This window comes from Macaca mulatta, chromosome 1, assembly GCF_049350105.2.
Source record: "Macaca mulatta isolate MMU2019108-1 chromosome 1, T2T-MMU8v2.0, whole genome shotgun sequence".
Lineage (NCBI taxonomy): Eukaryota > Metazoa > Chordata > Mammalia > Primates > Cercopithecidae > Macaca > Macaca mulatta.
Genome location: NC_133406.1, coordinates 44,201,846 through 44,490,203, shown reverse-complemented (window position 1 = coordinate 44,490,203; position 288,358 = coordinate 44,201,846). Strand labels below are relative to the sequence as shown.

Below are 288,358 nucleotides of genomic sequence, written 5' to 3'. Positions count from 1 at the left end.
TGTTGCATATACATCCTTTTGCACAAGTCATTGGATCTCTTGCAAAAAAAATATCATTGCTTCTGCCTTGTGCATCACTTCTTATGAATTGGAAATGAGAGTTCAGAGTAAGTGAAAGTGCTTTGAAAATTTCAAAGTCCTAGAAAAATGTTTGGAATTAAGACTAATTGCCACCACATGTGATGTCAGTAAAATGATTGTGATTTTGTTTCTTTTCATAACTGCACCAGTTGTAAGAGTCCTGGAGAAGTAGGAGTTAAACCATTGCCTTTCAAAGATACACTGAGCTTGCAATCCAACCTGACATGTTCTATCTGGGAATGGACATCTTCAATTTGCTTCCAGAATCAGTGCAAGGCAAGCTGCAGAGAGAAACATAAGCTCCCAGTTGGTGTCTTGAACTATTGGGAAATTCAATCTTCACCAGAGAGAAGCTGGAGGAGCAATCAGGCCCATCAGGATTTCTGATCGTTTAGGATGCAGCCTTTCCACTGAGAATACTTGAGAAAATTACATGTTTTCTGTGAACTTCCCCTTTCCATTTTTATCCTTTTTCTTATCCTCAGTGAGTACTAGAACTCTGTCAGGTTCAACTTTTACAGTTCGGGAGATTTGTGACTTGCACAAACACATACTACAAATTAAATTTCTTCACTCTATTTTCTTTTACAAATCAAGAAAAAGTAAATTTTTGTCTATTTTAAATATTAAAACAATCAAAATTTATCTGAAGATTTTATACAACTCTCATTTGATTTCATTATGAAATATGTAAAACTGCAGTAACTCCTTAGAAAGAATGATACAAAGAAGTACCGGAGACATTGCAACAATGTTTTCTCTAATCTAGCTTCCCATACAGAATAATCTGGACTGAAAACATTATCTAAAAAAATATTTCAGTGGTAAAGCAAGTTGGGGAAATATATGGTTTAATCATCCTGCTTATCAGTGAGGAATATACACATATGAGATACTGGGGCAGGTCCTTTGACAAAGGACTTGGACTAATTTGAACATGGAATCATTTTTTTTGTAATATAACATACTCATTAATATCACACTTGGGAAAATGCTAAGTTAGCATTTCACATACACCTGGATTTGTGATATTTCATGTAACTCTGTGAATAATATTCCTGAAGTTTCTACTTAAAGAGGAAACTTGGAAGTCGAATTCTAAGTCCCATCACAAATTTCACTATTTATGTTGCAGAAATAACTAATTCATCATTTTCTTCTAACTGTCCTGGAGTTTATTTTCCCGGGCATAAAGATACACACACACAAAAGACACAGCAAGAGTAGATACAAAGGGGAAACATTGATAGCTCTGATTCGGGACTTAGAGGTATTTGGGCTTTGGTGAGTTATAATCTCAACAATGAAGTGAAGAGACGGAAAGTAGCTTCCTGCCTCTAAACACTCACCTGTGTTGGAGACAGGAAATACAGATTTTCTCTGAGTTTTGTATGACCTCGAGCAAGGAGTTTTATCTTTCTTTATCCTAGATTCCCATGTGCAAAACACAGTTGATTTTATCTGCCCTAGCAATCTAGGTCTGCAGTGGGGATAATATCCAAGAGAAAGAATGCATTTAAATGTGCTTTAAAAAATGCAAAACACTGTCAAATGTGAAGGATGATTAAGGTATAAATTTCAAAGGCAGAGTAGCTGGACACCATGTAGAGAGGGTCAGAGACCAGGAATGACTGGCGATTTTCCCAGTCAGTATGTAATTGCTGCTCAGTTTGCAGCATGGTCTTGTTCTTAACCCTTTGGAAGGGTGGCAGAGATGATTGGTTTGGAGGCTGCCAAAGTGGCCAGCAACTGAGACGTGCACTGTTTAACTTCTTTTTGGGCTTAAAATAATCAGCGAAATGTTCCTGACCTTCCAGGTTTGCCAAGAAGTTCTACAGAAGGAATGAAACCAAATCACAAAGAAGCTCAAAGAATGAGTTTCCCAGGTAATCTAAAAGCTTTTATTAGTGAACCTTATCATTCATGTGTGTGCACTTGAAAAAACACACTGGTATTTACAATAAATGCATGTTCTATTTATGCATATCTGTAGCTTGGATATCAGCTTTCTGGGTATCTTAAATCTTCTAGTGTGCTGGGTGATAGAGCAGGAGCACCGTCATCTTGGACAAACACCACCGATTTAAGTACCAACTCCCTTTCTAACTTCATGTATTTCAAGGAGATCACTTCTCTCCTAACAACAAGAAGCCAGAAAAAGCAGACAGTAAAATACAGAAAAGACAGCTTGGGCACAGAAAGAGTGGGGAAAGTCTCTTGGGTAATCACCAAACTTCAAACTCATATAATGGGCCCAGTAAAATAGTGGGCCCTAATAAGCACAATCCTTTCCCTTTAGGTGCACTAAAATAGGTAAGCTAAAAGCAGACTTGGGCAGGTGGGGAGGGGACTGCGGGTATGCCTGCAGCTGCAGGAAGATGTATGGGAACAGACACAAAACCTCTCCCTCCCAGATAAGCAAGACAAAGAGACACAGACTAAAAGTTGGCTGATGTGTTCTGGGAATGGGGTGAGAGCTCATAAAAACTCTGCTATATACAGACAGCACACCTGGTCCTAACTGAACTGTTGGGCCCTAGGAGGATAAGGCATCCCCTCCTCATGAGCCCCTAAACCCTTAAATACCCTTAGTCTATAAGAGAGAAGGCTCCTGACCTAACTTGGCCAGAAGCCCCTCTCATGTTTATTCTCCAAAATAAACCTGTCTTTGACTGTTGAGCTATTTTTCATGTTTCATTCTTCTTTCTTCAACTCTTACACTGGGGATAAGCTTTTAATAATGTTTAAATTTAAATGACTCATAAAATTACCTTAAATAGACTGAGAAATAGGAAGCTTACATTGTTGCCCATCATTTCTTACTCAGATCCCTTCTTCGTCTGAATTATCGCTCTGTTTTTTGTCTGACTCCATTGCTGCCCTATGCTCTTCTCACCCCGGAATGCCACCTTCACACAGTATGAGCCCCAACTGAGAGCTCATAACAATAAATTCAAATGTTACATTTAGACATTCTAGGTTCAGAAATTTTCCTGAAAATATCTACCTGCTTAGAAAATTCCCATTAGCGCTTTCTCCTCTCTGGGCTACTATGAAACCTTCCTCTTCCATTTTTTTCTTGTTTTGAGACAGAATCTTGCCCTGTCGCCCAGGCTGGAGTGCAATGGCACGATCTTGGTTCAAGCAACCTCTACCTCCCAGGTTCAAGTGATTCTCTTGCCTTAGCCTCCCAAGTAGCTGGGACTACAGGTGCCTGCCACCATACCCAGCTAATTTTTTTGTATTTTTAGGAGAGATGGGGTTTCACCGTGTTAGCCAGGATGGTCTCGATCTCCTGACTTCATGATCCACCCACCTCGGCCTCCCAAAGTGCTGGGATTACAGGCGTGAGCCATGAAAGCTTCCTCTTTTCTTATTGTTATACTCTCTGCCTCAAGGTTCCCTGAAAAATGAACTAATTTGTATTTTAACATTGATGAGGATTACAATCTATTATAATTTTGAATAAATAAAAGATTACAGGCAGTAGAAAAAGATGCAGTTTCAGTATTAACTTGATTTTTCTCTCTAAGAGGAGAATAAGAATGGGATGGGAGCCTACAGGGACACATAATTGCCTCTGCTTGTCTTCTGAGACTTGTGGGTGAACTAGGAGTATGAAGCTACTAAAAGCTAAAATCCAGAAAGAAATAACCTTTTGTTAGGAGAAAAATCTTTACTTTGATGCAGCAAATTTAGTTCTAAATGATCTTGATGAAATAAAGGACTGAATCTCTTTGTGTAAAGAGGTACGAAAAGTGTTCTACTTTGTAAAGCTGAATGGTATGTATATGCATTCATTTTATTATTCAAATATGTATATGCATATACCTATTATATTTTGTTTTAATAAGAAATGTATTTAGAAGTAAGCCAAGTCAGTTTTCCCAAACATAAATAAATATCAGAGCAAAAACATATTTTAATAAATCCAACATAGTTCTATTTTTAAATTGTAAACATTTAAACTGTAAACATATTGTTGAACAATAGAAAGAAAAATGGCTGCAAAAGGTAATATGGTCAGTGGGACTCTTTTCATGTTCATACATACATTCATGCATGCTTCATGAATGAAGCAGCTCAGGGAATGCTTCATGTGCTAGTGCACTCTGGCTTGCGTTAAGGAGTGAAAAAGGACTTGGGTTCTAGTGCAGACTCAAGTTAAGAGATGGTAACCTTGAGAAGGCATTTATCTAAAATTTTTGAAGCAAGATTATAGTATTTTTTGATTGGTGGGAATATCTGACTTCCTGTTTTATAGGAAAAGAAATGAAGATGAATTGATTAAGGAACTTGACCAGTAACATTGATGTTCTGATTGCAAGGCCTAGGGTAGAACCCAGGTTCCAGCTTTCAGTGGTCTATTCACTAAATAGTTGTGACTAGAAGCACCTGTCCTGACTCCTAATAGGGGTAAAATGTTAGTGAAATTAAAAGCGCCTAAAGGATGACCATTTTCTAGCCTAAAGTAAAGAGAGTTTTTATTTCCTACCTAAGATCAGGTTGTAGTGTAGATCTACTTGTTTCTTTTTCATTTTTTCCTTTTCTATTTTCAGAATCAAATCATTATTAACACCTGTTGGTTTCAGTGCTGCGTTAGTCACGTTTTTCTGGTGAACAGTGACATCTAGTGGACACCTAAAAAAAACCTCTGCATTTGCTTATAGAGTCATCAAAAGTTCAGGACCACAGGAGCCTTCAAGAAGCATCCCACAGGGAGCACAGGTTAAACTTTAGAGAGACTTGTTTCCTACCATGGTATGGGAAGTCAGGAAAACAGAAACAAGCCACCAAATAAGCTTCAGTAATGATCAGGAGAGCTTCCAAATGGCTAGAAGCCACCTAAGTAATTTTGTTATATATTTGAAGCTATTTCCTTCTTAGCTCACTATTTTCAAAGATGGTATGTTTACTTTATGGAATAAATGAAAATTATATGTTCTACTTTTTCTTTACTTTTACTATGATTGAAACATACATGCAGAGAAGGGACAACACACACACACTCACAAACACATACACACATGCAGCCAACATTTCATATCGGTAGGTTCCACATCTGTGGAATCAACCACTCTCAAATTGAAAATATTTGAAAAGAATGTTGCTTCTCTACTTAACGCATATGCACTTTTTCTTGTCACTATTCCCTAAACAATACAGTGTAACAATTATTTATATAGTATTTACATTGTTTTAAGTATTATAAGCAAACTAGAGATGATTTAAAGTACACTAGAGGGTGTGCATAGGTTACATGCAGTTACTCTGGCATTTTGTATCAGGGACATGAGCAACCATAGATTTTGATATTCCCAGGAGGCCTTGGAACCAATATATAATATGTAAACATATACAACACATATATAAATATGTATATATTATATATAACATATAATATTTTAAAACCTTCTATTGGTTCTGCTTCTCTGGAGATTGCTAATGCATAAATCCCCAAAGATTAGACACAACTCAAGATAAAGTATATTAAAGTACATATATATGTTAGGGGAAGGAGATGAACTGATAATAAAATTCAGTTACTCCTGGTGGAATGGAAGCACTGAGTAGAAAGACTTATGCAAAAATTACTTCTTTGTACCTTTCAGTTTGTATGATTAGGTGCATACCTGCTACACTGGTGAGGAAGGAGAATAACAGGGGAAATGTGTTTTTATGTTGAGATGAGTGAATCCAGGGCAGAACAGTCAAATCCATACTAATTTTGCTCTTCATAGCCATGGCTTGTCAAATTCATCGCAACATTGTTTTCAGAAACTGTCTTTAAGTGTCATTTATCATTAAAGAAAGTATACAATGCAAAACTGATATATAAATTTCTAATACTTGAACCAAAACCTGTACGCTTAAATGTATGTCAGAGTGACTACAATATATATTTTTTCAATTTTTAAAAATTTTATTGTGCTAAGAACACTTAATAGGAAATCTACCCTTTTAATAACTTTTTAAGTGTGCAACGAAGTATTGTTGGCCATAGGCACAGTGCTGAACAGCAGATCTCTACAACTTACCTATCTTGTTTAACTGAAAGTCTATGCTCATTAATTAGCACTTGATTTATCTCCCCCCAGCCTCTGGCAATGACTAATCCACTTTTCGATGCCATGATTTTGACAATTTTAGACATCTCATGTAAGTGGAATCATGCAGCATCTGTTATTCTGGGTGGCTTACTTCATATAGCATAGTGTTCTTAAGGGCCATCCATGTTTTCTCATTACAAAATTTTCTTCTTTCTTAAAGACTGAATAATATCCCTTTGTATTTATATACCACATTTTCTTTATCCACTTAACTTTCCATAGACATGTAGGCTGTTTCTACTTATTGACTATTGTGAATAGTGCTGCAATGAACATGGAAGTGCTAATATCACTGCAAGACCCTGATTTCCATTCTTGTAAATAAATACCCCAAATTGAGATTACCAGATCATATTTTGAATTTTTTGAGGAACCTCCATCCTGTTTTTCACAGCAGCTGCACCATCTTGCATTCCCACCTATAGCATACGAGGTTTCCAAATTCTCCACATCCTCACTTGTTGTCTTTTTTATGTTTATAATTGGTATCCTAACAGATGTGAGATGATATCTCTTTGTGGCTTCGATTTGAATTTCCTCATCTTATTAGTGCTGTTGAACATCCTTTCATATACCTGTTTGCTACCCGTATGTCCTCTTTGGAGAAATGTCTATTTAAACCTTTAGTATATTATTTAAATCTAGTTATTAGGTGGTTTTTTGCTTTGTTTTGTAATTTTGCTGTTGAGTTGTAAGAGTTTTCTTACATATTTTGGGAATTAACCGCTTCTCCGTTATATGATTTGCAAATACTTTCTCCCATTCTGTAGGTTGCCTTTTCACTCTGTTAGTTGTTTCCTTTGCTGCACAAAATATTTCTAGTTTGACATAGGCTTACTTTCCTCCCAAAAGACATACCTTTAGAGTGTCTTGTTACAGATATAACCAAATATAGAAAACAGTAATATGTTCATATATAGGAGGTCTGATTTTTTATCGAGAGAAGTAAACTAGTTATAAGGAATAGATTTTTAGCTCGAGGTGACAATCCTCATTTGAGAAGTTGGTTCTTTTTTTTTTTCCAGTGACTGTCAACTCATATAAGTACAAATAATATTTTAACAGAAATTTGTCATTCTTCTTCTGTGCTTTATTTTTAAATTGTGTGTTATAAAATCTTCTTGCCATCTTTTAATTTGACTTGTTGTTATTACTTGTTTTTCTGATTAATTAATTTTTGATGCAACTCAGGACATTTTTTGGCAAACTAAAATGTTTTAAATTTATATTAAAATATCCTTTCACTGATAATTCAAAGACATTCTCCCTATAGCTGTGCTGAATTTATATACGGGTCTTGCATTTCAGAGAAGAGTTTTTATTAGCTTTTAAAACAAAAAATACCTACACCAGCAAGTATAGCCCATGAGAGATACATTGTCATTTTGATATAAGGCACCTGTTCACTGCCTCTATCTGGAAATAAACCAAATGAATACATCTGGCCTGTGGAATGTTTCAGCAGTGAGTTACCTCAAAAAAAGCAAGTCAATAACAATACTCAAGCTATTGTAACAAAAGTCACAAAATGCACTAAGGGTGGTTTAAAAGGGTCTCAGGGATCTCTCTGCCAGGTATGACATAATACATCTTAACACTTCAGAGAAACTGATTAAATCCTTTTGAAATAATTTGCTAGAGAAAACATTGGTCATTTTTCTTTTTAATCTACTGAGAAAAATGACAAGATGTTACATCATCTCTTGGGTTGAATAATAGTAAAGTTTTGAAAAACCATTTTCATATGCTTTATACTTTATGCCCATCCATCCTGATATCCAGAAGTGTGTCCCTCGAATAATAGCAAGAGTATGACCTCAACTAAAAAGAAACCAAAACTCTCTATATTTATAAAAATGCTAATTTAGTTTAGACATCTATGTGACATAAGTACTTGTTAACTATTCAGTGCAGAGGATCCTGGATTTCTTGAAAGTTTTAATAGTTGTATTGTTTTGGGTTTTCTAAAAGCTATGTGAGAGTTACTTTAGTTATCTTTGTGTTTATTATTTCTTGAGGCCTAGAGGATATCAAATCTATTGTTGGATCTGACACAGAAACAAGCAAATCCCCATCCTAGCCTGTGGCAGGGCAAAACAGTTATCAAAAATCTCTCCCCACTCAGAGTTTCTTGGAAGTTACATCCTAGTGCTAGAGTCTGATGTGTGGACACCCTCCTCCCAAGAATGCAAATTGTCTTCACTTGATGCCCAAAGCAAATGCAATGACCAAATCTCCCAGTCTCAAATATAACCCATGTTCTCCTGTACTTTAACAGAAAAGGTGCATTTGAGAAGATACCATACCGACATAGTGAATATCTAATAAGTGTCTGCACCCTAGTCATGTCTACTATGTCCTGTATTATTTTTCTCTCACTGGTTATGTGCAGCCATATGAACACTCTGGATCTGTTTTATTGTTGTTATTTTCCATCATCCTTGAATAAAGGCAAAGAGGAACTTGCCAAGGCCAAATTTCCATGACCCTTGGCTGAATTTTTAATAGCAACTATTTTAGCTACACAAATATTCAGCAAAAGCCTTTAAAAATCACTACTATTCAAGACTTACTGAAATTATTAGCCAAGGATTACCTTCATCAAGAGAACAGATAACAAAGTGAAGAAAGACAAGCTTTCACTTCAAAGGAATTCATTAGGTAGCTGAAATCTTCACAGGCAAGCACAAAAAGATAGTCTTCACTGTCATCTTTAAGAGGGGGATGGGGAGACTGTAACCATCCCAGTCTTTTTGTTCAATGACATAGCTGAGCCATTGAAGAAGAAAGAATTGGTTTAAAAGAATTAGCATTTAGAAAGTTTTATACCTGTCTTCAAGTCTCATTTCCATTATTCTTGCTGTTACCATAACATATCCTCTGTCCCTAGAGCTTCGTGCTAAGGCAAGCCTGGAGGACTAATGGATTGGGAAGTACTCTCATCTTTAACATCAGGCAGGGGAGGACTCAGAAGTGTGAAGAGGCAAAGGGCAAAATTCTGGCCAGTTGCTTCCCTATATCTAGACCTCAGAAATTGATCCTACATTGATAAGGAGAGTACTGAGTTGAGCATATGACTAGATTACTGAGAGGAGATGAGGGAGGAGAGCATCTCTCCCACTGATAATTGAGTTCAACTTGTGTGATACTTGTTCAGGCATTGGTTTGAAATAAATGCAATACCAGCAGATCAAATTAGCAAAGCTGAACTTCAGGAACACCAAGATGCTTACACTGAATGAACTTGCTGCAGTTTTCTAGTTGTGCTTGTAAACTTGGAAGTAATTTTGACATGCTTTTATCGAAGAAAATAGCTGTTGTGTTTTTAGGCACAAAACTGTGACTTTGGGACACACACTGAAATCAGAAATTAGACAAATTAGTTTCATGGTGAACACTTCAAAAAGTGAGAAGGATGCAAAGAAATGGAAATAGAGATCTGTCCTTCAGAATATTAAAATTATTGAGGAAACAAGCAAGATATTTCAAAACAGGTAAATCGAATAATTTCACAACACTGCTGTGAGGTTAGGGTAAGGATACAGCTTGGGCAATGGGTGTGTTTAAAAATGCAATGATACAGGAAGTAATGAACCATTCCTAACATTGTGGAAGACATTGTAATGGTTAATAGTAGGTATCAACTTGATTGGATTAAAGAATGCCTAGGTGCCTATTAAAGCATTGTTTCTGGGTGTGTCTGTGAGGGCATTACCAGAGGAGATTGACATTTGAGTCAGTGAACTGGGAGAGGAAGACCCATCCTCAAAGTGGGTGGGCACCATCCAATCAGCTGCCTCACTGCTAGACCAAAGCAGGCAGAAGAAGGTAGGATACCTTTGCTTGCTGATACTTCTTTCCTTGCTGGGGTGTTTGTTTCTGCTCCTCCTGCTCCTGGACGTCAGACTCCAGGTTCTGTAGTCTTGGACTCTGAGACCTGCAGCACTGACTCTCCAGGGGCTTTTGGGCCTTCAGCCACAGACTGCAGGCTGCACTCTGGGCTTCCCTGGTTTTCAGGCATTCTGACTTGCAATGAGCGATCACCAGCTCCTCTTTTTCCCCAGCTTGCAGATGGCCTGTCATTCACGGGACTTCTCCTTGTAAACCTGTGAGCCAATTCTCCCTAATAAACTCCTATATGTCTCTCTCCTTCTCTCTCCTATCGGTTCTGTCCCTCTGAAGAACTCTAATACAGACATTTGCAGGAAATATTCAAATTGGAAATAATCCTTTTTCCACCAAAAGGCGCAAATATCCATAAATTTTTTACCTGACGGACCTATCTATGCCATATAAGACAAAACAATGCAAAAGAATGAGCATTGTTTAATATTTTTCTTGTCAACCAAGATACATGTGTATCAGGTTACTCGGTGGAAATTTAGGTCCCAGATTTTACTTTATTCCTCACTTCATTTATTTATTTTTCTAATCGTCAATTGATTGATTTATGTTAAACCTCAGTGCCATTGATTGATTTATGTTAAACCTCAGTGCCATCATTTACAATTTGCTCCCTGCTTTGGGCCTTTAGAATTGAATTTTTTGTTTCAGTGTAGGGGAAGAATCTCTTTGATATAGAAAGGACGTTTAGAGTAGCTCTTTGTAATTAAGCTTTTGTCCTTTGTGGTGGTTTGGGGAGGGAAAATTTTGTCTTGATAGTGACCCCTGCTACCTTAGAGGATTCCTGAGGCAGATGGAGACTTGCACTAACCTGCCCCCATAAGCTGGTTATGGCTTTGAAACCAGACTTGGGCTTAGTGCAGAGGAACCAGGCCCAGCACACAGGGCTACTCAGGGTCAGTGTTTGCAGGCGATGGTTTTGCTGGCACAGCTGAGTTCTCCTGCCATGAGGAAGCCACGGGAACACTGATTCTTGGACCAGCGCAGGCAAACTGTGTGGGATCCTGGCAATTTGCAGTAGGAAGCCCTGTACTATTAAATACTATTTTAATTCATTAGAGTTAAAAAATTACCATAATTTTAACAATAAAGGAAATAGAGTCTTGTTCTGTACTCCAAGCTGAGAAAAGGGAACACACTGGTGGTATGTTAGTCTATATCAGAGTTAATTGCAAAACAATTTGGAACATGAAATAATAGCAGTAATTATTATATATGTAATGTTTGGCTAAAGGATGCCTGCCTTCTAAATACTTCGCACATGTGTATATACACACACACACACACACACACACACACACACACAAATTTATACACAAATATATATATACATATATGTATACTCCTATACACACACACACACACACACACACATATATTTGTTTAGTCCTCATGGCAATATTATCAACATGAAAAACAAAATGCAATGGTACAGAAGGGGATGTAAGATCTGTGGTTTTTGGCCATTTGTCTTTCTCATGGGACCCTAGTACCTGTCCCATGTGCTGTGGATGTAAAGGTCAAAAGGGAGACCAGGAAATAAAGGATAGATGCAAGAGCAGAAACTCATTGCCTTGAAATAGATTAAGCATATTTCCTCCTGTGACTGGCTCAGTAGCATCACCTTTAATTAGGAAGAACAAGATTCTGCTCAGGTGAAAGAAGTTGGCCCTATTATTTATGCTTTCTTTTCTCCCTCAGCTATATAATTTAAGTTTGCAGATTTATTCAAAGTTTAGCCTTTGTCATAACCGGGGTTTTGTTTAACTAAGGAGGATAAATAATCAGATGTTGACAGAAATGAGCAATGCTCCCTTCAAAAATCTAATCTTTCTGGCCTTTGTTAAAGAAACATCAGGGGAAATTGATGACCATAAAGATTTATATTTATTAATCTAAGGGGATTTTTATTTCTAGCTCTGGAATGATAATAGTTATTTGAGTTATGGCTGAATAATGGAGACTATTGAATCAGAGAGTCCCCTTATGGTTAACACACATTAATCATTTTTATAATTAAAAATACATTTCTCAACTCAGTCTATTTTTCATATTTAAAGAATATTCATCAGACTAAAACTTTTCAGACACCCAATATGGAAAAGTTACTTTTAGAGAATGATTGAGAAAAGGAAAAGTCCAATCAACCAAATACCATCACATAACTCATATATGGATAGAAATATATATGTTTTATATACAAGATCTTTAGTCTAACAATATTTAACATAATGATCAACTTATCTGTACACTTACAATGATTTTATTTCTATTTACGTAAACTATATGTGCTCATTGTAAAATGCAAATGCAAAATATGTTAAAGTAAAAATAGCCCTGCACCTCACCTCCAAAAGATAACTAAGTTTAATATCTTAGTGACTATCTTTCAGATATTTACCCAGGCATATACTCAGAAACGGATCTTGCTCACACAGACGCCCACAAAGTTTACATACTATTATGATATTGTGGAAACAATCAAAGATTTCCCAAATGAGAACAGAGGCGATTTATTCAGTTTGCTATAGCAAGGGACTCAGCCACTGTCACTTGCATTTGGCAGAGACTCAAAGGGAAGGAGAGGAGTGGGAAAGCTTTGTAGTAGAAAAAAAAGTTTTAGGTATGCTCTGATTGAAGCTTTTTGGCATGGGGAAGCTGGAAGAGGGCTAACTAGAAGCCGGGCATATTATGTGACTAGTTAGTGAAACATATTTGACTTTCTCTGGGTGGTTCAAAGCTAGAAGCACAAAGATGTGTATAGAGTTGGGAGAGTCAGAGAGAGAGAGAGAGACAGAAGAAAAGACAGTCATTAACAAAACCTTCATTGTTGCAAATTATTTGCTGCAGAGATTGTAGTCTGTCTTCCCAGGCGGGGAGCTCAAAAGTAGTGGGTCAGAATTCTGTTGTCATATATGGGCTGGCCATTGTCCATTTATATATTAAGGCTCTCATGATCCATAACTTGGATATAACTTGGATTTCTTCCTTGGATAATAGTTTCAATTAATATTCACTATAACATTATTTTTAGTGACTAAATATTTCATTTTATAGATGTGCTGTACTCTCAAACTGTGTTATAGATATGCTGTGATACTTACCCCCTTTCTAATGTCATTTGGGGCATTTCAAATTGTCTGAATTTCAGCAATGATAAAATGAACTTCTTAGAGACAATTATTTTTACACGCATCCACTTATATTTTAAAAGTACATTTCTAGAGTAGAATTGCTGGCTTAATACATTTACACATATTGAAAGTAACTACAGAATGCTAAATTGTTCTTCAGTTGAAACACTTAACTTCCTAAGTGAATGGAAGCATCATATTACCAATATAGTCATTTTTAAAAATTGCTAATCCTACAAATAGCAAACTTTTATTTACTTATGATGATGAATGTCTTCTTGTGTACTTATTTACCATTTGTGTTTTTTCTTTTCTCATTTGCCAGCTCATGTCTTTTGCTCATACTTTTCCTGGTATAATCCGTTTTCCTTTTGATTTCTGAGTCCTTTATTTTTGATGCTGCAAAATTCTCCAACTTATCATTTAATTTTTAAATACGGTTGTGCTTTATTTCCGCTGTGTGAAGTGCTTTCTTTTAATGGTGTTTGCAAAGTGACTGAGATGTTATTGCTATGTAAGAGTTGTGGCCAGTTGGCGCTGTTTGTCTTCAGAAATCATGAGAACCATCAGATCCAAAAAGCTGACCTATGCATTTTTGGTGAGATTAGAAAACAAACTCTTACTTAAAAAGAAAATAAAAGACAGAAAAGAAAACTGTCCAAATTATTCCATAAAAGCTAACAAAATATTTTCTTATTTTGTTTTAATAATAAGTATTCTAATATTCTGGCAATGCTCTATTACCTACCCACGTAGGTTATATCCTCTTCTCTACACTCAACTTCTGGAATTTTTTCAGTTTAACTGATAATCTTTAGCTTGTAAGTACATAAACCAGGTGGACACAAACTCCTCAGGCTTTTTTTTTCCACTCTTGCCGACAGGAACTTGGTTAGCTATTTGACTACTCCAAGGATAGGCAGTTGAACAGACCTTCCGTTAATGATCTCTGAGTGACCAGAACCAGCATTTCCTCTTCCCATGGAGAGGTTTCCAGCAGAACTTCTGAATACTCTTTATTTTGTTATTTTTCCACAGTAGATCCACTCCAAAATGTCTTCAATCTAGTGACTACTTTTTTCAAATGTCTCAGCAGTTCTTCATATTGGCCATACATTGGAATTATCTATGAAATCTGTAACAATTTTTCTGATTTCCTCATTCCATTACCAGAAATTCTGATTTAATTGGTCTAACTTGGGATCCCAGCATGAGTATTTTTTAAAAAGCTCTCCAGGTGATTTGAATGTGCCTCCAGAGTTAAGAATCATAGCTAATTCATTTTCCCTTACCTCTTATCAATAGGCTCTCTCTCTCTCTCTATATATATATATAAAAAAATGTATCTTCTGTAATAGACATGTCAATTATAAAATTATTTCGGTATGAGTTAGCTTGCTAAGTCTACTTTTAAAAATAGTTTATCTTTTAAGTAATTTTAAATATAAAATGAGAATAACATAATGAATAACTAAGCAGTCTTTCTTCAATATTCAAATCAAATCATTGTACCTGATTAACAAAACACTCACAGTCTCATAGATTCAGAAATATGCATAGCTATTATATTTAAAAGGGATCCTAGAGATCATCTAATTATACTTCGTAATTTATATAAATGAATATATTTTATATAATATTTTCATTTTTATAAAATGAATATATATAAATAAAATAGGAAAACTAGATCCAGAAAAAATAAGTTATTATAACAATGCTATTCAGCCATTAAGTGTTGGATTTAGTCCTAAAATATCAATATGTACTTATATTAGTTTGAAATGCAGCATAAAAAATTACTCTGAAACTTAGCAACTAAACCATACAATAGGAATGTATAATCTCACACAGTTTATTCGGGTCATGAATTCAAGGATAGCATAGCTGGCTATTTCTGGCTCACTGCATTTCATGGGGTTGCAATCAAAATGCTGATGAGGGTTGCCAGCAACTGAAGGCTTGCCTGAGACTGGAGGATCTGATTCTAAGATGGCCCCTCATGTAACTACCGTTGGGAGGTGTCAATTTCTTACCACAAGGACGTTTCATAGGGCTGCTTGAATATCCTCGTGATTTGGCAGCTTACTTACTTCTATTATCTATTTTACGAAATAGCTTTGGAAGCCACTCTCCATATTATTTACAATATCTTATCAGTAAAGACACAAGACACCTCTTATTACACAAGACATCTCTCTCCATGTAGGAGGGAAGTACACAAGTATATGAATATCAAAAAGTAAGAATCCATCAAGAATGATCTTAAAACTACCTACCAAGTACCTATCTTGGTACTTCATCCCTCCATCATGGCTCATAAGTAAATCATAAATCATAGGTCTTTGGCAGTCTTTTAAAACTCAGTTCTAAGTTTTTACCACAAATAACATGACAGTTCATATCATCTAGTAACGAGTTGAGAAAATAGAGCTTTAAACAATGTTTTAATAATTTGTGATGCTTAAATAAAATCTGCATTGATCAGCCAGGCGCAGTGGCTCCTGCCTGTAATCCTAGCACCAGGGAGGCCGAGGTGGGCAGATCACGAGGTCAGGAGTTCGAGACCAGCCTGACCAACATGGTGAAACCCCATCTTTACTTAAAAAATACAAAAATTAGCTGGGTGTGGTGGTGGACACCTGTAATTCCAGCTACTCGGGAGTCTGAGGCAGAGAATTGCTTAAACCCAGAGGCGGAGATTGCAGTGAGCTGAGATCATGTCACTGTACTCCAACCTGGCAGCCTGGGCAACAGAGCAAAACTCTGTCTTAAAACAAAACAAAACAAAAAAAAACAATAAAAATCTGCATTGATCTTTTTGGACATTTTGACAATAAACTTTAAAAGGCAGACTTTTTCTTCAGCAATCTGAGAAATTTTATCTTTCCATTTTTAAAGCATTTAGAAAATGTTTATCTCCTCTGATGAGCTATGTAATGTTTTCTATGCAAAATAAGTACTTTTTTCTTAATGACCATGATATATGATCAGCAGCTTACCTACATCCTAGTGATCAATTAGTTTTCATATTTGAGATTGTCATGAACTTCAAAAATGGAGCAAGGTATGTATTACCAATTTTTTTCTTTAATGTTAAAAATAATGTAAATAGTTTTAAATGGCTAGAAAAACAATATTGCAGTGGTAAAATCAAATCAGTCCTTAAATAATGTGTAATTTTAAGAAAGGTAAAATTTATAATTATGGATAGAATGATTTATTTCTCCTATCATTAAAAATACTTAATATTCTTGAAAAAGAAATTCAGGAGTTACACTATATAAATTGTTATGTAAATGTCTTATTGCTTATATAATTATTAATACTCTATTGAAACAGGACATTAACAGCACTCTTGCAATTTTAAGGTGTATTAAACTACTCAAGTAAGTATGAGCTAATAGTAATAAACAGTTATGATGTTACTAAAAGTAAGTCAGAAATAAGGAATATCCACTGCTTGAGCCAAAATCTACCCTCTGATGAGTTTAATATAAGTTTTTAGGCAAATTCTAGGTGATGATATTTTCACATGATGTTAAAATGAAATATAGCTTTAAATGACTTTACTGGGAAAATCCTAAAAGACTCCAGGGTAGGTAAGAGGTTATAAGAAAGAGAGGCGCAGTTGTGTATCTGTGATATGTGTTTCAATGTATTTGGGTTTCTATGTCTGTGTCAACGTTGGTATGTCTCTCTTTATGGAACACTTAATTGCTTACTTCATTTCAAAAGTGTCTAAAGTACTAAAGTAGGTGAGTCCTTCTGAATTCATTGGTATGGTTGTGTGCATGTGTGCATGGAAGAGTATCTGTCCATCTGTATGTGGATGGGCAAATGGACAAATACTCCTTTAATGGATATGCCTCTATTCTTCTTTGTCTACATTTTTCTATTTGTGTCTTTCTGAGTTAAACAAATTTTTATTCAACAATTTATACTTAATCTCATTGTAAAAAGTGTTTAAAGTAGCTGTATACCCTGTATGCACAATTGGTATTTTCTATGGATCTCTACCTCTGCACTCTGCCTTTTTTTTTCCCTGCCACATTCTGGGATACCAATCACCCTGCATTTAACCATCAGTTCTTTTCTTTTTTAATTCTCTTCAGTTCTTTTCTTTTTTAATTCTCTTCAGTAAACATTTTGCCTCATTTTTCATCATAGAAGAACTTCTATATAGTCTTATCTTCACTTCTGCCATCTGTTTCCCAAAACTAGACTATCCTTTTATTGACTGCAGGTTACTTTAGCACCCCCACTGAGTCTCAAATATATTACAACTAAGCTTTGCAGAAGTATGCTTCTTAAACTTCACATCACAGCCTCTGTCCCCAAGCTATTTGAAGATCTATTGCTGAAGTTGCATAATAAGTCTATTCCTAAAGCAAACCTGTCAAAGGTGGTGGTGGTTTATGAGTCATGCCCTTGCACACTGCTATTTAATGAGTACAGGAAAAAATGGGCAGTCCTCACAAGTGCTGGCCAGCTTTCTTTTGCTTTACTTCCAAAGCTGAAACCTGCAGTTAGTGCTAACTGAAATGGTAATTCAATACAGGAACTGAGGATTATCTCTAAGCTCTATTCAATTCTGAGATCCAAGTATCCTATAAATATTGAAATGTGAACCAAATTTTCTGATTTTACATATATATACACACACACACACACATATATATATATTTATTTAAAGAATTTAGAGAAGATGGTCAGATTGCTAAAAAAAAACAAAAACAAAAAAAACTCTTCTGTGCTCTATAGAAAGATTTCTGAAAATAAGAGGTAAAGAAAGAATAGCTAATATTTTTAAAGACATCCTGGGCTTCAGTCACCTACTTATACTGAATTATTTTTGTCTATGGGTAGTATTACATGGCAGATTAAAGATGGCAGTAGATATTTTCACATTTGTTTTATGGAGAAGGTGGTTCTAAATATCTTCTCCTTTAATCTGACTTGGTTTTAGTGATTAGCTTATTCAGCACAATGCAGTGGAAGTGAAAAAAATGAGATCTCTAAGGCTAAAATATAAACTCTTTGCATTTTTTCCTAGTTTTTCTGGAACACTGTCACTAGAGCCCTGATTAACCATGTAAGGAGGTAGATTGCCCTCAGACCTGAAGACGCCATGTGAAGGAGCTCTAGAAAACCGTTCCAGCTTAGCCCTTTTCTCCAGCCTCCCTACCAAGGTACCAGACATGCAAATTAAACCATACTGTGCCTTCCAATCTAGCCCATCTGCCAGTTAAATACTCCATGAATTGTTGCACTTAGTACAATATATGTAACTATGATACTAATCCCACTAGATACACCTAATGTAACATAACTTTTTCAACACTAAGTTCTATGAAAGACTTTCTTGCTTCCACTGGGATATTTGAGAGCTACATTTAACCTACCAATCTCTCTACTGCTGTATCTTTTTATGATAGTCATTGTTGCTTTGGCCCTGTGTATTAATTGGGTTCCTTTTAGTCATCAAAAAAATCTGTATTTCAGAAGCAATTTCTAAAAAAAGTTACTGAGTTTCTTAGAGAGTAGACAATAAATTTGTTTACTGATTGAACCTTTAACCCAAAGATCTCTTTCAGTAAATCCTCATTTCCCTGTGTCTTGTATTTCAGAGGCAGAACAACAGAATAAAAGGATTGTTGTGTTAATTGAGAACAGAAGGATTCTGTTATGTTTTACTACCAGAGTTCACTCTGTTATGGAAACATTAGACGATTTCAGGAAAGGAATTTCCTAGATGTTAATTTACAGACACAGTGCTTAATTTTTTAAAATAACTAGCAACAGGAGTAAAATAGCTGGAGCCTACAGCCATGTCAGAGCACATTCGCCAGGATGAATCTCCTTACATCTAATATACACTACAGGAAAATACATACATTTCTCCAAGAATGTATATATTTTGTTATGGAAAAAATCCCTTCTCCCTCAGGGGATCAGATTCCCAGTCCAAAGGAATAGACTCCTTCAGGGGTACCATTCGTATTTCTTATTCCATGGAGTTGTGCTCCAGATGGGACAATCACATAAATATTTAACGGTGCCCTTTGAATTGTGCAAACAAGTACTTTCTCTGCCAGATTCTTTCTCATATGTTCCACTCCATCCTACCCTCTTCTATCTACTCCTTCTCATAACCTTTTTTTTAAGTTATGCTTTAAGTTATAGGGTCCATGTACACAATGTGCGGGTTTGTTACACATGTGTACACGTGCCGTGTTGGTTTGCTGCACCCATTACCTCGTCATTTACATTAAGTATTTCTCCTAATGCTATCCCTCCCCCATCCCCCTTCTCATAACCTTTTGATATAAGCTAGTAGCTCTCAACCTGTGTTCAGATAATTTACTTCCACTCTCTACTTGCAGTTGCCTGCCATTTTAGAGTAGATTGGGTAGATTTTCTTATCAGGAGCACTGATAGGAAAAACTGGGTAACTATTTTGAGAATTGTAATTTTCAGTGTAAAACATTCCAGCTAGCTTTTACCTAGTGCAAGGTAAGGTGAGGAATTCTGGAGTTGCTTGCTTGGAGAAGAACTTGAGTTGAGCAAATCATTACTTCCTTTTATCCTCTCTGAAGCTTTTTCCCAACAGGAAATATTTACTCAAAAGATTAAACATGTGAAGACATGTTATTTAGAGCAACAGATATAATAAAACCAACACAATATAACTACTTTTATTGGCTGTTTTTCCATCTCAGATTTGGGGTAAGCAAGAAAGATAGGTAATCAGGGAGCCTATTTAATTATTCAAATAATGAATTATGAAATCTGTCTAGCCACTGCTGAAGTTCAGGTCACAATGAACCTAAATCCCAGTTGTATGATGCCAAAATGAAATGCTAGAAGCAACTAGATCTCTTTCAAAACTGGGGACATCCACTAACAGCAACTAGTTGACTGTTGGAGGTCTCAAAGTTATAGGACTCTGAACTATACTTGTAAGAATATGAGAAAATAAATAGAAGAGAAGAAAGATCACACACACACACAAATACACACACACACATGCGTACACACACAGAGCTAGTTCTAAGGTGGATATTATCTCATCTTCCTTTTATAACTTCCCTTTTGTGATGCTACATTACAACCAATATCAGAATTATTAGTTTCTAGGCCGGGCGCGGTGGCTCACGCCTGTAATCCCAGCACTTTGGGAGGCCCAGGCGGGCGGATCACAAGGTCAGGAGATCGAGACCACGGTGAAACCCCGTCTCTACTAAAAATACAAAAAATGAGCCGGGCGCGGTGGCGGGCGCCAGTAGTCCCAGCTATTCGGGAGGCTGAGGCAGGAGAATGGCGTGAACCCAGGAGGCGGAGCTTGCAGTGAGCCAGGATCGCACGCACCACTGCACTCCAGCTTGGGCGACAGAACGAGACTCCGTCTCAAAAAAAAAAAAAAAAAAAAAAAAAAAAAAAAAAAAAAAAAAAAAAAAAAAGAATTATTAGTTTCTAGGTTTCTCTAGGTTTGGAGAGTGGGGGGTTTACATTTTCCTGTGGGGAAATATTTTAATGCCTTCAAGAGAATTAAGGAGAGGCAGAATTAGTTTGGGAAAGAAAGATAAAGAAAACAAATCAGCTAATTTTTCTTTGTAGATTGACTGAAGGTCTTCAGGACTCTACGTTTGAATGTGACATATGTCAGAGATTAATATTGACTTAGTTCTGGCTAAAATTATTTTTATTTTTCCCTTTGTTGCTAGACAGAGGACCTGTTATGGACTGAATTTTGTTCCCTATAAAATGCATATATTGAAGCGATAACCCTTATTACTAAAGAACGGGACTGTATTTGAAAGTAGGGCTTTTAAAGAATAATTAAGTTATAATGAGATTATTAGGGTGAACCCTAATTCAATTTGATTGGTGTCCTGATAAGAAGAAATTAGAACACAAGAGAGCCATCTTCAATGCACACATGCACAAGGGAAAGGCTATGTGAGGAAATAGCAAGAAGACTTGGCTTGCCATCTGCAAGCCAGGAAGAGAGGTCTCAGAAGAAACCAACCTTGCTAACACCTCAGTCTTGAACTTCTATCCTCCAGAACTCTGAGAAAGTAAATATCCATTGTTTAACCCATCCTGTCTGTGGTATTTTGTTATGACAGCCCCAACACAGGGATTAGGAAAGTTAGTAATCTTTCTAAAGTTTAGGTCTAGTATGAAAATAAAAATATAATAAATAATACAATAGAAGTTTTACATTTTGAGTCCTAGTCAATCATTTCCAGGAAAGGGACCAGTTTTCTGATTGAGAGGACACTCTTCTTCCTCTGGAAACTATGATAATTTATCCATTCAACATTGTTCTTTCCTTCAAATTCAAGTGTTCTCTTTCCTTCCCTGGAAGGATCATTTAAGTATACATTCTCTCCCTTTATTGTAATTTACTTAAGACAGTTTATACCGCAAGCCCAACCTCACAGCAGAAGCTTTCTCCAAGGGTGCATACTCTTGAGCAATTCTTATTCAACTTCCTACCCTAGATCCTGATAAAAATCTTAGGACAGCTTTTCAAATTCGACTGGCAGTTTTCAGGTAACAAGATTAATTTTGTAAAAAAGATGCTGAAGGTTAAACTTGATTTCTGGAATACTTAATAGTCATATCCCTGGAAATATAATTGAACCTTGGCCTTGTAGAGAATCTCTCTACTACAGCAAATTTTTAAGGTTTCATGAGGTTTAGATGAACCCTGAAAGACTTGTATTTTAACAATTCATATTTTAACAATTCCATATCCCTTAGCTATTATTATTTATTAAGTTTGTAAAAATCAATGTTCATAATGTGCACTCCTCCATTACTGTTTTCCCTCGGACAATTTGTGCATATTTTTCTTTGATGAATCTTTAAATCAAAAAAGAAAATACCACTTTACAACTGCTTTAACTTGCCAGTTTATTCTTAGAAACCTCAAATGCATGGGCTGCTGTTATCAATTTCCTCCAGTTAACCTGATCTGCTTCTGCCAATCTCTACTAAAAATGAGCATGTAATCGTGAAACTTGTATCTGTTGAGCGGATAAAAATGCTGAAATGCCTGTCTCTGGGATTATGAACTGTTCTGGTTTTCCATCTTTAGCAGAACAAATGGTAGTTTGAATAATCTTAAACTCATCTCAGAGGTTTTAAATTGGGTTAATATTAATTTATCCATTTGTCAATAAAATACATGATGAATTTAAGTTTATACAAGCTTTGATATAAAAACTCAATGTAAAAGTAAGATATGGTGGATATAGTACTTATTTTCCTCATAATAACACATCAAATGCAATATTAGCTTGAAGTTTATTCCTATCTCTTGAAAATTTTACTCTTGTAATTGAATATCTTCTAATCTAAACAATACTTCTGGATATTAAATTCAGGATTAAGAGTCAGGAAGAGTAGAAGGGAAAAGGGGGAACTGTACTTCCATTGCTACCAACAAAGAGTGAATCAGGTAGGAAACTTGCAAACAGTGAAAACTGTTCATCTCTAACCGATAATTGATACAGTTTGCTTTAATATTTATTTCTCTCAATAGTGGAATCCCATGCTTAACATTAAGCTTAGTTTAATCAATGTATTCAGTAAACTAAAGAGAGATTTGAAAAGTCCAGTTGGTAATCTGAGTCCTTATAATGAATGATTGTGTAGAATGGGTCACCTATGGAATGTCATCTGGCCTGAAAGGTACCTTGAAGGCTTTAGTTGCTGCTGACCAGGCAGTGTCTGCAGTTTCCTTTTAGAGAATTATTACTTTAGGCATCTGCTCAGTATGAAGGAGGCCCTTGTTAAAATCACATGTTAACCACTATTGGTCATTATCGCTTCACTATCTGTTAGTTATGGAATTTTGTAGGTGGACACAGAAAGGTAAGAGAAAAGCTAAAGTTGTCACAAAGCCTCAAAAGCATGGGGGGATGTGATGTGTAGTAATTATGTGGACAGCTTGAGAGAGCAGGCTGCCTGCTGTAATGGTCTCAGAGCAGAAAGAGACACAGCAGAAGAAGAAATAAGAAGACACAAGTCAGTATTTGCCAAGAGTAGGCACCTATCATAAAGTTGATAGTGAAATAATTACTCTGCTCTTTATGACATCACCTACAAATCTGCCTTTACTGTATTACTCAATCCATTATTGTCCCATTTCCTGAATTCAGTGGTGAACTTGGCAAGTGTGAGGTTTCCACAGCTTTCTTCACAAGAATATCCCATTTTGTAGGAGCTTTTAATGTCATGTAGTTATTCCTAATAAAATGGCCAGACTGTAAGCATTACTTCACTTCTCATTATTGCATTCTTTTCTGCTTTATTAAATGCCTTCTCTCCTGCCTCAATATTTATAGCTTCAAATAATAGTATTTTGTTATGCTCTCCCAACTAGCCTAAAGTAACTGCTCAGCTCTGATCTAACAACATTTTTCAATAGTTGAATATCAATTGTAAATTGTCTTCTTTGTCCATTAATTTTGAATGGGTTTAGAAAACTATGAACTCAAGTATGACATAAAAATGAAGGAAAGAGCCTGACATACCTAATTGGCCACACATCTGTCTTTCAGTTTTAGTCTCTCTCAACTTCTGGTAAAACAGAGATTCTAGTTTTTTCAAACAATGAATTAAGACTTTGTTTCCAGCACTCAACTCATTAAAGACTTGCGGGTATTGATTTAACAGTAAAGTGGCCCCTCTTTGAAATGTTATATATTTTGTCTTCCCAAGGATCACACAGAACTCTACTTGCCAACAGGGCAGCTGCAGTGTCAAAGTGACACCATCCCACTCACCTTGGTCACAGCTGGGGTTCTCATAGAAACTGTCAAAGTAACAAGTCATCAAGATAGTTGTAGAAGCTTCCTGCTGCTACCATGTGTCCTTCTGCTCTAGTTTTTCAGCACAATGAAAATGTCAGCAATTCACATCACACCTGAGATAATAAACTTTAAATCATTCTTCTCTTATTTTTTATCAATATGACAAAGAGCTGATACTATAATATAAAAATGCTAGATTAAGTCTATCTGAAAGATAAAATGACTACCCCTTAGAATCTAATGGCTGTTACAATTATATGTGATTCATTAAGTCTTTCAAAGGAACGTTGCCCTTACAGATTTGTACTGGAACTGAACCAGCGGGGAAAGCAGTGAACAGTGGCAACCAGTGGCTATGGTCATGCCACTGCACATTGCAAGAAAATGGCTGTGCCACTCAAATGTTAGTTTTAGCTTTCATCTCCTATTTTATTAAAGGACCTTAAGTCTGCATCAACTGAGCTAATAGCCTCCAAGTTCATGACCACTGCCTGGAAACAGCAGCATAACTATAGTAGTCTCCCATTATCCATGGGAAATATGTTTCAAGACCTCCAGTGGATGCCTGAGTGAGTGAATAGTACTGAACTCTACATATACTATGTTTTTTCTATACATATAAACCTATGATAAAGTTTAATTTATAAATTAGGCACAGCAAGAGATTAACAATAACTAATACTAAAATAGAACAATTATAGCAATTTGCCAGCATCACTACCGTTATGTTGTAGAACCTTTATGAAGTAAAATAACAGTTACTTGAACACATGCACTGCCATACCACAACAGTAGATCTGATAACTGAGACAGCTGTAGGGCTACTAAGTGACTAATGGGCAAGTAACCTACACAGCATGGATATGATAGAAAAAGGGATGATTCATGTCCCAGGTGGGAGGGAGGGAGAGAGTTTGGGATTTCATTACACTACTCAGATTGGCATGTAATTTACAATTTATGAATTGTTCATTTCTGAAATTTTCCTTTTTTTTTTTTTTTTGGATCACAGATGACAGCAGGTAACTGAAACTATGAAATGGGAACTGCAAATAAAGGGGGACTCCTGTAATACCATTTAATTAAGTTGACTAAAATGGACGTTAGAAATTATTGCATCTAATCCTTTCAATTTATGAAATTAAGAAATTAGATCTAAGGAATAATTTCCTGATATTGAATTATTAATTAATCACAGAGGTCATGATAAAAGGACTACAGTTTATTTCCCCTTATAACCCAAACTTGATATTGTTTCTAAACCAAGTCATATTCCTTCACACAAAAATAGCTTTCTAGTATAGCACCATAAAACTGTATAGCTTCTGTTTGTTGGGAGCTTTCTTCTTCTTTTTGTTTTGTTTTACAGTAGAGCCAAAAAAATACAGAAACATATTTTCAAAATACCTCTGTGGGGTCAACAATAATAAGGTGAAGATGAGTTATTATAAAAAAACACTCATGTCTCTCAAATAAATGTCTCAGGTTTAGGAGTTTGGCAGATTTTGTGAGTGTGGATGAAGAGATTAGATGGGTAGCACTTTGGCTTCTTCCAATTGCCAGAAATTTTCATACATCTAAGCAATACAACACATATAAAGAAAGTTGCAGGTATCATAATTTGGAAAATTGCTAAATGTATATCATCATTTGCAAAACTGTTGCAGTAGATCTTGTGATAACTAATGACATTTGCTTTTCCTACAGCTTATTATATATAAAAGAAGGAGCAATTAAAATCCCTCTCTGCTATGAAAATTAGGTTCAAGTGGATTGTGTATGATATTAGCTTTTTAATACTTACATGGAAAATTGAGCTCTCAACCCAGAACCAGGGAGAAAAGGAGTTATTTTTTTTATCATTGTTTTTTGTATATAATTACTCTTTAATTTTAACCATTTCCAACTTAAAGAATAAGCAAAAGGCCAATTCAATAAATCATTCAAAGGTCAAAAATATCCACTCTCCCAATATTTCGTGTATTCTGTAATTTATTTCAAACTTTAGAGATTGTTAAAACTTCTCCTTAGAATATGTACATATCACCATTGAAAACCAAAACCAATACGTTTTTCTTCAAGGGTTTACAATAGCAAAAAATAAAAAAAAAATCACATTTTAAAGTTTAAGAGAAACAATATGAACTGGATCTATCTGAAATCCAAACAACAAAAAATTAACATTTTAAAAGCAGAAAAGTCCTTGTCACACTACAATTAACTAGGAAAATTCCTTCTTTTAGATGCTGCCCAGTTGAAGAAGAATGAGGTTTTAAAAGAGCATGCATCAGGCATAAAACAATATAGTGAACACTGACTGTTTTGTGTTATTGCCAACTGAATGGTTTTTTTAAATGTGTGTTTAAAGTCACCTTAACCTGTTACATAATTTCCTTGGTCTTCTTTTTACTTCTAAGCAACCAGTGGAAATCCCTGTTTTTCTGAGATTCCCATAATCTGATGTTATAGGCAGAATTTTCTTGGCAATGGCAGGCACTTCCTATATCCTCCATGGGACTTCTGGTGGGGTCATGAAAAGTTAAACTTTGGATTCCTGCAGTGATCTATAGCTCTAAGTGTTTCATCTCATGATTTCCAAAAGCTTAAAATACTCTCTTTAACCAGTATGTGTTTGACCATTTTTAATTTTAAACTTCATACTAGCAGTATGTATGATTTACACATAACCATTACAGTATTGGAGTATTCTGGATTTGACTATCTCTACCAATGAGTTTTATACTTTGCATGTATTTATGATACTAATCATTATCCTTTTTTTCTACCTGAAGAATTCCCTTAAGCATTTCTTTTAAGGCAGGTCTAGTGATAATAAATTACCTCAGCTTTTACTTGTCTCTGAAAGATTTTATTTCTCCTTCATTTCTGAAGGATAGCTTTGCTGAATATAGTATTCCTGATTGACATTTTTTTTCTCTCAGCACTTTGTTATTTGTTTTGAGACAGAGTTTCACTCTTGTTGCCCAGGCTGAAGTGCACCAGTGTGATCTCACCTCACTGCAACCTCTGCCTCCTGGGTTCAAGTGATTCTCCTGCTTCAGCCTCTTGAGTAGCTCGGACTACAGGCACGTGCCACCACACCTGGCTACACTTTGAATATGTTATCGGATATTCTCCTGGTCTGCAAGAGTTCTGCTGAAAAGTCCACTGCGAATCTAATGGGAATTCCCTTATATGTTAATTGAAGACTTTCCCTTACTGTTTTTAAGTTTTCTCTTTGTCTTTGACTTTTGACAGTTTGATTATAACGTGCCTTTGAGAGGAACTCTGGTTGAATCTATTTGGAAATCTTTGAGTTTCATGGATCTGGATTCATTTCTCTCCCAAAACTTGGGAAATTTTCAGCAATTATTTTGTTACATAAACTTTTTGTCCCTTTCTCTGTCTCCTCTTCTTCATGAAAGCATATAATATGGATATATTTGTTTCCTTAGTGGTGTCCCATAAGTCTCATAGGCTATCTTTACTCGTTTCCATTCTGTCTTTTATTTTTGTCCTCTGAGTAGTTTCAAAAGACCTGTCTTCAAGTTCACAGATTCTTTATTCTTTTTCATTTAGCCTACTATTGAAGTTCTCAATTGTATTTTTTTATTTCATTGATTGAATTTTTCATTTCATTGGTTGAATTTTTCACCTTCAAACTTTTTGTTTGGTTCTTTTTGATCCCATCTATGTCTTTGTTAAATGTCTCATTCAGGTCATGAATTTTTTTATTCCATGAACTATCTATTATTTTTATTCTCTTGCATTTTGCTGAGTTTATTTAAAATCATTATTTTGAATTCCTTTTCAGGCAATTCATAAATTTTCACTTCTTTGAGACAAGTTACTAGAGAATTATTATCTTTCTTTGGTGATGTCATGTTTCCTTGCTTTTATACATTTCTTGTGTGCATGTGTTGATGTCTTCCATCTTGCATTTTGGTCACTTCTTTCAAACTTTACAGAGTGACCTTCATAGGACACGACTTTCACCTGCAGATGGGACTGAGGTGCCAGTTGTTTGAGGTGTGGTGGTTATGGTTTTGTGTAGGTGCAGAGGTGTAGTCTCCATGCACTTTCCTCATTTTAATCAACGTTAGTAATGAATGCAGTGCCTCAGTGGTCTAGGCAGCAGAGGTTTGTGGCAGTGACATTGACTGCATTGTTGATTAGAGAAAGGGCTTTTCTTGACTCTAACAGTGGGGAGTCTTAGCTGAAGAGATCTATTTTGGTGTTGGGTCTGATGTGGCTCTGAGGCAGCCAGAGAAACACTAAGATCCAGGACGTAGGTGCTTGAAACAGCTGTGGATCTGGGTTCCTGGGCTCAAGATCTTACAAAATTACTGTAGCACTTGGGAGTTGAGGTACAGGTTCAAGGTATGAGTGGATGAAGTTCTCCTGATAAGCTGACATCTGTTGCTCCAAGACAAACCCCAGAATCTCGGACCCAGGAGACTAGGATATAATTGTGGCTGTTACCCCCGGGAGCAGGGCACAGCACTGGCATAGCTCTAGGGAGAAAATGTGGTGCTCCAGCTTTGCCTTGCTCCATGGTGAGCAAGGCAAAGCTGCAATTCAGGACTCAGAAATGACAGAGCATGAGATACCATATAGTGGTCATTGTGGACCCTGAGATAACAGGGTCCAGCAGTAGCCCAGGCACCGTAAGGCCAGTGCAGCAGCAGCAAGGACCCAGGAATGGCAAGATGCCACTGTGGGGGATTCTGAAGGGTAGAGAGCAACACAGTGATGACTTTAATCTTGAGAGAGGCAGAGTGCATCGGCAGCTTGGACTATGAGAGACAGTCCAGTTTTAGGTAGGTGGGGTACTGTGGCTGTTTGGCCAGGAGGATGGGGTGAAATAGCTCAGCCAAGGCTCTGATTTCCTGGATGTGGGATGCTGCATATGTTTGGCCCTAGAAGGTGAAGTTATAGAGGTTAGCAGTCTTTGGATCCCTAAGGGTGGACCACTATGTTAGCTGTGATGCTGGGTGGTGCAACTACCTCAGTGTGCCAGAATATCATAACTCCTGGGGGCTGCAGTGCTGCTTCACTTGAGGCACCAGGGCCAGGGGCAAATGCTTTGGTGTCCCAGATGCCTGAGATCCCCAGGGGCAGAGCACTATCTCAACTGTGGCAGCACGTGTGTGGTTACTCCAGTGTGCAGGCCTGAGGTCCCCGGGAAGGTGGGGCTCAGTGTTTTATTTGGGGCCTGAGGCACCACTGCTCTGGTAGTTCAAGGCTCCAGGTCTCTGAGGGGGTGAATCACTACTTCAGTTGAGCCCTCAGGGGAGGATGCACCAGTGCCTATGGTAGCTTGACCCTGAAAGGTAAGGTGTAGAAGCAACTCTGCTTGAGGATGGTACACTACCAGATGGGTGTGAGTGCAGTGGCAGCCAAGCCTCGGAGAATGAGGGATGCAATGACTCATCCCATAGCAGGACACACTCTAGCAGTAGCTCTTGTTTTGAGATAGTACAGAGCATTAATAGCATGGGCCATGGTGGAGAGGACACAGCATCAGTTCCTTGTCTGAAGGTATCTTCATATATGGAGCATGGGAGCTCCCTCCTCTGGGCTTCAAGCCTTGGAGAACTGTGGGAATCTCCAGAAGCTAGGACTGCAGGTGCACAATGGCGATGGAGGACGCTGGAGTCCTCTTGCTTAAATTTTCCCCACAGGGAAAAGTTCCTCCTGATTATAATCTGATTCCAAGTGGCTAGATGGGATGGTGGAGGTGAGACATTTCCTTCCTTCCCTTCTCTATGTGGCCATCCTGAGTTTCTATGCTATATGTGATTTCTGGTGCTTCTTTGCTGTGTTCTGGTGCTACCTTTTAGTAATTTTGATTGAAATGTAGTTGTTTATTCACTGTTTTGGCTTTTTGTGGGGGGAGGAGTGTTAGGAGCTTTAGTTAGTCATTTTGCTGGTGTCACCTTTAAATAGTCCCTTCTTGAAACTCTTTTCAATTAACTCAGTTATTTTGCTATCTGTCCTGCCATGCTGACCTACACCAAATGTGAACTTTATCTCTCCTGTACTTTTCAGGCAAGTTACCTTTGTTGACTTTTTAAGCAGTTTGAATATATGTTGACTACATCAGTTAACTCACAAGGCAAATTTTCTTTTGCACAGCTTAGTTCACTTGTAAACATAGGACCTACAGTGCATATGTACATTTTTCTGGAAGGAGGGGCCATAGCTTCCATTAGAGCTTCAAAAGGATTCACAATCGAAATATAGTTAGAACTGACTTTCCCTAGTATTGTATTTATCTTCCTAGAGTCTTACTTTTGACATTCCAGTAGCTGATATCTGGTGGAAAAAATATTGTAATGAAAGTATCATGACTCTTTTCCAGGAGATACTGATTTTATTTTAGAGACATCAAAGAGGCTTTGACTTTTATATGTTTTTGAGCATAATGGTTATAAAAACATAAATGTTTAACTAGTACTTATTTTATAAGAATAAATATTGTCATTAAGTAAAATTTAATTTAAGCAAAATTTCAGTAAATTTTATTATATCGATATTCACATGTATTTCCAAATAGCATGATGCATATTTTCAGGTATTTTATTTTCTGTTAATAAAATATGTATCATTTTCCAAAAGTTTATACGCCTGTAGCTTTAGAAAGATGAAGAAATTTTAATTAGAATACAATGCTTTTATGTTTAAATGACAAGTTTGTAAGTTACCACTTCATCATTTTCAATTATTTTTAAACATACAAAAAAGATTTCAGTAATTATATTTGCATGTTTATAAATCATTGGCAGATTGTAACAAGCCAAAAGAAAACTACTGAAGTTATTGTCCAGAATAATTAAAGGAGCATCTTACTATTAAAAAAAAAGCATGAAACAAAATTCAAAACTAATGCACTAAGCCTCACAAATCTACTGTCTTTAATAATTGAACAGGAAAACTGATATTCAAGATCTTCCAAAGTGACTTTAGTAAAAGCTACAGAAAAGACATATTTCCTTTTGCAAAACTGATTTTATTTACTTCCTGTCATGCTGTACCTAATATCTGCCATAATTGTTGAAGGCAGGCAATTTACACTGAGTGATGGAGCAACTTAAATATTAGAATATAGGCTGATTCTCTCCACTTAAAGTTACAAAGCTAAGATCAAAATAGAGAAGTGAATGTTTCTAGATATGTGAGAACTAATCATTAGCTATATACAATGTCTTCATTATATTTTTTCAATTACAGGTAAAAATATTTTACAATTTTAGCTGATACATCCATTATCTACTTCAGTCTGCATTAATGCACCAGTCATGTTGCTGTGGCTTTCTTGTCTTTTTTAACATAGAAATAATATTTAATTTTTATTTATTTATTCATTTATTTTTGTTGAAGTTGACACTATATTTATTTGTTATTTTTATTTATCTTTCATTTTTATTTCAGGTTCAAGGGCACATGAGCAAGTTGATTATATAGGTAAATTGTGTGTCATAGGGGTTTGGTGTTCAAATTATCTCATCAACCAATAATGAGCATGGTACGCAATAGACAGTTTTTCAATCCTCAGCCTCCTCCCATCCTTCACCCTCAAGTAGGCCCTAGTGTCTGTTGCTCCCTTCTTTGTGTCCATGTGTACTCAATGTATAGCTCCCACTTATAAGTGAGAACATACAGTATTTGGTTTTCTGTTCCTGCGTTAGTCATTTAGGATAATGACCTCCTGCTCCATCCATGTTGCTTCAAAGGACATGAACTCACTTTTTTCTATGACTGCATGGTATTCCATGGTGTGTATGTACCACATTTTCTTTATCCAGTCTACTGTGGATGGGCATTTAGGTTTATTTCATGTTTTGCTATTGTGAATAGTGCTGCAATGAGCATACACGTGTGTGTCTTTGTGGTAGAATGATTTATATTCATTTAGGTATATACCCAGTAATGTGATTGCTTGGTCTAATGGTAGTTCTGTTTTGTTGTTGTTGTTGTTGTTGTTGTTGTTCTGTTTTGTTTTGTTTTTTTCTTTTTCTTTTTTTATTATATTTTAAGTTCTGGGGTACATGTGCAGAACGTGCAGTAGTGTTACATAGGTATACACATGCCATGGTGGTTTGCTGCATCTATCAACCCATCACCTACATTAGATATTTCTCCTAATGCTATCCCTCCCCTAGACCCCCACCCCCCGACAGGACTTGTGTTCCCTCCCTGCGTCCATGTGTTCTCATTGCTCAACTCCCACTTATGAATGAGAACATGAGGTGTTTGGATTTCTGTCCTTGTGTTAGTTTGCTGAGAATGATGGTTTCCAGCTTCATCCACGTCCCTGCAAAGGACATGAACTCATCGTTTTTTATGCCTGCATAGTATTCCATGGTGTATATGTGCCACATTTTCTTTACCCAGTCTATCATTGATGGACATTTGGTTTAGTTCCGAGTCTTTGCCATTGTTAATAGTGCCACAATAAACATATGTGTGAATGTCTTTATAGTAGAATGATATATAACCCTTTGGGTATATACCCTGTAATGGGATTGCTGGGTCAAATGGTATTTCTAGCTCTAGATCCTTGAGGGATCACCACACTGTCTTCCACAATGGTTGAACTAATTTATACTCCCACCAACAGTGTAAAAGCATTCCTATTTCTCCACATCCTCTCCAGTATCTGTTGTTTCCTGACTTTTTAATGATTGCTGTTCTAACTGGCGTGAGATGGTATCTCATTGTGGTTTTGATTTGCATTTATCTAACCAGTGATGATGAGCATATTTTCATGTTCGTTGAATGCATAAATGTCTTCTTTTGAGAACTGTCTGTTCATATTCTTTGCCCACTTTTTGATGTTTTTTTTTTTTTCTTGTAAATTTGTTTAAGTTCTTTGTAGATTCTGGATATTAGCCCTTTGTCAGATGGATAGATTGCAAAACTTCTCTCCCATTCTGTAGGTTGCCTGTTCACTGTGATGATAGTTTCTTTTGCTATGCAAAAGCTCTTTAGTTTAATTAGATCCCGTTTGTCAATTTTAGCTTTTGTTGTCTTTGCTTTTGGTGTTTTAGACATGAAGTCCTCGTCTATGCCTAAGTCCTGAATGGTATTGCCTAGGATTTCTTCTAGGATTTTTATGATTTTAGGTCTTACGTTTAAGTCTTTAATCCATCTTGAGTTGATTTTTGTGTAATGTGTAAGGAAGAGGTCCAGGGTAGTTCTGTCTTGAGGAATCACCAAGCTGCTTTCCACAATGGTTGATCTAATTTATATTACCATTAGCAGTGTATAAGCTTTCCCCTTTTGATTAGTGATGTTGAGCATTTTTTCAACATCACTTGCTGGCCACTTGTATGTCTTCTTTTGAAAAGTGTCTATTCATGGCCTTTGCCCATTTTTTAATGAGGATGTTTTTTGTTTGTAAATTTAAGTTCCTTATAGATTCTGGATACTAGACTATTGTCAGATGCACAGTTTGCAAATACTTTCTCCCATTCTGTAGGTTGTCTGTTTACTCTGCTGATAGTTTATTTTGTGGTGCAGAAGCTCTTTAGTTTACTTAGGTCTCATTTATCAATTTTTGGTTTTGTTGCAATTGCTTTTGGTATCTTTGTCATAAAATCTTTGCCAGGGCCTATGTCCAGGATGGTATTTCCAATGTTATCTCCCAGAGTTTTTATAGTTTTAGGTTATACATTTAAGTCTTTAATCCTTCCTGATTTAATTTTTTATATGGTGAAAGGAAGAAGTTTAGACTGAATCATCTTCATATGCCTAGCCAGTTAACCCAGCACCATTTATTGAATAGGGAGTCCTTTTCCTATCGCTTGTTTTTGTCAGTTTCATCAAAGATCAGATGTATGGCTTTATTTCTAGGCTTTTTATTTTGTTCTATTGAGCTGTATGACATTGTATGACTGGTTTTTGTTTGTTTGTTTGTTTTTACCAGTAACGTGCTGTTTTGGTTACTGTAGCTGTGTGGTATACTTTGAAGTAGGGTAATGTGATGCCTCCAGTTTTGTTCTTTTGGCTTAGGATTGTCTTGGGTATTTTGGCTCTTTTTTGATTCCATGTGAATTTTAAGACTTTTTTTCTAATACTTTGAAAAATTACATTGGTAGTTTGATAGGAATAATGTTGAATATGTAAATTGCTTTGGGCAGTTTGGCCATTTTAATAATATTGATTCTTCCTATTCATGAGCATGAAGAATTTTTCATTTGTTTTTGTTATCTCTGATTTCTTTGAGCAGTTTAATAAGGCTTGTTGTAGAGACCTTTCACCACCCTGGTGAGCTATATTCCTAGGTATCTTATTGCTTGTGGCTAAAATAAATGGAATTGCATTCTTGATTTGGTTCTCAGCTTGGACATTGTTAGCATATAGACATGGTAATGATTTTTATACTTTTATTTTGTATCCTGAAATGGCTGAAGTTCTTCATCAAATCTAGGAGCTTTTGGGCAGAGACTATGGGGTTTTCTAGGTATAGAATCACATTGTTGGGAAACAGATATAGTTTGACTTCCTATCTTCATATTTGGATGCCTTTTATTTCTTTCTCCTAATTGCTCTGGCTAGGACTTCAAGTACTCTGTTGAACAGGAGTGGTGAGAGTGGGCATCCTTGTCTTATTCTAGTTATCGAGGATAATGCTTCCAGATTTTATTCATTATGATATTGTCTGTGAGTTTGTCATAGATGGCTCTTATTATTTTGAGGTATGTTCCTTCTGTGCCTAATTTTTTGTGGGTTTTGAACATGAAGGGGTGTTGAATTTTATTGAAACCCTTTTCTGAATTTATTAAGATAGCCATGTGGTTTTTGTCTTTAGATCTGTGTATTGGTGAATCACATTTACTTATTTGCCCATGTTGAACCTAGTTTGCATCCCAGGGATAAAGCCTACTTGATTGTTGTGGATAAGCTTTTTGAGGTTCTGCTGGATTTGGTTTGCAAGTATTTTGTTGAGGGATTTTGCATTGATGTTCATTAAAGATACTGGCCCAGTTTTAGTATTTCTGTGTCTCTGCCGGATTTTGGTATTGGGATGATGCTGGCCTCATAGAATGAGGTGGGGGGGATCCCTTCACCTTAATTTTTTGGAATAGTTTCAGTTGGACTAGTATCAGCTCTTCTTTATAATCTGGTAGAATTTGGCCTTGAATTCATCTGGTCCTTGGGTTTTTCTCAACTGGTCCTAGGCTTTTTGTTAGTGATTCAGTTTTGGAAACCATTATTGTTTTATGCAGGGATTCAGTTTCTTCGTGGTTTAGTCTTGGAAGGTTGTATTTCCAGGAATTTGTCCATTTGTTCTAGATTTTCTAGTTTATGTGCCTGGAGATGTTTGTAGTAATTTCTGAGAGCTTTTTGTTTTTAGATGGGGGTCAGTGGTAATGTCCTATTTGTCATTTCTGATTGTGTTTATTTGGAACTTTTCTCTTTTTTTCTTTATAAGTCTATCTAGTGGTCTAACAATCTTATTTGTTCTTTCCAATAACAAATTCCTCAATTAATTGATCTTTTATCTGGGTTTTCATATCTCTGTTTCCTTCAGTTAAGAACTGATTTTGGTTATTTCTTGTCTTCTACTAGATTTGGAGTTGGCTTGCTCTTGTTTTTCTAGTTCCTACAGGTGTTAAGTTAGGTTGTTAATTTGAGATCTTTCTGACTTTTTGATGTGGCCATTTTGCACTATAGACTTTCCTCTTAGCACTGATTTAACTGTGTCTCATAAATCCTGGTATATTGTATCTTTGCTCTCATTCATTTCAAATAATGTCTTCATTTCTTCCTTAATTTCATTGTTTACCCAAAAGTCATTCAGGAGCAGGTTATTTAATTTCCATGAAATGGTATGGTTTTGAGTTATTTTCTTAGTATTAATTTTTATTTTTATTGTGCTGTGATCTGAGAGTGTGGTTGGTATTATTTCAGTGCTTCTGAATTTGTTGAGAATTGTTTTATGGCCCATTGTGTGGTTGATTTTAGAGTATGTGCCATGTGTAGATGAGATGAATCTGTTGTTTTGAGGCGGAGAGTTCTGAAGATATCCATTGGGTCCATTTGGTCAAGTGTCAAGTTAAGGTCCTGATAATCTTTGTTAGTTTTCTCTCCCTTATAGTCTTTCTAATACTGTCATTGGGGTATTAAAGTCCCCCACTATTATTGTGTGGTTATCTAAATCCCTTTGTAGGTCTCTAAGAACTTGCTTTATGAATCTGAGTGCTCCTGTGTTGGGTATGTATATATTTTGGATAGTTCAGTCTTGTTGAATTTAATCCTTTACCATTATGTAATGAGCTTCTTTGTCTTTTTAATTGTTGCTGGTTTAAAGTCTATTTTTTCTGAAATTAGAATGACAACCCTTGCTTTTTTCTGTTCTCCATTTATTTGGTAGATTTTTCTTCATCCCTTTATTTTGAACCTATGGGTGTCATTGATGTGAGATGGGTCTCTTGAAGACAGCATACTGTTGAGTCTTGCTTCTTTATACAACTTGCCTTTTAAATGGGGCATTGGGCCCATTTATGTTCAAGGTTAATATTAATGTGTTTGAATTTGATCCTGTCATCATGTTTTAGATGTTTATTATGCAGACTTGATTGTGCGTTTGCTTTATAATGTCAATGGTCCATGTACTTAAGTGTGTTTTTGTAGTAACTGGTAGTGGTCTTTCCTTTCCATATTTAGCATTTCTTATAGGACTCCCAGATCTCATAAGGCAGATCTGGTGATGGAGCCACCTGGGCCTCACCAAGCAGAGGAGATGGAGCAGTGGAGGCAGTGGCTTTCTTGTGCCTTCCAAGATTCTATCAAGACCCAATTCCAGTACTGCTTATTCCCTGAATTGTTCCTACAGATCCCCAGTCTAGTTATTCCATCTGACCCTCCTTTAAATCCATAGCCTTTGCTGTCTATACCATTCATGTGTTAACCTTGTCAAATATTTATCCTGTGATAAAATCATCACTCGTGGTGATGGTGAATACATAACGAGGTAAAGATGTTAAAATAGAAAGTCTATTAGCCTAGATACTTCATTATAGAATCAGTCCCTCATTTAATAACCATATGACTTGGGCAAGTCACTGGATTTTTTTGAATCTCAATTTGCTAATTCATCAGGGAAGAGGATCACACTGAACTTCTTACCTTAGGATATTTGGAGTTGAAATGAGGCAATGAAAAAAAGGTTTAAGATTATAAAGTGCTATGTTATTTTAAGGCATTTTAATCTAATGTAGGAGTCATAATAGCATATATTAAACATATGTTATATACTAAATTTTTTATATTAATTGTCTTATGTAATCATTAGAAAACCCTATGAAGTAAAGATCATTATTATCTCTATTTTATAGACAAATATTCTGAAGTATTTAGAAGTTAAACAATATACTCATGATGAAACCATTAGGAAATGAGAGAACCAGGCTATGAACATATGCAGCTTGGCTCCCGAAGCCATTATATTTGGCTGAATTCTGCTACATTACTTTCCATAAAGCTAAATTAAAAAGGTTTCTTGAGGAGGCAATGTCACTGGCACACCACAAGAAAATCATCCCCTTTATACTCATCTTTAAAAACTATGTTTTCGGTAGTGGCCTGATGAAACCCAAACAGCACTTTCAGATTATTTCCCTGGAGAGGAAACATTCCATGTAATTCTTATCTTTTCTGACTACTCCTCCCTAATAATAATTGTTATTATGATAATTGATGATTGCTCCCAGTATATAAATGCCTTATCATTATCTTTTGATGTTATCAGTGAACTTTCCTTGCAAACCTTGTAAACTGGGATCTTGTACTTTGCCATCATGGCATCATCTGCATAACAGATTTGTTTCCTTTACACTCAGGCCTAAAGCCAATTATGTTACATTCCATAGAATCTCCTTTGTTTTATTTTCCCCACACCTATCTCCCTAGGAATTAATTTAATTAGACTGTCATGTTAAGGTAAATCAACAAGCGAACAACATGTGTAGCTGTCATTCTAAATGGGAGTATGAATTCTTCTTAAGAGAATTATGAAAAACACAAATTTTAAGAATTTATTCCATGCATACATATAAATATCAAATATAAATATAAGAAAAATGAGAGAAGATAGATTCAAAATGGCCTTACCCTTTACTAATTGTGTGTTGTCTCTTTATTCTATGAAGATTTTTAGGATTTCTTAATATTATTGGTATTTGAGATTTTCATAAATACTAAACATTTTCAGGGTGGACTTCTGAGCAACGTATCATGTGATAGGGTGTCTAATAGATTAAGAACTCTTTAATAAGAGTTAACATTGGACTGAGAGATGACGAAGTGGTAGATATATGCATAAAGTATGCTATGAAGTAGTCATCATTGTTATCACCATTGTACATTGAGAAGAATGGGGCTTGGAGAAGATAAACATATCCATTAGTAGAGCTGGAATTTCAGCCCAGGCTTAAGTCCATCAACAGGATCTTTAATTCTAACCACCATGCTTCCCAAAGAAAGACTACATTACCCAACTAGATAAATCATCAAGCCATATTTTTTTGTCATCTAGCTCAGCAACTCCTTTCCTGTATGAATGTCATTCCAAATCAGGAACATATCCATATTTGTTGAAGATTTACCATGGATCTAGTAGTACCCCTTTACAACACAGGAAAAAGATAACAAATTGTTGTAGCTCATTCAAAATATACAAAGTTGCAAATTGTATTTAGAATAATTAGGAATCATAGAACCAAAGACTATGCTGCCTTATCCTATTTCTCATTCTCAAGATCTCACTTTAAATAGAATTACCTCTTTTCAAGGAAACATAATCTCTATGAAGATTAAATTTTATCCTTAATTCTGTCTATGCAGTGAATCACATTTATTGATTTGCAGATGTAGAACCAGCCTTACATACCTGGAATAAAGCTGACTCGATCATGGTGTACTATCTTTTGGTTGTGCCTCTGGATTCAGTTTGCAAATATTCTATTAAGGATTTTTGCTTTTTTGTTTTATTTATTTATTTATTTTATTTTTTATTTTAGGTTTGGGAGTACATGTGAAAGTTTGTTACATATGCAAGCATGTGCCATGGGGGTTTGTTCTGCATATTGTTACATCACCCAGGTATTAAGCTCAGTACCCAACAGTTATCTTTTCTGCTCTTCTCCTTATTCCCACCAAGTAGACCCCAGTGTCTGTCATTTCCTTCTTTTGTTCATATGTTCTTATCATTTATTTCCCACTTATAAGTGAGAACATGCAGTATTTGGTTTTCTGTTCCTATGTTAGCATCAATGTTCATTAGGGACATTAATCTGTAGTTTTCTTTTTTGGTTGTGACCTTGTCTGGTTCTGGTATCAGGGTGATACTAACTTTGTAGAATGAGTTAGGGAGAATGTTATCATCCTTGATTTTTTGGAACAGTTTCACGAGGATTGGTAAGTTCTTTGCACATTTAGTATAATTTGGCTGTGAATCCATCTGGTCCTCGGTTTTGTTGTTTTTTGGAGAGAGTGTTTATTACTGATACAGTCTCACTGCCCATTATTGGCCAATTCCGGACTTCTATTTCTTCCTGGTCCAATTTTAGGAGGTTGCATATTTTCAGGAATTTCTCAGCATCAGTCATGCTCTGCTGCAATTGCCTATTAAAGGCAATATTATCATTTTCCTTCTAAACTAGGAATAGTAAGCACTGTTTGTGAGAAGTCATATCTACTTTGTGCTGTTCCTCTGCCAATATTGAGTTGCTTATCTCTATTGATATATGCAGTTTCTCTCTGAGCTGGATCTAGACCTGTAAAATGTAATTAACTGTACATAACTTATCTTTTAAGAAGAGAATCAAAGATCAAATTTATCTACAAAGTTAGGTAGAAAAATAAGTATAAACCAGGTATGGTGGCACACACCTGTAGTCCTAGCTACTCGAGAGGCTATGATGAGAGGATCACCTGGGCCTAGGAGTTGGATGCTGCAGTGATCTATGATCATGCCATGCACTCCAGCCTGGGTGACAGGGTGAGACCTTGTCTCTAAAAAAGTATTATTACTCTTATTAATATATAATAATTTAGAAATATAAAGTTCCATCTTAAAACCAGATGTTCAGAGCTCTAGCAGCTTTCTTATTGATGATCTGCCATTCCCACCCTGTCTTTGCAAGAAATGAACCAAACTTCATTTAGGAAACATCAGGTCTCACTTACTTTTAATGTAATCGTTTTTGAGCATTTTTCCTATTTCCTGTAATTTTCTATTTGCTTTTACTAAAAGTGAAATGATTTTCTTACAACTTAAAATGTAAGCTTTACAACACAGGGAAGAAAAATAAAAGAAAATATAAACTGTATGAAAGCAGGGATATTTTTTGCTTTTTATTTGCTGATGTATTTGTAACAATTAGAGAAATATCTGCCACGTGGTAGCACAAAAACATTGCTGAAGAAACTGAACAAGTGTAATGCAATTTAGTGTTAATTTCCAAAGGAATTAAAGTATATGTATATATTGTACCACATTCTAGATATAGTGCTGGGTTATGTATGTACACTATTTCATCAAAGTAGCACAAAAACGTTAAGAGGAAACTACCTTTGAGAAAAAATATGCATTATCCTATGTTATATAACTTTTAGAATCACTTTTTGTTAGCTGAAATCATAAATAATTATGATAGTTTCCACTTGTGAGAATTCCAAACTAAATAATTTTGCTGATCTCTATAATAAACATAAAAAGAAGGCACCAATCTCGTTTTAGAGATGAAGACACCAAGACACAGAGAATAAGAACTTAGGGCCAATGAATATTGTATCTCCATCATTCATTCCCTGGCATCACTCTCACATTCTCCAATCCCTCAGTCCCTTGGTCACTTCTTCCATCTGCCATCCCTATATCTTCATTTATCTCTCTTCAAGTGCACATGGGGCCTGCAAACTTATAGAAATATTTAATGTTTTTAAATGAAGAAATGGCTTTTATCTAATATGTGAGAACAGAAAGACAACTAAGATTGTGATCTCTGGTATTCTAGTGGAATAAAAAGATTATTAACGAGTGTTCAGGGCTTCTCCAAATATTAGGAAGTTTACCAAATGCCTTTATTTAATATGCAATATAACTCCTGTGAAAACATCTTAACCAGCTTTTCTCTGTATTTATTTCACTAGAGAGCCTCTTTTAAGAGTTGCTACCATTTAGGTAAGTATATTAATTTCAGTCCACTGGTGGATGATACTATCTACTACAGGTAGATACCAATGTCTAGGGCACACATTTGTAGTGATTTTCTAATACAAAACATTTCTTTCTCATAAAATATGTCACTGCATGATGAAACTGGAGGGAGCCATGCCACTTCTCTGATACTTTGTTACCATAGATCTAAACCTCATTGTGTATCTTTAAAATGCCTCTTTTAGATAAGATTCTTTAAAAATAAGACAATGAAAGATAAGCTCTTGAATTTAACTCCATAGGAAATAATTGTCTGATTTGGACCAGACTATAATATCTGTAAAATATATGTCTTTGTAAACACTTGTCTCATTAATAAATTTCCTACTTAAAATTTGAATTACATATATAAAAGTAAGATGTTCTTTCTGAAAAATAATTTCCTAATGAGCAGCAAAGTCATACAATCTATTTAGCAGAGTTATTATAGTTATTACTAATAAAATTGGCCTCCATTTAAATGTGGAGAACCTGCATTGGTTCCAATACCAATTATACATTATCCTTAAATTACATATTGAAACTTGGTAGATTTATGCCAAGATGTAATCAGAAGGAATCATGAGGTGAGCAATTTTCAGAGCTCAATTTAATTCAACATATTTTTAACTGCATCTTCCAAGATTATAATTACATTTAACAATTGGTTTGATTGAAGGAGAAAAAAATCATACTGCTTCATTGACCACCATTTTCCATACTTGTTTGAATGGCATTGCATGTGATATAATTTGTAATAAGGCCAATTATGAGAGGAACAGGAACACTAGTATTTTTTAAATTCTGGTGAAATGTTTTAAAATTTTAATATAAAAAGTTAAAGGGCCCTGTTTCTAGAACTCAGCATCACAGAATAGATATATTTTTCCCTATTTATCACAGCAACTGGTGCATTAGTTGACCAGATAGAGAATGGGATGTTGAGTAGAACAAAGGGTTGAATTTTGGAATCTGTTTCTTACAATCTCAGTTAAATCAGGCAAGGTGTTTAGCTAATATTGCTTTTTTACATCTAAAACAAGAATTATAAGCTTGCTTTACATAATTTTAGGGAATTAGTAAACTATATATATTTATATACACCATATATATTTATATGTGCCACATATATGTTTACATAGACCATATATATTTACTTATGCTATATATACATTGGTATACATATACCTTATATGTATACCATATAGATATCATATATGTATTTGTGTATATGTTTGTATGTTTGTATGTGTGTGTATCTCCTATGTTAGGAGACAGTTCTCCATGAGTGTGTCACACTTTTACACATCTTGTGACAGCTCTTATTCCAGACTATCTTTCCAAGTACATTTGTAGAGCAAAGAGCCTTGAAAAATAGTGGTAATATTTCCCTCTGAGACAGAGGGCATATTTCTTTCCTTATCAGCATAGTAAAGATATAGCCTTCCTTTGAGGCAAAGGTTAGGTGGGTTTGCTGTTAGCTCCCTTATAATATTGTGGATCTCCTAAGCTTGATGTTACTCAATGTGACACAAACTGACTGTGTGTATGTCATCTACCTGGGCGTGTTCAACATTACCCCCTCCATGGAATTGGAGGGCAAGGAATATCATGTGAACATGATGTTTATGTTGCTTGCTGTGCCCCGATTAATAAATTCCTTTGTCTCTGACCCCAGAGTCATGTATTCTGCTGGCACCTATGAAACTGGGGTAAGCTAACTTGTTAGATTGTAGCAAGGGTAACATTTCAGTGCCATCACAGTTCTTGACACTGAGGCACTTATCAGAGGAAGATATTATTTCTTCCCATTTTGAATCATGTGATTTAATAAAAACTTCATTTAAAGAAAAAGACGTGAATAGCCTTAAGTTATGTGAAAATTTTATATTATCACCAAGGAAGCATTCTTGAAATTACAACTGAAATGTATATGTCTACTAAGCATTGCCGAACCTCTCTTATTTCCTCCTTATGTTTTTCCTTTCCTTTATTTAAATCAATAGTGTTAGGAGAAGAAATTAGGGAGAAAACCAAAATGATCGGCTTAACTACAGAACCAGAATTTTGGGGGATTTAATATTTCTGTAAACAGAGAAAACTGGGAGCTGAAACCCAGTCACGGCTCATCCCACTGGCTAAGCTCGCAAAATACGCAAATCTGCTTTTAGCCATTTTGGTGGGGTAAAATATAGTGTTTTGATAGTCCCTTTTAAAAAGAAAATCTGGGTAATAATTGCCACTTGGAAACAATATATAAATAGCAGGTTAAATATTTTAATTAGGTCCTTCTTTCAGTAATCTATGAAACTGAATAAGACCCTTTATTTCATGATCACATTATATTAGCCAATACCACCACTACAATTGTAAAATAAATGTAAATGAAAAATATTCCACAAATCTTTTTTTCTTCCTTTTTTCTGCTTAAAAACAACAAATGGCAGAATTCTCCTCTTTGTTTCCTTGGGAGATCAAAGTACCTCTATCTGTTTCATAGCTCAAAGTAGAGATCAAATCAAAACATAGCAATTCTTTCATTAAAGTGTAAACTATGCCTCTCTTTTTCCATTGAATGCCTTTGGCATGAAATAAAACGGGGTTTGGCTATGTTGAGGCAAGACATTGGAACAGCAGCAAGTACACCCTGTCACTGCCTACCTGAAATATAAAGCTGCCTCTTTAACATCTAAATTCATACCTACTGTAAGAATTCCAGGCAATGAGATAGCCTGGTTGGCAAAAAAAAAAAAAAAAAAAAAAAGTCAATTACTGATGTTATTGATGTTTGTTCATATTTTCCTTGCAGTAACTTTTTAAAAAACAAATGCTTGATACTAGTGAATAAAAACAGCCATTATGAATTGATGATTCAGGGAGATATTGAGTATCTACTACATTGTCAGCACTGGCTGGCTGCTTATTTAAAATCCCCCTGATTGATTGACTGATGATGCTTGTTTCTATCCACTAGTATCAGTAACTGATTTTTATTTCCTTAATCTTTTCTGATAAGGAAATAAGTTAAAATTTGCTGAAATTCAATGCAGATATGAAATAAGATAGAGTGTTGATATTTAACATTTTATATTTCCAAATTGTCATGAAAACTGTTGTGAATAATATATCACTAGGGACTTCATCTTTTAGATGTGTGAAATAGTTAATTGATGTAGAAAGTACTTCAATAGGCTTCATGTTATTTATCCTATTTTCTTTGTGTGTTAACTGTGCTATAATAGGATCAGGGTTCAACTACATTTGAATATCCATCAAAAATTCAGTTCATAAATTAAATTCAATAGCTTAAATAAGAGCCATTAAATGTGACATTGTTGACATTTAAATTTGACAGATGGTACCAGGATCTTTTGTTTTCAATGATTAGGGCAAACTACTGCACTGATCATTTTAAAGTACATTTTAACATTCAGGAATCATCATATTTACATATTAAAAACTAGGAAACCAAGCCTGGTGCTGTGCCTACAGTCTCAACTACTGTGGAGGCTGAGGCAGGAGTATCACTTGAGCTCAGGAGTTTGAGCTCCACTGTGGGCAAGAGATCAAGACTTTATCTCTGAAAACAAAACAGAACCAAACAAAAAAAAAAAAAACACCTAGTGAACCAGAGAGCTTATAAAATTTACCAATGATATTAAGAAAATAGGGCATTTGTAAGAATCTGTCATGTCTTAGAAACACCTAGACTAGTACCTTAACAACCTATTGCAAGCCTTGAAAAAAAAGTAATTAAAGAAGAAGAGGATGAGAATGGCACGTGAATAAGTTGTACTAAGGTGGGGACTTCCTGGCATCAGGTACTATATATTCTAATGGTTGGTTCTTAGTTCTTACCGTTAGGGTTGATAGTGAGTATCTGCTGATAAATGCACTAAACACATTTTTAAAAATACATTTTCTCCCATAAATTACAGCAGTAAATAAGTTGATAACTTTGATTTGGCCTTCAAATCATAGCCTTAGAAATTCTTAATGGAAAGAACTTTGTCATTAATGTGAAAGTGTTAAACATATTGCAAAGAGTCATGTGATTAAAAGTGGTGAACTCATGGCATATATAATGTTTTGTCAGTCTTTCCTAAAAAATATTGGAATGTTTTTAGTATAAAGTATCTGGAACCTTTATTATTATTATTATTTATTATTGCCTGATTTTAAAGATTCAAAAACAGTTTTACAAGTTTGCCCATGTGCTCAACTGCTATCTGTGTATGCTGTGATTGGTTTATTTGTAAAATGCATTTCAAGGTAAGTTCTCATTTAAAGGGACGTATATCATAATTCAAATGTGTTAAGCTACTGAGATTCTCTTTCTGGTTTGAAAGGATGATAAATACAGTACAGGTCCCATCCCCTTTAAAAAAAAAAAAAAAAAAAAAAGGCCCAAAGAATAATTATTAAAAAACCCAAAACAAATTATTCATTTTGTCTTTATAAATTTTTGGAAACAATGATATGAGCTCTATATGCCAACTTGTACTTTTTATGAAGAACTGCCACCAAGTGGAAATTTAACGCAAATTTAGCTTACTGCTTAAAACTTTGATGAACAAGATATTTGAAATAGTCATTTATAACCTATGTCACCAGTTGTTACTCTAAATGGCAACCTAGTAACCAAGTATCAAGTTGAAGACAAACCCAGAAGGAGAAACCTTTAAAAACTTGAAATTTGAAAATAATTCTGCAATCATAAATATTTACATATTTTACATTTGGCAACAAGTTTACTGTTAATAATTCTATTGTACGCAAAATGTCTAACTAAGTAAAATCTATGTTTTGTGTCAGCTTCCTTATTTGTATAATGGAATATACATCAATAGCATCTACCTCACAGGGCTGTTGTGAGAAATAAATGAGTCAGTGTAAGTAGAGCTCTTAGAACTGCAGTTAGCTGGAATTGCTCAGTCCTTACTAGTCCTATTACCAGGTCAATGGTTTTTAATGAGTGAGACAAGTCCCTTTTAGGGCCTTATCAGAATTGCTTGGGAAACTCTCAAATTGAAGCCATTTCCCACGCCTGTAAAATCTCCCACAAACTCTAATGGGTTATGCTCCCATCCCCCATTCTTCCTTCTCATGCTCATAGGCTGAATCCTTTTCCCACAAACCTCTTTACTGATGAAAATGGGTTAAACACCTCATATGTACCATTGCAAACTAATTGTTCAGAAACCTCTTCTAGAAGCTAAAAAGCAAACTGTTCTAACTTGTAGGAGAATTAAAATAAAAGGAGAGACACTTCGTGCATGCTGCAAAGGGGATGTATTAGTTTCCTTTTGGTTCTGTAACACATTACCACAAACTTAGTGGCTTTTTAAATGACACGAATTTAGTGTTACAGATGTGGAGGTCAAAAATCTGAAATAGGTATTACAAGGTTAAAGTCAACGTGTCAACATGTTCCCAGACCAAACGGAGGGTCAGGCTGCTATTTTCTGCAGTCCAATAATGAGATGCAGATGAACTGGGGAAGAAGAGAGTTTTTATTTCTGCAACAAGTTACAGGGAGAAGGCCTGGTAATTATTACCAGAACAACTCAAAATTACAAAGTTTTCCAGAGCTTATATAGCTTCGAAGCTACATGTCTATGTGTAAGTATGTATTTATGTAAAGACATAAGTGATTAGCTTCTTTTAATCTATAACTAAGGTCTAATCCTGAAGACCTTCCTCTGTGGCCTCAGTAAACTTACTTAATCTAAATGGGTCCAGGTGCTGGGGTGATTACCCTTATCTTGTCTGCTTCTAAATTACAGAGGTTTGGGGAGTTCCTTTAGACCCCCAACAAACTTGTTTGTGGAGGCCTGGGGAGTTTCTTCAGATTCCCAATAAAACTTGTGTAATTTTAAATGGGTCCTGTTAGGAATTCCATTGTTATCTTGTCATGCTTTAAGGCCCAGGAAAGGCCTAGGCAAAACTCTTGGTGGGCTTTTGTTACATTTCGGCCTTTACAGGGCACTGGCTTTTTCAGCTTTTAATATTAAACGTAACTACTCAGTGAGTACTGAAACAGTTGGTATGGAGGCCTGCAGTAGTGAGACCTGGCCTGCAACAATCCTCACTGCCAATTTGCGCATAATTTCTATCATGCTTGTATATTTATTTACCATGATAATTGTAGGGAGTTGTCTTTCTGGCAACTTCCTGCTGAGAGAGGGTCATTGCTGTGGGGCACCAAACACAGCGCTGCAGTGGAAGAGGTCAGTTTGTTCCTGGTAGCACTCTCTGTTTCAGGGACTTAGAGGAAGTGCCTGCTGAAACATAATAGTATGCAACAGCAACATATACATAGGTTGCTGCTATTTTCTTCTGAAGTTTAAGTTGTCAGTTCACAGGGCTTTAAGAAAGCACAGCTTAGGTTTCAGTTATTTCTAATTAGGAAAAATGGGGGAAAAGGAAAAATTGAAAACATTGTTTTGGAGAATTGTAGCAAGAAAAATTAGAATTTAATCCAAACTGTAGAAAATAATAAAAATTGAAAAACAGCAGGTAAGCCTAGAATTTAACAACAGGTATACTATAGTTTTTGAAATATTTTTCTCTCTTCAATTTCCCATTTTTATTAAAAGACAAATAATGATAGGACTGGTTTACTTTATTATACTTGGCCTAATTATTTGTATACAGTGCAGCAAGAATAATTATTTTTCACATAGTCCTTTTAAATTGGCTTTGATTGAACTTTGTTCTGTAGAAGGAATCTGAGATAAGAGTTGTGAAGCCCAGTCATGGATTTGTACCAGCAAATACAGGAGTTGGGTGAATTCCTCTCCTCTAGAGGTTTCAAGATAATTTGAGGTGCCTGGCTTGTCAGAAAGTGACATTCTTTATTTACCACAGATCAGAAACCCTGTACAGGGACTGTGTACACAAAGTATGAGTCCAGTTTTCCAAGGGTTTCATTGGCTTCATAAGTCAAGTTTGATTCCCTAAGGGAGAACATAGCATTCCAATGAAAGCCTTGGTAAAATAACCAAGTTTTTTCAATTGTGCTCTGTTACAAAATAAAACAGATTCTTATTGCACAGATGCAAAAACCTATATTGCCATAAATTAAGAATACACACAATAGTTTCCAAGTTTTGGAAGAATCAGGTAGAGAGAAACAAATGTGTTTCAAATTGTATTTATAGGAGTATACTTAATTGTTAAAAGCTGTTAAGAGCTCAAAAGAAAAGTTTCCTTGACTCTGAAAAGCAAAACAAAGGATTAGTAACATTTTAAGCAAAAAGTCAAAAAGATCACTTCAGTCTCATGTTAGTTCAGTTCATGAAGTTGATTCCTGTCCTACTGGATATTAACAAACATTTTAGCTCTTCGAGAGTCCTGAACGTTTTTGCTTTATTCTGATGTCACAATCTCTAAATTTAACTTGCATGTAAGAGCATCTGTTAGAGCTTTACAGCTGATTATAAAGCCTCCTTCTAAAGAGGACCAACACAAGACAACAATTTTGTATGGATGACAAAAAGTTTTAGGGTAGCCATAAAGACACTATTGACAAGGAAATCTGTAATCTCTGTGGCACACAATAATTTGACATAACAATTATAATTATTATTGATAACATACACTAAGATATATAGAATTATAGGAGTTTCCCATAATTTTGGAACAGATACCAATGACATATTTATACAAACACAGCCCAAAGAAAGCCAAACCTCATTTAATATTTGTAAATGCTTCCTGTATGGTTTTGGTACCAAATAAACCAAATTTCACCTTTACATTAGTGTACTATTAATGTTAAACCCAATTTTTAATAAAGTCTCATAGACATATTTACCAAATTTTAATATTTGACCATAAGATTTTTATAGACCTTTTATAATCTTTTATAATTTTCGTTAAAGAGTATGTTAGTGCTCCTAAGAGAAACCTGTTGTGTTTTATTTTAATGCTCAATTTATACAAAAACTGGATAATAGCCTTTAACTTTAGCCAATATGTTTACACACAGAATTTCCTTTACAATCAAACTTCCACAGATTGCTTAAATCTTCATTTTTTAAATCCAATTTAAAACAATCCTTTAAACTTTTAATACAGGCACAAATCCACATTCTCATGCCTCCTTATAATGTTTTTACCAAAAGTATATTTTATTTCCTTACACACCTTGCATGTAAACTGTTCCTTCAATAGTCTTAAATACACATTACACTGTTAACTCTTAGCAACCTTTACCTTTGGTGAAAACTTTAGTAAGTTTGGGATTTTAATTATGTACTACGTGTGGAGCCTAGTGAGAGGTGAAGCCAGCTGTACCTCCTGGGTCGAGTGGGGACTTGGAGAACTTTTCTGTCTAGCTAAAGGATTGTAAATGCACCAATCAGCATTCTGTAAAAAAGCACTAATCAGTGCTCTGTGTCTAGTTAAAGGTTTGCAAATGCACCAATCAGCACTCTGTGTCTAGCTAAAGGATTGTAAACGCACCAATCAACACTCTGTAAAAACGCACCAATCAGTACTGTGTGTCTAGCTAAAGGATTGTAAATGCACCAGTCAGCACTCTGTGTCTAGCTAAAGGATTGTAAACACACCAATCAGCACTCTGTAAAATGGACCAATCAGCACTCTATAAAATGGACCAATCAGCTCTCTCTAAGAAGGACCAATCAGCAGGATGTGGGTGGGGCCAAATAAGGGAATGAAAGCTGGCCATCCGACCCAGCAGGGGCAACCTGATCGGGTCCCCTTCCACACTGTAGAAGCTTTGTTCTTTCACTCTCCACAATAAATCTTGCTGCTGCTCACTCTTTGGGTCCACACTACCTTTATGAGCTGTAACCCTCATTGTGAAGGTCTGAGGCTTCACTCCTGAAGTCAGCGAGACCATGAACCCAGTGGGAGTAAAAAAAAAAAAAAAGACGTGCCATCTTTAAGTGCTGTAACACTCACTGTGAAGGTCTGTGGCTTCACTCCCTGAAGTCAGTGAGACCACAAACCCACCGGGAGGAACAAACAACTCCAGACGCACCACCTTTAAGAGCTGTAACACTCACTGTGAAGGTTTGTGGCTTCAATCCTGAAGTCAAGCGAGACCACGAACCCACCGGAAGGAAGAAACTCCAGACATATCTGAACATCCAAAGGAACAACTCTGGATACACCATCTTTAAGAACTGTAACATTCACTCCGAGCATCTGTGATTTCATTCTTGAAGTCAGCGAGACCAATAACCCACCAGAAGGAACCAATTCTGGACACACTAGGACCTAGATAGAAGTGCAGATAAGGTTTGACTTATTCCAGCATCTAACTCCATGTGTCCCAGGCCTTACCTAGCTGTAAAGCAGGCAAGTTGTACAGGTAAGAGTCATAGCGGCATTTTATAAAGCATTTAGAAGGCCTAATCACCTTTAAATTGTACAACATTTCTTTCATAAATTCCCTTTCATAAATTCTTTCATGACTTACACAGACAAGCTATGACATGTGTTGACTTTCTGACTTGTCCTAAATGACAGAGCAGGAGCACCATCATCTTGGACAAACACCACCACTTTAAGTTCCAGCTCCTTTGCTAACCTCATGCATTTCAAGGAAATCACTTATCTTCTAAAACCAAACAGCCAGAAAAAGCAGATAGTAAAACACAGATAAGACAGGTCAGGCACAGAGGGAGGTGTGGGGGAAGTCTCTTGTATAACTGTCAAACTTCACACTATACATTGGGCCCCAGTAAAACAGTGGGCCTTAATAAGAACATCCCTTTCCCTTCAGGTGTACTAAGAAAGGGAACCTAAAAGCAGACTCAGTGGGGATATGCCTGCAGCTGCACAAAGGTATATGGGAACAGACACACAGCTCTCCTTCCCAGATAAGCACAACAAAGAGACACAGAAGCAGTCCAAGCCTCTGATAAACTCACCTGCCCTGAATCCTTAAAAATTCTTAGTCTGTAAGAGAAAGGGCCTCTGACCTAACTTGGCCAAAAACCCCTCTCAGGTTTATTCTCTAAAATATACCTGTCTTTAATTGTCGAACCACTTTTTGTGTTTCTTTCCTCTTTTTACAAATTCTTACATGAAATAGTCTTCTTTTTAAACAAGCAGTTATTTTACTTTAGGACAAGAATTTACCATACAAGATTTTTTCTTATATAAAATCTTTTATCTTTAATACCTTTTTGCATAGCTAGGGGCATGGCTAATTTTATATATCCCCAGGCCTTATCTGGAATTTAACACTCCAAAACAAATTGAACAAATTTTAAGTTAAAGAAGCAGTTTATGACCTGAAGCATTTAGCAAACCTAATGTCTGACCTGCATAATTTAGACCAAATGTTTACATTTTTGAAGATATTTTTATTTTACCAATAATTTTAAAATTCTATTTTTATAACTTTCTTTATATCTCTCTTATCTGCTGGTTTCTCTTACCTTTTTATATATATAAACTTTAAATAAGCTTTGAATTAGACAAAAATTAGTTCCCTTTTAAAAGGACACAATTTTTAGGAAGAATGTTTTCCTACCCCGTATTTTTATTGAAAAACACCCCAATATTGAGATATTTGTTGTTTAATTTAATATAACTTTAGATTCTAAATTATGACATTTGTTTACAAATATTTATCCCATTACATTTATCTAATTATTTATTTTAATCATTTACCTAGATTATTTACAAAAACTGCGATAGTCATTATTTAAAGTTGTGAAACCACCATTGCAAAATTGTAACTGAGACAGTGAAAATGATCTGACCTAACTGACTCCATCTTGGGTCTAACCACCAAGCTATTCTTGTTCATTAACTTAGTTTATAGTTTAGCTTTGAAACAAAGATGATAACAGCCCTTTCCCAGAACAAACTTTCTTCATGTCTGTGGACTAGACTGTATAAGGCCACAGGATTAGAAGTTAGGGTATTTTACTAAATAATTGAAGATGTAGCTATCCTCATTAAACCAATATTAATATTTTATTAAAAATTACACAAGCAAAGATCAGTGTATTTGGGGCTGAGTTATAGTTTTGTAGCCTTTATGCCAAATTGACACCTTATAGTATTTGGCAGAAGTAAATATGAAATTGCTTGATCAATAAATGCAAACAAAAATGTATGCTGGCAACTCCTAAGCCATTTCTAACATTATTTTATCAATAATTGCTAAAGCTACCTTACTTATTGAAGATCTTACTTTAGTCACATAAACTTGAAAAAGGATTCCTTTTTTTATGTTAAAATATTTAAGCACTTTTATTTTTCTTTGAGACAATTAAGTAGAACTCTTTTATGTGAAACATGGTGTACACAAGACATAAATACATTGACATATTAGGCATGCCAATAGATACATATTTTATAGATTCATAAGACCCCCTTTTTCCTATCTTGATAACCTGGTTTATTACTCTGGCAGTCGTCAGCTAAATAGCCCTAAATCTGCATATTAAAGGAAACAACTCTTAGGTGAAAAATCAAATGGCAAGATTTACATCTCAAGGTACACAGAGAAAAAGTCTGGTGGTGCTAGAAGGAGATTAAATATAGATGCCAGATCAAACATAAAATTATAGAAATTTAACATAGGACTGTATAAGGAGATTAACTTTATTTAGATATCGACTACCCATCTTTGAACTGGATCTTTGAGCTCTGGGCAGAACCCACACTGAATCCTGGGTTTTTCAAAAAGGGAGAATTATTATGAGGCTAGACTATGTGATGTTTTTACAGTGCACTTAAATTTTTTTCCAATCAGAGACATTTCCAAGTGTCTAAATTACATTTTTTTTTTCTTAAAAATCCCAGTGTAACCTCTGTCGCAATCGCTGTTAATGAAGAAAACAGAATTGAGTCAACTGAGAAAAAAAAAAAAAAACTTTTGCTCAAAAAGACAAGGTCCTAGGAGAGAAATAAACAAAAACAAAAACATGAAGGCCTTCTAAATACAAACATGCACATATGCACACCCACATATACACATCTTGGATGTTAACTTTTAATTAAGCTGACTTTCAACCACTGAACTCCTAAATTTTTTTTTATTTTCCTTCCCAGAGGCCTTTCAGCAGGAATGGACCCAATACCTCCCATTTTCAAGTTTACATGGTATCAAAAGGAATAAGACAGATACACAAACAAGTGGAGACAAATTTTGGACAACACAAGGGGGATTGCACGCCGGCAAAACAGACTCAAAACCAACTCAAAACCTGATCTCAACCAAAATGAAAGTCGGTGTATGAGCTCTTCCTATTGCTTCCCTTGGTGCTACCGGACAAATAGCTCAACGAGTCCAGCCTCCTGGCATACGATCCAGTTAACCCACCTTTTGAGCATGTCTGCTCCTTATCTCTGTTCTTCCCCAGTAGCGAAAGGAACGTGCAGTTTTGCGGATGGGACAGCCCTCGGGAGGATCCCCAGGAAAATCTCACCAGCAGCTGCTGGGTTCCTCCTGAAGACTGTCTCGTCGTAAGCCGCTGGCCACGGAATGCAAGACCATCCCAGTCTCTCCTGGCTGGCTCACCAAATTTTGTTCCCAGACCAAACTGAGGGTGGGGCTACTATTTCTCGTGGCTCAATAACAAGATGCAGATGAACTGGGGAGAAAGAGAGTTTTTGTTTCTCCAACTGGTTACAGGGAGAAGGCGTGAAAATTCTCTCCAGACCAACTCAAAATTACAAGTTTTCCAGAGCTTATAAACCGTCTAAGCTGTATGTCTACATGTAAGTGTGCATTTATCGAAAGACAAGTGACTAACTTCTTCTACTCTATAACTAAAGTCTGAATCCTGAAGACCTTCCTCTGGAGCCTCGGTAAATTAACTTCATCTAAATGGGTACAGGGGCTAGGGCGATTACCCTTATCTTGTCTCCTTCTAAATTATGGAGGTCTGAGGAGTTCCTTTAGACCCCCAATAAACTTGTTTGTGGAGGCCTGGGGAGTTTCTTCAGACCCCCAATGAAACTTATTTAATCCTAAATGGATCCTATTAGGAATACCTTTGTTATTTTGCCGTGCTTTAAGGCCCAGGAAAGGCCTAGGCAAAACTCTTCAGTGGGCTTTTGTTACATTCCAGCCTTTGTATAAGGGCACTGGCTTTTTCTGCTTTTAATGTTTAACTTAACTACTCAGTCAGTACTGAGACAGCTGTCATGGAGGCCTGCAGTAGTGAGACCTGGCCTGCAACAAACAGAGAAACAGGAAAGATATACATTACTTCTAGGAGGAGAATCATTTATTTCTCTATTCCAACTTCTAGAGGTAGCCAGCATTCCTTGGCTCATGGCCCTTTCCTCCATCTTTGAAGCCACCCATTATATCACTCTGATATCTGTTTTGTCCTCACATCTGCTCTAATCCCCCTGCCTTCTTCTTTCAATTGTGAGAATCTTTGTGATTACATTGGGCCCACCCACATAATCCACTCTAATAGCTCCATCTCAAGAGCCTTAATTTAATCACATCTACAAAGTCTTTTCACACATCAAGTTAATATATTCACAAGATTAGAACATGGATTTTTTGGGGGGTCTATTTTTCCACCTGCCATTGAGGGTAAACTATTTGAATAAGCAACAAGAAGAGTAATGTGTAATCTGGACTCCTGGGAATTAGAAATCAACATGAATTTCATGAAGTGCCTAATGGAAATCATCAGTAGTTTGAAACAGTCAAATCACATGCAAAAGTAGCTACATGGAAATTAGTAGGCAACTTGAAGCTCAGAATCTCATAATCAAGAACTTATTTAAAAACTTTCTATAAGCCAGTGTGGTAAAGTAGAAGCACTTCTATCATTCTCTAGCTGTGTGAGTTTGGGTAATTAGAGCCTCTTTGACCTTTGCTTTTTCTCATCAAACAGATAAAAAAGATGGCCTAAAAATATTATACATGAAAGTAATATATGCAGAATGCCTATCTTACTGCCTGACACATTCACTATTATAACTGTTTAGTAACAATTAATTTAAATTATCTAAAGTTGATTTTTCGATGCTTTGGTAGAACACTTTATGTGTCGGAGAACTATGTGGGTTAATGTTAAAATCATCATTCTTACTGGGTTCCTATGTGTTGTTCATACTGGTTTTTGCTTCTGTAATTGTAAGGCAATGCTGCTTGGTATGGTGAGCCCAGAGTAATTTCTAATAGTAAGGGTAAAACTATTAATAGCTAATAAGCAGTGAGTGCTTAAAATTATGATACACACTGTTCTAAATGTTTTACAGGTTTCATCTCTTTAATCCTCGCCATGACCCTATTAGCACATGGTTTGTAATCTGTCATCATCTTGGCAGGGCTCTTCTCATGCTAAGATATGACTCACTGGCATGTTACGCAAAACTGATTTGCTAATCAAAGGAAAAAATTAGAGTGAAATGGAATGTAATATCACTTTAGAAAATGTTTGAAATTACTTTGTCAAAAACGTGTAGCTGAAAGATTGTGAGTTATGTAAACCCACTTGCCTGAGTAATCCACTTTCCAGTACAATCTATTTTTATAAATTGTTTAAAATTTTTGCAAGCAGAGCCCCCAAAGGCAGGAGAACAATCTAATTTCAACCTTCAAATCAAACAGATGTGTTTAGAGTAGGTCTTTGTAATATTTCTCTCTTGTCCTGCCCTTTTCTTTTAGTCAGTGGCTGCTTCTGTTTAGTGGGTAAAACCTCTTGTGGCTGCCAGGTTCGTCATTCTGCCTAAGTGCTGCTTATAGTGAGTGAATTGAGTAAAACAGGGACCGGAATTGGATACTTTGGTATCTGACAAGTAGATGAGAGATAGGGAAAAAAAAAAAAAAAAAAAAAAACTCTCCAGCATAAATACCACCTACAGAGATGAACCCAAAGTGTGTCTAACACATCTTACATCATTGACTGGAAATCCACACACTTACTGCATGTCAATGAGCAAATCAAAGATAGATAAACAAATTAAAATATATACTTTTTTATCTATGAGTACTTAAAGTGACCTAAAAGAATATTAACATGCATTTTCTAAAAGCGAATATTTGTGATCATTTTTAGTACAGAAGCCATAACCATAAATAACCCAGCAAAGGACACACAAAATAGCCACAGGATTATAAACTTTCTTTTTCATTCATCTGATAAAAAGAGCTTTGAAGCATGGGGGTGCTTCAAGAACTATTTTTTAGTAGGAGCCAAAATAAACCTGCATAAATTCTAAACAAAACAATTTTCAAAAAGAACTTTGAGTACTTCCTATGGTTTAAAAGCAAAGATCAAGAAGAACAAGTAGAAACATCTCCTCCTCCCCTAATATTATCTACTTTGTGTTATTGCTAAAGAAAATTAGTTGGAAGAGCTGTCCATATGTACAGGGAAAGTAATTAGTAGACTAGGGTGTAATTTGAGTGTGATTAACTGATTAAATGGAATAAAATTATTTGGTCCTAAGAATAGGACTGAGTATTGGAAACTGTGGCAACAAGGTTAATTCCTTCTGGAAGCAACTGCATATTTACTGGATTCAAATTAACATTTTATATACAGGTATTTATTCATTTTAACTACCTATTACCACTTGGAAGAGAGCATTCTCCAAGAAATTTGAAAACAGAAAGAAGTATAATTTGATGGGGAAAAGAGCAGGGACACTCTAAGGGAATAGACAGTGTGGGAAACGTATTCCCTGCCTTGGGAGACCCTGAACATTGGCTCCCAGGAAGGAAGGATCTCAGTTGAAATGTTTTAGTCATTTGCTCACCTTAATTATTTAGCACAGCATTTAAAACATAAATATGGACTCAGTAAACATTTATGGAAAAAATGATGGTGATGAGGACAATGATTAACATTTGAATTATCCACTAGTGTCAGAAATTATTTCGAAGTTCTTGACACTTAATTTTGTTTTTTTTGTTGTTGTTGTTTTGTTTATTTTTACTATTTCAAACTACCCTGCAAGGTAAGAACTGAAGTATAGAGAAGATAGATACAGAGAATTTGCCCAAGATTATGCAGAAAGAAAGTACAAATGCCAGAATTCAAAAGGAGGCAGTTGGGCTTCAGAGCCCTAGTTAGAACAAAGGCAGGCAAAAGGACGGAAAGTTAGGGAAGCAAGGGGGCGAGGAGGTCGGGAGAAGAAACATAAAAAGGGAAAAGAAAGAGAGAGTGGAAGCCTTGCGAACTGCTTGTCTGTGGTCTCTCCTAAAGCCTAGCATCAACACTATGATTTCTCACTCACAAACTGTTGGTTGGGCAGATGACATTCAGAAGGTAAAGGAGGCAAATAAATAGAAAATACCCAGGCAGATGCCTCACAAGCCAGAGTTGAGAAATTCAGTAACTCACTGGTACTTGTCTTTGAGCTGGTCTGGCTCAGCGTCTCCCCTCTTGCCTGGAAGGTAGGAACAGAGATAAGGAAACCTGAGGCATTCACATAGTTCCTCAGGGAAAGGGGTCTTCCCATTTGCCTGACAATCCAACATTCTCTTTACCCAAAAGCACTCACCTAGCTGGCGAGCTGATTGTCTGGTTTTCTTACGAGCAACATTTTGTATATCTCATGATACAATGGAAGGTAGTTTAACCATTCAAATTTGACTCTATTTTTCTCTTCTAACTCTTTTCAAAGGCTTCTTGATATATATTACAGCCTAAGATCATGCTGGGGGATGATTTCAAATTCATTGTGCCACCCTTGGCTCATTCATAATTTTACATATTTAATATAATTGAATACCTTTTCCTGCAGTGTCAAACACTGGGAAACCATTTAAATAAACAGAGTAAAGGTTTGCTTCTGCAGTGTGATTTCAAAGTTGGAAACTCAAGAAGTCTCACCAGATGGGGAGATACCTCCCATCCACTTGCTTAAATCTGAAATCTCTTTAACAGAAACAAAGCCTTTTTTTTTATCTGTGAGAGATACAGTATAAAACATAAGTCCTCCTGAAAGAGGCAAACATGGACTTACAATGATACTAAGTTGTAAATAACTAATACTAGTTTCTTTGGGGATTCACATACTTTGAGGGTGATAGAACAGAGCAAAAGAGTCCCTAGGGGTTGGGCTGGGCGCGGTGGCTCACGCCTGTAATCCCAGCACTTTGGGAGGCCCAGGCGGGTGGATCACCTGAGGTCAGGAGCTTGAGACCCGCCTGGCCAACCTGGTGAAACCCCATCTCTACTAAAAATACAGACATTAGCTGAACCTGGGGGCGGGCGCCTGTCATCCCAGCTACTTGGGAGGCTGAAGCAGGAGAATCACTTGAACCGGGGAGGCAGAGGTTGCCGTGAGCCGAGATTGCGCCATTGTACTCCAGCCTGGGCGACAGAGCGAGACTCCGTCTCAAAAAAAGGAAGAAAAAAAAAAGCCCTTGGGGGTTGCAGGAAGAGGATGGACAGTGAGCAACAGGATAGAGAGGAAAAGAGCAGGACAAGAGGAAATGGCTGTACATCTGTGTCGCCCACCTCCCGATTTTTCTTAAGCTAAGTTTGCACCAAGATAAATAATACTATTTTTCATTCATTGGATGGAAAAATAAAGTATCACATACAGTTAAGAACTTCAATTGTGATCTAGAATATCCAGATTTCAAACTTTGTTCTGCCCTCCACCGGGGGTGTGAGCTAGAGCAGTTTCCTCTCCTATGCTACCACTCCTCCATCTATAAAATAAGATAATAATAGCAGCGTTTTATAGGCTTGCCAAGAGGATTAAAATAAATAAATATATAAAGCACCTAGAAAGCTGCCTGCCATATAGTAATTGCACCATACATGTTAACTATTATTGTTGTTATCAGTATCTTCATATTGTAAGCATGACTGATAAATAAGAGAAAGGGCTTCTCATAGGTTACATTTCTGTAGGTATTTCTTTAGGTCTCACTAAATCAGATAGCACCAGTACTAACAGGAACAAAATAGAAAACTGTTAGAATTGTTTTTCTTTTAAATATTTGTTCCACTGGCTGCCAAGGTTATGTCAACTACACTTAGAGGCTGTTTACTGATCAAAAAAATGTTAATCTAATCACAGATTGTTCTGAAGCTAGAAAGTAATAATTACTCCACATCACTAGGCATTTTTAAAGTTAATAGGATTTACAAATATTGACAAACAAGTCATTAAAGAATAAAGCTTTTGTCTTTCTTAGATAAGGTTATTTATAATGTCCTTGTATAATTTGGCTAATGTAAATTATGATTCTGCAATTCAATTTTGTCCTCCCTGCATCATTCATTCTGACATTATTGAATGTTAAAAAAAATATGAAAATGAATTACTTAGAAATGAATTCAGAATCATTGAATTTTCTAGCTGAAAGGGACCTTGGAAATTCTATAGCACTCAATCCAAAGAATTTGAGTATCTTCCTAAGGTGCCACATCTTCAGGTAGAGAAAAAAGTCATACTTCTTATGTCTGACACTGTCTTTTAATGCAACCAACCATACATGTCTGAAAAATTTCTTATAATGTATATTCCTGAGAACCCAAGAGTTCAATAATGTTCTTCTAGATTTTCCTCTAGGGTAAACAAGTAGTCACAGCAGAACCCATGGAGCTGTGTAGTATTGCTACTCAGATGTTACCTCTTTTCAAGAAGTCCTTTCTTGACCTCACCAGCTAAAATAGCCACTGACACCACCATTGCAATTCCACATAATTATTTACTCCATAACCTGCTTCATTTTTTTCAAAGCCCATGTACAATATAAAATTATTTTTATTATTATTATTATTGTAGTAGTAGTAGTAGTAGTAGTAGTAGTAGTAGTAGTAGTATTGAACCTCATCAGTTGGCTAGTTTACTTCCCATCTTCCTCAAAAGAATGCAAACCTCAAAAGTAGAGGCTTCATTTTTCTTGCTCCCATTTTATTCCCACTGCCTAGGATGATACCTGGCAGATAGTAGGTACTCACAAACACTAACCCCACCTTGACACACATCCTAAGTGTGTAAATTCAACTTACACTTCAGTGTGCAGCCCTGAACGTTAATATGTGGAGTCTAGGAAAGAGTCTTTCTCTGGGCCCACAAGTTAAAAGAATGACATAGGAACTATGTAGTAACAGGGAACTTTTCTTTTTTAGTGGCCAGATCTTCATCAACTGTAGACAGCTCTTGAAAAAAGATTTCAAAAGAATAAAAAGGTACTGATGACATGTTGCATATTTCTCATACAAGTAAACCTGAAACTAGACTCATTCTCAGTTGTACAAGCTCTTTTTTTAAATTTGCTTACCTTATCTAAATCTTGGTTTTATCATTTGCAACAGAAAGAGTCTCAACAGTGGAGATTGTCATCAGAACAATTTTAGGGCCTCAGGTCTGGTTTGCGTTCTTACTATGATATTTTGGCAGATGTGGTTTTGAGATTTCTCTTTATTGTCTTTAGGTTCTTTAATTAAAGGAGGACACAAATCAAAAGGAGTACTTATTAATCACTAGGAGGATTTATTTATTACAGAGGCAATGTCTGGAAAAATCAATTTATCGCAAATGTTTCCTGCAGATTTGCAGATTTCAGGCAATTAACAAAAGCTGCTATAATTCATACAAAGAGAACATTCATTGTGTTGCCAATAACTCATTTTGATAAATTAGACCTTGATTATGTTGCATTTTATGAGAAGTGTGGGTTTAAAGCTGCAGAGTAGCACAGGCACTATTTGTAGTAATGACCCAATTGACAAAGAAGCTGACCATGTTGGCTGACTGCATGTTGCATGTAGAGTCTTTCATTGCCACTGTGGGGTGTGTGCGCGCGCATGTGTGTGTGCTGGTTATCTGTTTGGGTGTTGGGTTTTGCTACTTAAAGATTATTAAGTGATGATTAAGTGAATCCTGGAAAACAGAAGCAACACGTATTGCAGGAATTGAGAAAGTTGAAAAAAAATCAAACAAACAAAAACAGACTCCATTAGGATTGCTCATTTACTCTCTTCACAAACTTGGATGATACCATGGCAACAGATGAGACTAGCAGCCTCTTTGTTTCTGTCCAAAGCATGTCACTAGGCCAATTTAAAACACTTTCTGAAACTCTTCTCTCATGTAATCAACTCAAAAAGAATTATCACTGATTGTGTGCCAGGTTCTATTCTAGGAATGAACTCCTCAGTCAGCCTCAGAAAGTGAGAAAGCAATGTAATAGAGAAAGTGATGTTTCTGTGACTCCAGAGAAGGATATGTGTTTTATAGATTACTGGAGGCATGTTTTTAAGTCAGTGGGATGGGGATGAGAAAGGCATTGCTGATGGAGTTACCAGCAAATACAAAGGCAAAGAATTATGAGAGAGAATAATGTAGAGTGGTGAATTGGAATATAAATTGCAAGAGGGATATGAGTTTAATGAGAGAGGGGAGGGAATTCATGATAAATGAAATAGGTAGAAACTAGATAGCAGTAGGCTACATATGTCTCTTTAGAGTTTTGACTATTTTCCTGCAGTGAATGAAGAGCCATTAAGAGCTTTTGAGCAGGTAAATGACAATGCAATTTGCATTTTTGAAAGGAGACTCTGATAACAATACAGGGGCCAAATTGGAGGTTGATGAAACTTGCTTCAGTCTTCAGAGAGACCTGTAAGAACAGTCTTCTGGACTCCTGTACTCCATTCAACCTAGAATTTATTCTACTGTGGCTTCTGTTGGGAACTTGTTCATTTTTCTAGTTTTCTTCCCCTATGTTTAATATAATTATGTGGTTGTTCCATTAACCTCATCTCATCATGATTTTTTGGAGCTGTTGAACATCATCACTTTTTCCTGTTATGCTTTAGTGTTTAGTATAGCATTGCAAGTACATGTAACACAAATGCTAATAACTAAACCAGGAACTAACTGAATGAGAACTTAGCTGATGAAAGTCAGAAACCAGGACTAGGATGAGTTTGCAATTTCCTCTGAAAGTATCAAGCATAATGATGTCACTGAATAGAGACACAGTGGTTAGAGCACACTTAAGAGCTAAGGGTCATGCTTAACTCTGCAGAGGGAAGCTTGAAATTTCACTAAAGAAATAATATTTCAACTAGATCTAGAAGAATAAACCAGAAGAGAAAAATTACACAAAGGAATTGTGAAAGGGCACAATGCAATGAATGATCAGAGCATGATGAGAGGCATAGCTGAAGTTTAGGGTGAGTGAGGAAGGGATGAAAGGAAATCAGACTAAAAGTAGACTAGGCAATGGATGTGAAGGGCCTTGTAAGCCATGGTATGTTTAAACATACTATATGTTAACCGTGGTATGTTCATAGTTTTTTCCATATGTTTACCATCATGTTTGTATTCACTCAGCATAGAGTAAGAGGAAATTAGCTCACACTAAAACACTAGGGGAAAGGGATTATTAAAAACTGTTTGTTTGCAGCAGGCGATATATTCAAGAGGTTTAGACAATAATTTACATAATGAGTTTTAGCACAGCAATAGTTGAATCTTCCCTAAAATATTTCCCTCTCCAACTAGTTATCCAATTTAAAATATCACCATAGGTTTATTATCATATGTTAGCAAAATTCCTCATCTAAAATAGAAACAGAGCCACGGCTTATATACTCTAAGTAGTAAAGTACCATGAAACCATCTAAACGTGCCCCTACTACTCACCTAGTAAATGAATACCCAGAATTCATCTTCTGTGAATATGTGAATAACCACAGTGATAAAAATTTATTTGTATCACGGATTTTATTTCATACTTGAACAATCTCGTTGGTAGAAACTTCTTCCTTATTTGGACTCACACAATATCTTACTGCTCTTCCACTAGATACCTAGTCATGGTTTTCTATTTCTGCCAATTCCAGTCAATTGGTATGACTTACCTGGAGCACTCAGCTGAGCAGGAATCTAAAACTACATCCAGATTCATCAATGAAAAAGAAATCATTCAGTTGCTGTATCTGCCAGGAATTCTGGAATGGAAAGTGGCAACTTGCGTGATATGTTTTTCATTCCAAGCTGAGACTATTTGAAGACAACTATAATAGCTCTACCATCTGTGCTGTGAAATTGTTCCCATATAAACGCCTAATACAAAGCATAATCTTAATACAAGTCTTTTGAGTGGATTTAAGACATTGTTGCTAGCCCTCTAGGAGTCATTTTTTCTTGGACATTCTAGACAATACCTACCTTAAAATTTTAATGTTCTACATCTTCTTTCCCTCTTTACTATTGGTATGTTGAATTCTAGTACAGAGTTCTCCATTTGTTCCTGTTAAATTTCATCTGGTTAGATTTAGCTTGTTGCAACGTATTTTTAAATTACTTTCCAAAATACTTTGAGGTTTTAAGAGTTCTTGAACATAATGTATGTCAGTGGATGGATGCCAAACAAATCCTAAAGTAATATTAAAATGCATTGAAGAATATAGAATCCACAACGAGAAGGTAATAAGCTCACTCCAGGAGAGAAATCACCTGTCTCCTAAATCCTATTTGAATTTTTACATATGTTTTAATACTCAGCCTAAAAGCCAATTCTCCATGAAAACTTCCCATAATTACCCCATTTTTAATGACTCAGTTTGTAAACTCTTTGAAACAAGAATCAAGCTTCATGTATTTTGGTATCTGTCTAAGGTCAGGTTCTATAGAAAGAGACTGAGATAAAAGTTCTCACGTAATACGTTGAAGGAGTGTGGGATGATGAACCTGATGAGGAGAGAAGAAAGATAACACAAGGAGAACACCTCGACAAAGAAATGGGTTTAGTTGAACTAATCTCAGCCTGATCCCAGGGAAAACTCTTGAGCATGAAAAACATCACAGAATTATCCTTACTTGTAATAAATACACATTACAGGCATCAGAGCTCTTTGTAGCCCCTCATCAGTGAGTCATTGGTTGCAGGTTTCCTCAGGAGGAAGTCAAAACCAACCAAGCATATCTCATCAGCTGAGAACAATTCTCAGAATAAGGATGCAGCTGTAGACTTTTAGCAGCCAATACTCACAGCAGCTTGGAGATGAGTGAGCAGGAAGAGGGAATCTGGACAGAGCAAGAGCAGTACCTGCTACAGTTTCTTCAGAATCAAGCGTGGCATCTTACACATATAAGACACAATAGATGCTTACTGATCTGTAGTGTTTAGAGAATTCAACCAAAAATGCAACTTTCCTATTCACCACATTTTTATTACTGGCTATTGCTTGTTTTGCTCTTATGCTTATACAGCAAAAGGCGGCATTAAATAATTGGAATTTTAACTTGGTATTATGGTATAGGAGAAATATAAAAACCATTAGGAAGTTACAAAACTCTAACCCTGAAACTGTTTGGTGAAGGCAGTTCTATGGAGTTTTTAGCTGATGATTTATTTTCTTTACTTGTTTTTATTGAATGTATAAATAGTAGGATTTGCATTGATCAGCTGTAGAAAAGAGTTAAAGAATATGGATATGAAATGGGAGCTGCTGACATAAACTCCTTTGCTTTGTTCAGAGAATCCTCCAACTGAAATTCTGTTGCAAATTTTAAGTAATTTTTAACAATATGAAACACTGTGGGGCTTACAGAAAAGTTGCAAATGTGATAGAAGAGATATTTTTCTTCTCTGAGCCATTTAGGAGTAAGTTACTAACATGAAGTTCAATCACCCTGGTAGTTTAATGTGTGCTTACTACAGATAAGGATAATCTGCTATGTATCTACCACATAAGCATCAAATCAGGATATTAACATTGATACATTACTATGACCAACTCTTCAGAGCCCGTTCATATTTCACCAGTTGTTATGCTGGCATCTTTTATCTGGCAATAAAACAATTGGTGAAACATAAATGGAAGAATTCAGTTCAGAATCACATGTTGCTTTCAGTTGTCATGTTTCTTTAGTCTTCTTCAGTCTAGAACATCCTGTCTTTCCTTGACTTGCCTAGTCTTTACAATTTTGAAGATGACAGGTGGCTACACTTGACATTTCTTGCAATTTGAGTTTGCCTGACACTTCTTCGTGATTAGATTCAGGTGCTGCATCTATGTCAGGATTATCACAGAAGCGATGCTACATTCTCATTGCATTCTACCAGGTGGAGCAGTTTCGGTTTGCCTCACTTTTGAGAACACCAATTTTGATTACTTAGTCTGCAAGGTTTCTCTACTAGAAAGTTACTTTTGTCCGTTTGTAATTAAGTATTTTATAAGAGGAAGTAATTTGAGATTATGTAAATATCTGGTTCCTTATTAATCTATTTATTTACATCAAATGGGGTCATTGTTTCCTATATTATTCAATGAATTAATCTGTTGCTAACATTATTCATCTGAATGTTTAATTTTTCTCAAAAAGAGCCAGTAGGTGTCCCTTCAGGCTAGCTTATGTGTCTTTCTAATATGCCCTTATCATTCTTTGAGCACTTCTGTTCTGTGGCAAAGTAAAATGGTCTAGCATCATTTTATACTTGTTCTGTCCCAGACCTAGAATCAGCCACTTCTTTGAGGATCCTAGGTTTCTGTTATTATATAATGGGATTTGAAAGCCAATTTCTATGTACCAGGTGTGCTCATTGCCATTGGGAGTATCACTGCTCCCATATCCTCTCAATGACAGACCTACAGTGGGTGTACACACATCCACTTTCATGTCTATTTATTCTATATATCTCTACTTATACTAAAACCCATGAATTCATACTAATACCTCCTACTTCAAGCTAACACCACAGAAACCTTCTGTTTTTCTTCATTTTCATATTTGTAACTCCATTCCAGTGAGAAAACTGGCACCCATTTATTATATTTCATATATTTAATTACTTGATCAGTTCCCCCATGTGTAAGCAAGCTGCACTGTCCGTGCCACCCCTTCCTCTGTATGGATGCCCTCCCGACTCAGGTTTTGGTGTCTGACTTTGTTTCCCCATTGATTCCCGTGGCTTTGGGATTTAATTGTTTAAGGAGATAAAGAGAAGGGGAAAGGAAAAAGAAAGAGGAACTACTGTTGAAACTTTTATAAAGTGTTTTCCATGTTAGAACAAATATATTTATGAAAACTTTAAAATTGTATACTTCAGAAGAAATGAAATTAGATATATAAATACACACACCAAGCTTTTATTTTGTTGCTTTCATTGCTTATCAAAAAAAAAAAAAAAAAAAAAAAAAACCCTGAAAGTTTACAGCTTGTACATGGATGAGGTAAAGTAGCAGCCCTGTCATGGGCGTGAACAATGAACAAACTAGAATGCTTGTGCTTGCGTGAAAAAGGCAAAGAGCCAAGCCGAAATTACTAGGACATGTTGACAATTTTGGGGAAGACTAAGGGGACATCTTACTTGTCAGTCATTCTTTGGAACAAAGAAATAATGAAAAAGTAAATATACAGATTTAACTGGCCATCCAGTGTTTTTTAATAAAATCAGAATTCTAGTAAATTCATAAAAGAACAAATGGCAAAGCTGAATTAGATGAAAAGCCTCTGTTATTGTAGTTAAGAAACTAAAAGCATGTGAACAAAGGGAAAGCAAGTGTCCTAGTTGGTCTCAGCTTTATAATGACTGTCACTCAAGTGTTCATCTAATTTGTTTCTAGAGGGCACCATAGATGGTGACATACAGGCCATAGGGTCAAGGGCATAGGGACCTGGTTCATAATTTAGTCATCTTGGACGTATTTCTTAAACTTCTCTGGTCTTGTTTCTTTACAAGGTATTTGGAAGGATAAATCAAATACAAACAATATTGCCAAGGTTTGAACAAATAAGAGAAAATTAATTGTACACCTCCCACTCTGCCTTAGGCACATTTATCCTTTCTCTGTTTCCAGAATATGCTTGGTGCTCTACCTCAGGGAACTTTGATTTGTTATTTCCTCTGCTGGCAACACTCTTCCATTGGATAGCCACAGGTCTTGCTCCCTCAGCTCTTCACCTCTTTGCTATGATGTCACCTTCATATTATGGCCTTCCCCATCGGGGGAACCCACCCCTGATAGTTATCATGGGTTCTCTTCTATTTCTCTAAGCATCAGCTGGTCTGAGAAATAAAGGGAAAGAGTACAAGAGCGAGAAATTTTAAAGCTGGGTGTCTAGGGGAGACATCACATGTCGGCAGGTTCTGTGATGCCCCTGAGCTGTAAAACCAGCAAGTTTTTATTAGCGATTTTCAAAACAGAGAGGGAGCATACGAATAGGGTGTGGGTCACAGAGATCACATACTTCACAAGGTAATAAAAGCAAAGCAAATGGAGGCAGGGCGAGATCACAGGACCACAGGATGGGGCTAAATTAAAATTACTCATGAAGTTTCGGACATGCATTGTCATTGATAACGTTGTATCAGGAGATAAGGTTTGAGAGCAGACAACCAGTCTGACCAAAATTTATTAGGCAGGAATCTCCTCCTCCTAATAAGCCTGGGAGCTCTACAGGAGACCAGGGCTTATTTCATCCCTTCGCTTTCGACCATAAAAGGCAGCCACCCCCAAAGCAGCCATTTTGGAGGCCTACCCCCAGGGGCCATTCTCTTTCTCAGGGATGTTCCTTGCTGAGTAAAAGAATTCAGTGATATTTCTCCTATTTGCTTTTGAAAGAAGAGAAATATGGCTCTGTTTCACCCGGTTCACCGGCAGTCAGAGTTTAAGGTTATCTCCCTTGTTCCCTGAACATTGCTGTTATCCTGTTCTTTTTCCAAGGTACCTAGATTTCATATTGTTCAAACACACATGCTCTACAAACAATTTGTGTAGTTAACACAATCATCACAGGGTCCCATGGCGACATACATCCTCCTCAGCTTACGAAGATGGCGGGATAAAGAGATTAAAGTAAAGATAGGCATAGGAAATCACAAGGGTATTGATTGGGGAAGTGGTAAGTGTCCATGAAATCTTCACAATTTATGTTCAGCGATTGCTGTAAAGACAGGCGTAAGGAATTGTAAAAGTATTAATTTGGGGAACTAAATTCTGCCATGGCTTCAGTCAGTCCCTCTGTTCAAGGTCCCTGACTTCCTGCAACACTTCCCCAGGACCCCATGTAAAATTACACACCTCTAACACTTCCCATCTCCTCTTTTTCCTGCTTTAATTTTCTTCTTAGCACTCATCACTCTCTTAACATTCTACATACGTCTTTGTCATGCTTATCATCTTTGGTCATCTCCACCAGAATGCAAGGTCCTTAGGCAGGCACTTTGGTCAGTTTTTTCCACTGTTGTGCCCCCAGATCCTGAGATCCTGCAACATGCCTGACAGCGTGCAGTAGGCGCTCATTTGCCATAGGCATAAATCAGTGAACAATAGAATGAATGTTCAAGGCTTCCCTTTATTGTTTTTTGTTTTTCCTCATAGGCAGAAATGGGAAAGGTGAGAGGATAAAAAGAAAAATGAATAAAGAGCTTAAAGAAAGATAATTCAAGGAAAGAAGAATGGCAGAGAGTTAAGAAGAGGAAGACCTTAGCTTTGGAACATTCTGAACCAGAACAGTTCAGCTGCAACTGCAGCCACAGTTGTGTCATACAGTGTTCCCAAGACAGGTCTTGCAGATGCAAAAGGCAGGCCACTTATTAAGCTTGATTCAGCCCTTACCACTTTTTTGGATTATTCTCTGAGGTCAACTACACTGGTTGTTGGATAAGCAGTCCAGGATAATATTAGCCAAGTGAAGTGTTACATTAGAAGTGGTATATTTCTTCTACTTAATGAATAAACACATACCACTTTCTGAAAATAATTATATATTCATCTTTTCAGAAAAACATCCATGATTTAAAATTAAAAGTTTCGGCCAGGCACAGTGGCTCATGCCTGTAATCCCAGCACTTTCGGAGGCTGAGGCAGGCAGATCACGGGGTCAGGAGTTCGAGACCAGCCTGGCCAACATGGTGAAACCCCGTCTCTACTAAAAATATAAAAATTGGCTGGGTGTGGTGGCGGACACCTGTAGTCCCAGCTACTTGGGAAGCTGAAGCAGGAGAATCATTTGAACCCAGGAGGAGGGGTTGCAGTGAGTCAAGATCACGCCACTGCACTCCAGCCTGGATGACAGAGTGAGACTCCATCTCACAGAAAAATTAATTAAATTAAATTAAATTAAAAGTTTCACACTTGAGTTTAGGATGAACACCTTTTGCATTTGAAAGGAGTGAATATGAGAATCTTTCATAGCAATAGTCCAATATCTCATTTAAAAAATAACAACTCAGTTATCTCATGCTTATTTGTATATTTATGTATTTATTTCAGGTATGTATATATATGCATATATAAATAAAAATAGTGTTGTCTCATGGGATGAATAAATCTAGTCAGTGAATAACATTCATACATAATGGGAAGTCTTATTGAGATTGAACTGTTAAATAGTTTAAAAGAAAAAACCATTTTTAAAAAGAACACACAGGCCGGGCGCGGTGGCTCAAGCCTGTAATCCCAGCACTTTGGGAGGCCGAGACGGGCGGATCACGAGGTCAGGAGATCGAGACCATCCTAGCTAACACGGTGAAACCCCGTCTCTACTAAAAAATACAAAAAACTAGCTGGGCCTGGTGGCGGGTGCCTGTAGTCCCAGCTACACGGGAGGCTGAGGCAGGAGAATGGCGTGAACCCGGGAGGCGGAGCTTGCAGTGAGCTGAGATCTGGCCACTGCACTCCAGCCCGGGCGACAGAGCAAGACTCCGTCTCAAAAAAAAAAAAAAAAAAAGAACACACATAAGAAAGTTGGTGAGAAATGTTTAAAAATACTGTATATATCCCTACATTTGTGTCAGGAAGTTCATACTGACTGAAAATGTAGCTAAGTATATCCTTACATAATCAACATCATTTGTCAACCTAACTGACTTATAATAGTATTATTCTCATGCAGCTCAGTCACTGCAACTTTGAGTATCAGCCAGTCTCTCATGATCAGTACGACTATCTGTACTGTACTTTTAAATCCAGTTGTCATGGAATTGCAAACTGCCTCAGCATCAGAAACTGCTGCCTTTTCCAGTACATGAACTATGCTTTGGGTTTACTTAGAAACTCCTTGTTGAAAAATTTTCTTGCCTCAACATTACTAAGGGAAACAGAGCAACGAGATGGATTCTGTCTTCTATATTCGATGCTTTCAACCATGGCTTCTTTTATCACCTGTAAATAGAGATGGAAGTTGTATAATTAGTGCTGCTATGAACTCATTTATACATTTTTTATTAAAACAAAAATCTAATGAATCTTTTTATTAGGGTATTTTTGGCATATATGAATAGAAATCTATGAGTCATGCATACACATTTAAATTCAACATCCCACCACTGCTGTCTTGTTAAGCTTATATTCAGCTACTGTTCCTTCCCTTACCAGGGAAAGAAGGATCCTGGAAATGTTCTAGATTTTGTGCTGATAAATTTGGGAATAAAATGGTAGCATGGTAAAGTTATGTTGGTTCTACTCTTTGCCAAAAGGGTTGGATAACAGGGAAGAAACAAGTAATTACTAAATCTACAATTTATGTTCTTTATAATTAGTGGGCAAGTAGAAATGAAAGACCACCAGGAAAGTAAAAGCTTTTCCTAGTGGAGGAAGAAGGCATTGCTGGATAATTGCCTGCCTTCCCCAACTGAACCAACGGTTATAAAACATGAGCCTGCTCTATCTAGGAAATGCCATGCTCTGTGATTTCATTGGTGAAAATGAATTACTACTTTTTATTCAGCATACATATATCCAATATATATTCTTTACATATACCCATGTTAATGGTAACCAGAATAAAACACAGGAAGCTACAACGTCTCAGAATTGCTATTTCAATTGTGATACACTGGTTTTGGTATGAAGTTAAAACCTAGTTAGAATCTGGGGAAAGAAGAGAACATTCAGAATTTGGTAGATGCAGTTATTGAAGAGCAATGGAAATGGGCTTTGGAAGAAGGCCTGAATAGTAAATCTTGTCTCTGCTCCTGCTTCAGAACCTTGTTAAAATTAGGAAGACTCCATTCCCCAGGACAGTCCTCATTTCATCTCGATGACCAATGAGGTAGATGTTTCTGGACACCAGGGAACAGAGGCAAGTCACAGAGTTATTCCACAGTTCCCTTTATTCTCTACCTTAGGGATTGTTAAGCAACATTAAGGTACAGTCCATGGGCTTTTCAGCCCCCTGCCACAGGTAGGAATGCTTGGCAAGTCCGAGCAGTTTAGGACGCTATGGCCTCCTCCCACTCACAACTGCTGTGGCCCACTTGGCCTTGGCTCAGAGGGATTCTCCCATTACCACGTGCAAGCTCACTGGGCAAGCACGGCTCATTGCCTGAGGAGATCGTGTTTGCATCACTTCAACATGTGAGATCTAAATGGTGCAAACATGCAGTTATTTTTCTGTGACTTTATGCCACAGACACCCAACAAGCAAGGCTCTCTATTCTCTAATAGTAACTTTAAACAAGCAGTCAGACTTTGGAAAAAGGGAGCTATCACAGGAATGTGATTCTTGTATATGCCTTACTTTAAAATGTAATATATGTAATTATCTTCTGGAGAAATGGGCTCAAATATGAATGAGTCTGTTAAGGAAAACTGATATTTGCTGATCCTACTTTTCTTATGAATAGGGAAACATGATTCTGTGATGACAAAAGATGCTTCAGACCTGTGAAGGAGACTTGGACCAAAGGCCACGAGGCACAAATACCTCTTGGCTGTCTGAGATGGAGGGGAATTAGTCTAAATACTTGAGCCTGTTTTTTGCTTCTTTAAAATGGAAATAATGTACCAATTTGGGGTTTTGTGGGATCATTTCTATAAATGGAGAATTTCTATAAAATTGGAGATCATTTCTATAAAGTGTTTTGCACAATACCTGGTACATAAACATTTTACAACAGCTATTATGCTTGTTATTTCTAAACTGACAATATGTGATGAAAATTGGGAACTCTAAATTAGAAGTGAAGCTATAAAGTTCATAAGAAATGAACACACCAGGTATATAACCACGAATGAGCTTATTATATTGTGTAAGTCAGCAAATTGTTTCTGCTATTCAAAGTGTCCTACTACATCTTCTTTTAAAAATCCCCCTGCCTTTCTAGAGATCTATATCAGCAAATTTATCAATCGGTTTCTCCTCACAGCAATCCATGAAACATCAACCCTCACTGCATAAAAGTGTCCAAATAAAATAAAAACCAACCATTTGCTTTCTAAACTCCTAAAAAGCTCTAAAATAAAAAAGACCATAGAAAAAATTAAACCGACAATGACTGCTGCTATCAATTCCTTCATAATAAATTCTTGAGCATCAAAAAATCAGCAATATCAACATCAGGGACTAGTGGATTTATCGTAATTGGACCTCAGCTCGTGTTCCGAGTGAGCAAGCCATTCTGATAAAGGAAAACGAACACTTCCAACTCTGAAAATCCCAAATTAGAATGTGCAAGTTGAACCACTAGGTGGCATATTCACACCATGAAACCATTAACTAGGTGTTTCAGATTACTGCGGAAAACACCGTTCTTGGAAGTTCCAGTTCTGTGATAGAAAAAAACCAAGCCCAGCACTAGATCAGTTACTAAATTCAAACCTTTTGGCATCCTACATGATACAACTACACATATCCAAAAAGGCATTGTATTAAATTTAAACCTTTGTTTTTATTATTATACAAGAAGCCATTTTAAATGGTGTTTGTATCTCTTTCATTCTTCCCTGAAATTCATTGAGATTCCAAATCCTTCTCTTCAGTGTTATCCCAGCAAAAACCCTCATATCTCAACCTTCTCCATCCCCACCACCTATCCCATGTCATCTCTCATTTGTGCCATTCCATAGCCTCCTATTGTTTAACCAGATCTCTTAAATCTTTGTTAATGAAAGCAGAGAATAAGAAAAACAAGCACGTAAAATGTGATCTTCCCTTCCACATAAGAAACAAATTTGTAGAGGTGAGATTATAAGCAATCTACAAACAAATGTTGAGTCATCACAATAGAAAATAAAAAATAAACCCAAGAGAGAAAGTTACAGTGTATTTTGTTAGAGAAGTAAAACTTACAAATATAGGAGAACACGAGAATATATTTAGGTGTACATTACTGTGAACTTGCTGGATAATGCCTGCCTTTTCAATAAGAACTGAAATGTCAGGAAGGCAGAAAGTTCATCAGGCTTGTCATTTTTTTTTTTTTTAATACCAGCACTTAGAACATGGAAGGTACATAATAAATATTTGCAAAATTAATAAATACACAGCAGGCGCTCACTAGAGGTTGACTGACACAGGCCAGCACTCAGTTCAGAGGGACAATGAGACCAGTTGAGTTAAAGGAGAGGCAGGGATTTTAAGTGGAGCAGAAGACCAGGCATTCTCTGTAGAAGAATAATCACATGAAAAGGCTGAGGATGGGAGGCTGTGGCATGCGTCAGAGACATCTGGGAATTGGCTGGCCCTGCTAGAATGAAGGCTGTGTTTGGGGAACACTAAGAAATAAGGCTGCCTGAGAGACAGGTGGTTCAAAAGGAAGGAATGAAAGAGAAAAGACACGCAGCCTCATCTCAACTCCCCCACATCATCGTGATTTCCAGCAACCTGCCTAAGTAATCCATGACTCAGTTTTCTAACTTACAAATTAAAACTCCACCTCACAGGCTAGTCTTGAGTGTTAAATATTTGACGGAAAATATTTGGCTTATATGAAGCACTCAAAACTTTTAATTGTTCTTTCCATGCTGTACCCCTAGTTCCTGAAACAGTTTCTGGCACGCTAAATAATAAATATGTGTTGAATTAATAAATAAATGAGACAGAAAGAGATTATAGGCAGCATTAAAGGTAGATGAGTTATGGACTAATATATTAGGCAATAATACATAATAGTAAGCTTATAAATTGTATTTAAAAGATAAGAACCTTGACTTGTACCTATACACCCTTATCAAGATGAAGAAATATCAATAAATTAAGAAATAAGTACCAATATTTCTGGATATGGATGTATCCTCATTTTAATTAACATTTAATGTTTAGCACTTTGTAAAATTATTTAAGAAAGAAAAAAGCTCATTATTTTGCATCATTGGCATATGCTGAATAAACTGACACATAAATGGTTCTAAGACTATGCCTATCAAATGAATAATTTGAGTAAGTGAGACTGGGAAACCATATATTTTCCTGTGACAGCAAATTAACAGGTCCTAGAAAAGAAATCTCAGAGGACATATTCCCTCCAGATCAAAGTGGTGGTTTAACAGTAGATAGAGTATGTAGCCATACTACGTGGGTAGGCATGTACTATATACAAATTCCCCACGGTTGGAAACTGCCTCCCTCCAACCAACAGCACCTTGTATCCTGACACGTGCTACCCACAGTAAGTCAATGACATATTAAACACCCATCATGAAAATTGTACTGTATATTTACTTTAGGTGTCAGGCATTGTGATCAGTATGTCTAGAGAATACAAAGTAAATAAAGCAAGTCACTGGTTTTAATTAAAAGCCAAAAACTATGAACAATAATAATTATATTAGCTGCTGCAGTTTACTATTTCATGCCAAGCCCTTAAGTTATATTATTTTACTTAACCCCCACCCCGACCCTACATGATATATACCATCATTTCCCTTTACAAAATAGGAAAGCAAAATTTAGAAAGGTTAACCAATACGCCCAATGTCACCCAGCCAAGAGGCAGCAGAGCAAGGATTTGAATACCCAATTTGGTCAGACTCCAATGTCTCTGCATCCCGTCCCCGCCCCGCCACCATCACATGTCTACCAGTGTAAGTCACTATACATTAAGTTTTTGAAGGAAAAAAAAATGAAATACTACTGTAATTGTACAAGTATCGAGACAATGTTCAGTGAAAAGGAATTTGGGAGGATTGAGTAAGAGCAGAAACCTGATGCTATGAGAAACCCAGGCTGCTGTCATGACGTGAGCAGAAACAGAGCAGAAGTCCTCTAAAGATAAACTAAAATTTAGCTTTGGCGAAGCAGGCCAGCTAGGATCTCTTGATAAAATGAAGCAATAGGAGGGTGCAGCTGGCTGACACAGCATGGCCTCTTCGGAGGAAAAATTGAGGTCAGAGTGAATTGAAGAGGAAATGTTGCCCTAAGCCACAGTGGTCACAGTTGCAAAGTTGAAAACTTGTCTATGAAATTGGCAAAGAAGTGACTTTGCATTGTAAGAGTTTATATTCGCAATGTCCATCCACTCTTTACAAAGAACTCTGATGGTCTATGGCAGTAAACATATGCTCTGTTGCTGAAGTGTGAATCGGTCTCCTACTCTATTCAAATGGTGTGGGAATGAGAGGGTTAGCTAAGTCAGCAGAGTTTTGTTGCTCTTTAAGTACCATCATTTACAAAGTTGTGATTCTGATAAAAATGTGTTTTCTTAAAATGGAGAAGAAGGGAGTCACACTAAGGCAGAGATAAAATGTCAGTGAAAACTGAAAATTTTATCTGTTTATGAAACGCGCGCGCACACACACACACACACACACAAAGAGGAATTACTTGAACATGAGTCTCAATGTTCATATAATTCTGGAAAAAGCCTACCTTCATTTGTTCATTCAGAAAATATTTACTTACTGCCTAAGCTGGCATTACCTGTACAAACTTGTCTATGTTGTTAATCTGGGGCATTTGCAAAGGTCTTTGGGTGTAATCCCCATGGACCTTCAAGGGTACAAGATAAGGACATGTATAGATAAGGTTCCCATTTATTAAGCAGCTTCTGTAATCATGCATCACCCAATTAAGCATTCACTACTACAATTATTATAGATCCTACCACACCTGTTTCAGAGAAGAGGAAGGGGAGGCTCAAAAAGTGTAAGCAGCTTATTCAAAGTCACATTTATGACATTTAAAGATGATATAATGCCCATGACATTGTCTACACATGCTGTGCCAGAAACAGTAGTAGAAGCAATTACAAACTACTTAATTCTCAGAACTGAAGGACTTGGAGATATAGAAAAGATTGCCCTTTATGGCTAATGCTTTTAGCGTCAAGTGTAAAAAATATTTCCCTGGGTCAAAGCCATAAAGATACTCCCCTATGTTGTATTCTAGAAACTTGGTTTACTTTTCTACTCAGATCTACAGGCTATCTGGAATTGGCTTCGTTGATAATGTGAAAGAGGTCAATTTAGTTTTTTCCTTTGTGAATAATCATCTGATCACTTTTTTTCTTATAGATAGTCACAATTTATTTAAGGATGATTTTATTTAGTGCTACTGTCTGTCCTTGGACAATGTCATGTTTTCTTAATTATGTTACCTTTCTGTCTTTCTATTTGGTAAAGCAAGTCTTCTAACTTTGCTTTCCTTCTTCAAGATGAGTTAGCCTACTTTGGTCCTTTTCACTTTCATATTTTTTTAATGAATTTATCAATCTTCTTACAAAAATCTGACAGTATTGTTACTAAAAATGCAGGGGAAATGGGGACTTACTGGTTAGTGGGTGCAAAGTTTTAGATTGGGAGGATGTAAAACGTTCTGGAGACAGATGGTGGGGATGGTTGCACAATAATGCAATGCACTTAATGCCACTAAACTGTACACTTAAAAATGGTTAAAATGGTAAATTTTATGTTTTGTATATTTTGTCACAATAAAATGTGAAAACGGATGTTTAAAACTGCTAAATTAACGGCTTGTGAAGAATCAACATTTGATGAGGTGTGTAAGTCAGGACAGTTGTTCTGGGATTCAGTCTATTTTTGTTCAGGTGCTGACTTTTACATCTATGTATCAAACGAACTACTTTGAAGAATGTTTGTAAAATATATAAATAAAACTATATCATTCCTTATTGCAAATTGTTTAGCAGACTTTATATAAATTAGAACAGCAAGACAAATGTACTTGGTTAAGATACACATATGTATATGTATATCTATTCCAAAGTCCAACACGACATTTGTATATTCCTACAATCTGTTTTTTCCATTTGAGAAAGACTTATCAAATTTAATAAATTTCATCCCAAGGAATGTCTAGTTTTGAGTTTATTGGGTCAAACTGGAAAAATAGGGTGACTGTGATATTAACTCTTACCTTTCTTTTATTAGCATGAGGTTTTATAAAATGCAACTAACTCTATTTTGAGAATTTCTGTTCATTCCCTACAAATCATAGATTAATCATTTTTCTCTTAACCTTTCAATTTTTGCCATCACCATAGAGATAATGTATCACGTGGATTTCAGATGTCCACTGCTTGAAGTATTTTTTCTAAAAAGGAAACAAACCTATGGAGAAAATGACATATGCTATACATTTTGATAAGCATTTTTAGATGAATCATCATCTATTTGTAAATGAAGGCTGAAAAGAATTTTATAGTTGTAAGAATCAAAGCTTATTGGGGGAAATTTTACACATTTACAAAAATTAAAGATATTGATTGACAAATATACTATGGTGCAACTGTATTGACTGCACACAATTGATCATTACTAGTCTCAGGCCAAACGAAACAAGGAAGCAAACTAGATGTGTGGAGTTCTATTAGCTCACAAAATCTAATTAGAGCCCATATAAACAGAACACTCATTCACATATTCTGAGTTCCTTTATGCCACTTACACAGCCACCAAAAAGACTGGCAAATCAGGCATGATGCCTTTCCTTCTCCATTTAATTTCTTTTTTTCTGTTTTTCTAATGTACAAAATCCAATCAGGCCAATGAACTTAAGCTTTCACAACTGATAATCATTTGTCAGACACTATGATTTGGAACCACAAGTCAATGATTTCAGTTACAGAATAGTGTTCCTAAATGGTAAGTTAAAAATGAAAGAATTTCACCTAGACACAGAATCTTAGCAGAAGATACACTAATGATAGGAAGGATTGATACCGATGACAATGACTTTTTTCTAAAGCAAAGAGTACTTGACATCTCAAAGGCTAAAAATAGGAAAGGCTGGCAGGGCGCGGTGGCTCACGCCTGTAATCCCAGCACTTTGGGAGGCCAAGGAGGGCAGATCACGAGGTCAGGAGATGGAGACTAACGCGGTGAAACCCTGTCTCTATTAAAAATACAAAAAAAAAAAAAAAAATTAGCCGGGCGTGGTGGCAGGTGCCTGTAGTCCCAGCTACTCGGGAGGCTGAGGCAGGAGAATGGTGTGAACCTGGGAGGCAGAGCTTGCAGTGAGCTGAGATCGCGCCACTGCACTCCAGCCTGGGCGACAGAGCGAGACTCCGTCTCAAAAAATAAAAAAAGGAAAGGCTGTTACCTTTTGTGATACTGCCCAAATTCACAAAAAGAAAACATGTAAAATCATAAGTGTATTTATTAAAATTCATGTTATATTTTTGCAGATTAACTACACTTCTGGCTCCATTCATTTTCATGCTCATATTTCCTTTTCATCACTTTTCTTCCTTAATTATAATTTATCATATAATAAATATATTAGATACTTTGGGAAAGAAACTGAGTATTCACCATTCAATAAAATAATAGCATAAAATGAGTTTCCTTATTTTTCCTTATTTGTCAGTTTTGTAGGGTTCTTCTGAAGATTAGCAAAATAATTCACGAAAAGTAAAGTGGCATATTTTGGGTGGTGTCATTCATAACACTTATTTTTTTATTTTTAATTAAAAAGAGGTATTAGTGTATTTATATGGTATGGAAGTCATTTGACATAGTCGATGGCCACAGGAGATACTTACATCAATGTTGTTCAGAGTATTGAAGTGCATAAGATCATGTAGTCTTTTGAATGCTTGATTTGGATATTGAAAATTGAAGGTTGAAAATGGTGATTCCGGGTCATCAAAAATATCAAAGTCAGCGATTTCTTTCTCTTCCTCAGTTTCCCTTGGAACACCTAAATACCAGAAGAGTCACAAAGGGTGCTATTTTGAAAACTACAAAATATCTTTAAAATCCAAGGAATAAAACATACACACATAAAGACAGCAGTGAGAGCCCCCACAGAGCCAGGTACTCCGTAGCATCTCTGACTTTATCATTTCTCTGTGTTCTGACTAGATGACATCCAACTGCCAGTATCTGACATCTCTGTGCTTGAGGGCTTTCTATCCTGCCCTGCAACTGTAGAAGCCTGCTTGGCCCACTTGCAGCAGGCTGGAAATTCTGATAAATAACACTGTTCCCCAGGCGGTGGTCAACCAAAGACTCTAGAGAGTTAGTATCTAAATACTCCATTCCCCTGCCTTTTGGTGTGTGTGGGAAGCACGACTGTGGGACACAGGTCTATTCCATTTCGTAGTCTTTCCCAGGGGATCAAGTTCCCATTGTGGTAGCTGGCTTGCTAACGCAACTTTGTTGTCGGCCTTCCTTCCCTTTACCACTTCCCCATTTCCTTACTAATAAACTAGAGTGTTCCTTAGCTCATCCAAATAAACTATTTGCACTTGAGTCTTTTTCTCAGAATTACTTTCTGGGAGAACCCAAACTAAAACATGATGTGGCTGTCTTTATGCCATGGAAATCCCCTACACATGCCAACTGCTCAGTGAGCCTCTCCTTGAGAGTTCACAGTGATAGAAAATTCACTGGGTTTCAAGTGCTCTACTGACTGATAGCTAAAAATGTCAGTTTTCCACCTTCTCCTATGCTGAACTATATGCTTCACAATAATCTTCACTTCTATTGGTCCTTTCTTTGTCTTCCTGAGAAATCTAGAAAAACACCATTTTTCTCAGCATATTCCCATTACTCATCCTCCCTATTTTTTGTGTCTTTCCATTCATAAAATGGAAAACATATTTTCTGGTCCCAAAATACGGTTTTTGGAGCCGTAAGCATTTTGCATGTAAATCTTTAGATCTCCTTTGGTTAATCAACATTTTCCAGGATACACAAGAGTCGAGAGACTCCTCTGGTTGTGGTTAAAAAAAAAACAAAACAAAACAGCAAAGACTACGTGTCAAACTTGATTCTTGTTTTCTATGAAATACAACATGGCAAACTGAAATTGCTAGCCATTGTGTACTGCTAGATTACGTTAATCTTGTGGTCAACTAAAATTCCCAGAAATTTGCACGATTTTTCTGAAATAAAAGCTTTCTTACAAGGGTGATAGTCAAAATGTTTGATTAAAAATCAATCAGAACAAACACAATTCGAAGTATTGAAGTAAAGTCCCAAAGATTTTTGCTAAACCAGTTGCTGACTTTTCAGTTTCTGGACTGTGAGCAAGTCAGGGGATCTAGGGGTAAGAGGAGAAGTACTTGAGGTCTCAGAATAGCATCTATTTATCAAGGTAAGGGAGACATTCAGTAGTGTAATAGCTGGTACAGCAGCGCCAGAGTGAAACAGCTTAATGTCAGTTTCACTCCCCTACTTAATTTCTATTTTATGGAATACAGCTTACTCCCTACATACCTGGAGCCTTGTACTTTCTGAAGTTGATGTTGGCCAGAACAAAGTGGATGATGGTTGGGCAATCTTGCTCCATATCAGGATTCTTGGGTTTAAAGACGTAGCACTCCTTCAGCCCTTCCCGATCAAACACATAAGGATCGATCTTTGGAAAGGGGAGCTTGTTCATTTTAGCCCACTTTTCTGCAAGTAGAAGTTCCTATGGGAAAGAGGGAAAGATGCATTTGGAAGTTTTCAGTTTTCATTGATTCAGTTGGTCTGACCATTATTCAGTGTTCACTAGGTGTCTACTGTGTGCCAGCAATGTACTCCTTGCTAGGATGAATCACGACCCTGTTCTCAAGAAGCTCATTACATCTCAAAGAAATTGGAAACAAACTCACTATTGTTATGTTAATTCTTGGCACAAGGCTAGCTCCACAGCAGGCATTTGAAAAATTATTGATAAACTGAACTGAGCACAATTATGTTGAAGAAGCTGCTAGAGAAAAAAAAAAAAATTATGGGTTCAGAGAATTTATAGCCATGTGAATGTTTTTTCAACCCTTAGGAGTAAAAAAGGAATCTGATGATGCAAAAGGAAGAATCTCTGTTACTGGATTTTCACCTGTATCATCTCCACCAAAGTGTTAAAAAGTACCAATCAAAACTTCGTTCATTTTATGTATATAAAAATATTTGAGTTACTCTGACTCAGCTTTTTGTCTTCTTTTTGTGAAAATAAGTTGAACCTTTGGCCTCAGAGCATTGCTATTACATGTAATGGCCAACAGAGGACTGTACAGATGTACCAAGAGCTTCTTTAATGGCCGTGGCAAATTGTATGATGGTTTCCACGTATTAGCTCCCTTCCTGGTAAGCTGATTATACATTCCCACCAGCATGAGAAGACAAATAGAACAGAGCCTCCACAGGTGATTGACAATTGCTGGCGTGTAAGTGGCCAAGAAATACATGTTCGTGGTCAGCCACTGAGATTTGAGGTTGGTTTGTCTCTGTACCAAAGCAGGCTAACTCACTGGGGTAAGCACCCCTAAAATTAAGTTTAAACTGAAGAACATAAATCAATATGGAGAGATGTAGTGAAGAGACCTCATTTCCATTTATGTGCATCTTCAGGGAGAGTGGAATAAATAAGAAGCAGAATATCATAGTGGGAAAAGCACAGATTCTGGGATCAGATGCCTGAGTCCAAATACAAGCTCCATGGCCTTGGGCGTGTTTCTAAACTCAGTGTCTCCATCTCAGATATAAAATGTGGATGATATAAATAATACCTATCTCATAGGATTGCTATTAGAATTAAATAAATTAATACTTTACAGTGCTTAAAACAGTGCTTACCACATATTAAGTGTTATGCAAATGTTTAATAAATAATTGCCAGTAAAGAGAAGAAAAGAGATGGAAGGAAAAAAATGAGGAAACCAAAAGAGGAAAAAGAAAGGGAAGAGAGATAGGAACATTAGAGAGGAAAATTCCTAGAGGGGGAAGTTTCGGGGATACTGTCACTAGAATCTTAAGTTCTTTTTAACTACTCTTGTCATCACATTGATCCATTCCACAACAGTCAATAGTGGCCAGCTAGGTTCCATGTTAGAAGTGGGGACATAACAGTGAGTAAAACATTCACAGTTTTTGTTGTTATGGGATTTATAGCCTGTTGGGCAAAAGATAGCAATCAAATAACACTTTGTGTTTAAAACTGTGATAAATGCCAGGAAAAAATACAAGGTGAGACTTTGCAGTACGCCTGGACAATTTCCTCAGAGTATTTGTTAATTCATCCAACAATTATCAGTGAGCTATGTTCTAAGCATAAGAGATAGGCTGTCCTTGAAGATTTGAGTTTATAAATCAACAGGAAAGATAAATAGATATTATAGTAAAGTATGATAAAGGCAGGAAGGGGCTGCACGATTGTGGGCCTGGGTTGTGCAGTGTGAAAGGCCCAGCTCCAAGACAGACACCCTAAAACTTGCTAGCTGGATGACCTGAGACAAACTAATTAGACACCACAGATCAACAAGAAACAAATTATTTTTGGTGGCTGCAGTGTACAGTGATGCTCCCCTACAGGCAACACAGAGATAATAAGGAACAAAAAAACATAGACTAGATTATTCACTATCCCTGACATAGCAGACTCCCATCCCATCTCATCTCTATTTCATCTGTTCCTTATTTCTCAGCAACTCATTTTTCTACCTCTGTAAAATAAAGCTAATACTATCATCTTTCTCATAGGATTGCTGAGGATTAAATGATAAAATGTATAAAGACCTAAGTAGTTTACATTAGAAGAAAACAAGTACTTTAACATATGGCCTTACATTCAGAGAAAAATACACTTTTCATTGAACTTGCACTGCTCTTTTGGCTTCTGGAATGTCATGAATTTTATGTTGATCAACTCTCTCAATACCACTTATGAATACAAATCTAGGAGAACAAAGGATTTAATGTATATGAAAGCATTTGCTTCATAAGCTATTATGCTAAATACAATTACATTTCGCTGAAAATCCCATATGTATGCAAATAATTTCTTGTTTGGAACTTGAGAAAGCTTTTATCAGCAATCTCTTTTTTTTCCCCTCTATTCAGCTGAATTAATCAGCTTGTTATTTCTTGTCCAGCACTGTTCACAATTATTCATTCATGATTATTCAACATCAAAATAAACCAAAAGTTCACATTGTGGAGCAATTGCGTGAGGGCAAAGAAAAGAAAGAGCTTTCTAGTGTTTACAAACATGACTCAAGGGTATGACCAATGATGTGTGGATGGTGGGGTAAATGAAAAGGGAAATACATGACGTAAGAGTGAGGCTATTTTTAGATAGTTCACTTCATGCTAGAATCAGGAAGAGATGGAAACTTTCCCTTTCCTTATGTGATCCTGATGTGGAAAAGATTAAAAACGATGATTGCAAATACAGTGATGATAGCATGGATAAACCATTTCCTCTCTGATGTCTCGTTTTTCTCTGTAAAGGCTGAGAAACAATGACACAGACTATGAGTAAAGTACATTAGGTTTTAGAAAGTACTTTAAAAGATTTCAGTGAACAAAAAAAGTGCTGCTCCACAAATCACAGCAATATGCCAGAATTGTGTTCTGTGATAACTATCCATTTTGGTTATTGTTTGACACTTCAGACACTTCACACTTCCATAGAATAACAAGATAAACTTACATAGTACTAACTAAAATGACTTTCTGTGGGATAAAAATTTGACAGTATCTTTTGAAGAGATACTTTGTAAGATGTCTGTGCTCATTTTGGTGTTTTGTTTTGTTTTGTTTTGTTTGACAGCCTCACTTTGCTGCCTAGGCTGGAGTGCTGTGGCCTGATCTTGGCTCATCGCAACCTTGCAGGTTCAATCATTTCTCCTGTCTCAGCCTCCTGAGTAGCTGCAACTACAGGTGTGTGCCACCACACCTGGCTAAATTTTGTATTTTTAGTAGAGACAGGATTTCACCATTTTGGCCAGGCTGGATGAGCTCATTTTTGAGTACTAAAACACGATTAAGAAGACTTGAAGGAGAGGAAAAACAAATAAATAACATAGAAATGAATATCATAAATAAATGTTATTTCTAAATAACAGAAACATCTTCAAAACATCGTATGATAGCATATATATGCCACTTCATTCATTTACATGTAAAAAATATATAAATACATACTTTAAATATATGAAACAACACATTTATTTATAAAAATACAAACACACACACATATGTACATAAAATAATAAATTGACTTGTCATTGGAGGAAGCCAGATTTCTTTTGTCTGTATGCAAGCCAAGAATATATGCTTTCTATTCTACAATGTTTCTCATTATATAAAACCTATTTTTAAGATTAGGGAGAAGATTAGGGAGAAGGATGGCATATAAGCATGTAAGTAAACCTCCAGAATCTTAAAAAATTATTGAAGCAAATAACATAAAATACAACTGATAGAAACTACAAGTTAGAATTAATTATTTTACAGTTATAGTCTCTGTTACTTTTAGTAAAAGACATGCTAGTATTAGGCTCCAAGAGCTTTATAATGCAATAGGTACGAAAATAACTTTCTATATCTAATGTTGTATAGAGTTTACATAGCACTTTGTAATTCTGGGTAGTTATTCGCAGGGATGTTACCATAAACTCACAAAATATGTAAAGGGAAATTAATGTCAACTTAACGTAATATCATCACAAAACATCTGATTCTCAATTTGAGTGACCAATATGAGTGTAGTGGGTTGAATGGTGGCTCCGTATAAAATACCCATTTCCTAATCCCTTGGCCCTGTGAATACCACCTCATTTGGGGAAAGACTCTTTGCAAATGTAATTTAATTAAGGATTTTGAGATTAGATTGTCTTGGATTATGTAAGTGGGCCCTAAATTCAATGACAATTATTCTTATGTGAGATACAAGCGAAGACATACACACAGAAGAAAAGGCCATACAAAAATGGGGGCAGAGATTGGAGAGATGCAACCACAAGGCAAGCAATGCCTGGAACCACCAAAAGTTGGAAAAGGCAAGGAAGGAGTCTACTGTGGAGGCTTTAGAGAGATGGCAGCCTTAATTTCAACTTACGCCCTCTAGAACTGTGAGAATATATTTCTGTTGTTGTAAGTCACCATGTGTGGGGTAATTTGTAACAGAAACTTCAGTACAAGAGATAAAACTGGAAGTACTACATTAAATGCTGTGCACTTTCCTTCACCAGCCATTGTGGATGGGTGCCTGCAAAGCTAATGCTTGGACTGATTTGGCCGTGACGTGGGCCAACCTAAGCATTATAAGTGAACACTATGTGGAGATTCATGCCCTCGTTTCAACAAATAAATCAGATGACTGTGGAAAAATACAGATACTTTTTCCTTTATTAGTGGGTTTAAATGGAATTCTGACCCTAAATGAAATATAGGCAGATCAGTTTAATTTAGATATATTACTTCCTTCATTTGTGAAGACTGCCTCATTTCAAATTTTCCTTTCTTCTTTCTTCCTTCTCTCCTCCCTCATCACCTCTTTCTCTCTTTTTTCCCTTCCTTCTTTCCTTGAATAATTTTTAAGAGAATAAACCCATTGTTCTGACTTCTTGTCATTAAGCATTTAAATGAACACTGAAAAACTGAACCAGATTTATGTTCAATGTATAGCAACACAATATAATCTAATTTATGGCATAATAACTAAAATCTATTACTCTCCCTAAAAGTTAGTAAGATAAAGGGGAATATAATTTCTAGTAGTAAACTCTGAATTCTTCTATATTCCTCGCTTTCTTGCTCCCCAATAAAGCCCAAAGTCCCTTCATTTTCCCCTAAATTCACAGCCTGTTAATTTTGCATGCTTGAGGATGAAGACTTTGGCTTATTTTCATGACGAACAATCAATCCCATTGATTGTCTTTGGATGAGCTCTAATGGTATACTAAATTTACATATTATACATCTAAGATGTATGGTTAACAAAAAGAAACTTGACAAAATGAAACACAAAGCTGCTTTTGTTAGATAAATAGTATTAATATTTAGAATCATGAACTCTTTATATTGGACTACTACTAGGGTGTGTGCTAACTAATCTAAAGAAATTAGCGTCATTTACATTGACATCATTAACTCTCAAGGCCAATTACAACACAGATACAACATAAATTTTGGTTGCTTTTATCAAAAGACATGATCTCCATCTTTCTATATCTTCTTAACAAAATATGACATTTAACTATACGAAGGGCCAGAATTATCTGCAAATGTGAAATAAAGTCAATATTTCTAATTTTTTGCCCAGCATTTATGGTCTAATATTTTGCGAAAGGCAGTGTCCATATTTCAGTCTCAAAAATAGGAAATCATTTGCTATTTAATTACCTTAATAAAATCATATTGCATATATTCAATTATTACATTAGGGATTCTCCCCCGCTATCAAAAGAACTTCATGTAGACTCCTTGTAAATTTTCAAATCTTGCTATGTTATATATAAAACAAATATTCTACTTTAGCATTAATAGTATAACATTTTAATCAATTTAACAATTCGACTTTGGCAATCTTTTAGACTCATTTAGGAATACATACTTTAATAACAACATTTATAGGTTTAAAGCACTTTTAACATTCCAAGTCAGCCTGAAAAAAATTATTTTGTTTACTCTGAACTTGCTGAAGTACTTACCTAGTGACAAGAAAAACTATATTATGTGTAATATATTGCAATTTACTTTACGTTAAATCTCTGAAAATATAATTCATTATTTCCAGAATGGTAGGTTTCATGTTACGATAAATAAATAATAAAAGGAAGTATATAAATTTGGAGAAAGGCATGGGGAAAAAAGAATTGAAAAAATGATTTTAAAACACATCTAAGAAAATGTGCAGGTAGAAATGCCTATATGTACTACAGAAGCAGTAATTGGAGACATGCTCTCTAATTTAGTAAGCATATAATAAAGCTACAGTTATTAAAATGCAGTATGGTACTGACATAAGAATTGCCAGATTGTCAGATGGATGAATGAAACACAACAGATTAAAAAAAAATCTCCTGTGCCCTATAGTAATCATATAGTATATGATATAATAAGCATAACAAAATAATGCCAAAAAAAGTCTATGGGGGATTGTGTTATTACAAATGCAATGTATTCAAAAAGATTAATTTTAGGACATCTAAGTCCTAAAATTATGAAACTACTAGAATAAAACATTCGGTAAAGCACTCCAGGACACTGAGTTACATATATTTAGAAGAATAATACAAAAATTAAAATATCAAATATCAATCTCTATTTAACTGATATTGGTAAGAATGAATTTCAAGAATATACTACCCAAAGCAATCTATAGATCCAATGCAATCCCTATCAAAACACCAGTGACATTCTTTACAGAAATAGAAAAATTCCTAAAATTTATATGGAACCACAAAAGACTCTGAATACCCTTAGAGTAATCCTGAGCAAAAAGAACAAAGCTAGAGGCATCACATTACCTGACTTCAAATTATACTACAAAGCTACAGTAATCAAAACAGCACGATACTGGCACAAAAACGGACATATAGACCAATGAAACAGACTAGAGAACCCAGAAATAAATCCACCCATTTGCAGTTCAATTCATTTGCAATGAAGTTGCCCAGGACATACACTGAGGAATGGATAGTCTCTTCGATAAATGGCCTTTTCTGGGAAAACTGAATATCCACAAGCAGAAAAATGAAACTAGATTGCTATTTCTTGACATATAAAAATCAAATCAAAATCAATTAAAGACTAACATCTAAGTCCTAAAATTATGAAACTACTAGAATAAAACATTGGTAAAGCACTCCAGGACACTGATCTGGGCAAAGATTTCTTGAATAAGACCTCAGATGCACCGGCAACCAAAGCAAAAATGAACAAATAGGATCACATCAAACTAAAAAGCTTCTGCACAGCAAAGGAAATAATCAACAAAGAAAAGAGATGAACCACAGAATGGGAGAAAATATTTGCAGACTATCCATCTGACAAGGGATTAATAAACAGAATATATAAGAAGATCAAACAACTCAACAGGAAAAACAATCGGATTTAAAAATGGGCAAAAGATCTGAATAGCTATTTCTCAAAAAAAGACATACAAATGCCCAACAGGAATATGAAAAAATATTTAACATCACTAATCCTCAAAGAAATACAAATTAAAACTGCAATAAGATTCAATCTTACCCCAGTTAAAATGACTTTTATCCAAAAGATAGGAAATAGCAAATGTTGATGAGGATGTGGAGAAAGGGGAACCCTCCTACATGGTTATGAAATGTAAATTAGTACAGCCACCACAGAAAACAATATGGAGGTTCCAACAAAAACTAGACAGAACTACCATATTATCCAGTAATCTCACTACTGGGTATATATCCAAAAGAAAGGAAATAAGTATACTGAAGAGATATCTGTACTCCCATGCTGATTGCAGCACTATTCACAATAGCCAAGATATGGAATCAATCAACAAATGAATGAATAAAGAAAATGTGATACCTACATACTATAGAATACTATTCAGACATAAAAAATAATGAAATTCTGTCACTTGTAATAACATGGATAGAACTAGAGCACATTATGTTAAGTTAAATAATCCAGGCACAGAAAGACAAATATTACATGTTCTTACTCACATGTGGAACTAAAAGCAATTGAATTAATGGAAATAGAAAGTATAATGATGGTTGCCATCTGCTTGGGAAGGATAGTGGAAAGGGGAAATAGAGGGAATGGAAAATGGGTACAAAAATACAGTAAGGTAAAAGGAACAAGATCTAGTGTTCAGTAGCACAATTGGGTAACTATTGTTTACAATAATTTATTTTATATTTCAAAATAACTAAAAGAACGGAATTGGAATGTTACTAACACAAAGAGGTGATAAATGCTTAAGGGGATGGATATCCCAATTACCCTAATTGATCATTCCCCATATGACTCTATCAAATTTGATATGTACCCCATAAATATGTACACATATTCTGCATCCATAAATAATTAAAAATTAAAACTTTAAAAACTAATATGAAAAAGAGAAAAGATAGTGAAAAAAATTTAAAAATTATAAGAAAGAATAAAAACAATGGAAGAAGTTCCTACATAAATATTTGAAACAATAAAATCATCAGCAACAAAAGTCCCAATACAAATGTCATATGAGGTTATATTTGCAAAAATAAGACAAACTTTAATATTCTTAAGACATAAAAAGAATGTTTATTAATAGGAACATCACAAATAATCCAATTAAAAGTAGTTTAGAAACATCAATATATAATAAGCATGACAAACCATTCAGTCTCACAAAGGAAGAAAACTGAAGCATAAATGTGAGGTTTTTTCCCCATCATATTGTACAAATTTTTTTTTACTTTGTCCTTAATATTTTTTCCTGCCAGCAAAGGCATGTAAAATAGATTCACATATGTAATTAGATATAATGTAAATTGGTGAAGCTTCTCTAGAAATCAACCTGAAAATATTTACTAAAAGTCATAAAATGATACACATCTAGAAACCAACCTAAATAAATAATTAAAATGTGATTAAAGATTCATGTGCAAGGATAATGATTATAGAAAAAGGTGGCAAGATAGCAATAATCTAAAAGTTGAAAATAGAGCATTGTTAAATAAATTCTCACATATCTGTATACAGAGATAGTATATGTTTTTATCGCATTTTATAAACATCTTATCTATCTCTTTTATATTTATCTTATTATATGTTTTATGATTATGTTTTTTAAAATATTTAATGACATAAAAAATGCTCATAATACAGTTTTAAGTAGAAAGAAACAGAATGCAAAACTATATGACCCTGGTAGTCAGACACACACACACACCCCCCGCAAAAAGAGACTAGAAGAAAATACCAAAATATTAACAGCTGTTGTCTGGAAGTACTGCATTTATAAACCAAATGTTCATACATTTTACAAGTACATAATCACAAATAATGAGTCAACATTTAAAAACTACTGCAAAGTATAATGATTCTTTTTAAAGACACAAAGTGATATTCCAAAACCTCCTTCAACTCATTAAGGTGGTGGAGCTCTGATTCATACATAAAATGATGGCTTTGACATTTTATACCTCCATTGGTGAAATGAATAATACAGCGTCTTCCACCACTAGAACCAGCTTCTAAGCTATCATCTTAGAGTCATCCATTGAAACCCACCTCCCCATTGTTTCTTGTAGGTCATCAGATTCATAGTCACCCACTCTGGTGCAATAATACTTCATTATCCTGTGCTTGGATTACAATACATTTCTCTTAATGTTAATTCCTTGCCTTCCATTCTCCAACTCATCCTACTTTCCATTTTCAGATTAATCATCCTAAAATTCCAATTTCATGAAGTCATTTGTCTGCTAAAATCCTCCACTGATTCTCTATTTTCTATTGTCCTATCTTAAACTCTCTCCTTAAGCCTTTCTAAGGCAGCTGAATATCTGTCGCTTCTAATCAGATCACTCCAGCCCCTTAGATGTGCTCATTGCCATCTCTGTGCTGTTTTCACCCTATTTCATTTGTTACCCTGTTCATTAACTCTAGTATGCACCAATCTATTCTTATATTTATCCCCTATAATACACATACTTATGTAAACTTGTATGAATGACTATTTAATAGTAAGTTTCTCAATTTCCCTCCAAGTGGCTCTTGTGAACAAAAGTCTTTGCCCCAAAAAATCCCAAAATGTTATGGGAGATCAGGAACCATATTTTCCCACTAACTGCTGCACACAGCACACCACACAGAAAATAGTTCATGAACAGCGTGCACAAAGGAGGCAGCTGGTAAAGGGTAAGAAATTCTCATTCTGTAGCTTTGGAGCTACATTTCTTAACTAACACTTCCTCAGCCAGGTCGTGGACTGTGCTCGTTCCACAGATTATTTGATTTGTTGATAAGATTTTATCTCATTGATACTTGCTTCTTTGTCTGAATACCTTTACTAGCTCAAAAATGAAGTATGAAAGCACTTTGAACACATAAGGTTTTCTATATATTTAAGAGTTATTATTATAACCATTATTGCTCTTGAGAGCAGTTTAATCATCATATGATAGAGAAAAAAACAGATATGCTGTCAGAGGACCTGGGCTATTACTGATTGCACCTGGTTGGGAGATCATGAACTGTTCCATTTAATCACTATGAATTGCCACTTCTTAATCTATAAAATCAAAATAATAACTCCATCTTTCATACATCATTTTATTTATTCACCTACAAAAAAATCCTATATACTCATATTTTGGCCAGCACCTCCATGACAGTTAGGACCAAATGATTAAAACAAAATAAACACAGACAGAGAACAGAGTTCTAGTCGCAAAGAGTTCACAGACAGTGAAAGCAATATATATGTAAGCAAAAACATACAATAAAAATTATACTATGATAATTGCTGTATTTGAAGAATTGACTGAGTCCTATGCACTTTAGCCATATGGGTGGAAGTCAAGAAAGATAACACTTGAGCTGTGTCTAAAGAATGTTTGGAGTATTCCAGGCAGGGGGAACAAAGCGTATTTATTTGAGGGTGAGGCCAAAGTACGGTCCAGCAATCTTTCCATATTGCCACATTCACAAGCTTTTCTCATTTCTTCACAGAGGCGGACTTTTATTCACCCCACATGCCTGACTCCACTACCTCCATATTTTTATCCTCACAAGTTAACCTTGACTCCTAATACCTACAAAACTTCGAAGTCATCACATGAGTACTTCCTTCACTTCCTTTTTCCAAACCTAATGATAAATCTTTATCTGCTGCCATTTTCCCCTAGCGTGGACATTTCAATACTGTTCCCCACTTGTGTCCTTGATTCCTTTCCCACTTCCCACCCTTACATCCTTCCCAGAGATGTGACTTCATCCTATATCTCATCTCTCTTCTCTTCAGTAATACCTTCATTAACAACTCCTAGCCATCAGTATGTAAACATGCTTGTCTCTTCTATTAACAACCCACCCCCGACCACCCACACACACAATTTTCCTCTTCCCCACATCCTCTTACAGCCTCTTACAGATACAGTCCATCTCTTTCCCTGAACAATCTACAGAATTCTTTTTTTTTTTTTTTTTTTTTTTTTTTTAACTCCCACTCATCTCTCAAACCACTCTGGTCTGATTTCTGCCTTCACAGCCCTATTGAAACTGGCCTTGTCCAGTTCACCAAAAAACCTCCTTGTTGTTACATATCTTCAATTTTCATAATACTACACACTTCCTTTGTTCTCCTCCTTTCCCCTTGATAGCATTCTTTAAAGTACTATTTATGTCCACTTATCTTCTCAGGGTATATCCTCTCCATGCATTGTTTTAATGATCATTTACTTGCTAACTCCCAAATCTCAGCCTCATTTCCTTCCTAAACTTCAGACCCACTGTATTATTCTTGTCTTGCTCAGGACTCTGACCTTTATTGAGCTCATTAGAATCATTTAAAAGTTTCTTTAAGCAGGAGACTGATTGAATCATGTTTGCATTTTAGAACTATTACTCATAAAGATGTAGAAAATACATTAAAGGAATAAGAAACTGGAGTCAAAGGGACTAAGAGATCTATAAGGCAAGCAAGAGAATGTGGTAGAGAATGGAATGCTACATTAGGCATTCTTACCTTGAACGGAGGACTAGAGTCACTTGGCCTTGCAGAAAAGTCAAAGGAGATGATGAGATCAACCCCTCTCTGAGGTCTCAGTATCAAGGGATATGGCAGGTTAAAGGTGAGCCCACTGTCCACTACATGAATCTTTTTACTTTTCACATCCAGAGGTTCATATATTCGCTCAAATTCATCAGGATCTTAAAAACATAAAAGAAAAACAAGAATGAATTAAATGATGATTCATCAGTATTTATCATCTAAAAATGTTGGTTTCGGCCAGGCGCGGTGTCTCGAGCCTGTAATCCCAGCACTTTGGGAGGCCGAGACGGGCAGATCACGAGGTCGGGAGATCGAGACCATCCTGGCTAACACGGTGAAACCCCGTCTCTACTAAAAAAAATACAAAAAACTAGCCGGGCGAGGTGGCGGGCGCCTGTAGTCCCAGCTACTCGGGAGGCTGAGGCAGGAGAATGGCGTGAACCCAGGAGGCGGAGCTTGCAGTGAGCTGAGATCCGGCCACTGCACTCCAGCCTGGGTGACAGAGTGAGACTCCGTCTCAAAAATAAATAAATAAAAAAATAAAAAAATAAAATAAAAATGTTGGTTTCAAATTTGAAAGAATTTCATATGATTAGGCCCTCAGGCTTTGGAGACAAATAGAGCTGGGCATGCTAAATACAACTTTAGCAATTGTAATTATTACCCTTAAGTCTTAGTTTCCTCATCTGTAACATCAGGATTATCAAATAAGGCTGCTGCGAGGATTTATGGGGACAATGCATGGAAAGCACTTAGTTCAGGTCCTGGTATTAACTCTAAGCTATGACCACTTTAATAGTATTATCTTACATTACGTAGGTCTTTACAGGTTTCTCAACATTTCCTCATGCATAGTCTTGTTTAATTCTTATAACAGACAGGTGAGGCAGAGGACATCTGTAAATGGAGGGTGAAGCGAATGAAGAGTCACCTCGAAGGTGGCATAGCTGGGAGGTGGCAGACTCTGTATCGTTCCCAGGCTGCCTCTCTTGGGGGTGAGTGTGCATTCCATCACAAGGTGAGAGTCCAAGGAAATCATCCAGCCAACACACCCAGCAAATATATGTTGTCTACTACCATTCAGATATGATTCCAGATGCTGAACAAGATAGATACATGCTCTGCTCTGATAGAGCTCATATTGTGAGTACACCGCCAATAAGTAAATAAATGTATTAAGAGGGCAGTTCATAAAGTGATAAATGCAATTAAGAAAATGAGCAAGGACACTATAATAAGGAATAACTTCAGGTAGATGGTCAATGGAGATGCCTCTGAGAAGAAAACCTTACACTGAAATAAGAATAATGATGTGGAACAGACCATCTAAAGATTGGGAGGGTGGGATCCAGAAGTTACCAGGGAGAGCGAGGAGCTAGAGCAAGGGTCCCAAGGCAGAATCAGGCTGGGTGTGTTTGAGGACAGCAAGGAGCCTGCAGTCTGAGGACAGTATGGGAGGAGAACAGATGAGATGGCAAGGATTCTGAAGAAAAAGAGGACCTACAGATCATTAATTTTATGAAAAAATAATACTGATAACACACTACACTTCACATTTATGTGTGGTGCTCCTAATTCACTTGCCAGGAAAATAAAACATGACCAGAATTGAACTGGTTTGAATTGAACTGGATAAAATGCCATGCAGCTGTTGTGCTCTGTTCCCTTGTCCACACTCTTGTTTCCTCCTGCTGTTAGGAAGAAGGCTGGCAAAGCCCAAGAGGGAGGCCTATGATGTAGAATAAAGTGAAGATGGTCACACCAGATATGAATAAGGATCTCTGACTTAATACCTATGTACATACATACATGCTCAGCACACAGTAGGAAACTAGTGTATGTTAGTTTCCCTCCATATGTTTCTAAATAAGAATAATACTGTAATTCTCCTATAGTCAGTTTTACTTATTACATTTTAAGACCATGAAATGAAAAAGGAAAGCAAATCTTTAAATTCTTCCTGTCCAATTAAATCCATAATCCTCATTATAAACAAAGGTTGAAGTAAAAACACCAATGAGACAGTCATAATATTTTATTCAATGTAAAGTGAAAAAATAAGACTTTGGTATAGTTATTAATACTTTAAAGAAACATTAATATCCTTCTAACATTCTACAGTTAACAAAGTCATCTGTTTCCTCACATCTGTTAAAAATTCCCATTTCTAAAATACTGAATAACAAATAAATGTTACAAACGCTTACTAGTGATGCTTATAAATAAAGAAGAATAAATTTTATGTCTGAGGCAATTCATACTGCCCAGAATAGGCAAGCAAAGAGGAAAGGTGTGAATAACTGTCTTGAATAAAACTAAATATGCTAAAAATAAAGCTATTTTTAAAGATGAGGATTAGGTAATATGGCTAAATAATAAAGGCTGGCTGTGTCCAAGGCTAACTTATAGGGCAATAAGGAGAGAGAAGAGAAATAGTTCTTTAAATAATTATCTGTAGATCAATTCTGTTTTCTTAATAAGTATATATAAACAGTAGTGAGAATGCACTTTGCCATCAGCCAAGATACTAGACTATCTATTACAGAACCTGGAATGTAAAGATGTAAGAAATATATAAAGAGACTGTTGAGCCCAATTTTAATATTTATTCCTCTGAAGTTTTTAGATTAACAATTATATATGTGAACATCTTAAAGGTAAAAATAGTGAGTCTTTGGCTTAAATTCATTTTTAAATATTTTACTAAAAAGTTATAATTCATTAGTTGGTTACTGATATTTCTGTTAATGGTGACTTCATTTATTCTGAGTCTATTATGTATCAGAAATTTCATATGTAAGATTTATTATTCTTATACAACTTTTACAAAGGAGACAGCCATTTTAAAGATAAGAAAACAATCTTACAAAGGAGGTAGCCATTTTAAAGATAAGGAAACTGAGGCTCACAGAGGTAAAATAAAATTGTCTATTTTCAAACAGATTCAAAAGATTCCAAGCCAGGTTCACAAGGTCTAAGCCCTAAGCACGGTGTCCCACTATTACTTTAGAAAGTGGCATGACTAACTAAGAGGATACTACCAAAAACTGGTAGTATCCTTTTATTCTTTCTTAAATCCAAGAGTGAGGGCATTTGAGAGAAACATCATGTGGACCAATTCCCAGCTTCAGTTTGTAGCTAAACACCATTGTTCCCACCTTCCAGATAAACTGATGGTGAGTAGTGTTCCTTTTATTGTTTGTTTTATTTTATTTTTAAAACAATTTTTATTTTGTAGATAATAATTGTGTATATTTATGGGGTACAATGTGATGTTTCGTTACATGCATACATTGTGGATCAAATCAAGCTAACTAACATATTCATGACATCAAATATTTATCGCTTCTTTTTGGTAAGAACATCTAAATCCTGTCTTTTAACTATTTTGAAATATACATTATTATTAACTGCAGGCGCCATGCTGTGCAATAGATACCCAGAACTTATTCCTCCTCTCTCACTGACACTTTGTACCCTTTGAGCAAGGTTGCCTCTTTCTCCATCTACTGCCTCCTCCCCAAATCCCCCCCAGCTTCTAGTAATCCTCATCCTATTTTCTACTTCTGAGTTCAACTCTTTCAGATTACGCATAACAGTGAGATTATGTAGTGTCTGTCTCATTTCACTTAGTATAATATCCACTAAGTTCATCCATGTCGCAAAAAACAACAACAAAAAAAACAAGCCAAACCAGAAAGTAGTGTTTCCTAACTGTGTTGCAAAAAGCATAGTTATGCAAGATATAAACTGATGTCTCATATACAAAATAAGAGTGCCATGATTAAATAAGGTCATGTCTTGAGAAAGACAAAATTCAACAACTTAAAGTACTAGCCAATTACATTGCGCATTCCCTATTCTCCTTCCTATGGCTCCCACTGACAGCACTTTGTATGAAAATGCTAACCAATCCTCCAAATAACTCCATAACATGGGTACCATTGTTATTTTTATTTTGTAAGTAAATTGAGGCTTATGCTAAGTGACTGCCTAAGATGGCCTGCTAGTAAAGGATCCAACTGAGATTCAAATACAAGCCAGTCTCCTTTTAAAGTACTATCCTTAAGCAGCTTTAAGTAGGACTTAAACTCATTATGGTATCTCATTGTATCTGAAGAGGGAGATCAAGTTGTAAATTTTCCCAAATTTATTTGAACTGGAACCCAATTTATTGTATAACATCTACTAAAATGTCATAGAGCATTGGATAAATGCCGCTACAGAAGAATATTCTCCCATAATTTAAAACATACAAGGTTTCTAAACTTGTGAATTAATGGGGTTATCCAATGGTTGTGAAAACATAACTCTGTTTTAGAATTATGTAACATTTCCTTAAAGCAGATCAGCTTTGGATATTTGTAGTGGCCATTTTATAAATACATCACACAGATTCAGTGTACAAATATTTGGATGTCTGTGTTTTGAACTCTAGCCTAAATTAACTCATGTCTTTATTTCTTATTTCCAGATGGTGTGTGTCACAGTAAGTAGGATAAACACAAAAGTAAACAGGAAAGGAGTCATATAACTAATAACAAGTTCTCCAAAATTTGTTTCTACAGGTACACAACTATTTTGCAGTAAACACATGAGGGAAATGTTATCATACTATAATTTCTTCTGTTTTCAAAATACAGTCGGCAAGGTGAAGTAGTAGGCAGAAAAATAGTGCACCTTTACTGATTTTAGGTTGAGAGATTGCTTTAATTCCAAAACATCCAAGTTTTAATTTATATAAACAAAATCATCATAGGGTAAACAAATGTAACATTTTTCCAACGAATATCTAGATTAGATAGAAATCTTTTTTTTTTTTTTTTTTTTTGCATGGGGGTTGCAAAATTTAAAAAGAAATGTGCTTAATTAATGTTTTAAATAAATTGTGGATAAAAATTCAGTTGGCATTCTTTAAAACAGGAATTTTAAGGAAGACCTTATGAAACAAAATGATCACAATTTATGATAAATATTTTAACTTTTCATTCCAAACATACGATTATTCTAAAAATTGGAAACAACCAGAGGGAAGTAAGCCAGATCTATCTTTGTAAGGACTTTTTCTGAAAAAGCACTACTTAATTCAGTAAATTCAGTCTAAAATGAAATTATTTTTAGCAATATTGGCCTGTAAATCATAAAGTTGAATGAATCTGTGAACTGACTGAACTGACTAAAGTTTTTACTGAAATTAATGCCCCATATACATTTTTTCAATTGAATACATAAAAATGAATAAAATGTAATTTAAATGAAATACACCCTATGAAATAAAATTTAAAGTTCTTTCCAAACATCATTAATTTAAAATAATTTTAGCTTCAAACATTTTCAGGTATCTCAAAAAAATTGGTTTATATAATGCCATATTTGGGGATGATTGATAGTTTATATTTCCTTATGTTGTTTCATGAAAACTGTCTATAACTCTTCTTTCAAAGGGCATGAAATGAACAAAGGAGTAGACAAGGTGGTGTACAACTATTATTCTCCAAATGCAAACACCCACAATAAACTCATATTCTTTTTTGCTTGTTTGTTTTTTGTTTTTGAGATGGAGTCTGGCTCTGTCGCCCAGGCTGGAGTGAAGAACCAAGCACATTGTAAGTACTCAGTAAGCCTAAGTGAATGAAAGAATGAACAAAAGACAGAAGGAAGATGAAAATGCAAAATAATTTAAAAGGAAGAGGCATACGTCCTAAAGTTGCCAAATTTAGCTAACAAAATACAGGATGCCTGGTTTAATTTGAATTTCAGATAATCAACAAATAATTATTTAGTGTATGTCCTAAATGCTGCAAGAATTATATATAAATTATTCATATACATATTTAAAATTAAAATCTAACTGGGTATTCTGTATTTTATCTGGTAATCCCAACACCACCAAATCTACATAAAATATTGCAAAACTACCAGGAAGTTGTTAAAATGTGGAGTGTAGACCACGTGCTGTGAAAACTACATAAGGAGCTGGTGCAATCCAAATAGTAACGTAAAACAAATAGAATAAAGTATACACAAAGAAAACTTCCATTTTTACATAAGCAAGTGGATGACTAAGAAAACCAAGGGCTAAGGGGAATGGTGTGTGTCCAAGGGAAAGGCTTGGAAGCAATGTTAAAAAGTCTGTGTCCCAATCTCAGCTCTGTTGAGAAATTTTGAGCAAAAATGACAGAATTATCTTCTTTGTTCTTCCCTTTCTATAGAGTAAAATAACTGAAGATTCTCTATATATCGACATGCTCTATGAATTTGTAGTTTTTTTAAGCTCATCATCATTCATCCATAAAGCACGTTTCTAGAAGAGACACATTTAATTGGTATTGCGATGACAATAAACATAGTTATGTGACTAAACAAGAAAAATAATGTCACTGAATGTATAGTTAAGTGTATTTTTATTTGGGATGAATTTAAAAATAGATACTGACTTTATAACAATTAGAATTTCATTATAGTTAATATAATAGTTAATATACTATATAACATAGTGAATCCTGTTGGGATTACTGGCATATAATCAGACATACCTCATATCCTAGAGTTTGATGCCATAAACATAACACAAAATATAATGAGTTTGCATTAATCTTGTTTAAACAACAGAGGTCATTTTTGCTTCTGCAATTCCTTTTAAGGGGTCAAGCAACAAATAGAAACAACAATACCAAAACAACAACAAAATCCAAAGCTATATCCTAAATTTCACAAGTATGTTCTAGGTATGATGCTGAAACAAAAGGCAGTAGAAAGTGTTTTTGGAAATATCCCATTTAAGTTTTTACTGCATCTAATCAAAATGTCCTTGGCCATAAATGATTGAGGAATGACATTTGGACATTAAGGAAAAGATGATGGTGTGGCGAAATAGAAAAATTTAAGATGACAGAATTATCACCAAAAAATTATTGTGTATTGATTGGTCACCAAAGCAAATTTAACTTTAAATCTATAACAGGCATGGAACTGAAGACCAAAGAGGATTATTCTTGAGGATCTGGCTAAGTGACAAACCTGAAAGTGACAAGGTTCTTGCTGGGCAGCTTTAAGAAATTTACCTAACCTTTCTGAGAACTGGAGAGACAGTTCCAATAGCCTAGTGAACACTACAGGCTGGCTTACTCAAACCCTGTGTTGCACTAGGGAGTCACGCTAAGGAATGTGTTTGCCGGATTCCCTTGCAGCTCCAGTTCTACTGAGACCTGGCCTCTGCCACAGATGAACACTCACATAAGATCTGAAAAAGAAAATGAGAGAGAAGCTACATTTCCGCTATTTCTCCTGCCAAGCACAGTTGCCAAGACATTTGTGGGGATGATTCTGAAGCGGTTTTTGAATCATTCCCGAAAGCTCAGCCTAAAGCTTGCTCCCAGAAGGTTTGGAACAATTTTATAAGCACCCAATTCCCTTCTTTAAATCCCTCTCAGAAAATAGGAAATAGTTTCCAAATTTCTGCAACTGAACTGTGAGCAGTACAGAGAAGATCTAAAGTCTCCCTCAATATTTATTTTTTATTTTTTATTTTCTATTTTTTGAGACAGAGCTTTACTTTGTGGCCCAGGCTGGAGTGCAGTGGCGCAATCTTGGCTCACTACAATGTCTGCCTCCCAGGTTCAAGCAGTTCTCGTGTTTCAGCCTCCTGAGTAGCTGGGATCACAGGGGTGCACCACCATGAACAGCTGCCTTTTATTTTATTTTATTTTATTTTTGTATTTTTTTAGTAGAGACAGGGTTTCACCATGTTGCCCAGGCTGGTCTCGAACTCTTGAGCTCGGGTAATCTGCCCGTTTCCGCCTCCCAAAGTGCTAGGATTACAGAAGTGAGCCACTGCTCCCCAGCCGTCCTCCTCAATATTTTAATGAAAATTTTCTATACTGACATGTCTAGGCCATTTCCTATCCAATATAAATTTTTCTTAAAAAAAAAAATCCAGGCCAGCTACAGTGACTCACACCTATAGTCCCAGCACATTGGGAGGCCAAAGTAGGAGGATCACTTGAGCCCAGGAGTTTGAGACCAGCTTGAGCAACACGGCAAAAACCTGTCTCTACAAAAACTACAAAAGTTAGCTGGGTATGGTGGTGTGCACCTGTAGTCCCAGCTACTCAGGAAGCTGAGGCAGGAGGATTGCTTCAGGTCGGAATTTAAGGATGCAGTGAGCCATGATTGTGCCACTGTACTACAGCCTGGGCGACTAGGTGAGACCCTGTCTCAAAAATACAAACAAACAACAAAAAATAACCCTAGTCATTTGAAGCCCTTCACACATTAAATGCAGGTTGTAATAACTGAGAATACATGAGTAAATGTTAACAATAATTAAAATGCTTCTCTCCAGAGAAGGAATAAAGATCTCCGGCCTTAGCTCCTACTGATGATATTTTGTGCACTTACCTGCTACAGCTGCATCCAGTTCATCATCATCAAAGGAGTCCTGTGTGGCAAAGTCACTCAAAGGAGACAGTGGATAAGATGTATTGAGATTCAAGCCCAGCATGAAGTTGTGTACCTTCCCAGCACGTCCTTCTCTGGTATTGAATAAAGCTGAATCACTCACGAAGGCCATTATCATACGATGAATCCAACTTGCTTGATTATCACTTTGATAGTCCCTTCCAGCATCTTCATTTTCAGTGCCTGGAGAAAAAGAAAAGTTCACTATACAGACTCCAAAATGCATGTTTAAAAAGGGATCTTTGGGCCAGGCAAGGTGGCTCATGCCTGTAATCCCAGCACTTTGGGAGTCCAAGGCAGGCGAATCATGAGGTCGAGAGATAGAGACCATCCTGGCCAACAAGGTGAAATCCCATCTCTACTAAAAATACAAAAATTAGCTGGGCATGGTGGCAAGCACCTGTAGTCCCAGCTACTCAGGAGGCTGAGGCAGGAGAATCGCTGGAACCCGGAGGAGTCCAGGTGAGCCAATCACTTGAGGAGGAGGTTGCAGTGAGCCGATATCGCACCACTGCACTCCAGCCTGGCAACAGAGCAAGACTCTGTCTGACCAAAAAAATAAAAAATAAAAAAAAGGGATCTTCTCTGGATAATTAAATGTTAAAATTAACAATGAAGCTCTATGTTTGGTTTAACATGTTTATTTGCCTAGATTAATATTGCAGTTAATCATTTTTGTTCTTAAGTTGTTCTTAGTTCACCTTTTACCTATAGTGCATGTAAAGGGTGTATTCTTGCCAGTGCCACTTGGTCTATGCTCAGATTTCCGGGTAAATTTCGTTCATTTTCCCCCTTTCCTTCTTTCCTGAATTGTTTTCTTCCTTTTCTCTGGCTTCAAGTGCATGCACTTGCATGCACACATATAACTTACACACAGAAAATCCACAGTGGTTAGTTCTATCCTCTACATTTCTTAAGTTACCTTAAGAAATTTTATCCTGTTTAACAAACATTCAGGATTTCTGTAAAATGAGGAGTAAGAGCTAAAGGATTCAACATATATTTGCTACTAAATAAACACCCTTATGACCTATTGATCTTATGACCTGGCATTTCATCCTTGTTTATAAAGTTTGGGGATTTAAAAGCCTTTAATTTAAACAAATGCCTAAACATTTTAAAATTCAGCAATCACCCCAAAGAAGCAGTTTTAAATGGCTTTTTCCTTAAAACCTATGCATACATCATTTCTCCTGGGAAACTATGTTGTATGGTCATTTATAGCATTGGCTCCAGAATCAGACTCCTTGAATGCCAACCCTCTCTCCAGTATTTGCTAGTTACTTTCCCCTTCTCTTCCTTCATTTCCTCATTGATAAACCTCCTAAAGTTGTGAGAATTAACTGTGTTTATGCATCTATGTAATGTTCTTAGAAAAGTGCCTGGCTCATATTAAATTCTTAATAAACACTAGCTAGTAGCAGAAACAGTTGTAGCAGCAGCAGCAGAAGCATCATCATCATCAGTCTTATTTATTCATAATCAAAATCAAAGAACAATTTATGGTAGTGTATAACTTCACCTGCCTAAACCTCATTTTTTCTGATTTCTGGGAACCCTGTATGTAAATATTCACGCATTTATAAAACTGTGTGTGTATGTGTGTGTGGCTCTGTGTGTGTGTGTGTGTTGAGATAAAGAGAAAAAAAAGAGATTCTATAGTCAGCTTCATAATATCCAATAAATATAAACTAAACATACATAAAACCATCATAAATAAATATTTTTTATTATACTTTAAGTTCTAGGGTACATGTGCACAACATGCAGGTTTGATACATAGGTAATACATGTGTCATGTTGGTTTGCTGCACCCATCAACTCATCATTTCCATTAGGTATTTCTCCTAATGCTATTCCTCCACCAGTGCCTCACCCCCCACAACAGACCCCAGTGTGTGCTGTTCCCCGCCCTGCGTCCAAGTGTTCTATTGTTCAATTCCCACCTATGAATGAGAACATACGGTGTTTGGTTTTCTGTCTTTGTGATAGTTTGCTGAGAATGATCGTTTCCAGCTTCATGTATGTCCCTGCAAAGGACACGAACTCATCCTTTTTTATGGCTGCATAGTATTCCATGGTATATAAGTGCCACATTTTCTTAATCCAGTCTATCACTGATGGACATTTGGGTTGGTTCCAAGTCTTTGCTATTGTGAATAGTGCCACAATAAACATACGTGTGCATGTGTCTTTATAGTAGCATGATTTATAATCCTTATCTTCACAGTTATTTGTTTAACTGAGCTGAGTATATGAAGAGATCTTTCATTCAGTAACCAATCCAGATGACTATATAGTCACCAAAAACAAATACACTATTTTCTACTCCTACACTTTTCTAATGCCAAACAGGGCAAAAAATGTCTTTTACTAGAACAATCCAGGCTTTAAAGTGAATGACTTCTATCTCCAGTTACACAGGATATAAATGAGATACACAATTATTTCCAAAGATTTTGGGGCTATGGCTTCTTACTTTTCTTCTTATTATCCAATAAGCCCCCACTTCCATACCAGGATACCTTTGATAATGGCATCACTTGTAGGACAAAACCAACAGTCAACATATAAATGATACTTATTGCTTACTGGTCATAACAGTAATAGTACATTTCCATTTGCATCACCCTTTACAACTTAAAGCCCTTTTGTCTGCATTTGCTAATTTAATGACTGCAACGATTCTGTGAGAGAAGGTAATGGCTCCAGGATAGGTTTGAAGAAACTAAAGATGAAAATACCTAAAACTTTGCTCAAAATCATTTGACTACACACGAGAGTCTCAGGACAATAAAAGGATAAGCCACAGATTGAAATAAATTATTTTCAACGGACATATTTGATTAAAAACATGTAATACAAAACATACAAAGAACACTTAAAACTCAATAATAAGAAAACAACCCCAATCCAAAAATGGGCCAGAGGCCTGAACTGATACCTCATCAAAAAATATATACAGATGGCAAATATGCATATGAGAAGATGCTTCAAGTTAAATATCATTTGAGAAATGCAAAGTAAAACAATAAAAAGATACTACTGCATACCTGTTAGAATGACCAATATCCAAAGCATAGATAATACCAAATGTTTAAAAGATGTGGAGCAACAAGAACTCTCATTCATGGCTGGTAGGGAATGCAAAATGGTACAGCCACTTTGGAAGACCGTTTGACAGTTTCTTACAAAACTAAATATACTATTACCATATGATCCACAATTGTGCTCCATCGTATTCACCCAAATAAATTGAAAAATCTATGTCTACACCAAACTGTGAACATAGATTTTTCTAGCAGTTTTATCCATAATGTCCAAAACTTGAAAGCAAAGTTCAAGTTTTCTAAGTTCACCTTCTTCAGTAGGTGAATGAATAACTAAATGGTGGCACAACCAGACAGTGGAATATTATTCAGTGCTTAAAAAAAAATAATAAGCTATGAAGCCAAGAAAAAACATAGAGGGACTTTAAATGTACACTACTAAGTGAAAGATCTGAAAAGTCTACATCATTGTTTGATTCTGACTATAAGACATTCTGGAAAAGGCAAAGCAATAGAGAGAGAGTAAAATGATTAGTGCTTGTTAGGGGTAGGGGGAGTGGGGGACAGGCAGGAGACAGGATTTTTAGAGCAGTGAAACTAGTGTGTGTGTGACATGTATAATGATGAATATATGTCATTACATATTTGTCAAAACCCATAGAATATATACCAACAGTTGAGTCCTAATGTAAACTATGGATTTTGACTAATAATAATGTCAACTTAAGTTCATCAGTTGTCACAAATGTACCACTCTGGTGTGGAATGTTTATAGTGGGGGAGGTGATGGGGAGATGGAAGGTAGACAGGGGACATATGACATATGGTAATTCTATACTTTGGGCTCAGTTTTGCTTTGAGCCTAAAACTGCTCTAAAAACTCTATGTAAAAGAGAAAATATAAATACTAAGAGCCGAAAAGAAAACCTTAACCACATACTAAATAGCATGCTGAAAGCAAGGCTGTTCCTAAAACCAAAGCAGCCATATTCAACAGTCCTTGAATTTCTCAGTCTTAAGACTCAGCTAGTACTGTAGGGGTTATCAAATGTACTGACCATCTATAGAAATACTTAATAATGGAGAAACTGTTATTCTATCTCCTCAGTAGCCCCTAAATCAATACACAAATAATTCTAGCGATGCTAGGCATATGATATCTATCCCCTTTACAATGGCTAGCTTCCTTCATTAAAAGGAAATTCAAAACAAACAGAACTTCAACAACTAAAATATATATATCAATTTTAAATTTTAAAAATGAAGGAGCCAGGATGAAGACTTGCTTGCTTCCAGGCCAGGGTTCTTTTGGGGTTCCTGAGTAATGATCAGGGCTGCTGGCCATTATTTGATTAGGCAGATCATGGGCTGCATAACGCAGCAGGACAGGGGGGCAAATCAGGGCTGAACCCAGCTTGCACTCATCTAGCCAAGCCTTGTGCCCAGGTGAAAGCGTTGGCTGCCCAGGGAAGGAATCATCTTTTTTAATGTTTGCAAGACACCACACACTAGCCAAGCCATGGCCTTGTGCAGCTACATTCTCCAGAGAAGGCAGCTTTTCTCTAATTCACACAAACACAGCTTCTGAGGAAGTAACAGCTCAGCTATGAAAAAAGAATTTTAATTTTAGTAATAATTAAGCAAGGATAAAACAGGCTCTTCCATGCCTAGTGGAATTAATTAAGTTTTGGACCAGAAAGCATCTAATATCTTCTAAAATCTAGATGATCATATTGAAACTGTAATAGGACAGATACATCCAGTTCTTATAAAGTCTTCTGTTTGTTTTCTTTTCTTTTTGTTTTTGTTTGTTTGTTGGCTCTTTTTAAACTATTTTTATAAATAGCTATCTCAAAACACTGTGTCAAAATAATCTATTTTACCACAAAACATTCAAAACAAATATGACCTTCATACTTGTTGCCAGTCTGATCCTCACGTTATCTCTGCCCCAAGTCCATCATCGACTATCATGATCCACACCAAACTGAAAACTACCTTGCCAAAATGTAAAAGGGCTCATTTATACTACCGAATAATATACGCAACAAGTTCTTGATACTTTTAGCCCGCTTCATCACCAATCCCTTCTCAAGAAAGGGGGTGTAGCCAGTGGAATAAGGGTCAGAAATGGAGTGAGAATACAATTTTTCATGTTACTTAATAACAGAATTCTAGAAGACAAAATTTTAATTTTTAAAGCTATCTAAAAAGGTTCCCAAATCACAGTAACCATGCTGAGAAGCCCAGTGCTCTATCTACCATCTCAGATCTGTTCATTTGTTCAACTTATAGTGTTCTTAAGGTATTAAAACAAAACGAATTAGGGATATATATGTGCCGCCTACTTTGTTAGACATGCAACATGCAATCCTCTCTCTCAATAGAAAACTACAATTTTATCACTTCCGTGTCTGAAGTGGAGATTACCATCAGCATCTTGAGTGAGAAAATCAGACAAAGTGTTCATATCCTTTCCTCATGGATCTCGGCCAGAGAAGTTCCTGGCTCACTCACCTTTGGGTTCGTGTGATTCATCATCACTGTCCGAACTATCATTACTCACAATATGCTTTGTTGTAATATTTTCTGTGAAAAGAAAACAAAAAAATTGAAGCACTTCAGGTGTCAAAATTAACAATTAAATGTATTATAAAGAAGTAATCTGAGCAAAACCACAGAGTGAGATCTACTAGCTCTACTAGTATAAATTTAAATCCATTTAATAATTCTAGATTTATTAGATTTAATTATGTTTTCAGATTTCTCACTGGAAATAAAACTTCCTGGCACATGAAAAATTAGTTTATATTTATTAATTCATGATTTAAAGAGGATAATTTTTATGTTTATCATAATTCTGAAAAAAATAACAACTTGATTATAGGAAGCTCCTTGTTATACCAAAAAATATGCCTTTTTCTTTATTAGATATTTGTAAGTGGTGTTTATGAAGATAAAGGATAAAACCAAAATCTACAGGTGAGTTACAAAACAGCTTTCTTAAAATGAATGAAAGATACTAACATAAATTATCTTTTGACTTTCAATAATATTTAAAATTATCAGTTGAAATTCATCTTTTGGTGTCAAGAATTTTGTCCTTCCTGCAGAACATCTTAAGAGAACAGTTATAAAAACTAAAATAACAGCTAGAAATCCTTAAGGCAAAGACGGCAGTAAAATCTAGCACAATAACTAGTTATCTTTCTTCTTTTTTTTTTTAAACAGTTACCCAGGCTGGCCTGCAGTGGCATGATCTTTGCTCACTTCAACCTCTGCCTCTGGGCTCAAGCAACCCTTTCACCTTAGCCTCCTGATATCTGGGACTATAGGCATAGGCCGTCATACTTGGCTAACTAAAAAAAAAAAAAAAAAAAAAAAATTGTAGAAATGAAGTTTCACTCTATTGCCTAGACTGGTCTCAAACTCCTGGACTCAAGTGATCCTCCTGCCTTGAACTCCCAAAGAGCTGGGATTACAGGTGTGAGCCACCGTGCCCAGCCTAGTTTTTTTTTTTTTTTTTTCCAAGTAAAATGTGCATGAATGAGCAATAGTAGGTAATGGAAGGGTTAATAAATGCTTAAGGCAATGGATTGACATTTATTTTTTAAGTTTTTACTGGCATAATTATACATAAGAAATTTGATAAAATGTTCACAAGCTAATATTATTAGTTTCATTTCACGACTATCATCAATAGTAATTTTGTTACATGGGGGTGTGGGAGATGTTAAGAAATTATCTATCCCAGGTGCCATATACATTAGGTGTGTTTCTAGTCCTACATGTATTTTCTTTTCCTTCCTCAAGCATTTTCTTTCTTTCTATTGCTCTTCTTTTCCTTCCTTCCTTTCTTTATCTTTCTTTTCTTTCTTTCCCTCTCTTCTTTCCTTCTTTTTCTTCTTTCTTTCTTCTTTCTTTCTTTCCTTTCTTTCTTTCTGCCACATATGATAGTTTAAGAAAATAGTTCAGCAAAATACTGTCTTATTTGTAAGGAAGACTTCATGATATGAATAGCTAACTATTCTGAATTTACATATTTTCCATCCTAGCATAATGTACAACTCCATCTCTCAAAAGTGTAAATTTTTCACATTTATTCAAAACTCCTTAGAGAGTAAATAATTTCTTTCAGAGTTACCTGATTGTAGCCCAATTTACCTTAAAGTCTTTCTTCAGAAGGAAGAAAACAAAAAAGCAAAAATCATCTCTGAACACTCCTTTAGGAGGTAGACTTCAGTCAGCCAAAGGATACAGTAGTCACTAGGAGTCCTCAGAGTCCTCTCGGTCACCTCTCTGGTTTCATTTCTGGAAATCCTTACTTAATCTGAGGTAACATGCTTCCTGCCGACTGGCGGATCACACATACACGATATTCCTCCTCGGTCTGACACACAGTCCGAGTCAATAAGCTGCCAGACTGCTGGCCTCTAAGGAAACTTCTCAACAAAGAACCTTCTCAAAACTACCTAGTATAAACCTCCTCCTTTTCCTTGGCTTTTAGCCACTGTCTCACCCACATTCGGATATGTTATTTCAGTCCTATTCTCTTCCTGCCTTAAGAAGAAAGAAACAACAAACCCTAGGTTATCTGGATTATTCAACAGAGGGGCACAGGAAGCAGGCCTCAATATGTGATCTTCTCTTTCTTCTTTTTTTTTTTATTTTTTAAATCTTCACATAATTTAGAGAGAGAATTTGTTATTTCCACGAAGAGTTGGGAACAGGACATTCATCTGGGATGTAATGTTCATTAAAAGAAATCAAGTAAGATCATTTTATCATTATACACGTTGCCTTGCAGTTACTGTAAAGAGAATGTGCCCCATGGTAAATGTCACAGCAGGCTCATGAGTGCCACCTACCTTGTCTACTCATTAACTGGGTGATGATCAGAGGACAGAAAGTAAACAAGCACAAGGTGCCTTATTTCTGTGTTTGTTTTTATTTTTATTTTAAAATCTTTGGCTCCAATGAAATTATAAGATAACTTTTCCATTATTCATTAAGAACTAATCAAAAATACAAATGACACTGTTGAAAATATTATGAACTACAGGAGTTTACCACACTAAATACAAATACTAAATAAATTATCAAATAACTAAAAATCAATTCTTGTAGGAGCAGTGGTAATACTGCTTATAAGCCAACTTACTGTTCCAATTAATGTTACAATTTTATTCTCTTTTGCATGTAAACTTAATGGAATCAACTGATGTTGCCTGGGATAACCAAGGACAGTTTGTTTAAAATTTCTGCAGTAAACTTTTTGTATGCAAGCATTCTTCAAGTAAATTAATTATTTACAAAGTCATCAGTGTTATTCTGTCACCTTCTCTGTTCTCAGATAGATCTGTGCTACTTCCCAGACAGAGAAGAGATAGTAGGTAGTTGTGCTGATAGCCTATCGGGCACTTCTCCCAGGTCCCTGCTGTTATGGCTCCAAATTCAGATTTAGCATGCCACCATTTATTTATGCTATCAGTCCAAACAGTCAAAACAAAAATTAATGTTGATTAAAATACAGGTGGCAAGGCTTTTGGAAGAAATTGAATGTACATTTTTTGTTTGCTTAAATTAAATTTATTAATTTAAGAAAACATGTTTCGATGGTATTCTTATAATGAATGAAAATCACTGGTCCCCAATTGAGATTGTCTACTTTCTCAGGTTTTGTAAATATTCATAATTTATTATAGGCTAATGGGTTAGATTTATTGAAAATCATTAGTTTAAGTGTACTGGGGTGATTTGATTTTTTTTCCTTCTTTTGGGTATAGATTAGTATAAGATGCTAACAGAATTCTGGTGAGTTAATGTTTAAAGGTTAAATAAACTGTGACAAGCATAAACTTCAGTGTTACATTGCGTTTAGCTGTTGGTGAATCTAATCTTTAAAAAGCTACTCTTATTTGGTAAAAAGGGGATTTTCTAATAAAAATAGTATGTTTAGCAGTATAATGCAAAAAATGAATAGAGATGTGTTCTATTAAAAATGACTCAGGAATCAATGATTTTTATGAGTTTTATAACCTTAGTGTGAAAATAATACTTAAGAAGTACCTTACATAATATTTTTTAGGAAATATTTAGATTGATTCACCAAATTATTAATAAATTTAGAATGACTGAAATATTTACAAAGATTTAATATTTTCTCCAAAAATGTTAATAAAATTTATCAATGTAGCAAGATTTGTATCAATGTAAGCATATCTTTAGGATACCTAATTCTTCCTCCATTGTGCAGCCTCTACTTTGTGAACCAGAAACGCCCAAAACTCTGTTGAACAATATGGAAAAGGCACTGCCCCAGACACCTAAAATAAAGCAGAAACGGAAAATAACTTAAAATGTACCAGGTTTCAAAATAGTCAAACAAATCAGTGATATATTTTTATTTTGATCACTTACCCATTAAGAAATGCAAGGGGTTTTCTTCATACTTCTTAACAACTGTTCCCATAAAAAATTTGCTTCCAAATAAGTCAGGAGCCATAAAAGTACCATATTTAGCCATGCCAATTTCATATGGACTAAATTCAACCCAATCTGAAAGCATTTTAAAAACAAGGCAATCCATTAACAGGAAAATGCTACAGCATGGTATGCACAGTTAATGATCACTCTAATAATGTCATGCTTATTCTCATGCACTTATTTAAAATATCAAAATGAAAACATTAGCCAAATGTCCATTATGTATATGACATTGTGTGGAAGTTGGGGGAAAAACGCTTAGAGGTGAATAAGACAAGACGATACAAAAAGATCCCTTCTAATTTGCAGAAATTAGATACATTTTACTATTTAAAAACTCAGATGTCTTTTTGAAGTCAGTTTTCATTCTACAGAACAGAAAACTGAAAACTGCTAACTAGATATAAATTTCATGGCGCAGACAGAAGAAATTAAACTCTTTTTAACAATCCAAACCGTCTATTAAAATGAAATAAAATGTTTTCTAACATTTACCTTTTCTTCACCTTCACTTTAATTTTACTTACTAACCGTCTATTCTAACTCCACAAGATTGCAATACCAAGTTTTTAGGTTGAATGTCTTAGAAAAACATGGTAATAGTGCCAGAGACGTATACTGTCTAAGAGCGGGGGCTCTGGAGCCGGACTGTCTGGGATCAAATCCCATTCTGCTGCTTATGAACTGTGCTTACTGACTTGGTATTATTCTCTCTCTGTCTTAGGTCCCTAATCTATAAAATGTGAATAAAATCAGTAGATAGTGTGTAGGATTGTTTTGAAGATCCACTGAGTTAAGAAATGTAAGGAGCTTAGAAGAGGACATAGCACACTTTTAATTGCTCAATAAATAGTAGCCACTTTATGTTTCATGTATTCCCACGGGTATAACTATGTCTAATAATCATCTGCATCTTAATGTCTTCAGCAAGAACTCCTGGTTTCTGATTCCCATTTTCTACACTTGCAACTCCTTCATTCTTCTTCTTGTTGGTAAATGGTACTATTATTCATGCCACTACTCACTTTAGGATTACCCTTGATGGTAATCTTTCCCTTATAGCTTACATGAGAAAAATAAAGTGCTGCAGGCACTATCACCAGGTATGTTTAGAACCTGGTCACTTATCCATTTGTCCACCATGACCATACTGATACAAATTGCTGTATTCTCTCCCTCTCCTGGTCCTCCACAATAGTCTCCTAAAATGCTTCTACTCTGTTCACCTATTATCTTTTTGATATCCCATAGCCAGAATAAACCTTTAAAAATATAAATCACAGCACACCAGTGTCATCTGAAAGCTTCCCATTACACTGAAAATAAAAACAGGGCTTACAAGGTTCCATCCTGGCCTAGATCGCACTGCCTGTGAGATGTGACCACATCTCCTAACAATGTTCTATCACAGTTTGTCTTGCGTATCCCACTTCACTTCAGCCGCACAGCACAGGTCTTCTTACTGTTCCTCAAAGAAGTCAAGCTCATTCCCACTTCAGCATCTTACACTTGCTATTCCCTTCTGCAGTTCTAATGCTTGCTCCTACTTAATCTTTATTTTAGGGTCTTTGCTGATGGTCCATTACAAAATCCCAACATCATCCACCCCTGCCCAACTCATAGTTCTCTGTCCCACTTCATTTTTTTCTAGCTTTTCTCTTTCTGAAATTGTAATATGTCTGTAATATCTTATCCAACAAAACAAAATCCAAACAATTCCAAAATTCGTAAGCTTTTTTGTTACTCATTTGGTGGTAAAATCTGATCTGAATTCATTTAGTGAGAAATCAGTCTTGAATGTCAGTGGGGACTCTTATAATTCATTTATCCCACTTGATGTGGATATTTACATATCCTACTGGAGAAATATCACTGTTTGATTGTAAGAACCCACTGGGGTATTAGGTAATACACAATATGAGTACCTTTATATCTCTAAAATCCAAACATTTTGAATTCTAAAACACATGTCACCAAAGGTTTGGAAAAGGAATTGTGGATCTATATTTATTGTTTGTTCAATGGTAGGTCACAACATCCTCCTTTCGTGAAGGAAGAGATGAAATCACAACTTTAATAACATTGTAATTCATTATATGTTAAAGGCAAATGGTACCTACACTACATCAGAAAGTGGTGTGATTTACAATGATTTACATGGAATTCGTGAGACATGACTAGCAATAAATCAGAGGTTGTTAGGAAAATTCCTGTATTCATACAAGTAATTTCCTATCTCTCAATTTCACAGCCCTATCATGGGAACTGAAGCATAACAACTTCCTGGTTCCTACTTTTCTAGCGATCTCTTCTTGATTAGTGCTGTGGCCTGGGCACACAGTAACTACAGGCATTCTCAAAAGCTAAGAGGAGCCCTGCACCCCTCACTGAAGAACTCACAGTGTTAGTTTTCAACTAATTCTCTCCTGCTGGTGACTCTACGTTTTGACTCCAACCTCTCTCTTGCACCTCCATGTACTTCCAACTTCCTTTGGGGCCCTTACACTCAGATATTCTGTCATCTCCTCCCTCCTCCCACTACCCTTACCTAGATAAGAACTCATCACCCTTCTTCCCAGGCCAGCTTACCTATTTCAGTAAACCATGCTATCACTCTATCAAATCCATCATTGCTTCACACCGATGACTTTTAGGCCTCTCATATCCATCTATTCTTTTCTTATCAGTATGTCCCTAGTTCCAGGGCCTTATCACAAAAGCACAATGATATCTCTGCTTCCAGTTCCATTCCTTTCCATTCTGTTTTCATTGGTCACCAAAGTACCTTTTTCAAAAACACTAAATAAATAATTTTATTGCCCTGCACAAAAGCGTTAACTATTTCCCATTATCATAAAAATCAAATAAAAATATTTCTGTCTGGAATTAAAATCATTCCATAACTGGGGACTAATGGTGCCTCCAAATACAACACCTTTTCTTCACCAATGTGTGCATAAGTCCTAGACTAGTTTTTTTTTTTTTTTCTTAAGTGATTCCCAAAACATAACTCTGACTTCCCTTCTGAACATTTTCTCATATTGTTTCCACACAAAGATGTCTTTTTACCTGTACTTGATAGATCCTTCTACATTCAACTTAAATCCAAGTTTCATCACTTTCATAAAGCCTTTCTTATGACTATACTAAATCTCTAAGATATCTCACCTTTATGTCAGGTCTACACACATATGTCAGGTCTAGGTATATTATAGGAATTTTTCCATGCTTTATTTTTGTCTCTTTCAATAGGATTATAACTTTCTTGAGGAAAAGTACTATATTTGTACTCCTATAGTGCCGGGCAAAACATTTAGCATGATGTTTCATAACATGCTAAGTTCATAACCATAAGTTGTAATCCATAAATGCAGTTTATTCACCAATGGAAATTTTTAAATGAATGTTTTAAGTCCTTTCTGCAATGTGATGTAGTAGAGGATTCAAGAATTTCTAACAGTTTAAACACCAATGTTTATTTGTTGAAAATTTCCAAGAAATTTCTAAATGAAAGGTGTTTAAAATTATTCCAAGATGGAAGGAAAATATTACCCAGTATTGTTGAAGTAAAATTGTTAATAAAACTTCTATAAGCTAATTTGATTATTTGACTCTTAAAACTATAATTCAGAGACTACCTCAACTTTTTCTTCTACATAGCCACTTTCAATCTAAGCATATATTAGAAGAATAAATTACAGACATGTCTCTATTCTTTTTTCCTCAATAACTCAAGTAAAGCTACTTGAACCCTCAAGACATGAACTTTAAGATGTCTTATCTGGGTACAAGATTCACATAATTAATGTTTAATGATTTTGTCTAAATCTGTTGGAAGACACAGCTCAAACCTCCTTATCACAGAAGCTTAACAATGAAGGTTAATGGTGCACCACTCATCTCAGTAGCAGTGTTGCAGTTAGGCAGATGTCAAACTCAGACACATCCAGATCCAAAGACTAACTGGATGTAAAACAGCTTTTTTTTCAGTCTAAAAGAACTCAAAATATCCACTCACCCAAATATTATTTATTCTTTAATTATTTTAGTTAGGTTTTCTTTGAAAATAGCTATTGACTAAAACTTCAGAATAAAATATAACCACTGTGAAAAGTTCAGAACAATCGTGACAATAAAAATAAAACTATTATATTTATATGTCTCTTTACAGTTTTCAGTCTCATCTACTGCATATTTCATATTATTGCCTTAATAGCTCTGGAAGATACATCTTAGGGTTAATATGTTTTTTAAATAAGCAGGAAAATAAGAATCAGAGATTACATGGCTAGCCTGAGGTATTCAGCTTGGAAGTATTGTAAGACAAGCCTTCTAAATTAGAATGTAGTGCTCTTTTGACCATATCATAATTCTTCCTGGGTGAAGGATGATTTATTTGGCCATGCAAAAATCTGACTAGCGTGCAAGTGTTATATACCAACCAATTCCAAAAATTTCAAAACTCCCCAAGATAATAGCTATGGGGAGAAAGCTATTTCATTATGGTGCTTACTTTTCTTACATAATAAAGCCTTAACTCTCTACTATGAACTCCATTATAGCCCAAGATGAGTGGTTCCCTGTTGCTGTTGATCATACCAGATTTATCCTTGACCCCTACTACACGCCCCCCTCCACAATCCAATAATTAAATGTGCCTTTCATATTCAAATCCTTTTTTTTTATTATTATACTTTAAGTTCTAGGGTACATGTGCACAATGTGCACGTTTTTTACATATGTATACTATTCATCTTTAAGATCTAGACCTCTGACTTTTCTTACACAGCTTTCATAGAACATTCAAAATTGTTAAAATGTACTGGGAACTTGTTATTAGGGCCTACCATTGTTTTGTGTACTTTGTCTCATTTTTTGGCAAAACATTGTGAGAAGTCTCATCTTCATTCAACAGATGAGAAAACTGGGTCTAACAGAGGTTATATAACTTGGTCAAAATGACAGTGTATAGTAACAGCTCTATACTCTCTTGTGCCTTAACTTCTTTAATACTTACTGCAAATTTTCCAAACATTTGCAAGGGTAGGGACAATATATTGTGGTGAAGAAAAAGGAGCTCTTCCTTAGCGCCTGGCAGACTATAATCCATATAGTCGGTACTCACTATGTACACATCAGAAGTTAGTATGGTGAAATAAAAAGAATAAAGGATTTTTGAAACCAGTTCTCAGAACTGCTCATTACTTTCTAAGCAGCAATGTGCAAATTATTTAATCTTTATGAGGTTTTGTTTTTCCTTCTGTTAAAGAGAGCTAAAAATACCTACTCCCTGGTTGTAGGAAATATGGAATAAAACAGCAAATGCGATAAGTGCCTTCTGAACCATAAGCACGACAAACATTTTAGCCAATATTTTAATAAACATTTGAATGAATGGATCCCATGTGTGCTAATTTTTGTAAACTATTCAAAATTTTTGTCTGAGAGGCAGTTGAGAGAAAATTGAAAATTACAAAAGGATTCTGGATATATATCTGCTAATTACACACCATGCATGATGATTTTTTAAGCTCATGGTGTGTCCGAAGTCACTCAGATAGCTTTCCTAAAAGTAGGATGAAGCCCACCAGCCACAGTCAGAAATGCCATTGTGCTGCAGACTAACACTGACACAGCCCTCCCAAAAGTATGCTATTGTGCCCCACCCCCCCATTGTTTTTTTTTTTTTTTTTTTTGAGACGGAGTCTCGCTCTGTGGCCCAGGCTGGAGTGCAGCGGCACCATCTTGGCTCACTGTAAGCTCTGCCTCCCGAGTTCATGCCATTCTCCTGCCTCAGCCTCCTGAATAGTGTTGTGCACTTTTACAGTATCCAAGACGCAAAGCTTGAGAGGAAACAAGTGTTCACTCCTGAGATTTTAACAAAATGGGGCAGTTGTTCATTAACCACGACAAATACACACAAGAACGTTTTAGGTGCTGAATTATAAAAATTACAACAGCACTTTGAATGGCAAACATACAGTTGGCTCTATATACCCATGAGTTCAGCAAATTCTATCAACTGCAGATCAAAAATATTTCAAAAAAAAATTCCAGAAAATGTAACGTTGTTGACATGTACTACGTTTGATCTGTACTAAACACGTGCAGACTTTTGTTCCTTGTAATTATTCCCTAAACAATATAACAACTATTTACCTAGCATTTACACTGTATTAGGTATTGTAAATAACCTAGAGATGATTTAAAGTATGCAGAAGAATGTGTGTAGGTTACTTGCAAATACTGTGCCATTTTGCATATGGGGGTCCTGGAACCAATCCCCCATGAGTACCAAGGGACAACTGTGGATCATATTACCCAATTAATGAAAAGATAACCAACAAGTAAGATAATTTGCACTACCTAAAAGCAACAGGCATATTATTTTGTCAAAAGTTACTGAGGAATGGGTAATTAAAATTGAGTTATTGATTGTATCCATGATTTTTATTTTATTACAGTAAATGAAAATACATTAGTTACTAGTTTCATGGAATATTCTCTACAACCAGAAAATCATCTCACTTAATATTTTCTTATATTTTCACAGTCTTGTGTTACAGAAAATACATTAAAATAAACAACTGAAATTGCTTATGACCTTCCTCTAAAGAAAACCACGGGAAACTGCAATTCAGAGGTTCCAGGAAGTGCTCTGAGAAAGGAAACAGCATACCTGCAAACATTAGCTCTGAAACGTCAGGTTTGACATGAAGACAGGTGAAAAGAGGTAAAGGGCATTGTGCAGTATTGACTTTTTCCTTCAAACTACTCAGGGTAGTATTCATTCTCTGTTCACAGAAGAAAGAAAAAGATGACTTTAAATTTATAAATGGATAAAGGAAGAATGCTATTCAAAATAGTGCTTCCAATCAAAATCTTATAATTTTATAATAAAAATAACTCTTATTACTTCTAGAAATTACTAGGTCCTGAATGAACAACAAAAAATAAGCTCTATGGAAGTAACTATCTTCATTTAAAAAATCATCATAACTCTAGAGACTACATCTACATCTGAACTGGAGAATGAATTAGCAACTGTGGAGCCTGGAAGACACTTAGCCCCTGGACCCCCTGTCACAGGCTCTCCTCTGCTTCATCTTCAAGGAAATATCAATTTACTCATGTATGAAGCGAGTCTGTTCTATGATCCCTTCCTTTCTTGACTCTGTTCAGGCAAACTTCATTCTTCCTCATCTAAAAATGTTACCATTCTTGGAGGGAACGGGCAGTTAAGGGTTAAAATGTGAATTTTCCTTTTTTTTTTTTTTTTTTTTTTTCCCAGAGAAAAGTAATACAAAAGCATTTCCTCACACATTCAAAACCTTTACATGATTGGAATGAATTAGTAAGCACTAGTTGAAAGGTAGAAGAATTATAATCTCTGGTGGGGAGAATGGGCTTAGTACACATAGTTGGACGAATAAGTAGAGTCCAGTGACTTCTATAAAATGTATTACGTTTTCTTTTATTTAAAATATAATATTATAATATGTCCTGTCTACTTGTTATAAAAGTAATGTAGACTAAACTGTAACTTACATTATGAATTAGTGTTTCTCCTATTAACATCCCAAAGATATCAGTAAAGGTGACAGGTTGTCCAGAGCTTTTCTTCTTCCATAAAGACTCAACATATCTTTTAACTTTCTGTGGTGTGAGAAGTAAAAGGGGGTTGTGGCTAACATTTTTCATTAGTTCTTCATTAATCTCCTCTGGCCCTTTCTCTGGAAAATCAGGGTGAGAATACAAGGTTGACATGTACCTATACAGAAAACAAAACACAATCAGTAAAGACAAAGGGCATGACACAGCAGTCTCCAAAGAAAGTAGGCACACTCTGTAAATAAAGCATGGTGGATATATTTGGTTCACTTCATTATCTGATTGCAGATATTAAAACATTTAAGAAAAGAATGTGTTAATCAGAAAGGAGTTGGTCTACCATGAAGGCAAAGTAAAAAAGGGGTGTCAGAGGAAACACTGAACTTTCATCCACAGTCTAAGAGAGAGGGTGCCCTACTAGGCCTACTGTCCATTATCTAGTGTGTCAGGAATGGGTTATCTCTATCAGACTGTTAGAGACTGATGACAGAGCACATCTGAGTCATGTAAATGAACTGACTTGTCTGGCTACAAGACTAGTCAAGGAATCTGATCATCTAAATTTCTATGATGATTATCTACAGGTAGAAAATGTGTTGTCCCAACTATTGTAAATTCTTAATTCCCTTAACAAATTTTTTTTTCCTTAATTATCCATTGGCCAACTAGACAAAAATCTCAAACCCTGTCAGCTGTAGGTCTCTAAATTTCTGAACATATGAATCTGAAGGCAAAATCCTAAAGAGAAATAAGGTCTTTAAAGTAAATGCTTTCTTATGAAGCCTCTTGGCTGCCAGCCATTTGGCCACTTCTGGTAAAACTGGAAATCACCATGAACATTGATATTTGATATCTAGATAATAAATACTCAGTTGTGGTGCTCCTGCCTGTGAACCAACACCTCTAGTATGGTGGATCTCATGCTGACTATTAATTACTCATTTTCTTATCTGTTTCCCTCAATAAATTGTGTCCTCCTCCTTCATGAAATAAATTTTGTTTATTCATCTTTTTTAGCCTCAGTGACTAGTTAATGTCTGGCATATTACAAGCACAGCTTAGGAAACTCACATAACAAAATAAAAATAGAATATGTAAACACTCCATCACTTCATCCAACCAAGGAGAAAATAGCACATGTTTTAATCTCTTATTTCCTTGGGATTCAAATCAAAATGTCTATTATAATGGTTATCATACCTTCGAGGGGAGAAAACTAATTCTTGTTAGGCCCCAACTATATTCTGGACACTGTGTTGGTTAATTGTTCATAAGCTGTTGTCTTGAAGACTCACAATGGCTTTCAAATATTCTATTTTAATTATCAGGAAAGAGAGCATTGGGAAATTTAAATAACATGCTCATACTCCCCAGTTTATAACAGCAGAACTGGAATTCACAATTTGTCCTCTCCCTGATAGGCTTTTTTTTTTAGTCTATTATACAAGACTTCAGTTTTTAGAGACCAAACTATTCCCATTTCACAATAAATTATAATTCCTTATTAGGTTTGAGTTCCTTGGAAACAAACTGAGAATAATTATCAGTTAATAAATGGAGAGTAACAGACCCACAATGGAATACATGTGCAGAAAAAAAAAAAACTTAAAAAAATTTTTATACAACAAATTGAATTTGAAACAGTTTCCTCAACATGTGGTAATGATAAATCAAATGGACTTGCTCAACTCAACTTAGTATAATCACCAAATATCTATAAAAATGCAGCTTTGAATACTTGAAAGACACACAGTTCATTTATTCCTATAGTTATTCCAAAGTCTACCATGTGATTTATCCAAATCAACAAAGATATGATATTCTGGACCTTCTCATACTTTTAATAAATGCACAATATGCTCTCTGAAGGTTGAGGTAATCTGGTGTATTCTCACTCTCTCTTTCTCTCTTTCTCTCTTCCCCTCTCATGAAGCAGTTGGCTTGGAAATACAAACCCTGGTGAGAAACTGAAAAACCTAGAATACTTCAACAATTAGCATTGGGTTAATGGTCTCTGCTTGTTCAGTATTTATGACACATATTCCTTAGAATTCACAAGCTGAGTTGGATAATCTTTTCATGGTGTCCCCGCAGTTACATCTGAGTGAAACTATCTCAAAAAGTAAAAAAATAAAACATACAAGTATCACCCCAATTTTTAACTCTATAGTTAAGCCTTACTTTTCATCTCTTTACCAATAATGTTTCCCAATTATGCCAGTCAATTTTCAAAAAGACAGTAGCTTAGACATAGCAGGGCCTCTATAAATTAGTTAATTAATGAAAGAAAGGGTCTTAGGTTTATTTACATAAAAATCTGGAAATATTTGCCTCGAGTTTTTCAACATATTTATATGATAAGACACCTCATTCTTTTTATCTAAATGCATTTTAGATTGTGTGACACTTTAAATCTAAATCATGCCAGAGAGGAAGCGATGCTCAATTCAATCCCTGTCTCCAAATCAAATGGTCAATGTTTTAAAATATCAGTAGCTAACCACCGGACTTGCTGAATCCGAACCTTCACGGGTAAACATTTAGGGTGAAACATTTAGAATTTTTGTGCTTAAAAAGTGCAGAAGTGATTCTCATCTGCAACTAAGATTTGGAATGACTTGAGAGACTCTCAACATCTGTTAAGCAAATTTCTTAAAACCCTTTAAAAACCCCTAAATTAATTTTCCCATAAAATGCAGTTACTTAACACATTTCTTCATTTAGTGATTAAGCAACTGTGACCTAAGGAAAGTCAGGCACTGTGCTAGGTAAGAGAGATTCATTAGGGAACAAGACAAGCTGAGTCCTTAAACAACAAATTTTCTCTAACACATATCTTGACCTTTGATCCTGTCACACCTTATATGACAATTTTTGTTATTGTTTCTTTTTTCATTGTTTCAAGAATTTTTCATACTGTTAAACTGAAAGTTCTCACTCTCAAAAACTATTTTAGTTGGTTCAATAAATTGGACCATGTTGTCTACAGATGCTGAGCTGCTCTCACTTCTTTTTAGATGATAATACTGTACAAATTTGGCAGTCAACATCCAATAGCCCCTTACCATGCTATAAAAGAACAGCTGAGGAAGAAAGCTGTACTAATCCTGAGTAAAAGAAAACAGGATTACTGTCCTGGTTTTTTAGTTCACTTATTTCAGGTCTCCAGGTTGGCTAATATTTACATTTAATGAATCACAACTATCATCCAAAATTAATTTCAGAAGTAATTACCATAAAGGTAGTAGCAGGTATAAGGGAAGCTTTGTCCTACCTAAAATTCTCTTTTGTGATCACAGGAAACTTTCTGGGAGGTCCAGGGCTTCTCCAGATATTTCCGTATTACCTCACTTATACCAAATAATGGCCATGTATCAGCAGAATATAAAAGGTTACACAACATAGAAGTGTAATGTGTTTTTCCAAGTCTTTCCGAATTCCTTCCTTTGAACTTTTTACCTTCTCACCTGTACTTTTTAAGAGAGAACTGTGAGCATGAATCATTCTGACCACTTTTTCTTCTGGTAAGAGAGCATCTCTTCTTTCACTGGTTAACACCTTCACCTGTGCTTTCTATCTTGTGTCCTGTCTCTGCCGGAGTCTTTTTCTATCTATGATCCTTCTATTTCTTTATCTTCCATCTATCCCTCTACATTATTTTCTACACCTCAGACATCTACAAAAATGCTCAACTCTCTTAAGTTCTGAAAAAAAATAATAAAAACCCTTCCCTGGGCCCTATGTTCCCTTCAAACAATGACTGAGCTCCTTTCTTCCCTTTCCAAACAAAGTACTTGAAATAATAGATGGCTTTTATGAGGTTCACATGCCTATTTTTTGTGCTTTCATGTTTTATTCACTTATTTTTTACAATCTCATGCTCAAAAGTATCTTTTTTTTTTTTTTTTTTGAGATGGAATTTCTCTCTTGTTGCCCACGCTGGTGCAATCTTGGTTCACTGCAACCTCCGCTTCCCGGGTTCAAGTGATTCTCCTGCCTCAGCCTCCCAAGTAGCTGAGATTACAGGCATGCACCACCATGCCCAGCTAAATTTTTTGTATTTTTAGTAGAGACGGGTTTTCTCCATATTGGTCAGGCTGGTCTGGAACTCCCGACCTCAGATGATCCACCCGCTTTGGCCTCCCAAAGTGCTGGAATTACAGGCATGAACCACCACACCCAGCCCCCAAAAGTATCTTTTAATTACTCTTACTAGTGGTTCCTGCTAAAACAACTAACCAAACCCAATCCTTTGCTAAGCTTTTACAGATTTTCAACATTATTAAAACATCCATTCCTTCCTGAAGCATCCTTCCCTCTAGATCCCATCTTTTACTTGATTCTCCTCTATGACAGGTTATTTGCAGTCTCTATTAGGGTTTTATTTTCTTTTTATCTATGAAGTTTTGGAGTGTTACAGGGTTCCATGAATTAAATTCTTGGTGGTAATAGATAAAATGGTAGAAGTTGGTGGAATTACCTAGGGAGAACATATTGATATAACAGACCAAAAGAGAAGCCCTGAGGGAAAGCCCACATTAAGGAGAGAAACTGTGGAAGTGGTAGGGACAATATATGGAGGAGGGACCAATCAGAGAGGATGAAATAAAACCAAAAAGGCATGATAGGAACAATTAGAAAAAAGGACAAATCAATGTGTGAAATGTCTCAATATCCAATCCCTCCCTCACCAACCCCACATACCCTGAGAAGTCAAGGAAAATAAGAACTTTGCAAATTAAGTGGTCTATGAGTGAAAATTTATTACAAGGAATGAGCAACCTTTTAAGGAAATGAAATAAAAAGGGAAACGCTGATCTTTAAGGAAATAAGACTGTGAAAGATAGAGTAGAAGTATACATATGTGTGTGTGTATGTGTGTGCACATTTAAAGTCCTTTTAATTACTATATATATGTGTGTGTGTGTGTATATATATATATATATATATATATATATATATATAAATGTGTGTGCACCCCTTAAAATCCTTTTAATTACATTTTACAGGACTTGTTTACTGACAGGAGAATGTAAGAAGATATTGCACCAAATCTATAACCAAAGCAATGACTATAGCTCTAATCAAGCTCACACATACACAATTATATCCCCAAATCAGCACTCAAGGTCTAGTCTTGCTTTATTAGATGAGTTTAAGAAAGTAAACTTCTTACAGTTGTCAGTGATGGACAACAGGCATCTAATAAATAGTGAGTACAAAGAAAGAACACCACTCAAAGAATAATAACAAAATGATTGAGTAGGCGAACTAATGTAAGGGTCCAAGATTTTCTAACACATTACTCATTGAACAGGCAGATGCCTGCTCTTTCCTTCAAGGGAAAGAATAATGATGGGCTACACCCTTCCTTCAGAAGAAATAAATCATTTTGAGGGTACATATAGAGAAGACGGCAACGATGGCTCTACGTTTTTGTTTCATGACTAAATAATCTGATTCAAAACATTTAAGAAACTGTAGATGATTTAAATGTGAAACTCTCTGTAAAATATATAGATGTCCCAGAAAAGAGTGTGGTTTAGTAGAAAGCACTCAGAATAACAGATCAAAAGCCTGAGTCTATATGCTAGCTCTACTAGTGATGTTGGACAAATAATTTGGTTTCTAAGTCAAATTTTCTTTAGCATAAAAATGAATAAACTCATACCCTTCTCACAAGATAAAATACCACAGAAACTTTAAAATGCTAGACATATATAATACGATATTCTGATAGATGAGTTTCGCCATGGCCAAATGACTAGAAAGGCCTTTTAAGTCCAAGACAGATCTTTAGTAATAAGGTGATACTCTTATTTGAGACATGTGAGCAAGGACTTTTCTTTTGATTTTCAATGTGCTTATGTGAGGTAAGCAAACCAAAAAGTATGTAGTATCTTCTTTGAAAATGTTTTATAAATATATTTGTGAAAACCTACAGGGTACAGGTATTATACATATGGATGTTTTAAGTCTCCACCTAAATTTAGCTGAGTTTAAATACATTTAAAGGACTAATTTCATATTTAGATGAAAATCAATGAAATACATTATATGTCTATATTCAAAAAATTGTTTTCTTTGTTCTGTATACTATGGTATCTTGCATCTTATTCTATTTGCCCTAAAGAAGAAAATGAATATGTAGTGAATCATGTAGACTTAGACGTGTTCACTGAAGGACTACAAATCAGCAAATTATAAGAAGATTAAATTAATTATGGGTGGAGTATGTTGTTCCACTTCTATTTTTATCTAGAATTATTTTCAATTAGTCTTTTTTATTTTATGTTTTAACTACATTTTAAGTTACAAAGTGGCTTAAAAGAAGCAAATTTGTAACAAAAAGTTATTATTAAATATGGATTTGTCTTTTAAAAAATCGTTTAAAGAAGATTGTGGTATCAAACTGGAAAGTTTTGTAATTTAAAGTTAATGATCAATTTTCTAAATCCCCTTTTCTGTTCTAGCGCTTGAGTTAGATACATCCTAAATATTTAAAGTTATAAAACTAAAATTAAAAATGCATACTAACCAGGTGGAGCCAGAAAGACCAGCAATGTAGGTAGCACAATCCAGAATTCCTGATTCGTATAATGCCTTCATCACACCAGAGAATCCCACCATGGCTCGGAAACCCCCACCTGAACCCAATATGGCTACCACAGGCACCTGAAATGATGCAACAGAGAGATTTGTACACAAAGTAAAAATCATAAAATACAGTTCCCTTTAGTCTCAATCTTTATGTTATACATCCCATATTTTGTCCCAAAGAAGTGTAAGTTAACTTCATACTTTAGTAATGCCTAATTTTTTAAAGGAAGAAAATAAGGCCTGGTGCAATGGCTCACACCTGTAATCCCAGCACTTTGGGAGGCTGAGGCAGGTGGATCACCTGAGGCAGGTGGATCACCTGAGGTCAGGAGCTTGAGACCAGCCTGACCAACATGGTGAAACCCCATCTCTACTAAAAATACAAAATAAAAAATAGCTGGGCGTGCTGGCAGGCGCCTGTAATCCGAGCTACTTGGGAGGCTGAAGCAGGAGACTTGCTTGAACCCAGGAAGCAGATGTTGCAGTGAGCCAAGATCGTGCCAGTGCACTCTAGCCTGGGCAACAGAGCAAGACTCCGTCTCAAAAAGAAAAAGAAAAGAATGTTTCATATAAGAAAACAAAAAAAAAGCAACGTCTATTAGAAAAAAAAAGTTATTAAAATGACCAACTTACTCTGTTTAATAATAATAATACTCTATATGTGTTCAACCTTTTGCAAATTTTTGACTTGCTTTCAGGGACATTGTTTTATTTAACTCTCAAAAATCATGTAAGGTGAGCAGAAGGAAAGTATTTGCTGGTTTTGCAGATGAAAGTTCTATACTGATTATGCTACTTGTGTAAGATCTACTAGTTGGTAATTCGTAGTTGAGTAAGCCCCTCGCCTTCCGGTTACATTTACAGAGAGCATCTTTAACATCTGGTGACCGATCTGATGTTAGCAGTAAAAGAGAGGAAGGTGGGTGGTCAGACTTAGGGTTTCTAGCTTTGCTCTTAAGCAGATGATGCTATCATTACCCAGAACAAGAATCCCAAGGCATGAAGTTAGGTGAAGGAAGAAACAGTGTGCTCAGTCTTAGAAATGCTGAAAACACAACATGAACGCATTGTGTTTCAAGTATTGGCACCTGATCCCTGAGTGGCCACTTATCAATATGACGTATACATATATTCATGGAATGATTATTTTACAACCAGAAGGACCAAAAAGATTGTATAGTCATAAGAGATAGTAGTTGTAAGGAAGCCAGATAAGAATTTAGAACAGAGGGGAAGGATTTGAATTAAGCCTTGAAAGGCGGTTGAGTATATAGGCAGTATAATAATAATAATAATAATAATAATAATAATAATACTAGCAAACATTTATCCTTTAAATTGGGAAAGAGAAATCTGCAGAGTCCAGATCTTATTAGAGTTAGAGCAGTGAATAGTAGAACACCTAGGACTAAATTCCTGACCCAGAGCTGTACTCTAACAAGTGGTCTCAAATCAAAAAACACTAGGCATCAAACTACATGCAAACTGGAAACCTCATAATGAAAGCACACTCTACAAGTGCAGTGCAATGGAAGGATCTAAATGGCTTTGAACCTGTGTATGTATGTATGTGTATATGTGTGTATGTCTGTGTATCTTTATATAGATGTATATGGGTTTGTATAAACACCATGCTCTCAAACACAGATTTTTAAACTGTAAATAAAGTAAAATATGTAAGTCCTTAAAAGCTTGTCTGGAGGGGGAAATAAAGCTAAGGTAGGAAACTAAAGTACGTTATACAGAGGATGAATAGAGTACAATAAAGTATTAGGTGCAGCAGTAGTTATAAGAAAGCTAGATATGAAGTTAGAATGAAAAGGAGGGATTTGAATTCAGCCTTGAAAAGGGGTTGAGTTTGCAGGCAGTATAATAAGAATAATAATAACAATAAAAGCAAGCATTCAACATTGCTATGTGCTCAGTTCTGGGCCTAGGGTTCAGGTCAAGATAGGCATAAGCAGGAAAGGGTATGTGATTTGGGAACCAAACTACTTGGGGTCTTAGTATTGTAGCAGGTGTATATTAGGGAATTGGGAAAATAGGATTATGAAGGGCATTGAGGAAAAGCAATTTCAAGATTAATACTGTAAAACATGGAAGGTTGTTCGTATTCAAAAAATATTTGGGGGCATTTGAGTCTAGGTATGGTTAATTGTAGCACTGTATTATTAAAAATAACCAATCCAATACAAATCAGGTAGTTCAGAATAGAGAAAAAAAATTCTTAGTAGCAGATCATACTGTTCAACACACAGCAAACAGCCTGCACTGTTATTCAACATGAGATTTAATAAGATAAACTAGAAAAATGAACTTAAGAGCTTCTCTAATCCCGAGAAAACAACCTCCCAGATGTACTTCTTCAAATGCCAACAGTGCGACACACACTGAAGATGCATATGGTACATTGCTTGGAATTTTCTGGAAACAGCCTCCTGTTAAACTGCAATTCGTGCGTTAGGTAACCTACTGTTCTCATTATCGCTTTGAAGTAATTCTGAAGGAGGTTTTCAGGTCACGGTTTTAATTCAGATACTTCTGTTGTCATCAGGGGAAGGAAAATGTCAGATATTTGTATATAAAGTTGAATAATCAAATAATTGACTGTGCAGATTATAATTACCTTCATTTGTTAAGTATGCATTTATATTATATCATTTAATTTTCATAACCTATCAGTACATATTATTACTCCGTTTGTTTGTTTGTTTTGTTTTTGAGACAGGGTCTCTCTCTCACCCACACTGGAGTCTCTCTCTGTCACTCAGGTTGGAGTGTACTGGCACAGAGATGGGGATTTGCCGTGTTGCCTAAGCCTCCCAACATGCTGGGATTACAAGCATGGGCCACCACACTGGGCCTATAACCCCATTTTTAAAAATAAAGCAATTTAAAACACAAAGAATATATTTTTTTCCAATGTCACAAAGCTAGAAAGTAGTATTTGGAGTCAAAGTTGGGTCTGCCATATAACAAAGCTATTATTTCACTATGCTCTACTTTGTCTCTCAAAACAAATAGCCCCTACTTTTCCCCAACTAATGCTGTGTCCTAAGGCCAAGAAAATCCTCTGTGCTCAGTTTACTTATTATAAAAGTATCGATCTTGATATATTAATGTAGAAAAATATTGATCTTGAAGCTTTTAGTGACTAGTAACATTCTAGATTCTGTAACACCTACAGTAACATGAATTATAAAACTATAAAATTATAACTATGAACTATAACAAAGAATGGGAAATTAGATTTGTCAAGAACATATCGTATGTGCCTTGCACTCTCTCACGGACACTCTCACACAATTTATTTCATTTACTCTTCCCAGCTCTCAAAAGGAAATCATTGTTTGTTTCATTTTTCAAGTGAGGAGTGCAGATAACAACTAATAGCTAATAAGTAGTACAACCAGGATTTGAGCTGAGGTATGTCTGGCACCAAAATTCCTTGCTCTTTCCTTTGTCATTGCTCAGAATGAAAGGGGTAACCTTTATGGAGTGAAAGCACTGATGCTTCGTCAAACTATATTTCAAATTATGTATCACTTCAAATAACGTCAGGACAATTTTACATAATAAACAAAGATTAAGTTTAGAGTTTTAATAGTCTTGCTCATTCTGAAATAATGTTCAAAGAAATAATACGAAAGTTATATGGTTCAGCTGTTAGTCATAGCTCTAATTCTAAGAGAATCAAATATGTGTTCCTGAGAAGGTTTGGGGTTATATTTGGACCGAGTATCACTAATATTTAGATATAAATGATGTCAATAAATATTTCTCATACTTCCTTCATAGGATTATGGGAAATGAGTTTTCGCTTACCAAAAACTTTGTGTTTTGATTTAATTATCCTGGCACATAAACTTACTGACATTATTAATTGCCTCCCTTTCAAAAGAAAATTCTGAAGTATTCAAGAATATTTTTATTTGTCATAGAGAGTTAGATAAATACATTTCTCTCCTTGGCCCCCATATTAGTCAGGGTTCTTCAAAGAAACAGAACCAACAGGATGAGTAGATATATAGACAGAGATTTATTATAATGAATTGTCTCACACCATTGAGACCAGATGAGTCCAAATCTGCAAAATGAGCTGGCGAGCTCCATACCCAGGAGAGCCTATAGTGCAGATGGAAGTCCAAGGGAAGTCGGCTGGAGAATTCCCTCCTGCTCAGTGAGGCAAGCCTTTTTGTCATATTCAGGCCTTGAATGGATTGGATGAGGCCCACCCACATTATAATAGTAAGGATAATCTGCTTACTCAAAGTAAGCAACAACATCGGCAGCAAATCTAGCACTTGCTCTTACATGCCTCTCCATTGCTTCTGACATGCGGACATTTGCTTGCCTCTCCTGGACCCTGTTTCCCTCACAGCTTCTATTTCTCAGCAGTCAAGGGCTTTGAGCCCCTCAGAGTGCACCACCTTGCTGACTGCAGTCTGGGCCCCTTGGACATCTAACCTACTCTCTAGACCAGTTAGACCAATTTCCAGCTCTGTTTTATTCCGTGGCTGTTTATATCCCACCACTTCCTCAGATAAGAAAAATTCAGCTCCATTTCTTGATTCCTGAAACCTGACCCTTGCAAGCCCAGGCCTGCTCAGTTCCTGTTCCTATACTCCACTAAAGGGAGCCCTCCACTGCCTGTCTTTCGATCTTTACCATCTGAAAGAGGAATAAAGATTGATAGTACAGAGCGCCATTGTCAGAATGAAGGTGAAAAGAGATGGGAAAATATTCTCGATGAAGGAAAGCAGAAAAACAGGAATGGCAATGCTTATTGACAACTCAAGGTTGATCTCTCTTATCTCCTTCAGAAACTGTCTTGCTCTGCCTCTCCCTCCCCAACTAGATGATCCCTGTTTCTCTGGCCTTTCACTTAACTTATATGACAAATGTAAGTACCAAGTGGCACTCGGAGAATTAATTACTTAAGGCCCATATTTTACTTCTATTTTCATCCAAAGCTGTCTATTTGTTTAAACTGAAATATGGTCCTTATAGTCTTCCTTAAGAAAAAGCATTATCTCTTTTATACTCTGACAACAAGAAGATTCTTTTCCACTTTCATTTCTTTACTACTCTAATTCCAGATTATACTCCCCCAACCAACCTTGTTATGTTATATATAGCTAGTTTTTAGGGGACCTAGAGACTGGATAGTAACATTTCACTTCATAGACACAACCACAATCTGAAAACTTCATCTGACCAAAAACTATTTTAGAACAAGAACATTTTAAAAAGTGGCTTCTGAACTACCAAAATACACCAAAAATCCCCATACACAAAGTCATGTATCTTGCTCAAAGAAAAGATCTTAGCCCTCTTCTCATAAAGAAATTATATTAATTAGAGACACTGTTCTAATAGCAAGTTGGTTTATCAGATTTGAATTCCAGAGCAACAAAGTTGAAAGAGAAAAGGGCGGTGTGAAGAAGTCACTTCAAGCGGCCACACAGGGCACAGAACAGTGGCAGCTGAATGCAAAGGAAGCAGGCCTGAGAATGCCCAAATTGGTTCAGTCTGAGCAAGAAATTACACATTTCAGGAAGATTTCCATCTACATAAACAAAATCAATATTTTTAAAAAAAAATCTCAGTACTTAAGAGAATAAACTCTTAGACTTTAAAAAACCTTAACTATTTGACTAGTTCAGTATACAGGCAGGAAAACTAATTAAAAAAACTAGGCCATGGTAAATTTAACAATTATTGACAACGAGTGTTATGCCACAGAATGGCAGCACCCAAGAATATGTATAATATTACTGTTTTACTGAGCAACTATTATGCGCCCCTATACATTTTGCTGGACACTTTATGAGCATCAGTACTCATCCCCTTACCCCAACAGGAGACATTGTCATCATTTTACAAGTGAAGCACAAAGGTAAAACAAAGTTTCCAAATATATACTGCCCAAATTCATTCAACATTTAATTCAACGTTGAGGTCTAACCTGGATACTGTCTGTTTGTATTGAGATGAATAGGACTGTTCTCGTTCGTTGTGCAAACTGCCACAACAGCCCATTCTTCCATACCTTAAGGAGGCCAACTGGCCAGTACTGAACAGAAAGTGAAGACTTTGATAGGGGACAAAGGATGTGGAAAGTTAAGAGATCCAAGAAGTAACATAAAAATAGGAAAATGTTACTTTTGTTATGGGAATGGGTGGTGCTGATAACTTCTAAACTGATTATTTCTGCCAAGAGAGAACAGTGTGGACTGAAACTAAGAAAAGCAACAACAAAAGTTTTAATTTCATAAATGACTTCCAAACACATGAATTTAATATTTTTTGAAGGACAGCACAGAGAAAAAGCATAATTACCTCATTCCCCATCTGTTGCAGAAAAGTTATTTTACCGTCATTTGTATGAACACGAAGTGAAGTTATATTTTCCCAGGAAGACTTACTAATCATTTCCACAGAAGGAGGAGTGACTAGAGGTGGCAGCAGAAACTTACTTTTTGAAAATAAGAACCTAAGAAAAAATGTCAGCCAGTGTGTCCTACATGAATTTCTAACTCAAGAGTCTAAGCCAAGATCTCATCAAAACCTTCTCCTTAACCAGTGTTTCCCTAGCAACCTGATACTGGTGTTCCTGTTTCAAAACTGTGACCTCTCTCTAGCAAAGCTACTCCATGCATACAAAGACTAAATCTGTGCCCTGATACATACAACAAAATATTCACCAAGGATCTACCATACTAGGAACTATGCTAGGTGTTTGAAATATAGAAATGAATAACACAGATATTGTCCTGGCTCTCACAAAACTTAAATTCTAATGGAGAAAACAATCACACTCACCAATATTTTTACAAGAAGTTTTTTTAAGTACAAGCATGGGAAATGATGAGAAGAGAATGTTCATATATGCCATAAGAGAGTATACTGAGAGAACTAATTTAGACTTAGGGGTAAGGAGAGAGGAGATGATTTGGGAGAGTCTCAGAAGAAATTATCTGTGTGCTCATTAAAGAATAGGAGAGTGTTAGCTAAAAGTGGGGTGAAGTGGAGAGAGGGGTTGTATAGGGGAAGCCTATTGCGGTGAGAGGAAGCACTGTACAGGAGACCTCCAACCGGGAAAAGATTCTGCAGAGACAGAGAACTAAGAGGTGCTTACTGGGAGGGAGTAGAGAAATTTGGGATAAACTGGCAAAAATGAAGCTAGAAAGAAGCTATGGAGCTAAGAGTCTAAGAGCAGTGGAAGGATTTCAAGCTTGGGACGGACTGAATTAGATTTCTGTTTTGAGACGTTCACTCTGAATTCATTATAAAAAGAAAGTGGGAAGAGGGAAGACAAGTACAAGTCCTCTAAATACACAAACATATGTAAGTCCTCTCTATACAAGGCACAGAGAAAGACAAGACATTGCGTTCAGATTTAGATAGGCTGAGTTTGAGATGCTGGGAGGAATACATGTAAAGAAATCAAGTAAGTGTGTAGATATTTAGGTCTGAAGCTCAGAAGAGCGGTTCTAAGTTGTTGATATGCATGTCCCTAGCACACAGGTGTTGGGCGACATCATAGGCCAGAGAGAAATTTCTTGTTGTTGTTGTTATTGTTGTTGTTGTTGTTTGAGACAAGGTCTCACTTCGTCACCCAGCCTAGAGTACAGTGGCACCATCTTGGCTCACTGCAGCCCCTACTTCCTGGGTTCAAGTGATCCTCCTGCCTCAGCCTCCCAAGTAGCTAGGACCACGGGTGCACACCACCACACCTAATTTTTTTGTATTTTTTGTAGACATGGGTTTTCACCATGTTGACCGGGCCGGTTTTGATCCTCCTGCCTCGGCCTCCCAAAATGCTGGGATTACAGGTGAGAGCCACCATGCCCTGACTCAGAATCCTAGATTTAAATCTCAATTGCCTAGAAAAACATATTTCTCACGGAGCATGGTGGCATGAACCCCATAGTCCCAGCACTTTGGGAGGTCGAGGCAGAAGGATCACTTGAACCCAAGAAATAGAGGCTTCAGTGAGCCAAGATGGTGCCGCTGCACTGCAGCCTGAATGACAAAGCGAAACTGTCTCAAAACATGAAAGAAAGAACTAGAATGAGGAGAAAGAGGACCTAGGACTATGACTTGAGGAACTACTATAGGTAAGGAATGCTCAGATGAAGAAGAGCTGGTAAAGAACACCAAAGAGGCATGATGAAGACCATGAAAAGGGAGTAAGTGAAGAGTAGACAATGTTTCGAAATGTAAGGAGACATCTGTCATTTGCAGCTGTAAGGTTAGTTAAGATAGGGCAAGAACAAGACCCTGTGCATTTATTAGTACTGGTGTCTAAAGGAGGTAGAATAAGTTTGTATAGAAAATGTTGGAAACGTTTGTGAAGGTAAGGAGAGAAATAGAGCAGAAGGGAGGAGAGAATACAGAATCCAGGAAATGTTTTTTGTTCTTTATTTTCTTTTTATATCTGAGTTTAGAACATGTTTATATTTTTATAGGAAATATCCACACGGAGGTAGATGCTGACAATACAGGTTGAGAGTGATCTGGGAAAATATGAATAACAGATATATTGGGGTTCTCAAGAGGAGCTTCAGATCCATATCTGATGGATATCTGCATTTGAAAGCAAAGGGAGTATTTTTTCTATTGGACTAGGAGGCAGGTTGCAAAGGACAGGCATCGGTTATGGAGTATGTCAATTTTATAGCAAGAAATGAAGGATTTGTCATCTCCTAACTTTTTATTTCTCTATCATTAGGAGAGAAGTCCATCTGTTGTGAGGGAAACAAGAAGTAGTCAGCCATTAACAGTAAAGAAAATAATTGTTGCAAATAAAATAGAAAGAAATTAGGCAGGGAAACTCTGAGATTGCAAGGCATGATCTCTCAAATAAAGTTGACAATCATGACTTACAAGAAATATGAATTTCCTCCTTTTTCCTCTAGCAAGCTCATACCTCAAGGCATGGCCAACTGTCTTCAACTCTAAAAGAAATTTCTATCATCTCTGCTGCAGAGAGTGAGTCATCCTCTTGTGATCACTTGCATCCCTCAGTTCACACCTCTTTATTAAGAACTTAACACATCATGGGTTTTGTTTGCTTAAATATCATTCTTCCAAAGAAGGCTTTAAAATCACTAAGGAAAGTAACTCCTCAGGGCTAGCCATCTCAGCTTTATTCTTCTCTAGCGCTTAGCACAGTATTTCAATAAATCACAAATGTTAGAAATGAAAAGAATTTGTAAAATCATTTTTCTGTTTTGAGGGTATACCAATACCAAATAAGGATGGCAACAAAAAGAAAAATGTTATAGAATTGCTACTGAACAGTTATCTCTATTAAAAGAAACACACGTACACACACTAAAAACTTCAGAGAAGCTATAAATTTCTGAATAATGTATAGAGAAGACAGTTTTTTCAAGAACTAATTAGCCTGACGTGATAAACAATCACAAGTTCTAACAAGGATCTATTGTGGTGACAAGCAAGATACAGGATTTGGCCAGGCATGGTGGCTTGTGCTTGTAATCCCAGCACTTTGGCAGGCAGAAGTGTAAGGATTGCTTGAGCCCAGGAGTTTGAGACCAACCTGGGAAATATAGCAAGATCTCATCTCTAGAAAAAAAATTATATATATATAATTATATATATACGTGTGTGTGTGTATATATATGTATGTGTGTATATATATATAAATATAAATTTTCTGGGTGTAGTGGCATGCACCCATAGTCCTGGCTGCTTAGGAGGCTGAGGCAAGAGGATCACTTGAGCCCAGGATTTGATGATGCAGTGAGCTATGACTGTCCCACTGCACTCCTGCTTGGGCAACAAAGCCAGATCTTGTCTCTAAAAAAAAAAAAAAAAAAAAAAAAAAAAAAAAAAAAAAAAAATGCAGGATTAAAGAAAAGTCTCTCTCTTTTTAACATAAACTTAAATGAAGGTTTCCTTAGTTTTCTTTAAGCAAAACTTCCCCTTAAACAGCATCTCATCTTAGAATCTGCTCCTATAACAACACAAGTCACTCTAGCATCAGTAGGTTGGCTTTTGAACCCTACCCCCACCTAAAACATATTTGCAAATCTTCAACCACATGTGGGATGGGGTTATCATTTGGCTCCCTTACTCAGAATTTATGTCTCGTTTCCAACTGTATTCTGCCCTTAATTTGCAATAATCTCAAATTCCTACAAGAATGAATTCCAAGAAATTAATTTACTTATGAAATTATTTTAGGAAAAATTTAATGAAATTAATTCCTACAAGAAATAATTCAAGAGTGTATAAGACTATGCACATATATGTTTACTTATGTATTTAATTAAAATATTATTTTTATGAAAATAAATTATATTCATTTGACATATTCAATTAACAGGAAAGCTCAACTAAATAAATAAGTAAAAGATTACCTGATATGCCACTAACAAGAAACTTCATTATCATTTGATGAGCATCATTGCAGCAATTAATCTTTGTAGGTTTCAGATAGAAAGATGGACAGATATATAGAGAGAAAAATAGATAAGTAGATTAGGTAGGTGATTGATAGATACATAGATGAAATAAATGATGGATAGATAGCCAAAAAGTAGATTATAAGATATATGATTGAATAATAAAGGATGTTACATTTTCCTGGAATTTAAGGAAAGAAAAAGCAAAGTACAATTGAAGGATTTTACTTTCAATATTTGTTTATATTTATAGTCCAGTATTTCTCCATAATTAGGATTATAAATCATTTCTTCATCTTAATGATTCTTATAATCCTAATTATAGAGAAATATTAGAATACAAATATATTATAAGCAAATATTGAAAGTAGGATCCTTCAATTTGGTCAATTTTAAATATCATTAAACTCTACTACAAAATATAAAGAATTTGGAACATTTTCTTTTTTCTCCCCATCACATGTGCCTACATTTGTTAATCGCATCATCATTAACAAGATTTATGGCGTTTTCTTCTTGTTCTATAATGATGATTTCCACAGTTTAATTTTAGCCTACATTTAAATTAATTTTAATCCTTTTATATTTTAGACTAAATTTTTCCTATTGATAAAATAAATTCTATTTCATGCATAAGTATGCCTTTTTGAAATACATATATTTAAATAAGTAAATAAAATGTGGTACATCCAGATGATGGAATAATATTTAGTACTAAAATAAAATGCACTATCTAAACGATGAAAAGACATGGAGGAAACTTAAATTCATATTACTAAGTGAAAGAAGCCTATCTGGAAAGGCTACATACTGTATGATTCCAACTATACGACATTAGGCAAACTGACAAAAGGCAAAGCTATGGAGACAGTAAAAGTATCAGTGGTCTTGGGGTAGGGATTAGAGATGAATAGGTGGAGCACAGAGGATTTTTAGGACAGTGAACTACTATGTATGATACTATGATGGTGGATGCATGTCATTACATTTGTCCAAACCCCATAGAATGTAGACCACCAACAGTGAACCTAACGTAAACTATGGACCTGGGTGATACTGATGTGTCAATATGGGTTCATTGATTGTAACAAATGTACTACTCTGGTGTGGGATGTTGATAGTTGGGGAGTATAATGGTTAATTTTATTTATCAGCCTGACCAGACTAAAGGATACTCAGATCACTAGAAAAACATTCTTTCTGGGGGTGCTCATGAGGGTGTTTTCCAAAGAAAAACATGTGAATCAGCACACTGAGTAAAGAAGACCCACCCTCGCCAATGGGTGCACACATCATTCCATCCTTGGAGGGCCTGAGGAGAACAAAAAGGTAGAAGGCGAGCAATTGTCTCTCTGTCCTTGAGCTGAGACATCCCCTTTCTCCTGCCCTTAGACATTGTTGCTGTGGGTTCTCCTACCTTCAGACTTCAAGACTCCCACCTCCCCCTCCAACTGCCCAGCCTCTGACTGGGAGTTACTCCATTGGTGCATCTTTGTCTTGGACGAAATTGCACCACTGGCTTTCCTGGTTCTTCAGTGTGCAGATGGTATAGCGTGGGACTGCCTGGCCTCCATAATCATGTGAGCCAAGTTTCATAATAAATCTCTTCATATCTACTGTGTATATCTTTTGGTTCTGTTTCTCTGGAGAACCTGACTAAACTTGTGAGGTTGTGCAGGGAGAAGAAGCATATTGGAACTCTCTGTGCTTTTGGCTCAATTTTGTTGTGAACTTAACACTGCTCTAAAATATAAAGTAAAAATAAAAACTATAGCTGATAAATGTTACCAACTAAGGCACTATTTGTGATGACCTTCCTCAAAAAGTTTTCATTTACAAATCACTTACCTTACCTTAAAAAACTAAAGGAATAATGCTCAATCTCAATATTGCCGTATTTGGATAAAATTCTTGGGGAAATTGTCCAAGATAAATTATTATTAAAGTATAGCAACACTTGAAAAATTTCCAACTCACATCACGTGCAGAATTCAATCCTTCACTATTCTTTGGACCCAAGAGTTTCTTCATGCTCTCCCTTATGTTTTCTTTTCTCTGTTGTCTGAAAGTCTTCTCCTGATCACACAGAGCCATACTAAATCGTAGGTCTGGGCATGAGCTGTAATACCAAACAGATTAAAGTCATGAGCCAATGCTCCCAGTGGTCTGGTTTTCCATCCAGCCGGCTCTTCCAAGTCCCTAGGAGCCACACTGATACATGCTGACTGCTTCCCTCAAGCCATTTTCTAAGCAGGGACCTAAAATAAGAGGATAAAATGATGGCTATCTTAAAGCAGCATTTTCCACGCCATGTTTTCAGAGAAAAAGGACTTTTCAATGCTTCAGATAAACAAGCAAACAAACAGCCCCTGATAGGTTGAATATTATAACAAAGACTGGGAAGTGCTTCAGTAAAGAACCCTGTTTATATTTGTTTGGCACAGGATCTCCCAAACTTACTTGACCAAGAATTCCTTCCCTTATCTCTCCACCCTTCACTATTCCACCATGATAATTACTTTCTAACATCCCAAAGAGCCAGCATTCTGAGGAACATATTTGCAGAAATATTGTCTTAATTAATTGCCTTGTATAAGGGATGCCCCCCTCTAACAAAGAAAATAACTTCTAATCACAGAACTTGAGATAACCACAAATAAGTGTACAACTAGAGGACTTTAGAACCCTTTAAATTATATATATGTTATCTTGCTAATAAAGGCAGTAGCAATTTCTCTACACTATGCCAGAAACCACATTAGGTATTACATATGAATCATTGCAAGAACGATGGGAGTAATCACTACACATTATTATATAATATATTATTATATACTACAGCTTTATAAATTAGAAAACTATGGCTCTGAGAGGTTAGGATCACATAGTAAACATGTGATGTACTTTCACCATGCCACATATAAGAAATATCTTAATACTGAAGTCTAAATACCAACTACTGAATTTAAAAATACTTTTTAAAAATCTGTCGGCCTACGTTGGAATGTGAATAAATCCAAAATGTAGAAGTCAAGAATTATCACCAGTAAAATATGTCTCTTTACCATTCATAAAAGGCCTTACCTTAATTGTAAATAAATTTTAAATCTCATTTCTGTTAGTTCAGTATATTTCTTCCTTGTAAAATACAGAATGAGACTGCTGAGCCTCTGAGCTGTGTTCCTTATGGTCATAGTTGATCATTACAAATAATAGTTTAATTACTACTTCCCAAAGGATAAATATAGGTACCTCCCAAACGAGAAAGTATAATTAATAACCAAAAAATTAATTTCACTAGTGAATTTATTAATGATACTATTATTAAAATAACTGATATGAAAATATTTTAAACACTTATTTTCTAGTGCTAGAACGGTAAAATAACACTAATATTCTCATGCATCAATTTTGGGAATATAAATTTGTTAAAAAGCAATTAAGCAGTATTCAAATTAGGCATATTAGCAATATGGCATATTCAAAAATAAATAGAATATAGATTCCTTTTGACCTAATAATTCTATTTCTGGAGAGCTATTTTAAGGGAAGTAATGAAAAATTTTTAAAGATAATTTAAAGAAATGGTTGCTGGACTGTATATAAAAGTATTAGGTTACATAATTATTAAATTTGATTTTGGAAATTATGTAACAAGGGGGAAAATAGTAAGACAGTGAGTTAACATTTTTTAAGTCTAGTCTTGGGCTACACTCTTTTTCTATTACTATTCTTTATAATGACGTATTAGGTTAGATATCTTCTGAACACTATAAGAAATTAAAATCTTACCTGTGCCGTTGCCTCTATGAAACCTCCTCAACTTTATTTCATTTTCTGCTCCTTAAAGGTAATCACTACTGAAATTTAATCCTATCATACTAATATATTTGTTGATAATTTTGTAATATATATTTATGTTCCTAAGATAGTCATTTTGCAGGATTTTAGTTTTGTTGTAAGTGTTATCAGTGGAAATTATTTTTTCCAATTAACACTTTTTTTTCACAGTAGATATGCTTAGAAAGTATTCTTTTCTTATTTTACCAGTGAGTAAAAAAGTGATTAGAAATCTATCAATCATTAACATAATTAGCAAGTGGTAGATTTAAATCTAGGTCTTATTGTTCTGGAAGCCATGTTCTCTCTAATATACTGTGTTGTTATATATAATTGTTAAAAATGAATCACGATTTTTAAAAAATTTTGAACAGTATAATGACCTAGATGTTTTAAGGATATCAGTTTTTAAAATCTGGAGGAAAATTCAAAAACTTCTGAGTAATTTTATAAATTCAGTAATAGAATTATGGCTAATTTACTTCTCTTTTTATGCATTTTTTTAACTTTCTAATTAATTCTTTCTTGATTTTATGTTAGTTTTAATAGAAGATATGACATGAAAAAATTTTCTTTGAATAAATTGAATTTTTCTTTGAAAACAGTTTTTATTCTAGAGCTGACATAAAATAATATATATAAAAAAGAAATTTTTAATATTATAAAAATATGGCCCTAATTACCTCAGTGAAGACTATTCCCCATTAAACAAAAGCATTACTTCCATAGTCAGTCAAATAACAAGTGTTTCTAATCTCATGCCAAAATATACCACTTTTAAGCAAGAATGAACTTAATACAAAATAATGCAAACAATAACTTGGACTATCCTTTGATATTTGCTGACATATATTGATAGGTTATGGAAATTTATGCCAATCATTTACTAAGTCAAATCCACATGTTCCAGGGATCAGAATACAATAAATAAATGCCTAAACCCAATGTATGCATTATCATACATTTGCCAAATCACCAGATGTGAAAATTTTAAGTTAGTTTTCGTGGCATTTGTGTACAATATGTACTAGTAACTTTGGTCAAATCAAGTTCAACAGGGAAGTTCAAGGAGATGCAGAGAGGTTAAGGGAACTCATTATTACATCAGAGATCAGTTAGATCAAGGCAGACTTGCCTCCCCTAAAATTCGCCATTTGAAAATAAGTACATGATTTCCTAACGTTCATTTTTGGAGGCCATTTTGAAAGAGCAGTATGCTTCATGGAACGTTATTAGTAGTAGTCTGGCTGGGTCACTATGAACAAAATCAGTCTCAATTTTCAGTTTTTCATCTATAAAAATTATTACAGTTTCCTGTTTATGTTCACTTCTATGTTTTTGAATATCTACCTCAATCAACAATAGAAGATGCACTTAAATAACTGCATTCATTTCTATGGGGATAGATGTACGACTAGAGGGAGCACTCTTTTGAAAAGCACTTATTCTGACATTATTATATGACCACGAAACTATTGGAAAAGTAAGCAAAGTATATGAAAATATAAGAATAATGACTATAAGAATATGCTTGTAAAGATTTTGTAGATATTAACAGATAACTAAAAAAAGCAAAGTAAACATAACGCACTCTACATATTCAAAGCTGCAGAATTATATATATATATAATTCTTTAACAATTAAAATAAATTAGTGGATCACTCACAGTATTTCTCATCCAGCTAAATAAATGCACTTACCAAACTTCAAGAGACATTTCTAGAATCATTTCAGTGACCTAAAAAAAGACATATTAATCAGATTAGGTCATAAAGTAGATGTGTGTTTTATATAATGGAAACAAACTCAGAATAATTTTTGAGTGCCAGATTATTTTTAATCTAAAAAAACAAAACCCTAAAAATAAAAGTAACACAGCTCCATGAAGACCCTAAACTACAGATGCATTTCAGTAAACCAACTTTTTGGTATTTTTTAAATAAGTCTACTTAGTAAGTCATTTTAGCAAACACAAGAATTATCTCTGCCTAGGTTGTTTTCCTCCCTCAGTAAAATAAAGTAGCTCACCACAATTACTATTTACAAAACATAAAAAGTGCCTGAGATATAAAAACTACTGAGATGTTGTGTCTATTATTTAGGAGCTGCCTCAAGCCACAAAATCAGAAGCTGTAAGAGCCCAGAGGTTAGAATCAGCCTGGGTGAAAGTTCACACATGTGTATCTGAGACAAGTGCAGGCTGTAGTAACCTGGAAATACAACACCCACGCATGGTGGGCAGTAGACCTAGGGTCCAGCCAACTGTGGTTGACTCAGGAAATATCTACTAATGAGATCTGAAGCCTCCGGTTTTTATTTATTTCAACACTATTTGAGGCTATCAAACATATTGAAGGATGGCATCCTGCCAGAGAGACAATTTTTGTCTAAAGGAAAAGAAAATGACTAATATCCACTTAAGATATTAAGAGTTGTTTTTCCAGAGACTGTAAATCTGTTGTACAGAAAGACCTTCTCAATATTATCCCTGGCATTAACTATGAAAAATGCAGCTGTAGATTGTTATGAAAACCAAATGAGAAAATGCTTTGAAAGTTGTTACACAGTTGTAAACGTGTTATTATTTTTATTGTATCGGGTTAGTGTAAGAACGTAGATAGAGCTAACTTGTTCAATAAGTTCAAGTAGAACAGAACTAGGATATACCTCTTGAAATGTGAAGAGGAAATTTTTAGAATCAATATAAAATGCTATAGATTATTAGATTTACCCTTGTGAGTTTCAAGGAAAGGAAAAACACAAACTAGAAGGAGATTTCCAAAAGGTTAAAATAAGTTCATTCAGATGATTGATTCTCAGAGCTGAATTTTATGAGTAAGAAAAAGGTATTGAAATCATCTATACAAAAATTTTCCTCTCTCACTAAACTGTAAGCTCTGTCTTATATAGGTTCCTATTACTGGTTCATTGTATAGTATTTGGCATACAACAGATACCACATATTTGTCAAATTACTGTTCGCCTGTGTGTGTGTGTGTGTGTGTGTGTGTGTGTGTGTGTGTGTACCTGAGGAGGAGGGCATCAGGCAATCTTTTCTCATCAAGAAATAATTGATTACTATTGGAGACAAAATCATGGGATGGTCTGAACCAGACAGCAGTTCCTATATATAGAATACTCTGAATGTTCATTAATCAAAGAAGCATATACATATTTTTAAAGTTAATAAAGTAATTGAGAATCCTAGGACAAATGGAATACTGCATGCCCAGATGAAAGTAACGTCAAAGGGTGATTGGCTACCAAACAGGGAATGCAATTTAGAAGAAAACAAGATATGGGTAAAGCATGGTCTGTATTTTTTTTCAAGAAATACATAAAAATTGCCCCTTAAAATGATACTAGATTTAATGTTTTTATCTCCAGAAGGTAAAGCCATCATGAGTGGATGGAAATAACATGAACAATATTACAACTCTATGTAGAGTTTTCTAATAAATGGAAAGATTCAAGGCCTCTTTCGTTGTGCCACCTCATGACAGAAAGTGTTCAAGAAAATGCTGCTTCCCAGCAGGCAGGTCTTCAAGCAATTTATAAATTACATATCCAATGTTTGGCCAGGTGTGGTGGCTCACACCTGTAATCCCAGCACTTTGGGAGACTAAGGCAGGTGGATCACCTGATGTCAGGAGTTCAAGACCAGCCTGGCTAACATGGTGAAATCTCATCTCTACTAAAAATACAAAAATTAGCCAGGCACGGTGGCGCATGCTTGTAATCTCAGCTGCTCAGGAGGCTGAGGTAGGACAATCACTTGAACCCAGGAGGCAGAGGTTGCAGTGAGCCAAGATTACGACACTGCACTCCAGCCTAGGCAACGAGAATGAAGATTCTGTCTCAAAAAAGAAGAAAAAAAAAATTTATACATATATATATATATGTGTGTGTGTATATATATATACACACACACACATATATATATAAAATGCTTGAATATATCCAATGCCTGTTTGTTCTGACAGCTCCATGAATAAGAGGAAAATCAACCATGCTGCATTTATAGTCAAATTTGTCTTCTCCATTAGCACGCACTTTCTATATCTACATTTCTTGGCTAAGACATTCATGATCCTGGATGGACTGACAAGACTCTTTAAACAAAGGCAGGATAAAGGAAGAGAAGGCACAGGATTTTTCTGACAGTTTGAATGTTACAGGCTGTGCTGCTAAGGTTCTTGTCACACGGATTAGGATCCTCACTTCCACACTGCCCAAGTGGGTCACCCACAACCAGAAGTAAATTTAAAACACTCTTACTGGGTGCACGATGTTCAGACATGCTATGTATGATAAGCTTGATGTTTACAATCTCTCTGCACCTTTTACCTAGAACATGCCATTCAGATAAAAACATGTACTTCCTGTGAGGCATTAAACAATTACTCTAAACTTCTTCCCACACACTGCATAAAGCATCTCTGCATTACAGGCTTCCACGCTGCTTGTATTATCAAGACAATTACAAAGAAGAATGACCACCTCTTCCAGGCTTGCCCCAACACCCTAATACCTAGCTAGGAACTAGAACTAATTAGAACTCCACCTTTTTTAGGAAGGAGTAGGCTGTGTCGACATGTATTCTTGTGAAAAGCAGCAATGTCATCTTTGAATTCCCCAGTGGAAAGCAATTTTAGATGTTTACAATTGGAGATTTTCACTTACAGGAGGGTGGGCAGAACTGGAGGAGACAAACTATAAAAACTAAAAGCCATTTCAGCCTTCAAATAATTTTTAAAGGATCTAACCTACGAATTATCTTGAAAACTTTCCACAGTCATTTTGAAATAATGAAGCTTAAAGCAACAAGCATAGTGCCTGACAATAAGGAGGTCCTTTAAAACAGCAGTTCCCAACCTTTATGGCACCAGGGAGCAGTTTTGTGGAAGACAATTTTAACGTGGACCAGGGTGGCGGGGTGGGAGGGGGCATGGTTTCGTGATTCAAGTGCATTACATTTATTGTGCACTTTATTTATATTATTATTACACTGGAATATATAATGAAATAATTATACAACTCACCATAATGTACACAGTGGGAGCCCTGAGCTTGTTTTCCTGCAACTAGGCCTTCCACTGGGGGTGAGGGGGGACAGTGACAGATCCTTAGGCATTAGATTCTCATAAGGAGCATGAACCTAGATCCTTCACACGTGTAGTTCACAACAGGGTCCACGTTCCTGTGAGAATGTAATGCCACCGCTGATCTGACACGAGGCAGAGCAGCAATGTGATGGGAAGCGACTGTAAATACTAATGAAGCTTTGCTCCTTTGCCCAACTCTCACCTCCTGCTGTGCAGCCTAGGTCCTAACTTGCCGTAGACCAGATCCAGGGGTTGGGGACCCCTGCTTTAAAATGATTATTACAAAAAAGATGCACATAACAAAATAATTTCAAACTTGAGAACCTATCCTATTAGTAAAGAGTTCTTCAAATATGCCATGACTTCCCTTATGTGCTCCAATATTTACAACACTTACTTTCAATAAAACATTATTTTGAACTCTGATCCCTAATTTACTCATTTTTTTTTCTAGGTAGAAACAAACAGCAATTAATCATCATATTGATTCAATCATTATGCACATCTTTCAAGAGAATTACATATTTTCTGCTTTATCCATATTTACTTGACCTGTGCAGGATAATAAATAAAGTCATTTTTAAAGGGTCATTTTTACCTAGAATCATGTTTCTGTACCTTGTATCTCAATTGTGTAAAGAAGGAACAAGATGTGGATCTGCCAAGGAGGCAATCGAAGTGCAAAGCAGAAATTACAACCCCATCAATACACGCAAACCCACATCTAATAAATTCTGCATGTTTAAAAGTTGAATGAGACACTAGTAAAATAATTTTTTTTCTTTTTTTTCTTTTTTTTTTTTTTAGCTATAAAGTTTTTTAATCACCTGGGTGTAGGTGGACTGAGTCCGAAAAAGGAGTCAGCAAGGGGAGATGGGGTGGGGCAGTTTTACAAGATTTGGGTAGGTAGTGGAAAATTACAGTTAAAGGGGATTGTTCTCTTGTGGGCAGGGGCGGGGGTCACAAGGTGCTTGGTGGGGAGCTCCAGAGACTTATTGTCCAGGAGAAGGAATGTCACAAGGTAATATCAGCAGTTAAGGCAGGAACCGGCCATTTTCACTTATTTTGTGGTTCTTCAGTTGCCTCAGGTCATCTGGATGTATATGTGTAGGCTTGGGCTCAGAAGCCTGACATTCCTGTCTTCCTATATTAATAAGAAAAACAAAACAAAATAGTGGTGAAGTGTTGGGGCAGCAAACATTTTTGGGGGTGGTATGGAGAGATAAAGGGCGATGTTTCTCAGAGCTGCTTGGGGCGGGATTAGGGGCGGTGTGGGAAGGGTGGCGTGGGAACCTAGAGTGGGAGAGATTAAACTGAAGAAAGTTTTTGTGGTAAGGGGTGATATTGTGGGGTTGTTAGAAGGAGCATTCGTCGCATAGAATGATGGGTGATGGCCTGGATACAGTTTTGTATGAATTGAGAATTATTTTTCAATATATAGTCATGTACTACATAGTTATGTTTCAGTGATGAAACACATTTGCAACAGTGGTCCCCATAAGATTATAATGCCATATTTTTATTGTATCTTTTGTATGCTTAGATATGTTTGTTTAGATATGCAAATACTTACCATTGTGTTGCAAATGCCTATCATATTCAGTGCAGTAACATGACTTGCAGCTTAGGTGCAATAGGTTGTACCACATAACCTAGGTGTATAGCAGGCTGTACCATCTAGGTTTATGTAAGCACACTTTATGATGTTCACACAATAATGAAGTCACCTAAGGATGCATTTCTCAGCATGTATCCCCACTGCTAAGTGATATATAGATATACATAATATTTTTAGTAAAATAAATTAGCTTTTCCTACCAGGAATCATCTAATTCATTACCCAAGAACTCAGGATAATTCAGGAGTGTCTACCTCCCCCCCAAAATAATTGTTCTTAACAGACCTGAAAGACTTTTAAAAACCATTGTCTTTCCTGTGGCCATGTTCTACACTCTCATAGTTTCCTCCTTACATTTGATGATAATCTCATGTTCCTTAATTTAAGGTCCTTTTTACTAGGTGGACATCAGCAGAAATTCTGAAGATCTGGGTAACCATTAGCTTTCATACAATAAGCCAGATTTCCTAAACCACTACTACCAAACCACTCTACTACCTCTTTTTTCTCAGACTGTCTAACTTTTCTCTTTTAAACTTCATTACTTTCACTACTCCTGTCTGAGCACTTGTCAGGTTTATAGCACCTCCTGGAAGTGCATTCATGTATTCATTCATCCAAAAATGGTTCAAGTGCCTCATGTGTGCCCGGCTGGATACACAATGGTAAATAACCTAGTCATGTTTTACTCCATGACAGAACTTACCATCCAACAGAGGAATCCCAAGAATGCAAGAGCATTCTGAAACACCCTAAAATTTAAAAGTTATAAATTGCCATAAAAGTCATAAAAGTCTCACTTGTTTCAATTGTTAGTAACCCAAAATAAAAATGCATTCTCTGTTAAAGCCAGGAATTACTTGAGCCACATTTGAACTCTGTCCTGCATCAATATCTGAGAGTTTTAACATCTCAGCCAAAGGTCTCTCAACTTTCTTACAAAATTATATCGTTCTCTTGTTTTCTCTCCAAACTCCACTTTGTCTCAACAACTTATTTAAATTGCAGTCTTTGTTTTCAAACATCAATACATGGTTTTCCAATGACATCATCCCAAGACTAACAACATTCTGAATTCACCATAAAAACTCCCTTCTTTTTTTCAGCTTTGTCACTATCTCTTCTGTGGAACTATCTTATTCATTTTCAAGTTGCACTCGTGAGTAAGCAACAATCAAAGAAAGCAATCAGCCAAAATCAGAGAGATGCCACAGGAGCCACGAGGAATGGCTGTTTTTAACACTAACTTCTAAATACAGATGGCAAACTAAAACACAAGATCAACTTAGAGACAACTTTTTTCAAAGTGTTGGACAAAACAAACTAATTTCATCCAGAGAAATAAAGAAGCATAATCTTATCTGCTTCCAAGCCTAAGCATTTTCATGATTCTTTTGAAGTGGGCTACTTTGTTTCTTGAAACACTCTAAATTCTGAATATTCTAGACCTTTCCACTTTAAAATGGGCCACTGTAACCCCAAACTACATTTGACACATTCAGTCATGAGTGACTGGTGCATTCTGAACTATCTTGAAACAAATGATCACTGCATCGATAAGTTCTACCATTAGTATTTAAATAACAAGTTCATTTTGGTCCGTAAGTTCAAACAAATAAGTATGTTTGATATCCAGTTAAATCAGCTTCATAAAGCACATGATACATATTTAGTTAAATCTGGTCAATTATAATTAGAGTGAGAATACTTAATATTTATTTAGTGCTTAATGGGCCAGGAAGTATTTTAATATGTTGTATGCATTAACCTATCTAACTGTAACCACAACCTAAAAGGTAGGTACTATATGTAACCCTGTTTTACAGATGAGGATGCATGGCAAAGTCAGAAAAAATAACATGTCCACCATCACATGGTTAATAAGTAGCAGAATCATGATTCCATCTTGGGAAGTGGCCATCTGACTCTGAGTCTGGGTCAAAAGCAGCAGGTTGTGCCAGCATCTCTCAAACAACAATTCTGATGTTCTAAACTTTTGACTCCAACAAATACAATTTAACCCAGATTTTATCAATGGCAGCCCTAAAATTGTCTTTCTCCCCCAAAAAACAGTTATAAAAGTTGAGTGATAAAATCACAGTCTAAGGAAGAGCGTAATTCAGCTTTCCACCTTCAGCGGATCCTCATTGCTTCTAAGCAATCATTGCATTCAACTCTACTTGACACATTAAAGCTGTGCCAAGCGTGACTTTCCTCAAATCACTCTACACTCCCCATTCTAGTCACTTTCTACAGAAGCAGTCTGTGGTAAGTTGCACCCACCTTTTTGTTTTCCATATCAACATTCTTGGTATCTCTACCTACTAACGTTTTGCTTGCTAATGCTTCTGAGGAAAAAGTCAGAAGTTCCCTCTCAGTTCCCCATTACCTGGTCACGAACCTTCTGTAACTCACTACTGTAAGTAAGATAACATCAAAACTCCTACATCTCACATTTCTACTCTGCTATGGTCTCATCCCAATGTACCTCTTCTTCCTTCATGAACGGATGATCTGTTCCCATCAAACTTGTCTAGGCATGGTTTCCCAAACATGCTCCGTCCTTTCTAGTCCAATGCCTTCAATTAGGCTGTTCTCTTCACCAGGACTACCTTCCGCCCCTTTAGAGACCCAACCACCTCAACCACACCCTTTCTTTAAGGACATGCCTAAGCCATTGATGTCCACTGTCACCCGCAATGATCCTGCTCCCTCAGCCCTGCCTTCACCTCTCTGACCTGATCTCCTCCCAGTCTCCCTCCCACTCTTTCTTTGTGCTCCAGCCACACTCTCCTACTTGCTGTTACTTATCTTGCTAGGCAAACTCTGCTTCAGAGCCTTTCTACTTGGAGTGCCTTCTGTCCTCAGATACCCTCAGAGATGCCTTTCTTAACCAAATTTTTGGAACTGCCTTTGTGACAGTTCACAATACACACACATATACACACTGCCCCATTCTCTGTCCCTAGTTTAGTTAGCACTTGTCATTATCATCATCTGGCAGGAGTATCTTTTACATATTTACCTTGCTTTTCATCTGTCTTGCTAAGTAGAATGTAAGTTTTGTGAGGGTAGGGATTCTTGTTCATTTTGTTCTCTGCTGAAATAGGCAGTGCCTAAAGAGTGTCTACCACATAGTGAAGGCTCAATAGTTATTTGTAAAATGAATTAATTAATGAATAAATAATTTATTCTTATGACTCTCACTGTACACATTGCCTGCACTGTCCATTTATCATACATAAATATTAAACTCTATTTAATGATATGCTGAAGTTTGTAGGGGTAAAGTATACTGTTGTCTGCTACCTCCTTTTAAATGCATCAGAAGAGTAATTTTTTGGTAAAATGGTAATTATAGAATCTAGGTGGCAGTTATATGATGTTCACTGTATAAATCTTTCAACTTTTTATACATTGAACATTTTTATAATAAAATTTAAAGAATAATAATGCTTTAGAGGGGTCTTCTCTAACTATACAAACTTCAGTTGCCCACCAACTGTTTTCTACTGCATACTTTTATTTTCTTCACAGTATTTCTCATTAGCTGATGGCGTGTTGATCATTCTTTTGCTCATCATTGCCTGTTTACTTTCCCTATTAGAATGCAAGCTCCCTGGAGAATTCCCAGGATACTATCACCTAGAATACTGCCTGAAACATAACAGTTGTTTAATAAATAACTTTTCAAGTAAGTCAATGAATAGATACCTCATGATACTGTTTATTATTACCTGTCAGTTTACACATGAAAGTATACTTTCCAAACAGATTCTTAGTTCCTTGAAAATTGTACTTTTGTGCAGTTTTTTTCACTATTTAGCAACATTTTAGGAGCACAATAGAGGCTTACATTTTTCTCACATTAATAACACAATCTATTGACAACTTAGTATTTTTAAATTATATAATACTATATAAATGATAGATTTTTATTCTTGCATTATTATCACTTAGCTTCCATATCTGTAAAATGAGAAGAACGGAAAGCTTTTGGGTGAAGAAGGCCAAATGAAAATAAGGTATTGTACTTCAAGTGCAAGCTAAACTTTGGGTACACAGGAACGTAATGATGGGAAAAACAGACACTGGAGACTCCGAAAGTGGGGAGAGAAGGAAAGGAGCAAGAGTTGAAACACTATGTATTGGATACCATGTTCACTACTTGGATGATAGGATCATTAGAATCCGAAACCTCAGTATCATGCAACACACCCATATAACAAACCTGTACATGTACCTCCTGAACCTAACGTAAAAAATAAAACAGGCTGAGTGTGGTGGCTCACACCTGTAATCCCAGCATTTTGGGAGGCTGAGGCGGGAAGATCACTTGAGGTTAGGAGTTCGAGAACAGTCTAGCCAACAGGGTGAAACCCCATCTCTACTAAAATACAAAAATTAGCCAGGCCTGATGGCCCTTGCCTGTAATCTCAGCTACTCGGGAGGCTGAGACACAGGAATGGCTTGAACTCAGGAGGCAGAGTTTGCAGTGAAGCAAGATCATGCCCCTGCATTCCAGCCTGGGCAATAGAGCGAGACTCTGTCTCAAAAAATAAATAAATAAAAATAAAAATAAAATATTTTTAAAAGAAGAGAAGTATTCTTTCTAGATCACAGAATTTTACAAATTAGAAAGGAGCTTAGAAAAAATTTAATCCAACCCTTCATTTTACAGATGAAGAAAATAAGACTCAGAAAGAAAGGATAACAATTCAAACATTCTGGAGAGCTATGAATGACAGAGGCAAAATGAGGGTCCATCCTCTCAATTTCCAGTTTCGACTCCAAGTGAGTAAAGCAGGGCCCTGGGAATCTGCCCAACTCCATTTGGAAGCTCCTGTTATTTCTCCAGCGTCTCCTGGACACAGAAATCACTCTATGTTGACTCAGTATTAACGTTTGCATGACAAAACTATGAAAGAGTTTTTGCTAATACTATTTTGCCTTGAAGAATTTGTTCACTCTTCACCAAATCTAAGTGCTGTTTTTCCTCCACTGGGTTGCCATAACTATCTTCAAGGCTTACATCTCTTCTCTCCCATTGCTCCCTCACCACCTCCTCTCTCTTACAACCTCTGTAAACATTGTAGAATGATCATCAGGAAGACTGGGATTCCCAGCTGAGGACAGAGGTTGGATAGCTGGGTGGCTTGCACAGGGCACTCCCACATGATCTGAGGAACAAGCAGGGGACTCTCCCCTTAGCCATCATGCTTACTTCTCTCCCAACTACCCCTGCAGCTCAAAGGATTATCATTCAGATAAAACTACCAAGAAGTCTGAAAACAGAGTAATGAAGAAAAGCCTGCTTGGATGACTGTTTTCTCAGGCACACTAAAAAAGTAGTTACATAAGCTTCTTTAAATTCAGGAATGTGGAAAGCCTTTTTAGAGCCCTGGGGATTACACATCTAGCCATAAAAAATGACAGAGGGGAGGAAATGAATGTTGTCCACAATATCTTCTCTTATCAGGAGTCTGTGTATCATGGACTAAAGTGACGAAAGAAAAAAAATGATTTCAGAAAGTCCAATCCATGCTTCCAAAGCCCTCAACAGACATTTACTGAGAGCCTATGCTAGCAACATGCAATAGCTAAGGCCTGAAGAGTTTAGCTTTTGACCACCTCTACACGCTCTTCCCTATGATTCAGCAAAATGGATCTGCCAAGCCGTTTATCTTGCTGTGCCCCAGCTTGCTTTCTTTTTTCAAGACTCTGGCCTTCAGCAATCTGTTCTGCCCAGAATGCTCATAACTACTTTACTGATGAAATCCTCTCTTTTCTTAAGGTGTAATAACAGCAACAATGACAAGTAACTTTTATATAGTGCCTAATATGTACCAGAAACTGTTCTAAGCCCTGTTATGTATACATGAGTACATCTATGTGTTTATAGTATCAATATATTTAATCACTTATTTTGATTACTTTATAGTATTAACATACTTTTAATCACTTTCAATCACGTATTGAATTATATGCTTAATATATAAACTAAATAATATGTAAGCATATATTGAACCATAAAATATATCAAATTATAATTAAATATGTTTATATGTAATATACATTATACTATATATTATCATATGCATATATTATATATACATAAATAAAATTAACTTGTTTAAACATAATGATTCCCTTAGAAGATATTATTTCTATTTTATAGGTGAGTAAACTGAGGAACAGAAGAGTTACGTGTTATTTTCCCAGAATAAAACAGATGGCAAGGAACAGAACTGGAATTTAAACACCAAACAGCCTGTCTTTCAATGCCAACATGTTAACCACAGTTCACCGTTCAACTTGTTCAAAATCGGCTACTGCTATGGAGACATCCCTGGCCTCCTGTCACAAAATGATCGTTCTTTATTCTGCCTTCCCACAGCACTCTATACATATCTCATTGGTACTTATCTCACCATCTGGGGATTTCTTTTTATCACATGTATGTATCTCCCTACTTCCACTTCTCATTTCAACCCTTACTCACCTCCTTCCCAGAGGGAGATAACTGACGGAAGAACTTCCTGTGCTTTATTCTCTATATTCCTTGAACAAAACATAATGGCTGGCGCACAGCAGATCTTCAATAAATGTTTGTAAAAGGAATGAATGAAATAGCATTAAAAGGGGTCGACAGAATTGTGGGGAGTGCATCTCTTGGCATGAGGCAGAAGAAATGCTTTCTGCAGCAGGTGGAAGCACCAAGGAGTGCATGGACCAGAGCATCCTCAAGGTACCTAGGCCATTCTGATTGTATGGACTAGTCAAGAAGCTCATTTGGGCTAAGCTGGTTTCTAAATAGGTACACATTCATTCCATAAACGTCATCTATGTAATTAATTCTGTAGGCACATTTAATCAGTATTTCAAGTTTTCTGACCTAGAGGATTTTAGTTTACAAGAGGATAATGAAAAATTGAACAGTATAAATAATTTAGTCCCAATGAATACCATAGATAATTATCACGGAGACTCAAAGGAGGAAGATTCATAGATTCATTAGGGATAGTAACAGGAAAGGCAACATGGAGTAGCTGAGAGTTAAGGGAGAGGTAGGTTGAGGTGAGTGAAGGTACTTGGAAAGTCATTCTAAAGATGTGCGGAAACACATCGTCTCTCCCAACAACAAGAAATTAGTATGTTAACCAGCCTTACACATACAGGCCCACCAGTTCTTTACATTTCTTACTATAAACTACTAAATTAGATTCATATAGAATTCAAAATCCAATGAGTTTATTCTGTACGAAATAATTTCCCTAAGGTTTCATTATTCCAAAATAAACTATCAAAATTTCAGAAATGCAGCAAACCCAGAAAGTCAAAAATAACAATAACCTCCCATCATTCCTTCTGGCCTTTCGCTGCTTTGTCCCTACTTACTTGAGGATTCTCTGAGACGGAAATTATTCCCCCAGAGAGATTTATTGCTAAACGTGGTTTTGGAATAGTTTGAATTTTCTAACATTTTTCATTGAGTTTACTTGTTATCTCTCTCTCTCTCTCTCTCTCTCTCTCTCTCTCTCTCTGTCTCTCTTTCTCTCCACACCCCACCATTCCTCTCAGATTTTCCATCTTTTTTTATCCTCCCCAATTTTTTGTATTAAATCTGCCAATGGAGTCCAAAGGCATTGCTGAATCCCAAAGTCATCATTTGGAGCCACAAAGGAGATTAAAGAAAGCCTCAGTAGTGTTTGATATAATACCTCAACCAAAGTTTATAGATGTCAGAATAATTTTTAAAATTAGGACAAAAAGTAAAAAGAAAAACAAAATTTTCTCTTTAAAAAGCAAACATTCTAAAAACAAATAAATACAATTTTCCAAGTGTTAAACCCAACTTCCCAGAATCAATAGACTTTATCTAACCTAAGGTTGGAATATAATTCTGCAGTGTTACTTACTTGGTTGAAAATAAAAGGAACTTCTTTCTTCTCTCCCACCTTCATTGAAGATACAGGAAATGTTGCGGTCCCTAGAGTTTCATCCATGACATAATTGGCATCCATTAACGTAATCTATAGAGTAAAATGTAGAGCACAAAAATAAAATTTCCCATGGATCTTTGGAAATAACATCTATAATTTCCGCCACAATTTAAAAAATGAAGCTCTCCAATGACATTTAACAGTCATTTGAAGATCTCAATATTTAATTGGTAACAATACTTTTATCTTTTTCTTTTTTTTTAATTTTTGAGACAGGGTCTCACTCACCAGGCTGGAGTGCAGTGGCGGGATCTTGGCTCACTGCAACCTCCACCTCCCAAATTCAAGAAAATCTCCTGCTTCAGCCTCCTGAGTAGCTCGGATTACAGGCAAGTGCCACCACTTCCAGCAATTTTTTGTACTTTTAATAGAGACAGGGTCTTGCCATGTTGGCCAGGCTGGTCTCGAGCTCCTGACTTCAAATGATCTGCCTGCCTCGGTGCTCTGAAAATGCTGTGGCATGAGCCATAGTACCCGGCCAATCTTTTCCTTCTGAGTACTGGGTTTGCTATGAGATAATAATTTTTCACATTTTCCTGATTGATTTATTCAGTTATCATGTTTTCAAAAATTAAACTTTATCTCTTCTCTACTTTGGAATATGAGTAAGACACTAACGTAGAAAGTCAATACAAATATTTTGGGAAAAATTAATTTTCACTTTTCAAAAAGGTCATTTAAAAAATTTTTATTCTGTTATACTGGGATTCTCCCCTTTAGAGCAGAAAATATGTTTTCTCCAAAGCACGTGGGGAGGAGGGCAGTTTTCCCAACCCTACCTAACTCCTATATGTCCTGATAGACACTCATATTATTTGACAGACACCATTTAGATTCTAATCTACCAAGCTGCCCAGGCTAACTCCAGCTATAGCTAATAGGAACAAGAAGGCAGTAAAAGAACAAACTCAAGCATGTCTCTCAACATGAATCACAACCATCTAACAGCATCCAAATGGTTCACTTACCTCCAAAACATTTTCCTGATTAGGATCCAGAATAAATTCAAAGGTCTCATTCCACACAGGGTTTATATCATTATTGAAGTGTCTTGTTCTCTTCCTGCTGTCAGGGGTTGTAGAGATAAAAAGTTCCACATAGGGATCTGGAGTATCAACTACAGATAGTAAACACAAACAAGAAGGAGATAGAAAAGTGATTCATAGTTCCTTGTTTTTATTAATATATGCTGTCAGTTTATTTTCAATGAATCTGTAGTGATGTATTTAAATGTCTGAGACAAGATAATATACACATAATAGAAAAACATCATAGGGTGATATTTTTACATATGTTGCTGTCCTTCATAATAGTCTTGTGAGAGAGAATTGTTTATTAAGTGATTTATTCAGAATTCCTCCATCCATCTAGAGAGGACAGGTTCACAGCAGTCAACATCTCAGTCAAGCTACTACAGGATGATAACAATGTCACCCAGCTAATGTCAGCATGACCTTCACCCAGGACTGTGACAGTGACAAGATCATGGGTTTAAAAGCAGAGACAAATTCACAGACCTAGCGTGAACTCATTTTTGACAAAGGTGCCAAGAACATACATTGGGGGAAAACAGTCTCTTCAATAAATGGTTCTGGGAAAACTGGATCTCCATATGCAGGAGAATGAAGCTACACTCCTATCTCTTGCCATATACAATAATCAAATAAAAATGGATTAAAAATTTAAATGTAAGACCTCAAACTATAAAACTACAACAAGAAAACATGGGGGAAAATCTCCAGGACAACAGTCTGGGCAAAAATTTATTGAGCAATACCACATAGGTACAGACAATCAAAGCAAAAATGGGCAAATGGGATCACATCAAATTAAAAAGCTTTTTTGCAGACCAAAGGAAAAAAGTATCAACAAAATGAAGAGACAACCCACAGAATGGGAGAAAATATTTGCAAACTACCCATCTGACAGGGAATTAATAACCGGAATATATAAGGAGCTCAAAAACTCTGTAGAAAAACATCTAATAATCTATCCAACAAAATGGGCAAATGATTTGAATAGGCAGTTCTCCAAAGAAGACATACAAATGGGAAACAGGCATATGAAAAGTGCTCAACATCATTGATCATCAGAGAAATGCAAATCAAAATTATGATGAGATCTCATCTCACCCAGTTAAAATGGCTTATATTCAGGCAATAACAAATGCTAGCAAGGATGTGGAGGAAAGGGATCTTTTGTACAATGTTGGTGGGAATGTAAATTAGTACAACCACTATGTAGAATAATTTGGAGGTTCCTCAAAAACCTAAAAATAGAACTACCACATGATCAAGCAATCCCACTGCTGAGTATATTCTCAAGAGCAAGGAATCAGTTTATTGGGGAAATATCTGTACTTCTGTGTTTATTGCAGCACTATATACAATAGCTAAGATTTAGAAGCACCGTAAGTGTCCATCAACAGATGAATGGATAAAGAAAATGTGTTACAGATACACAATGGAGTGTTACTCAGCTATAAAGAAGAATGAGATCTTGTCATTTGCATGGATGGAACTGGAAGTCATTATCTTAAGTGAAGTAAGCCAGGCACAGAAAGACAAACATCACATATTCTCACTTATTTGTGGGATCTAAGAATCAAAACAATTGAACCCATGGACAGGGCAGAAAGATGATTACCAGAGACTGGGAGGAGTAGTAGGGGTCTGGAGGGGAGGTGGGGATGGTTAATGGATACAAAAAAAAACCACACACACACACAACAGAAAAATGAATAAGACTTGCTATTTGATAGCACAACAGGGTGAATATAGTCAATAATAATGTAATTGTCCATTTAAAAATAACCAAAAAAGTGTAATTGGATTATTTGTAACAAATCAAAAATGCTTCAGAAGATGGACACCCTATTCTCAATGATGTGATTATTTTACACTGCATACCTATATCAAAGCATTTCACATACCCTATAAATATATACACCTACTATGTACTCATAAAAATTAAAAAGGAAAAAGGAAAAAGGAAAACAAATTGAAAATTTTTTTTTTAAAAAAAGATTATATTTGTCAATGTCAGAAAAATCATCCTGGTTACTTTATCAGATAAAATAATGGAACTCATTGTGAGAAGAATATCACTTATTGTTATAGAGTTGCCTTGTATGATTATACAGATTGTGCACCGAACAACTTTAAGGGGTGGCACTCATATTAAAAATCAACATGTATTTATTATGGCAATATTCAGATGGAAATGAGGTGTCTCTAGGAAGTAACAATTTTTTTATTTTTTCTTTTTTGAGACTCGCTCTGTTGCCAGGCTGGAGTGCAGTGGCACGATTTCAGCTCACTGCAACCTCCACCTCCTGGTTCAAGCAATTTTCGTACCTCAGCCTCCCAAGTAACTGGGGTTACAGGCACATGCCACTATGCCTGGCTAATTTTTGTATATTCAGTAGAGACAGGGTTTCAGCATGTTGGCCAGGATGGTCTCGATCTCCTGACCTTGTGATCCACCCGCCTCGGACTCCCAAAGTGCTGGGATTATAGGCATGAGCCACCATGCCTGGCCAGTAACAGTTTTGTCTGTTTCACATAAATACCCACTTGAATCAGGGTATGACATGTGTGCCCACTGAAATAGAACAAAACAATTGCAAATAAAGAAAATATTTTAATTTTCTCCCATTACATATATACTTAGCAACAAAGTGAGTGACCCAAACCGTGCAAATATTGGTCACTCCTTTTTCAGGATTCCACCGAATCCTTTAACGTCTTATAGCACTGGACACACTATATTTTATGGATGAAATTATATATCTATCTGTCTTTTCCTACAAGACTTGTCTTTTCCTACAACACTATAAACAACTTGAGGGCAAATATCTTGTATTCCTCAGCTGTACATCTTGAGAAGCTAACAACAGAAAGCAACAATTACAGTATTTAAGGTTTCCTAACCTCAGGACTTGACTTTTCCATTTAACAGGTGCTTTTCCATGTGGACATTATAATTAATAACAAAAACAACAAATAACTAAGTAATGACTACAGGTATCTGTGCGAAGTACTTTACACACATTAGTCTCATTTAAACCTCACAATAGCGCTATAACGTAAGTACTTACTTTAGTGTCAAGGCAACAGGAACAGAGAGATGTTAAGCAGTCTGTTCAATACCACATAGCTAATAAGTATCAGGTCAAGATCTTGAACCTGTGTCATTTGACTACAACAATCATTTCTCTTATTACATCATGTTCCTCAGTAACAAAAATTAGATCATAAGGTACGGTATGGATTCTATAGAAAGAGGAGTTGGAATTAGAGGGAGAGAAAGAGAGGGTGAGAGCAAGAGTGAGGGAGGGAGCAGGGAGAGAAGAAGTACAGAGGTCCAAATAAAAATATCCAACAATTGAAAATAAAGGAAAAGCAAAAATAATAGTTTCTGACCTATTGATTGGGTTTCCCCCAAAAAAAATTTTAAATAGATGTTTTCTGTCAACAACAACTATGGTCATCAAAAAACATAATCAATGCCTTTCACTTAATTGTTCAGTATTGCTCCTGGTTCTTTATGTAGCCATCAGTTTCTTTAGATGCATGTGTATGTTTGCTGGCTGTTATTATAAAATGGAAGCATCTACAAACGAGGTATCAGCCTTTGAGACTGCCTTTAATTTTCTGGCTTAGACCTTACACATCATTGGTAAAGAGTTGTGGGGCAAAAGTGAGAGTGCGATATGAATGTGCAGGGTTCTTGTAAAAACACAGACCCCCACCTTCATCCCTGAAGACCCATTATCTGCATATCTGTAGTGGAACTAAGGGCTTGCAATTTTTAACAAAATAGTCTAGCTGACACTGATGTAGGTCATCTTCTGATCACACTTTTGATATCCTATTTTAGAGAAAAGGGAATAGCCATTCATTGTCATTTCTAACTCAGTGCTTATACCTCTCAACAGGACCAGGGAATACAAATCAGAAAACAAAAAGATTGACTGGGAAGGATGATAATACGAAACGGGCCAAAGAAGAAGAGAACATGTCATAGGGTAACATTATCACGTTTTTCAACCAGGAGGTGACTGCTTCTTTTCCTTAACCATGTTTCTACCGTATCACCAGTGCTCAGGATTATAAATCAGAAGTAAAACTCCATATTTAGAATAGCAGTTGGTAGAAAATTATCAAGAAAAATATGTAATTTGAAGGAAAGTATTCAATTAATGCTTCAAATTATGTGTTACGAAACATAGCCCTACATCATCTCATAGGGCCAGATTTTTCTCATAAGGCCAATGCTCTTTTTTTAAATCATTTTCCAAGAAGTAATAGAAAAAAAAAAAAAAACCAAGCCAAGCGAAAACCAGCATGGAATACAAGGAGTGCGTCGGAACCGGAAGCATGCAGATGGCAAACATCATTCATTCATTCAACAAATACGTGAGTGCCTGCTATATGCCAGGAACTTCTCATTCACAAGCAGTTTAGCCTTGATAGGGAGCCAAACACTAAACTGAAAAATCGGATTATGGAAGTGAGTCAAATGTTAATAGCCTAATTTTAGAGGCAAGGTAAATTGAAGATAAGCAGTTACACTACCCCAGTGACTAGTAACTCAGTCACCCAGATTATTACACACAAAGAAGGTCAAATTGTAGGTGGGGAAATTGCCTTTTCAGACTTGATCTTTACTTGAATCTTTGGGAAAGAGGAGGGTGAGGTCTTCTTGGCCCAAACAAGATGAAGCAGGCTACAATTGAGGTTCCTTGACAGGCACCAGACAGGAAAAGGAAGGGGCAAATTGAAGCAGCATGAGTCAAACCATTATCTATCCATCTTCTCGCCATTTTAGACTCTCAATGGGTCTTATGTTTAACAAATTCTAACTCTGACAAAATGATAAAGAAAATACCATAAAAACAATATGCCTACACCATGTTTATATGTTAAAACATCCACAGACTTTGTTTAAAAAGTCAGAATCCAGTTTAATAGCAGTCACATTGGATTTGCATTATTTAATTTTACTTTTAAAGTAAGTCAGCTTTCTAAAATATATGTCAGGAGTGGCAATGTTTCTAATTTCTCCTCTTGCTTCTTTAGCAAGAGACAAGATGTCAAAGGATGCTGGACAGTGGAAAACCACCAAAACTGCAGACTTTGATTTTGCAATCTGCAACAGCTCTAATCACTGTAAGCTAAGAAACATCTATAACAGTGGTAGATAAGATAAAAAGAAGTTTAAGGCTGGTTTAAAGTTGGATTACAATAATAACATAGCTCAGTTTCTTTGTGTAATCTATAACCATCACTGGCATGGTAGCAAACAGAATTAGAAGATTTGAAAAGGAAGGTAGCCCACTTTGACAGTAAACACAGCCCAATACTTTAGATAAGTTTCAAGAAATGAATTAAAGAAAAAGTTAAATGTAGAATTTGTTTTTTCCTGTATACTATACTTATTTCATGGCTTTGTGAATTAACGCCTATAGAGCAATTGAGTGTTGAGTCACTAATGCAGCCTAATCTTGATTATTTTCAGCCAAACAGGTGGTGAAGCAAAGATGTAATATGTGGGCAAAAACCCCTTTTACATCTCATCCTTTTATCTAAATCTTGACAAACAAAAAATATCGGGGGTGTGGGATACAGTTCTTTTTTCTCCCGATAAAGTTGACATGAAACTACATGCACCAGAAATAGCTTCAGAATTCCAGGGTTGTAAAACTTACTACTGAACCTCAGAAGTTAAAGAGCGCCTGCCTGAAGTCATAACAGGTCCATCTGTCATTTCAGCTTTGTCCAAGTAATATATCATGTGATTCATGAACTCATGGCAGCTTCTAAACTCCTAGTTCTATTTTCAATATTCTCCATTTGCCTATTTTCCCTTCATCAGTAGCAACTTAAACCTCTTGTTTGAAATAAAGATTACAAGTAATTTGTTACAATTTAGGTGATAAATGGAAAAAAAAAAAAGCCCAAAGGGGAAAGTCCTCCCAAATGTGTAGTCAAAATATTTCCATTCTGAATAGCAATGGTGACATAGCTATTTTTTATATATATATATAAAATATGTCCATTTATATATTATATATGACCATTATATATATATATGATTAGTCCATTAATCTATCATAATAGCATATTATGACAGTGAGCTTAAAACAGCGTTTCCCCAAATACAGTCCCTTGAAATACCATGACCTTCACGGACTCATCTGCAGTGCCTGTTAAAAACACAGAACCTTAGCACCTTCACTCAGATTCTCCAGCATGGGCTTGGAAATCTGCATTTTGACAACTTGAACAGGTGATTATTATGCATACATTTGAAGAACAGAGGCTTAATGTATAATATTACAAGGAACTAAAGAACTGTAGTGTAATAACACCCACAGAAAAATTACAAACATTTTGACATTGAGAAGGAAACAAAGTTACTGGTCTTCTGTCAAGGAGTTATTCTGCCCATAGACTAGATTAAGCCCAGTCCAGTCATTCACTTCTATTTCTCTCCAGACATAAAATACATTTTCAAATGGCCATGAGAAAATAAATCCAAGAATAAATTAAGTGTGGGTGTGTTAGTTGGCAATCTGTTTAAGGTGATGGACTGATGTTCAGATGTTATGCTTCAATCATCAACAAAGTGGAAACGACCTAACTAGAAGCAGTAAGACCAAAAATTAAAGGAAAATTTGCTGAAAGAAATGCCTCTGAATACTATTCTCAGATGTAGTCATTCCTTTGATACATTTATGATGTAATAATACTGCTAATTACACACAGAGATCTTAGAGCAGTTTTTATGATTATCAGCCTTTTCACTTCCCAGGTACTAAACTGGTTGAGGTATGAGGTAGGAGTTAAGATTCAGTTTTTTTCCCCATGTAACCGATAGACCCAGCATTATTTACTGGTAATACCACCTTTAACTCTTGCATTGCAGTATAAACTTTGCATTAATCAAGTGGTCACATAAGTGTGAGTCTGTTTCTGACATCCGTTCGTCTATTAGTCTATTAACCTATCATTTAAGCTTGCATCTGTACCGTGCCAATACCAAACTGTCTTAATTATAATATTTTTAAGACAAATTATAGTATCAGGTAGGCTAAGTCCTGGAACTTTGCTCAACATCTTCAGGATTATACTGGCAGTTACTTCATTTCCATACCTCAAGGATATCAACTAATATCTTACGGTTCTTGTCTGTTTTGTTAAGAAATCCACTCTTGTTCTTTTGCTTTTCAACATATTTTATTGGCTACAGAAAATACTCGGCCATTATGTTTTCAAATATTACTTTTGCCCTATTCCCGCTCTCTTCCCAGTGCTTTTTATCATACCCCAGATATTCCTTATCTTTTTATTCTGTATTTTATTTCCTTATTTGTCTTTTGTGTTTCAGTCTCGATATTTTCTATTGACCAATTTTTCAGTTCAGTAATTCCCTGTTTAACTGTTTTCAAACTACAATAAAATCAGCTGCTGAGTTCTTAATTTATCGTGTTTTTCAGTTTAAAATTTTCCATTTGGTTATTTTCTATATATCTGGTTTCCTGGTAAAATCCTCCATCTTAGCATCTATTTTCTTGAACATACTACTCTTAGTTATTTTAAGATCCATATCCCATACTGTGGATCTATTTTTTCTTGATCTTATTTTTGTTATGCTCATATTCTGCAAGCCACTGAATATTTATGATTCAGTCAATCTTTGACTGAATGCCAGACCTTTTTATGACAAATTATGGAAGAGCCAGATCTACCTTCACAGATGACCCACTTTATTCTCTGGCAGGCAGAGAGAGTAGGACAGATATCCTCTATTAAATTTTTAAAAATAAATTGACTTCATTCTTTATAAGCTTAGTCTACCTCTTGGTCACTCCCACTCTAAGGCTCCCAACTTAGAGTCAAGGGTATTTATTCGGCCCCTTTTAATTTGGTCTTTTTGATCTCCTTATTTGTTTGTTTGTTTCCTCTTATGAGACTGCCAATAACTCTCTTCTGTTTTTCAGGTGTTTTATGTTTGCTTCTCAGGCTGTTGCCCTGCATGAATCAAGAATTTGGCTAGTGCCTCACGTTGAAGGTGCTGGCTGTCAGGCATACTTCTCTAGGCTTTCTCTCAAGGAACTTAGCCTCTCAAATTCAACTTATTTTGTCCTAAAATCCAGTCTTTATACTCCAAGTCCTTTGAGATTGGCAAAGCTCTGCTGAATTCTTGACATCTTCACTGCTTGGCTACTTCTTATCCCTATCCCTCCCCTCCAACCTCTCTAGATGCAGCTAACGAATTGAGGGAAAATGTGGCTTGCAGAATATTAGCTTATTTCTTTCTATCTTTATATTTTTCTTTTTTTTTTTTTTTTTTTTTGGAGACAGGGTCTTACTGTCACCCAGGCTGAAGTACAGTGGCACCATGGTGCCATCTCATCTCACTGTAGCCTCAACCTCCTGGTTTCAGGTGATCCTCACGCCTTAGCCCCCTTCCCCAAGTAGATGGGACTACAAGTTCACGCCATCATGCTCAGCTAACTTTTTGGATTTTTAGTAGAGACGGGGTTTTACCATGTTGTCCAGGCCTGGTCTCTAACTCCTGGGCTCAAACAATCCATCTGCCTTGGCTTGCCAAAGTGCTGGGATTATAGGCATGAGCCACCACGCCCGACCTGGCTTATTTCTCTTCTGAGATCTTAGTCCCTCAAGTCCCAGTTTACTCATCAGCTTTTCATTCCTTTAGACATTTTAAAAAATTAATTGAAAATGTGTTTCCTAAGTTATTATTAGGAAAAGTAAATACTCTGCTATTAGTCACTTCAGCATGCTTCAGTGACCATTTAGTTCCTAACTTGGCCAAACTATAATAATCCCTATTCTTCCCCTCCACCCACCATTCTCCACATGGTTGCTCAAACATTTACTGTTTTTTTCAAGTCACCTACCCTACTTACTACTTCTCTTTTGAGGACACAATTCAGACTCACACTTCACTGAAAAAAACAAAAGGGGAGGACTTGATGTAGTCTTTCCATTTTCCTTCCCTATATCTCACAATTCAAAAAATATGTTTATAATTTAATAATGCATTCATACTTAAGTCCTTCCTCTATTATCTTAGAAGGAAAAGGATCCTTACACTCTTCTCACAATCCCACTGCTCTCAGATATTTCTTATTTTTTAATCCCCAGACTCAAATTTAACCTGTAAATATTAGTTTGGCCTTAGCTATTTTTTCTCAACTTATAAATATAAACAAATATTGGGCATCCTAAGAAAAATGAACAAAACTTCATCAATTCTGACAATACTTCCAGATCTTTTCTCTCCTACATCAAAGATTTTTGAAAAATAAATGTAGTCTACCCTTATTGCTTCTAAATCTCATTATTCCATAAGTTTCCAACCTACTGTCCTCTGCCTTCTTCTGTTACCCTAAACAGGTAATTCTCTCGAACATAACTTCAATGCCAAATTCAGTGAGCTTTTTCTCACTTTACTTGACACATATGCAACATCCTCGGTGCAATTATCTTTCTTTGTGTCTAATACATCATTCTTTTGTGATTTCCTACCCACCTCTCTAAACAGTTCCTCTGTATCTTTCACTAGCTTTCTCCACCTCAACTCATCACTACACTATGGACTTTCTTCTTGTGTCCCTTACAAATCCCTTATTAGAATTCTTCAAAAGGAAGTGAGGCCTTTAACCACTGTATTGCTCATGTAGTCAAAACCAAGTTGCAAAGGAATTATCAGTTATTTATATGGTCTTGAAAACACTCAATATGCACCCATCATATCACATGGCACACATTAATCGTGTAGTCTAGTTAATCTTAGATCCTTTAAAGTCAATTATCTTCAAGGTTTAAATGGCAGCTATAATGCATTCCTTCATTTCCTCAAGGCTACAAGGGGAAAGTAGTATAAACATGAAAAATATGAGGTTCTTGATTATATGTTAACATATAATCTATTCTTAAGTAATGTATTTTGAAATAGTTCAATCCTGTTTAGTTACTCTGAATCAATTCTGGATTTTCTTTAACCCTCCTATAGTTTTGCCTTGCACATAAATGTCAGTGTCTCCCTTATCTACATCTGTGATCCCAACCTCCATTCTGAGATCTTAAATCTACTCTTAAATGCCTTAAAAATACCTTAAATACCTTGAAGATACTTCAAACTCAATATTTACAAAGCAAATTTATTTTCATCATTCTTTTCCTAAATGCAAGATAAAAATTAATACAAAAAAAAACCCTAAAATAAAAACTTGTGATTTTTCCTCCCTTTCTTTCCTATTTTATTTAATGTCGTCATCTTTTCTACCTGTCTGGGCTAGAAACATGAGAGTTATTGTCTTTTCTTCATAATTCACATTTCCACTCTGTCTCTAAGTTTTAGCTTTTCACTTCTAAAATGATGTTAACATCTGACTCCTTCATTTCATTCAAAATAATTGCCCCAATTCAACTAAGCACCACCTCTCACATAGACTGCTACCATAATCTCTTAGTTGCTTATTCTCAAGGAACCTTCTATAATGCAACCACAACTATCCTTCTGAAACACACTTTTGACCTTCGCTGCCTACCAAGTCAGGCTAAATATGGTGAGAAAGACTTAAAGGCTCCCTCCCCACCCCGCATCAAACCCAAGGTTCTCCTTCTAGTCAGTGACCCTTCTCAGCCATTCACTGGAACATCACTCTATGGCAAAGAGGTATCTTTGGAATCTACACATTTCAAACATTCCACACAGGCATATTGATGGCAGAAATATTCGTTCTAACAGAATATTGCTGTACTTTTAGTTGTACATGTTGTTATGTTTTCTTTTGACATTTTAGCTGATAGCTAAAGTTTATTTAAGTTGTTGTTCTTGTCCTAAGAATATCCAAGATAAGGGTCCAAACACGGTACAGTTAAGAAATATGGAGAATGAGATGTTCTCTCCATTCTTTCCTTATCTAGTACCCACTTCCCTAGTCAACTAGTTGTTTTGTTTTCCTCTTGGGTGAAACTGGCAACTTTAAATCAAGTTCCCCAGAGGCTTTATCTATATACATCTGCATAAAATAAAAATAATTCCACATAAAGCTTCAACCTGCTGGTCAAGTATTATTTTCATCAGAGGTGAAGAAATTGAGACTCAAAGGCATTTAGTGAGTTGAGCAAGTTCATTCAGAGACAGGGTTTTAACCTAGTCTTTCTGAGGCCAGACTTAGTCCTCAGTCAAATATTCCAATACTAATAATTTCTACCTCTTTTTGTCTCTATGAAACTGTAAACTCCATGATAGCAGTGAGCACAACCTTCCTATTCACTCCTGTGTCCAAGAGTCTCACATAAAGTCTGAGACATAGGAACTTGACAAACATTACTGAAAGAAAGGATGATGGACTGACCCTGACCAATACTGTGGAAGAGGTCATAGGCATATAGGTTATAGACCTTTATCATAGGCACAACAGTCTCCACTCAAATTTCATTTTACTCTTTGGTAATAGGTCTCAACCTTCCTGGTGTTTGTCCCCAACCAGTTTATTTGGATTGTAATATAAATCAATGTCAGTCATTTCTTCCAAGTGTATGTGTAATTAACTTTTATTTCTAAGTATTAATTTTATATTTAAAAAAACCTGAACCTCAGCTTACCTCCCTTCATAATAACTCCAAGGAATAGGCAGAGTACCACAGGACTTGTTACATGTAGCAGCCCCTGCTCCCTCCAGAAAGAGCTCAAAATTAGAATCGTTATGTCTACAGATGCTGAAAGACAACTCCTGGGAATTGCTGGGAGTGCAGAAGCTGAAAAAGTTAGTGAAGAATCCAGTGTGGTTTAGTAAACAGAACTTGGGCAGTAGTTCTGTGGGGCGAAAGGAGTAAAGCTTTTACAACAACTTGAGCATTGTCTAGGAACTCAGATACGGAACGCCTTTCCCCTCATTTGAAATTACAATGCAGTTTTATTAACACTATGTTGAAATTCCTTTATTAGGCAGTCTCCAATTTAAGTTGTACATTTCATTTCTTTTTTTCTCATAGGCTGAAAATGTATAATAGTGCTTTCTAAAATCACATTTCCTTTTTAAGGGAGCGTAAGGGAGCATGACACTATCAGAAAGTGCCATCGGCCAAATGGATGTCAGGAAGATAGCACAATAGCATCCACTCATGATCAACTTGGTACATTTTGTACTAGCAATTGATTTAGTACATTAATGACTAGCTAACTGAGAGCTGGCATATGATAAAAATGATTTATTGCAAAGATGTTGATATTCATAGGAAAATGGGGAGAAATATATGCCAAAACAACATGAAGAAGACTAAATGTAGATCTAAAACAGAACTGAAAGTGTTGTTGTTGCCTGCATTGTCATTTTACTTAAACTTCTATGATACCTTCTTGGAGGGAAATAAAAATATCTTTGTAATCCGTATCTACGCTTGGAATGTTTCAAATGCTTAAAATGTGCGGATATTTCTTGGAATCTTTATAGACTGGACAGAAAGAGTAATTCTCCAGAAATTCTTATATACCATGATAAAATAATTTATTCATATTATTCATTTTAGCTATATGGATTTAACTATATATGAATTCCACTTACTGTAGACAAGAAAAATTATTCTTTTTCATTAAAAAGAGATTCTTAACCTTAACGCTATTGACATTTTGGGCCAGGTAACTCTTTGCTCTATGGTGCTGACTCTGCCTTCTAGATGCTAGTTGCCAATAGAAATACCCAATTTTGACAAAAATGTCTCTAGAATATTGCCCAATGTGCACCAGGAGGCAAAATTGTTTCCCAATTTAGAACCCTTGCACTAAAGCAAGACATATTCTTGATATTTATTCACTAGCATAAATAATAAAAATAGCTAAGTTCCCTAAATAATATATATTGGACAGATTATGTCAATCTCACTTTAAATATTTTTCTTATGATTTTCTTTTCCCAAACTGAAATGCACCCCCTACTCATTCCATATATTAAAAGGCTACCGACGTTATAAAGCCCATCTCAATCTACACTCAAGTTGTAAAGTCTTCTCTTATTGGCAACACTTTTCCAAAGGGTTATTTAAGCCCATTTCATCTTCCCACCTACCCCACACACTGCTCACAGGCAAAGCTGCTGCACAAGTAAACATCGAAGTGAGGTAAGTTTGAGTTCCATCCCCAAAACGTAACAGCTCTGTGATTCTGGACTACATACTTAACTAAACTTTAACCAAACTTCTTCACCTGTAAAATTAAAATAAAGACAGTACATATCTCATAGTATCACGGAAATGAACACATAAAGTATATCTAATGTAAAGTCCTAAGAATTTTATTAAATTTTTTTAATTTAACCAACACTTGCATTGTGCATACTATGCCATAATTTCATTTAAGCTTCATAAATAATAGTAGGATTATTACTCCCATTTAATAGCTGAAGATACTGAGACATAAAATAGCTAAGTAACTTGTCCAAGTTCACACAGTTAATAAGTAGTAGAAGGGAGATTTGAACCCAAGCAAGCCAGTTCCAGAGACCTTGTTTAAACCACTAAACCATGCTTCCTCTTTGTTATAAATTACACACTCCATAAAGTTATCCACAGTAGATATCACATTATTTTTCTTGTAATTTTCAAGGTACTAAATAAGTACTAACTACATAGCACACACTCAGCAATTATTGATAGAGACATTAGTCAAACCTTGCTGGAATACGTGCTGGGTTATATTTCTTTAATATTTCATTTCTGAAGTTAAAATCTCAAAGTTGTCACTTCATTTTGCATCTGGAGATTTGAATTATTCTTATACATCAACTAAAAAATAGTTTTGTCTGGAATTTTATCCAAATTATTTCATTAAAATATGTTGATATATTAAGCGAGGAGTGAGAATGAAAAAGTGCATCCAAGGAGCCAGTAAAATTTACAAAGACCCTCAGACCACAGCTCAGCTAAGTTTAATCCATCACTTCAGTCTCTACATTACCTAATTTTTATTTTTAAGAAAGATTTTATGATATTAAGATATACTAAAACAACATATGGTAAGCATGTTCACTTAAATGTTTAAATTTTTAGAGCAGCAGAGGTATTCTCTTAGACATAAAAACTTTAAGAACATACTTGTCCTTGGTAATTTAAGAAACATTTAGCCCTGTTTAAATTTAATTCCATTAGGTTTTAATCACATACTTTCTCTACAGAAGTGGCATATGGTTTTTGAACAATTGATATTATTGAAATATCGTAGAATATTATTCACTGTATTCATCAGACCTAAAACACATGAATACACATACAGAAACAAAAAAATCTAATGAAGTATAGAGATGAAAAGGATTAACTGTATTCATAAAACCACTTAACAACTTTGTAAACTACCTGACATTCTAAGCAGATGAGGAAGGAACAATAATTCCTTACTAACACATTATATTTCTCCACTACACAGAAAAGACAAGATAAGAGATGTGAGAGAGACATGCGTTATGAAACACTTTACTCATCTTGAAATTATCTTCCACGAAAAGACCATTGGGAAATAATTTCATTATACTTAGAATTTTTAAAATCTTGGGTGGATACTCTAAAACATTCCAAAACCATTAATAAACTAAAACTCATGTTCAGTCATAACCTGAAGACTGATGTTAAGGAAATATTTATATCAGAAAAGATATATTTTAGGGTTGCTGGTCTATACTTTGGCTAAAGTATAGATCAACAGCAACGCCATTTATAAAAAATAAGATTTGAAACTCCATAATTAATGTAAAAAAGATTAATTAAATTCATTCAAATGTGTTGTAAAATTTCCTGTGCATTGAACCTCAGAAAAATTCTAGTTAGTGGTGGATAGAAACAAGAGTCATTTATAATCTTTAAAAAGTGAAGTATAAAATTGTTTTCTAAAATTCTGTCTCTACTGAAGCAAAAAAGGAAGTAATATCAAAAAATAAAGTAATAATTACCCACTGTCATATATTTTACTCATTCATTCAATATTCCCTGAGATCCTACTACTATGCCAGACTCAGAAATAAGCCTTTTTTTTTTTTTTTTTTTTTTTTTTTTTGTGAGTAAGCCTCAGGCCCTAGTCTTGAAAGTGCATGATTACACTCCCATGTGACAAGTGTTACAAAGAAGTCTAGACAGCTGCTGAGGGAGCACAGGGAGTGAAATGTACCCAAGTGTTTTCGGAAAAGAGTTTAACAAAGGAGATACCATTCTCCATTTTGTTCTCTCAAGCTAAGAAAGAAGGGTCCGATAATTTGCTCAACACAGAAATTCACAATGGAAATTTCTTGTCTCTAAGGTGAAAAATTGAAAATTAGTCCAATGCACAGACTACCCAAAATAATATTCTTGGTTCATACAAAGATGATGTTGAAGAAATAGATGTCTTTTCATATTTGTGTTTGAAGTAACTATGATAATAATGGGTCACATTTATTAAGCACTTTCTGTGTGTTAGGCATATAAGTACTTTGCATATGTCAACTCGTTCAGTGCTCACAATATCTCCCACGATGGAGGAAGGCAGAGACAGGAGAAGTAATCTGCCCAAGGACACAGGGCTCGTGAGCAGTCTGCCCTCTCCATCTTTCCTGGAGCTTCTGATCACCGTGAAACTCAAGAATAGCTACCAAACAGATCATTTATTTTCACACTGATTCCTACATGCTCTTGTTGCTAAAGAAGACTCTTAAAAGATTAAATAGATAATGTTTCCCTAAATATCCAATACCCTGCCTCTCACTCCAACATTTACAAATAGGAAGACTGAGTTCTAAGCTCCTTTTTCCCGGGGAATGATTAACACTTTGCATTGAGAAGTGGGACCTCTGAGGAGGATTAAGCAGATCACCCTACAGGTGAGAGGGTTGAGGCTGCAACTTTGGAAAGATAAAGCTGAAGGAAAGAGGGTTACCCTTCCTGAAAATGTTATATGCATTTGGGCTTTCTTTCGTTTCTACAAGTTTTAGAAGCCCGTGCGTCTTGTGTATTGTACACGGGATGGTGGCTACAGGATGGCCATGAAGTCTGAACTCTAACCACCATCACCGGGAGAACAGCAGTAAGATCTCCCTGGTGTGCTGCATGATCGCTGGGGAAGACTGCTCTGAAAGGCATTTCAGTGCCTGCCAAAAAGTGGATGGCCAGAATCCATGAAGACAACATTTAACAGAAGGGTCGATGCCAGTGATGACAAACAGCAAAGATTATGCAAGCCCTACTCCTAATTTACAGGCAAGTATAAATGCCTAGAATTCCTGTAGGACCTTGGAGAGAGGGAGACCACTGACAGTTCCCCCACCTTCTCTAGGGAATGGGGCTCACAATAAAAACTAATGTGATTTGGAAAAAATCATGTAAGGGAAGATTTCATGGCCCTAAGCAAGAATATAGAGACTATCCACACCATTACACGGTGATGTGTACACTTTCAGAAATTTCTCCACAGGACTGCAAAGACATCAAAAGCAACACAGCATGATTTAAAAAGAACTGAACATTTGCACATATTTAGAATACCTACTTTATGTATGAACATACTGTCAAAATAAACTGTTAAAAAATTTTCATAGTTATTTCACGAATCTTATAAATGTTCAACATGCATCCCTCACATCACAAGGCCCACATCAGAACTGTTGCTGACTCATCCTAGACAGCACATCTCCACTAAAGGAGAGGCGAAGGCACAGTGGGTTCCTTCTTTCCTCAAGGCCATAAAGCAGAACAAACTCAGGTTTTCACAAGTCCCCACAAGAAAGCATGTGGTCTAAAACGTTTGAAAAAACTTTTTCATTCTGTTTGGAATCACCCTGGTTTTGTGCTTATAATTCTCTGACAATGTGTGAAAGGTGAAAGTTTAAACTTCCCTTTGGGAGAAGCGCCATATTTTCATTAGCAGCAAGGATTTACCTAAACTTCATACAGTGGAAACATATTACATCACAGGCGTGCCACATTGGAACCAAAGCTCTTTGCAGGTGAGAATAAAACAATATTTTACCATGCTGCAGTGGTTAAAAGCAGGGTACCTAGAGTGATGCTGCCTGGGTTCTTAGATGGATCACAAATATCACACAATCAAATATCACACAGTCAAATATCACACAATCACCAATTAAGCTGAAAGAGAATTACATATTAAACTATTTATGGAAGGTACCTTTCTATGTATGAGGGAAAGACTATATTTGTAAATGTGTGTGTATGTATAGTACATTTCATGTATTAGTCATTTAACATGAAGTGAGCACTGTGACTTTTGAAACAATAAAAATATATGTTCTTCCTTTCTCATGGCTTGTAATCTGATATTTTTGTGATTTTAGTATAAAATAATTTCAGAATTTAACAATGTAACTGTGGATTTAAGGTATTTATGTTTATTTCTATCATTCTCATTGATAATGTAATGAGTTATGTAATTAAGCATGCTTTCATAAGAATTTCAAAAATAAACAGCATTAAGGTATTCATGATTATTTTATTTTACAAAAGTAAAATCAGTGAAAAACAAAAGTCTTAGAATCTTTGTTCCATCATGGATTTTTAAAGTCTTTGCTCTGCTCACAAGTCCTGTAGATCTCAGGGTAAGCAAACGTAAACTAGAAGAAATTGCCTAGAGCTTGCCTTTTAAAATGTGGTTCATGGGTCAGCAATGTCTACATCAGTTGTATGTTAGAAATTTGGAATCTACTCCCCAAACCTACAAAACCAAAATCTGCATTTTGAATAAAAACCCCCAGTGACTCATACGGACATTAAAATCTAAGAAGCAGCATTTGGGGAAGATTAGGTCCAGCCTTAGAACTGCAAATGACACAACCCTTTAAAAATTAGAAACTTGATCCAAATCTTGCCAGGAAGTTATCAGAAATAGAATATCATTTACCTACAGACACAGACTTTTTGAATATTAAGAGCCTGAGGTTATTAAGAAAATCTTAAAGAAGTAGTTAAGATATTAATCAACACAATCTTATAAAATTGGCTTGAATACAATGAGTTCATAATTTTCCCAAGCGTATGTATTTTTTATTAGAGTTTAAATGCGAGCATTAAACACCGTTGTCATTTGAATACTTAAGTTAGATCCACCTGCAATCCTATAACTGTTCTTAGAAGCTCTAATGTTTGTGATGTTAATTCTGTAAAGAAAAAGAGTTCATGTGTCTAATAAAAGGACCAGACAAGGAAAGAATCCTCAGTATACATATCCATAATTAGGATAGTTCTAAAACTCTAATATTCCGTAGTATTTTATCATGTAAAAAACATGATGGCATTTCTTATCTAATCTCATCGCAGGGAGTGAAACATGGCTCTAATAGTTCTGAATTCTGAGACTAGACTCCATTATCATTCAGGATCTGTGTTTTCCCCAACACTTTCTAAAAGAAGCAGAAATTCAATAAGGTAGCTATTGCATTTGTGTCAGCTATTTCATTTGGTTATAAAATGAGTTTGTGGCCAGAATTGTGTGTTCTGTTTCTCACAGGCACAAAGAAAATTCTATGACCAATTGAAATACTACACTCACTGCAGCCATTCTGCAAACTTATCTTCTGTTAAAAGAGGAAAAGGACAATGTAGAATATAGAGTTTAACACACATTCACCCAACATTTAGCACCCAACATGATGTTGACATGTAGCTTGTTACATATCATATCTACAACAACTTCCTGTAGGTTTAAAAGCAAGAGTTACATTAATATTGTCAAATTAATGCAAGTTACTTATTTCAAAGATAAAAATAGAGTGATGATTTTGAGTCAGGTGTAAATGTGAACTTCAGACTGCCTCTTCCTATGAACTGTAAACATAAGAATGCAGAAGGAGTTATTACTGGAGCACTGGGTATAAATACTACATTTGAGTAATACTGAGATTAGCAACCATGACTGGGAAGGAACTGGCAGCTGTCTTATTCTTGGCTTGTCAATGCCCTCAAGTGAAAACAAGGAATGAAAGAGATGCTATAAATTAAAATGTCAGCTCTGATTCTTCAAAAGACAGTTTATTGGGTGTTGCTGATTTTATTCTGATGTTTTAACAGTACAGAAGCATATTTCTAAATGTAGCTAGTTAGGGTAGCATGATTTATGAAAGGACAAAATAAAAAGTAGATATAACCTTAGTATTATCCTTTATTATTATTATACTTTAAGTTCTGGGGTACATGTGCATAACGTGCAGGTTTGTTACATATGTATAAGGCGAAGAGATATAAATATTTTACCAAGAATTAACTATTTGATGTTTTATTTGTCTTGATACCCTTGAGAAAGCCCTTACACACACAAGCAAGGCAGAAAACTCCAGTAGTAATCCATCATTCTTCTTTACCAAGATGTAGAATTTTATGGAGCTCTACCTTTATAAATAAATGCAGACACTATAAACAACAGCAAAGGATGTAGAGTTCTGTGATCCTGGTCTTCACAGATCTTAGGACTTTTAAAAAATAGTTCTTATAGTTCTATTCTTGTCTATGTTTAAAGAACTGCTATAAACAAACACCCCAAATTCAGCTATTTGGTAATTTGTATAGATCAAACTCTCCAAGAAATATCAACAAAATTCCTCTCAGAAAAGTGATGGCTAATACCTGTGCCTTTTCTCACTAGAATCTCCTACGGAACTTTTCAAAAATAAAGTGGTTGGCACTGTATATCATCAATTCACTTTTCCATAGTAACTTTATCACTACATTTATTTCTCGAAAAATCCTTCATGTTCTTTTTGTCTCTTCCTGACTCCTGTGAACTCATTAAGGTGATGTAAATGGTTGGCAACAACTCCCTCCCCACACAAAAAAAAGCAGTAATTCAAAAATAATCCAATTACAAATGCTGAATAAAAATTCTAACAGAATGCCATAATACTGTCCTTTCTCCCATAGCAATTAATCTTCAGTGGCCATTCCTTCCATGGGTCCTTCACTTTAAAAAGGAAGCTTCTAAAATTAAGAGTCTAATCTGTGTTATGTACACTGTGGGGATCCAAAATCTAAATGTTCTCTGTCCCAGGAGATGAATTAATATCTCAGGTTCATTCTTTTAGTAATATTATCAATATCAATTCAAAGAGATTTAAAATGAAATTTTCAGCATTGCTTTTTTCCCTATTCTAATTATAATAAATAACCATTGCCAAAGTACCTGGGCCTACCATGAGAAGTTGCTAGAAAATCAGATCCACACCAGTTGAAAGAGACTCATGGGGCATAAAGTTTGAACTGCTGTTGGACTCATCTTAAGCACAATAATAGCCATTGTCTCTACACAACAGAACTCTGCATTGATTAAAAAAAAGAGGGGGTGGGTTGCTGCTGCTTTATCTAAGAGATAATAACTGTATTTTTAAAAGTCAAATTAGCTCTATCTTTTGCATGTCTGACAAGCTACTGACATAGAATTTAGTTGAATTAAGAATGGCTTTTCCAACACACAGCATGACCTCTTTGGTTGTAAAACTCATACCTTATCTTAAGATTATGGTGGGTAATAGTCTCTAAATACAGCTTCGAATGAGGCTTCTCTTTCACAAGGGCCTTTCTTTCAGTAAATTCTCATTAAAATGGTGAAAATGAAAAGAATTGTGAAAAGCAAAATAAGAATACCTTCAGAAAAATATTAATAAAGGGATGATTAGATGGTTTAAACTGAAGTCTGAGATAAACTTAAAATGTAAACCTCTGATCGAAGCTAGTTTTGAAGACATTGCCATTGCTTTCCTCACCTGCCATGAAAACCACTGTTCAGCCAAAACTCTTGCTGTTAGATTCTATCTAACAATCCTCTCCTCGCTTCTGACATTTACCAGCTTCCTGGACTCTCCTCATTCACTGAAGCTTTAAGCTCACATTCTTTCTTTTCTTAGTATCTAACTCCTCCCTCTTTATTGGCATTTTCATTGCCATTTCAACAAGCTGACGTCCCTCCTGTTCTTTGAAAAAAAAAGAAAAACCTATTTTCCATATTCTTCTCCAATATATTTAATATACTACAATCACAACATTTTGAAAAATGAAAATTTAGGTGTATGACTTACTACTTAAATGCCACCAAATTCTTCCCATTGCATTAATGAAAAAATCTCAGTCTTAAGTCTTTGTCTTACCACGGCTTATCATCCTAGGCTATCATCCCCGTTATCTATTCTCTAGTAATATTGGGTCTGTTCTAGCTCCTCACAAGCACTCTGGTCTTTTTTGCCTTGGAACGTGCTGTTTTCTCTGCCTAGGACTTCTTCTTGCTCTCATGACCAAGATATTTTTCTTTTAGGTACCAGTTGAAATGTCATTTGGGCTGAGAACCCTACATTGCTTCCTGGATGATACATTGCAATCTCTGTTCCTTTACCAAAACCTGTTTTGAGAGTTAAATTATCCATTCCCATATTAATAATCTAAGATGGTAACAAATCTAAGACATTATTAAATCTAGGATGTTATCAAACCCATCGTCATAATACTTCATTGTATCCATTATTCTTTCTATTCCCACCTGCATGAATTCCAACCATTTAAATAATAAGATTCCACAAGGAAAACTGCCTTTTTTTAAAAGCATGAAGGAAGATACTGTCAACAAGTTAATTCAGCATTATCCTCAGGCTGTGGTTCGCATCATTTCAGGCTGTCCTATACCAGTTTCTATGGCTATTGCATACAAAATAAACATACTCAAAGGCATAAGAACTAGAGAAAAACTATATTTTAAAAATTCTAAATGTATAATACCTCACAGAGGCAGCTTGTTTAAAGTCTTTACTCAGTACTCTTGTAGAAGCAAAATTAAACAAAATTTCTTTGAATTCCCAAGATGTGTACATCACAAGAAAGTCCTTTTGTCTGACTCCAAGTGACCTCAGCTAATTTAAGACCCAGGTAAAATGCTATTCTGACAGATAGCATCAGAGAACTGTTTGAAATGTTATCATTCAAAGATCTAGACAAACATAACCACACTTAAAGAAGGCAGAACCTCTGATTTGTCAAGGAACTCAAGCAATTAGAGGGTGAACCATAATTACACATGTTTAACAGCAAAGAAAATAAGGGCACTTACGCATGTCACCAAAGGCCCCCTTTGTGACTTTGGCTAATTTAAGGGCCCGGTAAAATGCTATTCTGACAGATAGCATCAGAGAACTGTTTGGAATGTTATCATTCAAAGATCTCAACAAACACAACCACGTTTGAAGAAGGCAGAATCTCCGATTTGTCAAGGAACTCAAGCAATTGAAGGGTGAACCATAATTACACATGTTTAACAGCAAAGAAAATAAGGGTACTTACGCATGTCACCAAAGGCCCCCTTTGTCACTTTGGTGGCACGTAACACCACTACCGTAAACTTGTGGGAATACTGGTGCTCCACCTGGAAATAAAATGACAGTAAATTTAAAATAAGCTTCCAACATAGAACCTCATTTTTTCCTTGAGATTAATTTAAAACAGTCTACTTAAAAACAAGTAGCATGCATACTAGAAACATTATTTGATCTAAGGTTGTTTCTTTTTCCACTCTCCTCTCTCATCACAGTATCATTGGGAAGTTTAGATTGTGCCTTAAAATGTCACTACAGCTTGACCATGAGCACTTCTTTGTAGTCCGGTTTACCAAGCACTTGGTAAAAAATGTAAATCAGGACTGCAGGTATTCTAGGAGCACAATCAGGCTTTGTACTTGTTGACTAGGAAGCCCTGGCTTATAAAGGTGAACTCAGAGCAAGACGTACTAGATTCGTTTGTTGTTGTTGCTGTTCACTGAAGCAATCAATCAAAAGTATTTTCTGAATGACGTTTCCAGGACAGCTTTCAAAACCCTATGGACCCAAGGCAATAACCAGCAAACAAATTGCACGAATTGTAATGCATTTGTTAGAAATCATATGCAAGAATATTAAAATTTGCTATTAGCCTAACACCTTGCATGAACATAATAAACATTAACAGGTAGAGAACTTCATTAGACACGTCACTTAAATGGGAAACAGTTATTAAACAATTCTACTCACTAAAGCAGAATGAGGAAGCAGGAACTCACATAGTTCTTGGAGCAACTGAAAAGGTTACAAAGTCTTTATCTAAAACTCAAGCATTTCTTGTTTTAATCTTAGGAGAGGTCACTTCCCTTAATTTTAGTAGGCTTGCTTAACTGGTTGAAAAGTTCATAATTGATTAAAAAGAGGCTCAGATACTGACAATACTGAAAAGTGAGTAGCGACAGTCTAAATGCAAGGAGGCAAAAAAAAAATGTCAATAGTGTAGACAGATTGATAAGGACCAGCAGTAGTAGAATATAGGGACAAAAATTAGACAGCACTCAATAGCTTCTGTAGAAATCACTCCATCAATAGTGTAATTAATATTCCAATTTATAATACAGCATCAAAGAGGTGAAGACATGAATAATGAGCATATCTTGTTTAAAAAGTCAGAGAAGCATAAAAATATTTCAAAATAATGCTTATTCAACTTTATTTTAAAAAAGAAATACCTTCAACATCCAAGAGTTCTGAGTAGCCAAAGTTTTATTATACACAGATGAAATGAACAATCAGAAAAATAATTGAAACTAAATGAAATTGACAGCACAACTTGTCAAAATTTGAATGATGCATTGAAAGCAGTACTGAATGGGAAATTTATAGCACTGAATGCATATATTAAAAAAGAAGAAAGAACTAAAACCAATAATCTAAGCTACCACCTTAGGGTACTAGAAAAAGAAGAGCAAATTAAATCCAAGGTAAGCAAAAGAAAAATAGTAAATATTAGAACAGAAATCAATAAAATTGGAAACAGGAAATAGAGAAAATCAATGAAACCAAAATTTGGTTCTTTGAAAAAATCAATAAGATCAATGAGACATTAGCCATGCTAAGATAAAAAAAAGAGAGAGAGAGAGCGAGAGAGAGAGGACAAAATTACTAATACCAGAAATGATAAGGGACAGTATTACAGATCACATGGATATTAAAAGGCTAACAGAAGAAATACTACAAACAACTCTACGCTCACAAATTTGATAACCTGGATGAAATGAATCGATTTCTTAAAAGACAGAATCTATCAAAATTTTCATAAGAAGAAATAGACAATCTAAATAGACACGTCTATTAAAGAAATTGAATCAATAATTAATAACCTTACAAAACAGAAAGCACCATGCTCACATGGCTTCACTGTTAAATTCTACCAAACATTTAAGAGGAAACTATATCAATTATTATATCAATTCTCTGCAACCTCTTCCAGAGGATTAAAGCAGAGGGAATACTTCTTAAATCTTTCTTGGAGGCCACCATTACCCAAATTCCAAAACCAGACAAAGACATTACAAGAAAAGAAAACTACAGGCCAATGTTTCTCATGAACATACATGCTAAAGTTCTCAACAAAATATTAGTAAATCAAGTCCAACAACATATAAAAAGGATTATACACCAGGCCGGCCACAGTGGCTCATGTCTGTATTTTGGGAGGCCAAGGCGGGCGTATCACCTGAGGTCAGGAGTTTGAGACCAGCCTGGCTAACATAGTGAAACTCTATCTCTACTAAAAATACCAAAAAATTAGCTGGGCATGGTGGTGTGTGACTGTAATCCCAGCTACTTGGGAGGCTGAAGCAAGAGAATCGCTTGAACCCTGGCAGCAGAGGTTGCAGTGAGCAAGACACCACCACTGCACTCCAGCCTAGGTGACAGAGTGGACTCCGTCTAAAAAAAAAAAGAATTATACACCATGACCAAGTGGGGTTTATGTCAGATACACAAGGCTGATTCAGCATTCAAAAGTCTATTAATTAAAGCCATCATATCAACAGGCTAAACAAGAAAAATTACATGATCATATCAACAGATGAATAAAAAGCATCCGACAAAATTTAACATCCATTCATAATAAAAAAAAATTTCAGCGAAATAGAAATAGAAGGAAGTTTCATCAACTTGATAAAGGACATCTACAAAAAAAATTATAATTAATGTCATATTTAATGATGACAAAATGGAAGCTTCCCCAAAAAGATCAGGAGCAAAGTAAGGAGGAACCCTGTCATCACCCCTTTTCAACATTGTACTGGAAGTCCTATTTAACGCAGTAAGATAAGAAAAGGAAATAAAAGGTATATAGATTGAGAATGAAGAAATAAAACTTTGTTCACAGATAACATGAATGTTTATGAAGAAAACCCAATATAATCAATTTGAAAAAATACTTCTGGAACTAATTATATGACTATAACAAGGTTGCAGGAGATAAGATTAACATACAAAAGTCAATTGCTTTTCTACATACCAGAAATGAACAAGTAGACTTTGAAATTAAAAACACGATACTTCTTATATTAGCACTTCCCAAAATGAAATAGTTATAAATCTAACAATGTATGTAGAGGATCTATATGAGGAAGAATACAAAATTCATATGAAATAAGTCAAGGAAGAACTAAATAAATGGAGAGATATTCAATATTCATGGATGGGAAGACTCAATAATGTAAAGATGTCATTTCTTTCCATTGTGACCTATAGATTCAACAAAGTCCCGACAAAAATCACAAAATATTCTGTGAAAACGAGAAACTGATTCTAAAATTTATATGAAGAGGCAAAAGCAGAATAGTAAACACAAAATTGAAGGAGAAGAGAAAAGTTAGAGTACTGACGCTATGCAACTTCAAGACTTACTATAAAGCTACAGTAATCAAGACAGTGTGGTACAGGCAATAAAAAAAAAAAAAAAATACACAAACAAACAAACCAGATCAGTGGAACAGAATAGAGAAGCACATAGATGAAGTCAACTGATCTTTGACAAAGGAGAAAAGACAATATAACAAAGCAAATATAGTCTTTTCAACAAATGATGCTTGAACAACTGGACATCCACATGCAGAAAATGAATCTACACAGGTGATAACTGGGCCTGAAATACAATGAGAAAATGCTCTTGAAAATCTGTTTAAAATTAGCTTTCGCTGCAAAAGAAACCCTCTCAATAATAATTATTACACATAATGATGCCCCCTCCCAAAATCATCTATGCTTTTTTTCCATATCTAAGAATTTCTAATATTACATGGATTTTCAAATACCTAGAAACCTTCCTTGTATCACAAAAACTATGAGCAATATTTTTATCTATTATTTAATATTTGATTTTTGAAGTTGCTGCAAATATATTCATATACTAAATGTTTATTAATAACATGGACAAAAAGATTGTTTTTATTATAAGGACTCATTGAATGTGAACCATATGTCATACATCCTAGTAGACACCAACTGTCATTTAATATTCCCAACAACCCTAAAGAATAGGTGTTATTATTTATATTTATAAATGAGTAAAATGAGATTCTGAGACACTCAGTAATTTCCCAGTTACTCATAGATAGTAAATGGTGACCTTTCACTAGAATTCAGCCTTGCCATTCTGTGTCTGTGCCCATCTCTTTCAAAGAGCTTTAAAGATTAATAAGAGAGTATCGATAATAAAGTAAGCACATATTCTTGGAGAAAGATGTTCAGTTTCAGTCAATGATTATCCAAATAGTCTTTTAAGAATCGCTTACCATGTTTCCTGGGGCCACTATCACAAGCAATTTCAAACTAGTCCAGACTGCGCTAGGTTTCAACTTGGATAGGAGATGTTTGGTTATATCTCAGGGATAGTGCCAGAGGAAATTATATTACTGAATTCACAACCAGTGTTTTCCAAGGGAAACTAATGACTCAGGACAATGGTGGCTGGTAGTTGGCAGAGAGAGATGTCATATTTCAATTGAGATGTCAAATCTAAGCTCAATCCACCGACTTAGTCATGAAGATTAAGCTTTGCCTTCAGGTCTTGGATTACTTTGAGTGTCTTTCTGCATTCATATTCATTTCCATAGTAAAAACCAAGGTGCTTTTTCTTTTCAAAATTACAATTTCCTATTCATTAGGAAAACAACTACTGGATTAAATTCATTCTGGATAAGTCTGGATAAGTATATTGATATATGTAACTATGTTTGGCATTGAAAAAAAGAACCAATTTATACAAAATCAATTTGATGATCTTCCTAATCTGTTTAAAACTCTACTGTTATAAGACAAGAACCAAAGAAACAATCATAAAATAAAGCTGATGGAAAATAAAGTAGATTCTGCATGCAAATATTGTTTTTCTGTATTCAACCTAACTTTGCCTAATTTTTAAAACTAAAAACTGTTAGTATGACAAAGACTATATGTTATTACTGAATGCAGAGATTATGATCACCACAATTGGCAATAGGCACCTTCTCAGAATTTTTTTTTTAATGGCTGCATTGACGTCATTAACAAATCATGAGGCTTTTTTGATAAGATGCTTATTTTCAGTTTCACTTTCAGGTGTGGAGTTTCATTCTAATATAACTATGAAGCACAGGCATTTTGCTATTATTCACCTACATTTTTAAAGAATGATCAGCATTATCTATTTTTAGTCTAACAATAATACCTAACCTTGGTATTATTCAAAAATTATCAGTCATGAGTTGGCCATATGCAGAAATTATCTTAATGATCAAAACATCTAATTTGGAACATAATTTGTTAGCTCTAGAAGATATCACTAAAAGAAAATCAAAATCAGAAATGTGACTTGAGATTCTTCTCCCCTTGAACAAGAAATTTATCACCTGCACAAGTATATACATTCAATTTGGCAATATATTATATTATATATATATATATATGTATATATTTTACTTTATTTTATTTTATTTTATTTTATTTATTTTATTTAGACAGTCTCATTCTATCGCCCAGCCTAGAGTGCAGTGGATCAGATGATCTTCCCACCTCAGCCTCCCAAGTAGCTGGGACTACAGGCACGCACCACCACACCCGGCTAATTTTTGTTTCTTGTTTTTGTTTTTGTAGAGATGGGATTTTGCCATGTTGCTCAGGCTAGTGTCAAACTCCTAGGCTCAAGCGATCTGCCCACCTCAGCCTCCCAAAGTGCTGGGATTACAGGTGTGAGCCACCACACCTGGCCTATAGTTGTATATATTTTTAAAAATAAAACCAAATACAGAGTGCATTCTTATTGCAGTAGGAAGATTTTAAGTCCTCTTTTAATCACGAGTTTAGGGACTAGTATCCAGAATATATAAGAAACTCAACTCAATAACATAATAATAATAATAATAATTATCTGATTTTGAAAACAAGTAAAAGACCTAACTAGACATTTCTCAAAAGAAGACACTCAAATGGCCAAAAAGTTTATGAAAAAAAATGTTCAACATCACTTATCCTCAGGGAAATGCAAATCAAAACCACGATGAGATATTACCTCTTCCCAACTAGAATCGCTATTATAAAAACCACAAAAATAACAAATGCTTGCATAGATGTAGAGAAAGAAAACATTTATACACTGTTGGTGGAAAAGTAAATTTGCATAGCCATTGTGTAAAACAGTATGGAGGTTCTTCAAAAAAATTAAAAATGGTACTTACCATCTGGTCCAGCAATCCTACTATTGGGCATATATCCAAAGGAAATGAAAGCAGTATGTTGAAGACAAATCTGCACTCCCATGTTTATTACAACATTCACAACATTCACAATAACCAAGATATGGAATCAACCTAAGTGCCCATCAATGGATGAATGGATAAATAAAAGTGGTCCACATACACAACGGAATACTATTCAACCATAAGAAAGAAGGAAATCCTGTCCTTTGTTCACACCTGTAAACCACCACTTGGAGGGAGGCCAAGGAAGGTGGATCACCTGAGGTCAGGAGTTTGAGACCAGCCTGGCCAATGGTGAAACCCCATCTCTACTAAAAATATAAAAAAATTAGCCAGGCATGGTGGCAGGCACCTGTAATCCCAGCTTCTTGGGAGGCTGAGACAGGAGAATGGCTTGAACCCAGGAGGCGGAGGTTACAGTGAGCTGAGATCACACCACTGCCCTCCAGTTTGGGCAACAGAGCGAGACTCTGTCTCAAAAAATAAAAATAAAAAATAAAAATAATTAGGTATTTGCACAGAAAGACAAATAGCACAAGATCTACCCGTACGTGGAATCTAAAGAAGTTGAGGCCATAGAAGTAGAGAGTAAGATAGTGGTTACCAGAGGCTAGGGAAGATAGGAGGGAGGAGAAAATGGGGAGAGAATGGTAAATGGGTACAAAGTTAGGTAGGAGAAATAAGTACTGGTGTTCTACAGTACAGCAGGATGACTATGGTTAATAGTAACGTGCTGCGTATTTCAAAATAGAACAGAAGATTTTTAATGTGTTCACCACAAAGGCATGATAAATGTATGAGATGATGAATATGCTAAAAATCTTGATTTGATTATTACACAATGTATAATATAATGGAACATCATACTGTACCCCGTATATATGTACAATTACTATGTGTCAATTAAAAACAGAATTTTTAAAAGTGAAGTTTCAAACAAAAAAGGAACAAGATTTCAGGGACTGCCCTAGCAGTGAAAACCAATACAAGAAAATATTAATTTTAACAGCTTCGTTCTAAAATTCTAATTTAGCTGGGTTCTGTGGCGCACACCTATAGTTACAGCTATCTGAGAGGCTCAGACAGAAGGATCACTTGAGCCCAGAAGTTTGAGGCCAGCCTAGGCAATACAGCAGACGCTTTCTTTAAAAAAGAACATAGTAAAATATTTATTTAATGATATATTCATCATGAATTTATAGTGACTATAATATCCTTAAAACACTGAAATGAAACAACTTCCCAAATATCTAGCACCTAAATTGTAAGTATAATATAGATTCTAGTCCAATGGTAACTAAATAGCTGTAGCATCACACAAAAAAAGTGTGAACATCAGCCTTTTCCTACCTCCATACTTATGAGGAAATCTACACTCTCCTGGAGTAACAGTGACTGAGTGGACTGTGAAGAACAGGCGCACCTTCACCTTTCTAGAGAAGCTCATTAGAACACACGAAGTAGCATGTGCATTTGAAAAGTTTTTCTCACACATCCTTGGCGCTTTGCGGAAGTCATATTTATTTGGTTTAGAATTACTGCCCTAGATGATAAGTCATGTTCATTCAGATTTAAGATGCCTTAGAACTGATGGTTTTCAAATGTGAACCTTAAGGCTAATAGATCCAATACACTTGAAAACATGGATACGCTAACAAATGCAATTTTAGATATTTTATCCCTATTTTGAGGCACTTCTTAAAAACCTTCTCCCTGCTTTACTTGTTCTTTTCATTAAGCAACAAATAAAAGGTTCAGGCCAGGCATGGTGGCTCAGGCCTGTAATCCCAGCACTTTGGGAAACTAAGGAAGGTGGATTACTCAAGGTCAAGAGTTTCAGACCAGCCTAGCCAACATGGTGAAACCCCATCGCTATTAAAAATACAAAAAATTAGCTGGGCATGGTAGCCCACGCCTGTAATCCCAGCTACTTGGGAGGCAGCATTAACTACCAGAACAGAGAGCAAAGGTGAAAAAGAGCACAAAAAATCCCAGAGAGGTGAGCTCAGTTTTGCCACAGGGGCATTTGCTGATCCAGAAGAGGAGAGGACTAAGAGACTGCGCAGCCTTGAGAGATTCATCAGCATTCTAAGAATAAGAACCCCGGTAAACCACACTCCTCTTTGCAAAGTAAAATCTCCATAGATTGTGACATAGGACTAAACGTGAACATCCTTTCTATGTACTGGTAACCCATTTTAGTGTAATACAAGCTGCCCAGAAAACCAATCTGGAACTGGGATTACATTTGTCCCAAACCGCTAGTATCCCCAGGGGCCTGATGGAAGCAAATAAGTTATCTCTAAAAGATTACTTCTATTTTTCACCATAGCGTTCAACACAAAATCAAAGATAACTGGGATTATAACGAGTCATGACACCAAGTCTGCAAACCAGCATAATTAATCAACAGGCACAGAAACAAACCCATCCATTAATCAGCTATACTATACTTACAGTGTTCAAGGAAAAGAAAGTCAAATTGAAATATGACTATATGGGAGTGGGAGTATAAAAAAAGCCTGAGAAATTTTTTAAACGAACTAAAAAGAAATTTGAGAACTGAAAGATAAACCTGGTGATATTCTAGGAATTTCTGATCTATGTTGTGCGGTAAAGAAACAGAAACGGCCAGGCGCGGTGACTCACGCCTGTAATCCCAGCACTTTGGGCGGCCGAGGCGGGCGGATCACAAGCTCAGGAGATCGAGACCACGGTGAAACCCAGTCTCTACTAAAAATACAAAATATTAGCCGGGCTTGGTGGCGGGCGCCTGTAGTCCCAGCTACTCGGGAGGCTGAGGCAAAAGAATGGTGTGAACCCGGGAGGCGGAGCTTGCAGTGAGCCGAGATCGCGCCACTGCACCCCAGCCTGGGGGACAGAGCGATTCTCAAAAAAAAAAAAGAGGCAGAAATATGGACATTACTTTGAATTAGCACACTTTCGCCCCCTAAGGGAGGCTTGTGGCAGGGCATGAATGATATCAAGGACAAGTTAGGAGTTTATCATTAGCTGTGATGATTAATTTTACATATCAATTTCAGTAGGCCGTGTGTTGTCCAGATTAAACATTGTTTTAGGTGTGCCTATGAGGGTATATCTAAATCACATTACCGTTTGAACCAGTGGGCTCAAGTAAAGTAGATTGCCCTCCCGGATGCAGCCGGGCATTACCCAATCTGTTGACAGCTCAAACAACAGAGGCAGAGGAAGGAAGAATTCATCCCCATTTATTCTTGTCTCACTGTTTGAGCTGAGACATCGCCTTGCATTTCGTCCTGCTCTCAGATTGGGATTCACATTATCAGCTCCCTTGGTTCTCAGGCCTTCAGACGAAAGCCAAAATACACCCCAACTTTACAGTGTTTCCAGCTTGAGATGGCAGATCGTAGGACTGCTCAGACTCCATAATTGTGTGAGCCAATCATCAGTCAATTAATTATCAATTAATTAATTTCTCATAATAAATCAACAAATTAATCAATATCTCCTGTTTGTCATAATAAATTAATTAATACCACATACTTAATGAATTAATACCTCCTATTGGTCCTGATTCTCTAGAGAACCCCAATACACTAGCTTTCTTCTTCTTCATTTTTTAGATTTTGAGTGCTCACAGAAATTCTACTATTTGCCAAAAAACTCATTATTAACTCATTAACAGTCCTGTGCTTTTGTAATAATAGTTTTACCACTTTTATATTTCTGATTTTCTAGTAACAGCATCTCACCATCTAACTTTTCTGAAAATATCTTATTTCATTATTTCAAAGGAATAATTTTGTGCACATAACAATTTACTATTTATGAAAGCTCTGTGAAGCAGACAGAGCAGGTCCTATTCATACCCTGTTTTCCAGATGAGGCAGGTAAAAGTCAGAGTCTACGTGTTCATGATCATGTAACTGGTAAGACTAGAACTCCTACCAGAACACTAGTTCTTTGATTACTTATTCAGTGGTGGTTTTCTTTCCTGTGTTACTGTAATAATCTGAATAATAGCTTTCTACATTTTTGGTAAAATTTCCAGTCATCCTACAATTATATTTTTTGAAAGTTCTTGTATTTTACTATGCAATCATGCTGCCATATCCACGTGGTTTACTGTCCCTAACGTGAAGACAACCTTAGTTTCTGTGGGATGTGGGACAGTGCCCCTCCATTGTTAATAGGTGGTAGAAAGAGGTGTGAATTTTTTCACTTCAGGCATATGACTCATATTTTCAGAATAAAAAGATGGAAAATGTTATAAATATTTTATACTTGACCTCCACTTGTGAAATTGATGGCTCCTGGTAAAAAAAAAAAAAAAAAAAAAAAAAAAACTTCAATAAATTCTGAAGGTACAAAAATCCTTGAGGTTGGAAGTCACATCATAATGATTCTAAACATATGGAAACTAAACTCTGTCATGTATTTGTCACTCTGTTTTCCTACCAGCTTCTTAAAATCCAAGCACCATTGGAAGCAAGTGAGCTTGCTGGCTGCAAATTGCTGCATCAGCCCACAGGATTCTCCAACATGTCCCTGCATCACAGGAATGGTGAAAATGAGCCCAGTCTTCTGGCCTGGAGGCAGCCAAAACTGTGTTAGCCTGTTTGGCACCAAGAGCTCATTACTATTAATAGTAAGCTGGCTTGATTCACTCCAACTTTCCTTTTTACTAATATCATTCAGTGTTGAGTGTGCTTGCTCACTTACATATTTTGAAAAATATCTTTCTGTGAAAACCATAGCAGGAAATTTTTTAAAAAACAATTTACACACACACACATATGCACACACCCACAGTTGGTTTTTTTTTCATATACACTTAGCAAGAATAAGAAGAATGAAGGAAACTGTAAAGCTCACAGATCTCTTCATTTAAAAGGGCTATAAATTAGAATGCTAGTTGATGTCTAAGTCTGATATTGGCGAAAGTAATGAAAAATGTGATAGCAATATGTGGTTTATTCACGTTTTGTAATATGGTATAATATAATATTACCACATAGGTAATTACCATAGCCTAAATATGTTGCTATAGTTAACAAAATTTTCAAGAAAAGGTCCCAGTGCTGAACCTTAGATGTCCAGATGCAGTTTGATTTTTAAATATACTCTGGTATTCAAAAGAAACTACCATCAGAGTGAACAGGCAACATACAGAATGGGAGAAAATTTTTGCAGTGTACCCATCTGACAAAGGGCTAATATCCAGAATCTACAAAGAACTCAAACAAATTTACAAGAAAAAAACAAACGACCCTATCAAAAAATGGGCAAAGGATATGAACAGACACTTCTCAAAAGAACACATCTATGCAGCCAAAAGATACATGAAAAAATGCTCATCATCACTGGTGATCAGAGAAATACAAATCAAAACCACAGTGAGATACCATCTCACGCCAGTTAGAATGACAATCATTAAAAAGTCAGGAAACAACAGATTCTGGAGAGGATGTGGAGAAATAGGAATGCTTTTACAATGTTGGTGGGAGTGTAAATTAGTTCAATCATTGTGGAAGACAGTGTGTGATTCCTCAAGGATCTAGAACTAGAATTATCATTTGACCCAGCAATCCCATTACTGGGTATAAACCGAAAGGATTATAAATAATGCTACTATAAAGACAAATGCACACATATGTTTATTGTGGCACTATTCACAATAGCAAAGACTTGGAACCAACCCAAATGTCCATCAATGGATTAAGAAAATGTTGTACATATTCACCACGGAATACTATGCAGCCATAAAAAAAAGGATGAGTTCATGTCCTTTGCAGGGACATGGATGAAGCTGGAAACCATCATTCTCAGCTAACTAACACAAGAACAGAAAACCAAACACCATGTGTTCTCACTCATAGGTGGGAGTTGAACAATGAGATCACTTGGACACGGGGTGGGGAATATCACACACCAGAACCTGTCAGGGGGTGGGAGGTTGGGGGAGGAATAGCATTGGGAGAAATATCTAATGTGAATGATGAGTTGATGGGTGCAACAAACCAACATGGCACATGTATACCTATGTATCAAGGCACATGTATACCTATGTACCTGCATATTGTGCACATGTACCCTAGAACTTAAAGTATAATTTTTTAAAAATGTAAAAACTAAATACATATACTCTGCTATGTTAAAAGAAGAAACTGAATGGCCGGTTCACCAGATCGTCTGACAAGACATGTGTGGGGGCTGCATGGCAGTCAGTAATAAGACCTGGTCAGATCAAGTAGAAGAGTGAAAGTCATTCAATATAATCATATTCTTTGAAATGTTTTGTGTTCCAACCATACTAAACTTCTTTCATTTCCTTGAATCGTGTACTATTATATCGCGCCTTCAGACTACTTCACATACGCTTATTTTTTCCAATTCAGAAAAGTCATTTTCTCTCTCTTTAACTGACAAACTTCTTCTACGAACCTTCAGGTCTATGCTGATATGTTACTTCCCCTAGAAATCCTTTCCAGAAGGATTCCTGTTATTAATTCTTCCTGTTACATACTCTAGAGTCATCTTCATTGTCTCTTATCAGAGCCCTTACATTGTGGGCTTACATTATCTTATATTATGGTTATTATAAATAATTTTTTCATATTTTTCTGTTAAACATAAACAACCAGGAGTTCAAGACCAGCGTGGCCAACATGGCGAAACTCTGTCTCTATTAAAAATACAAAAATACTAGCCGAGCATGGTAGTGGATGCCTGTAATATCAGCTACAGGGGAGGCTGAAGCATGTGAATTACTTGAACCCGAGAGATGGAGGTTGCAGTGAGCTGTGATCACACTATAGCACTCCAGCTTGGGCAACAGAGTAAGACTCCATCTCAAAAAAAAAAAAAAAAAAAAAAAAGCACAACTAATTGGAAAATACAGTTTGCAAATACCTTTACAATTACATTAAAACATCAAATATTAAAAAATACATCAAAAATATATATACACAAGATTTCTTAAGGAAAACTATAACACATTACTGAGATAATTAAAGATAAAAATAAGTAACATTTAGTTTTGGATGAAATTCATGGTTTGTTAATGGATTGGAAGACTCAATATTGTTATTATATTATCTCTTCTCTGTAGAATCATTACATTCCCAGCAATTTTGTGTGCATGTGTGTGTAAATTGGCAAAATGAATACAAAAATTATATGGAAATACAAAGAACTAAAACTAGACAGGATATTCTTGAAGAAAAAAATTGGAGGATTTACGTTGCCATATATAAAGACACATTTTAAAGCTACACAAATTGGGATAGATCAGTATTGGGGCAAACTACAGAAATTAGGATAGATTGGCATTGGGGCAAACACAGACTATTTGACTAATAAAACAGAAAAGAAATGAAGTCACACATATATATTTGCCTGATTTATAGGAAATCACCATTGCCATTCAAAGAGAATATGATGGTTATCAGTAGACTAAAGAAATAGCTTATGACATATTCAAATAATGAAAAACCACATGGCAATGTAAAAGTGTGGAAGTGTGCTACTCACAACAACATGAATGAATCTCATAGACGCAATGTTGACTGCAGAAATGTATATTAAGGTCAAACATAAGCAAAACTTACCCATGATAATAGAGGTAAAATATTGGCTACCTTTGAGGCAAGTTATTGACTAGAAGGTATATGAGCAAGTCTTTCTGGGTGCTTATAATCTGAGTGATGGTTTCATGGGTGGAATACATTTTTATTCCAAATACATTTGTAAAAATTCACCAAGCTTAACAATTAAGATTTATGCACTTTATATATAGTATACCTCAATTTATTAAAAAGAAGAGAATCAGACAGAAAGAAGAGCTTTCTTAAGAAAACTGAGAAGTAACCAACAGCAAGGAACAGAAGAAACAAAACCAGAAAAATCTGAGAAGAGTTTCAAGAAAATAGTAACGAGCAGCAGAGTTGGACAGAAGGAGTGAGGGGACTGAGGAGTTTATTGGATTTAACACCAGAGAGGCCAATTAATTAGACCTTTTTGTGAAGTGGAATGGCTGAGGCCAGATCAATGGTTCAAGTTATGAATGGAGGGGAAGAAGGCATTACAAATAATTATAATACATTAAACTTTTTATCTAAGGAGAGCAAGAAAGAGGATGATATCTAGAAATGGATGCAGAGTAAGAAAACAGCATTTTATTTCAAGTGAAAATGAGGCTATGGATTACTCCTTAAATATCGATAAAACCTGTATCTACTTCATATAAACCTGAGTTTCAAATGTTGAATTCAGCAAGGAAATCTCTCTTCTGTTTATTGACCAGAAAAGAGCTTGTATACTTCCACTGGAGTTTGGAAAATTACGTACTAAAATATGAATTACTTAACTCTTTACTAAAACTAACCACCCATAGAAGAATTTATTTAAACATATCTAACTAAGGGAAAGTTTACAGAATTAATTGCCCTGAAAATGCAAACCAAAATATAGCCCTAAACTCAGAAATTCTTTTACTTTTATTCTTCTTTCCACCAAGTCATGCAAAGGGTGTAAACTATGCAGGCTGATGATCGCTAAGTGATAACAACATTTTTTATTGTTCCATTATTATTATGGATGTTTGGGTATTTTTTTCCTTTCAAGTTCCTCTTTTCTGGAAACTTACAGTAATAAAATGAAGAGATAAATTAGTTTTATTATGTTCCGTAGCCTTTTTGTATCACATTCAGTTCATATGACTTTAATAACAAATGCTGAAGTTGTCACAGTTTTACTTTACTAGCAAAGCCCGCAATACTCACACACAGAAACATATCAGTCCCCCTCCAAGAAAGAATTCATAAACAGTGAATGACTTACTATAATGTGCTGGTAAGGATCTATAAATGACATTTTGGTTTCAATTACAGGAAATGTTTTCACACTTCAAAGTCTTCTTTGGCACTCTAGCGTCTTTAAAACCTACAAAACAAACAATCACTATTGTTAAGCTTCCTCTTGGATGCAGTTCTAAGATTTAAACAATTATGAGTATGCGTCTTAGGAAGAAAAAGTCTATGCAAGGACACTAGATAGGTTGAGTTCCCCGTGTATACAAATGGGTTTCACACATAACTTAGGGAAAAGGTAAAATGTGTTTTGATGATACTGTTTACTTTCCATATTTACTTGTTCAAATTTATACTGTGAATAATTATTAGGAAACTACGGGGCTTGTGTTGCTTTTCATTTGCCAAGTATTTTATGAGAAATATGTTGAAATTATGGAAACTTAAAATTATTTTTGTACTGTTTATATTATAATTAAGCCACATGTCATTGTTTCCTCAGTAGGGTCAGCATTATACAAATTCACAATAAAAAAGAAAGATTTTTTCCCTTAACTATTTATTAGGAATTACAAAAGTACATTCATGTTGAATTTGAACTTTAGTAATGACATTTTTAAAGAAATGTTTGTTCATTTGAAAACACCAGTTTAATTTGGAAGCAGTTAAATAAAAATATTTTCATGGAAAAATACTCTGTATACTTTCCTTTATTCTTCTACAATTACTCTTTGTTATTTAAAATCAAATAAAAAACTATTTAATGAATGAACATCTTAGCTATTCCATTATACCAAGTCTTTGAAATTTCATAAAACAACATGTACTTATATTTCAGCATTCTATAAGTTACATCTAATTTGGAATACCTTTTCAAATATCTTTATTGTTTATCTTTAGTATGTAGATTCTAAAATGTTTTTATTTCAAAATAAATCAAATTTGTTTTAAATTGTTAACGATCTCTCTTTTTAAACATTAACTTTTAAAAAATTATAAAAATGATTCCTGCTCATTGTCACAAACAAAAACTGCTGAAGTGAACAAAGAATAAAGTGTAATCACCATTTTCATTATGATGTGTATCTTTCCAGGCTGTTTCACTGCTTTTTCATAATACTTAAAGCAATAGGAAAAGAGAGGATTTGAAATGTGTGTTTTTTTAAATGGGATCTTCTAATACACCCTCGAGTTTTTAAACTCAGGTTCTTCATTATATTTGGTTGTAAAAAATATGAAGCAATATTATATGAATGGTAAAAATCACCCATGGTTCTCTATTTAATAATTATAAAAAATAAAGATCCCCCCATTCTTCATTCTGGTCTATCAATCATCATTATTTATACCAACAAGAAAAAAAAATGTTTTTAAAGTAAAACATCTATTTACTTTCATCACTTACTTCTTAAGCTCCTAAAGTACAAGTATTTTTATCTTATCATGCATATTCATCAGGCTGAAAATGTATACAGCATTTTAAATCAACTTTTTACATAAAAATGAGACCAAACTATAAATCTAATTTATCATAATACATTACTATAATCTTGGTTTCGCATTTTCTTATTTTAAACCTAGTAGAAAAGTTTGCTAACATTAACCAATTATAAACTGCTTTAGTGCCATAGTTTGATCATTTGCTCCAAAAGTCATGTTGAAATTTAATTGCCAATGTGATGGTATTGGGAGGTGGGGCCTTTGAGAGGTGATTAGACGATGAGGGTTTCACCCTCATGGGTGGGTTTAACACCTTTTTAAAGGGGCTCATGGAATGGGCTCTCTCTCTTAGCCCTTTTGCCTTCTGCCATATTTTAGATCCAGCCTTCCTCTCCTCTGGACAATGGCTATCTAAAAGAATAGCCTCACCAGGCACCAAAACTGCTGGCTCCTTGGCCTTGGACTTTCCAAAACTGTAAGCCAATAAATTTATTCACTTTATTAATTACCCAGTGGGTCATGTTCTGTTATAGCAGCAGAAAGCAGACTAAGGCACTCAGCTTTCACATTTCTGTTATTTTGGTTGACCTAGCTGCTATTGTCAATAACTTTCAGGATTTTATTCCAATATCATCTTTTCAGTGAAGTCTTCCCTGACCTATTATTTAAAACTGGCAAAACCCCTGCTTTCTTGCTTTTTGGCCACCTAATATCCACTTATGTAGTTTTTGTTGTGTTTATCTGTCTCTTCTCCCTTCTTCATTAGAATATAAATTCTATGAAGGCAGGTTTTTTGTGTGTTTCATTCATTGTGAAATTCCCAGTCCCTATGTAGGCACACGTGGGCACTTAATACGTATTTGTTAGATAATGAATGAATGATAGGATATATGTATACATGTAAAAGGGATAATTTTCAAGCCCAGTTACACTAAAACATTTTGCTCAAGTCAAGAGATGTTCATTTTCTATTTATCCATAAGTTGTATTACCCTCATCCCTCATTTTCTATTCTACTATACTATCTTACACTGTTAATCAATACCGATATGAATTTCTTTTACCTCTTATTATTTTTCCCTAGTTAACTACATATTACACACATCTTACAAACATGATTATCCATTTACTACTATACTGTACTGTGCCTTTGATTAGGCTCTAAGTATTTTTGAAACTATATTTTATCTTTAAAGGATGACATAAAACAATGCAGGCAAAACTACAAAAGAGTAATTTGTACTCTGGTATTTATACTTAAATTTATAATACAAGAAATATATATCTATATTGAGTGATATGATCCTTACAATTCAGCACTTCCCATTATCAGCATTTTCTGTGCTATTTCTATTACAACATTTTTAAAGTGATCAGCAATGACTTTCTACTAATATGACTGATGTTTTCATGCCAACTAAATTCAAAGTATGGGAACTACATCCGTTCCCAAGTCAGAATCCAGCTAATACTCTAGAGCTCTGGGTGGAACATATTTTTGTGGATGATATAATATAAAATCGTGTGCCTCATTTTCATCTTTACCATCCATATTTCCCTCATATCATTTTCCCTCAGAAGTGAAATAACTTCTTAATATGAAGTGTTCTATGCATATGATGGTCCACATAAAGCTACTAGGCCCAAGAGCATAAGACCTTTAGATTTGCTGCAGTAGTGGTAATTCCTGAGAGGTTATGTCCTCCCTCTCCAGAAGCTGAAATGTCTATGTAGGACAATGCCAGGGCAGTACTATCAGGGATTCAAAGGATGAAGGAAAGCCAGTTATTTTCTTTATTGAAGCAGCATAATTTGGTGAAAACACCATTGGATATGGGATGCAGAATAACCTTAATTCAAGCTCCAGTTTCATATTCTAAGACCCAGGTTACTTGCTTGCAATGTGAATAACACTACTGTGAAAGGTATCTAGCCCATAATAAATATTCAATGCATATGATTCGCTTTTAAGATAAAGATTACATAGACTTATCACTAATAACATTATATATTTACTTGAAAGATGCACTATCTGTTGTAATTATTGTTGTGATAGTAGAAAATAAGAATTTTTTAATATATTTGTCACTTACAAATAAATATCTACAATAGAATTAATTACATAGACTTATCACTAATAACATTATATATTTACTTGAAAGATGCACTATCTGTGGTAATTATTGTTGTGACAGTAGAAAATCAGACATTTTTTATATATTTGTCACTTACAAATAAGTATCTACAATAGACCTTGTGTTATGTAAGGTGCTTGGGAGCAAAAAAAAGATGAATCAGACAGGTGTATAGCATGAAACTCTGTGGCCCTATAGACTTTATACTTGACACTCTCCATAGTGGAACCTCAAAAATTAAGCAAGATTCTGGTAGTTATTCTCACCAAAGTTTTCTGTGTTAAAAACTGTAATAATGAGAATGGCATAGCAGACGAGCATCTGCTTGGACTTACAGCCATTCCATTCACAAACAGTAGCTTCATACGAGATATTTTGTTCATTCAACAAACACATCTTTGCTATCTACCTAGTCTATAGTAGGCACTTGGGAAACAATAGTGAATAACACATAGTTCTTACTTTGTAGAAACAAAATGAGACAATCTAGGGGTAGCAATAAATGCAGCCTACCCTGATTTTTCATGCATACATGTTGCTAAAAGTAGTAACACTTTTTATTATGATTAATGTCTCCAATTGGAAGGAAATCTTGAAATCTATTCTCCTGGGAAAATATCATCAATGAGTTTCTATTCTCTTAGTAGAAAAGTCAGAAATCCTTAACATGGTCTACAATGGTGGCTCTTACACCTATTTACTGCAAACCAAAACAGAGAAAACTTTGCATACCACAATACAATACATAAATATATACACAGACAAATATTTAAAATATAGAAGTAAGTTTCATGTGATACTTTTACTAAGTACAATGTACTCTGATTTTAGTCTAATACTTTTGTTTAAATGCTGGTAACAGCCCACTGAATTGATTTCATGACTCACTAATAGCAATTTGAAGAATACTAGTGCAAAAGATTGCAAAATTGAATTTCTGTCTACTTCCTCAACCCCACACCACTACTCTCTCTTTTGCTTTCTATGCTAAAGCCATACTGGTTTTCTTTCCCTCAAATGTGTCAAGCTCTTTCCCACTCAAGGCTGTAACTTATCTCTTCTATTCATTCATTTAGTCAACAAATATTTAAGGCATAACTACCATGTGTCAAACATTGTTCAAGGGACTAGAGAGGTAAAAGTGAGGAGCTAGATACATTCCCTTCCCTCTTGGAGATTCCATCTCTAGAAAACAATCAGAAAACAAGGAATCCAAAAAATAAAAGAAACAATGGGAAATAGAGTTGTATAAAATTATGGAAACAGGTAAAAGGCAGGAACAAAGAGTAATTGAGGCTGAGCCCTAAAAAGGAGCTAGTCATACAGAGTGAGGAGACAGTGGGTTTAGAATATAATGTTCCAGGCAGGCAGTATGAGGAACTGAGAGAAGACACGTGGCTGATGAATGGTGAGCAAATGTGAAAGTGGCTTATGATGAGGTTGGAAATATAGGCAGTGGTAGATCATGTTGAACCTCTTAGGCAACTACCGTTTACCTAGCTAAATCTGACCCATTCTCCAGGATTCAGTTTCAACGTCACTTCCACAGAGAACCCTTCCGTGACCTTCAAGTATATTTGGTCTGCCTGCTGCTGGTTCCGTGTGTTCTCTGGACTCCTCCTTCAGGCCTTTCAATCCACTCACGCAATGTCTGCCTTTTCTGGGAGAACTAAAGATTCATTAAGTCAGTGGTCATATTTATCTTATTAATAGAGACATCCCTAGTGCCTAAAACTATGCCTAAAATATAGTCGGTTCAGAATAAAGATTTGCCCAATGGATGGATGGATATTATTCAAAGTAGTGCCAGGTTGATGCACGAAGAAAATCCACAGAATAGTGCCACACCCTCTTGTGATGTTTCTCTTTCTTATTCCTAACAATTCTTAATGTCAAATGATGTTAAATTTGCTCTCTATTTGTTTTAAAAAAAGCAGAACAAGTGAGATTCCAGAGAGGGTGAAATTAGTACTCAAAATGTTTAGAGGAAATCTGTTGCTGGGATCCAAAGTTTAATGTCAGTAATTTTATTTCCTCTTCTCATGTCCAGCAACTTCATTCATAACCACTCTGTTCACCACCTATTATCCACTACTGTATCCTACAACAAGACTTGGATAGAGACTCTCCTGATATTAAATCCAAAGCGAATATGCTTAAGATAGCTAACTGTCCAAGTCTAGTTTCTCTCTCTCCCTTCTCTGCCCCCTTTCTCTCTCTCTCTCTGTGTGTGTGTGTGTGTGTGTGTGAGTGTGTGTATGTGTAAAACCACTAGGTTAAGAACTACAAGATAACTAGAGAGTAAACAAACATGACTCATGGCATTTAATCTCAAAGCAACTTTCTTTTGTTCTTTGATTCTATTCAGGGCTAACTCTCCTCCTACCTTGAAGAAACCTCAGGCAGCCTCAGAACTTTTCTGTTGACTTGAATACGAAAAGAAGAAAAGAAAAAGGAAAAGAGGAAAAGAAATAGCCCAGACACTGCAGACACTGAAATGCTGGGTTCGTTGAGTTAAAGTCTCTCTCCTGCTCAAGGTAGAGCTTGTTGCAGAAGAAAGGGGGTGAGGTCATTGACATCTCCCTTCCCCTGCCTACGGTCGAACTCTCCCAAGCTTGACGACTCTGGTTTTTAAATCCTTATAGTTGGAAAAGGATGCACAGAGAGTGAGAATAGGGGCAAGAAAAATATTACTTCGGCAGTACTTTTATAAGCTGGTTTTGTGATCTCTTGGCTTGGTACATGTTAAAGCTGAGTCTTTCTTTCATAGATGCTTTTTGTGGATTCTTCTGAGATTCTCTGTTTTTGAGGTTTCTTCCTGTGTTCCCTGACATGCAAATGCATCTCTACTCCAGCTGGGGGCTTGTGTGTTTTTCCACAGCCCTAGTGCATCCTGTGGTCCACTTCCAGTTTTCTTTTTCTGAGGTTCTTTCATTCTACCAGGCAAATGCCTTGTATAGAATTTAAGACTTCTTCCCAAGGTTCTCTTTAGTCCATGGACAATACTCACACATGTTTTCTTTCTTCCAGCAAACCCTGAGAATGCAATTACTTCCTAAATGAAACTGTCTATTCTGCTACTTGTGTCCTTTATATTTCCCAAGCATGACTAGGCACCAGCCTACTGCAGAAGACAAATGTTAAACCCTCTGACGAGTGTTCTCAGTGGTCCCCTTAAGGCCCTCTCTTGATTGGTGATTAGTAGGCATATTCCTCTCCAGATCTCTGCCCCAAGGGAAGAGGGGCTGTACTCATAGCAGTGCTTTCCAAAACAAAACAACAAAAAAACTCTTCTGAAGCTCTTACCACATCTCTACTATTTCAATGCTTTTATAACAGTGAAGCGGGTAAGTTTTATATATTATATAAATGTCCTTGTCCATCTGCTTTCTTTAAAACATAAAGAGTAGGCTGTTTCACTATCCATGTTAGTAGTGTATATCTTAAATCTTATGGCTTAAGGTCTTGGCCAAATTTTCCACTTTAAAGTCCAATATATAGGTGAACCGACTTACAAAATGACAGAACGAGGAACGTGGCAAATCCTCTCCCAGAAAAACAAACACATTGACAAAACTGGGCAGAATTATCACAAACAACAATACACACACACACACACACACACACACACACACACACGTATGAAAACAATAGCACAAAAAAAGGGAGATGGGATAGAGGTATACTGGATCAAGGAAATGACACCAGATCATTATTGAACCTATAGAAAGAAATACAGGGTACCAGTAAATAAGCTCTTTCATACTTTCAAATATCAGATCAGTTATTTACCATTTCTCTGAAGCGTTTTCTATTTAACAGTAACAGTAAATATGTAGGTTAATATAAAATATTCTATATTATATTCTTCAAATATAAATATATAGAGATTAATATAAAATATTCTATAAACATTTCCTTTTCTTCTCTCAACTTCTTCAAAAGACATAGCATTTACACAGCAATAAATTATAATCCTATCTAATATATACAACAATAATAGCAAAAAGGAGGAGTGATCAGGGACTAGAACTACACTGCAGAAAAGTTTTTGTATTTTACTGGAATAAAGATATTATTGATATGAAGTAGACTATAACAAATTAAGGCATATAGTTTAATTCCTAGAGCAACCACTAAGAAAATAACACAAAAATATAGTTAAAATATCAATAAAGGAACTAAAATGGGCCACGACAAAATAGCTATTTAATGTAAGGAACAGAAGAATTTTAAAAAGAGACATGGAAAACAGCAAAATGGAAGACGAACATCTAATCATGCTTCCAATAACATTAAATGTGAGTGATGTAACATTCCAATCAAAAACTAGAGGTTGTCACACTGGATAAAATTGAATGTATATAAAAGACTAATGGAATCCAAATAAGGTTTGTAGTTTAATTAATAGCATTGTACCAATGTCAGTTTCCTGGTGTTGATAATGTACTATGGTTGTCAGATGTTACACTAGGGAAAGCTAAATGAAGGGTACATGAGAACCCTGTAATATTTTTGTAATTTCTTATCTTAAATTATTCCAAAATACAGTTTACTTTAAAAATTTAATACATGTGAACAGATCTAATATATATTTATAAATTTTATTACACAGTTATGTTCAAGGGAAGAAACAAAGACATCCTATGAAGAAATTACGGAAATACAATCACTTCCTTCGGGGTAAAATCACTAGCCATTACTGTCAGGCAGTGGCTGCATTTTCCATTCCAGTTAGGAATAGGCACCCGTGCTTTTTTGTTTTTGTTTTTGTTTTTTTCTCTCTCTCTGTAACTGTTAATAGTAGCAGCAGATATTTTAGGTTTCTGCAAAATTAAGGCATTTCTGTCCAACTAACCACATGAAACAGTAGGAAAATGTTTTTTGCCCCAGAATTAGCTCAGTTCTGGAAACCTTATTGTAACTAGTTTGCACAACCACTCTCATGAATACTCCTAAAATAGCAGGGTTTCTGTTCCTTTGTTTCTTATAACTAAGCTAAATAACCAGTCTTGGTGAGTATACACAGTCTCTTAAGTCTGAAGTAAGAGATATGCAATTCACAAGGTTTTTTTCTCTTTCTTTTTTTGCTTTCCCTGCCCTGTAATTAGAAACTTTCAGAACATGAATGAGAGGGAAATTTGGATAGACTTTTCAACAGATATTTCCCTATGCAATGTAACTGTTGGCATTCAATGAAAGTTTAATAGTGTGTGATCTTTCCAAAACTTTTAGTCATGTTGTCAAGGCAAGATAGACTTCTCAGGAAAATGAACAGAAACAAAAACCCAGACTAGAGTGTTTTGTCACTTCTCTCTCTGTGTACAGTGATATGACAAGAGGAAAAGGAGGGGATATTATTAGGGTTGTGGCATCTGGAGGAAAGAGGGATAGGATGCAAAAGATTCTTTTCGCTTTCCCTCCAACTCATTGTATATACATGTGGAGATATTAAAAAGTTCAGCATTTAAGTGGCAGCAACTTCTCGACTGCAGCCAGAATGACCCAAGTTCTAGATTGTCTCCTCCTTTCTCTATCTGCGGGATCCTGACTCTCAGTTTCCTTGTCTGTAAGTGGGGAAAATGGCCCTTAATCCTCACAGAGACAATGGGATGATGAAATAAGAAAATATATGTAAATCACCAAGCACAGTACCTAGAAGACCATAAATGTACAAAATAATCATTATTATTATTATTGTTTATGAAACTGGTGATGATTCCCTTCAAACTGCCTCAACTCGAACTGTTTCAACTCATGCACTTAAGTCATTAGTCATTTAATTCTATAGAGAGTTTTTTGTTTTTGTTTTTGTTTTTTTTTTGACAGAGTCTCATTCTGTTGCCCAGGATTGAGTGTAGTGCTATCTCAGCTCACTGCAACCTCCGCCTTCTGGGTTCAAGCAATTCTCATGCCTCAGTCTCCTGAGTAGCATGGACTACAGGCACCCACCATCATGCTTAGGTAATTTTTGTATTTTTAGTAGACATGGATTTTCACCATGTTGGCCAGGCTGATCTCAAACTCCTGACCTCAAGTGACCCACCCGCCTTGGCCTCCTAAAGTTGGGGGATTACAGTGTGATCAGGTGTGGCCTTGGCCTCCCAAAGTGGGGGGATTACAGGTGTGAGCCACCACACCCAACCTCTATGGAGATTTCTAAGAAATTCAAGTAGGCAAATTTATTGAGCACCTTTTATAAAGACCAAGTACATTTTCATATACAACAATAAATTTTTAATAGAAACACTGATGTTTTGATCCATTAATATTTTTAAAAGTAGAACATATTTGGACACTAACTTGTCTGCTGTCAAATTCAAAGCTTTCTCTATTACACTGGATATGGAAACATATTTTAAAAGCAAAGAGAGCATTATATTACTATGTTTCCATCATCATCATTCTTATAATGATACATAGTTACTAAGGCATCACTAAAGTTTTAAGCTTTTAAATTAATTTCATGGTGCTTTTTTGGTAAACCAAGGCTATACAAAGAGTTTGATATCACCAACCGTCACAAAGGAATAAAGAAACAATAGGAATTCAGATGGGTAAATGAGCTGCTTTATATTAAAAGTGTCTCTCAAACCATACTCCCAATTTACTACAGGAACACCTCCCTATTCCCAAAGAAATGTAAAAGCATGACTCCAGACACAAAGGCACAGAATAATTAACTGTGTCTATTTCTTGAGCCTGGAACCCAATGGTATGGAACCTGCCACTAAGTCCCACAGTAGTAACAGGTGGTGCCATATGGCTGATATTCATACTGTTCCTTTTAAGATTTCCCTCTCCATTTGTATTCCTAAGTCACTGCTTCTTAATCTATCAAATTTGTATTCTTGAAAGCTCATTATAATTACATAGACAAGTATATATGAAATACCTACTAGAGTTTCAGAGAAGGTAGAGATTCTAGTGGTTTAAAGTAGAAACGGGGCTTCAGAGAAAATGGTAAGTAACTGATCTGACACTTGAAAACGTGAAAGAGCTTAGATCTGTAGTAAGAGGAAGAGGAAACATTTCCTCTAGGAAAATACTCCATCCACCTCAGGCTCTCAACTGGTGCTGTCCTTACCCATACCTTCTCTGCAGGATCATGCCCGCCTGTCATTCAGGGTTCTGCATAAATTCACTCTCTAAAGTCAGTCATCTCTTAATGTATCTATTAGATTAGGTCCCTTGTACCTTTCCTTGAAATCTCTTATCACAATATTGTATACTAGACTACCATTATACATGTGTCGGTCTCCCATAGCTGGGAGCAGCACAAAGGACGTTCTGTCTTCTCCCTCCATTCCTTTAGGGCCCAGAGTGATAATTCAATTACTATTGACTGAAGGATGAATAAGCAAACTGGGGAATTTGCATGATGTACTGGAGAAAACTGTCTAGATAATAAATGTGCTCTTGTCTTAAGAAACAATCAAGAGGAAGTAGATTACATTTATAGAATCTAGAATGTGAAACTGGAATATATCTTAGCAGTTGCTAATATGAATACTTAATTTTGAAAATCCACACTTGTTAAACATTTCCCAAGTACTTTAAGGATTTATATATATGATCTCATTTTTTCTTATAATAAGATAGGGATTATTATCACTAATTTTGAGATTAAAAAAAAAAACAGGTTTGGAAAGGTAAGGAATTTGTTTAACTGACAACGCAAACTAAGGCAGACTCCCACCACCAGTCTCTACCAAAGAATAACTGTCTCAGGAAGAATAAGAAAGTTCCCAGGTCATCTGGGTTAACACGGGCTGAGCTGGCCCTAGAATCCTCTTTCTACGTCATTTTTTTCACTCTACAAAAGACCCTGAAGCACATGCAGAGTTTCTGAGAAATTATACAATAAGCAACAGAGTTATTCGCGTCTTAGCAGGGAGGTGGCATGATGAAAGTGGCACTTTGTGTTAGTTTACGAGGGTTGCCATAACAAACTATCACGGACCGAGTGGCTTAAACAATGGGAATTTATTTTCTCACAGTTCTCAAGGTTGGAAGTCCAAGATCAAAGTTTGGCAGCTTTGGTTTCTCCTGAGACCTCTCTCCTGGGCTTGCAGATAGGGGTGTTTCGCTGTGTCCTCACATGTTCTTTCCTCTGTGCACAGAGGCCCCTGGTGTCTCTGTGTGTGTTCAAATTCCCTCTTCTTTTAAGGACACTAGTCACATTGGATTAAGACATGTCCCTAACAGCCTCATTTCAATTAAATGCCCTCTTTAAAGGCCTTATCCCCAAATACTTCTACATTCTGAGGTATTGGGATTTAGGGTCCAATGTATGCATTTGGGGGGGGGCATATTTCAGCCCATGACATGTTTTAATGACATAAACATAGCAGCTAAAGCAGCATACAATTGTTAGTGGAGAAAACTGGTGCTGGAGGAGGGAGGAAGAAAATCGGCCAGAGAAGTCCAGATGTGATATAAGATACAATATGCAGCTGGGGGCAGTGGCTCATGCCTGTAATCCTAGCACTTTGGGAGGCCGAAGCGGGTGGATTGTCTGATCTCAGGAGTTCAAGACCAGCCTGGGCAACACGGTGAAACCCTGTCTCTACTAAAATACAAAAAATTAGCCGGGCGTGGTGGTGGGCACCTGTAATCCCAGCTACTCGGGAGGCTGAGGCAGGAGAATTGCTTGAACCCGAGGCAGAGGTTGCAGTGAGCCGAGATTGCACCACTGCCCTTCAGCTTGGGCAACAGAGCAAGACTCCATCTCAAAAAAAAAAACAAAAACAAAAGATATGATATGCATCTCAACTAGGATGGTGAAGATTATAAAGGAGAGAGCATAGCTCCTTTAAGATGGAGCAGCTACCCTCATCTGATTATTTAAAAAGCTCCCCACAGCTCCTCACCAACATATACATACACACATTTTACATAAACGAAGCATAAGGATAACATCTAACCACTTCACATTTGGGAAGTACTAATCCGGATAAACCTGTCCATCTTAAGGATCAGGAAACTGGCCAGCCCAGTTTCACATAGTGCATTACAAACAAAGCAAGAATGTCTCCTCACTCCCAAGCCAGTGTTCTAGCTTTCATTCCTTGACCACTCTGGTTTGCTGTTATTTTCCATTCTTTCACCTCTTGGTGGTCAAAAACAAGTGGCCATTCTGGCCATATTTTAGGGTCAAGAAATTTTGAGGAAGGAGGAAATATTCATAATCACCACCTAGAAAGTACTTCATTGTACAAATTTGTAAGCTGAGGCCTCAAGATATAAATAAACCTCACCAAGTTACCCAGTAAGGAGAACAGCTGAAACTGAACATACCTCTTCATTTTCAACCAAGTACTCTTTCTTTATACCCTACTGGCATCCTCATTGCCCCATCTTATCCCCCACACGCACTGGGGCTAAAAAGGAAATATAGCCAAATATTAAAATAACATATATATAGTTTCAGTTTGGCTAAAATCTTAAGTTACCAAGTTATAATTTGGAAGGACAGAGTAGATCCAAGATATGAATGTGAGGAAAACAAATAACTGAATTTCTCCTTGGGATTGGTCCAATAAAGCTGAAGAAGAATCATTTTCATCCTTTGTAATTTTCTAGGTTTGAATCATAGTTATAAATTGTTTATTTTCAAATATTAGATTGTTTAAAAAATTCCTTTTCCCACACAGACCATTATGGAATAATATCACATTGATAGGTGTTAAATATATGATGTGCATTTTCAGAAAATATAGAAGGATAATGTTCTGCCTTCTACTTAAGAGAAACTGACAATGGTGATGTACTTATTGTTAACACGTTATATGTAACAATGTGGCACAAAATGCTAGGAAAAGAAGTGTGTTTTGACAACAGCATTACTTCTACAGCTTTTCTCTCTAGACTGGACGTTTTGCAAATATGCTCCCCGAGGTAGTATTTGTGTTTTGTTGAGGGTTCCACTCCCTCTTTAATTGCTGCCTTTTTAAAGTGACAGAGTCTGTCAAGGTTTCCACAGCAAGGAAAGCCATATCTTTTTTCTAAGGTAAACAGTTCAGGGAAAACACCCAGGGAAAACCATCAAACTGGCTTAAACGTTTAATAAGAACCATTTTATTACTGGATACAATCATCAGCATTCATGGCTTGCTTTGCTTTTCAATGAATGCCATGACTATTTCAGGCAGCTGGTGAGATTGATCTGACAGTTTAAAATATGGAATTACTATGATCTTTAAAAGGAATAAATTGATGATAAACTATATCATCAGGAGTTGTGGAAGCACAGAAGGGTGTACACCTGCTTCCAGGTGTTACTGTAAAGTTCGACCACTAAATGCAAGACCAGCATTCTACAATTCCTGAACTGGGTAACTTGTAATAGGAATTCAGCGTTACCATTTTCTTCTCAGATCATAAGAAGTTTTAGAAATGTTATTTAGATACTGTGATGGTAATTCACTTTTGGAAAAAAACAAGAAACCTAGTATTTTGCAGGATTAAGAACTCTGTAAATAGAGTGTATGCATTTGAGAGGAGTAGACTTGGGGGCTTTTAATGTTTTTTTGCGCCATGGACCCCTTTGGCAATCTAGTGAAGCCTAGGGACCACTTTATAGAGTATAACAGTATTATATTGGTTTATAAAGAAAGCTAATTATTGCCCAGGCAAGGTGGTGGGCACCTGTAATCCCACCTACTCAGGGGATTACAGGAGAGGCAGGAGAATTGCTTGAACTTGGGAGGCAGAGGTTGCAGTGAGCCAAGATCGCACCACTGAGCTCCAGCCTGGGCAACAGAGTGAGACTCCATCTCAAAAAAAAAAAAAAAAAAAAAAAAAGGCATTATGTTGAAATACATGTATCCATGGCAGTCTGCAGACCCTTTAAATAACATTTATGTGTACATTGGAGCATTGCAGCACATGTTTTCCCCTTCTACTTCTGTGGGTTACTACCACATAGTTCCAGAGTTTCATGGAAAATTTTTGAGGAGGGAGGAACGTACATTACTATAAAGAGTAAAATGATGATAGGAAATTTTAAGTTCTTTTTGTACTACCTACTTCTGCTTGCACCATAATGAACGTGCAGCACATCCTGAATATTTAGGGGTTACATATAATAAACTCAGGTTGAAATGAACTGAAAGTGCTGTCATTTGCTTCATAATGAAATTTATATTGCCTCTAGCTTTGAGTAACAAGCTGGAGAACTGTGCCAAAAGTACATTAGTAAAATCAATAAGCAGGTTTCAGTTGAGCTTCTGCAGATGAGATATAATGCCTCAATGGGTCCTTGGGAAAATGTGAAATTAACCAAACCAATATTATACTCTCCCCTTCATTTTGCCAATGAGAAATTGGACAGGAGGAAGTTAGACAACTGCAGCTAAACCATAGCCTGACAAATATGGGCAGGACTAGGAATAAAGTGCAGAATGACTTTCCACTTCATGACATGTCTCTGGGAGGTAGGGAGAAAAGGAGGAAAAAGAAGCAGCTAGTTAGTGTCAGGCAGAGAAGTAAATGAAGGGCACAGCCATAAGCAATCTCAAGTCCATCTGACCACAAAAAGCATCCTCTCTTCTCACCATGCTGCCTGATTGACCCACACAGACTCACTGCTTCCATCCATGGAGGAGCCTGGCCTTCATTTGTGTAAAACTAAATCATTTTTATGTGAAGAGGATTTATGAGACATGGCTAATGATTTTTAAATTTTAAAATGGTTTTTTTAACTTTGAGGAAATGAGTCAATAGCTCAATAATATTATTTTAGTCATTGAAAAGATACCATTTTGATTATGGTAACCAGCTATTCTCTAAAACTCTAAGATTTGGAAAAGAAAAGGAAGTGACTCTTATATGCAAAATGAAAGATTTATGTCAAGGTGAAGAAATACATCCTGAGAGCAGGGCTGTGAAAGATCCTCTTTTTGGATGGTCTATTATTATCACAAAATGTTTTACACATCCTTACACTGTAGAATTCTAATGATTCAAAGTCTATAAACCCTTATCTTAGGGAGCACAAAGACCAAGGAGTGTGCTACAACTCAGAAACAAGTACTTAGCTAGGAGTCCAATAAAGGCAGAGAAAAAAAGAGTTAATCATTCAGAACTTCAAAGGACAACAGCAATAGGTCTACCAACTAAAACATGAAGAAAAAGAGGTTCCAGAATGATGGCTCCTGGAACAGATAACTGGGTTTCACTGAAGTGTACAATCAGGCCTAGCAACTGGCAAGGTAATGAATCCAAGACTTTGGAAAGAACAAAGGCTCAATTCCCACCTACTAGAGCTGGAAATCAGCCAGTTTTGGACTACTCCCTAGTAGTCACTAATTACCTTAGATAAAGGATCTCTGTTCTACAGACTCATTCATTTTTATGAATTTTTGTTTAGGTTTGGTTTTGGTTTTGGTTGTTTTTATTTTGTTTTGCTTAGTCCACTGGTTATCCATTTTATGAATTACCACAATTTTTCTTTCCGTCTTTAAAACTCCCACTCTAGAGGAACCATCTAGCTTCTTTGCTCTTAGCATTTAAACATGTTGCAGAAAAACAACGTACCCTGGAAGGCTAGTTTTAATTTAAGTCCATATTCTCAAAACCCACAGAGGCTCTCTACAATACAAGGCATCTTTCTAAGTTTCTTTAGTGGACTGGTATTCCCACCGGAAAGAGTCACTTTATTCCCTTCTCTCACTCAAGTTTCTCACCCCACCCCAACTCCCACTCCTAGCAGGCGACCTCATCTTCCTTCACTGAGAAAGCAGAAAGCATCAGAGGGAAGTTTCTCATCTTCCCACCATCAAATCTGCATATTCCCCTGCAGGTGCACTTGGGTCCCCTTCTCCTTATCACAAAGGAGGCAATGTTCCTCCTACTGTTACAGACCTGGCACCAGCCGTGGCTCTCTGGATGCAAAATCCCTCTCCTTAAGGAGAGATTTTGATGGTCATGTCTCTCTTTCCTGAATCAGCAAATTTTACTTTCAACTGGATCTAATTGGCAAACTTGTTACAGTCTCTCTGTTGACTTCATATTCCTTTTCCCTGCTATGTCTCCATTTGGGTGCTGTGTTTCACTGACAGACTTCTCTGAAGGGTTATTTGCTCACCCTGTATCCAGGAGCCAGCTATCCTCGCCACGCATTCCTCCCATCCCATTTACGCTTCCTTCTTCTGTCTACCCCCACCACTCCTTTGAAACTGCACTAATCAGGATCATTCATGATCTCCAAATTTCCAAATGTAGCAATCACTTTTCTGTCCTCTTCTTATTCAACCTCTTTGTTTCCTCTGGAACCACTTTCCCTCCTTTGCTCCCATGACACCACCCTAATCCCTGGTTTTCCATCTAATTTTTTAGTTGCTTCTTTGCAGACTCATTGACAAGTGCCACTCTCTGCCTGGAACCCTAGCATGAGCCATGCCGTTCTCACTCCACTTACCACCTCCCATAGATGGCTTTTCATCCCTCACATCTGTGCTTCAATTCTGTGCCTCAGAGAGCCCTTCCCATTCTCCGCCTTCCCATGTTATTCTTTGTCATTGAAGCCCATTTGCTTCCTTTTTATAATTTATTATGTTTGTTTGTATACTTATTATCTGTCTCCACCAAGACAGAATGAACTATACCTGCTTTATTCACCCAGGTATGCCCTAAATGTAGCACAGTGCCTAGCATGTAGCTGTTATTAATTAAAAGTGACTGAATTAGTGAAGGAATAAATGCATACTGCTTACTGACCAACAATTCCTGATTGACATTAACATTTGAATTTCTTGAAACAGGAGGTAAAATTGGTAAGTGAAAATGAAGAGTACATATTATCTAAATAGCTTCATACAATACCTGTTCTCTTTCTAAGTATTAAAAAGTGCATTTTCCTACTCTTACAACTTTTCTAAGTATACTATATGTATTAATAAAATGGTATATAGAAATTATTTTTTCACAGAAACCTAAAATTTATATGAGAGCATTCTTTTCATTGTGATGATAAAAAGTGCTTGAAGATTCTTGTTATCTGTTTAAATTACATCCTAGATTAACAAATTGACCTGGTTGATTCATATCTTATGTACATATCAATATACAATAACAATTAATCAACATTAATTATTAAGGCATATTATATGTAATATATGGTGTATTGAATAATTAATGATTTACCTGAATTAATTAATATTGTTATTAATTATATTACTACATAGGGTATATATTAATACTAGGATATTAATCCATATAAATTAATATTTTATTAATTCTTATTAATACATAATATATTGATCAACCAAATCAAATTTGTCAACTTAAAACATATTTTAAACAGATTGTAAGAATTTCTGCAAACAGTGAATGAGTCTCACAAATTTGATTCTTTCTTTTATTGCTTTTCATTGACAACAGACGCATCATTACAGGCAGTAATAAAGATGAGAGGGAAAAATGCATGTAAATATTGTGAAGCTTTATATATATTAAATATAAATCTCTGGTTGTCACCAGTTCAAAAAGTAAGTACCAAGTAATAGATTATAAGTAAGCATCAAATAGCTTTCCAATTAAATATTTAATTTACCAAGAAGCCTCTTTTAAATTAGAATTGTTGCTGTGACAAATCTTCCTAAAATGGGTTAGTGGCATTGTCTTCTAAGAATGAAGGATATAACAGTATTTTAAAGCTATTATATGAACATATGTTACCATTGATCATTGAAAGGGAACTACCAAAATTTCCTAGTATTATCTCTTTGAGATCTAAGTTCATGACCTCAGCAAATTTTAAATTCATCCATGTCTTCTTCATGTCAGTTGAATGAAAAGGAAGTTGATAATCTGTTTGAGGTTTGTGGTAGACACAAAAGAGGATAATGGATATTAAGAAATCATAATTATAGATGCAGCAGTCTATACAGAATTATCTCATAACTGTGTGCATCTTTAGACACTTTTCTCTGATTGCTTTTCAATAAATTCTTACATAATTGCTCAAAATTACTTTTTTCAATACTTTCATAATATTGCACAAAATACATGTTTAAAAAAGTCCACAAAATGAATTTCCTTTTTGTTTCAATAAATAAAAAGCTAAAACCTGAAAAAAAACTTAAAACACCATTTATCTGCCTCGAGACTATCTCAGGCAGACACTGTCTCTTCTTATAGATCCAAGAATTCTGCAAAAATGCTTTTTTCCATAAGGGGTGAACATCCCAGTTTACTGCCTGTGTACTGCATTTAACTTGCTTATCCTGTCAAAACTGTGGGCATAAAAGTATGGGGCAAATAGAAGTGTGTCAATGTACTGAGTGAAATTCAGAAGCCATGTGCTGACCTAATGTTTCTAGTGGCACAGTTGCACCCAGCAGTCAAACCTGACCTAGTATGCATTATTTATTACCACATCATAGTATATATACTAAGTCAAGTGTATAACTAAGGTTGGGTTTTACCCCTGAGAAGGAGTATCTGCTTTATCATAAGCTACTGAATTATTTGGAAAAGTAAAATAATAATGATTTTTTTGTCCAAATGATAAATCCAAGATCAGAGTAACCATCTAGATACAAATGCTTTATGCCAGCTGCCAGGTTTAATAAGAGCCAGAAAGAGCCATAGGTTCTGTAGGTTATACTTAGAAAATTCTAAGAAATTTCTCTACTACCAACCTGAAAACAAAACATTTGGTAAAAGCAGTACTTTTTACATAACTCATAAAATGTGTTCATTTTGTATTTTTAGATAAAATGTGATACATTTTATTTTCTTAAAGTAGCATACATACTACTGTACAAAATACTATATAATTCCAAAATTGCACAAGTTGCACAACCTCCTCTACTACATTAATCAGTAATCAAGTTATAAGGGCAGAACAATTGAGTTATTATGGAAACATGCACCAGGACAGTGGACTTCCTGGGCTTTCTCTTATAATTTTTCTGATGTTAACTCCAATAGAAAGAGTGTGACAACATCAAATAATACACACTAAAACTAAAAATATATACAAATATATTTAAACATTTAAATACATCAAAATAGAAATCATAAGGCAGATATTTAAAAAAAGAAAATGAAACATTTGACTTTTCAACAGCTCTTTTTCACAGCTGTAAAATATGGATAGTAATAACTGTACTGCTAACATACACAGTTATTGTGGAAATAAATAAACTTCATAACCAATCTCTTTATCAACCACAAAGCCTGTGAAAATAAAAAATACTGGGCCTCTGATTTTTTTCATACTAGATAATGAAAAAACAGCTTGTAAATTAAATAACAAAACAAAAAACCTAAGCAAGCATAAGCTGAGCATCATAAATACATGAGTTTTCTGTACTGTAGAAGAATACATATTATGGACATTTGTTTACTAATTCAAAGCACTCTGTTACCTAAAATACCAATTTTTTTTTTTTTCTGAAGACTCCAGAAGTCAAGCAGATGAAGAGGAAGATTGAGGAAAACGGAACAGTTGATTCACAACTGCATATGCCAAAAAGGAATGGGAAGAAAAATGAGAGCCAATTTGGTCTATTATCTTCAATGGAGTGATGGCTAAACTCTGATGTTGATAACTTTCAGCATCAGGTGTCTGCTGAGTGTCTCTAAGCTCATTCGAATTCATTTAATAAGTGATTAGACTGGTAGGGTTAACTTTACAAATCTGCTTATGGTGAGCATTGAGTTGTTCATGCTTATTTCATTTTTTGTATAAGGAAAGGTAAACTGTATTTTCAAGGTATGTTGTAAGATTTGCACTAAGAATCACAAAGAATCAAAAAACTTAGAATCACATAGCAAGAGTAGCAAATATATAATGCATCCGTTTTTAACAGGCAAGTAATGGGTATCACAGGACCAGAATAACCTCTGCTCTATTTACTGTCTTCTTTGGAAAGAACCCCAGAACCAACCTTTTGGTTCCCCCAACTATTTATTGCCCTAATAGTCAAGCGGTAGAAGACAAAGAGTTGGCCAGAACTGAAGTTCATTTTCTCTAAATTGGTTGTTCACAACCAAGAATATTATTTTCCTCACAAAACGTTTTTTTAAATAAGAAACAAAATCTTGCTCTATCACCCAGGCATGAATGCAGTGTGTGTCACAGCTCACTGCAGCCTCAGACTCCTGTGTTCAAATGATCCCCCTGCCTCAGCCTCCCAAATTGCTGGATTACAGGTGCATGCCACCATATCCAGCTGATTTTTTTCAAAATTTTTAATAAAATTTTAATTAATCTTGCTATGTTGACCAGGCTGGTCTCAAACTCGTGGGCTCAAGCCTGCCAAAGGGTTCGGATTACAGGTGTAAGCCACTGCCCCCAGCCTTACAAAACTTAAACAGTCATCACACCACCTTTCATCCTAACTATATCTTCTTTACATTATTCAAGCCAGGATGCCTCTGGGGCTGGGTTTTGGCCATTGTCTCTGAACCCTCTTCAGTTTTCCCATCGTTTGTAAACTATTAGTCTTTGAGAATAAAAAATAATTTGTTCTCATTTTTCTACATATTCTCACACATTTTTAAGGGAAAGGTTTCAGAAAACACTAAAATAACCCTCCAAAAATGAGAAAAACAATGTTTATAGAATTTCTACTTCCAGTTCAAAATTTCATCTATATTGTTAAGACTCTTAATATTCTTCAAAATTGCTGAGGACCCCAAAAGGGCTATGATTATGTAAGTTATATCCATTGATATCTATCATATTTGAAATTAAAACAGAAAATTTTAAAAAATCACATTGAAAGAGGCAATTCACAAACACAGACATATAAGTGGCCACTATGAAAATTGCTCAACTTTGTTCAAGAAAGAAATGTAAATTTAAACAAGATACCATTTTCGTATAACAAGTATCCAAGTTGTTGGATTTGTTGTCGTTTGCTCTGTTTGATGATGGCACCCAGTATTGACATAGAAAACTCTACTCTCTTATATTGCTCATAAGTAGATACCATATTCCTCAAGAGCAAAATGTTAAAAATAATCATTAGCATTCCATGAGATTTTGCTAAGTATTTTAAAGAATCCTCAAAATACCCAATTATTATTGTTTCTATTTTACAGTTGAGAAGACAACATTTTAAGGAGATAACGTAATTGGATTACCGTCTCACAACCTGTAAGTAGTAAAATTTTTGATAGAACCTAGAAAATAAACTTTTAAGAATCTACCATAAGGAAATAAACAAAAATATATGCAAACATCTATATAAAAGGATCTAGATGAAAATATTATTTATAATAGTAGAAAATTGTTATCAATCTAAATATCCAACAATTATTTATAATAGTGGAAAACTAATCTAGCTAAGTATCCAACAAGATATAATTGGCCAATACAACCTATATACAGACTAAAAATTTCATATAGTAAGAACCGTACTCTTTTGTTCATGGATAGATTGCCATTACTTGCATTATACACAGTAGGGACTTAATATTTTTTAAATAAGTGAATACAAAATAATGCATGGTTATTTAAAAATCATGTTTTAACAATGTATTTCATGAATGAAGGAGAAGTATGTTACAAAACAGGATGAACAGTGTGATCACAATTTTGTAAAACTACATGTATGTATAGAAACATACCTAGATGTACAAACATGTATATACATGAACTTCTTGTCTGTCTGTGCTGATGCATACTGGGTACTCAATAGATATTTGTTGATTGAATTAATGATTGCATTACATTTTAAAAGCACCTTGGGGGAAATAATAGGTAATGTTTTCTTTTTCTTCCTTGCAATTTTCTATATTTAACAAAATCTTAAACAGTGAGAGTGATTTATCTTTATAATAAACAATAATATTATAAAAACTAATCATTCTGGGAAATGTCATTAGGAATTTTGGAATAAAAGTAGTAAATATAGACAACCCACAATCCAATAAAAAATAACTTGCATCTGATTTTCTTATTATGTTTCACTTACTGCATTCAGCAATAAAAACAACAGATGTTACAGAAAAATGTCAAGCATAATATTGTACAGTTAATTATTATTGGGGTTGAGTCTAGAACTCAGGTTACTTGGTTTCAGGCAAGCAGTTTTTTCCATTACACCAAGTTGCTTGGAGTTCTAGAATACCAATGAGTAAATGACTATGTGGGTGCTGCAAAATCCACTGTTAGTTCCTTACTTATAAGTAAAATGATTTTCTAATTAATCATTTTATATTATCAGAAAATTCCAAAGTTCTAAGAAATACTGCATTTTCATGTAATATGAATTGTCTTTGGGGATTTGTGAACTTTTAGAGGTGTTTTTAAATTCGTGTGTGTTGGAATGGCATAATGTGCATTATTCTAGGGAGGAGTCCATACCTGTCACAAGATTGTAAAAGTGTCTTTGATGAAACAAAAAAAAGAAAGAAAGAAAAAGAACAGAAAAGAAAGAAAGAAAGAAAGAAAGAAAGAAAGAAAGAAAGAAAGAAAGAAAGAAAGAAAGAAAGAAAGAGAGAGAGAGAGAGAGAGAGAAAGAAAGAAAGAAAGAAAGAAAAGGTTAAAAACTAAAGCTATAAAATCTGGAGCAAGAAGGAGGAAAAAACTGATGGTAAATAAAAGCAAACAAGAGGAAAGGGAACCACAACTAATTCTGTCTTCCTCTTTTTTATTCCTGGAATATATTTTTTAATATGCAGATGATTCGATTTTATGACTGCTTTCTAAGCACTAGCACTAGGAAAGATAATGGGTTAAAAACATAAGCCAAATAACCTCTATGGAATGAACATTTTCAGTTGCTAAAAATCTATTTAATAATTTTTCTTTTCCTAATTAAATGTAAATGCAAAACACTTCAGAATAACTTACTTTTTTTTTTTTTTTTTTGAGACAGAGTTTCGCTGTTTTCGCAGGAGTGCAATGGCGGGATCTCAGCTCACTGCAACCTCCACCTACCGAGTTCAAGCGATTCTCCTGCCTCAGCCTCCCAAGTAGCTGGGATTACAGGCACCTGCCACCATGCCTAGCTAGTTTTTCTATTTTTAGTAGAGATGGGGCTTCACCACGTTGGCCAGGCTAGTCTCGAACTCCTGACCTCAAGTGATCCCCCGCCTCGGCCTCCCAAAGTGCTGGTATTACAGGCATGAGCCACTGCGCTCAGCCAGAATAACTTACTTTTTTAAAGTATGTTAAAAAGATGCAATGTCTTATCTCAAAGAATATGCTTCCCCTACGGGAAGTTTGTAAAAGTCCTTTGAGCAAATGCACATTAAACACTTCTCTATGCATTTCACAATTATTGCTTAATTTAAAATTTAACTCTTCCGGAGATAATGAAAGAAGTAAATACCTGTTTCTTATCCCAACCTCTAACTTGATTGGCAAGGTGTAGGAACCTCTAGAAGGTAATATTAAAATTCTTAACAGAGCTTGTTTCACTACAATCCTCTACAAATATCCCTTGAGCCACAATTCCAAATTTAAACAACAAAGAGAAACAAAAATACAAATCTTCCTTGAACCCAAATCATATTGGCAAATATAACTTCAGAATTGACACCCATTCAAACAGTACGCCTCTAATATTCTCCATCTGCCTTAGCTGAATAAATGCTGACATCATCAACCCATATAAGGAGTATTTCTTGTTCTGGTTTTGGAGGTGAATTTATTTTTAAGACTAAAATGATTATAAACTGTAGGAGACAGAAACATTCATCCACTGATACTTCAAAGGCAAATACCTTTTTTCTGTTTTTTTTTTCTTTTTTTTTTTTTGAAACAAAATTACTAAAATATCCACACTCAAATTTTAACTATGTAATTTGATCAAATCTTTTCAAGTATCTAGTTTTGAGCTTTTTTTTTTTTTCCTCCTGGCAAGCCAAGTAACTTAGGGGTATGGTGGATCATCAGAACACCAGTCCGTTTACAGTTAATTTTTCAATCCTCTTTCTTTCGCATAATTCTGCAAAATATTGACTAGCCAGGAAAGCGTCCCATAAGTAACCAAAATGATCAATTTTTAGAAATTAAAAGTTAAGTGAGTCAACAGTCTCTCTCTAGGGCTGTCAAACAGCACAGCATGCTGCTGCTCAAGTTTGGGGATCAGCAACCACTGGGTGTCATCACGTGGAACGCTAATAAGCGCCACCTCATTGCCGTTTGAAAGCTGATTTTCTGGGACTCCAACCCAAAGAAACACCTTAATCTTAGACTCCACAGTGCATTTAGATCCAGGAAGGCAAATGTAAGTGGGTTAGAAGAAAACTGAAGTCCCTAATCTGTGTTTTATTTCAAAAGGCAGAGGACATGCTGACTTTTTAAAACAGTGAGGTTTCCCCTCCGTCCTTTCTTCCTTCCAAGTAAACTATCAAGTAAAAGCTAAGGAGGGTGGGAGAGAGAAGTGGAGCAGGGGAAGAATAAATATATTGCTTACAGTTCCCAGAATTACCTGACAATCTTCAGGCTCCTCAATGCCTCTAGCTTTCTGTTAGAATCCTTTTTCAGCTCCGGACCTAGAGAAAGTCTTATCCTGGGTAGGAGGGGCTAAAATGTGGGCTGGTCGCCTTGCGCTTTTGCAGAAGTTTTAAGGTGGAATTAAAGAGGAAGCGGGAGAACGCTCTCTTCTCATAGAAGCTAGTACTGTAAATGTCAGTGCTTAGTTATTAGAACCAGGAGTTTGAAGTCAGAAAATATGCTTAAATAATATGTAAATTAACCAGTCCTAAATTCCATGAGTGCTGTCGTGGATTTCTGTGTGTGTGATGTGTGTGTGGGTGTGTGTGCGTGCGCGCTCGCGTCTGAAATTACTACTTGTCCTTAAGCAGTAACTACTTCCTCCTTTTTTCCAAAGGAGAACAAAATTGAAAAGACCGTGAATAACCTAGAGCATTTTTCATTATTTAAAAAGGCAAAGTTTATAACAAACTCCAAATATAAAAATGTACATTTTTTTGAAATGAATATCAGGCCACTTTAAAAATCAAATCTGTTCAAATATTTCTACTCCAGACTCAGAATACTCGTGTTGATAATAATTTCTTTGTAAATTTAAGATTAAAAGCATACCAAATAATGTAATATATATGTTGAGATTTAGGGAAGAAAATGAAATCACACTGAATTGCAAATTTGCAGTGTAAATCCAAATACCTTATAGTACTATAATGAAGAAGCTGCGCTGTTTAAATGTATCCAAATTCCATAAGAATCAATTCATGTCTCTAAAGATTGACATGTTCATTTAGTATATCTTGTTTTGCAAACACAGGATCTTGCTTTTGCCTTTAATTAAATACTGAACTCACTCTCCTAACTCTCTTACATTTTCAAAGAATATAATTTCATTAAATCTTCTGGATTATCTGCTTTCTGTAGCCCAACATTCAACCCTTATTTGTTTTTATTTTTTTCCCCTGAATTCAACCTGGCATATTATAAATCTCTCATTGGTTGTGGCGGAGGGGGGGGGAGCCAGTAAATTTTTTTTAAGAAGGATAGATTTATAATAACAATTTTTCTCTTTCCAAAGAAATCCCTGAATTTCTAGAAAGGAGGTGTATGTTACATAGAGGAGCAGAAAGCACACTGGTAGTTTTCATCTCCTTCCCCCAGACACAATTGGTGAAAGAATCTATACTGCAGGGCATGTTTGTTCTAAGACTCTGGTAAAGAAAGACTCCCTGGAAAAGCAGCTTCACAGTGCTTATGGAGCACCAAAAAAAAGTGCTCTAGTGCTTTTTCGATAATAACAAGTTATAGCTCTCAATATTTCCAGATGATATCCAATAGTGTGTCATGCATTGAAGATAAAAAAATGATTTAAATGCTTTTAAAGAAAATGTCATTATATGTTATGGTTAGGGTTAAAATATGCGGGGAGACGTTTGTCTCTTTCCAGTCTTACTAAATGAGGCTGACTTATCTGCACCTGTATAACGAATAAAGGCTGCTGCAGGTATGTCTTCTCCTCTCTGGAACCAGTGCAGACCAAATCCCATTTACCCATTTTGTGGTTCTGTGGCCTCCTTATCTTACCCATTTTGGCTCACAACTTGTGATCTCACTGTTCACATAGACCTCTAGGTGGATAGTAGAAGTTCAGATTTGCCATCTTCACTTTGTCCAATTTCCTCCAAAAATGTTTTCAGCATTGACCTACTGGCTTCAAAAACCTCTGCTTCCACCTTAGGTAAGATAGGCCCTGACTTCCATAGCGTGCTTCAGTCTATAGCATCAATTAGGTCTGAAGACCCTTCTTCACTTGATTTGTCCATCAACAAAGATTAGTCATCTGGGACTCATCTGAAACTGAGCAATATCACAGCAGCTTATTTGAATCCATTTCTACCATTTGCACTATTTCCAGCTAATAAGTTTCATACAGTTTGCTACTTATTTTCCACATCTTTAAAATTTTAGAGAATAATAAACTAAGAACTAGATAAGTAAGCAAAAGGAACAACACCAAAATTGGCCAAATTAACTAACAAAGAATACCTACTTGTCAAAAGCCATGGCTCAAAAACCCCAGGGGGCTGGGAGGGGGAACCCTGAAGTTTGTATGATTGATCTTTCTTTCTTTCTTTCTTTCTTTCTTTCTTTCTTTCTTTCTTTCTTTCTTTCTTTCTTTCTTTCTTTCTTTCTTTCTTTTTAATTATACTTTAAGTTCCAGGGTACATGTGCACAATGTGCAGGTTTGTTACATATGTATACATGTGCCATGTTGGTTTGCTGCACCCATTAACTCATCATTTACGTTAGGTATTTGTCCTAACACTGTCCCTCCCTCTACCCCCCACTCACGACAGGCCCCTGTGTGTCCCTGCCCTGTGTCCAAGTGTTCTCATTGTTCAATTCCCACCTATAAGTGAGAACATGCAGTGTTTAGTTTTCTGTCCTTGTGATAGTTTGTTCAGAATGAATTTCCAGCTTCATCCGTGTCCCTGCAAAGGACATCAACTCATTCTTTTTATGGCTGCATAGTATTCCATGGTGTATATGTGCCACATTTTCTAAATCCAGTCTATCATTAATGGACATTTGGGTTGATTCCAAGTCTTTGCTATTGTGAATAGTGCCACAATAAACATACATGTGCATGTGTCTTTACAGTAGCATCATTTATAATCCTTTGGGTATATACCCAGTAATGGGATTGCTGGGTCACATGGTATTTCTAGTTCTAGATCCTTGAGCAATCGTCACACTGTCTTCCACAATGGTTGAACTAGTTTGCCCTCCCACCAGCAATGTAAAAGTGTTCCTGTTTCTCCAGATCCTCTCCAGCATCTGTTGTTTCCTGACTTTTTAATGATCACCATTCTAACTAGTGTGAGATGGTATCTCATTGTGGGTTTGATTTGCATTTCTCTGATGACCAGTGATGATGAGCATTTTTTTCATGTGTCTGTTGGTTGCATAAATGTCTTCTTTTGAATGATTTTTCTTTCTTTATACGGAGCTGTTTTCTGTTGTCTTTTTTACTATTTCCAATTCACCTATCCTGTGCTCTAACTATATGAAGCTGCTTTGTTTCCCATGAACTTGAACAAAGGTAATGAGATACTATATGAGAGTTAAATCCGGATAGAAAATGAAGATGATCAGCCAGCATAGGGTACTAAGAGAGAGTTGAATAGAGAATCTAATCCAGATTGCAGATAAACTCAGAAAATGGTTACCAATCAACTAATTTACTTATAATAATGTATCCTTCTATTCCATAGGCTATGCTTGAGTCTTCTGGTCCAACTATTTTTATAGTAAAATAATAAATTGATATTTTTGCTACTTATTTGTATCTATGACTATAATTTACATTAATCATTCCTCCTTTCATGTATTAACAAAATTAATCAGGTTAGTAAAATAGTAAGTCAAAGAAAATGATTTTCTCACATTGTCAAGTTTTCTGGCATCCCACTAATTGACCTCTACCTTTCATTCAAACTAACACAGAGACTATTCTCCTTGCACATCGAATTCCACTAGAATAATCCTACTCATCCTGCAAGGCTTAGCTCAATTACTATCTTGTCTGGAAAATTTCCCTACCCTCTTCCCTCTCCAGTAGAATTCATTATTCCACTTGTATAAGAATGCTCATTAGAGCATTGACAATGTATTATACTTGGCTATACAATTAAAAAATATTTTATATTCCATCAGGGCATGAGGCAAGTATTTTTCATTTTAATAAGCTCTCTTTTCACCTGAAGTTTATAACACATTAGGAGCTCAATGGACATTTGTTGAATTTGTTTTTCATGGTATCAGGGTCAAAGACATCTTAAACCTGACACCCGAATAACACTCTGCCGCTGCCATCGCCATCATTACTAAAGAATAGACATTTTTTTAATGCCCTCCAATACACACACTGATAAATTACTGACAATATAAAACTAGCAAGAAGTAAGGGTGAAATGGACCCTAATTAAAATGTATTTACCACGAATTTAAAAATTAGATGTTATGATGAAAGTACAGCTCTCAGAAGAGCGTATCTGTGAACAATAAGACCTATATTTTAATAGCTAAATATCTACTAGTAGTTACACCTACATTTGCAAAGATCTTTTGACCTAAACAATGGAAGCAATAATTTTCTCTTCCTTTGAATTGAATGCATTAAACAAATTATTGCTGCTTAATTAAACTTTTCCCTCCTTTTTTTATATATTAAGAAAACTATAACAAATAAAGTACTACTAATATTGACTGTTACTCTTTATATAGAGCCTATAATGGGCCAGGTACTTGTGTTAGTACTACATTTGTTGTGTCACTAACCATTGTATTCATGAAATGAGACATTATTATCTTTATTTAGAATCCCGATATTAAGTAAGCATATAAAATTTGTAGTGAGGCTAGGATTTTAATCAAGTCTGTCCAACTCCAAAGCCCACAATTTTTCTAGTGTATCACACTGTCTCATAGCAAGTTTTGTTTGGCCACCTTTTCAGCCTTGTCCCAAGTCAACCAAATCTCTGACTGTTAGGGAGCAGTGGTAGTGGAGTTACTAATAGATCATTAAAGCCTCCATTATCCTAAGCACCCAAGCTAGGAACCTTCTACTATTCTCTTCCACATCAGCAATGGTCACAGTCTTGCCCCTTTTCTTCCTTCATCCCACCCAACTCCTTTATTTATCTTCTGGTTTCTATCTTCAAATGTTTATATCTGCATTTTTCCTGTCCATTTTACTATCAAAATATTAACTTGTACTCTTGCTTTATTATTACTTACATATACTACCATATGATCTTTACTCCTGCATCTCCTTTTCAGTCTTAAAATCATCCTAGGCTTCACTAACAGATAGACCTTCCTACAAGTCAGGTCATTTCACTGCCCTACCCATATCATCCACTTTTCTATACTACCTGTTGATTTATATTACTACGCTTTTAAAATACCTCTTCTCCTTTTGCAGATGAAGTAGATGTAAAAATTAAATCAGAATACTCTCAGATTTTATCACAAATTACAAATAGTCATGCTGTCAACAATAAATATGACTTAACACACATTAGAAAATTTTAGCTACAGACAAACCATGTTCAGGACCTTTTGGTAAAACTGGGTTTTCCTAATTCATTTTACCTACTTGTGGCAATAATTTTACATGTCGTTTTCTGCTCTCGAAGTGCCCTCTAAATTTGGTAAAGCAAATGCATGTCTAGTTTTAGTAATTCTGTAGGAATGGGCATGAGCTCAATTACTCACCCCAGAAACTGACTGGCAGGCACTTTGTAGGGTTTTAAAAATACTTATGCTCTTGGAATTTAAATGTACTGACAACAGTGAGAAAGACAGAGCCTGTGTCCTTTGCTTTGAGGTAATCCTGAGTAGGAAGAATTACTGCTAAGTGAATTTCCAGTGCCTCCCATGTAGCTGAGCTCTGATAGATGTCAGTAGAGGATTTTTATAGAACATTTTGTTGTCTAGGGCTAAGATAATAACATCATTCCTATGCTTATATTTATAAAACCAGTGACTGAGCAGCTTCAAAAGCTCCTTGCTATTTGATTTTTCAAATACATTGTCAGATCCAACAGTTTCTCTTTGGAAAATTTATCTTCCTTCATTCCCTATATATATGTCATCTATCTCTGATTGGAAACACAACAAAGCAAAACAAGTAACTCTTAATCTTCACCTAAATAACAAAGATAATCACATACCAGGATTTAATTTCATTACATTTATGATCTGGCCTTAGATTCCATAATTTATCCCAAGTTTACTTTTTAGGGTAGAGTATAATTTGAGACAATTCATAGCAACAATTCTGAAAGCTGCTATGCAAAAAAAAAGCAAAAATATTAATTCTGAACAAGTTTACTCCACATTAGCAAAATGATCCAACTGATTTGCTCATGTAAATGGAATAATTAAGGAAAACATGAAAAATACAACAAGTTTAAATATTTCTTAAATATCCTACTGTGATGGTTGAGTTTTACATGTCAATTTGATTGATCTAAGGGATGCCCAGATGAGTGGTAAAATATTATTTCTAGATGTTTCTGTAGGATTTTACAGGAGAAGATTAGCATTTGAATTAGTAGACTGAGTAAAGAAGACTTGCCCTCACCAATGTGAGCCAGCATCATCTAAACTGTTGAGAGCTTGAATAAAAGAAAAAGGCAGAGGAAGGACAAATTCTCTTTCTCTCCTCTTCAGCTGAAGGCATCCATTTTCTCTTGTCTTCAGACACTGGAGACTTTGGAAGTTGATATTTACAATAGCTACTCCCAGTTCTCAAGCCTATGGGCTTGGGCTAGAAATTATACTATTAGCTTCTCTGGTTCTCAGGCGTTTGAACTCAGACTGAATTACACCACTGGTTTCCTGGTTGTCCAGTTTGCAGACAGTGTATCATGGAACTTTTTAACCTTCATAATCCCATGAACAAATTCCCATAATAGCCTCTTATATGTGTGTGTGCATATGTATATGTGTGTGTCTGTGTGTGTGTGTGTATTCTATTGGCTATGATAGAATGTGTATATATGTGTATGTGTGTATACATACATTCTATTGGTTATGAATATACATATACATATGCTATTGGTTATGATTCCCTAGAAAACCCTAATACACCTATTGAGATATTTTTACATCCCAGCAAACAATAGAATTGTCCAAGAGCTGAATTTAAAATAAAAGATGAATATTCTAGAGTTGCCTATCCATTTTTGCTTATAACTTGCTACAGTTAAAGAAAGCACTGCAATGTCAGATAATATTGTGATTTATCACTAAGATATTAAAAAGAGGTTATGATACTTTTGCTCTAAATCACAGTCTAAAATGACAAACTCCCTTTCACTTGGCTCTCTAAATAGTTCCATTTTCCTTAATAGCCATTCTGATATTTGTATTAAACATGAGTAGCAAGGTTTAGGTTATATATGATCATTTATTTTGGAATGTTCCACCAACTCTCACACAGTACTCTCTTTGGATATGATATTTGCTTAACAAATATTACCGATTCACTCGATAAATCATACATTTATTTGATCATTTATTCACAGTGATGCTTAAAAGCCTGTGATAGGAAAACCTTTAGAATTTTATAATGTGTCTTCTGCTTCTAAGTCCTCAAAGAGTCACATGTGAGTGCTTAGGGAAGTCCTCCTAGTATATGGGTGACATATACTGGAACTGTGTGTGACTTCTGGAATAAGCTAGAGTTATAGATCAGGTACTGGCAGCATGACAACAGCCTACAGTGTTACCATTCCACTATAAAAATAGGAAACCATTGACTCTAAGAAGATAGGTGATTTATCCAAAATTAAACATCAGAGGAGGTCAAACCAAGCCTTTGACTTCAATTTACTTATCTCTTTCTCTAGCCATTTCCCATTGCCTACTCACAAATAAATAAATTGAGCATTAGAAGTCAATTTGCAAAGTGTTAAAACAGAGATTTAAACTCAAGTTTTCCTGATTTCAAAGCCCATAGTGTTTGTTTGTTTGTTTGTTTACTTCACCATTTTGCATAAGCAGGACTTAACCCAATAACAGTGTTCACGCAGTTTTAAAATATGTAACGAATGATGAAGGAAGCAAGAAGTTTAAGCTTCTGAAAAAAATCTCTTCTTGGTATACTAGTAAGAGATGTGCTTGCCTTACTCTTCTCCGGGTTAATATTAAACTTACAAACCTTCTTAAACCTGCTTTATGCAGAGATGGCATTACATTTTCCTGTTACCAAAGCTTTCTTCCACCAGAGGAATGAACAAGGAATAAAGTTAAAAGGGAATCATTACTTATCAACTTTTCTTATAACCTATTACTTCTCTTTGCTTCTATTTGTAAAGACAAAAATACAATGCCTACTATACGAAACAAACATGTTTTCAGAAATGTTCACTTGATCATTATTTTCTAAATAGTTTCAATCTAAATGAATACATACACAGCTATTTTATGTGTATATTCTTTAGAAAAATTGTAAGTCAGGGAAGTCTTAAAATAGGAGGTTTTCAGTTTCTGTTCCTATTCTGAGGCCACGTTCAGCATCTTTTTATGAAAACATAATGACTCATGAGAGTGGTCATCAAGGCATTCTGCTGGGGTACATTTCCAAAGCTAACGGCCATCATGCAAAGGAATACTCGCTGAGGAACATCTGCCCTCTTTTAATGAATAAGCAACTATTAATAATATGGCTTCTTTGTGAATAGGGAGGGTAACCCTCCTTCTAGTCTATCCTAAACAGCTCAGCTGTGGAATTAAGGCATATTTCAAGTTCTTTATTGTTACTGGGGATGCTTGGTTCACAGGTAAAGGCTGTGCCAATTTTCATCCCATCTCTGCTATAGTTAGAGCTGGGTTTACAAAATTTAGTATCTGTAACATTATTTATGTAACAAAATGTTGTAAGTTTGTGGACAAACTAAAAAAATGAGAAAAATCATATACACAATAATGATATTAACCATCTTTTCAGAGGAATTCTAAAGTTTACCATTTACTGTGAGATTATGGATTTAAACATTGGTGTTAAAATAGCATTCCAAATTTATATATGAATTATTTTGGTTTTGTTTATTGGCGGGTGAAGGAGGGAAAAGATCTCCTGATCCCTGATATCCAAAAGTCTGGGATTCATGGCTTAAAATCTTTTTCAGAAAAGCTAGGAAATGTATACTCTCTTAAAACTCTTTTTGCAGTACAAATGTTTTCAACCTCATAAGGAGTGTGATCATCAAGAAGCAAGACTTCATTAGATTGCATAATAATGTGATAAATCATTATCCCAAACTCCCATTTTCTGTCTCTTCAGTTAATAAAATCTGCCAGACAGCATTTCCTTACTGCGCAGATTTAGAGCAATCCGACATATTTTTCATCACACACACACACACATATGGGCTCCCCTCTTTTCCTCATTTTCCCTCCATATCTTTTTCTAACAGTAGGCAGTATGATCATTACCACTTTAGTACACAAGTATCTTATCACTTTCCTTCCAGGAGTCGCCAATTCGTTTAGAATGCTACCTGTTCTCTTTAACATGGTCTCAAAATATCTGGTCCCAGCCTGATCCAAGTCAGCCTCACCTGTTTCTCCTTATTCCAGGGTAATACTGTATTTCTTTCGATTTCAAGAATATCCCATACTCTTTCCTATCTAATTACTTTCACACATAGTCCATTCCTTTCCCACCAGCTCTGCTTTGCTGATGCCTGCTTGACTTTCAATTTTCAATTTAAAGGTGACTTCCTCCTAAAAGGTCTTACCATGTCATCATCCCCCTTTCCTCTGCCCAAAGTCTAGCTTCTGTCCTTTTGCTCCATTTCACCTGTAATTCTCCATCTTAAAACTTCTCATCACTTATACAACACTTACATTTCTTACCAGTTTTATAGTCTAGACAATAAGCTCTGGGAGGGAAGGGACTAGTTTGTGCTCTGTTGTATAAGCAATTCCCAACATGATGCCTGCACATGTTAATAATTGGTTTTCAATAAATATTTTCAAATGAATGAATCTCCTCTACTTAGTATTCTAAGCCCTTTTTTTCCTCTTGTGGTTTTAAAATTCTGGATAGTAGACTCAATAGTTCACCTCAATTAATTCCAAAGGCAATGTGATGAATCGACGCCACATTGCTTGGGAAATTCGCCAATTTCCAAAGCTGTATTCTGTATTTAATATATGATAATGTGCTTTCCTCTAATGCTTCTCCTTTGTGTTACCCAATTATGCTCCCTAGTTCTGGTTGAGCTTTTTTTTTTTTTAAGATAAGGCATGATGCTTGAATTCTGGGTCGTAATTAACATAAACTGGTATGCTGCTATTTATCGTATCAATTTTAAAAATGAACTTTGAAGACTCTAACATACTTGAACTTGATGATTGAGGACAGCAGGGTTTCTTGGCCATTTATGAAGGGTGTGACACACTGAAATCATTAAAATTAGGGTAAACAGATGAATTTTATCAAATGATTGCTATAGAGGAAACCACAACAGAAAACTGATCAGCCCCATCCTGAGCATTTTAAAAAATACCAGTTGGTTATGTTGAGCAATGCTTACTGAAACCAAAAAGCAAAATCACAAACATTTCCAGGCCTTGAAAACAAAACAAAAAATGCACTTTATATGTACAAAATCTGGAAAAGGTTTCTAATTATATACATATATATACACATACATTTATGTATATATGTACACATTTATACATCCAGAAATGGTCTCTTTCAGGGCCAATTTTGAAATAAGAAGATGAAAGGAAAGAGAGAGTTAGACAGAAGAAATAAGTGGCTCTAATTCAAGGAAGTTTACGAATTTAGAGAGGACCATGATCCTTGAGATCACCTAAGAAAACTCTTACTTGCTGGTAAGGTGAGGAACTGAGACATGGATTGTGCACTGATCTGCATTCACCCATTTCACGATTTTTAAATGGACATTAGAATGTTTAAAATTTGTAATGGACGTTAAGCAGCGTTTAGCCCTTCCTTAAATTAGATGTCGTGCCAAATTCTCTAATGCTCTTGAAATCCATGGGCTCATATTCCTGAAGTTATATTTGAATGAACTCTTCCCTTGTTATTTCACATCTAATGAGATTTTAAGTTCCATCATTTTATCCTACTCAATATCACTTAAATTATTTTTTCTTCTTTTCTATTTCCAGGGCCCCCACCCTATTCTTCATAACTCCACAACTGGAGGATGTCATAAACTCCTCACTGGTCTCTCTGTAATTCAGCCTCTAATAAGTAGCCAGAGTAGTAAGAATAACTATCTCAAGAATCATTTTCATCATAATATATTACATTAATCCTACCACTCACAAGCTTACATGGCTCTTCATTGCCTACAAAATCAAAATAAGTTCATAGCAATCAAGAACTGTCTGCCCTCCAGCAGGAAATGTTCCTTTCTTCACACACACACATTAAAGTGTTCAACCTCATCCACTCTGTGCACTGGCAAATTGGATAGAATATGTTGGTAGTGGGAAGACTTCAACGTTGTTTCCCATCCTTGCCTATCATCAGATGTATGACCTTGCTGCTACCTTTTATCCATTCTGAGCTCAAGTTTATTCATATCTAAAGGGTATATGTGTTTACTTGCTACCACATTGACTTACTCTGAAAACTAATAGACATAATTTAAGTAAAGCACCTGCCATATATTATATATATTTGTACATTTTAACTATTACTATTTTATATATTTGCTCTGCCTAATTTCACAAAGGATTTGAGTAAACCATTATGTATGCTTTCATTCATTTATGCAATCAATAAACACACACTGAGGACTTTTTCATTTTAGACACTATGTTAGTTACTTGGGATACAAAGAAGAATACGACATAGGCCTTCAGCCTGAGAAACCTCACACAGGCGCAACATATAAAAATACAAACATAAAGCAATGTGATTATCTAGGAAAAGCAATACACTGTGTATTAGGGGACTGGTAAGTAAAGACTCCTAACCTGCCAAGATTTGGGAGCTGGGTCAAGGAATATGGGACACAATTTCAATCAGTGGGCAAAGATGAGTAAAACCTATGAAGGCAAAGAAAGAAGACAGAAGGCTATCACAAGTAGATGAATAGAATACTATAATAGCCATTATTATTATTATCATTATTAATTATTAAAGGCCTACATTGGAAAACATTGCCTCAGTTCCAAGCTAACTTCTGGTTACCTTACTTATAGCAAATTGTGTATTAAATTCTAACTTTGCCCCAGTTTATCTGTGACTGAGTCCTTACAACTACGCCCACACCTTGGCCCCTGGCCCCTGGCGCTGTCCTCTCTGAGCTAGTTCTTAGCTTCTATATACCTCAGAATAGTGTTTTAAGTTCCTGAAGTTCTTCCTTTTTGGGCTCCTTATTCATCTTGCCTGCTTACCCATTTTGTTTCTTGTCTTCTCCTTGACCACACTGGCCTCCCGGGGTTTTGAGTTTAGCCGGTCTTCTGGGAATAGTTCCACCAGACTAGGATCTTCCCAACCACACACCGCTGTGTGTATGACTTCAGGTCTCAGTTTAAATGCCACCTCTTCAAAGAGCATTTCCCTACCCACTTCCTTTCCTCACCCCCAAATTTGAAAGAACAAGTCAGTCTCTTTCTTCCATTATTATTCACTTTTATTTTTTGCATTGCAACTGTTATATGGTGATTTTCTCATTTGTTTCTTTGTTATCTGTTTATTTTCTGATTCCTTCTGCTAGGATATAAGTTATATACGGTTTGGGACCTCATCTCTTTTGCCTAGCACACTTCTTGTAACATAATAAATGATCAACAAACATTAGATTGATGAATGAATAAGTGAATCACTACCTCTACTCTGCCAGCTGACTCCTGACCATAAATTTTGGCCTTACAGACTCTCATAGCCACTAGATTTCTGTTTCACTAGACTCTTAGTTTTAAAATCTCAAGACCTGCCCATTGGTTGTCACACAAGTCCCTATATCCACACGAGCCTAAATTCAAGGTTATTACCATCTCCATCCCAACCCTTAACTCATATTTTATTGATCAGCAATTTGACCCTCTTTTTACTTTAGCTAACAACATTTAATTGTCATCCTTCAACCAAATTTACTAATAGCATGAACTATTACCTAGACTTAACTATAGGATTATAATTTATTTCCATTATTACCTTAAGGTTCTGGTTTAAAATTCCACTATTCTCAACATTTTTCTCTAATCACCTTCTAAGAACAATTTCTTGTCATTAGGCCCTTTATCACTTTATTCAAGCTGAACTAAATTGTAATTATTACAGTGTTGATTTTATTTTTTAATGTCACTGAACATAGATATTTCTTTTCCCTAGCTATACAGTAAGAGTTTTAAATTAGAGATTACTATTTTCTTAATCCTTATATTTATCTTCCATCACAGTTTCACGATTTCTCCTCAGGAGATAAAAAGCAAACACTTTCAAACAAAATTGTATCCCAATTGTGACTGACATTATACAACTTCGTTGTGACTAATCAGAGTGGCTGAATTTCACCAACTCCCAAAGCTCCTCACGTCTTCACTGTAATAATTGTGTATTAGCTTGTATTTCTTATGTAAAGAAACTCCTTTTCTTCTCCTCAACCAAGACAGTGGGCTCCTTGAAGGCAAAAGCCACCTCAATGATTATGTATTAGCAAAACTCGTTCTCTTCTCTTCAACCAAGACAGTGAGCTCCTTGAAGGCAAAAACCACAGCTCATTCATCTGTGACTCTCTAATAGCTAACACATTGGTTGGCATATTGCAAGGGTTTAACACAACTCTATTAAAGACCTAAATAAATTAATTGTATTTCCAAAGGTATTGTGGAGCACAGTTTAGATCTTTCACTCCACCAGTATCCTGGAATGTGACACGGAAGTACTGGCTCAATGATCAGGTGCAGATGGGTTTGCTGTGGACCCTGTGCTTCAGTACCCAGATGTAAAGGGTGCAACGTTCTTCTTAACTTTCTTTCACTTGTTCTTGCAGAATGTCCGTTCTTTCCTCAATGGAAAGAAAATTTGATTTGTAATATTTTAAATGCTTTTTCAATTTATGTGGCTCAAAGCCTTGTAATCTATTCTTCTATATCTGGTAGCAAAGCAAAAGGAAGAACCGGTTGTGTGTTTGGACTTAGAAGAATTGATCGTATATTGTAGCAAAGAAGGAAAGAGGTGAAAATGATATGCTCCTGAGCAGGATGCTAAAGCAGCCAGGTCTTAGGAACAAAGGAATCAGAAAACAAAGGAGGGACTGACTCACTTCCATCATTTAAAAGGCAGAGGATGAGAATTAGGTAAGGCTCAAAGTCAGAGAGGAATTAATAACAGCTTTTACTTGAGAATAAGTTAAGAGTTTTAAGTTAAGAGTTGGACCAGTGAACTCTTAACTTACGGCTCATTACCTTTCCCTGATTTGGTTCCAGCATCTGAAACAAAGTCAAGTACTGCACACAGGGTCAAGTAGGTCCAGGTGTAAAGATTGGAGAAAAACAATAACAAGGAGACAGGCAGGACATCATCTTCTTAGGTGCACTCACAGATTTCATCATACCCATTTAAGTCCTCTGTTTATTAGGCTTATTTACTGTATTTCTGTCTTCTCACATATGTACATACATGTGGTGCTATACTTCTTTTCTTGCCAGCTTATTTCAGCCTATTTTTAACCATATACATTCTCATTGGATAAGAATTTATTATAGTTATGGTATATGCTGATTTGCATCAGCATTTTATTATTGGAAATTTAATAGCATTTCTCATTCTGGAAATGTGTTAATCTCTTTGTGGTTTCTATGTAGTACCACAATCTTTTTTATAAACTGCTAATCCTTCAGTTGATTGAATATTAACAGTGTAACTATATAGATTACATCATTGAATGTTAATAACTGAACTATGTAGATGACTTTGGTTTTAATCTCTTCAATAAAGTTATTTTTGTGTGTGTGAGAGAGAGGTAAGGTACCTTCCCAGAATTTAGCCAAACTTATTTTCTAATACAGTTTCATTTTTCATGTTGATTCATACTTACGTCTTCTCTTTTTTGGTTCATTCCTTCCCTGCAGAATTTTGGCCTCATTCTAAATTCAAGACATAAGAATTATTTATCTTGGAATCTTTTAAAAATTATTGTGGTTTAAAAGATTTCAGTAGCAAGACATTTTCGTCACTGTGAGACAATCCCTCAGAGCAGCATTAGTCTCCACATTGCTAACTCACCATCCTGTATGTTTTTGCCTTAACAAAACAAGTGAAAATCATTCATGGGTTACCACAGTCCTCCTCGTTTTTCTTTCTGTGAAAATTCACATCTATGTCCAATAAGCCTTATTCAACTCTATTACACAGTAATTACTCAGCAGTATTCAAAATAAAGAATGACTTAACACTTCCCTACCAACAGCTCATAAACTAATTGAGGACATAAAAATACACACGCACACGTGCACACACACACACACACAAACACATCTATGAAACAAAAACAGTTATAATAATAAAAGTAATAATAAAATAACACACATTTTTTGAGACAGGGTCTTGCTCTGTTACCCAGGCTTGAAGTCCTAAGCTCAAATGATCTGCCCACCTCAACCTCCCAAGTAGTTGGGACTACCATGGGCCATTGTGCCCAACTTTTTTTTTTTTTTTTTGGAGAGAGGGGATCTTGCTTGTTGTTGCTTGTTGCCCAGGATGGTCTTGAATTCTTGAGCTCAAGCGATCCTACCGTCTCGGCCTCCCAAAGTGCTGGGAATACAGGTTTGAGCCACTGCCCCTGGCCAGTAACAAACACTCTTATGGAGTATGATAATAAGATCATTTTGACTTTGTGAAATGATACCCACATAGGTAATAAAACATTATATCTGGGTGTGTCTGTGAGGGTGTTTCTGGAAAAGATTAGCATTTGAATCAAAGCACCCAGTAAGAAGATCTGCCCTCACATATGTGGGCAGGGATCAGCCAATCCATAAAGAGTCCAAATACAACAAAAAAGTGGAGGAAGAGTGAATTTGCGCTCTCTTGCAGAGCTGAGCCATCCACTTTCTTCTACCCTGGGACTTCAGAGATCCAGGTTCTAGGGCTTTTGGACTCTAGAACTTACACTAGCAGCCCTTAGCTCCCAGACCTTAAGTCTTGGAGTGGGAGGTATACCACAGGCCCCTCTGGCACTCAGCCCTTTGGTCTTGGACTGAATTGCACTACTGGTTTTCCTAGTTCTCCAGCTTGTAGGTGGCATGTCGTGGGACTTCCTGGCCTCCATAATCATGTGAACCAATTGTCATCATAAATCTCTTCCTATATATCTATATACAGTCATCCCTCACCAATCCATAGGGGATCGGTTTCAGGACTTCCCACAGATACCAAAATCTGCAGATGCTCTAGTCACTGATATAAAATGGTGTCATGTTTGCATATAACCTACACATATCCTCTTGTAACCTCTAGATTACTTGTAATACTTAATACAATGTAAATGCAATGTAAATTGTTGTTGTATTGTTTAGGGACTAATGACAAGAAAAAAAATGTCTGTAAATCCTCAGTACACTGTAGTGAAACTACTATGGTTTTTGGAGTGAAGAAGGATATCTAAGAAATTACTCCTATGAAGCTAACATCATAGACATAATCTCAAGCATATTTTTAAAAAATGTTCAAACATATTGAAATGCATGTATATTCCTAAATTTCACCATGGATATCTCCACTGATAACTACCCTTACACTGACAAGACAGTAAACAATAACTTCACAACTCTCTAGCTGAAACTAAATCATAACTAGCCTCTAAAACAATTTATTCATTAATTAGTATATACCTCTAGTCACAACCAATTGTTTCTCCTTAATTCAAAGCAAGTAACTTTTACAATCAATTTCTCATTATCATATTATTGCTATGTTCCGGTTGATTTTCTGCACACAATTGTAGTCCCCATCTTATTTTCTGGAGTCCTAACCTGAAGAGATAATATGTTCTAAAAAAGTACACAATAGATATTTATTGAAACTCTTTGGTCTCAAAAATCACTGACACTCTTAAAAATTTTTGAGACCCTGAAAGAACTTTTGATTATATGGGTTATAGCTATTGTCTACTATAGTTGATATCAAGACAGAACGATTTAAAACAATTGCCCATATATTTGTTTTTAAATAACAATAATAAATCCATTGTATGTTAAACTTAATACACTTTTATGAAAAATAACTATATTTTCCAAACAGGAAGACTTAGGGAGAAGAATGATATTATTGGACATTTTTGCAAATCTCTTTCCTGTGTGGCTGAGTAGAAGAGAGTTGGATTCTTATACTGTTTCTGTATTCAGTCAATTGCAATATATCGTTGTGGTTGAAGTATATGATTCAGAAAATCCAACCTCATGGATATGCCATTGAAGAAAGAGAAGTATTTAACAGCCTTTTTAGAAAATTATCAGTACTCTTTTCTGATACCAATCAAAACTTGGCAAGTGGCAGTTTCTTAAAGGTGAGCTGAAACATGGAATCTTAAACCAAATAGCAATTAACTTTTTGTACTTTTTTACATTAGAATCCATTAGTCTGTCTTGTACTTGGAATAGATCTTTCAACTATGCATGACTTTGTAGCATAATGTGTTCATCATTTGAAAAATATTGGTTCATTTAGTTATGTAAATCTTTAAAATATTGACATATTTCATTTATTTCAGGTTTTTTGTTTGTTTTCTGTCTCTGCTGCTTGAATAAGAGAAATGACACATTTTATTACAGAAAATGAAACATCATGTTTGATAATGTCACTACTAATTTCATCAGGAAAGTCTTTAAGTATTTAGAAGCTATCAAGACCATAGTGGAAGATACTGGAATATTGGAAGTTTCTCAATATTCTAATTTTCATATGAAACCTCAAATGTTATTACTGGCAACAAATCCTATTAGTTGTTTCCTTAAGGTGACAACAGACTCATTCCATTAATTTTTGAGAAAATGTCTGCCAAATACTAAAGTCTAAACAACCATAGTTTGTCTGTCAGTTGGTCTTTCGAAATAGTATTTCATAAAAGATGGATCACAACTCAATTACATATGTGCTTTTCCTAAAAACAGCACCATGCTTTAGTATGATGCCAGTGTTTTATGCATTCTTCCCTTCCATCAAAAGATACGTACACAACAGTTGAGATTTAATAACGTTACTAATTTTTAGTAGTTCTCAGGGCATTTTTTTTCTTTCTTTCATTTTTTGTTTTGTTTTGTTTTTTTCAGACAGAGTCTTGCTTTGTTGCCCAGGCTGGCTTCTGGAGTGCAGCGTCACAATCACAGTTCACTGCAGCCCTCAAACTCCTGGGCTATGGGTGCACACTACCAGGTCCAGCTAGATTTAAAAACAAACAAACAAACAAAAAACTCTAGATGTAAAGTCTCACTATGTTGCTCAGGCTGGTTTCAATCCCCTGGGCTCAAGCGATCCTCCCACCTCAGCCTCCCCAAAGTGCTGGGATTACAGGCGTGAGCCACCATGCCTGGCTCTCAAGGGCATTCTTACTCTTTTTTTTTTTTTTTTTTTTTTTTTGAGATTGTGTGGTGGTGCACAGATTATGTATTATGCACAAGTATTATGGCACAAGTATTATGGCAAAGCAAATAATACTTAAATATTATGAGGATATTTTCCCTTGTGAACCTCCTGATAAGATTTTGTGAACTGCCCAGGTATCCATGTGTCACCTTCTTAGAACTACTGTTTTGGAGCCTTCCGATGATCGTTAATGTTTATGGTCCCTTCCCATGTGCCAGCTCCTACTCCAAGTGCTGAGTTACTTTATCTGAGTAAGTGCTGAGATACTTAATCTGAATTTAGCATCTTTTTTTCTTTAATAAGAAACATGTATGTGTCCCAAATGAAGGAACAGAGAATAGAGGAGGGACTATAACATTAAAATATTTTACAAAATACGTTGAATAAATGGCTTTCAGTAACTTGAGATCTAAAATATATACTTTTAAATGATATGCACTGGCAAGCTATAATAAAGTCAACATTTTTGTGGAACTTTAACATAAATTCCTCAATTGGCAAAGAAATTTACCAAAAATTTCAGCAAAAATTATTCCTACTTGGCAATATAGCACTTTTAGGAAGATCTAGTTCCTATCCTCAAGTTTATGTAAACTTAGAATCAAACTGTAGTTCCAGCTTTGCCACTTTCTTTAAGTGTTGCTTAATGCAAATCACTAAGTTTTGGGAGCTTTAGAGAATTAACGCAAGAATTTAAAAGGACAGAAAATGATCTCACATCTCTGTCCATTAGAAGAAAACCCAAAGCTGGATCAAATTCTTAGCCAACAGTTATCAGAAAAGCTAGTGGGTCTGACGTTCCCTTCTGGAAGTGGCCAGAAAGAGACCACTTTTGGTCTTTGATCCCTACTTACAGGCATTGGAAAAATAGAAAAGGCTCTCAGATTCTCTAGAGACATTAGTGTATACCAACCCCGCTAATCTGACTGTCTAAACAATAAACAAAAACCCAACAAATAAAAAACTAGTTTCACTGGATTTAGCATATATCATTTCATCTGTCTTGTTTACTAAACTTAGTTTCTGTGTCTGTAAAATTGATCTAATATAATTGGCCCAAATAATTTAGTATAATCCAAGACTGACAACATAATTCCAAGACAACACATTCATTGCTGGAATTGTTTTGGTGTTATAAAAGCTGAGAGTAAAAGATAAAAATGGGCCAAGTTCTCAAACCAACTTCTAAGCTTTCCCGAAATTACCGATTTTTCTTGTTATCTGAAGTGAAGGAACATAATATATCATCAATCATCATAACCGATGGAAAAGGCCTGGAGACTTGGGAGTAAATGCTCAAGGATAACGGCATAACATTCTCCCGCAGGTCAGCAGGGGGTGTCACATCACCAGCCTTTGTGTTGTCATCCAATAAGCTCCTATAGTTGTAGAAGAGATCTTTAAATAAAGCATTCGAATGAAACATCCACAGCAGCTCTTCTCACTAGTTTCTTCCGTTCATTTAATGCGTTATTTTGACTTACAGGCTTCCCTTCCCAGAAGTCTGTAGAAAAATAATATATTACTACATATACATTTCAAATTCTTAGTTTGTATTTTATGAACATGTCTTTATCACTATCAAAAAATCAACCCATTTTGAAATAGGATTGAATCAGATTTCTCATGCTTTTCAAAAGAAACAGAAAAATATCTGCTCAAAAAGAAACATAAAAATATCTGCTCAAAAATAAACAAAACTATAGAATTTTTCACATGACAAGGAACATATAGGCTAAATACGGTGGCTCACAACTATAACCCCAGCACTTTGGGAGGCTGATGCAGGAGGATTGCTTGAGCCCAGGATTTCTCAGCTGCAGTAAGCCATAATGCACCACTGAACTCCAGCCTGGGTGACATATAATTACATATTTGTCCATAATGCAACTACTTTTAAAAGTAGTTCACACTGCTGCCTCTTGATTACCTACACCTCCAAATCCCTTGTAGTGTTTTAAAATCCGGTATGCACATGGAACACACATAGCAGTGGATATTTTTAGTGTCCTTGCATGCCCTTGAGAAAATACTGCGTAATAACCATGTCCCACCTTGAACCTGAAGTTTCAATAGTATTTACAGCATAGTTCATTAGGTTTCTGAATACCCTATTCAGTTATTTCAAAGCTTGTCCATGGTTAAAGAATAACAACATGACTATTTCCCTTTCCCCAAGGGAATTGTTTAAATTGCAATATCCTGTTTGGGGGATCTAGGACATTGACTCCCATACTGAATAGCAAGCTTGTCCAACCAGCAGCCTGCCGACTTTGAATGTGGCCCTACACAAACTTTCTTAAAACATTAAGATTTTATTTTGCAATTTTTTTAACTCATCAGCTATTGTTAGTGTTAGTATTTTATGTGTGGCCCAACACAATTCTTCCTCTTCTAATGTAGCCCAGGGAAGCCAAAAGATTCGACATCCCTGCTGAAAAGTAAAACCTCACTCGCTCAAAGTAGCTGTAGTATGGCTCCATTGTTCTAAACGGGATCCCCCATGAGCTTTCAAAAATACTTCAATTTACAGACTGTTTTGAATATATATATGGCTTATTCGTTTCCAGTACATCTGGCTTATTGGTTTCCAGCATCAAGATGCCAGTAAGTTCTTATACTCATAGTTTATACCATGGTTTAAGCAGTATTATCTCAGAAGAACCAGACACAAACCAAACTTTTCTTTAGAAAATAATGACAATCAGTACGAAGCAAAACAATCGATTTTGAAGTCTGGATGTTTGTCTTCGGGATCTCCAACTTCTTCATTATTAACCTTTTCTTTCAGTAGCACCTATTTTTCCTTCTGGTGCTCACTAGGAAAACATTTTCTAATTCTGTCCCTCCATAAAGAAAGAGTAGGCTTAAAAATAAGTGATTATGGACAGGTGCTCGTTAACAGCAACCTTTTAACTTCTATGAGTTACCAGTTTAACATACGGATGGTCCCTTTTTTGAAAAGTAATTGTAGGTGATAAAAAGCAGAATGTAAAGGGAGTAGGGCGAAATAAGTCAAATACTGCTACAAAAGTTATGTCTAGGCCAATGCTTTCCTCCTCTCTATCAGCCCCTACTACCTCTTCTTTTCCAAGAACTTCAGATAACTGGGATCCAAAGTCTGCTCTCATTAAAAACATTCCCATATCTGATCTGTGCTTCCTCCTTGAAAAGTCATGTAGTCTGATTTACAGAATAGTATAGTATTCTGTTTGATAAGTGGTTAGGAGCTAGACAAGTTGGTGTTAGTAGGAATGAAGAAAAAGGGAACACAATCAAATAAAATTAAGGAAATAAAACCCATGAGACTGGGCAACTGAATATGGAAGGTAGGAAGAACAGAGAACTCTGGAAAAAACTGCCTGCATTTTGTTTTTTGGGTTAATTTCTGCATATTTTTGTACATGAGTTATACCAAGTATTCAATATATACTTTGATTAAAGGATGGGTGGATGGATGGATGGATGGATGGATGGATGGATGGATGGATGGATGGGTGGATGGATGGATGGATAGATTAATAGGGGTTAATTACGACACCTTACACAGAGACATTAGACTTCAAATTAGAGGGAATGTACGCAGATTTATTGTGCAGATAAGATACTATCGTTTGGTTCACCTAATTTTCATTCATATTCTCTAGCTACCCTCCACACTGGTTTTGCAAATTCTGATGTCCATATTCCTGGATTCATATCTTTTACTCTAAGCCGACAGCCTGAAAATGTTATCATACTTATTGTATTCATTTAAAAGTGTATTTTAAAAATTATCTCTCATGTTTTTCTTGCTCTTGGGAGACAAGATTTTATCTAGTTGATGACTTTTAACTTGCACATTTTTAGCTGATGGTATGTTGATGGGAGATGAGTTCACAGTTTTAATGTGAAATTTGAACAAGATATTATGTCTTGACTTCCTCATTTCAAATAAAGGAAACAGGACACATTTTGGTGACAAATGTGGCAATGAAAATTTTTAATCCACAACAAACCTCTATTGCCTTATCAAAAACCTATACAAAACTATAAAAACCCTTAATACACAATTTTGAATCTAAACACCGCCTGTCAAACACTGAAGGCATTTGGAAATCATTGATTTCATGGCTATAAAAGAAATATGATGTTAATCAGCATTTCCATTACTTAGAAAACACCACAACAATGAATAAAATATTGTGGTATTTTAAATTTGTTATATATAAGGTATAGGGAATGTTATTTGTTCTAACTCCTTTCTGGAGTTCAGACCAAGAGATGATACATATTTGCACACATTTGCATCACTAGCTAAGTGAGAAACAAAGCAGCAGTTTTACTAACATGTACAGTTACTGAGCACGGCTTCTAAGAGCCCACAACTGAGGCCCAAATTGGAACTCTTTGTCCCATAAACTAAAAACACTATGCCTACAGCCACTTGGTCAGAGATAGGTGGAGCACAGTGAGAATGACTGCCTATTCTGCATAAACGGGGTCAGGGCTGGAAGTAGGGAAGGATTTGTCATGCATGTCTACTGCATGAAATTCACAAGTAAAAGAAGCAAGTGATGTCAAACACAAGGCAAATATCTTTAGCACCCTGATGTCGTTCACTGGGAAAATGCAACCCAATCAGTACATGTTAGACACTCAGAGTAGACCCTTCCTCCTAACAGAAGAGAGAGTACAGAGGGATGCAAGTGTTCTTTGAAAACTTCCTTAAATGAGGGTAGCTCAACCCAATGTGGAAACCAAACAGGAGGCATTTCCCCAACGTTAGCAATCAGGAATATCTAGTTTCTTTCTACATTTCTGGATTGGGGGATGCCACCAAAGATCCTTAGAAAATCCTTTGTAGCAGGTCAAGTCATTTGCTAAATGAAAATTCTTTTATCACATGGACAAAGAGGGATATTATAAATTGCCACTGGTAGCTCTTTTGTAACGTTTATATTAGAGAAGACAAGAAGCCTACCTCTCATAACTCCAAATGAGAAAGAAAAGTTGTAACAGGTTTCGTAAGAATGAACCTCTCCAACAAAGACAGCAGACTCAGAGGCAGAGAGATAAAGAATCAGAGTGGGCTATATTTGATCATTAGTCTTCATTTTATCTTGGGTAAAATGGAAAAGAAACAATAGTAAAAAGTACTTTTGTTTGATTATTGTTTTCCTTGGAGTTCTTAATATTTTGATATCCAAAATGCAACTAAATTCTTTCGAAGTTCGGTAAAGAGAAGGAACTTTCTTGGTCTGCAAACAATATTCCTTTAAAAAACAGGTTTGGCATAAATACATCACAAGGTAAGTTTTTTTTTGTTTTTTTTGTTTTTTTTGTTTTTTTTGGTTTACTGGGCCAAGTAAAGAATGAAAAGAGAATTCATCATCAGTGTCTTTTGGTATTTTGCAATTAAGCTTACATAGGTGCTTCTATTTCAGCGTTTCTTGCATGTGTTTTGCCTGCAATGACTTCCTCTCCACCAAGTTTTTATTAGTAAAACAATAAAAGGAAGAAAAAAAAATAGACTATGTGCATTCAACTCATTGGTCACTGATCGCTGATATGTTTGTATTTAACTTTAAGATTAGACATTTAAAAATTATTTTGTGTTGCACCAGGCATATTTCATAAATTTTACATTTATTAATATTTCTTTTTATTTTATTGTTCAACACTGGACTTGTTCTGACTCTGGCAGGGCATCCAAGAAACAAATTATAATAAGTAATTTTAATGTTTTATGGTATATTAATATTATATTAAAATATAACTTTGGTATTTTTCCTTAAATTTTATTTTAGTTATCTCAGATGCAAGATGAAAGTGTATGTGTGTGTGTGTGTGTGTGTGTGTGTGTTTCATATTATATATAGAGAGAGAGATATTACATCTCTCTTGTTTTCCTTGCTCCTATTTAAGTGTATTTGTTAAACATATTGCTCTTTTTTTCTCCTTATTTAAAATAATTTCATGGTCTCAAGGTCTGAAATATTCAAGACATCACTTACTTCAAGAATCAGATATCTTTCCAGATCCCTAAAAGACCAAAGTCAATGCAATAGTACTCTAAGGAATTCATTTTTTGCTCAGTTTCTAATCCCACCTTGAAACAGATAGTCTCTGCTTTGAACCAGAGTAATGAGAAAGGGGGTTTGAAATGAGGAAGGTGAGATATAATACGCTGTCCGAATTTCATGTTTCACATTCATTAACTTTTAACTTGTACTTTTTCGGTTGATGGTATGTTGATCTTGTCTGCCAGGAGCAAGAAAAATATGAGAGATAATTTTTTTAAAAATATTTCAAATTGAATTGAATAAGTGTGATAACATTTTCAGACTATCAGCTTGGAGTGAAAGTGTGAATCCAGGAATGAGGACATGAGAAATTCTTAAACCAGTTTGAAAGAGAACTAGGGGATATGGATGAGAATTCAGTGAACAAAATGATGGCATCTTATCCAAACACACAAAAAATCTGTAAATATTTGCTCTAATTTGAGGTAAAATTGTCCTCAAAGCAGTAACTAACAGTAACAGGGGCAGCAACTGTAGTGAACCAGCCTTTGTCATGCTTTGACACACAGCAAAGATTTGCAGATATGTTGATCAAAGCCTCTCCTGACAATATACATTGCTATGCTTTGAATACCATGCAAGATTTCATATCACAATCACAGTTTTCCTGTAAATTAAAAAATATTTTCTTTCAATTACATTATATTTGTAGAATATCTGTATATATTGGGTGTGCCAAAGTGTTGTAAACTCATTAGATGATTACATTCTTGCTTATGTTGTAAGATGCAAATTTGTCAAATAATAGTTGTGTTTTATAAAAGGAAAAGCTGGAATACAGATCAAAAGTTCTCTCTTTATTAATGCCTTTCACGTAGGATTTTTTTCTAAGTATGAGATGGGGAAATGTGGGTGAAAAAGTGAGATTCTATGAGTAGACAAATAATTTGACTTATACTGTGATGATAAGAGTAAAGTTATCTCAGGAAGGGAGAAAAGAGGTGACACAGGGGAAGGGAAGGGAAAGAGAAGAAAAAATGTTATAGGACAATCCAGAGATGAAGAACAGTGATCTTTTTTAAAACAGGACCATAACTTTATTCAACCTTATAATACTCTGAATAAATAAAAATGTATTATTTACTCAGTGGCTAGCATGAACTTTGAGAGTTGAAAAGGGATTAGGTAATCCCTGAATCTCCCAGCTCAGTAATCACTGGCATCATTTGGCATTATTTTAATTATTTAACAGCAATATAATCAACCACTCCAGATTAACATCTTTTATTTACTCCACTTCTTATTCTATTTAATCTCTCTTCTAACAGAAGAACATGTTTTTTATGTCATTGATGCAGAATTAAATCAACAGCCAAAATGTACAACATCTCATTAGCTTACAAGACGTTTCCATCCCTATCAAATCAATTGGGGAAAAAAGAATCAATGATTAGGAACTCTAGTTCTTTGACTGTGATATCCTCTCATAATAAACCATCTACTCAAAATATCCTGTATTTTTTAAATGGGAAACACTCCAAAGCATCTACAAGGTTATACTTGAGAAGTGTTTGTACAGAGTGTGTCTGCATTTGTTTTATCAATTAACAGTGAGACTGATACTAAATTGAAGGTTGAGATATTAAATTGATATTGAGATATTTAAATGACAAATGGTTAAAACACTTGTGGGAAGTCATCTGTATAAGAAGTGTAAAGTCCTGGTTTGAGGCAAGCTTACCTGAAAAGTTTGCCTCCAGTCTCCTGAGCTTCTGCTACTTTTCCTCATCTATTATGCTATCTTCTCTGATCCAGCTTGCTCATCATCACAATATATATTTCTTTACCCTATTGTGGTCAGACACTTCCATTAGGAAATTGTCTGATTCATATAGTCACACTAAGGTATATTTGAAGGATTAGGTTTTTATTAATCACCATTCCTAGAAGTATTTGCATCAAGAAATATAAGCTTTAGGATAAGGAAATTTGAAGCATTATAGGTGAAAGGGTTGAGGAACTGGGTAGAGGCAGTGACAGAGAAGAAGAAATACTAAGTGGTGGCTCTAGGTGCATTTCACAGAGATGATGAGTAGAACATGTATGCAAAGACTTTAGAGATCTCAGAGCTGTTTTTTAAAAACATCTAGAAATTGAGGTAGTGTATATAGCATAAAGAATTCTTCCAAAATAGCAAATATGACAGCTCAAAGGCATACTGCACTAGTATCTCTTGCCTAAATCAGAGTTTGGCTTCCGAGACTGATAACATTTCCTACTGCCAGACACTGTCAAGAGTTTCCTTTATAAGTCTAAATGTCATCATTTAAAATGAGCTATAATTTCCTACTCAAACTCCCACAGAGGCTTTGGCCTTGATAAATAATCATTTGAAAGAGACCAGTTTTATTCTCAAGAGATTTAAAAGCTAACAAAGATGGATAAGGTAAGTAAATATTTACTGATGTTTTGGAAACCAGAAAGCAAGCTGAGCCTATTGAGTGGGTAGATAACACAAGCATGATAATAATATGACATTAAGGTTTTTGATTTACACGAGCTATTGGATTTTCTGTTTGCTTGATTTACTGTGTTTGAGGAATTCTAATTTTTCACTCAAGGATCATTTTCCTATTTAGGATTATATAATCTCTTTAATAAATAACAACACCTTTGCTACTCCATGAAAAGTTCACAATATAATGGAACAAAATGTAGAAAATCACAAATACACAGAAACACACCTGACCCACACACAAATTCGTAAATGGCTAAAGCTCTGGAGTGCTTCACAAAAATACTTGACAAGCAGAAAGGGAAAGAATTAGCAAGTCAGGAATAGAAGCCAAAGGAATTGTTTACTGCAGTGACTGATGTGAACGGGAAAAGAAAGACAACATTGACCAGGTTTCGTGAAGGAGTTGAGTATTAATTGGAGAATTTTTATTTTATTCTTCCACCCTAACATGAAAGTCCAGAAAATTTATTATGATTTTGTAAATGGTTATAATTAGTCTTGTATTTAGTTTTGACACAGTAATTACTCATTGTAAAAAACAGGGATTTTTTATCATTTATGAGATTTAGTAGGTTAAAAGTCTTTCTCCCTTATTGACCTTTCAAAGTATCTAAAATTCCAAGCTTCAGATCTATGCACTTACTTCTGTACTTGACATCTCCACTTAAATATCTTTAGGTAGATGATGAATAGATAATAGATAGATGATAGATAGTTAGATAGAAAGATAGATAGATAGATAGATAGATAGATAGATAGATAGATAGATAAAGAGGAGATTTATTATGGGAATTAGCTCACATGCCATTCACTGAGAGAGGTGACGCCAGGAGAGGATCAGTTATGAGATAAAAGTTACAGTTTTAAGGACTGGTCATATTGAATTTGAGGCTCAATATGAGTCTCAAATTCAAGTATCATTCCAATTACTGTTTCTTCTGCTTAGGACATCTCTTACATGCTCTTACACCATATTGAATTCACCAAATTCAATGCATATGCCATATCCAATGCATATGCCATTCACTGAGAGGTGACACCAGGAAAGGACCAGGTATGAGATAAAAGTCATATTGAATTTGACCAGCACAAAATCAAGTTGAATTTGATTATGACCAGTACTTAAAACTGTAACTTTTATCTCATACCTGGTCCTCTCCTGGTATCACCTTTCTCATTAAATGGCACATGCATTTGATTGTCATCCTTGACGTCTCATCCCTTGACGCTCTCCATCACCAAGCCATTGATATTATCTCTAAAGTACCTTTTTAAATTTATGTACATCTCTCTCTCTCTTTTTCCCCACTGTCACCACCTTAATTCAAATAACAAGGTCTTCTACAGTAGCCTTCTGATCAATTTCCAAGACTAGCCCTGCACACTACAATTGATTCTCCCATAAAGCAGTCTCTGTGAGCTACCTCAAATACAAATCTTATCAAATTATCTCTCTTCTTAAAACTCTTAAAAGGCAATGCATAGCTCTTAAGATAAAGAACAGACTCCTTAACATGCCCTCTGATGCTCTGAGTGAGGCAGCCCCGGATCAGCTCTGCCCTAGTCTACTTGCCTGCTACTTTCGTCCTCATATTCTTTATTTGAACTTACTGGCTTCCTTCAGATTTTGAATATATCGTGACACTTCCACTGTAGGGCCATTCCACTTACTGTTTCCTCTGCCTAGGACATCTTTTACATGTTCTTTCACTTAATAACTTATAATTTTCTCTCAAATTGTCCCAATATCTCTTCCTCAAGAAATGTTACTCCGTCTTGACAAATTGGACCACATTCCTATGTCTTTAGTGACACTTAAAACTATTTTTAATCTGTGTACTTTCTTGGGTATTGCCTACCTACCACACAATAACTTTCATGAGGGCAAGGACTATTTCTGTTTTTGCTGGTTCTTCTCTTGAGCATTCGGTTCAATGATTAGCAAATACTGGATACTCAAATGTATTGTGGAATGAATGTAAGAGTGTATTAATAAGTGGATCGATGGATGATTGAAAGAACACTGCCTTCAGATGTCAAATATCTAAAGTCATTAAACCAATCATTTACCAGGAAGCAAGAAAGATCCTGAGTGAATGGAATTTGTTGCAATGGTATAGAAAATATAAGTAAATAACACAGAGAATATTTGCAGTTACTCTTGCTATTCCAAATGTATTCACCTTTTCTGAGAGCATCTTCTTCTTTGGGGAATTTATCTTTTTCTTTACTGTGTGTGATTATATGTGACTATATGTCTGGGAGGCTTTCTCTCATTATGGGAGTTGAGGAGTCTGTATCTTTTTCCCCCAACTCCATGGTATAGCCAAGGAGTGAGAATATAGCCTAAGCTTGAGAAATTAGCATCCTGAGATTTTTGACTTAAGCAAGAGTGATTTGAAGGTTAATTTTAGTGACAACTTGGATAGGCTAAGGAATGAACAGATATAGCTCATAGAGTGTTATTTCTGGGTATGTCTGTGAGGGTGTTTCTGGAAGAGATTAGCATTTGAATCAGTGCACTGAGTAAAGAAGTTCTGCCCTCACCAATGTGGGGTATTGACATCATCTGATCAGTTGAGGGCCCAAATAGAATAGAAAAAAAGACAAAGGAAGGATGACTTCTCTCTCTCTTTGTACTAGGATATCCATTTTCTCTTGAACTTCAGAGTTCCTACTTATAGGACCCTGGGGCTCTGGTACTCACACCAGTGGATGACAGGCCTTTGACCTCAGACTGGAAGTTACACTATTGGCTTTTCTGGTTCTCAAGCTGTAGGACTCGGACTGCATTATACCACCGACTATCCAGGTTCTGCAGCCTGCAGATGACTATTGTGAAATTTCTCAACCTCCATAATCGGGTGAGCCAATTCCTACAATAAATCCCCCATTCTATTCTGTTCTATCCTGTTCTGTTCTATTCTATTCTATTCTATTCTATTCTATTCTATTCTATTCTATTCTCAATCAATCAATAATCTGTCTGTCTATTTGTCAATCTATCCATCTACCTATCTATCCTGTTGGCTCCCTTTCTCTGGAGAGCCCTGTCTAATCCAAGCCACGAAGGCAAAGAGAATGGCTGAAGGACATTCATCTGGATAGCAATGTTAGAGTGTCACCCTGAAGACACTATTCTGACTGCAAGATGACAGCTTTGTTTCCTGTTCATCAGTTTGACAGATCTCCTTTTTTCCTATACATTGCCAAACCCAATTGTCCATCACTGACTGATTCTGGGAATGTTGCCTGTTTTTGCAATAAGTTTCTCCTTGCTTAATTTACCAGAGTCTGTTTCTGTTGCTTACAACCAAGAACTCTGATGCAGACAGGAAAACAGGATGCTTTGGAAGTCCAGAAAAGAGTATGAAAACACCCAACAAGCATCTTTGAAATTTCCACTATTGTTGAGAATGTAAAGGGAAAAAAAATGATTCCTACTCTTGAGAGACAGATTTTGAAGGAAAACAAATACAGCACCCACAGATATCTACCATCCCAGGGATAACAGAATCAGAGTAAAAATAGAATGACCATTGTAGGGACATGGATGCAGCTGGAAACTATCATTCTCAGCAAACTATCGCAAGAACAGAAAACCAAACACCGCATGTTCTCACTCATAGGTGGGAACTGAACAATGAGATCACTTGGACTCCAGAAGGGGAATATCATACACCGGGGCCTATCATGGGGAGGAGGGAGGGGGGAGGGATTGCATTGGGAGTTATACCTGATGTAAATAACGAGTTGATGGGTGCTGACGAGTTGATGGGTGCAGCACACCAACATAGCACAAATACATATGTAACAAATCTGTACGTTATGCACATGTACCCTAGAACTTAAAGCATAATAATAATTAAAAAAAAATAGAGTGACACCAGGGAAGCCACTATTAAGTAACCATTGCCTGAGGGGTATTAAATGTGTCATCCCAGAAGTAGAAAAGCAGAAAGATATAAGTTCAGTGGATGATGAAGTAACAATATACATAATTTACCTAAACTTTTCGATTGTGTTTAGAGCAACTGTCTTTTAGGAGTTATGCATATTTCATAACAGTTGTTTATCACATACATATGGAAAAAGTGGGGGAAATAAAAAAAATCATTTCGATCACACAGGAGGTCATAATTATGACTGATGAGAATATTTAAAATGCAATGTGTTTATTCATAAACTATATATCTATAAAGGACTTGCCCCCAGAATATATAAAGAACTCATAAAATTCAATAATAGAAGTCAAACAACCCAATTTAAAAATGGACAAAGGATCTGAATAAACATGTCTCCAAAGAAGATATGCAAATGGCCAATAAGCTCATAAAAAACACTCAAAATCATTAGTTATTAGGGAAATGCATATCAAAATGACAGTGACATACCACTTCACATTCAATAGGATGACTCATCAAAATGATGACAATAGCAAATGTTGGCAAGGAGGTGGAGAAATTGGTGCTTCCATAAACTGCTGGTGGGAATGTAAAATGGTACAGTCATTTTGGAGAACAGGCAATTCTTCATAATGTTACACATAGAGTTATTATATGACTCAGAAATTTCACTCCTAGATGTCTACCCAAGAGAAAGGAAAAGGTGTTCACAAAAAGGACTTGCACATAATGTAAATAGCAGCATTCTTCATAACAGCCAAAAAACAGAAACAACCCAAATTCCCATCAACTGATAACAAATTGTGGTATATCAATATAATAGAATATTATCTGGCAATAAAAAGAAATAAAGTACTGATACATACTACAACATGAGTTAATCTTGAAAATATTACGTTAAGTGAAAAAAAGCTGGGCACAAAAGACCTCATATTGTATGATTCCATTTACATGAAATGTCCGGAATAGGCAAATCCATAAAGACCAAAATTAGATTAGTAATTATCAGGAGCTAGGGAGAGGATAAAAATTGAAAGTGACTACTAAGGAGTATGGGATTTCTTTTCAGTGCTTAAAATGTTCTAACGTTAGACTGTAGTGGTTGCACATTTCTAGGAATATATTAAAAACCACTGAAGTGTACACTTTGAAGAAGTGAATTTCATGGTACATGAATTGTATCTCAATAAAACTACTATAAAAAACAAATGAAAGGTACTAATAAGTGCAAAGCTATTAACATGTACAACATGCAGGAAAGTCATGAACTGGGAAAGGGCTGGGACAGGTAAGGCTTCATGGGAGAGATGTTGAATCATGAATGACTTGTCTTTCACCTAACCTTACCTGTCAACACGTAGAGAGTCAGTTCTATCAGGCTTTGGCTGCCCAGATACATAAATATTAAACAATAATTACTGTATTGAGTTTGGAATGGAAAATATGTTCCAGAACTCTCAAGCATGTCAATCCTAAGAGATTAAGCTTCAGGCAAATCCAATCTCCACAGCCAGATCTCTAATAAAGGTCACTAGTCCAGTTTACACCTGAGTTTATTCAATGACGTATTTTTTCTCTATTGAGACTCACAAGCACAAGAATTGCCAAAAGACAAGAACACCTCAAACAACATTTTATTCTCACAGGATGTTGAATGTGTAGATGTTAGAATCCACTTCACTTATCTTGTTATTCACTGTGTAACCAAAATAATCCAGGTCTCCAAACGCTTGTTCACTTACTCGAAACCTAAACAATATTAAACAGCACACTAAAGACAGGAAGTGCCTTCTGAAAATTGTTGCAGTTTTTGGCACTTTACTACCACATTCAAGCTTTCACAGGAAAAAAAAAATTAAAGTGCCTCTTTTATCAATTCATATATCCAGAAATTATACCAAAAAATTTGCAGATTCCTTGTCTTCCCTTTATAGAATATTTCTGTATAAAGTGAAAAAATGTTTTAGACTGTAAGTCTTAGAGTTCATACCCGCCACTAGCCTAGGAAACAGTTTCTATGGTACTACTGGTTACTTATTAGTACCATTCAGGCAATGAATAAATAACATGGAAAACAATGCAAAACACAATAGGATACTACAGTGGAATTTTTGTTGTAACCTAGGAAACTAAAAGCTTGCCAATCATTTCTCTTTGTGTGCAACTAAATCAAAGAGAACATGACAAAAATGTATTGAGGGGGAAAAAAACCCCTTCACCACAGATTATATCTAAGTCTTATGACAGCATTTACGGCAAAAGATACATCGTGTCTAAGACCATTTTGACCTGACCACAAGAGGAGTAAACTACAGAACAGGAAGAAATGTATCTTAGCAATAAAGACTCAATGACCAATCCTTGAATGATATCCAGAAATCCTGTTCTGTAATTGCATAGAAGTGTGCTGAATCAGAGTTGAGGTTAGCCTGTAATGATACAGTAGCACAAAGGAGGTGATCCCCACTTTTCCACTGACTTACTAAGGTAGACTGTGTATCAACCTTTACCATCAGTATCAGTCATTCTCTGCTCTGTATGAATCTCCATTGCATGCGAAGAGTAGAAAAACAAGATCCTGAAGGGTTTGGGGTGGTAAGGGGCAAGAAAAAGCCTTTATGACAGTCTGCTAGCCTGGTAGAATATCTAATATTAATTTCCCATTAATATTTGCTTTGTATTATTTTTAAAAATTATTGGAGGTTATTTTACTTCGGTGAATTAAATACACCTTAAGGATACAGTATCATCAGTTTCAATAAATGGATACACTCATATAACTCATATCCTATCAAAACAGAACATTTTCATGACCCAAAGAAATCATTTTCTAGGCAACCTCTTTCTGCCCAGGAGCAACTTTGTTCTGATTTCTATCACCATAATAGATTAATTTTTCCTGTTCTATGACTTCATATGAATATATTTTTTACTACAAGAATTCCTTCACTCTGTATAATTTTGTTGTATGTGTCTATAATTTATTCATCTTGATAGCTGAATATTATTCCATTATATATGTGTTTATTCATTGTTTTGTGGATGGCAATCTAGGCTATTTCTAGTTTTAGACTCTTATAAATAAAGCCACTGTGAATGTTCTTGTACACATTTTTATAAACACATATTTTTATTTCTCTTGAATAAAAACCAAAGAAGGAATGTGGGTCACAGGGGAGAAGTATGTTTAACCATTTCAGAAATTGCCAGTTTTTCAAAATGATAGTATCATTTTACACTCCCACCTAGAAATGTATGAGGGTTCTACTCACCTTACACTTTGTCAACATTAGATTGTGATTGTCAGTCTTGTTTCATTTTAGACATTTTTTCATGTTATCCATCCATTTTGTAGATGTGTAGCGGTCTCACATAGTCGTTTTAATTTGAATTTTTCTAAGGATTAAGGACATTGAACATGTTTTCATGCATGTATTGGGCATTTGTATATCTTTCTTTGAGAAGTATCTGTTCAAGTCTTTTATTCATACTTTTACTCGGTTGGTTGTCTTTTAATCATTGAAATGTGGAAATTTGTTTTATAGTCTAAATATCATCCCTTTTATCAAATATATGTGTTGAAAATATTTTTCTCCCAGTCTGTGGCTTCCATATTCATTTTCTCAATAGTGTCTCTTGATGAGCAGAAGCTTTAAATGTTGATATTAAATTTTTTGTTATTTTCTTTTAAGTTTAGCTTTATTTCTGTGTCAACTCTAAGAAATGTTTTCCTAGCACAAAGTTGCAAATATATTATCCTATGTTTTTTTCTAGAATTTTCATAGTTTTGACTTTTGCTTTTATGCCTATTATTCATTTTTAATATAGATATGACTTGAAGCAGAAATAAAGTTCTTTTATTTTTTCCATGTATATGTTCACTGGTTCCAGCACCATTTATTGAAAAATTAAACAAACTTTTCTCAAAAATTTTGTTTCTTCAAGGTTTCCTGAATTTCTATAGAAATTTTATAATTACATTCTCAAATTCTACTTTTAAAAAAATGACTAAGATTATGACCGCGGAGAATCAATAGATAAACCTGAGCAATGTGAAGGCAATTGAGCATTATAACAATATTGAGTCTTATAATTCATGAACATGGTATGTTGCTCCATATATTAGTACTTTCTTTAATTTCTGTCATCATGTTTTATAGTTTTTGATATAAATACTACACAACTCATTAAATTTATTTGTAAGTATTTTATGTTTTTTGATGTTATTAAAATGCTATTTTTATCTAATGTTTGAATTTTGGGAATGTAGAAATACATTTTTGTATTTTGATTTTTATACTAAAAGTTGCTAAATATATTTATTAGTTCTAGTATATTTTATATACTTTACTCAGGAGTTTCTACATGTACAATTATGTTATTAATGAAAGAAAGCAACTTTATTGTTTTCTTTTTAATTTGTAAGTCTTTGATTTGTTTTTCTTGCCAATGGTACTAGATAAGGCCTCTAGCACAATTTTGAATAAAATTTGTAAAAGTGGGAACCTTTTAGAAGAATGACAAGACAAACCATATACTAGAAGAAAAGATTTGCAAAAGATGTATCTGACAAAGGACTGTTACTCAACATACACAAAGAATTCTTAAAATTCAATAATAAGAAAACACACAACCCAATTTAAAAAATGAGCCAAATACCTGAACAGACACTTCACCAAAGAAAATAAGCATATAAAAGGTGCTCCACACCATATGATATTAGGAAAAGGCAAATTAAAACAACAATGAGATACTACTACAAACCTATTAGAATGGCCAAAAATCTAAAACGGTGACGTCATCAAATGCTGGCAAGGCTGTGGAACAAGAAGAATGCTACTGAAAATGCAAAATGCTACAACCACTTTGGAGGAGAGTTGGCAGTTTCTTACAAAACTAAACATACTCCTACAATACAATCAAGTAGTCACACTTCTTGGTGTTTACCCAAATGAATTGAAACTTATGTCTGCACAAAAATATGCACACAAATGTCTATAGCAGCTACATTCACAATTGCCAAAACTTGGAAGCAACCAAGATATCCTGCAGTAGGTGAATGGATAAATAAATTAGTACATACAGACAATAGAATATTACTCAGTGATTAAAAAGAAATATCCTATCAAGCCATGAAAAGACATTAAGGAAATTTAAATACATATTACTAAGTGAAAGAAGTCAATCTGAAAAGACTACATACTACATTACTTCAACTATATGACATTCATTAAAAGGTAGGACTATGGAAACAGTAAGAGGATCAATGATTGCCATGGATTGAGGAGAGGGGATGAATAGGCAATAGAACTATTCTGTGTGATAATTGATAATTTAATGGTGGATACATGACATACATTTGTCAAAATTGATAGAATGTACAACAGCAAATCATTCTCCTGCCTCAGCCTCCCGAGTAGCTGGGACTACAGGCGCCCGCCACCATGCCTGGAGATATATATATATATATAAAATATATATATATTTATATTTTTAGTAGAGACAAGTTTCACTATGTTAGCCAGGATGGTCTCGATCTCCTGACCTCGTGATCCGCCTGCCTCGGCCTCTCAAAGTGCTGTGATTACAGGCGTGAACCACTGCACCCGGCCATCTCTGTAGCTTTCTTTCCATTTTTCTGTAAAGCTACAACTACTCTAAAAAATAAAGTATATTTTTAAAAAGTGGACCACCCTGCCTATTTCTTCTCTTTGAGGAAGTGCGTTTGGCAGTTCACAATTGAGAATGATATTAGCTCTAGCATTTTTGTACATGCCTTTTATTAGACTGATAATTTTTCCTTCTTTTTATTTTGCAGAGTTCCTATCATGAAATGCAGTTGAATTTTGATAAACGTTTCTTCTGCACCTGTTGAATTATCATACAATTTTTCTCCTTAAATTAACATGTAAATCACATTATTTGATTTTAATTGTAAACCAAAAATGTATTATTCTTTTTCTATATTGCTGTATTTGATATGCTTATAATTTGTTGAGAATTATTGTATATATGTTTATAAGAAATATTAATTTAATTTTTCTTTTGTTGTAATATCTTTAGTTATTTGGTTCAGAGTTATACAAACTTTATAAAATTAGGTGGAAAACATTACTTCTATTATTCTTCGTCTTCTTTTTTACTTTTAGTTAGAACTTTATAAAAAGCCTCCTACCTTTGCAATCAGGAACTCTAGTTCTGGGTAATGGTGATGAGTGTATGAGTTTTAAGAAGTAACAGTCTTGCCATATATGTTTTTAAAAAGTATATTCCTCTTTCATTTGGGGGTGTGTCTTTCACATTTAGTTGAAATTCTAATTCTGCTACACATTTAAGATCAGTATGACACACACTCACGCAACACACGCACATTATTTAAGCACGTTGCTTTCCAAGTTTATCTCTGCTGGTATAATAAATGTCACCATTTGTTTGGTTTAAAATAGCTTCCTCCTGAAAAGTATTTTAATTATACAAATCCTAAAGATATATTAAAGTCTCTCAGAAAAAATTTGTCACCAATTACAAAAAATAGACCACGCAGTTGCTGTTTACATACATTATAAATTAATATTGCATTGAAATTTATTGTAACATTGGCATTTCTAAGTTTTCTACAAAATTCAATGTCAAACAAAATTATTGTTTAAAGAAATAAAAGAGACCTCATAAACTAGACACATTATCTTACATTTAAGTAGCAATTTTTCAAAGCACTCGGTCTCTGAGAGGCACTTTCTTAGCCAAGTTCACACAGCAGACCTGCAATTCAAACTCAGAAATTCCAACTTTACACCCAGTGTTTTTCATATGCAATATATTCCTATTTTGAATTATTCGTGAAGTATTTAAAGCTTTCAGATGCTAGAAGACTTTGTCTATTATATGCTATACTTTTCAACATCATACATAAGTTTTGGTGTATCATGCACTGATACTCTTAATCTGCTTTGCAAATGCTGCATTTGTTTCTCACACCACCTTAGGAAGCCACGTAGAAACAGGAGTACTTAAAATTGTATGTCAAAAATATCACCGACAGGCCAGGCATGTGGGACTCACGCCTCTAATCCCAGCATTTTGGGAGGCCAAGGTGGGCAGATCACTTGAGGTCAGGAGTTTGAGACCACCCTGGCCAACATGATGAAACCCCATCTCTACTAAAAATACAAATATTAGCCAGGTGTGGTGGCATGCACCTGTAATCCCAGCTACTCAGGAGGCTGAGGCAGGAGAATCGCTTGAACCCAGGAGGCAGGGGGTGCAGTGAGCTGAGATTGAGCCACTGCACTCCAACCTAGGCAACAGAGTGAGACTCTGTCTCAAATTAAAAAAAAAAAATTCAGTGATAAACTGAAACATGATTACAGCATACAGTGTGAAAGATTCCTGTCATTAATATGTAGAGAACTCATTTAACAAGGAGGTGGGAGGGATAGCATTAGGAGATATACCTAATGTAAATGACGAGTTAATGGGTGCAGCACACCAACATGGCACATGCATACATATGTAACAAACCTGCACATTGTGCACATGTACCCTAGAACTTAAAGTATAATTTAAAAAAAAAACACTCAACAGAAATATGGGTAAAGGTTATTCATGAAAATTTTTTCAGACGATAAGCAAATCATCAATAATCATAAGATTGAAAACTTTATCCTCACTTGTAACCAAAATAATGCAAATTGAAAAGCTAGATAATAATTTCTTACCTATAGTTTGAAAAAATGTTAAAAGAATACTAGGAGTTGATGAGGACATATTTATGAAATTGCTGTTTTAAAGTAAAAGTTCATACAAGTTTACTAGAAAAAAATTTTGCAATTTATAAAAATTTTGGAAGTTGTATGTCTTTGACCCAAAAGTTCTACTTCAAAGAATCCAGTCGAAGATAATCAGATATGTTTACTCACATACACATGTATACACACACAGAAATATGTGGACAAACATGAGAAATAGCCTAAAATATTTAGAAATAACTTATTGATTAAATGTATTCTGGTAGAACCTTGATGATAAAAAGTTATGCCCACTTGGTTATAATGAACTATTCTATTTGTATAACGCCAAATTTGATTTGATAATGTTTGTTTAGAATATTTGCATCCATACTTAACATTTGAGATTGGCCTATAATTTTCTCCTCTCTTTTTTTTTTTTTTTTTTTTTTTTATTTTGCTATTAGGTCACACTTGCTCCAAAAAATGAGTTAAACTGTTTTGCACATTGTTTTTCTTCTATGGAAAAGTTTTTGTTAAATTGGAATTATTTTTTATTTGACTGTTTGATATAAATCTTCAGAAAGCAAACTGAATATAAAAATGTCATTTTTAGATTTTGACTATTGATGAGTTTTAGTATTGGGTTTCTACTTCTTCATGAGTCAATTTTGATATTTTTTAAAGGAATGGGCCCATCTCATCTAAATTTATTAATTGTTCACAATATCTTATTTGTTTAAAATGTCCGCAGCATCTTTTCATTTTTTAATTTGTTATTTGTTCTTTAACTCTTTTTCTTGATCAATTATCAAAAGATTTATAAAATTTATTACAACTTTCATAGGAACAATGTGACTACTTTCATCCTTTTTATGTTTATTTTCTTCTCTGTTAATTCTGAATCATATCTTTATTATTTCCTTTATTTTATTTTTATGTTTTTTGTAATTTGTTGATGTGAATATGAAAGAATAGATGAGCTAATCACAGATGATTATTAAGATGAATATGAAAGACAACTATCATTGTCTTTTATTGCTAATATGTGCATTCAAAGATGTAAATTTCCCTCAAAATACTGCTTTATCTATATTCCACAAGTTTTAATTTGTAATTTTGTATTATCATTCAATTTAGTCGTTTGTATATTTTCCATTGTCTTTTCTTCTTTGACTCTTAGTTTATTGAGAAGTTAACTTCCAAATGCATGGACATTCTATAGTCATCATTGATATTTGCAAATATATGAAGATTTTCATTTACATTTTGGAAAATATATGGCATTATTGCTAATATTTCCAAATATATTTCTAAATATACAGAGTTTCTATAACTATCATTTGTTTTTGATAATAAGAAAATATGATTAATATTAGGTCAGAGGACATAAGTTAGTATTTCAAATTGTTAGAAACTCATTTTATGGCCCATAGTAAACTTTTTGTAAATGTGTACTTGAAAAGCATGTATTATTCTGCAGTTGTTGTGCATAGTATTCCATATTTCTACATCAGGTAACTTTTAACTTTATCATTAAAATTTTCTATATCCTTACTGATTCTCTGTTTTCCCTCTTGGCTTTACCATTTACTGAAAGGGGTGTTTTGAAATCTCCCACCATGGTTCTGAAATTTTCTCTTTCTCCTTGTAGTTCTGGCAGTATTGTCTTATCTATTCTGAGGTTATAATTTTACTTGCAGGAAAATTAAACATTATTTTTCTGGTGAGTTCAACCAGAAAATTTATTGTGATCATTATAAAATGAACTTATTTAATTTCTAGCTATACTTTTGCTTAAAATAGTATTTGACATGATATTGATATAGCTACATGAGCTTTCTTTTGCTTGTTGTTTGCATAATACACAATTGACTAGAAAAGATTTGTAAGATATACATTTAAGAGTTATTTAGTTTATTTAAAAATAACTTCTGGGCCAAGCACAGTGGCTCACGCCTGTAATTCTAACAATTTAGGAGGCCAAGGCAGGAGGATTGCTTCAGCCCGGGAGTTGGAGACCAGCCTGGGCAACACAGTGAGACTCCACCTCTACAAACATTTTTCTTTAATTAACTGAGCATGGTAGCTGCAGTTCCAGTTACTTGGGAAGCTGAGGTGGGAGGATTGCTTGAGCAGGAGGTCAAAGCTTCTGTGAGCCGTGATTGTGCCACTGCACTCCAGCCTATCTGACAGAATAAGACCTTGTCTCTAAAATAAATAAAAATAAAATAAACACTTCTGAAATGTTGACAAAAGTACAATTTTTCCTTTTGTCATGGAACAACATTCATGATACATTATTGAACCAACAGGTTACGAAATACAATAAATAGCATACTCTCATGTGTGAGAGGGAGAGTGAATGTATGTAGGGGCATATATGCTCATAATGAGAACACGTGTTAGTGTAAAGATACACACTCAGCTGTTTTCAGTAGTTCATCCTAGGTACTTTTCTGTACTTTCTAATTCTCTAAAATGAGATTCTACTTTTTGTTTTAAAAAATGTGTTTTTAAAAAAATTAAGCAATGTGGAACAGTATCAAATGCATAAAGAGAAACTAAGTATTTTTCGGAACTGGAAAGAATCATTGACTTTGGCAATAGTAATGTCTTTGACATTTTAATAAGAATAGTTTTCATGGAGGGTTTGAAGCTGAGGTCAGCTTCAGAGTAGGAAAAACCAATATTTTTAAAGCTGTGAAGGATATGAAAGAGATAAGTGTGAATGATATGTGAATGAAAAAGAAAGTTCAAATTTTATTTTTGCTTAGTTTGAGAGAAACACTAAAATGTTTCTAGACAAAGTGGAAAAAAGGAAATGAAAACAGAAAGGCCAGTTTATTGAATAAAGAAAAGGAAGGCTTCAAGAGCACAGGCAGTGAGTTGGTCTCCTAATGAGCAGAAACTGCACAGAAAAAAGTAAGGCTTAAATTCTGCAAGTTCTTTTCAAACTATAAAATAAGAAGACCAGTAGGCTATGTTTATAGATAAGAGGCAGACAAAACTGGTTCCAACTTGCTAATTTTTTTTTATGAAAACAAAAGCAAGGTCTCCCCAAGACATGAGCTTATTAATGAAATTAGAGAAATCTAGACTATATTTTGTTTTCTTATCTGAGTAATAGAACCAGTTCAGTTGTTGTTTGTAACTAGACTCAGGGTCACTAATTCTAAAATCTCCAGTAAAATATAAAGTGTGGATGCTTTCTTTCAGCCTAGCCTAAAATGGAAATGAGCATTAATTGTTACATGTGCATTTTATGTAAGTTCCCTTAATTTGCACCCAAAAGCAGCCATTAAAAAACAATTCATAATAATATTTAGCTGATTTTTGTGTGCTTTTGTTATAAAGAAGTTGCAACTAAAGACATGAAACTTTGTGAAGAGAAACAAAGGGAAGGGAAGATACAAAAATATTTCCTATTCAGTAATAGGTATAAATACTATCTGAGTTTTTATATATGATTTATACTACATATGTATATGGTTTATATATTTCATGTATAATGACTCTAAGCTTATAAGGAGAATTTATTTACCAAAGCTCACAAGCTAGTAAGTACAAGTACTCGAATTTTGCTATGGAATCTATACAGTTCCAACTCTTCCAGTCTGGCTACTAGCCTGATTTTTCCAATGAATAAAACTAGTTGCTGATTTTAGAGCTCAGTCTTTTAGAATCGTGAACCCAGCTGATAAGTATTTATGGAAAATGGGTAAAGAACAATGGCAAACTAAGAGTTGTATTTGTTTTTCAGTAAAGAAAGCAGGCCTGTCTCCTCAGGTTTGCCGCATACTTTTAATGGGACCTTGAGCAACTCATAACCTTCTCCAGACCTCAGTTTTCTCATCTAAAAAATGAGGGACTTTAACCAAATGACTTCTAAGATTCCTTTCTAGTTCCTAAATGCAGAGTCTCACCACAGCTACTTTCTGCATTGAAGGCGCAGCCTGTTTCCAGCACTTTATGTAGTTCTTAAGATTCCTCAAGATAGAGGGCTTACCCACAGCATCTAGAAAGCAAAACAGGGCAAGATGCAGCCTGACAGGTCAGAGTTCTGGCTGCAACCAGTCTTAAGCAAAACGTACCTGACAACCAATCCAAGTTAGGAACCACATTTATTAGTGTGGGTTCCTTTTTTTCTGCAAATGATTTTTTCACTGCATAACCCTATCCTGTTTTGGGGTATGCATTCTGTTGAAATTATCTTATGAGATTGTAATGTAGATAACATAATTTTTAATTTGTACGGCAGTTGTGAGATATATTTTACAGTACATTTTCCATTCTAAAACACAGTAAGAAGCTTTAAAGAAAGCACATATTGTGGACTTCAGATGAGCATATGCACATACATTGAATCATAGACATTGTATGAGAACCTGGCAATGGATCATCCAGTCCACACTTCTCCCTTGTCAAGGGAACCGACTCATACTCACACACCAGACCACTTCCAGATGACTGGCAGCACAAGAAGCCTTCCTCCAGAATCTCTACCTGTGACCTGCTGTGGGGGCCTGCCTCTCACTGCAGGGAAGGCAAAGCAGGAAGAAATTACACAAAAGAGCAAGGGCTGTAAGGAGAGCATCCCTTCTTCCAAGTCAGCAGCAGGTCCAAAGAGTGTTTTAAAAGTGCCCAGGACATTGTGAGAGTACAATCAACTCCCTATACCAAGAAAGTTTCGTTGTACTGGTTCTCCTAAGATGAAATCTTTCCATCCTTTCTTCCAAATATGCTGCCCAAATAGTTCCCTTAAATATTTTTAGTTCCAGTTTCACTGTACTCTAATAATAATGTAATACTCAACCGCTATGTTTTCTATTGATACTGAATAATGTAATGAATGGTTTTCAAGTAAGAAGATCTTGTGGATGGAGTCTGTATCAGGCCCTGTGTCACACAAATGAGCAAAATTGTGTCTTTTCTTCATTCTTAAGTTTGGCTTAGCTATTGCTACATGTGATAAATCGATGACATGTTTGGTTGTTTAATTTTACAAATTCATGTAATAAACTCTGATAGGGCAGAAAAAGAATGCAAATTGTATAGTCTATCCTGATGTTTTTTAAGATGTAAAGATTAGATAACTCATATCTTGAAGTGTAGTCAGGTACACTGTGGATAATTATAGCAAGATGCAGCATTCTTTGAATGGCCGAAAATTGTAATTCTCCCCATGTACTAGAGTGAGGCAAGTAGGAAGTCTACCCTGGTAGGTAAACAAAACAAAACAAAACAAAAAAAACTAAAATAGATGGCAAAAGAAAAATAGGAGATAGTTCAAAGTTAAGCAGTAAAAAGACAGAATCAACTGTGTAAGAAAGAGCTGTTATTCCCATGTCTGACGTAGCACACAGAACTAGATACCTACAGGATGAGGTGTAACTTGGAAGTTCAGCAAGGAAGACTCATGCGCTACATTCATTTTGTCAGATTCAGGCAGAGGGAAGTGGGGCGTACCCAGAGAGCGAAACTGGGAGGACCAAAGGAAGTTCTCAGCCACAAAGTGACTTCAGCACTTGGCAGTTGTCAGAATTTGGAAAAGCAGTGGGGCTCGATCACAGCAGAAGACTATTACAGAGAATAGGAACAAGGGCAAGAGTAATGCCAGCAGAAAGCGATAGATGAGTAGGCTATTTCTTTTGTCCCTTCTGCTGACAACCAGGATGAAATGAGGGTCTAGGTAGTTTCAACTCTATGGAGAAGAGATCTGGCAAACTAGAAAACAAAGAGAGCAAAACGGAGGCACAGAAAGCTAAAGAGCATGTTATCAAGTTAAATAAAACGACAAAAGAAATAACCTGTGCCCAGACTCCATCTCTAATAATTTTTTTAACATCACCAAGCTTTCACTTGATTTATAAATAAAATGTTTTACTTTGGAAGGTAACTGTCTCTTTTATTATTCTAACTAACAATATCAAATTTGATGAAGATTTTTTTCTGCGTATTTACTGTTTAAAAAAGCAACAGTTTGAGGATTGGTTTTAGCTACATATGGCCTGAAAAGCAACAATAATTCATTTAGAATAAAGCAAAATGAATTATACCTATCTTCCAATTTAATACTCTACAAGAGAAGTACAGTGGTTTTACACAATTCATTTGTGAACATAGAGAAGTATATCTGTTCAATTTTGGCTAGACTAGCAGTAAGCTACTTGCTCTTTATATGTTTTATTCTGCTGATTTATTCAAGAAAAAGTTACCAAGAGCTTACTATGTGCTGGATGCTTGGGGTACAGCAGTGAGCAAAACAAACACTCCTGCTGTCATGCAACTTTCATTTGAATAGGAAAAGATGGTCAATGACCATAGATATAACAAGTATTTATTTAGTATGTAGAAGACGTAGGAGTGAAAAGTTGTGCTAACCTTTCCATGGCTGACACACCTATAACAAGAGACACTTTAACATTTATTTAATCAACATTTATGTGTCATGAGATCCTTTAGAATGAAGACCCAAGGAGATAGATAGATAGATAGATAGATAGATAGATAGATACACACACACACACACATATTTTTTTTTGAGACAGAGTTTTGTTCTTGTTGCCCAGGTTGGAGTGCAACGGCTCAGTCTCGGCTCACCACAACCTCTGCCTCCCAGGTTCAAGCAATTCTCCTGACTCAACCTCCCTAGTAGCTGGGATTACAGGCATGCACCACCACGCATGGCTAATTTTGTATTTTTAGTAGAGACAGGGTTTCTCCATGTTGGTCAGGCTGGTCTTGAACTCCAGACCTCAGGTGATCCGCCCACCTCAGTCTCCCAAAGTGCTGGGATTATAGGCCTGAACCACTGAGCCTGGCCAAGGATACATTTTTATGTGTTGGTTCAATGAAGAAGGGAGGACCTTGTAAAAATTTGGACAGAAAAGGATATGATCTAATACTAGTAGATTGGGTAGAGAAACCCAGCAAGGCTTATCTGTTCAGATTCTTTTCGGCCTATTTGTTGCAGCATCTCTTCCTCCCAGCTATGGGTAAGACCTCTTTGAAATAAGGGTCTTATGACCTCCTATCTGACATGGTAGGTCAGCAAATTTTTTTATGGCCAATTTCTACACAGAAAGGTAGACAAAGATCACACAATAATTTCAGTTTTTATAGCTTGCTTTGGGGAAAAGAGGTTCTCATTTCTACCCTGCCTTGGGGAAGAAGAATTCGGGTTTCTATGACTCACGTTGGGGGAAAATGAGGGGCCAGAGACAGATGGTCAGGAAAAGATCAGAGAGAGCTTTGTTCTGACGCTGTTTCTGAAGTCTTCTATGGTCTTTAGTTAAAAGACCTCAACAAGCCAAAGTATGTCACTTTATCTTTTTGGGGGATCGGAAAATGATATGCCAAAATATGTCATATCATTTTCTGAGCCCCAACAAAGATAATTGGTGCTATAGGAAAAAAAAAATAGAACTGAATGGGGTAAGGGTGATCATAAGTGTGATGTGGGGAGTCGGTAATTTTTAAGGGAATCCCCAGAGTAATCTCAAGTAAACTTAATGATAAAAATTGAGCCAAGGTTTAAAAGAGGTAAGGGAGTTAGCCAGTAGACATCTAAGGTGGCAGGTGTGGTTTGTTCAAGGAATAGAAAGGAGGCCAGTGTGACTGGAGTGGAGAGAGCAGAGAAGAGGGAGAGAGGAAGAATAATAGAAAAGAAGATCTAATTTCAAAAGTAATGCACACAATGAAAGTGTAATTTACGTTGACCTAAATCTCTGGAAGAATCACTCTCTAAAAGCAATCATTGCACCTAAATAGACATGTATTATGGAAAGCAATACTTCAGATCAACATAGCATTTGCTGAAATCTTAAATTTACGTGTTAAGTTGGAAAGCTACTTGGGAAAGGGGGAAGAGGAAGTTCATTCGATCATCATAAGTAGCTTAACAGAGCTGAAAATATTTTGATCTATCTACCAATCATCTCTCTGTTATGAGATGAATAGTTATGTCTCCCCAAAATTCACATGGTAAGACCCTAACCCCCAATGTGATGGTATTTGGAGGTGGAACATGTGGGAGATAATTAAGTCTAGAGTAGGACAGGAAAGTGGGACCCTGATGATGAGATTTGTACCCTCATAAAGACAGAAGGAGACAGAGAGCTTTCTCTTCCTGTACACAAAGAAGAGGTCATGAGAGCTCACAGCGTGGTGGTGGCCATCTGTCCATCTGTGCACCAGGAGGCAAGCCCTCACTAAGAAACAAATCTGTGAGTACCTTGATCTTGGATGTTCCACCCTCCAGTGGACTAAGCCCAAGTGGACTAAGGCATTACTGTCTATTTCCTTCTAATATTCCAAAGCAGCAGATATCTATCTGTTCACCTACCCGTCACACTGGAAGAGATTGTAAAAGAACAAAGACGCTAGATCTGCAACATTTTAAATGAAACTGGGATGCACTAATCTGCATCTATTTGATGCCTCAAAGACTCAAATAGCAATTTCAAGAATAGAAAAATAGAAAAGTATCATTCCCTAGAAGCAAAGATACACCTACTCGTGCTTGAGCAAGTAGCTATGTCTGCTAATGCCTGTTTAGAGGTTAGGTGGTTTCCTTCTGTTGTTTCTTTTTGCTTGGAGCAAGCATAATAAGTTTAAATTAAATTTAATAAATGTCAACAATAAAAATAATGAATGTATCTGGAAACATTAGTGTTTATTTAAACACACAGGTGCTGACTTGCCAATTTAAAGAACACAACAACAAAATTAACCAGACTTAACTACATTGAGAATTCAACATTGGAAAAAAAATCATGAGGATCTCCCCTAATGGAAAGGAATTTTTAATTAATGACTTTACAGAGAATTTTCCAGGCATTAGCTCATGCATTCTCCATCACAATTCTATGAGGTGGGTACTATTGTTGTCCCAATTTTAATAGAGGAGAAAACTACAGCACAGAGAATTTAGGTAGCTTGCCCAAGATCACACAGGCAATGCAAAGACTGGGATACAAATTCTACTGTCATGGGTCCAGAGGTGGGCTCGACAGCCTCGATAATAGGTATTGTGTGATTACTATGCAACTTGCACTATACTAAGTACCTTTTCATATATTATACTCTAATCCTTTCCACAAACTCTGAAACTCTAAAGTATCTAAAGATCTAAAGTAGGTACCGTTATTATATCTCTTTTTATATATGTATTTTTTTTTCTTTGAGATTGAGTCTCGCCCAGGCTGGAGTGCAGTGGTGCAATCTCGGTTTACTGCAACCTCTACCCTCCCTGGGTTCAAGCGATTCTCCAGCCTCAGGCTCCCAAGTAGCTGGGATTGCAGGCATGCACCACCACATCTGGCTAATTTTTATATTTTTAGTAGAGACACGGTTTCACCATGTTGGCCAAGCTGATCTCCAACTCCTGACCTCCAGTGATCCACCCGCCTCAGCCTCCCAAAGTGCTGGGATTACAGGCATGAGCCACTGCGCCAGCCAATTATATCCATTTTTAAGGATGCATTAATATCTTACAGCACTTCAGCTAAGAAATTAGTAAACTTCAACTTGATCCTAGGCAGTCTGACTTCAGCACTTACCCTTGTTGCCACAACCGTATGCTGCCTCCTTACCATATTCCATCTTTTCTTGAACACAATTGCTTTTGCTACAAGGAGAACTGTCACTAAAAGCTATGTGAAACAGTGATATGGATATGGGATTTTATTAACAAATAGATATTAGCAAAAAAAAAATTACTAACTTTGAGTTTGGGAGAATAACAGTGGGAAAATGCTTTGGGAAAATGCCAGTTTCATCCCTATCTAACTTATGGAATCATAAGGAAAAAATGCATTAAGTCATGTAAAACCATTTTATAATCTCTAATATACTCAATTACAGTTATCTACTGAGCTAAATTCTAGTAATAATATCCACTTTTTACAAGACAGTTTTGAGAATCAAAGTAATTAATGTACGCAAAAGAACCTTGCAAACTGAGTTACAGAGAGCTACAGAATGGCAAGGACACAAAGCTTTCCTGTAGAATCAAACACTGGACATAATGTAGGCTATTTATGATGCCACAACCAGATAAGGTAGGTTATCAAGCACTAAGTCAAGAAAATGAAGGATCAATCTTTCCCTCTGCTTAGAGACTTAGATATCATGAGATAGCTTTTAGAACAATGAAAGACACACCAGACTACTCCAGGATAAGAACTCTCTAGGTTAGAGATTGTTAACAATATGTTCACAGTAGAATAAAATGTCATAATACTCTTTGGCCATTTATAGATTTGTTGAATAATTGTAGAGTACTCACTCTGCTTAGATGGTGTAAGATTTCACATTAGATCTGTAGGACATATAAAGTAGTTGAAAATTTACTGTAGTTCTTGCCATTGTAGAAAGAAGATATAGAAAAACAGCTGAATACTATATTGCAGCATAAAAATGGGAAACACCACTGAGGATTAGGAGAAAGAAAAGTTCTCTCGAAGAGAGACCAAATAAGACAAAGGTCAAAACTTGATAATTGGCTGCAGTCCTGATATTCATGTATTTCTTTTTCTAGGCCTTTTCTGACTAACTTCATGATTCCTTCTGGAGTCCATAAGAGGAAATCCTGTTAGCCATAGCTAGTGTCATTTACAATCAAAAGATTCTAACAGTAGTAGGAAGAAACAGGGGATAGGAAGACAAGTCAGGAGGCTATTGAGTATTTCAAGATGATGACAGCCTAGACAAATACGGATATATTGGGAAGGAAAAGAAGCTGGATTAGTCAATGATATTTGAGGCAGAATTGATAACTCTTACTGGTTGATTTGACAGGACAATATGGCAGAGATAACTGCTATATGTTCACTAAGCTGTTACATTCTTTTGAGTATGCTGATAGACCAAATTATTCAGCTCCATAGGTGCAGGTGGAGTCATTTGATTAATTATCACTTGAAATGTGAGTGAAAGTTATGTGTCACTCCCTGTCTATGGCAACTAAGAGCACGTATACTTTCTCCATTCTTGCTCCTGTCTACAAAGTTGGAAGAAAGAGCTCCAAGATGGCAGTGTTCTAAGATAGATGAAGCTTGAATCCTGAGCCACCAAACTGTGGTTTGTGTCTTTTATTGTGAAATCATCTTCAGAAGGGATTTTTTTTTTTAAGGAGTCTGACATACCCCAAGTGTTTTAAATGTTGCAATCTTTTCCTGATTGATTGTTCTAGAACCAGTTTTTACTTGTTTTATACAGCTAAGGTTTTACTGCACAATTTGTGTTCCATAAATATGAAGGCACAGCCTTCAAGTATTGATTTCCCATGTTTGTTTGTTTTTTCTCCACTCGGGGCTTTATCTCTCCCTCATTGAGGAATTGGACTTTTTGATGGTCTGCTTATCTGCGGGCATCTCAATTTTAACTGCTTACCTTCTGCATGCCCAAGCCATGTCTGCTTTCTTCACATAGACATGAAAACCACAACCACTTAGACATTAAAGCAAATATTCAGGCTCAAGAGCGTCTGAAGCCAGAGGGAGGAGGCATACACTTGTTACTACCAACTTTAACTGCCCTCTTCATTTCTGGCACTTTTTAAAAAATCATTTTGAGCACAGTTGTGCACGTATGTACATACATGTCCATATGCATATAAGTATATGTGAATGTATTTTTATATTCTATTACAAATTTATTATTATGTTTAATGTTTGTGGCAATGGGAAAAGCTCCCTATTAGACTAGTCTGCTACGTCATCAGAAACAGAAGTACAGGAAATCTCTTTTGGCCATGTTTGCTTGAGGGGTCTATCGGAATATGGAAATGCTCAATAGTTCAGTGAGCTAAACTATATGGGTCTGAAGTTTGGAAGACAGGCCTGGAATGAATACACAGATTTAGTATAAATAGAATGTGCTCATCTGGATTGACCAATAAAAGTAAGAAAGGAAGAGGATAAAGATAGTGGGACTCCAAGGAAAATACAAGTGAGCAGAAAAATCAATAATAATTAAGGGAAAGTTAGAATAAATAAGAGTGTGAAAGAGTAATAGGAGAAATCGTTTGTAATCAGTAAATCAGTTTCAAGTACAAAGTAAACTCTCCAACTTACAGCAAAGACTTAAATGAGAAATCAGAGATAATGTGGGCTTGGGCAGAAGGAGGTTTTTGGCAGTGGGAATAAATTTACTAAGGAAGATAATTCAAATATCTTGGGTCATATCTGATTTCCATGACTTTCTGACAGCTACCATATGGGCTTGTGTCATTGCCAAGTGGCATTCTATTGTCGTGTGAGCATACTATTGGCTCCAGTCTAAGAGAACAGAGAATGACCTCATAAATTATAAGTGGTTGCTAGATTTTCTCTGTTTTTTGTTTTGTTTTGTTTTGTTTTGTTTCATCAGCCAGGCTCTCTTTCCCTCTTATTCTTGGTTATCTCCTTTGAGAACTTGAGATCAATCTGAGAATGAGCAGTAACTACTGCTGCCCTAAGGACAGACCATCCTGCAATCCTTAGTCCATTGGAATGTTCTATTTTGTCAGCGACTATTTCTCCCGCCATTCCTGGATGGGCCTGAATACAGAGACATCGCTTCAGTTTTACCATTTCAAGGACAGTGAGGGTCAAGAAGTAGAGATGATATCAGAAGTACTAGGTACTGCTGGGAGCCCAAAGAATTTTGAGATGAATTACCTACATATATTAATAAAAAGGTTCTCAGTTATGTTACTGAACAGTTTCAACTGGAAGACAGGTGGAAAACAGACTGTGACATATGGAAGAATAAAAAAGAAGTTGAGGAAATATAGAAGACAGAAAAATGTGGCCATCTAAATAAGTCCGACTGAGAAAAAGAAAAGAGAAATACACTTGTGACCAGAGGAGGAGACAGGGCCAAGGGTTTTTTTGATTTGGTTTGGTTTTTCATCTTGATGATTGGTTCATTTGAACATGTCAGCAATTAAGGGGCAAGAGTCAAAAAATAGGAAAATACAGAGGAAAGGGGGACAGGCTGACAGAAAAGAATGCAAAGAGAGATGAAGAAGGGTAAGAGTACAACTTTGGGAGAGCCCCAGAATATTATTTGGTCAACCTCCTCTTCTTCCAGGAAAAACAAACCAAACTCCTGTTATAATAATAGATTTCAAAGCTACTTTGCTAAATAGTCAGCTGGTTTTAATCTCTTAAGTAACAGATTTTCCTAAATTTCCCTTTGACATTATTTTCATAATGAATAGGTCAGGTAATAATACGATTTTGAGTTGTATTAGCAGAAACCCCCCAAATTTCCTGTTTTGAAGGATTTACTTTACAATCCTAAATTCCTGACCACTTTTCTCGTATCTGATATGTCCCTCTTGTGTAAAAATGTTGTTTAAAGATAGGTCACAATTCAAAATTAGATAAATTAGCTTAAAGGAAGAATAAGGGATTAATTTATGCTATGTATATAGTATCAGTCCTGAAGATGAAACAGAATTTAGGCTAAATGTTAAGTAAACTGGATTTATCTTTAAAAAGCACTTTGAATTAATAGAAACAATGCTATTTCCAAGAATTGAGATGTTAAAATGTCAAGTTAATTCTCAATTTTTTTTTACACAATTGAGTCAAGACTCTAAAAGGGTAACTTAATCATGTATTTAAAGCACATTTGTTTCTAGAAGATATGGGAAAATTTACATTGGTATATGGGAGATTCTGATGCTTGGGTGCATTAAAATATTTCAAAAAAAAACCAATGTAAATATCTAACCATTTATTTACATTTATTCCAGTGCTGCTGCCAAAATCCCAACATACCCAAAGCTACATCTTCCTTAATTGAGGAAAGCAATTAACTTGCTAGTTTATATTAGTACCTAAGACAGGCAACTACATTAGCTAAAAGAGGAGTTGGTTTACTATCTAAAAAGTGTTCATTTTTATTATGCCAATGAAAAATCTACCTAATTAAACATAGGAAGTGACAATATTTGGTAAGAACTTTTAGGCACTATGGAGTGTTAGTTTTATACTGGTATTGCATCCTTATCGCTTTGCATGTTTTTCTATGTTCTTACTGGATCCTATGTATTTACTTAAAATTGTATTGTCAATGTATCTGAAAAGTTCCTCAGGAGCATTTTTCTTTTTTCGAGATAGAGTTTCATTTCATTTTTGTTGCCCAGGCTGGAGTGCAATGTCGCTGTCTGGGCTCACTGCAACCTCCACCTTCAGGATTCAAGTGATTCTCCTGCCTCAGCCTCCTGAGTAGCTGGAATTACAGGTGCCCACCACCACGTCTGACTAATTTTTTTTTTTTTTTTGTATTTTTAGTAGAGATGGGGTTTCACCATGTTGGCCAGTCTGGTCTCGAGCTCCTGACCTCAAGTGATCTGCCCACCTTGGCCTCCCAACGTGCTGGGATTACAGGAGTGAGCCACTATGCCCGGTCAGGAGCATGTTTTTATATAAGCTATAAAAGGAGAGTTACAGGCTGCAATATGGAGCACAAGAAAAATATCTGACCCAAACACAAAAGATAGGTGAGGCTGGGCATGGTGGCTCACACTTGTAATCCCAGCACTTTGGGAGGTCAAGGCCGGGGGATCACTTGGGGTCAGGAGTTTGAGACCAGTCTGACCAACATGGTTAGACCCTGTCTGTACTAAAAATACAAAAATTAACCTGGTATGGTAGTGCATGCCTGTAATCCCAGCTACTTGGGAGGCTGAGGCAGGAGAATCATTTGAACCCAGGAGGCAGAGGTTGCAGTGAGCCAAGATCATGCCATTGCACTCCAGACCGGGCGACAGAGCGAAACTCTATCTCAAAAAAAAAAAAAAAAATATATATATATATATATATATATGAAGGCTTCTAGAGGAAATGATTTCTAAACTGGGATGTGAATGACTAGCTTGCTCTTTAGAGGAGTTTTGGTAGTGGTTTGATGACTTTCGAAGGGGATAGTGAAATTCATAGCACTGGTCATGGCGATCTGCAATTGAAAACACAGGCGATGCTAGAGCTGACAAACTAATGCTCCCTAGTTATGTTGCTGTGTTGTGAATGAGTTACAGACATGTTTAAATATGATTCTTTTATCTTTGGGGGAGTAGGTGAGATCTTAGTTCAATTGGCTCTAGACACCACCAAATTTACTGGTTTACACCAGTGTGCCATCAGTGTATTCTCATTTTCCGTGTATTGTGAAGTAAAAGAGATTCTTGGGAAGCAGTGCCTTAAAGTAAATAAAGTAGCTGATGTGGCTACAGCATTGAGTGAAAATTGGTAAGTGAGGAGAAATGAAGATATGCAGTTAGGCATGGAAATATCGTGAAGAACCTTGTTACTCGTTTTAAGTATTTTTGGGAAGCCAACTAATGGATTCAGGCAGGAAACAGACATGAAAAGATTTGCATTTCTAGAAAACCTCTCTGGATGCAGTGAGAAAATAGTTTGGAAATCATTCAGCAAGAAAGACTAGTTAATGTGTTGTTTTCCTTTTTCTTTCTTTCATTTTCCCTTTTTTTTTTTTTTTTTTTTTTTTTTTTTTAGACACAGTCTTGCTCTGTCACCCACACTGGAGTGCAGTGACACGATCTCAGCTCACTGCAGCCTTCAACTCCCAGGTTCAAGTGATTCCCCGCCTCAGCCTCTCGAGTAGCTGGGGCTACAGGTATGCACCATCAGGCCCAGCTAATTTTTGTGTTTTTAGTAGAGATGGGGTTTCACGATGTTGGCCAGGCTGGTTTCAAATTCCTGACCTCAGGTGATCCACCTGCCTCGACCTCCCAAAGTGCTGGGATTACAGGTATCAGCCAACACGTCTGGTCTACTGTGTTATTTTCATAAGCCAAAAAAGTAATAGTTATTAGCCTGACCCTGGGTAATAAGAAAAAGAATAGAGAATGTGAATCTGTTCCAGAATGTTAAAGAAACAGAAACTACTGAACCTGGAAATTAAATAAATCCTCCAAAGGAGGGAGAGGTAAAGTTCAAGGGTGACTTGCAGGTATTTTTTTTAACTAATTAGGTGGATGCAATAGTAGTAGTTGATGTTTATGAGTAATGTTTTTAAAAGCACATCTGGCACTAAAGAATTAAATCAACTCATTTAATCTTAAGAATATTTCTATAAGATAGATTACTAAGCCCACTTACAGATGAAATAACTGAGGCCTAAGGGTAAATTATTAGTAATAAGGGCCTGGATTTTAGTCTAGAAAGATTTGTTTTCTTCACCACTACTTCGGTGCTATTCTCTGAAATTTGGGAACACAGAAAATTGAGCTGGTTTTAGTGTAGATCTAATGAGTTCAATCTTGGACACTGCTATGGACTGAATTACGTTCCCCCAAATTCATATATTAAATCCCTAACCCCCCAAAGTGACTGTATCCTAAGATAGGGCCTTTATGGAAGTAGTTAAGGTTAAAGGAGATCATAAGTGTGGGACACTAATTCAATAGGTCTATGGCCTTATAAGAAGAGAGAGAGAGAGAGTAATGGGCCGGGGAGAGGGAGAGAGAGAGAGAGAGAGTAGAGAGATCTGTTATGTGAGGACACAATGAGAAGGCAGCCGTCTGCAAGCTAGGAAGGGAGGCCTCACCTGAACCCAATCTTGCTGACACTCTGATTTCAAACTTCTAGCCTCCGTAATTGTGAGAAAATAAATTTCTTTTGTGCAAGCCACCCAGTCTATGGTATTTTGTTATGGCAGCCTGAGCAAGCAAAAATAGACATAGACCTGTGGGAACCCCAAGAAGAACTGCATATGTGAATCAACATTCAGAAGAGGCACTGGAATGGAGATATAGATTTAAGAGTCATCAGCACACAGGTATAAAATTAAGCCTTGGAACCTAATTAGATTGACCAAGATCTTATATATAACAAAGACAAGGCTAAAAATAAAGCTCATAGAAGCATCAACATTTAAGAAATGAGCAAAGGAAGATAAGCTAGGAAAAAAAGATTGGGTAAGAAGAGTTAGCAAGGAAAAATGGAGAAATGAAACAAAAGAATATAGAAATACAGCCACCAAGAAAAGAAATATTTACGGATAAAGGAACAGAGGAACAACATTAAATATTACAGAGAGCTATAAGGAATAACAATTATCCATTGAATTTAATCACAAGAAGTCAGTGTAACCCTTAGTGAGAATAATAGATGTATAAACATATAGAAAAATAGATATATAGAAAAATATAAAGAGTAAAGGAAGGTTGGGAAGTGAGAGTTGATAACTCATACAAAAGGTTGGCTTTATTGGAGAAGATACATGAGAATAAATGTAGACAAATATGGAGTCAAGGGAAGTTTTTGATTTTAAGAAAGGAGAGATTTAAGTAAGCTTAATGGTCATAGGAAGGAGCAAATATAGAATGAATTTGAGAGAGTCAGGATCATCAATAGACAATGTCCTTGAGAGGTCAAGTGGATAGAAATACAGAGAGTTCAGGTAGAGAGGTTTAGGAGGAAAGACATTGCTTCTTTTAAGAGAGGAAAGAAGAGAAAAGTGAGTATGGATGCAAGTGAGTCTTTAGATTTAGAGATAGATGTTGAGAGGCTCTTTTTCAATGGCTTACATTTTCCCTGAGAATTAAGTAGGAAGGTATTCTAAGAATAAGAGGGAAGTTGAGGAGGCATTGGACAGAAGCTTACTTTGTAAAAATGCTAAGATAATAGCTCTGGAGAAGGAGAGAGTGAGCAGATCAGGAAATATGAAGAAATTCTGGGCAGAATTGCAGGCTACTGCTGTGGTTAGAGATTTAAAATCAAAACAAATAAACATGGGGTAGCCCCATCAGGGAGGTCACAACATTTTCTCCAGTGGCACTTAACTACAATCTATCACTTTATAAGTGATAGAAACGTTGGATTCAGCATGTCTCAGGTTTTGCAGTTTATTTGTGACAATAGATTAGAATCTAGATTATTTGTGAGAGGAGAACAACATCTGGAAAGGAAGGTTGAAATTACTGAAAAACTGATAAGTAAGAATGAAGGAAAAGGATTCTGGAATTACAAGTTCCTTTGAGGTAAGGCAGGATGTAACCGACAAAGACATTATGGCCAGAGAGTGGAATGACTGAGTTTAAGATGTCATGTACTGCAGTTCTAGATGGTGACAAGCTCCAGAGTGTGGTCACTGGGAATGGAAATAAGAGATTTTCACAAAAGAAATAAGGAAGTGAAAGAGTTTACAAATAGGTGAAGCCCTTTTAACAAGTAGTCATAATGTAATCTGAAGCTCTCACATCAACCTTATCCTGTTCCAGTTCAAGCATGCATATTACAGAGAGAAAGAAATCATTGTGTTCTACTCAGTAGGAGGTAGCCTCAAAAGAAAATTTCAAAATCAGGACACCTGGACCCACACCCTTGACAAACCACTGGTGTTATATATAGTTTCCATGTCCTTAGCACTTTTAACTCCTGCCAAACACAGCCTTTCCTCAGCAGTGAGATAACTTTTCACCTGTAGTCAAGGAACACTGTGGAGAAGCAAACTCAATAAAATTTCTGCAGCTTTTTTCCACCACCACCGCAACTAAGAGCCCAATGTGTTGACACCCCAGTGGCAATATATAGATCAATGAAAGCACTAATGCCTATGCACTTTTTCCCTGTTGTTAAAAAAATTATCTTCTGACAGTTTTGTAACAATATTTCCAAAGCTTCTTTTTGTATATATGTGTAATATCATTCAACGTAATGGAATCATTCCAGTCCATAGGAAAGTTAGAATCAAATTTCAGAAAATATATGAAGGGAAAACTCATTTTATTACATTTTATTAAAATCAGAATTGTGAAGCCAGTCTAATGAGTCATTCTGTTACTAGTCTTAAGAGATAAAAAAGATCATTTTGACTGGTCTCTTCCATTTCTAAAAAACACTACACCATACTCACTTTTCCCCAAGCTCCTCCCAGAATATGTATCATTCTTGCCTTAGAATTCCAAATACTCCCTGTGTCAGACTTAAAGAATATCATCACTAGAGTTTCTACAAGCACTATCACTCTTCCTCATATTGAGAGTTTAAGTTTTATGGGCTGTTTGTCATGAGCAGGTCTCCTAAATACCATTCTCTCTTCTTATATACTGATCATCTGTTCTAAATGTTATTCAAGGTTCCCTTAAGTCTTTTCTTTTTTTTTTTCTTTTCTTTTTTTTTTTTTTTTTTTTTTTGAGATAGGGTCTCACTATGTTGCCCAGGCTGGTCTTGAACTCCTGGGCTCAAGTGATCTGCCTGGCTTGGCTTCCCAAAGTGCTGGGATTACAGGTGTGAGCCACAATGCCCAGCATCACTTAAGTCTTATCTTCATAAAGTCTTCTCTGACCACCCTAAGCTGCAGAGAATTCTCCCTCTCTCTCCATGAAGTACATATTTGTTGGGCACCTGATGAGATGTAGCCACTCTACCAGGTGTTGGTAATACACTGTTGAATAAGATGGCTTACATAAGCAAGTGGCAAAGAACATAGTTTAAAAATATGTACTTTGTAAATCAGATTTTTTTAAGAAGATTCATGATGGAAGGAAAGAAGTTTAACATTTATTAAATCTCTTTTTTTCTAGGTCAGGACTTTTATCTTTATAATATCCCCTAAGCTTTTACAGATGACCAAACTGTAGCTGGACGAGATTACAGTTAAGCTAGTCATACAAAGGTCATGTGATAAAGCAGAAATCAGAAATCATCTGTCTGATTCCAAAGCCAGGATTTTGCCACTTTGCTGAGGCTGCCTTTATAGAGTAGAAAGGAAGGACAAGTCCGATTACAATAGCAATCATTTATTGAATGAGCCACATAAGCATATGGGGCTTATAAACCAGGCACTGCATTACATACTTTACATAGGTATTTATTTAATTAGCATAACAAAACTATGAGGTAGACACTATTACTTTCCCTATTTTATAGATAAAGAAACTGAGTAGTGAAAGAATTAAATAGCTTGTCCAGTGCCCTAAAGCAAGTAAATGACGGGGGCAGTATTTGAACCCATTTTCTTCTTACTACAAAATTCAAGATCCTAACCATTTTATTTTTATCAACACCTAACAGAAGTCTACATTGTAGTCTTGGCTCCATTATTGTGAGTTGTTTGAACATGCAAAAAATGTCATGAGTTTCAATGTCTTGGTTTTTCAAATGAGAAAAAATAATGTCCATCCTGCTTTTTTATAGGAAAGTGTGAGGCTCAAGGGATAATTATTTATAAGGTGCTTTACTAGTAGTAGATAACAAAGATAAAGTTCTGTTTAAGCATAGGATACAGGCTAGGAAATTCTGAACAGTGGCTTATTATTAAATCAATTACTCAAGGAGTTACTTTACTTATAAGTTTAGAAAGGGCTACTTATTTTTAGTGAAAGACATCTTAAAAATTTAATAAAGGATAACAACAACTTTATTTTTAATGCAAGTTATTTCTGAAAATGCAATGGTAGATAAAATGGAAAATTGTCTAACCATAAAAATACATTTCTGATGCCATTATCCTGAGATTTATCCTTGTACGTGGTTGTCTACTGATTTTTAAGAGAAAGTTGGAAATTTAGAACAGCAATGCAACCATGCTCTGATGTTTCAAAGTGCAGTGAGGGTCTCAGATTAATTAGAAGTAATATACGAACAATCCAGACTATGGCAGCAGTGCAGTAGGTGACTCTGGTAGGGCGTCCAGGCTGAGATAAGAGTAAAGGGTTTGCTCCACCCAGGGCGAGGACCCTTCCACTGGGGTGTCCTCTCCATTTGTGTGGAATTCAGTGCCTTGGGCACCATCTTCAGTACCTGGCCAGGGAAGTGGATGGTACCATAGTAGGGCCCTGCTGCTTACTGGGTTTTTTGCATGCTCATGTCAGAAGCCACCAGGCTCTGTGCTCAAGCCAGGGATACAGTGGCACAGGCACCCTGGGTTCTCAACTCCAAAATTCCAGACTCTAAAATGGTTTCTAGAGTAATCTGGCATTCAGAGTCTTGCTCGCAGTGACTGAGGCATGGGCAATGATTTATTGGAAGTTTTTTAGCTCTGGGCAGGTCAGTTAATATTCATGGGTTAAGGGAACAGGCTGTGGAGGTCAACAGACCCATTTTACAGATGAGAATCCAAGGAATGGAGAGACTAAGGTATTTGCAGATCACCCAGGTTAGTTTTGGGAACCATTCCAGGTAGAAGTTGGCAGACGTTGCTGACCCAAGGTGATTAGGACTGAGATGGGTGTGGTTTGAGCATAAATTGATCCTATGGAGGAATCTCCCCCAAGTGTTGATAACTTCTGACTTGTCTCGTCAACCAAACTGAACTGCAGAGCATATCAGACAGTTCAGGGAGCCACTGTTCAGGTATTTGAGGAACTGAAGTGCTGTGGACATACCCACTCGGATGTGACTGACATGTAGGTAGCAGCACAGGGGAGAGGAGCATTAGTCAGACAGGAGGAGACTCTCTGGGTGACTTTGGTTAATTTCCTCTCCCTCTGCAGGCCTTCATTTCTCTGGTGGTAAATGGAGAGGTTGAACGGGAGGGCCAGCCCTGAGGTGGGCCACAAAGATGGCTCTAGCCATGTCCTTGCCATCAGTGGAATGGGAGAGGAGACTGGAGGTGAGAAAAGTCTATGCCAGGAACTGCAGGAGACAAATAGTAAAAACGGGAAATGACACAAGGATAAGATCTGTATAAAGAGCCCATCATGTCTGGTCTGAATTTTTCAGCATTCTCAACCAGTGCATGCCTTGGGGCAGCTTAGGAAATGTCTGTTGAGTAAGCTTTGGAATGAAGGCTCTGTCCCTGTCTTCAGGGGCACCACAGTCTTGCTGAAAGTTCTTTCCTGTTTAGTTTCTGTTGATTATAGGTGAGGTAAGGGATGATCAGAGAGAGAGACTAGAGTTCGGATTGCCCTGATAGCCTGCAGCTTCCAGATACATTCAGATCTTCTCTTGACCCGTGTCTGCTTAAAACTCATTGCCTTCAGGATAAAGTACACATTCTTTAGCAGATGAAGACTTTGCATGACCTGACTCTCTTCTTCAGACTAGGATTTCTCAACCTCAGCACTATTGGTAATTTGGGTTGGTAAGTTCGTTGTAAAGGGCTGTCTCTGGCCCCTACACATGACATGTTAGCAGCACATACTCCTCTCCAGTTGTGACAAACCAAAAATATCTTCACACACTGCCAAATGTCTCCCAGGGAACAAAATTTCTCTTCCTTGGAATCCACTGGACTAGAGGAGTGTCAGTTGTTGCAAACCTCTTTTATTTCCAGGAGTTTGCCTCATCATCTCTTTCCTCCCAGGTTTTGCCCATGTTTCTCCTCTCTTTACCTGGTGGATCCTACTAGTTCTGCAGATGTCAGATGTTCCTTTTCCTGGGAACCCCTTTTTGAACCTCTCAGACTCATCAGGTGCCACCTCTGGGCTTCTGCGGCACCCCCACCCCGCCCTGCCAACTCATGATTTCCCTTCCCCAGCTCTGCTCATTCTGGGTAGTCACTGTATGGTGACTGATCTGTCTTTCTCCCCCACGCCAGACTGAGAGCCCCAGGAGGGCAGAGCCAGGACTGTCTCAGTCACCACCCTAATAGTGCTGTCTTCAGCACTGTGAGGCTCAGGGTCGGGCACACAGCGGGTGCTCTTCACGTGTATAATGAAGGCACTGTGAAGCATCTTGGGATGAGGTGGGTTTATCTGATACTCCTGGTATATTCAGATGACCAGTGAGGATGTGCTAGAAAGCCTGGATTCCTCTGGCCCCTGCACATCCCTCATGGTTTCAGCTACCTCCTGGGGCCTGTAGGGGATGTCCCTGGAAATTGTGAAATGAGATATGCAGGTCCAAGATCAGAAAGTGTCTTAGCCATTGCTGTGTTCACAGCTACCACCATCCTCCCCTCTACCTCCATGAAAACTACCGCACAGATCTGGCAGTCCCTGGGCCCAGACTCATGCCCTACCCTACCTGCTCCTGCTTCTCCAGAGGTTCGAACACAGAGCCCACCGTTCTGCCGTTCATTCCTTTAACTAAGGTGTTTTGAGCTCCTGCTACACGCTAGGCTCTGTGCTAATGCTGGGGACACAGCTATGGACAAAACAGACCCTGCTTTCTTGGAGCCCAGGTTCTAGCTAAAGGTAGGATAGGGAGGTGGAAGATGGACAGGGACCAACAGTGTACAAGACAAATAAGAAAATGTACAGTACACATGTAAAACTCCACACATGGTGATAAGTGCCACAAAGAGAAACCAAGCTGGGGAAGAGGATAGGTGGGAAAGTTGCAATTTAGTAGGGTTGTCTGGAAAGCCTTCTCTCAGGAGGTGACATTTGGATGAAGACTTGAAGGGGGAAAGGAAGGGACTCACATTGATGCAGAGATGAGTGTCTAAGGTAAAGGGACAGTCAGTGCAAAGGCACGGAGGCAGGAGGTGGCTGAGTGGGTGAGTGAGGGGAGAAGGGTGAGAGAAAGGAAGCAGGGAAGGGGCCAGATCATGCCAACCCTTGGGATCATGGTGAGGACTCTGCCTTTGCTCTCACTGAAGTGGGAACAACCGGAAAGTTACCTGCTTTTTGAGCTGTAATTTAGATACCTTGACATCCACTCGATGTTAATACAGAGTTCAATGGCTTTTAGTGCATGTACCAGTTGTGGAGTGCAAGCACCACCACAGTTTCCTCTGAGGACACTCCCATCCCCTCAGAACATTCCCTCTTTCCCTTTGCAGTTACTTTCCCATTTAACCATCAACCGTAACCATCTTCAGCATCAGAGAGAAAGTTGAAGTGCTTTCTATCTCTATAGTTTTGCCTTTTCCAAACATTTCTTATTAATGGAATTAGACCCCCCCAAAATATCTTGTCTAATATAGTTTTTTAGTACTTATCCTCCAGTGGTGAATACCAAAAATACACAAAGAGATGGTAACTCAAACTCTCAGCAGGGTTGTGTCACAGTTTGGTTAGTAAACTGCGGCATAGACAGGTCAAGTAAGTCACTGTAGTCATAAGATGAGTCAATCATAGCAAGAAAAGAAAAACAGAGGATATGATATTGAGACTTCTATCTCCCATTCTGCATTACTTCTTACTGTTTAAACTTTTCACCTACTAAACCTCTCTCCAATGAAAACAGCCTTAGGTAGGAAATCCCAATGTTTGCAGATCAACTATGGAAAAGAATGCCTTGTATGTTTGTGTTTGATAACATCGTTATAGTTACTAAAATATCAGCTCATGTTTCTGGAATTCTCTAGGATTCCCCAATGCAAAGGCAAGTCTATTTGTGCACATAAGCTTCTTGGTTTAATATTTTCTTTAATGTCAGGTTGCTATGGAATAATATAAATCAGTGAATTTCCTTAATATCCAAGCTAGTCTAAATTGGTTTTAAATATGATTAAATGTAAATGAACAACGTTGTCAGCAATTTTTTCCCCTGTAAGTTGTTTCACGAAAGAAAACATAGATGTGACTGTACAAGCACCCTTCAGAGACAAGAATAGAATTAAAAATGGTAGAGAGTTAAAAGTGGTCACCTTAGCAAAGTTGTCTGATTAGACTTTCCACTCTAGTTGTTTACTTTGTCAACCTTTCTGCTTACGCTGCTAGACTGTGATTCCCAGGGCAGGAAATTCAGTGACTACTGACTACTGTTGAATGAACAGGCCTCATTTCCATATATAACTACAGAAATTCTAAATTTGAATCTGTAAGAGGGAAGAAATAAAAGAAAGCAGAAATCTCAATCACTTACTTAACCAGTTGATTTATCAATCTTTACCCTTCCATTTATATTTTTTTGGTTAGTATGATAACCAAAAGGGTAGGAAGTTTTGCAAGGTATTACAAGACAAACTTTCAAATACTAGTGTATAAGGTCTATTTTCAAGCAATTCATAGAATGATCAAAATATAGTAATCTCACATTCAGAGGGAGACAGCACACAGATTAAACTGTCAAGTCCAAACAGAATAGGGTCTTATGAATGTTCTGTAAAAACAGGTAGAAATAAACAGGAGCCGTATTTAAAGAGAATAGTGACATTAATGAACTATACTCTCCATTAAATTTCAGATGTTGAAGTTATAAAAAAAATTTATATAGAAGTATCTGGTGCCAGTATTGATAGTCCAGAGCTATCTTGGTCCACTAGCAGCAGCCACAAGAGAGCATGAGGATAGAGTTTATTATTAGGGTTACAAGAATTTTTGTGTTTGAATAAAATGAGATGACCAAAACCAAAGCAAGAACAAATTTATGCAAATGTTACATGTTTCATTTAAATTGGTCCTAGTATTTTATGATCCAAAGAGAATTAATCCTTTTACTTTAAAATACTGAAGATGAGATCAATGGTTTATTCCTAATGGAGAGAGAGACACATTGCACTCTTGAAACAAGTGACTTTGGACATACAGTCAGCTCTAGGAAGCACACAAAATAAAATTGAAACCATCTGGGAAATGTTTCTTAAGCAAAAATGAGTAATGTCTGATATTTAGTAGACAGGAGATGAAGTATCTTTTAACAACAATATAAGTCATACCAACAATGAACGCATAATACTGGGCTTTTGATCTTTACTTTTTTTCCACCTGAAAGACAGAGGGTACACCACAAAACCCAACAAAACTCACACAAGATATGTAAAAGAAGGTAAATCCATTTGTTTTCATTGAAGATATAACTTTTCGCTATCCCCTTTCCAATAGCAGCATCTATTTCCTATGAGAGGCAAGATACTGCATTGGCTGAGATCAAGGGATTCAGCATCAGATAAATCTATCTGAAATTCAACCCTGCAACTCATCAGCTGGGTTTCTAGTAGGCCCGTGGTCAAAGTCACTTCCTCAGTGTGATTCTGAGCTTCTTTGTCAGTGAAACAGAAAACTGAGAGTTGCTAGAAAACCAAATTAATTCATTCAAAGAGCATAAAGTAATGAGTGACTTGTGACACATATTCAATGGCCATGCCATTGAATATTTCTATTACATTTCTATTTAATAGAAATATTTCTATTAAAATTAATAGTCAGAATTATAATGAGAATAAAGATACAGCAAAATGGACCTGAAGAATGTTGATAAGTCTCTGTATTTACAGATTATGGTAAATGCAGAGAATTATCCCTTTTAACTATAGAAAACATGTTCTTCTAAGTGATTTGAACATTTGTAACCACCAGGTATAGATGGCCTCTTACTGCTTTTTTTTTTAGTGCTATACAAACACTAACACATTTTTACTCTTTAATTTCCCTTTCAAAGCAGTCATCAAACTGTAGGGTATATTACAATACAATTAAGGTTATATTTTCTACTGTGTGATCTATATTACATTCATATCTTCCGGTTGATATTCTTTTTCACCTTGAGTAAATTAGAAAATTTATGCCCAACACATTTGCAAATCATTCCTGCAGGAGGCCAAGCTCTTTCATTTGTATTTTCACTCTCACTGATTTTCATATCGGAAGATGCCATTTTTTTCTGATTTTGCTTTAGCTTTTGCATAGTCCAACACAATTTCTTTTAATGAACTTCATTTTAGGAGGAATATCGTTAAATAAGTATCTAATTTATTACCAGACCATTAGACTATTTGACAGAGACTAACTTTTTCTTCTCCAGCTAGACTCATTTTTTAAAACAACTTTTCAGTTAAATGTGGCCACATAACTCAGTTTCTGGTGGTTAAATATGGGCAGAAATTTCATGTGCCATTCTTCTCTTCATTAACCAGCAGGAGGCTGATGCCCAGGAAGACTTCAGATGCTACACATGGAAGAAAGCAGAAAGTAACAGGCTTGTGACTGACATGATTCTGTGGAGCAGGACTCCTACCCCTGTCACAGATTGGCCTCTATGTGACTAAGAATCAAACCACTTGTTAAGTCTGTGAGGTTTCAGGACTTATCTTTCACAGCCTCTAGCATCCTTAAATAATATAGAAATTGGTGTTAGATACAGGTGCTGTCACACAAAAACCCCACCTCTGTGGCATGAGTTAGAGGTTAGGCATCTAAACACTGAGTAAAGCCATTGCCTGTTGATAAGCTCTGAGGTAGACTTGTAGCTGTAATGGAACTTGGATAACAGAGTATAGAAAGTGTGCTGGTCATTAATGGCCATGTGCAGCATGTTATTAAAAAAAAATAAGCTCAGGCAAGAAGTAGCTACTTAGCAAGCAGATATTAAGAGGAATAGAGTACCATTACTATTATATGGGATCTCAGAGTGTTGGAAAACTGAGTGATTCTAGAACTCAAGCAGTGGAAAATAACTTTGGAAAGATTTTTATTACAAAGGGTATAGTAAGACTCATCCCTGCTTGAAGAAAAACAAACAAACAAACAATCAAAAAACGAAACTAAGAGTTTGACCTTCCCTGCCTCGTATCCCCAAGCTTGATGTTCTCCCAATTGCTGCCATTAATGAGAAACAAACATGTAGGGCCTGGAAGCAAAGAAATAAACTTAACAATTCTGACTGCACCTGGTACCGACTGCAAGCAAATTGGTTAGGAACCTATTTTCTTAAGGGACTTGCATAGCTGAGAACCATGAGGCCATTCTAAAAATGCCTCCAATGGCTCAATGCCAACAACAATCTTCAGGAATCCAGAGTTCCATCACATTAAGTGGACTTTGAATGCTCTGGGAAAGGTGTCCAACACTTCTTTCAGAGGCAGCCAGGGAGGAGACTGGCCAAGGAATAACTTCTAGAAAGGCAGAGCCAGGAAACAATGAAAACAATCTTTGCTTCAAAATGAGGAAAATTAGCTTCTAATCAAGGAAAATTCCCCACCCTTAGGGGTAGGGGAACTTCACAGAGCTTGCACAGCAGAATTCTATAATTTTCATGGACTTTCATTCTTTTCATTACTGGGTGGGAATTTCTATTTCTGGCTGTACTTTCCCTAATTCACTATGGTATATTAGCCAGACAGAAAGGTATAGATAACTTGTCCTTTATAGTTTATAGATCACCAGAACATAAAGATTCACAACTAAACTAAGTGGAGAGGAATTAGCATTACCCAGAGGTACTGGATTTATATTCATGGTTGATCTTTCATAGGTAGCATATTTGTACTATACTATCCAGTCTGATGATGTCTACCTTTTGATTGAGATGTTTAATATGTTTTACTTAGGGTGACTATAGACATGGCTGTTTTAATGTCTGCCATTTTGCTATTTGTTTTTGATTTGTCTTACCTTTTTTTCTTCCTCTATCCCTTCATTCTTGTATTCTTTTAATCAAATTACTCTAGTACTCTATGTCAATTATTTTTTAGTTTAATGCATTATGTTTTAGCAGTTTCTCTGAATATTACAATACACATCTTTAATTTTTTCTAATCTAAATTATTGTAATCAAAGTTGATATCAAATTAGCCTCATTAAAATATAAAAAACTTGTAATAGTAGATTTTCATTTACTGTCTCCATCTTCAGTGACACCGTTGCCATACATACTGCATGCACATACACAACAAACTCAGCAATGCTATTTACCTTTTAAGAATTAAGAAAACTATTAGGTATGTGTGTATAATTGCTGGGTGTGTGTGTGTGTACACCCATGTGTGTTGTACAGTCTTTCATAATTCACAATGTACTATTTCTGGAACTCTTCGTTCCTCTTTGAGTTTCCATGTGATTTCATTTCCCATCAGCTTCCTTTAGCATCTCTAATAGTGTAGACATGCTAGTTACAAAATTTCTCATCTTGTGATTACCTGAAATTGTCTCATTTTAGCCTTATTTTCAAAGGATAGTTTCTCTGGTCATATAATTCTTTCATGACTTTTTTTTTTTAATTCAGCATTTTAAATAGGTTAATAAGCTATTTGACAGTTTTTATCTGATTTTTTTATCATTAATCCTAGACACAAAAATTATATGTTTTTGTATACTAATATTCAGGTTCTTTGTATAAAAATCTTCACAAGTGTATTGTGGAGCATCTCTTGTAATTTTATGCATAGTTCTGAATATATACTAACATCGTTAGACACGCTAAACTAGTAAAATAGTTCAAACTAGTGTTTGTGTATATAAAAATCACCTGCTATACAAAATGAATTTTGAAACTCGTATTTATAAACCCAGCAATTTATAAAACAATCCAGATGTTTATGACAAATGTGCATTGAGCACATCAGTTATTAAGCCATCACTATCCTGACCTTAATGAACCCATTCTGACCTACTTTTCTAAGTGTAGAGCATAAGCACATATAGCACTCAAGATTCCCTGTGCTGGCATGAATGATTCTGGCAAACACTAAGCTGAAAGGAAATTGGAAAAAAAGTCTGAAAAGTAATTTTTTAATTATTATTATTGTTTTGAGATAGGGTCTCACTCTGTTACCCAGGCTGGAGTGCAGTAGTGTGATCACAGCTCACTGAAGCCTTGACCTCCACTGGCTCAGGCAATTCTCCCACTTCAACCTCCCTAGTAGCTGGGACTACAGGCATGCACCATCATGCCAAGCTAATTTTTTGTATTTTTGGTAGAGATGGAGTTTTTCCAGGTTGCCCAGGCTGATCTCAAACTCCTGGACTCAAGCAGTCTACCAGTCTCAGCTTTCGAAAGTGCTGAGATTACAGGCAGAAGCCACCACACCCAGGCCAATATTATTCTTATTGGCCTCTTTTACATGTTTTCTTAAGATCTTAAACTATATTGACACATTTGTTTTGTTTCTACCTAAATAATGGCTGTTTTTCTAATTTACTCTATGCTTCCACTTAGAACTGCACTGCCTTCTTAGGTAATAGTAGCTGTCATTTACTATGTGTCAAATACTTTGTAGCTACTTTTATATGTTGCTAATCCTCCTCATTATTGTGCTCATTTAAAATATGAAGAATCTGATGCCCAGAAAGGAAAATAATTTGTTCAAGGTCATTGAGCTATTTTATGTTTAATCCAAAATTCCAAGCCAGGACTCCTGAATCTAAAGCGTGTGCTGTGTCACCAAATCTTATTTCCATTCGTGACCCTGAGATATTGGTCTTTTTCAAGAACTGTACAATGTACGGATGTACTCGCTCCTTTGGCTTACATGTTATTTATATGTTTCACCTTAATAAATGTGTAAAAGGTGCAGTGTATGTGTGTCTGTGTTTATTTTTCCCAAAGGAAGTCTAAATGTGGTACTTGGTATTAGAACTAAATTTCAGGTAAGCAAATTGAATCCCTCTGGATAGCCCCTTCCCCCTTATCCATCTTACTCTGTGCCCTGGGTGTCCGACTCATGTGAACTGCATCAATAGGACCCCTGCCACCCAGCTCCCAGATGGTTTAGCCAGTAGGAGACACCAGCAGGAGAGTGGAGGACAGCAGAGTGAAGTTGGAATATTTATTTTTTTACCTACTCTTCTGCTAAGCCACTATGAGGTTAGTTAACTGATAGAGACTTTAAAAAGAGCAAGGTTGGAAGTTTGTCATAAGACAGTCAGAAAATGGACATATCAGGTAAGCACAGAGTAATTTTTGTTTGTGTTCCATACCCACCAGAAGGATGAGCCAAACATAATGTCAGCTAATATCTTTCCACAACAATACCAGCTTTCACTCAAAGTGTCCATGCCCAAAGTGGCCAGGATGGCAGAAACAGATATTATAAATAGAGTCAACAACATGGACTTCCACTCAAGAAGGTCAGTCGGGCTGTCATTGTTGAGCACCCAACTTGCCAGTAGGAGACACCAACATCAGGCCTCTACACTCATCAGGTGATCAGCTGGCTACATGGTGGCAGACTACTTATATTGAACCCCCGCCCCCATCATGGAAAGGTAGACACGTATTCTTGTTGTAAAATGTTTTCTCTTCCTAAAGCATTTCTGCTAGTATCATTTGCAAATCTAGCGAACATCTTATCTATCACCTCATCAGTTGTCTCGGGGGACATTGTGTAAAATCGGAAAACACATCTTAACAGCAAAGAAAATGCACAATGGGCTTATGTCCAAGAATATTCCAGCCTCACCCCATGCTCCCCTCACTCAGGAACCATCTCAGAGGGGTTTTCAGTCCCAATATATACAGAGGATGGCTTCTACCAGAAATACAGTGGAAATTATGGCACCCCAATAAAGATAGGTCTACCAAGAATTCAGATCCAACTGGAAAGAAGGCTTGGGTAACCTATTAGGTGAAGTACTCTGACCTGGCATCAGGACCTAAGTGGTAGAGGAAATAAGCAATAATTAATCAAGCTAAGATTTGTGCCAGCTACAGAAACAAGAATAGTCGTTGTTTTATATTCCTTGTTTTCTTCACTGTCACCCATTTCCCTTTTCTTTTCTACTACTTTATTTGAAAAGCCCTGATTATGGTTAATATTTTATGTTTAGGTGACAATGTGACAAAAATTGACATCATCCAACAATGAAACAGTAGTAAATAGGACTTTGTCTATCTCAAGTGTTAAGGATGTAAATTTTTTTACCCACACAAGACCGAAGTAAAGAAAAAAAAAAAAAGGAGTAGGGTGGAGGTGGCTGGAATGTGACCTTATACATACAGTATATATATCCCACTTCTTCCAAAGCAATATGTGCGATAAGGACTGGTTGGATTCAGCCCTTGGGAGACTGACAGAGATATAAAAGGCATGAGAAAGGTGAGCTTAGAATAGTTTCCTCTCGGGTTTCCTCCCAGCAAAGTTGCCCCGAGGTGACTGCATTCCCTTAACAAACTCAAGAGGCTTCTCTAAATCACTCTCTCTCCCTCTCTGGGTCCTGATAATTCCTTCCATCCTTTAACCCTCCCTTCAGGGCTAAAGATGATAAATTCTTCCCAGAATATTGCACTAACTTTTGTTTACTTTTCTGAAACATTGTCCACATATTTGTAAATAGTCCCTTTATTAAACTCTCTTTAAATGACTCACTTTGTGCAATCTGCTTTTTACTGGGACCTGGCTGATATGCAAATTATAATGATGTGTCCTTCATGGCAATTCCTACACAGAGTTCAGCTCACAGATGTCAGTGCATGTATTCGTGAGTGTGTGGAGCGTGTATGAGGTGGGGGCCTTCTTCCATATATCCCTGAGTCTAGAGCCAATATTCAGTTGTTCATTTGCTAAAAAGGCAGGAAATTCTGAGCCCAAGAGATAGGAGCTGGCAGATCAATTGTTCCCAGGATGTTCTGAGCCCAGGTTGCCCTTGCAAGAAGGTCCATTTCTGCTAATTATGAGGAAGTTCCAAAAATGTAAAGCTTAATAGTCAAGGCCTTCTAACATCCACAGACTTCAGTACATCGGCTGCTTTTGCCACAAATACAAATGTCATTGCTTTTATAGTCTTCTTCAGAATAAAGTTAAGAGTTCATTGAACAAAATTTTATTTATTTTTCTAATAAGTTAATCATGTTATATAATTAACCAGAAAACAAACAAAAAAGCAAAATCAGGGCTAAGACTTTAAGCTCCATTACTTAACCGATGTATAAGCATCAACAACTCTAGAGTGGAAGTCTATACTTGCCAATGTCTATCCCAATTTCTGCAGCTGTAAATCAGCATAGTTATCATTTATTGAGTAGTTAGTCAGTGTTCAAGTGTATTTCCTCTGGATCATCCAAATCTTTCCTATTTTCCCCATCTCTTCCTCTTATGGTATCTTTATTCTATTATTTGATCTGATCTATTATTCCATCAGTTCCTTCTCCAGACCTTTCCTTAGCAACGCATGAAACTCCCAACTCAGGTGAATAAATTA

The 288,358-nt window shown here is 35.9% G+C and overlaps 1 protein-coding gene across 2 annotated transcripts; it reads right to left on the bottom strand.

Moving 5' to 3' along the window:
- Positions 1-69,406: 69,406 nt before the first annotated feature.
- PLA2G4A (phospholipase A2 group IVA) lies at positions 69,407-217,366 on the bottom strand. Of its 2 annotated transcripts, XM_015121794.3 has the most exons (18): positions 217,338-217,366; positions 192,393-192,494; positions 177,344-177,425; positions 154,982-155,130; positions 153,930-154,043; positions 140,988-141,025; positions 137,424-137,565; positions 124,946-125,082; positions 118,345-118,567; positions 117,476-117,590; positions 110,731-110,868; positions 110,544-110,636; positions 106,828-106,899; positions 101,201-101,443; positions 92,774-92,958; positions 80,563-80,758; positions 78,882-79,039; positions 69,407-70,323 (listed from the first exon to the last, which is right to left on the bottom strand). In XM_015121794.3, the coding sequence occupies exons 2-18, from the start codon at positions 192,423-192,425 to the stop codon at positions 70,192-70,194; spliced, it is 2,250 nt and encodes a 749-aa protein (XP_014977280.1). In that variant the 5' UTR covers positions 192,426-192,494; positions 217,338-217,366; the 3' UTR covers positions 69,407-70,191. The 2 variants fall into 2 exon arrangements, with proteins under 2 accessions (XP_014977280.1, XP_014977272.3); XM_015121786.3 differs by lacking the exons at positions 177,344-177,425; positions 192,393-192,494; positions 217,338-217,366 and adding an exon at positions 177,114-177,140.
- Positions 217,367-288,358: the final 70,992 nt, after the last annotated feature.

Bases quoted from the DNA above. Each gene is read 5' to 3' on its own strand.
- PLA2G4A (XM_015121794.3), bottom strand. From the start codon at position 192,425: ATGTCATTTATAGATCCTTACCAGCACATTATA. The intron at 177,426-192,392 runs GTAAGTCATTCA...TTTTATTTCCAG, and splicing joins ATCCTTACCAGCACATTATA to GTGGAGCACCAGTATTCCCA. The intron at 110,637-110,730 runs GTAAGTGATCAA...GCTTTATTTTAG, and splicing joins CCCCTTGCATTTCTTAATGG to GTGTCTGGGGCAGTGCCTTT.